The sequence below is a fragment of the Rhineura floridana genome, chromosome 1 (genome assembly GCF_030035675.1).
Source record: "Rhineura floridana isolate rRhiFlo1 chromosome 1, rRhiFlo1.hap2, whole genome shotgun sequence".
NCBI classification, from domain to species: Eukaryota; Metazoa; Chordata; class Lepidosauria; order Squamata; family Rhineuridae; genus Rhineura; species Rhineura floridana.
The window spans coordinates 33,985,647-34,231,533 of NC_084480.1; the positions used below are offsets into that span (position 1 = coordinate 33,985,647).

At 41.8% G+C, this 245,887-nt stretch overlaps 2 protein-coding genes across 5 annotated transcripts; both read left to right on the top strand.

The window, feature by feature from the left end:
• The first annotated feature begins 87,994 nt into the window (after positions 1-87,994).
• On the top strand, positions 87,995-219,536 carry ITGA1 (integrin subunit alpha 1). Of its 3 annotated transcripts, XM_061617663.1 has the most exons (30): positions 87,995-88,279; positions 120,058-120,178; positions 120,794-120,906; positions 131,137-131,225; positions 133,181-133,295; positions 138,316-138,443; positions 147,244-147,392; positions 158,441-158,591; positions 160,198-160,363; positions 166,414-166,487; positions 167,796-167,940; positions 169,540-169,682; positions 172,204-172,347; positions 172,955-173,212; positions 173,784-173,914; positions 174,847-175,010; positions 187,433-187,569; positions 188,736-188,846; positions 189,881-189,966; positions 191,536-191,671; positions 194,557-194,637; positions 201,816-201,892; positions 203,151-203,240; positions 207,848-207,950; positions 209,060-209,173; positions 211,327-211,431; positions 213,335-213,439; positions 214,487-214,579; positions 216,650-216,766; positions 218,427-219,536. In XM_061617663.1, the coding sequence occupies exons 1-30, from the start codon at positions 88,210-88,212 to the stop codon at positions 218,469-218,471; spliced, it is 3,561 nt and encodes a 1,186-aa protein (XP_061473647.1). In that variant the 5' UTR covers positions 87,995-88,209; the 3' UTR covers positions 218,472-219,536. The 3 variants fall into 3 exon arrangements, with proteins under 3 accessions (XP_061473647.1, XP_061473656.1, XP_061473666.1); XM_061617672.1 differs by lacking the exons at positions 87,995-88,279; positions 120,058-120,178; positions 120,794-120,906 and adding an exon at positions 124,404-124,474; XM_061617682.1 differs by lacking the exons at positions 87,995-88,279; positions 120,058-120,178; positions 120,794-120,906; ... (1 more) ...; positions 133,181-133,295; positions 138,316-138,443 and adding an exon at positions 139,668-139,762.
• Positions 94,404-99,240, top strand: PELO (pelota mRNA surveillance and ribosome rescue factor). 2 transcript variants are annotated; one of them, XM_061617698.1, is made up of 2 exons: positions 94,404-95,644; positions 98,480-99,240. In XM_061617698.1, exons 1-2 carry the CDS (start codon positions 94,895-94,897, stop codon positions 98,909-98,911), a joined length of 1,182 nt encoding a protein of 393 aa, XP_061473682.1. In that variant the 5' UTR covers positions 94,404-94,894; the 3' UTR covers positions 98,912-99,240. The 2 variants fall into 2 exon arrangements, with proteins under 2 accessions (XP_061473682.1, XP_061473693.1); XM_061617709.1 differs by having other exon boundaries at positions 94,407-95,620.
• Positions 219,537-245,887: the final 26,351 nt, after the last annotated feature.

Below are 245,887 nucleotides of genomic sequence, written 5' to 3' on the forward strand. Positions count from 1 at the left end.
AGGTGGAATGTGTGTGCGGGCTTATTATCCCCATGCAGCCTGTATGGGGGGGGGAATTGGGTTATGGTACCACAGGCCCAGGACAGGTTTGTGCCCAAGGGCCCAGTCATGCCTGGTGCCAGCCCTGCATCTGAACATGGCCAATGGTCAGGGATAATGTGAAGTGTAGTTTAAAAACATCTGGAGGACCCCAGGTTCCCCATGCATGAATAAGAGAGACCAACACAGAGCTCCCACCAGCACAAATATCTCTTTTGCATTTACAATGTGCCGATTTCACCCTCCCAATGGGAAACAGAACTATTCTTGCTCAGCTGTCACCCTCAGCTCCACCTACAGCACATCTCATGCCTGCTTAGGGTTGCAGTCCTAACCCCACTTACCTAGGAGTAAGACCCACTGAATTCAATAGGACTTCTGATGAGACATGGTTGGGCCTGCACTGTAAGTCTGCCCTTTGCTCGCCTTCCCCTTCAGATGCTTGTTATAAACCTGCTATTTTAGTCTCTCCAATGGAAACAAAGTCTCTGCACAAATGCAGCACATGAGGATGAAGAAATATGGGCCTTGAAATGACAGGAGGCCTTACCCAGCAGCAGTTTCAGGCAGTGACTTCCTCAGCTGCCTGTTATCAAGAGGCTTCTGTCTCAGCAGGACTCTTCCACTTCTCAACCACCAAGCTGAATGCAGCCCATTAATGATGTATGGGAGCTTTTACCAGGGACTCAAAAACCCTCTCTTTTTGTCGCCTGCTTGCAATAACAGGGAGCTTTCAAGAAACTGGGAGCCAGTGTGTTGTAGTGGTTAAGGTGTTGGACTACGACCTGAGAGACCAGGGTTCCAATCCCCACATAGCCATGAAGCTCACTGGGTGACCTTGGGCCAGTCACTGCCTCTTAGCCTCATGAAAACCATATTCATAGGGTCGCCGTAAGTCAGAATCGACTTGAAGGCAGTACATTTACATTTTTTCAAGAAACTGCATTTGTGGATGGTGGGCTGTATGCAGGTTGATGGATCACAAATTGTGCAGGCCTTTGTTTTAGGGATTGTTTTGTATGTGCCCAACAAGCCAGCTTAGGACAAGTTCCTTCTCCTTGTATTTTTTCTAATAGTTCCTGCTTTCCCCAGGTCAGGCTTTGATCCATCTCAAGTAACCTTTAACTTTTTGTGTCTTTTACTGTTTGTTAGACTAGCTGCTGCTATTAACTACGAAGACAGGGTTTACTGATTCTTACTGGGAGAATCTAATTAGACATTATTGTGTCTGCATTGATTTTAGCTAAAGTAGTGGAGCTCTCTCTGTTTTTTAATCAGAGCCTAATCTAAACAAAGGAATGCATAATTACTTCAGATGTCTTTGAGAAATAAACTAATTTTGTTTATTTTTTTAAAAAAAAATTGAACATTTACCACTTACACCTTAGTGCACAGTAGCTCTTTTGAAAGGGTGTCCACTTCTTGTAGATTTTCAAAAGGCAATTGCCCCACTTTGCCCAGGAACTGGCATGATAGGTTAAGAATGATTGTGGAACATTAAGGATACCGAGGATTCCAAGCTTTCACTGATCATAGAGGTTGCTGATCCTCCAAATGGGCTGTTCTTCCAAAACGTCACTGTGCTGGCCTGGAGACATAATGCCAGTGATAAGCTACAGGGGTGGCACTCTACATGCTGCCATTAAACCTCAAAGGAACCTGATATCTGCCTTCTAATGATCACCTTGAAAAACATGCTTACTTCTGTTATGCAATTGTTTATGTCATGCTGTCTTTCACCAAAGAATCCACATTATTCTATACTGCAGGGAGGGAGGACAATGTTACATAATTCAGTGTTATTTTAACCACCCAGTGTATCATATATTATTCATTTTATTTATAAACGTATTTGTATACTGCTATTTCATTTTTTTTAAAAAAAATCAAAGCAATTTACAATAAATAAAAAAATCTTCCTTTGCCCGTTTTGTGCCTGTGCTCCAGTCATAACTTGTTCACACGCTGCAAATGTTACAGGTTTGCAGGATAATAAAGGGCCAACCTTTAAATACAGTGGTGAGCAACCTTTTGAGGCCCCGAGCAATGCACACTGGCAGTAGGTGGTGTGTCTCTTTCTCACAGACAAACTCCCACAGCCTTTGTCTCAACTCAGCACACAGGGATGGGCAGGTTTCAACCTCTTCTCCCAATGTGTTAAGATCCCATTTTGCTCCCCCCCCCCACCTGCCACTGTCCAGTTGATTAGCACTGAGAACAGCTGAGGAGCAGGTTGATACATGTGTTCCTGGCCGCAGAGATGGGCTCGCAGGCTGGGTAGAAGACATTTTTCATTCCAATATACCTTCAGACTGCTTGGTTTAATAAAAGAACATAGGAAGCAGCCTTATACTGAGGCAGACCATTGAAGTTGGCAGTGGCTCTCCAGGGTTTCAGACAGGGAATCTTTCCCAGCCTTATCTGACGATGCCAAGGGTTGATCCTGGGATCTTCTACATGCAAAGCACATGCTCTACCACGGAGCTACAGCCCTTCCCCAAGTCTACTCTTTGGTTATTCAGTCTTCTTTCCATTCCAGCTAGTCATTATGAGAACCACCATGTAATTTGAAGGATTTGCTGCCTGAGATTGCTTCTTTTCCACTTTCCCTCCTTATCCCTTTTTCCTTTTGTGCCATGTCTTTTTAGACTATCATTATTTAAGTGTTCGTGTCTTTTTAGATTTTAACCCTACAGGCAGGGAGTGTCTGCACTGGGGTTGACTGATCAGGAGAATGCACTGGGGGTGACTGATCAGGAGAAAGATCTTGGGTCATAGTGGATAGCACCATGAAGATGCTGACCCAGATGTGGAAAAGGGGAATTCCATGTTTCGGATCATTAGGAAAGGAACTGAACATGTGTCGGGGCACACTCTAAACCTTGTTTTTGCCACTGGACATGGGGATGGTGATCTGGATGTGGGAAGTTTTACATCTCTCCTGTTGTCATGGACAGATCACCGCTTGCTGAAGTTTAGACTCACAGCGGCTTTTCCCCTTTGCAAGGGTGGGGGACCCATTAAAGTGGTCCGCCCCCAGAGACTAATGAATCCTGAAGGCTTTCAGAGGGCTCTGGGGGATTTTCCGGCTGATAGGACTGGTGCTCCTGTCGAAGCCCTGGTTGAACTGTGGAATGTGGAGATGACCCGGGCTGTCGACACAATCGCTCCTGCGCGCCCTCTCCTATGTAGAGCTCATACATCTCCATGGTACACCCCAGAGCTGAGAGCGATGAAACAAGATAGGAGGCGGCTAGAGCGGAGGCGAAGACGAACTCCGGACGGATGCAATTATGTGCTGGTAAGTGCTTCTACCAAGCTGTACTTAGGAGCGGTGAGGGTGGCGAAGAAACAACATTTTGCTGCCACCATTAAGTCATCTCTCTGCCGCCCAACGGAGCTTTTTAGAGTTGTCCGAGGGTTGCTCCATTCTGGCCCTCAGGACATGGTAGGGTCATCGGTGGCCCGTTGTAATGAGTTTGCTGGACACTTCCAGAATAAGATCTTATGCATCCGCTGGGACCTAGACTCTCAGTTTACAGCAGTTGATCCTAATGAGGTCTCTAGAGCTCAGTCTTGTCATGTTTTATTGGATGAGTTTCAGTTGGTTCAGCTCGAGGACGTGGACAAGGTGCTTGGACAGGTGCGTGCTACCACTTCGGTACTAGATCCTTGCCCCTCTTGGCTAATAAAAACTAGCAGGGATGGAACAGCTAGCTGGGCCAGGGAAGTGATAAATGCCTCTTTACAAGAGGGAGTGGTTCCTGGCCGCCTGAAAGAGGCGGCAGTGAGACCGCTTCTGAAAAAACCTTCCTTGGACCCAGAAAATTTTAACAGCTATAGACCAGTGGCGAATGTTCCATTCCTGGGCAAGATCTTGGAACGAGTGGTTGCTGGCCAGCTCCAGGCGCTATTGGATGAAACCGATTATTTAGATCCATTTCAATCGGGTTATAGGCCCGGTTTTGGCACCGAGACAGCGTTGGTCGCCCTGTATGATGACCTATGTCGGGAGAGGGACGGAGGGAGTGTAACTCTGTTGATTCTCCTTGATCTTTCTGCGGCTTTTGATACCATCGACCATGGTATCCTTCTGGAGAGGCTCGCGGAGTTGGGAGTTGGAGGTACTGCTTGGCAGTGGTTCCGCTCCTACTTGGCGGGTCGTCTTCAGAAGGTAGTGCTTGGGGAACATTGCTCGACACCGTGGGCTCTCCAATGTGGAGTCCCGCAGGGGTCAGTTCTGTCCCCCATGCTTTTCAACATCTATATGAAGCCGTTGGGTGCGGTCATCAGGAGGTTTGGAGTGCATTGCCATCAGTACGCTGATGACACGCAGCTCTACTTCTCCTTTTCATCTTCTTCAGGTGAGGCTGTCAATGTGCTGAACCGTTGCCTGGCTGCGATAATGGACTGGATGGGAGCTAACAAACTGAGGCTCAATCCAGACAAGACTGAGATGCTGCTTGTGGGTGGTTTCTCTGACCAGATAGTGGATATACATCCTGTCCTGGACGGGGTTACACTCCCCCTAAAGGAACAGGTTCGTAGTTTGGGAGTTGTTTTAGATCCTTCCTTGTCACTTGAGGCTCAAGTAGCCTCGGTGGCACGGAATGCGTTCTACCATCTTCGATTGGTAGCCCAGCTACGTCCCTATCTGAGCAGGGAAGACCTAACATCAGTGGTACATGCTCTGGTAACCTCGCGATTGGATTGCTGCAATGCGCTGTACGTAGGGCTATCTTTGAAGACGGTTCGGAAGCTGCAGCTCATGCAAAACGCAGCGGCAAGACTGATAACGAAGACCAAGCGGTCCGAACACATAACACCTGTTCTGGCTCACTTGCACTGGCTGCCAATATGCTTCCGGGCCAGATTCAAAGTGTTGGTTTTGACTTATAAAGCCTTACACAGTGCGGGACCACAATACCTGCTGGAACGCCTCTCCCGATACGAACCCACTCGTACACTACGCTCCACATCGAAGGCCCTCCTCCGAGTTTCGACTCAGAGAGAGGCTCGGAGGGTGGTAACAAGAACTAGGGCCTTCTCGGTGGTGGCCCCTGAACTGTGGAATAGTCTCCCCGATGAGGTGCACTTGGCGCCGACTTTGCTATCTTTTTGGAGCCAAGTTAAAACCTTCCTCTTTTCTAAGGCATTTTAATCTAATTTTAATCTTAATTTAGTTTTAAACTTGTTATAACTGATTTTAGATTTTCATTTTTTTTCCATATGTGTTCTTGTTTTATTATGATGGGTTTTATTGTATGTATTTGTATTTTTGCTGTACACCGCCCAGAGAGCTATGCTAGTCGGGCGGTATAAAAATCTAATAAATAAATAAATAAAATAAATAAAATAAAACTGCCCAGGGATGAAACCTGCAGCTGCCAATTTGCTGCCACTCCGCTCCGTGTCCACCACCACCCGCCACCACGGAGAAGGAGGAGGCAGCAGAGGAGCCCCCCGAGTGGGATGATAGAGCAGAGGCTACAGCAACAGCCTCCCATGGGCCAGACCATGGAAGAGGAAAAGGAAGAGGTAATGCCACCCTGCAGGGCAAGGCTGGGTGAGCAGAAACTCTGCTTAATTCTGACCATGGGTGGCTTTAAAAGATTAAACAAATGCATGGAGGGTAAGGCTATCAATGGCTACCAGCCATGATGGCTAGGTTCTCTCTTCATTGATGGTGACAGTATGCCTCTGAATGCTGGGAATCACAGGTGGGGAGAATGCTGTAGCACTCAGGTCCTGCTTGCGAGCTTCCCATGGGCATCTGGCTGGCCACTGTGAGAACAGGATGCTGGATCACATGGGCCATTTGGCCTGAGCCAGCAGGGCTCTTCTTGTGTTCTTATTGATCTTATGTAAGCTGCTCTGGGAGCCTTTTTGGTTGAAGAGAGGGGTGAAAATGCTTCAGATAAATACCCATATAAATAAATATTAATATTTGTATTTAAATGTGCACATTATTTTTAATAATCATTTTGTGGTGTTTTATTATGTAAGGTGGTATCGAGACCCAGTAGCAGAGAAGTGGTACATAAAAATAAACTGAATCCATTTCTAGCAAGATCTGCAAGACTCTGACCCAGTGTTGGCTCCAAGTCTGGAAAGCTGAAACAAAATTATTTCTGCTGACTTGCTCTTCCCCCAAACAGTGGTAATCCCCAGGTCATAACTGCTGGTAGGAGTGCTTTGAGCCTCACCAGTCTAGCAGAACCTGACCTTCTGTTCTGCTCAGAATTTAACAGCCTAATCCAGTGTTTCTGGCACTCTTTTTTTACCTGTTGAGGAATGAAGGACAAATTCAACTTACTTCTGAACCTTTACAAGCAACTATATTGAAGTGTCCGTTAAAATTCACTCTAACTCTAATAAAATCACTTTCTTTGCTTTTTTTCCCCCCACAAACCAAATTCTGTGTCCTGCTGGGCTTCTGCAATCAATATTGTTTCCAAAGCACACTTATTTATTGCTGTTGTTATAGTTATTATTATGTATTACATTTATATCCCACCCTTCCTCCCAAAGGAGCTCAGTGTGGCAAATGACAAATGATAAAACACCTTTAAAACAACTCCAGTACAAATGCACTGGTGTAAGGTCTCTACTTAAAAGGCTTGTTGAAAGAGGAAGGTCTTCAATAGGCACTGAAAAGGCAACAGAGACAGTGCCTACCTAATATTTAAGGGAATTCCAAAGGGTAGGTGTCGCAACACTAAAGGCCCAGTTCCTATATTGTACAAAATGGACCTCTTGATATACTTAGATATACCTCCATCAAAACAGACAGCACAAAGCAGAGATGAGTCAAAACAGTATTTATTATTTTTAGTTGGATGTTTTGGTTTCATAATCAATGAAAAGCACTTCCATGCCTGGCAAAATGTCATCATTTTTTTCCATCCAAAACCTTGTCACAAGAAGGAAGCATGCAATCACCCCCAAAGGATGAATTGGAAAGTTCAGGGTTAAATTACAGAAAATGCCTAAATGTTAATGTTTAACCTTTTGTTACATCCCACAGACCCCAATGTTCCTTCCTGCCAACCTTCCCCTTCTTTCCATCCTGAGTGGGCCATCAGGGTTGACCTTTATTTCATCCCTGCTAACATCCTAATGCAGATCAGGTCACTGTGCCAATTTCACAGGAAACAATCTATAAATGCTTTCCCAAGTCCTGTGCTGTGATCCTTCAGATGGAATAGCTGGTGAGAATCCATAAAGTTCATACTGTTCACTTGTCAGGACGGCAAGAAGGGAGACTGCTGATTCCAAGCTAAGCAATTGCTGCAATACATAAAAGAGACCACATTCACACCATATATTTATTATAGAGCCACAAGAGTGGCTGTATAGTACAGCCAGCGTGGATTTTTCACATTCTATAATGTTAAATTGAAAATACCCCCCATGCCATTCTGATGTTTCCCATAAGCTCATTTCAAAACAAAACGTATAGTCCTGAACTCAGAAACGCTTGCTTAACAACCCTCTCAATTTTCATGGCGCTACACAACACAGTCAGAGAGAATAGAGAGTTCAAAGTCTAAAAAGAGAATAAAACCCCAGAGCCCTTTTCTCTCAGAGTTCTCATAGTCTGTTGAAATTCATTAAAAATCAGCCATGGTCACAGAGGACCTGTAATCCTATTACTGACCTTGCCCATACTCTGACCTTCATCTTCTGGAGTTTAAAAGTTTTTTAAATGCCTGGCTTATTTTTTTATTAATTTAATAAATTGTGGCTTGAACTCAATGATAATGTCAGGCATGCTTAGTAAGAACCAACTGTCAGTGTTCCAAAAGCCAGACTCACAGCTGCTTGGCTTGGCTAATCAGGGGGCCACACTCACTCCAGATGTTGATTTCACGTGAGACAGTCATGCCTTCCCTGAAAGAATCCTGGGAAGTGTAGTTTGTGAAGGGTGCTGAGAGAAGTCTCCCCTGAGAGAGCTCTAGTGGCCAGAGTGGTTTAACAGTCAACCACTCTGATTGAATGTCTGTGAAGGGAACAGGGTGTATCCTAGCAACTCTCAGCACCCTTCACTAAATACGCCTCCCAGGATTCTTTGAGAGAAGCCATGACTGTCCAAAGTGAAATAAAGGCCTGGTATGGATGTGGCCAGAGACAGCTTTTGGTTTAAATTTGGGTGGGAGGCTACATGTGCCTGCTATAGAATAAAAAGGTGGGGGAAATGCTGAAAAGCAATGATACTGTTCACAGTGTTTTCCTTTTGGAAAGGAAAGGGGCTTCCCCTCTGTCCAGTGCCCACCCACCCAATCTCCTGCCCTCCCCCTCCTCCCCTCCCTGCCCCTCCCCCAGGTCAGTGTTGGACTACGACCTGGGAGACCACGGTTCGAATCTCCACACAGCCATGAAGCTCACTGGGTGACCTTGGACCAGTCACTGCCTCTCAGCCTCAAAGGAACGCAATGGTAAAACCACCTCTGAATACCGTTTACCATGAAAACCCTATTCATAGGGTTGCCATAAGTTGGGATCGACTTGAAGGCAGTCCATTTCCATTTTCAAACATGATTGCACAGAAATAAATCCCATTGAACTCAAAAAGTATGCAAATGATCAAATCCACCCTCCTTTCTCCATCCTATCCCCTCCCTCTTGCCCCTCCCTCCCCATCTCCATCCCCTTCCAATCCCCTCCTCCCCTTCCCCCCTCCTCCTCCTCCTCCTCATGGTCAGTTTTAACTATCTTAAGCATGATTGCATGGGAGTAAATACCATTGAATTCTATAAGCATGCACATGATCAAATCTGCCCTCCCTCCTCCTTCCTTTGCCCCCCCAATCTGCCCCTTCCCCCTCCTCCTCCCCCATGGACAGTTTTACCTATCTTAACCATGATTGCATAGGAGTAAATCCCATTGAACTCAATAAGCATGCAAATGATCAGACCTGCCTTTCCCCTCCTTCCCCTCTCCTCTCCCTTCCTCCTCTCCTCCCCTCTTCCTTCTTCTTCCTCCCCTGCCCACTTCGGCCCTCCCTCCATCCCCCCGATCAGTTTTACCTATCCTAAGCATGATTGCATGGAAGTAAATCCCACTGAACTCAATAAACATGCAAATGATCAAACCTGTCCTCCTCCCCTCCCCCTCCTGCCTGCTCCCATCCCCCTCTTCCCCTCTGCGCTTCCTCCCCTCCCTCCTCCTCCTCTTCCCCTCCCCATCCCCTGTGGTCAGTTTCATCTATCCTAAGCATGATTGCAGGGGAGTAAATCCCATTGAACTCAATAAGCATGCAAATGATCAATCCATTCTCAGAAAACTTGCACAGCGTCCCATTCCTTATCTCCCGGATTAAAAATCAGAGAAATTCACTAATAGGCAAACAAACCTTGCGGTTTAAGAACGTACCTATACCCCACAGATATTTCTATCAAACTTTGAAAAGCAGGGGAATTGGTCAGCTATAATGAATGCACCAGGGGAGCAGGAGACCTGACCTCCCCCCCTTTTTTGGCACAAGGGCTGCATTCACCATTGGCCACCCCACACTGTCCCATGTGCACACACAGAATGCATGCACAAAATTCTCCGCACAAAATTTTGCTTGGGAGGCTGGGATTAACTACCCCCGATTTAGGTGGTAATGTGTCTTTATTCACTTCAAATCATCTCCCCATCCCCTGTTTTAGATGGTAATATATACTACTTTACATCACTTCAAAATATGCTAAGCTAGTCCTGTTGCCTCGGTGGCCCTTGTCCTCAATCTAGTAAGTCAGCCTCTGGACTTCTGTCACCAAAGTCCTGCCCTGAGTAAGCTTTTGAGGACAGGGCTCACTCAGAATATATGAAGTGACTCCATCTAAATTTTAGACAGGAGCTTTGTCAGACAAGCTCAAGGATTTCTCTGCTCCTTTACACCCAAGCTTGACGTATCTTCCCCTAAGGTGTGGCCTACACAGTTTTCTGGATACTTTTTAAAAATAAGCCTTTAGGGGTCTTTTACATAACTCCTTGTGATTACTGTCCAGAGCTTGAACAAAAAGGCAAAGTATACTGTAGATGTACGTGTGTGTGTGATTTGCTTTGCTGTTCCACAAAACATTTCTCCCTCATCAGCCATGCACATATAGACAAAGAGAGATGAGAGGGAAAATTAAACTCTCAAAATTTGGCTCACCTCTAGCACAAACCAACCTTTATTTATAAACTCAATATAATTTCTTTGCTTCTTCATATATAACATGTGTGTGCGTGTTTCTGTCTGGATGTTTATTGCCTTCATATTAAGTGATAACATGGTGATAGCTTCTTTGTATGAAAGCTGGCCCTGCTTTTCCACCTTGTTGGAGATTAAATACTCAGTGACCTCTCATGAGCTCATTCAGCTCTGCAAAGGCACAAATCCTATTAACAGAAAACAGAATTTATGTATGCATTATGCACAGATTTCTTTGCAAAATATTCCCTCTGCATTGGAAAAATGTGTGCATCAAAGGTAAGTCTTGCAATCCTAAGTGCGCACATAACAGAGAGAAAGTCCTACTTGAATTTATTGGGACTTGCATTCAAGTAAGCATAAACAGTAAGCATGCACAGAATCAAGTTGAGCTGCTTCCAAAATCTTGCAGCCCAGAACAGAAAGCTGAATGCAGTTGAGCTTTATGCCAGGATTTGCAATAATTAGTGCTGAATTAGTAACATCTGGAGAGGTGATGCCCTATCTGCAGTATACATTTAATGCAGTATTATACCACTTTAAACAGTCATGGCTTCCCCTCAAGCATCCTGGGAACTTTAGTTTGTTAAGGCTGCTGAGAGTTTTTAGAAAAGCTCCTATTCCCTTTACAGAACTACAATTCTCAGAGCAGTTTTAACAATCAAATCTCTCTTCTCAGGCAGCTCTTGGGAACTGTAGCTCTGTGAGGGGAAGCACTAGAGGCTGGTGGCTCCGATTTAAGTGGGACAGTTAATCCTTTCTGGAGTTTAGTCTGAACTTTCAAGGAGCTGTCCATGGTGCTGAAACAATTTTGGAAATAGGTTTGGCACATTGGAGAGCTCCTTGAAAGTTCAGACTAAAATCCAGAGTGGATTCACTCCCCTCTGAAATTGGAGTCACTACTCTCCACTAGCAACTCTCAGCACCCTTAACAAACTACAGTTCTCAGGATTTGGGGGGGGGAACCATGACTATTTAAAGTGGTTTAATACTGCTTTAAATGTATAGTGCAGATAGGGCTAAAGTCTCCTTTGAAGCCATCCTCAAAATTTGCACCTTGCTGTGATGTCCTTACTTAATAACACATCTGTCAAAAACACATTCATTTCTTGTTGCTGTTCTCTCTTCTAACCTTTCCATTCCTTGCTCACCTTCTATTCCCTCCCAATTGCCATAATGTATGTTGTATGTAAGGGCCAAATTGGTGTGATATGGGAGGTACTGTAATCAGGATTCCTTGTATTTGTAAAACAATAGCACCTCACTACCTCCCTCCAGAAATGCTACTTACCCCATAGAGGAATCATGTAGGTATACATAAATTTCCTACCACCACTGAGGTTATCATACTTTGGATACATAATGAGAAGACATGATTCACTAGAAAAGACAATTGTGCTGGGAAAAACAGAACGGAGTAGAAAGAGAGGAAGGCCAAACAAGAGATGGATTGATTCCATGAAGGAAGCCACAGACCTGAACTTACAAGATCTGAACAGGGTGGTTCATGACAGATGATCTTGGAGGTCGCTGATTCAAAGGGACGCCGTAAGTCATAATAAACTTGAAGGCACATAACGACAACAAAACCACTGCTATGAAAACCAAACAGCATTTGGGAGGTGGGTGGGTAATTTGAATTGGGAAACAGTGAGGACAAAAACGGTTAGAAACCTTCAAACACACACACCTTGCCAGCTGCTATTAACTTAATAAACTACAGGAGATCTGGATGATGGATTCTTAAGGAAGGAGCCTCTCTCTCTGTCTCTGTCTCTCTCTCTCTCTCTCTGTCTCTCTCTGTCTGGGTTGTTTGCTACAAAGATCATGTCCATTGAATAAATAACAATGCTATATAAATAACAGAAAGCTTGAATTTAGATTGAATTTTCCCAAAATTCAAGTAGGTTGTATTTTTATGTATATTTATATGTTTTAATTTTTTTGTATTTTTTACTAGTGTGATTTTACTGTGAGATACCAAGTGGTATTGTAGGGTAGAAGGGCAGGATAGAAATATTTTAAATAAATAAAAATTTCAAGGTTATCATCCTGTTCAAGTGTTTGTGTGAGGAGAGGACTATTTGTCTTTTCCTAAAACCATCAAGAAGCAGTTAACAAAAGATAGTCCTAGTCAGTGGTTATTACTAGCCATGACAAATGAGACATGGATTCCAGCCACCCTATTCCATTCCCACCCATTTTTTCCCTTTACAGGGAGTCAGCATTCTCTGACCACTGAGCTGCTCAGTCCTCATGGGGCCATAATACAGGTTCCTTCTCTTAGGGTTTTATTCTCTCTCTCTTGGCTGGTTCACATGGTGATTTAATGTAAGATGGATGCTACTTGCATGCCTGTTTAATTTGCAGAGTTCACATGACACTGCAGGCAAAGGGAAGGTGTGTTGCTGCTTTAAATCCAAATTAAACCAACTCATTGAAAATGCAAAAAGTGCAGGAAAAACCGTCTCCGCTTCTCTGCATTCCTCCCATGTAGCTGCTTTGCTCTGATGTTTTTTGCTGGGGGGTGGATTGTCACTTTCATATACTCCTCTTTCTCTGCCCACTAAATTCTCCGTGAATTCCATTTTATTTCCTGGGGCTCAACAAGCAACTTCCAACTGACTGCTGCTGAACTGCTGCAGCCCTCCTTTCTTTCACCCTTTCTTGCCCAGTAAACTGCCTTCCTTCACTCCTGTTCTTTCTTTCTTTTTTTAAAACTTTTGCACAGTTTAAACTCCTTCCATCCAAACTCCCACGGGCTTTGCAAAAGCAAAGCTGAACTACCCCCATGACTTTCCCGCACAGCGCTACTGACAATGGCGGCAGCAATGCTGTGGCATGATAGAAACATGGCAGCCCAGAGTTCATAACAACTAACAACTTCAGCAACTGCACACAAGCATGCACACATGCATAACCCATGCTGATCTCTCTCTCACACCACCATCACCCTTTCTTTTCCCAGAGATCAGCAATAATCATTGGTCTTACACGGCGAAAGAGAAAGGCAAGTTCTGGCTCCACATGGAGCGACTGTCCTGAGATAATTAGAAAATAATCCTGTGCACTGTGCAAGCCATGTGACAGAAGGTGTGTGTGCGCGCACACACACTTCCCCTAAAAATGGCACTTCATACCTACTTAATAAAAAAGGGGTTTTGCTATAAATATGTCAGGAGGAAATGAAACTGACAGAAAAAAGTTTTTGATGTCAATTGCACCCCCCACACTCTGTCTTCAGCTTGCAATTGACAAGAAACAATGAAACAAAAAAACCCTCCCCTTCTCCATTAGCAATACTCCAGAGGGAGTAAACATGTAAATTTGGGGGCAGGGCCACAAGGAAACAGCAATGCTAAACCTTTCCCTATGTGAATATAAAACAGCTGATTGGAAGGTAGTCGAAAGCAGCAGATTGGAGCCATCAGTGTGAATCTTGCAAATCTATCGCTATGGATAAAGCTGCATCTTTAATCTGAAGTTCAGCTCCCATGTGAACCAGCCCTTTCTCTCTCTTATGTATGGGTGGTGCTGATTTTACTACATAATCAATAGCACTTGCCAGCCTAAACATTAGATATATAGAGAATGACGACTGCTAGCTGGAACATCCATGTTCAGAGACTCTACACCACTGACTACCACAGGGATAGCCAACAGGGTACCCTCCAGATGTTTTTGGACTCCATCTCCCATCAGCCCCACTTAGCATGGCCAGTCATCAGGGATGATGGGAGCTGTAGTTCAACATCTGAAGGACTATACGTTGCTGTGCAAACAATGGAGAGTTGTTGCCTTCATGCCCTTCTTGTTCAGGCTTGCCAGAGGCATCTTTGTGACCACTGTGGGCATCACCACGCTGGACTAGATGAACCTTTGGTCTGATCCAGCAATGTTCTTCTTGTATTCATAACTTCTATAGCAACTATTCCTTCCATAGATTTATTTATTTGTTTGTTTGTTAAATTTATATCCTGCCTTTCCTCCCAGTAGGAGCCCAGGGCAGTATAGATGAACATGCTTAACAAACTGTGTTGCTCTTTGAAATCTCCAATCTAGAAAAGAGTAAATGGGTTTATCCCGTATCTGTACTTTAGTACAGCTCAGAGTTTGTAGTATGTTCAAATATTACCCTGTAATGTTTTCAAGAATGAAGCATGTCGTTCCACCAGGAAGTCCCCATTGCAATGAAGGAAGCTGTGAAAGAGCAGTTAATCTCAGAAGGACTTGTGAAAGAGAACGTTGCAGTAGACAATGCAAATTGTAATGGCAATAAAAAGAGCATGAAAATAAAAATGCTACATATTAGAAAAATTAATTCCTGTCCAAATTCCATACAATCACATATGGGATGAATTTATGCTATAACTGACCTTATAGAGAAGTAGACAGTTGTTTAAAAGTCCTCCATGTAGAAAGCAAACCCTTAAATGGCCTTCAGTCTAGTTTTGTATAAACATTGGGTTTTAGAAGGCATCACTTATTCAACGGAAGTTTTTCTCTCTATTAAACTATATGTGGGTGGTGCAAACAACAAGAAATAGCTCTTAATAGGCTAAATGTAGTCTGATGTAACTATATTTATTGCAAAGTATGGCTAGCACCATTTCATCAGTTCAGAATATGGACTGTTTCATGTAAACATAACACCTGCACAAGGTCCTTTCATCTTCCTACTATCAGTCACTTACAGGACACACAGATTACAACTTCAAAGGTCAATACTCCCATCTTGTGGCTGGTCCAGGTAATGTATATGTTAAAAGTCCTGAAATGAGCAAGGCACAGTCTTGAAATGAACTATATCATGGCAAACCGCTGCTTTCTGTAGAGCTGTTACTTAATATTGGCACTGTATGCAAAGCGAGAGTTGGGAGTAGCATAATAGTTCAGAGCATGAGCATCATTCACTTCTTCAGTCTTACTTTAGCCATAAACTGATGGGCAGAGCAATCCAACTCAGGGGAAGCCGGCAGAAAGGGTGCCGGTGGAGGAGGAGCCGGTGGCATATATCTGCCATTCAGAAGCCAACAGGCCGGTGCACCGTTGATTCAGCCAAGAGCTGCGAGCATGAGCAGAAAAGAAAAAAGCGAATACCCCTGCTGGTGAGTAAGTGCTCTCCATTGACTTCCATTATAATTATTTTCTTAGACCTTTTTTTGATATAACTTTGGCCCAGATCAGGACCTGCTTGAGCACTCTGAATGGGAGTTGGGCATTCCGTAAGTCCCTCACCCCCTTGGCATCTCCTCTGACACGCCCCCATAATACCCTTTTTTGGGGCCTTCACCAGCTTCTGCCAGCACCTCTTGCACAGGGCTGGGCTTCTCCTGAGGACCCCAGCTGAGCCTGCAGGGTTCTGGCTTCGCCGTGGCTGAGCTGGGATGAGGGCCTTCTGCCAGCAGAGCCCAGTGGAGCTGAAACACTGCCAATTCAGCTGGGGGTCTGCCACATCCAACTGTCCTCAGCCCAGCATAAATATGAGTTGGATTGCGCCCTTAGGCAAGACGCTCTCAGTTCACTGTCCCATGTGCAATATGCAGATATTAGTGACCTACAAAGCTGTTATAAGTAAGGATTTGTTGTTGTTATTTTGATTTCGACTTATGGTGACCCTATGAATCGGCAACTTCCAATAGCATCTGTTATAAACCACGCTGTTCAGATCTACTGATCTGTTATTTGTGAAGTGCTAAGAGCAATTAGAGAAAATGGCATAGACACACTAAGGGCACAACACACAAAATACTATTTATTTTTTATTTTATTTTATTTATTAAATTTATATTCTGCCCTTCCTGCCAAAAGGAATCCAGGGCGGCAAACAAGAAGTGATAAAACAATAAAATCATCTTCTAAAATCTTTAAAACAAAACATCTTATAAGCAATTCCAATATAGATGCAGACTGTGATGAAGGTATCAACTTAAAAGGCTTCTTGAAAAGGAAGATCTTCAACAGGTGCTGAAAAGGCAACAGAGACGGTGCCTGTCTAATATTTAAAGGGAGGGAATGTGAAAGGGTAATTGCCTTATTTATGAATAAGTTGCATTGAAAGCAATGTTATATAACTGGAGAAGAACCAAACTATGAGGTGCTTTTCATGAACTTTACGGCACCCTGCAAAAAAGCCAGTCTTTCAGCATTTTGAGTCAGGACTGTGAATAGGGTTGAATGTATCCACAACACTTCTTCCATACTCAACACCTATGCCAAATGAGGGCAATGCATTGCTGCCAACACTCTAAACTAGCTTCATGATATAATCACAAGATCAGATTGGCTGCCCAGCATCATCACAAAGCACACACATGGGATCAGGGTGGAGGTTATGCCTGCACCCTCATTAGTTTTGTGACATTGACCTGTATCTGGTGATGACAGCATCGTGAAGGCCACCTGATCCTGGCTGGCAGGATCACATAGCCAAGAAGAAGAAAAAGCTGTTTAAAAGGGGGAAAATGGCACTAGAGGTTGGCTGCAAACAGCATAAAACAGGCTTTAAAAATGGGTTGATATAAGAGAGTTTTGGGAAGCATTTTTGGAACTCTCAAAAACTTCCTGCTAAATGTGGTAAGGCAACTGGATGGGGGGGGGATCCTGCTCTTTCTGCTAAGTGAAGCCCTACACTATATCCCCAAAGCCCAGCTCTCACAGCACGGACTGAACTTCTGTCTCTGAAACAGTTCTTTGCTTCGTCACAGAGGCCTCCCTCTCAGAAACCCTGAATCACAAAGTTATAAGCACAGCACTAAACAAAAACAAAAGGAAGCCCAAAAATATATAAATTTCCAAACCAAGGTAACTGAAATTGCCTGTGAAGATGTCATGGCAAATTTGATCATGTTTGTGTATGAGTTAGTCATATGGCAGAGTCAAGAGCTATGCATGGTGTTAAACCCTCACATCATCTGACCTCTGGAAATACAGGTCAGTCCAGCCTTCTGCAGTTCCATCGGGCAGATAGAGAGGGAGGGAGAAAGGAAAAGGGTGGCAGAAAGACACAGAGAGAGGAAAAGACAGAGAAAGGAGCACCCACACACTTTTTTGCAGCTTCGCCCCAGTCTACAGCAGGCGTGCATCCAACCCTGTGATGGCAGATTATTTCTGAGGGAATACAGCTCTTGTCATAATAAAAGCTCTCCCTGTCTCCCATGATAGGTAATAAAACAGAGGTCATCAACATGGCATCTGCAAGTACCAGGTACCCACCAGTACCTCCTATGGCACCAGACTCAATAAACATCCCTTCAAAAATCCACAGTGCAAGAGAGACTGTTTGCTCTTCATGCTCAGTTTCGGGTTGCGCTGACTCCGCCTCTCCTACATTGACACCTCCCCTTAAACATACCAGGATTTCATTGGCTGCAAGAACTGGCTGATATAGGTGCCTTTTTCCCCAATGGTGGTCTTGGGGGTATGCCCCCACCATTTTGTGGCCCTGTTTCTTTTTCTGCTATGCCATGTCCCCAAGGAAGTTATTTTGTGTTATGCCACACACTCCACAGCAGCTATTTTGTGTAATGCCACACCTCCTCAACAACTATTTTGTGACTGGCACTTAAAACACTTTCTCAAAATTCCAAATGCCCCCACCGGCCTCAAAAAGTTGGTGATCCCTGTGGAGGTATGCTGTTTATTAAGTTAGGACTGGACAAAGATTGAGCATTTAACAAGTTCAGGAGATACAGTGCTAACAGAGGGTGTGCAGACATACACTAGTCCAGTTCAACAGAAGATTTAGGTGCAATTTTTTTCAAGTGCCCCTTGCCCTAGTTTACCAGTCTTTCCTAGCTTGCCTTTCCAGGCAAAACGTAACCTTTTGAGGAACACACAAAAAGGCAGTATAATAATGCTCACCAGCAACATGGGAGTCACAGAGGGCAGTATTATTTCAGCATCAACCAAATTTATAAGGAGAAGGGAAAGAAAGCAGCAGCATAATTCACAGCTTAGTTTGCTATGTTTTTTTAAAAGCAATTGATACAATTCTTTCTGGGCGAATTTAATTGTCAAAGAATCTCTACATAAAATGCCACCGGGAAACAAACCCTTGATTTACCTTTGGAGCACTTTTGGAGCACAGTGCTGTCTCTCTTGTCTGGCCAGTGTGACCTAGCTATCTTAGCATGCATGAATCTCTGTCAAACTGATGAATAAGCATCTTCCAAGCCAGAGCAGGATGTGAGATGACGAGCCTGGTTTTATCTGGTTAAACTGTGTGCATTTTTTTTAAAATAAAGGGGAACTTTTGAAGCCTTAAAAAAATATGACTGGATCCTTGTGTGTGCTGCGGGGTGAATGCAGATTTTGAATTTTTGAAAAATATAGAGAAGTCTTACCGCTTTCTCTGTTAATGGAATTTTGTAATGATAACTTACATTGCAGTGCACTTAGGTGGCCTTCTTCAGTCTGGTGCCCCTTCAGTTGTTTTGGATGACAGCTCCCATCAGCCCCAGCCAGCACAGCCATTGGGGGAAGGCTGTGCTAAGAAATTTAATGGTGGTGGTCCTGGTGGAGAAGCCTCTTGCAATGGTTGGCTGGGCTGCCTTAATGTTGCAGAAGTCTAGGGCAGGGAGAAGGCTAGTGTCAGATGGCCTACTTTGATCCTAGAGATGGGGAGACCAGGCAGGAAGGTTTAGGAAGAGAGTGATAAGGGGCCTAGGAGGAGATTAGGGACTGGTGAATCTGTCAGTTTCACTTTCACTTTTCCAATCTTAAATTCAGTTCTCCACATTTCCACATCGCTTTGCAATTTTTTAAAAAAAGTCCTCATGATAATTCTTCAGCATTTCAGTGAATTTCTCATCACAGACACATTTTTTATCTAATTTTGCCTAATACACACTTTTTTTCCAAAGCAATCTCCTCTAATATAATGCATTTTTGTAGGTTATTTCCACGAATATATGCATTTATATGCACCCTTTACCCTAGCATATGCATTTTTGTACACATTACTTGGCTGGAGAACTACACGGAAAAATTTGGAGATGTGTGAATTTTCTAAGGATGGCTCTTCTTTCTTTCTTCCTTTCTTTCTGATTCAGTTTGGATATTGTTTCAGAAAGTGCAGATTAGGTAGGTTAACCGTAAACGCAAACAAAATCAAATTTCTGCCCCATCCCTAGAGGAGACAGGGCTTCCTGAGAACAGTGGACAGGAGGAATCAAGAAAGGCTACGAAGGGCAGTGGGACAGAAGAGGTAATGGTCCTGTGTTTTCATCTGTAACTATTTTTAGAAGGTATTTATTTATTTATTTATTCTTGTTGCATTGTTCTTGTTGTATTTGCATTGTTTTCGTTGCATTGTATTTTTACTGTATATTTTTTACTGATTATTTCTTATGTAATTTTTTTGTAATATATTTTATAATATTTCGTTCACCACTTTGGGGGCCTTTTGGCCAAAAAGTGGTATATAAACTATAATAATAATAATAACTATTTGTATACCACTGTTTTGTTAAAAACATCAAAGGGGTTTACAACACATTAAAAGAAGACACACACAAAAAGGTCAAATGTTGTGATCTGATTTACAGATTTGATCTGTAATTTGTTTTAGAATGATTTTTTTTTTGTTCAAATGTTTTGTTGATGTGTTTGCTGCCCTAGGCTTCTTTGAGAGGAAGGATGGGATATAAATCCAATAAATAAATAAATACTGAATTCAATGAGGGTTACTCCCAGGATAGTGGGGTTAGGAGGGCAGCCTTATTTGTTATTTTTGTGATAGCTGTTAGGAAAGTTATGAAGTAGTTTTGAATCAGGTGTGGGGAATCTCAGGCCCTTCAGACCTCTCTGTCTGGCCCTCAGAACTCTTTCCAGACCCAGACCCACACTGGTCTTGCTGTGTATTCCAACTGTTTTTGCTTGGCTGGAGCGTGTCCTTGAACTCTAACTATGCCTAATGGTTGTCTAGACGTAGGATAAAGGCTGTTTTCAGACATGGGGCTGATTGCATTAATTTAACATATTTAAAAGGTAGCGCTTCTGTCCTGATTTCTAAACTTCCTTTCACACTGCAGTACCTGTTGCATTAAGGAACAGTAGCTTTTTTAGCCGATATACCGGCATTTCACGCAAATGTCTTTCACATGGCTGCTATGAATAATGTCTTATTTTCATCCCTCACCCATTATACACATGCACATTGTAGTTCCCTCCTGCAACCCCTCTCGCTTTAGCATCTGACATACTTTTGTTGTTGTTGTTGTATAGACACAGAGATATGTGTGGGAAATGCTGCTGCTACTTACGCTGGAATACCAGTACAATTTTTGTCAGGCAAGAAACCCTGCATGCCTAAAGGGTTTGAATGAACTGCATGCTGGGATGCCTGTCATTTGAGCAGTTGCAGCTGGTGAAAAACTCCTGCGATTTTCCAGGTTCCCAAGCTTGCAAACGCATCATTTCTGGTATTATTTATCATGAAAGTTAGCGCTAAACTTGCACTATATTCCACAAGATTTCCAGATTTAACTGGTAAGTCATGTGAAAGATCAAATATAATGCACAAAAAACAGGTAAGAAATCATCAGAATAAAGGAATAAAGTGCAGTGTGAAAGCAGCCAAAGAGAGGTGTGAGTGTGTGCGCGCATTTGTGTAGGAACTAGGCTAATGTACAAAGATAACATTTATATCCATTGCTCTGCCTGCTTTTGTCTCTGAGCCCACCCACAACTGGCATGTGGCCCTTTGAAGGTAGCTCGGAAGGAAATGTGGCCCCCAGGTTGAAAAGTATTCCCTACCTTGTAATAAATGGTGTTACATTATATTTTGTTCATTGGGCTTTTATATGCATTTTGTGAGCCACTTTGTGAAGAGTTTCCTTGGAAAGTGGATTGTAAATCTGTTAAATAAATAGCACAACCAGCAATCAATTTCTAAAAGCAACAAAGAGCATATAATATAACCAACACTTAAAGACAAAACAAAAACCTAAGAGCCTGGTAGCAATAAAACCAGATGCTGCACATTAAATGCCCATTGAAATAAGTGTCTTCAGTTCCTGGAGAAAGGGTCAGAAAAAAGGAATCTGGATGAACTTCAGCTGGGAGAGCATTCCAGAGTTGCAGGGAGTGCTCCATCCGTTCAGCTTGCTGAATCCCAAGATAAGATGCTTTCAAAGCCTTGAGCATTTTGTGTACGTTCAGTTAGCTTAGAGGACACTAGGAAAGTGTCCACCACCACAACTGGAGGGGTTAGGAGGCAGGTGATGACAGTTGTTCACTAGGCCTGAGTTGAGCATCTTTTCCTGCAGGTTTCATGCCATCCTCAGCCTTGTTGTATCCACTCCCAGCACCCTCAACAGCTCCTGTTCCTTTCCTTACTACCCACAGAGGCAGAGGCCATGGTCCAAAGAGGCAAGGGAAAGTGAAGAAAGAGAGTTGCACATATGAGCTCAGAGACCCAACCATAGAGCACAGCAGCTAAAGTATCCAGAAAGGTGCTCTAGCCGCCACATTCTATGGTGGAGCCTCTGAATCCACCTATGTCTCTGGTTGTGGAATCCAGAGAGAGGGAGACAGGAGCAGGGGAGAAGCAGGAACCGGGCAGAAGGTAGGGCAGGCAGAGGAATCACCAAACTTAAATGTGTGTGAATATATGGGTGGGGTATGGGGGGTGGGGAAGAGGGAAAGAGCAGATGAATAGATGCTGTGTGAATGAATGTGAGAGGGAAATTGAGGAAATGAATGAATTAATGAATGTGTGTGATGGATGAATAGTTTGTTTTAAACTGTTTTTAATTTTGTATTTTATATTGTTGCAACCTGCCATGGGACCTTCTGATGAAAGGTGGGTAACAACAACAACAACAACATGTATGCTTGTGTGAATGTGAGTATGGAGATGTGTTTGCAATTAAGAAAGAGAATGAATGGATGGTGGATGAATGTGGCACTTGCTTGTTTTTGAGTGTGTGTATCTTTTTGTGCATGGATGGATGGATGGATGGATGGGGTTTGTGTGTGGCTTTGGCCCAGCCCACTTTTGCCTTTGGCCTTGCCCACCACTAGCATATAGATTCGCACCACTTTCTCCCGAGGGAATGCAGCCCTTGACTTCAAGAAGATTGCCGCCTCTGCCCTGTGGCAGCTGTTTCCCAGTAGAGATTTTGGGACTCATAGTTCCAGTCCCATCCTTGGTCAAAAAGGAGCTCTGCCTGGGCCCAGGGAGTATTCACCACCTCCAATGAGACTGACACAATTTGCATCCTGCTTACCTCAGTCTTGCTTACTTGAATCTGAACAGGGGCTCTCTCTCTCTCTTTTGCAAGAGCTCTTGCGTGAATGCTTGCTAGGGGAAAAACATCTATGGGGTAATGAAGAGTGGGCAGGGAGAGGGATTAGCACCCAATGGAGCTCTGCAAGAGCAACTCACCCGGGTTTTACCTGTCTGAAGGCTCTGCTGTCCTCACAAGTAGTTTGGATCTGAGGAAGGCTGCAGTTCATATCTTGATTTGAGGGGAGAGAAAACAGCTACATTTTGGGCTACAAGCCTCCTGTAGTTCACGTAGTCTAAGAGCACACAGATGAAGAATATGTTATTAGGATTATTCCAAGAGCCCAGATAACATGCTGAGACATACACAATGGCCAAATTACAACACCACTACCAAATAATTGCAGCACATGTTGTGCCTGAAGAATTATGCTATTAGCTTTTTACAGTAAGTGTAGAATTTATACTTTTTATTAACCTTCCTACTATAAAATTTCACATATGCAATTATACTTATTTTGTACTCATGTACAAAGATGCATGCACAGCGCAATATGGAAATGGCCATACCAGTATAATTTTTGCCTCCACACCTGCATGGCAGGCAGAGAAAGGAGGCATGATTGACCAGTGGTCTGAAGACACAATTATGGAGAATGTTAAACCAGTTGAATTTCTGCTTGTCATGCAGCTGTTAAAGGCATTGCACCTCTATAAGGAAATAAAATTGTGAGTACCCTTTTTTTGTACTTGTCCTTCAACTATGTAGGGTTGTTGGGAAATGCACTCTATACTTGCCTCAGGCTACATTGCCCTTATTTTGTCCCTACTGAACATCTCAAAACTCACTCGGGCAAAGCAGTTCTACATCCAGGAAGCCAGTGTAACATAAAAGTACACCAGATCCTAACTCCATTCAGGAGTACTTGGGAGGGGAGAATGCCAGCTCAGCTGGCAGAGCCCAGTGGAAAGAAAATAAAAGCAGCAGATCACAGAGATATTGGGTGAACTTACGCCAGGACTGGAGGTAACGTGACTGAGCTGAATGGATGTAGACTATAAGAGCCACTTTTCTCAGTCCCACCCCCAGCACACCTCTGGAACTCACCTTTTTTGAGACTCGGCCAATCTTGTCTGAGCCAAGAAAGATGAGGTTTTGCCAGCTGAGCCGTGGCTGAGACAGCATGAGGGACTTAATGCTGGCAGATCCTGGCTAAGCCGGAACGCAGCCAATTCAGATGGAGATCCACCATATCCTAACTTCCCTCAGCCTGGTGTAAATATAGGATTGCACCCCAAATCATGTTTGGATGTAATTTGCATGCGTAAGGGTTTTTAAAAAGAAAAGCTGTAACTCTAGCCATTGTGGAATGTCTCTTTATATAGGGAAACCAAATGTGGAGAATGAAGTGGTCATGGGAGAAGGAAGAAGAAATTGTGTTGTGGGGTGTACAGAAAGACCCTACACATTTTGGACTGTCTACAACAGCTTTCTCCAAACTGGTGCCCTCCAGATGTTTTGGACTAGAACTCCCGCCAGCAGATCTGGAGGGCACCAGGTTCTACCACATTGCCTTCCCAGGTATCATTATAGTTCAACATATATTAATGTTGGAGTCAGTATGTCACATGGAAAGCAAACCACAGAATAAAAATCAGTTCATTTACTGGCTTAACCTTGCAGATTAAGTGCCATCTAGTGGCTCATATCTGAATTTTAACTAGTGTCACATTTATTTGTGAGCATTTAATAAAAATCCTTATATATAAAAACACAGTTTCTAAATGACTAAAACAATGGTTTGATGCTAAGCAGGCAGGCATGCAAAAAGTCAACTTTATTTTACTTGTATATTCAGACCTTGGACAGCTCCTTGAAAGTTTGGACTAAAACCCAGAGCAGATTCCGCTGCCCCACTGACATGGAGCCACCAGCTGCCATTGCCTAATGTAGTTTCCTAGTTGTGATTACCATAGCAGATGTCACAAAGGACTTTGTTTAATCAGATGCTTATTTTTCCCCTCATTTCTTACGTGTGTGTGCCAGTCAGTCGTTTGATGGGGCCATATTATCTCTGGCATTTTGAGAGTTGAAGGTTAGTTGTTACAAAGAATGAAGACATATGAATATTTTCAAATATGCAACCAGCCTTTCCCTCCTGGTCCATGACGGTGCTGGCCGGGGATGATGGCAGCTGTAGTGCAAAACATCGGGGAGGGGGGAATGAGTTGAGGAAGGCTGTGCAGCACCGTCATATGAAATAGTAGCACTTGTACACATATATATATATATAGTTTCAGTGTTTGTGCCCTTTTAGAAAAATAAAATCTAATATCCCCAACAATGCCCCTTTTACATCTAAAATACTCCCAAGTCAAAGTGTTCTCAAAAACACCCACATTAAATCTTGGGGGTTTAATTTGCTCTACACATATTCTCCTAAACTGAATAGTGTGGATAAGTGCCATCCAGTTTTTTTCTTTGTTCAGCCTAGAATTAAGTTTTTTTTTACTTCTACTTTATGGATTTATTTGATCTAATTTCTTACCCATCCTTCACCATAAGGCGAATTATAAAATGAATCACCATAAAATGAATTAAAATGAATTGGAATTCTCTCCCCTTAAATATTAGACAGGCAGCATCTGTGTTGTCTTTTCGGTGCCAACTGAAGACCTTCCTCTTTCAACAAGCTTCTGAGTAGAGATCTTATCCCAGTCTGCATCTGTGTAGGATCTGTTTTTTTTTAAGATTATTTTAAAGATGTTTTAAAGATTTTTTTAAGATCTTTTGTTTTTAAGATGTTTTATACATGTGTTTAGCATTTTATCACCTGTTTGCTGCTTTTGGCTTCTTGGAGGAAGGGTGGGATATTATTATTATTATTATTATTATTATTATTATTATTATTATTATTATAAATGTTCCAGGGCAGGCTACAGCAATGCAAACATACAATATTAAAACCAGCTGAAACAGGTTATCCTACCTCCTTTCATGAAATATAACCATCAAGGACACAGAACGTTAAACATGCAATTTGATTTTAAATGGCATCAAAATACACATCTGAATGCAGCTTGTATTTATTGGTGTGTTGCTGAGTGAAAAGGAAGCACCCAGCAGTCGCTTCAGGTGCCTGGACCAGGAAAGCAGAAGAACTTTGCTTCAGTTCACATTTTAATGCAAACGTACCCAAATCTGTACTTTCCTGAACACGCTGTGAACTGTAGTGCAGATATTATAACAAAATTGCACTTGTCCGAATTTTGCAATGTAGTTCTTCAACCAAATGTACATAAAAATGTGCATATTGAGGAAAATGTACATAAAACTGTGCATGTTAGTGAAACTTACATAAAGAAATGCCTTATATTAGGAGAAATTGCATTGCCAAAAATATGTCTATTAGGAAAAATACTCACTAAAATGCTGATGAATTTTTGTGAGGACTTTTTTTAAAAAAAGCAAACAGATGTGTTGAACTGCTGTTTAGGAAAAATTACAAACTGAGATAAACTGAAATTAGCAGATTCAGCCATCCCTAGCCTGCATCCCCACATTTGATGCTGAAGACCCTAAATCCCAGAAGGAGCAGAAGAAGAACTATTTGCATCATACATCACTACAGGGAAACACAAGCACCCATGGCATAGTTCTGGTTTTGACTGCTAAATCTCTAAATGGTTTGGGAATGTGTTATCTGAAGGGCTGTCTACACCCTTTCAAGCCTGCCTGGGCATCAGGGCCGGCCCCAGGCATGCCAGGGCCCTTGGACACCAGCCTGCCCTGGGCCCCTCCGCTCCCCTTCCGTGATTCACGGAAGCAGCCATGGCTCACCAGACAGGAGCTTCCAAGCCGCCCGCCATCCCCTGCTTCACCTACCTTTCTCTTCGCTGTTTTTTGCAGCTGTGCACACTGCGCATGCAGGTTTGCCATCAATCAAGATGGTGGCCGAGGTCTCCCTAAGGGGCTGAAGCTCTGCCACCATCTTGGTTGATGGCAGCAATGCACGCGTGTAGCATGTATGTGTGCCATCAACGAAGATGGCAGCAGAGGCTTCAGCCCCTTAGGGAAACCTTGGCCGCCATCTTGATTGATGGCAAACCATAAAAAACAGCAGAGAGAAAGGTGGGTGAACCGGAGGGATGGTGGGCGGCTCGGAAGTTTCTGTCCAGCGAGCTGAGGGGGCCCTGTAGCTCCAGGGGCCCTTGGGCCAGTGCCCCACCTGGCCACCCTTTAGAACTGGCCCTGCTGGGCATAAAGATCTGTCCAAGAGGCTCTGATCATATAAATGTTAGTCATTAGTTGCTGATAAAGTGTCCTGAAATGGGGAGAGGCCATTCCACCTACCTGCTCACATTGTATCTGGTTGCCTTACGAACCAGGACACGGTTGCTGAATCAGAACTGACTCCAGAGGAGAAGGGAAGTGGAAACAGCTGCAGCTAATTGACTGAGACACCAACCTCCAGACCAGATAAGAGGGCCACTGCAGCCTCAGTTCTGAGAGTATGTTGGCCTGTTTTGCTGCTGGCTGTTGTGGCTTGTAAGGGGTCCTAGGACAGGGGAGAGGTCATTCCAACTGTCTGCTCACTCTGTTCCTAGTCGCCCTACTAGCCAGAATGCTACTGATGAGGCAGGAGAGAATGGAAACAGCTGCAACTAATTGACTGGTATTCCAACCCCCCGACCACATGAGAGGGCTGCTGCAGTGTGGCAGACCACCAGCAGTGTTGAAACCAAAGGGATGATCTCTTTGGGGTCACCCCTTTGAGGTCACAATGAAAATTAATCAAGAAACCATTTTAGTTTGGTATTTTTGAATTTTACTATCTGGTAGGAGAAAGTGGGCGTTATTGGGTAGTAACTGGAATTTTGTGGGAGTTTTGCTACCCACAGTGAGAATCTGGGTTGTAACATTTTGGAGTGTTCTAAAGTTGATTAATACCACTCAGCATGAGAGACTGAACCAGTATAGAGTAAGGCCCTACCTGGGTAGGAGACCAGGAGAAAGAGGTTATCTTGTATGTTGCTGTTTGTGTGATACTGCATTGCCTGAGATGGAGGTGGGTTAATGAACTGGTTGTAAATTATGCTTAATGCTCTCAGGGACCTTTCATACAGAAGAACTGTGGGTGCAACTTCTATTTCATTTATTTTGCTTACTCATTAAAAATGTTTATATATGGATTTTTTATTATATTTTTGTATTTGATTTTTATGTGCAATGTTTTATTCTTAATGTTTTAAAAATAGATTGTGTTTGTTGCTCTGCTTTAAATGTGGATTATTGTATTTGTACCTGATTCTCATACGATATTTTCAAATGTTCTATTTGATTATTTAAGACATGTTGTAAACTGCTCAAAGAATCCTTTGGTAATGTGAAGCAGTAAAGAAATAATAATAATAATTAATAATAATAATAAAGATGATGATGATAGCAATATCCTCAACATCATTTATTGGAGAGCATGAGAGACAAAGTCTTTTCAGTAGTTTCCCCTAGATTATGGGATTTCTCTCCCGTGGAAGTGTGGATGGCCTACAAATGTTTAAGCAGGTTTTAAAAGCCTATATATTTTGGACTGCTTTTCCTAATTTAGGCTGGTGTTTTATTAGCTTAAATCAGAAAGCTGTTTTAGAATGCATAACTTTATCTGCAGGAACTGATATAGCAGTTTTCCTTATTTTGACTGGCCTATATTTTTAAATAATTGTTATATTGCTGCAGGGCTGGCATCAAAGCTTGGGATGGTCAGGAAGTTGTTGATGGCCCACATGCCAGCAGGGGGCATAGACAAGAGGCCCCTGTACCTGTTCCTCCTCCTTTACCATTGCAACCTATTTGCTTGTTCACCCTCTGTCAAGATCACTGGGTCCCAACACTCTGGAAACCACACTCTTGTAATGCATCCTGCAGTTACCAATTTTACCAAGGCTGGAAAATAACCAAAACCACAGCTCCTGCAATGTCACATTAAGAAGCAGATCATAAGATGCCCCAAAGGGTAAAAACAAGCACTTCACATTATAAACAGTAATTTACTAAGGTGAGAAAAGAGAAACAGCATTTGTTCCTAGAGACAGAGGGTATGGCAGATGTTGTAACACCATGCAATTTTATTTATTTATTTATTTATATTCTGCCATTCCTCCCAGCAGGAGTCCAGGGCAGCAAACAAAAGCACTAAAAACATTAAAACATCATAAAAACAAACTTTAAAACACATTAAAGCAAAACATCTTCAACCTATTAAACCTAGATCCTTTCCAAATGCTAAACTAGAGGGGGATGTGCATACATGCATGCACGTTGAGAGATGCAGAGAAAAATTCAGAGTGATAAATATGCAGTTCCGATTGCAAATAGGGTGCAATTACTATGGTTCCCCCTCCAAAGGGACTATTCCTCCTGAGGACAGCTCCGTTCTCCCTTTACTGGCAAAGTAAAGATCAACATGGCTTATTTCGGTATTAGTGCAATGAAAACAGTATCATAAGGAAACCGACCAGGCTGACATCTGGAGAGCAGGTGTTCTGTCATTTGTAAAGTCTTCTGGCTGGGGGACATATGCCATTTCTATTCCATAACTCACCACTTCCATCTCAGGTAGCTTCTGCACTGTGTCACCTCGAGCTCAGAAGGTGGTGCTTCATTTCAATAGCTGAGTCTTCTCTCCATTCCACTGACAGCAACTTCTGGGAAGTACAGAATTTGTTTCCTGGTTGGTTTGTTTGTTTTTTAAAAATGCCATTTGTTTCCAACTTAAGGAGCAAAGCTATTGGTAGGTTGTGTACTAGAGCGAGCAAGCGGGGGAGTCTTCAAAACAGTAGTAATATCCTGGAGAAGGAAGTGATAAATAATGGGGATTTCCTCAGCCTCTTTTAAACAAGAGCTTCTCTGACTGTCTTCTTAATAAGTTTCAGGTGCAGCTGATCCCTGGAATCTACCAAAGGAAGTGAAAGCTTTTAAGATGCTTGGAGATAAAAAGCTTCAGGGCAGGAGAACAGATGTGCTTCTTTCTTTTGGTTGCACTGGGAGATGCTGTAAGCATAAAGTGCAAGGAAAAGATAAAGCATCATTCTTTGGATCGGTAGTCACAAATTTAATGCATTTTTTTAAAAAACTTCACTATTCTGGTTGGAGATACAATCCACACAGAATCAGAAGTATGCATTTGATACACCAAACCTAGCTTGATTGACTAGTAGAGCAACACACACAATCTGTAGGCTGGATATCCACTAACTTGTTCCGTCAGCGTAAGGATTTCCCAATTGCACAATGTAATTTCCCCTCCTCTCTCTTCATGCATGCCTGTGTTCTCCCCAAAACGACTCCGGAGGGTTGTGGGGGGAAATCCAACACAGATTTATGGGAGTACAGGAGAAGGGAGTAGTTCCATTGCACAAATGGAAATCCTTGTGCTGCTGGAACGAGTTAGATATTGCCCTTGGTCAGTGGTGCTACTGTTAGCAGTGTGGGCTTAACTGATAACTGATAATACATGGGTTCTCACTTTGGCTTCTAGTTGTGCCAGTTGCTACTGACTGCAGCATGGGAACTAATATATGAAAAAGCAACAGAGATGAGGCAAGAGAAAAACCCATACCACCATATCTCCTGCCAATTCTCAGATTGCTTCTGCTATATTGTCACCAAGCTTAGTTCTTTGCTGCAGTGTAGATAGCTGAAATACTTGTAAGCACTGAAGGCAGGTGTAGTGCGGCTCATAGTGAGCAGATGCACATGGAATTCCATAGGGGCAGCCTTCTCCAACCTGGTGCCTTCCAGATGTGGTTGGACTCCAACTCCATTCTAAGAAGAGCCCTGCTACATCAGAACAAAAGCCCATCTAGCCAGCATCCCGTTCTCACAGTGGCCAAACAGATGCTTATGGAACCTTGCAAGCAGGAGCTGAGTGCAACAGCATTCTCCCCACTTGTAATTTCCAGCACCTGCTACTCAGAGGCATGCTGCATCCAATACTGGAGGGAATACGTCGCCATAAAGGAAAGTAGCCATTGATAGCCTTATCCTCCATGAATTTGCCATCCAAGTTGGCAGCCGTCACATCATCTTGTGGGAGCAAATTCAACAGCTTAAGTATGAGCTATATGAAGAACTTATTTTTGTCTACCTTGAGTCATTCAGTATTTAACTTCATTAGTAAAATTATATTTATGAATATACATATAGACCCTAAAAGAATCAACAAAATATTCCATCTATGTACCAAAATAGTCCAATGAAGCTGCTGGCAGGTGCAGCTCCCTGACACTGCCAAGCTGTTGCACCCCCACCCTCGTTGCCAACCACCTTAGGAAGGGGCAGCACCACCACCGCAAGGAAGATGGTGCAGTGGTAACGTTCACCTCACATGCTGCAACAGCTTCCAATATTAATACATGTAGTTATTTTAAGTAGATTCTATAAAAATAATCATAGCTATATATAATCAAAGTGTTTACAACATTGTCTGACCAATACTTCAATAATACCAAGTTGTAGCAGCTCTCCTTTGAGGTGGAGCAACAAATAAGTGGCAATAAATGGGGGTTCCCAACACCCAGATCCATGGCTATTTGATGTTTCCCCCAAACAGAGCTTGGAAAAGTTACTTTTTTGAACTACAACTCCCATCAGCCCCAGCCAGCATGGCCACTGGATTGGGATGATGGGAATTGTAGTTCAAAAAAGTAACTTTTCCATGCTCTGCCCCCAAAGGACTTACTGTGCAATAATTGCCTTTTCTGAAGGCCTCTTTAACAACTCACAGCAACAAATGACAATCAGGCCTTCAGTCCAGAAAACAGATAATCCCATTCCACTAGATATCAGATACCAGTAGCCAAAGCTGTCAAATCTTTGATTTGCTCAAACAAGAAGTAGGGATGGGCCCCCAACCTGGATGGCTTCAAAAGAGGATTAGACAAATTCATGGAAGATAAGGCTATCAAAATGATGACTATGTTCTACCTCTGCTGTTGGAGGCAGTATGCCTTTGAATACCAGTTGCTGGAAATCGCAGGAGAAGAGAGTGGTATTGTAGTCAGGTTCTGTTTGTAGGCTTTCCATAGGCATCTGGTTGGCCACTCTGCAAACAGGATACTGGACTAAATGGGCAATTGGCCTGATCCAGCAAGCTGTTATGGTCTTAACTGTATTATCTGTGTTCATCTGTCACAACAATGCTATGTTCTTCACCTTGCCTGCCTTTCATTCACTCATCAGAACCTATGGAGACTAAGTTATAATGGTTCCTAGTTATAGAATAGTAGAGTTGGAAGGGGCCTATAAGGCCATCAAGTCCAGCCCCCTGCTCAATGCAGGAATCCAAATCAAAGCATTCCCGACAGATGGCTGTCCAGCTGCCTCTTCAATGCTTCCAGTGTCGGAGACCCCACTACCTTTCTAGGTAATTGGTTCCATTGTCATATGGCTCTAACAGTTAGGAAGTTTTTCCTGATGTCCATTCGAAATCTGGCTTCCTGCAACTTGAGCCCATTATTCCGTGCCCTGCACTCTGGGACGATCGAGAAGAGATCCCGGCCCTCCTCTATGTGACCACCTTTCATGTACTTGAAGAGTGCTATCATATCTCCCCTCAGTCTTCTCTTCTCCAGGCTAAACATGCCCAGTTCTTTCAGTCTTTCCTCATATGGCTTTGTTTACAATTCCCTGATCATCCTTGTTGCCCTCTTCTGAACTTGTTCCAGTTTGTCTGCATCCTTCTTGAAGTGCGGAGACCAGAACTGGACGCAGTATTCAAGATGAGGCCTAACCAGTGCTGAATAGAGGAGAACTAGTACTTGATGCGATTTGGAAACTAGTTCTGATGGAAAAGGTGGATAAGATGGTGCCAGGTGCCAGGAGGAGAGCATTCCACAACTAAGCAGCCACAGCTGGTTAAAAATTAATTGATGCCCTTTGAAGTTAATAAAGTCAAAAGTGCTACCTGGTGCAGGCCCAACACTTTTTTTCTTATTTGGAGCTGGCAAACTATAATTCACATTGTCATAATCTGGATACTTGACTGGAGTCATTATTTCTGTTTAAGGCTGATTTATGAGTGACTGAAAGTTGTAGGTGATGCAGAACACAACTCCTTATTTCCTGGGTACTAATCATAATGTACAAGTCACTGCAAACACAAGTGGGTCAATGTTAATTCACTCATATCCTGTTTGTGAGCTTCCCAGAAACACCTGATTGATGACTGTGAGTCTGTAAGGAAGGTGGACTACATGGGCCTTTGGTTTGATCCAGCAGGGCTCTTCTTATGTAACTATATTCTTATGGTGAGCAGGAACATTGAGAGGGAAGCCAGCATTAGTTCCAATTACAAACAAATTAAAACCAGAAAACAGATAAAGCATTGCACATATGCTCAAGGTAAACCATCAGTACCTATGAACATCCTTAATATAAATCAAGCTTTCTTGATTCAGCAGCAAGAATGCATTGTTTAAGTGCTGCTATCATATTTATATTGTGGGCATTTATATCATGCACATTCAAGGCAAGAAACATAGGGATCTAGATGATCTCCCACTGGTCAAATTTAGCCCTACTTAACTTCGTCATGGTTCCTGTATCATGTGCCTTCAGCCCATACGCTTAAAATATCTAAAACAATTGTAATACATATTTTTCGACTTCACCACTTGGTTTCTAGCAACTTCTGATTGCTCAGTGGGATGCTGATCATCCTAGTAACTTTAAAATTATTTTAATTAGGAGTCTGTAGATTAAATTTGGAGTTTATCTGCGATGGCTGTAAATTAATATATCTTTCTCAGATCTAATGGTAGAAAGCTACTTAAGCCTCTGAACCTCTCATTGTCCCTTCAAATATATAAAGTTACAGAAAGCCTATTGTGGAGCCACTCAGACACAGCTTAGAAGATGTGGGATATACATGGGAGAGACCCATTGGAATTAATCAATTAATTTAGCCTTGACTAGGAATGCCAGAGAATTCCAACGAAAACAGAAATGGGAGTAGAAATTGCCAATGTTTGCTTTTTCATCCCATGTCCAGAATGGAGATCAATCTAGCAAATATGATTGGTATTTGCTGCTGTTGTTGCTTTCAGTTTGCAAATGATACATAATTAACTATGTGTCGTCATCCCCCCCCCGACATTTGCATTGTGTTTTCTTTGCAATGAAATAAATTGGGTGGAATATTTATTCATTTATTATTTGATTTATATCCCGCCTTTCCTCCCAGCAGGAGCCCAGGGCGGCAAACAAAAGCACTAAAACACTTTAAAAATCATAAAAATAGACTTTAGAATATATTAAGACATCTTTAAAAACATTTTTGTAAACAAAGCTTTAAAAAAAGCTTTTTAAAAAAGTTTAAAAACATCTTGCTGTCCACTGTGGTGAAATTACATGTTATGAAATGTACATATTTAGTTGCATAAATTATGTAAGTTATGTTGTCATTACATTATTTTAAACATAGCTTACATAATTTATGCAACTAAATGTGTAAATTTCATAACATGTAATTTCACCACAGTGGACAGCGAGATGAATAACAGTCTTTGGCAGAAGATGAACTGCAGCAGAATGAAATGAATACAGGCCAGAATGGAAAACTGTGTCATCTTACATCTCTAGTCATGACTCATGGACATAATTTTCAATGGATCTGCTCTTGGTAGGACTAACATTGGCTACAACCATTTATATAATGAGGGGGGAAAGAAAATATTATTATTATAAATTTATCTTTTCTTTTATCTCAACTGGCTATTCCAGTCTCACTTGGACTTGCTACCTGGACCTTGCCCTCTCTGATGGGATGGACCATTAGAAACAAATAACATGAATGCTCCAAAACCATCAGTAGGGGGTTGTAGCAAGAGAGTGCAGAATTCTTTCCCAAGAGATTTCACTCAGGGGGAAGGGGGTTAAAGAGCATCTGACTATCCTATTCCTTCTGCCCAGCACAGCTTCCAGGCACCCAGTTGAGCTGCAGTGATATCCTCCCTGGCCTGGCTGCCTCTAGCTTTCAAATGCTGCCTTCCAACTCTTGCCCACCTTCTGCTTCCTCTCTGGTCAGTTCCCACTTCCTGCTTCCTCCCTAGTTCCCTCATAATTGGTTGATCCCACAAGACCAAGAAATATGGATCCATCCCTTGTCAATGAGCCTAGTATTCCTCTGATGTCTTCCTCTTTGAGAGGTGGGCTATGTGCCTATTGCCATAGCAGATGCCACCTCTTATCAGCTCATTGCTCTCTGCCAGTCTCAGTTCTAAGGCCACCGCCGCACAACCTGTACCTTTGGCATCCTCCATGCCCATGAACCATCACAATCCAAGAGATTTTCTGAAAAATCACTTTCTGAATATCAGGTTAGAATGTTATAGCAAGAATTTCTCAGTCTGCTTTCCTTCTCCTGAAAAAATTATCATACGATTCAGTGGCCCCTTTCAGACTTTCAAGAAATATGTAGGGGGCTGGGGGAGGAGAGTGCCAGCCTTAACCACTGATTAACATTCTGAAGTTCTGCATAGTTTGTGTAGTCTTCTTTTGAAGATTTGTATAGAGCCTTCACACATGCAATGCTGCAGGTGCACCAAGAGCATGCTACTTGTGTGTATGCAGACCTTCAGAATAATAGCAGATAGATGGGAGGGAAGGGGTTGAGACTTCATGCATTCACTGATCATCTGAGAGAGGCTAATGCTTTATAGGTACACATTATCACAGTAATCCTTGCAATGACCATGTAGAGCAGGCTAGTATTATTATCCCTACTAGTGGGACCTACAACCAAATCTCACAGCGTATCATCCTTCCTAACAGGAGTGCTCCTATTCGGAATGCCAATCAGCCATTCCCTTAAAGCAAGGCATTCCATCCTCCTTCTTCCCCCTCTCCCCATTTCCTTTTCCAGCTGACAGCTGTCATGTCATGGCTACAGAGCATGGTCAGTCCTCATAACATTTTTTTTTGGAGAGAGAGAGACTGTCACCTTAGGGTTTTTTAAAAGGTTGTCATTTGCTTTCTTGTTTGTTTGTTTGGACTTTTGCAATTCTCAAGGTTCCCCCAAGCATGCTGATAGCTCCCTCCTCTTTCTCAGGGACTCAATTCTGGGTCCAGTCCTATCGGCACTACCACCAGTGTTTGCTTTTAGAGAGAATTATATTGCAGATGCTAGCTGAGGCTTAGAGAGAATGACTTGCCTAAGAGTTAGTGGCCGAGGTGAGATTTGAACTGGGGACTTCCTGCCTCGCACTCTTAGCCACTATAGGCCCTATAGAATAGGGCAGCAGCTTTACCTCGAGGTAGTTTTAATTTATTGTTTTGTTTGTGCTGTTTTGATGGTGTGACATTACCAGCACGGACCTGCAATTCTGGCTCATCTATAAACTGAAATAGTTGGATTGTTACAGATTCTGATATTTAAAGTCTGACATAAATGTCAGATGGAGGGGAAATGGCCTTCTACAACTGGGCTGCATTTGACATTTCAAGTTACAGCCACCAGATAGCAGAAGAACTGTTAACTTGATCTGAAGCCTGGACAGAACAGGGGGAAAAAGTCTGATTCTAACTCAGAGTGAAACAAAACAAATCCCAGACATTCCTGAGTGACACGCATGCCAGCATTCTGCTGTGCTTGGAAATATAGTGGTGGGAACCTTGGATATGATCGATGTTACTGCTTTAATCATGGAAACACTTCAATTTGCTACTTCATAATCTCACATTGCAGTAATGTTGCCATGTAACACAGCATATGTTTACAATTCAAAGGGAATTCCATTATCTTCTAATCCAGATTGAAAGGCAAATTCAAAAGAGCTCATCAGTGATCCTTCCACATCTGTCCTGGAATGAACTTTGTTCCCTGGGGACTGATACTTAACATGACACATTCACTGGAACTTTCTTCTCTGTTTTTCATTCAGAGGTGGGCAGCAATGTGGTGGCAAATTCAGAAGGGCAGGGTCCTTTCATGATAGTCACAACCACACCCTTTATATCCTTTTTTGTTTTGCTGCTGGGGTGAGAATGAAATCTTTGTAAATGCCTTCTACCACAACAACAGACATCCCTAGGAACCAATCAGCATGAAAGAAGAGAGTATTAGCTACTGAAAGGAGTCTTCTCAGTGGCTGACTCACCTCCTTTCACTCTGATTGGCTCCAATCAGCAGGAAAGGAGAAGGAAGCATGTTGGAAGATTGATAGTGGCTAATATGCTCCCCTTTTATGCCGATTATCTTGTAGGAGACATAGGGACCCTGCTGTGACCCTGCTCCCAAAAAAGTCAAGGGTTTAAGACCCCCTGAGTCCCTGGATGACTACACCCCTGAGGTGGGGAAGCATTTTCAGTCCGAGAGCCACATTTCCTTGTGGGCAACTGTTTGGGGGCTGCATGGCAGTAATGGGTGTGGCCAGAGACTTAAGGAGAAAGGATGTGGCTCTTTCCTTTATACAGTAGGCTACATTCTAGCCATGCCAAACTCAGGCATTTCTGGACAAACACGGCCCTCTATATCCTCCATCCAGACAAACAAGAGGCATTGCCACAGTTCAGGAGCAGGTTCCAGCCGGGCAAAAGCACTTGAGGAGTGTGCAGAGCATGGCCACTGAGCAGTGTGGCCTTGAGAGAGGGGGAGTGGCCAGATGGGAGAGTTCCAAGGGCCAGATAGAGAGGCCTGGAGGACCGCATAATTTGAAATAATCAGGGGCTGACTATATCCAAACAGAAGAAGGAACATGGACAGAGGCTGTTGAGCCCTTTCCCTTCCTGTCCTTCTTCAGCTCAACACTGCCCATCCCAGGATGCTTTTTTTGGAGGGAAAGATAAGGAAAGCCTGTGTCTTTCTTCTGCCCTCCTGCCCCCAGTGAAGGAAGCAGCTTGAGCAATTTCGAGTTGGAAAATGGGAAGAGAGGAAGGCAGAGTGTTCTCCCTCTCCACCACTAAAGGGCAGTTCACTAGAAAGTCCGTATGCATCTGTGTGAAGTGGGGGAGCAGGACTGCACCACCATCCCTGAGCCCTCTCCAGCCCCAGCCTCGACATAAGCATGTAGAGCAGAATATCAACAGGGAGAGCCTATGTCAAATCAAATCAAATTTTATTACGTGGTCACAGACCCAATATACAATTGATTGAACAAACAAGGTAAAACAGATATAGCAATTCAGTGCGGTAATACAAGATGGCTTTATCCTAAAACAAACAAATTTAAAAAGTATCCTTCATACGTAAACTCTGGACTGAATTAAAAAACTTTGCAACTGACTCTGAGATTGACTTGTCTGTATCAGACATTAGGTATTTCAGATACCAATCTGTAGATCTACCTGGGAAGCCTTCGATAATAGGAAAGATAAATCTGGAGAGTTCGGCATTATAAAAGTTACAGGCGGAAAAAACATGGGCTATTGTTTCAACATCGACAGACGTACAGGGACAAACACGTTTCTCATAAGGAATACCTTGAAAGCAGCCCTCCAATATCGCAGAGGGGAGACAATTAAATCTAGCTCTGGAAAAAAGGTACCGATATTTCGGGATGGTCAAATTTTCCAGGTAAGCAGCATGGTTAGGGAATGGGAAGCTCAAGCCTAGATGCATAGGTGAACAGGATTTTACAGGCACTGGACATAGAATATTGAAGGTCTATATCTTTGATATGTTGCCCAATAATGTGTTCAGCTGACTCAGGGTCTAGTGTAGACAGTAAATCCAATGAAAGACCGAGCATCTTCAGTTTATCCTGAAAATTTTTAGACCAGGAGCTGGTATAAGGGTCTTTCTAGAGTAGATTTAAATAACCTATGGAGGGGCCAGTGTAGGCCGCTTTGATCCAAAATCTAAAGGCAAGAAGCCAGGCAGTGCTTTCGGTTGAGGTAAGGCCGGCCTCGAGTCGGAAGCCAGCCACTGGCACACAACATGGCATTCCGAAGATTGATCTCAGGAAGATGGATAAAACTGATTCGACTTTAGAATTGAAACTCGGCACCCGAATTGGGACACCATAAAGGAGTTGTAGGAGGATTTTAGATTTAAATACTTGAATAGCGGCATATACTGACCACCCTTGGTGAAGAAAAAGCGAAGAATGGCCTTAGAGGTATTAAGTGCGGATTGGACTGCAGCACGAATATGGGTAGACCAGGAGAGTGTAGCATAGAACATAACCCCAAGGTATCTATACTGCCTGACCTGGTCAATCTTCTGGCCATGTATGTATAGATAAACGCTGAGAAAACACCATTATCTTTGTCTTGCTAAAATTAATGGTAAGGGAGTTATTGTTACAGTAAATCATAAAAGCACGTAATAGGCGTTTGGGGCCTATATTAGATAAAGACATTAGGACAGCATCATCGGTGTATAGCAATAGGGGTCATTTAGTTTCGGCCAGTTTAGGTGGATTAAAATTGGCGGCTTGGCAGCATTTGCTCAGATCATTAAGAAAAAGGTTGAATAGTATGGGGGCCAATATACATCCCTGTCACACCCCTTTAGTAGCAGGGATGGAATTTGTTAGGCTTCCGTCAACGCCACATCTCACACAAAGCAATGTGCGTTGACAGAGGTGTCTGATGAGAAAAAGGAGTCTCTTGTCCATTGTTGATTGGGATAATTTAGCCCATAATTTGTCTCTCGAGATAGAGTCAAAGGCAGATTTAAGATCTATAAAGGCAACAGACAGGCCGTTTCCAAAGGAACTTGTGTACTTCTCCGCCAAGTGGCTTAGTACTAGGCAATGACTGATCGTAGATCTACCCTTTCTAAAGCCTGCCTGCTCCTTACCCAAAATATTCTCCTCCTCTATCCAAGACATCAATCTCACGTTTAAATGGCTGGCATATAGTTTGCCCACCACTGATAACAGACTAATGGGCCTATAATTAGAGGGTTCATCCCTGTCCCCTTTCTTAAACACTGGAATAACAATGGCCTCAAGCCAGGCCAGAGGAAGTTTGCAGGTGAGTTGATCTGAGTAAAAAGATTAGCCAATAAAGGGACCCACCAATCTATATGAGCCTTCAACAATTCAGAAGGTATAGCGTCAATTCCCGGAGCCTTGCCAGTCTTAAGGTTGCTGATCAGGGAAACTATCTCTGTCTGCATTATAGGTGGCCAAGATCTGCAATAGTTGGAATGTTCAGGGAGTTATCTCTGTGGTTTGTAAACAGTACAGAGAAATGACGTTCCCATATAGTAGACGAGATGTTACATTGAGATGGAGTAGGAGTTCCTAAGGCATCGGTGACTAGAGACCAGAAAAGTTTCGAGTTGTTGTTTATGGAGGCATTTATCAAGGCCTTCCACCCATTTTGAATCGCTAGTCTCTTTTTGGAAGCGATCAGTTGTTTATATATTTTTTTAATAAAATAATAGTCAGATGGTAGCACATTTGAGTTGTCCTTCCTATACTGATTATACACCCTTCTCAATTGCTTCTTGACCTCAAGGCAATCCTTATTGAACCAACTGGAAGAGTTCGGTTTGAGTGAGGGACGAAGAAAGTGAGTTTTTGGCCTTAAGATCTTATTCAGGGTGGAGGTCAAGAGTAAGTAGTCATGTAAGACAGCAATGGTTTCACTGGCTCCCACTATATGAGTTCTGAAATCCAAACCCTGAGGAGAGCCAAGGAAGCAGGCGGCCTTATTCAAAACCTCAGCAGACCAGTAGGTCCTCTTATATGTAGGGCAAGATGATTTGTATATTGAAATTTAATGTCCAAATGACCTGACTCAGGTATTGACAGAGTAAAATTAAGGGGAAGATGATCGCTGTCAAGTCTGTCTCCTACTGTGAAGTTGGAAATTGAATTAAACAGAAGTTGAGAAATTAATACATAATCGACCACACTGCTACCGTGGCCAGAAACGTATGTATATTCTGCGCAGTTATCGGCTTCTATATGACCATTCAGTATCACCAGGTTGAGACGGGCCACCAGTTGGGTCAGACATATTCCCACATAGTTCACCTTTAGATCTTTGGAGAATCTATCATACCTGGGAATATAATTTTCGGTGTCTGCTGCCCCCCATAAACCAAATGAAAAGAGGACATTGTTGTTGGGGCCAATTCTTGCATTAAAATCTCCCAATATGATAGGGTAGGCCCTGGGGTATAACAATTCTAGATCAACTATATTGTCAGCTCTTCACTGAGACAGCAGTGTCGGTGGGGGTGCAGGCAGGGTTGGAGATTCCTTGGTAATTGCCAGGCCGTAAGTCCTCAGCCGGCAGCTTGGCTATAAATCTGCCAGGCTAGCAAGGAGGAAGCATGATAAGGGCAGAGGCCGTTCAAAGCTTACGTGCCAAGCCAGAAATCCAGAAGAGATGTCAGTGAAGGTCCGGGTCTAGTTTGCCGAGAGATCAGTCCAAGTCCAGGTTCAGGGGATAGGAAGACACACAGTGGTCACGCCTGACGTTGTAGTCAGCAACAAGCTGAAGCCAAGGTTTGACTTTTAAGGAGCAGGTTTGTCAGCAGGTGTGAGCCATCAGCGTTTTGGCCTTAAGTGGACAGGCCTGCCCCTCTTCTGCCTGACCTTCTGTTGTCTACGTTCTGCAGGTGAGGGGGGAGTATCCTGTTCACTGGCTGCGTCTGGCTGAAGGGCTTCAGCTGTGTCTGGGGTGCTCTGCAGCTGAGGGGGAGAAGGAGCTGGGTTCTCAGGAGTTTCCTCCATTTCTCCTTCTGGGTCTGCTGCTTCTGGGTCTGCTGCTGTTACTCCTGAGTCATCCTCGTCTGATGAGTCCTCTGACGGGGCCATGACATATATATTTCTCCAAGTTTTCCCAGGCCAATTCTGTACCACCCTTTGAGGAGAAGGGGGGAATATAGACATTAATCAGCAAAAAAGTCATGGTTCTAAACTCCATTAGGCCCACTATGACAATTTTCCCACATGAGCCAAGTTCCTTAATGTTTACATGAAGAGAGGTAGATATCAATATCTCCAGGCCTGCCTTAGGTTTACCTTTTCCTTTAGGAGGCTTGGCAAATAAGTCAATTACCGAGAAACTGTTCAGGTAGATTTTTTTGGTAGACCAGGTTTCCTGGATAAAAATCACCTCGTAATTTCTTTAAAAGTCCAGGATCCTGGGGCAGTTTTGCTTAGAGACCCATCCAGCTATGTTGCACGTAAGAAATTTAATCTGGTCAGTTTTCATGCCAGAGTTTCTCCAATTATCCCTCGGGCAGACAACATAGTGCCCAGGTGTAGATCTGGTTGGGGAATCGACACGGAGAGGTGTTTGTCAATTTAGCTCCGTAATCTGATTTAGCTCACCATCGTTATGCACAAATACAGAACCAGATCTTACAAGGGGCACAGCCGGCATCATTTTGGTAGTCACAATTGCTGATGTCCTAACGGAAGCGTGTCCCAGTTCCTCAGGGCCAAGATACCTGGATCATAGCCAATCTGAGCCAGATGATAAGGCCCTAGTCGGGACCTTAAAGTGATGTTCCTTAGAGGGAACAAAAGCCTCACCAAGTCTATTGATTGATTTATGTTGATGACTCACAGGGGCAAAGGGACTAAGTTCCTTGGGGTAGAGAAGAGATCTCTTCGAAGGTATTGTTTGCATTATGTTGGAAGATCTCCACCTCAGGGTTCCCAGCGTCAGGTCTTACTTGGTTTTTCTCCGAATCCTGAGTCAGCTTCGTCATGTCTTTACCTTGACACATAGCATGGGTAAGAGTGTTTCTTAGGAGCATGAGTCTGGCAATGATCTCCTTCTGAGGTTGTAGTGGCAGGGATTGAAATGATTTTAGGAGATCTTTTTCTTCCGAAACAGGAGTAAACTGGGAGATAATAGGATGTTGAGGAGAGGAGCATTTTGAGTAATGTTCAAAGAGCTTGGAGTGCTCATTAGGCTGAGGTTCTTCCAGATGGACGAGAGAGCTACATGTATTAACCTTAGTAATATGGCCTGGCTCTTTATAGAATAGGTTGGTAAGATTCTGATTCACAAATAGCCTGGCTAATGGCAGTCCTGCATAATAGAATTTGTCTGTCTCCTTGTATAGCCGCTTCACAGATGCCCAGCTCCCAATAGTTACTACAGCATTTTGGTAGTCATAGAATAAATACTTGATGTCGATGATGCCTTCAATCAAGCCACATTGTGGGGCAATTTTGCTCACCAAGTCCAGAAAGTGGGCTTTGCGCTGGTGAAAGGGCAACATGCTTAGGGAAGTTGGATAGCACTAACTTCCGATGGCTTAGGGTCAATTCCCACTTTTGCTGAATTATAGGGAGAGGTGTATATCTCACATCAGCTTGTTCCGTGAGACCAGCCTCGAGTACATGTTGCCATGGATCTTGAATTCCAACACCAGTGGGCATACATTCTGTTATATCACTTGGGGATGCCATTGGAAGCAAGGGTGTATTTATTTTCCCCATGGAAGGTTGGAGTGGATTAAAACAGGAATCTAAATCACCACCGGTGGAATGATCCTTATTGCCCTGTAGCCCTGCCTTACTTTTCTTGGCAGTCTGAGTTGGAGCCTGTTGTTTATCTTTCAATAAATTAAAAAGCTTTTTAAAATTCATTCCCTTGCATCAATTTGAGGTTTTTGGTCTTTTCCCTTTAGGCTTGGTATTTGTAGACTTGTCCTGTGCCACCGCTTTACGCTTTTCTTTACCAGGATTTCGCTTTACTACTTCCTTTTTATTTCTGTGATCCAAGTCTTTCACCTTGAGTTCAGGAAGGGTCTTGGCGTCGTTTTGTTTTCCCAAGTATCTTGGACCCTCTTCGCATACCTGGGATTTATGGAATTCGGCTGTGACAACCAAGAGGGCATAACATTCCGATAAATTTTTTTTGATTGAGTCTAGTTCTTTGGCTAGTAGTATCAAGCGCGTCTCCAATTTAGGAGAGTCAGATTTATCAAGTCTCATCAGCTCAGTTTGTCTATGTGAAGGGGAGAGAGCCAGAGAATTTATATCCTTGCTAAGCCTGAAAGAGTCAAGAGGTGTCATATGTCCACAATTGTTCTGGGTCGATTCAGAAGTTATACACCCCCCAGGTTGAGGAAGAGGGTCCTCTGACTCCTGAACAGATAGAGAGGCTTGCAAAGGGGTGTCAGAGCTACACACCGCCCCATAGGTAGGGCACAATGATTCCGCTTGTGCAATTTCCATTGCCAAGTCAAGTCCCTGAGGGGGCCTCTCTGCTAAATATAAACCACACTTGGTATAGTCCACAGACCAGTCAAGACTAGAAGGATATTGAGTTGTCACTACTTCATCCTTACAGCCCTATTTCAAGGGAGAAGGGCTTCCTCCCTCTCCCCTGCATTCCTCTTTCATGGGGAAATACGAGAGAATTTTGGCTTGTTTCTTGCTTTTCTTTTTTGGAAGGTCTGGGACTGTGAGTATAGGCACCCCTAGCACCTTACTTGCTTGGTGTGTAAGGACCATAATTATTGCTTTATTAGTTTGGATGCAGCAAAACTGACATTTTTGTGGAACAACTTGGTGTTGCTGTTATTATTGCAACTGCCGAGAGCCCTGCTTGTCAGGTAAAAAATATGCCGGCTTCGTGTTCTATCTTATTTTCTTAACCTTGTCCTTATCACAGTGAAGAAAGGGGGGGAATCCATGGCGTCTTAACTGCTATCAGCTTCAAACTTCCACCAGACCTCCCCCTCTGCTACTCCAATAAGATATACAGACTGTCAAATCTATTTTAGTTAAGTTTCATTGGCTTTGTCAAGGTCAGAGCTCACCAGTTGAGATTAAAAGCTCAGCGATGTCCGGGAGCCATTTCAAACATAGTCAGTATGGCAGCCATCTTTCCCAAGAATCAAGATCAGAAAAAAAACCCAGCTGTGTGCATGCAGGGTCTCCACTTGAGCAGGAAAGTCCTTATGCACACTGGGACAAGGTCTACAGGCATCATCCCACTTATGTTGGATTCAGCGTGCAGCTCACCCTCCAGCTCGCCCAGGGTGCCAGCCAAGCATGCCACCAGCAGCAGGGCCAAGCCGGGCACCAGTCACGGGGCCAGCAGGCATGGCAGGCTCTGGTCCAAGCCCCACAAAAAGTACTCCTAGCCACTGAGGCCACTTATTTATTTATTTGATTTATATCCGCCCTTCCTCCCAACAGGATCCCATCAGCCAGTGACGATGATGACTCAAGGACTACTCCCAAGTTATGTATCTGCTCCTTCAGAGAGAGTGCAACCCCATCCAGAAAGAGATGTCGAAAACGTAGCTCGTTCTTACTTCAAAGGCAAAAGCACACTTCTAAGACTTGCCAAAGTGCAGCGTGACACAAGGGCCATGAAACAGAAAGTCTGAAACCTTATTATGTTGTGGGTGGGAGATTACAGCAGCAGTAGCTGAACAGTTACACGTTCCAGTCCCAGAAATGAGGAAATGACGTTTAATCAAATGCAGATGCCAAGCAAATGTACCATTTCCAACTTAAAAGCATATGGTTCTGCTCTGTTCTGCTGGAAACATAACTTCCAGTGCTGCACAATTTCTTATGCGCAAAGACCAGTGGGGAAGATTGGAGGGTGGGTTGGTGAGATAATAATCAACCACTGCCAATGGACTATGTCCACATAAAGAAGTAGTGAATTGTCTCCCCAGGACTGGCAAAATAACATTAAGTTAATGTAATGTAACAGGATCCAAAATGTGATGCAGTTGCTCTGCATCAGGAGTGGGGATCCTCAGGCCTTTCAGTGAATGCATTTCATACAATGAAAGGATCATACAGTAGAATAGTAGAGTTGGAAGGGGTCCATTCAGCCAGGTGAGAATCATCTTTCTATCACAGATACAATATCAGGTGTTAAATGGATTGTCATATAAAAACTCGATCCCATGGATGCTCAGTTCACAAGATTTTCTCTCCATATTTTGAAAATTCACTAATAAGCAAAAACAAAACAACCCTTGAATGTCCCTATAGCCAACAGATATTTCTATCAAACTTTAAAAAGCAGGGAAATTGGGCAGTTATAGTGAATGCACCAGGGGAGCAGGAAACCTAACCTTCTCTCTGAAATATTGTACTACCCTACAAATTTGTAAAAATGCAAACACCATTTGGGTTGGGCTTTCACAGTCCAATTCACTTCCTGTGAAGCTTGGAAGAATTTGGTAACATGTGCCTCTGAGTATATGGTGAGTGGAAGCAACACCTGCAATCAGGACTGCATGTCCAAAGATCCAGAATCACATTTTTTGTATGTCTGTTGGTGTTCTTCTTACTCTGCTTGTTTCCTGTGTTACTACTGTTTCTATGGAGATGTCCTGCCCAGAGTCTGAGAGCCGAGATGTAGACAAGAGTGGCATTAATTCTTATTTTATTAGAGTAACTGTTACATCAAAAGCAGTGCGCTTCATAGACCTCTCTATGCTGACTCACTACTGACCCTAACTAGACTACCTAAGCATGCTCTGCAGCATGTGGAGTAAGTGGTCTCAGCCCCCCAATTAGGGGGGCACCGCCTTAAATAGGAAAGGTCTTTGCCCATAATCTCTGTCTCCTTCGAAGTTCCACCTTCTGACAGACCTGCTTCTTGCAGCATCTCGCATGGGGCAAGGGGGGCGAGCCTCTGCCTGCTCATCTGACAGTGCAGGCTCGCTAGGTGCCGGCTCAATTTCAGGGGGTGGGGAACCCGCTGGTGGGGAAGCATTTGAAGTGCCAGGCAGGGAGTCCTGGGGGGGATGGAGTTAGTGCATGCGCAAGGTCATCCCCTAATGGCTCTGTTGAGGCGCTTGTAGGTGGAGCGAGCTCTGTGTTGACAGGAGGACTGTCTGTGGGAACTGGTGGGCTGTCGACTTCACCCCCTCCCTCAATGCCCTCGAAAACCTCATTCACCTCTGGCTCCTCTCCCCGATCTATCTGGGGAAGCTGGTGCTCGACCTAATCCTCTCCCTGCTCCTCCTGGGGGAGTTGGGGCTCAACAGGAGAATCTAACCTAGAAAATTATATTTCACCCATTATTCATCCAAAACTCTGTTTCAATTTCCTAGGGAGGGAGGGGAGTAAGGGAGGGGAAGAGGAGAGGAAATTTAGGGGTAGGGAGGAAGGTGGAAAGGGAGGATTAGAGGGAGGGAGGAGAGGAGATTGGGTGGGTGGGCACTGGGCAGAGGAAAATCCCTTTTCCTTTCCAAAAGGAAAACATTGTTAACAGTATCATTATCTTTTGGGGTTTCCCCCACCTTTTTATTCTACAGCAGACACTTGTAGTCTCCTAATCAAATGTAAATCACTGATTAGCCAAGTCAAACAGCTATTAGTCTGGTGTCTAGAATACTGACAGTTGGTTCTTACTGAGCATGCCTGTGTTATCATAGACTCCAATGTTAATTTTCTTAAATTAATTAAAAATCAGATATCCATTTTTTAACTTTGCAACTGCAGAAGATGAAGGTCAGAGTATGGGGCAAAGTCAGTAATAGGATTACAGTTACTCTGTGAACATGGCTGTTTTTTAATAAATTTCAACAAATTACGAGATGCTAACAGGAAAAAAAATCCAAGAAGGGTCTGGATTTTTTTACTCCTGTTTCAAACTTTAAAGTCTGGATTCTCTCAGAATGTTTTATGTATCACCATGAAAACTTAGAGGGTTGTTAAGCAAGCATTTCTGAGTTGAGGACTATAAATTTTGTAAGATTTTGTTTTGAAATGAGCTTATGAGAAGCAGCAGAATGGCATGGGGCTATTTTCAACTGAACATAGTGGAATTCAAACATCCATGGTGGCTGTATAATTAAAGACCCATGTTACCTAGGCCTTCATATGGAGCTTCTGATTCATACTCGATCCTGAGGGTATGTTAGAAGGGATAAACTGACACTGCCACACAAATAGAGACAAAAGACTTGCAATTGGATTCAAAGGGTGCAAGCAGGTGCTAGCCATTCAATGTCACCAAATGATTTGGATGCTCTGTAAAAAATGAGTGAACAAATGACAAAAATACTGGCAAAAAGGGCTAAAAATTTTCCTCCTGGAAACAAAAAAAACCACCGGGGTCCAAATATACCTCAACAAAATTTCTGCCACAGGCACACTTTCATTGTGCAATTTACACATAAGTAGACCTAAAGAGTTGTCTTCCTTGGATATTGTCACAAACTGTCACCCGTACAATGTCCCAAATTTTAACCAGTTACCATTTACTGTTTGCGTTCTGGGGAAAAAATCCCACTGTGGTTCCAAAAATACCCCAGTTTTACTCAATATGCATGGAGAAAGAACCAACGTATACTGCTGAGAAAAATTCTACCTTCTCTTAATAAGTGCTTTTTGGTTCAAGCTGCTTTGATAGTGTCAAGCACACTTGTGGTGGCAAAAAAAAAAGTCTCTGCAGTTGAAAGTGACCCCATCCTTCCACTCAAAATCTCATTGGGGTTCAAATATATCCCAGTGTGTCAGTCAGTGTGATTTTGTTAACAGTCTGATTTAAGGTTAAGAAAACACACAAAAAAATCTGTCATGGAAAGTTTGGACCATAATTCAGAAATACTAATGTAACAGAAACACAGGGTGATATTCAATTCTAGTCCTACTAAGAATAGACTCATGAAAGCTAATGAACAAAACTAACTTATAGGTTCATTAATTTCAATGGGTTTACTCTGAGGAGGAGTTAGTTCACTACAACCTCCACATAAGTAATCACACCAGTAGGCTTGTTCTCTGTTGCTCCAGAAGGCAGGCCTGGAACAGGTGGAAATTGCAACAAAGCAGATCTCGGCTAAACATCCTAAAAGTAAGAGCTGCTTTAACAATGGAACAGGCTGCCTTGGGAAGTGGGAGATTAGGGATGGAAAGATCTGTCAGTTACAGTTCTTTCATTTTCTCATTTTTCCAATCTTGAATTCAGTTCTCCACATTTCTGCAGAAATTTGCAATTTTTCTAAATAAAAAAATCATCATGAAAATTCTTCAGCATTTTAGTGTGAACTTCTCCTAATAAACACATTTTTGTGTGCAGTTTTAACTAATGTACATATATTTGCAAGCATTTTCATATGTTGTTCTCACTAATATATTCATTTTTATGTACACTTTTGCCCAATATATGTATTTTTTAAAACATTGGTTGGTTGGAGAACTGCACTGCAAAATTCAGAAAAATTTGAATTTTGAAGGATGGCTGTGTTTTGGTTCTCATATTGTTTTGGAAAGTGTGAATTTGATAGATTCCACTTAAAGTGCTAACTGAACAAAATTTATTTTGCATCCCTAATGGAGGCATTTAAGCAGAGGCTTGATGTCCATCTGTGAGAGATGGTGCAGATGCATCCCACACTATAGTTCCTGCAATGAGCAGGGGGTTGGATTAGATGACCTCCAAGGTCCCTTCCAAACTCTAAAATACTGCATTGTTGGGTGATTTGTCTAGTATTTTATGATTCTATAATTTTGAGATTTTAAAATTTATTAAAATGATGTTTTAATGTTTTTACTGTTCACCGCCTGTACATTTTTTATGAGTTGGTGTTACATTTTCTTATAAATAAATAAAGATTTTTCAGTACATAAAAAGTATTCCTAGATTCACACAAGAACATCTCAGATTCTCTGCAGGTGCTTTGATTTTCTAATAATGCAAAACAGCTTTGTGAACAATAAAATGGAAGCCAGGGAGTGAGGGAATGATTAATGCCCAGGCCCAACCACTGCCAAAACTGAATCCAACCAACACTTACTCTTTATTCTGTCCTCCACACTATTTAAAGCAGTATGATACCACTTTAAGCAGTCATGGCTTCCCCCCCCCAAGAATCCTGGAAACTGTTGTTTATTAAAGGTGTTGAGAGATGTTAGAAGGCCCTATTCTGCTCACAGTGCTATAAGCGTTTAAGCTAAAAACGCTTAAGAAATATCTACCTATGAAACTCTCTGAAAAAGTAGAGGAATGCTGTATTAAACTGAAGACTTCCATTATTGCAGCATATGAACAAACTATTGGATACCAAATTAAGAAACATCAGGATGGGTTTGATGAGAATTAAACAGTGCACATCAGCAGGAAGTTCACAGCTACCATGATGTTCAAAGTTCCAACATGTATCCTCCAGAAGATGGATGGTGCTTAAAGCAACATGCAGAATATTTTTAAAAATCTAAAATCACAAGGAAACAAATTATCAAAAAAGATAGTAAAAGCAACATAGAAGCACAACATTTATCGGAGTGACCAATGATAAATCGCAGCCTGCAAACACCGATAGAAAAAAGGTTTGCTTTGGATTAAAGTTGTACAGGGAGTTGCCAAACAGAAAGGAGCTTCAAAGGATAAATGTTACAACTGCAAATGCACTACTCTTGACCCCCTTACCCAGAGCTTGGAAGTTACTTTTTTGAACTACAACTCCCATCAGCCCCAGCCAGCATGGCCACTGGATTGGGCTGATGGGAGTTGTAGTTCAAAAAAGTAACTTTTCCAAGCTCTGCCCTTACCGTTGCAACCAGAATAAAAGAAGGAAGATGCAGCAAAATTCCCCAAAAGTAGCTCAAAGCGATGTCTGAATAGACCCCCAGTTTTCTTAAGACTTCATGCAGGGCTGGCCAGGTTGGGCCCTGGCCAAGGGCTTTGTGGTCCAGAGGGCCCCCTGAAGGGCCTCTCCTTAGGGTTGGAAGGTAGTGGTCCCATTCCTTGATCCATGGCAGCTTCGGCTCCTGACTCTGCCACAGATCACAGAGAGGGAACTCCTAGGCACTCCATCATACAGACCGTGTGGGCCCATGATGCCCACATGCATGCCCCACCTACCTCTCCCATTGTGGTGAACGCTGTTCACACATACTTGCCATAAACCAAGATGGTGGCTGAGGCTTCCCTAAGGAGCTAACACCCCTGCCACCATCTTGGTTGATGGCAGGCATGTACATGTGCATAGAATAGTGTGCATGCATGCCATCAACCAAGATGGCAGTGGAGGCCTCAGCCCCTTAGAGACGCCCCCACCTCTTGGTTGATGCTAGGCAGGCATGCGCATGGTATTCACATGAAGCGACGGGAGAAGTAGGTGGAGTAACCAGCCGGGCGCTAGGGGACCAGGGCAGGCTGGTGTCTAAGGACCCAGTCATGCCTGGCACCAGCCCTGATTTCATGTACACTTAAATAACTGGGTTGCCTTGTATTTTTATGATGCTGTGTCCTTCATTATATCTTTGCATATGTTGGGAGCTCTATGTGTCAGTGCCTGCAGGAGATCAATAGCTAGGGGAAAGTGTATTAATACAGATGCCTTGTTAGGAACATTTCTGAGAGAAAATAACTTTCTCATAGATACTGAAGGCACAAAGGAAAAGGAAGCAGAGGAAGCTGATGAAATCAAGTCCATGGCAGCTTTGTTATCTCATTCAAAAACAGAACTGGCTCAGTTTCAGAGGGAGGACCTTACGATTCCATATTTCCTGCTTCACTGGAGTCATTGACAATGGACAATGACTATCTATTCCTAAGAAGCAGTGGGTGGAGCAAAGAGCTGTACATTGGCTCTCAAGCCAATAGGAAAATAGAAAAAATCACAGAGTGAATAAGTTCAGTGATTTCAACAGATCATACTGAATTCTAAATGCAAGCAGCTGCTTTTCATTTATTTATTTATTAGCTGGTTCAAAATCTACATACTGTTTCTGAACATGCCCAAGTTTGTGTGGATGTAATTTTCAAAAGGCTTCCTAGATCACACATACTTTGTTTACGGCTTTAGTAAAACAGCACACTCTGCAGATGTATAGAAAAAGCTTGAACCCAACAGACCACAGAAAATAGACTGCCCTTAAGGTTGGTCCGGAAGCTGGAGCTGATGCAAAATGCGGCAGAGCGACTGCTCACTGGGGCAGGGTATCGCCAACATGTTACCTGGCTGCTGAAAGAATTGCACAGGCTGCCCATTAGCTACTGGGCCTATTGAAGACCTTTCTCTTTCAACAAGCCTTTTCAGTTGAGACCTTATCCCAGTCTGCATCTGTGCTGGAATTGCTTTTTAATATGTTTTTAAACTTTTTAAAAAAATGTTTTTAACCTTTTTTTAAAAAAAAATGTTTTGAAAGCTTTTTTAAAAAAATGTTTTTAAAGATGTTTTGTTTTAATGTATTTTAAGGTCTGTTTTTATGATGTTTTAAAGTGTTTTTAGTGCTTTTGTTTGCCGCCCTGGGCTCCTGCTGGGAGGAAGGGTGGGATATAAATCAAATAATAAATAAATAAAATAAAGGTTCTGGTTTTGGTGTACAAAGCCCTATAAAGCTTGAGACAAGGATACCTGAAAGATCATTTTGCCCTTTATATACCCAGTTGATCACCATATTCTGCAGGTGAGGGCCTCCTGCAGATATCATCTTATCTTATTACCACTTAAATATTAGACAGGCGCCATCTCTGTTATCTTTTCGGCACCTACTGAAGACCTTCCTCTTTCAATAAGTCATTTAAGCAGAGACCTTATCCCAGTTTGCGTGTTTGCGTTGGAATTGCTTTAAAACTGTTTTTAAAGCTTTTTTTTTAAGATGCTTTTAAGGATGTTTTGTTTTAATATATTTTAAAGTCTTTTTAAAAAATGTTTTAGAGTGTTTTTAGTGTTTTTGTTTGCCGCCCTGAGCTCCTACTGAGTGGAAAGGTAGGATAAAGGTAATAAATAAATAATAATAAATAAATTAAATAAAGTTAATGCAGCCTTCTTCAACCTGCTGCCCTCCAGATGTTTTAGACTGATTAATGTACACATTTTTTGCAAGCAACTTGTCCTAATGTATACATTTTTGTAAGTATTCTTTGGTTGGAGAACTGCATCAGAAAATTTTGAAAAGTATGAATTTCAAAGGATGGCTGTGCTTTGGCACCCATATATTTCAGAACGTATGGATTTAATCAATTCAGCTTTAAGTGTGAACTGAACTGAATTTCTCCCCTATTGCTACCAGAAGTGCACAAGGTTAGAGAGGTCTGGGTTAAAGGCTTCTCTTAATGTATAAAAAGGCTACTTTAGAGCTGATTTCATGTAAACCTTATGGCAATAAGCATGAGGGAGCATGCCTACTTAAAGCATTATGTGCAGAGTTCTGAATTCTCAAGGGAGACAGAAGGTGGTATGTCATCCAAACCAGCTAGAATTGACAGCTAAATTCCAGTTTTAGATACATCTTCAGAACAGATTGGCAACTGAAGTAACCAAAAGTGAAACACAGACTGTGCAGCTTCAATAAGTAAAGTATGAGGACAGATTATAGATCCTGCATTAGATGGTGCCACGTCCACTGCAAGTCACTTCACATTCTTATGAGGACAAGAGATTCACCAAACATCCCAAAAGCATGAAATCAAAAGTTCAGATAAACACATGCTACTTCTTTTAAACAGCTTTTTCTTCATATGTGTGTGGCTTGGAACCAACTCTGCAACCATCTCTATGAGACAAGCAATAATCCCTCTTTGAAAGAGATGATCCTTGCAGAGACTTTCTCTTTTGGCCCACCACAGGGGATTCTCTAGGAGGGGCCAATCACACCCATGTTTATCTTGTTTGTGTTATCAAACCATCTGTAAAAACAGCATAAAGTTCAGAAAAGGACTGGGTCACTTGGAGACATTTCCTGTGCAACGTATTTCCTCTGGTTAACAGCATGTGTAATATGGGACACAGTTTGTTTACGTATAGTAACTCTCTCCATGAGGTTATAGCAGCCTTCCCCATTCTAGTGCTCTCCAGATGTTGTTGCACTATAATTCCCATCATCACTGACCATTGGCCATGCTGGCTGGGGCTGATGCAAGTTGCTGTCCAATAACTTGAAGGCATCAGGCTGCAGAAGGCTGAGTTATCGTTACTGAAGCTGAATGCCTTAGGGAAGGCACTGAATATTCTTATATTCAGTCAGTCACCACATTAGGGATGGGAGTATCTGAAAATTTTGGTTTCTCTTAAATTCAGTTCTCCACATTTCCACATCAGTTTGTGATTTTATTTTATTTTTAAAAAAAGAAGTCCTCATGAAAATTCATCAGCATTTTGGTGCAAATTTCTCATACACATGTTTACATGCAATTCTGCCTAACATTCACATTATTTCAAAGCAAATTTCCTAATGTAATGCATTTTGTATGTTATTTTCACTAATGTATGCATTTTATGCATACTTTCCCCCAGTATATGCATTGTTTGTATACATTACTTGGTTAGAGAGCTGCATTGCAAAATTCAGAGAAGTGCGAATTTTGAAAGACCGCAGTGTTTTGGTTCTCTGATTGTTTCAGAAAGTGCAAATTAGGCAAGTTTGCCTTTAAATGCAAACAATCAAATTGCTCCCCCATCCCTAGTCACCATGGAGGGTATTTATTATCATAAGTGACTATCTTCATCAACTCAAGTCTTTGGTCTTAGGTATATATGATATACCTATAGCTCTTCAGACATGCCAGTGATTGGCGAACTTCACTTGGCTCTATTTGGAATCACCTTAGTAGCCAACAACTTTCTCAGAAAATTAGTGGGGAAAGCTAATCTCTTTTCCAAGATTACACTGCTCACAGAACAGATTGTCTTTCTCACCTCAGAATGTGTGTTGATGGTGCTGTGCACATGTGCTTTATCATATCACCTATTGGGCAATTTGCACCAAAAGCCAACCCAGAGTTAATCTGAAGGCATGATAGGACATACACGTAACCACTCATCATGAGCTAATGAAAGAGGAAGCCAGCATAGGCTAGATTTCTTCCCGTAATTTCCAGCACTGGCCATAGCTTAGTTTAGCTTAGTTTAGTTGATTTATATGCCACTTTCCCACAATGGACTGTGCTCAAAGTGGTTCACAATAAACATCAACATATCATCAAATTACAGCATCACATTTGAAAGACACACTTTGTTACAAAACATAAGGTTGCTCTGACTTAATGTTCCTTGCAGTTTTGTATAGTCACTGCCCACATGCTTCAGGTGAACTCTGTGACCATGGATGGGGGCAGGAGGATATGCATAAGTCCTGCCTTCATTGTCCTTGTGTGTTTCATATAGGGGGCTTCTACTCAAATTAACCTGAAATCCAGAGCTTGGAAAAGTTACTTTTTTGAACTACAACTCCCATCAGCCCAATCCAGTGGCCATGATGGCTGGGGCTGATGGGAGATGTAGTTCAAAAAAGTAACTTTTCCAAGCTCTGCTGAAATCTAACACAGAGTAAAAAAGCACAGTATAAAACCAGAATCAAACCTGAATAGTAAAAACAGCTATGCAGAAGTTATAGAAAGTTCCAGAACACTTTTATAAAAGGCCTAGGCAGGTATGATTGGCCCATAAGAGGAAAAGACGCAGTGACCCACAATCAGCAGTCCCCAATCCCTTCCTTAATCACACAACTTCACCCCACTGTGCCTTTCAAATTACTCCTCTCTGCCTAAATTCCTACTTAAAATCTGCCTTGCTGTGGCTTGGCCCTGCCCTTATAACTCTCCAGAAACAATTTTCCTCAGAAAAATAGTGTTCAGGCAGGCCAACAAGACCCATCAATCCTCTAGAAAGCATTCTCTCTTTCCAACTGGAAGCACCTAGTCAATCAGGAAAGTATCGCAATTTTCATAAAGTTTTTCATTCCAGACTAATTCTCATAAGCAATCTACTGCAAGCACTTCAAAGTCTCCCCTTCCCCAATTTTACTCTGATTTGTGCCTCTGGACCAATCAGAATTAATTCATGATGCTTTCAACCAATTACACTGCTGCTGCTGCTATCCATTTCTGAGAGAGGGGAGCGTAGCCACACACCACTTCAAAGATGGGAAGCAGTAGAAAAAGCAGGTATTTTCTGTTGCTTTGCTTTAAAGCAGGGAACCATGGCAAGATTGTTTGGTTTCGATGCTATGGTGGGAGAAAAAGGCTCCCTTTGTTGCAGTGTAGCACAGAAAATCTCTCCTCCTACCCCTTAACTTGACTATGCTTGCTGTTTGTTTTACCATCACTTAATTAATTAGGGATTGATCCTCCGTGGTGCAGAGTGGTAAGCAGCGGTAACGCAGCCGAAGCTCTGCTCACGGCTGGAGTTCGATTCCAACAGAAGGAGGAAGTTGAATCTCCGGTAAAAGGGGTCGAGGACTACTCAGCCTTCCATCCATCCGTGGTCGGTAAAATGAGTACCCGGCATATGCTGGGGGTAAAGAAAGGCCGGGGAAGGAACTGGCAATCCCACCCTATATATACGGTCTGCCTTGTAAACATCGCAAGACGTCACCCTAAGAGTTGGAAATGACTCGCACTAAAAGTGCGGGGACACCTTTACCTTTTTAATTAATTAGGGTTGACAGATCTCTGGTTTTTGCCTGGAGACTCTGGGTTTTGGGGGTCATCTCCGGGTCTTGCCATGAGTCACCTTATTCTCTGGACTCTTAGCTTTCATTGTTTTAAAAATTAAGTTTCCAGGTGGTCTGGTTCAAAATATATACACCAAAATGTCAGCCACCACACCCTGTAATTTCTGTTAGTACCTGCTGCTCTAATACCTGTCCTTTTGTTGACCCCCCTGGTAACAGCTAAACAGTTTCTTTTTCCTGCTTGTCTCACATCAGGAATTCAGTAAATATATAGCTTTCAGCAGCATAAAGAGTTATTTCTCTGTACAGGATTGGGACTTGCTTCTGAGTAAACATGCACAGGATTGCACTACAACAGACGATCACAGCAGGATCTTGGTATGCATAAAAGTGTACATGCAGGTTTTTTTAATTACTTGCCAAAAATGGCATATTATACATTTTATCTTTCAAATAATTTTTGAACAGAAGTTTTAAAAAGTGTACTTGCTGCAGTGTTACACTTTTCTAATTAAGGAGTCAAACAAATTTAAAATGCGAGCGCACAGCACCCATGGGTGCCATCAGCCAAGATGGCGGCAGAGGCTTCAGTCCCTTAGGAAAACCTGAGCCACCATCTTTCTTAAGGGCACCGCTGCGTGCACAACCGCAGAACAAGGTAAGTTAAGGAAGGGAATGGCGGAGCCCCAAAGCTCTCGCCCTGCGATCCGTGGCAGCAATCCTGCCATGAATTGCGGAAGGGGAGCAGAGGGGCCCCCAGGGGCTCCTGTAGCCTCAGGGGCCCTCAGGCCAGTGCACCACCTGGCCGCCCCTTGGAACCGGCCCTGCCCACCACCCTTAACAAACTACAGTTCCCAGGATTCTGTGATGGGATTCATGTGCTGCAAATGTATGTTGAATGTACTTTAAATGCATGGTGTGGCTCTGCCCTAGTACGCTGTGCATTCATTAGTGAACTGAAAAGAACAATTTTAAAAGATACTTTTTTAAGCAGGCCTGTAGCTCAGTAGTAGGGCACATACTTTGCATGCAAAGGTCCAAAATTCAATCTCTGGAAGAGACTATTGCCATGCTAGTCCATGTCATCAGTACTGAGCTAGATATTGTAGCAAATGGCATGACTTGGTATAAAAGAGGAAAGAGACCCAAGGGTCACAGTGACTCTGAAATTCATTTATGTATTTTATTTACAACATTTATATACTGCTTTATTGTAAAAAAAAAACTGTAGAAGAAATTAATAAAATTATTGGCAAAAACAGTTAAAGACAGGTATTTAAAAATATTTAAAATAATAAAACCAACAATGAATTAAAAAAAGATAAAAAATATAATGACTTCTACATGCCTGGGTAGGCTTGCCTAAACAAAAATGCTTTTAGCAGGTGCCAAAATGAGTACAATGAAGGTGCCTACCTCATATCAATAGATATTGTAGCAAATGGCATGACTTGGTATAAAAGAGGAAAGAGACCCAAGGGTCACAGTGACTCTGAAATTCATTTATGTATTTTATTTACAACATTTATATACTGCTTTATTGTAAAAAAAAAACTGTAGAAGAAATTAATAAAATTATTGGCAAAAACAGTTAAAGACAGGTATTTAAAAATATTTAAAATAATAAAACCAACAATGAATTAAAAAAAGATAAAAAATATAATGACTTCTACATGCCTGGGTAGGCTTGCCTAAACAAAAATGCTTTTAGCAGGTGCCAAAATGAGTACAATGAAGGTGCCTACCTCATATCAATAGGCAGGGAGTTCCAAAGCGTGGGTGCTGCCACACTAAAGGACTGGTTTTTTATAAGAGCCTGAAGTAAAGAAAATAATCCTTGACCAAAAATCAAATGGCAAAACAACAAGAATCAAGGTCTAAACAGACATGATAAGGTTAAAAAATATGAAAATGGATAATAGACTATATACACTTAACTTCATTGAAACCATTTGGCATTAAAGTGCCTAACTTATATGTCCAAAATATTTCCCTCCTTTTTAACTGTTTAGATAGTTCTTTACCTGAAGTTATAATTTTTTCTACACACCAAAATAAAAGAGTTTTCTCATCATGTTTTAATTCCAAGAAGTGTTTTACTAATGGGGCGTGTACTTTCTTGGTTCTAATACAACTTTTGTGTTCACAAATGCGTGTTTTAATTTTCCCGGTGATCATACCCACATACAAAAGTGGGCATGGACACTACACTATGTATATAATCCCCTTAGTATTACATGTAAAAAAATCTTTGATGTGGAATAACCCCTGATTTCCAGGTTTAGTAAATGATTTGATTTTATAACAATTGGAACAAACACTACAGTTGCCACATGGGAATTGACCAACAATGTTGCTGTCATCTATAGTGCCACTACACAATGTAGGTGTTCTCAATCTGGAGTGTACTAACAAATCCCTTAGATTACGTGCACGGTTATATGCAAACATGGCCTAATTCTTATACCCTGGAATATCCTCTAGGACAGCGATTCCCAACGTGGGCGGTAGCGCCCCCCTGGGGGGCATTACAGCCTTTCAGGGGGCATTGGTGTGACTACAAACTTTAGGAGGGTGTTTGGGGTCATTAGGGGGGCATTTACATTTGGCGGTCTGATGCGACAGTTGAAGCATTTAAGTTTAATTTTATTTAATACAAAAATCATTAATTTTTAAGCTGTTTTGTCCCCAGTTAGAATATATTTAATAGTCTCAATTCATGGAAATAACACTATAAATAGTGTGTGCTCTTTAGTAAAGAAATTCTGAATAGCGGCCAGTATCATATCAAGGAATAGGGATATTAGCCACGCCCCGGCACTAGGTAATGTTCCGATGCTGTCTTGCGGGATGTTGGAACCGATCACGAGAGAGTGTTTGATAAGCTGGGTGTATTGGTGGAGGGCACATTCTTCCAAGGGATGAGTGCCGTGTGCAAACGGGTGATGCAGACCGTCAGTTATTCGCTGGTTTTCTTCACGAATGGGACACACTCACTACCCGTTGTTTCTGTGATGTTTACTTTTCTATAACTATGTATGTATATTAATAAATCATACTAAGAATTCAATGTGTAATCTAAGTGCAATAAAAAGGCATGATAAAAACATCCAGTAATAATAATTGAAAATACCTTTTATACATTACTCATATTTTAAGGGAAGAATAGGAAGCATTGGCATATACTTAATCTGAGGGGGGCGTTGGGCACAAAAAGATTTTGCGAAGGGCTGTTGGGTCAAAAAATGTTGGGTAACCCTGCTCTAGGAGATGCCAATGTTTGTTAATAGTCTCCTTTACGGATGCTGCATATGCGTCATATGTAACTGGTACAATCATCCTATGCCCAGAAGTAGGTCTAATCTTGGATGTAATGCCTGTTTTAAAATCCTATGAGGATACATTTATTAACACCATGCATCCCACTATCTCAGATATGATCGCTACTATCCCATTTACCTTAGACGTAATCTCCACAGTTGTTGAGATTGAGGAGGAATTGCAGTCACATGAGGGATTTTCTTACCCAAGCCAATGTGTTGATGAGACAACTACAACACAAGGGATATCATTGTAGGATTTTAAAACAGGCATTATACAAACCTTAAAGTGTAAATCGTACAACCCTACTTACATCAGTTGACTTTGATTGTGCATTTTATCTACATATGGCATATTTGGCATACTATTTGACTTTTGGTGTACATTTCATTCATGTTATCTTCATATTTATGTAATTGTTAAAGTGCTTGTGCATTTTATTTTGGGCAATTTTGTGTATTCTGTCAATTACTAGTTAAGTGTATATACTCTATTATCCATTTTCATATTTTTTTAATCTTATCATGTCTGGTTTCTTTTAAGAGCAGAACAAGTACTATGCGGCACCTGTAACATGGAAAGCACACCTTGAACTTGGCCTGGTAGCAAATCAGCAACCAGTGTAGATTTCAGAGCAGAGGTATTATGTGCTGATAGGATCTCACTCATGTCAGAAATCATGCCGCAGCATTCTGCATTAACTGCAGCCTCCAGGTCAGGTTGTGCTGCATGGGGATTTCTGAGACCTTGGTTGACTGGCTGCCAGGATTTTTTTTAGTTTTGGTTAGGAATTCTGACTGGTTGTGTGATGCTGAGTTTTCTGTCTTACTCATAGGAATCTTGTTGTGGTTGGTATGGTATTGCATTTAGGAAATCATCACTGTCTTTTCTTTTTCTATTTGCATTTCATTTACCTCTCACCTTACTCCCTTACATCCATAGAAGGAACAACAGTAGTTTCATGTGTTCAGCTCAACCCCCTTAAACCCACTGATGATGCACCTTATTATTTGCATGATGGTTTGTTTCTTGCCCAATAGTGGTAAAACATAATTCACATCCTGGGAAGTGTGGCTTCAATTGCAGTTGTTCCCAAGCTACTGCCTGTGAAGGTAGACTAAACCATGTGTGTTTTTTCTCTGTCAATTATTACTCATTGGAATTGGGTTGGCTATCAATGTGAGTTTATAGCAGCCCACAGAATAGGCAGGAAAGAGTAGAGAATCTTCGTAATTCTTACTCATTTTTCAAACCTCACTCTGCAGTGAAAGATCAAGTCTGTAAAGAAGTTTGGAAAAGCCACATTAAAAGGCAGGGGCAGAGCATTCCAGGCAGAGGGTTGCGAACCCTGCTTTGATATGGGTATCTTTGCAGAGGATCCCTAGTCAAGCCTTACCAACAGCACAATCCTAACCATATCTACTCAGAAGTAAGTCCTGTTGAGTTCTACGGGGCTTAGTCCCTTAGTGTGTTTAGAATTGCAGCCTTCAGGAGCATCCATCTTTACTCCTGGGTGCTCCCATCTAACATCTCCACAACACTAGGCTTTCTTCCCACAATGGCCTTCTGGTGACTGGCCTGGCCTGAGGGCACTTAAACCCATCTTGCCAGGAGCAAGTAGGCTAGATTAAATGCTCTTTACCCAGGCTCTTTAAACAGGTGAGAAGGAATTATCCCGTCACTTCAGGTGAAAACACCCTCATTTAGCTAAGATTTCTATCTTAATTTCCAATCAGAGATTTTTTTTCTGTTTGAGTGGTATGCTCCAAGTGTGGTTGATGCATAATGTATCATGCTTAATAACATCACCAGGGCACGCATCAGGGCACACTACTAAAAGTCCCTCTCTTTAGTAGCTATCCACCTCATCTCATTTGGCAGTGGCACTCATTTGGCAGAGAAGAGCCTGAGAATATGACTGTAGGACCTGGGAAAAATACATATTGTAAAAAGGCCAGGCCAGGCAGGCCATCTGTCAGCCCTGTCACATGCTAAATTAATTCAGTCTAGATTGACTATTAGTAAACAACTTCAAATGCCCCAAAAGGATTTTTTTAGTGGTGTTCCAACAGTCAATCCAGACTCACTTCAGATGATGGTATGGGCATGTGTGTAACCTCATCATCATGAGATGATGCAACTGTCAGCCTGTATGTTTTCTGCAGCCATTATACACTAAAGTGGCTGTAAAGATGAGGCTTTAACTCATTCTTAGTTAGAATGCGTAAGAAGGGCTATTTTTTTTTTAGAACTACCATTAAAGAAGTGTGTAACCCATATATAACCACATTGGGTTCTCCGCTGTCTTCTTAAGGCAATCTTTCTTAAATTGCTTAACAAAACAAAACCTTTCAGTACTGGCAAAAATAAATAAGGAAATAAAACTACTCCTATTGCCTCCTCTGACACTCCCCCAAGGGTCTTTATTCATACCAAAATGGCATAGGATTTATGGTTGACGCAAAAGGGGTTTTCTTCCAAATGAATTTCATTTTTATTATTCTGCCTTTATTTCCTTCTTCCTGTCAGGCTCTCATTCAACTAAATCTTCATTTTATTACCTAGGGGAGAAGTGTTCTATGGTGGCCTATCTGTTCCAATATCAAAAGAAAAATTTTCCCCTCTTTCTTTTTTTTTGAAGTCTCATTCATCACAATGGAGACTGTTCCATAACTAATCCTTCAAGCAGCTATCATCGCAGTCATTAAATGCACAACACAAGCCTTAAAAGGCAGGTTTGAATGCACTTAGATGCTGACTGTAATCGTTTTATTGGGCTTGCAATGGGTGTCCAGATAGCTATCATGGGGATCTCTTCTGGCTGATGCACTGCTACCATAAAACAGGCATTTAGTTTCTATGAACTAAAAGCATTTGAGAAATTTAGGCAGCATGTCAAGCCATCAGGAATGCTGTACAACTAGGAGTAATACACTACTGTATTTTTCAGCAGAAATTTGTCTGATGCTGTTTTTTTCCCTTCATTTAGGCACATGGTCAAACAATGTCTCTCGAATCCTTCCACAGTCATTTCACATATGCTGTAAAGTGTCATCTATAGTGTGTGTGAGAGAGATCTGAGCTTGTCAGATGCACGTCCTTATGTTCTGAGGTCAGCCAATAAGAAGTGTGACAGATAGTATTCCAGGGTCTTTCAAAGAGTGGGAAATCTGGTGTCTGCTTTTTCCCTTCTTTCCCAGGAGAAAGCATAAATATTAAACCAGCCCATGTGAGTGAACGAAGCAAACATCTGGAGAATAAGAAGACTAAAACTGTCTCAGAAGCTGGCATGCATTAGAACAGCGTTCCCTAACTGGGTGCCCTCCAGTTCTTTTGGACTATAATTCCCATCAGCCCCAGCTAACACAGCCATGCTGGCTGGGGCTAATGGGAGTTGTGGTTCAAAACATATGGAGGGCACTAGGTAGAGGAAGGTTAAAGCAGAGGCTGTATATACTCCTGTTTGTTAACATAAATAGTAATGTCAGCCTGACATCAGCAGATGACAAGTGCCAAGAAGACTATGCCACCAGTGGATGGCATCTACTGGTTTCCCAGCCTGGAAAGGATCTGTCTATTTCAGTTCTCTTGGTTTCTCATTTTTCCAATCTTAAAGTTGGTTCTCTACATTTCTGCAGCAATTCGCTTTAAAAAAAATTAAAACCACATGAACGTTCTTCAGCATTTTCATGCGAATTTCTCCTAATAAGCACATTTTTGTCTGCAGTTTTTACTAATGTCCACATTTTTGCAAGCATATTCTCATAATATAATGCATTTTTGTTTGTTATTTTCACAAATATATTTGTTGTATGCCCATTTTTCCATAATGTATGCATTTTTGTAAACACTGGTTAGAGAATGGCATTGCAAAATTCAAGTAAGTGTGAATTTCAAAGGATGGCTCTGTTTTGGTTCTCATATTGTTTCGGAAAGTGAAAATTTGATACATTCGGGTTTAAATGCAAACTGATCAAATTTATCCCCCGTCCCTAACTGTAGCTTATGTACTTTCCTTTCAAACACCATCAGACTTGGCTGCTGTCATGCTGGAGGATGCAGCATCAAGGAAAAGTGAAGGGAAAGCCAAGTCCAGGGAGGACACATTACAGCAGAAGTGAAGGTCCACAAGGAACAAAGAGGGGGAAAAGCACAAGTGGTAGTTGAAACAGAAGGAGATAAGTGCTGGTGCTGTGTAGATGATTTATTACATGCTCTACACATTTTAGAGAATATATCTCCTTCCTCAGGAGCTGTGGAGTCGTGTGTTTTCCTCATTCTGCAAATTAGCAGTCAGAACAATGAAACATGCAACAATCCTTTGCCAAAGTCCCACACAAAACACAGCTATCAGGGCATCAGACTCTCATACAAAAGGCCTGACATAAGTTGCTCAAGTGAAGTGAAGGTAGCCAATAACACGCCGGCATGATATTGTTGCTCAGACCAGAAAGGGCGCCTTTTTGGGTGTAGGGAGTGCTACATAATTTGTGATAGACTGTTGTAGTTAAGTGCACACTGGTGGAGTCAGGGCAGGGCTTTGGGAGAGAAATCAAGCACCTAGGGCCAGCCTAAGACATTTTGCTGCCTGAGGCAAAGATAAGCACACACCCCTTCCACATACAGGAGCTGACTGGACAGCCAGTTTAATCTTCGTTCAACACTGTTGATGGAACAGCATCCTCCACCACATTTGAGGGCACCAGGATAGCTCAGGTGCAAAGAGGAGGCCATATGGAGCACAAAGCACTGAGGGGAAAGGCCAGGGCTGCAGCTGCTGCCCCCTCCACCCCATCGTGCATCCACCACTTGGGTTGTCTGCCTCACACATATGACTGTGTATAAGACGGCTTCCTATGTTTTTATGGATAATCATGAATGATCAGAATACAGTGTAGTATTCTGTCATCCACAGAGATGAAGAAGTGACATAAGAAAATACTGTTTGGACGACTGGCAGCAGCTCTCTGAGGTTTCAAGGCAGGAATCTTTCCCAGCCCTGTCTGGAAACACCAGGGACTGAGTTTGGGATCTTCTGCATGCAAAGCACGTGCAGCATGAGAATATGAATTGTCCCCTTATGGTAGAATTCTCAGAAGCATGTTTTGTCCTGCAATTAGCATTCAATGTTCTGAGTTTCATTCTCTTTCTTTTTAGCAACCCACAATAGGTGTTAAAATTTTACCTAACAGTTTTCTCCAAGCAAAATGGAAAACAACTTTCCAACAGGATGGTTTAACCTTAACGAACTGTAAATAAAAAGGGTGTCTCACATTGCAGTTTGGCTTCACAAGTCTGAAAGGGATGAAGGCTACAGATGTAGGATGCACTCTCTGTTCATGCAGAGCGACAGTGAGGCCTGAATGCTCTCTGTCAGCTGACTATAGAAATACTCCCAGAATACTAAAAGGGATGTTAGAGAGTTTGTTACCCTAAGTAAGTGGTTTTCAAATGGCCACGGAAAAGGGGCACATATTATAGTGGTGACAGAAGCATCTTCTGGAGCACCTTCAGAAATAATGAGTTGTATCTAATATTATCTAATATTATCTAATAATGTTATCTAATAACTAAGCACATAGAAGAACAAGCCTTGCTGAAGCAGAGCCAGCATGGCTTCTGCAAGGGAAAGTCCTGTCTCAGTAACCTATTAGAATTCTTTGAGAGTGTCAACAAGCATATAGATAGAGGTGATCCAGTGGACATAGTGTACTTAGACTTTCAAAAAGCGTTTGTCAAGGTACCTCACCAAAGGCTTCTGAGGAAGCTTAGCAGTCATGGAATAAGAGGAGAGGTCCTCTTGTGGATAAGGAATTGGTTAAGAAGCAGAAAGCAGAGAGTAGGAATGAACGGACAGTTCTCCCAATGGAGGGCTGTAGAAAGTGGAGTCCCTCAAGGATCGGTATTGGGACCTGTACTTTTCAACTTGTTCATTAATGACCTAGAATTAGGAGTGAGCAGTGAAGTGGCCAAGTTTGCTGATGACACTAAATTGTTCAGGGTTGTTAAAACAAAAAGGGATTGTGAAGAGCTCCAAAAAGACCTCTCCAAACTGAGTGAATGGGCGGAAAAATGGCAAATGCAATTCAATATAAACAAGTGTAAAATTATGCATATTGGAGCAAAAAATCTTAATTTCACATATACGCTCATGGGGTCTGAACTGGCGGTGACCGACCAGGAGAGAGACCTCGGGGTTGTAGTGGACAGCACGATGAAAATGTCGACCCAGTGTGCGGCAGCTGTGAAAAAGGCAAATTCCATGCTAGCAATAATTAGGAAAGGTATTGAAAATAAAACAGCCGATATCATAATGCCGTTGTATAAATCTATGGTGCAGCCGCATTTGGAATACTGTGTACAGTTCTGGTCGCCTCATCTCAAAAAGGATATTCTAGAGTTGGAAAAGGTTCAGAAGAGGGCAACCAGAATGATCAAGGGGATGGAGCGACTCCCTTACAAGGAAAGGTTGCAGCATTTGGGGCTTTTTAGTTTAGAGAAAAGGCGGGTCAGAGGAGACATGATAGAAGTGTATAAAATTATGCATGGCATTGAGAAAGTGGATAGAGAAAAGTTCTTCTCCCTCTCTCATAATACTAGAACTCGTGGACATTCAAAGAAGCTGAATGTTGGAAGATTCAGGACAGACAAAAGGAAGTACTTCTTTACTCAGCGCATAGTTAAACTATGGAATTTGCTCCCACAAGATGCAGTAATGGCCACCAGCTTGGATGGCTTTAAAAGAAGATTAGACAAATTCATGGAGGACAGGGCTATCAATGGCTACTAGCTGTGATGGCTGTGCTCTGCCACCCTAGTCAGAGGCAGCATGCTTCTGAAAACCAGTTGCTGGAAGCCTCAGGAGGGGAGAGTGTTCTTGCACTCGGGTCCTGCTTGCGGGCTTCCCCCAGGCACCTGGTTGGCCACTGTGAGAACAGGATGCTGGACTAGATGGGCCACTGGCCTGATCCAGCAGGCTCTTCTTATGTTCTTATTAGCCCTACTCAGAGTTGACCCATTAAAATTGATGGACATGACTAACTTTGATACCCTAATTTCAATGGGTCTAAGCAGAACTTAGTTGGATATAACTCAAGGCCATTTGTCTGAAACACACACCTCTTTCCTTTACTTTTTGAAACGCAAAAAGGCTGTAGTAAGGTTCCTTTTTAGAAAAGCAAAATGAGCTTCAAAAGGCTGCAATGAGGAAACAAAACTTCATTTAATTAAGGAAATTCCAGAAGAAATGGTTATATCTATTGATCGTAGTGATGTAGTATGTTCGTTAACCATACAAACCCTTATGTTTATATCAAGAATTCTGCATCTTTTTTTCATATGAACCGTCCTTTGTGATAAAAACAAATGTTCAGTCAAAAAACTAAATACTGTTTTAGGAAGTAATTAAATCCAGCACCCAAATTAAATTATGTAGTAAATGCAGTATTACCAAACTGCTGTTCTTCTAGCATCTTTAACATGGAAGATTTTTTTACTTGATTTCAAAACTTGAGCTGAACATTCATTCGGTTTTCATTGCCTTAAGCTTTTAAGTAGAAAATTTGACTTAAAGAACTTGAGTTCTTTGAATCTATAAGCAGATACACCTTGTATATATGATTCACAAATAAATTTTAGCTTTGAAGGTTTTCAGGCTGCAAATCCTGCAAACACTTTCCATATGCCTGTTAAATCAAACTCAGTTGTCTTTCAAAAAACTGGGAGGGAAACTCTTAGATTTCAGAATGAATAATTTCCGCAACACATTATATGTCCCAAAATTCCATCTGGTTTCACCAGCCTAAGAGGCTGTGGCTGGTATGCACATTTTATCACAACCAAATTACCAAAAGGCCCAAAGACATTTTGTCTCATTTTTGGGTACAAATGTTTTACATGAACATCCAAATGTTTTCATAAGTTCTGAAAATGTATCTTACACAATATTGATATACAAGACATGGCAGGAGCTATTACTTTCCACTGTACTTCTCTTTGGCAGTGAGAGAACATGGGTTTAGCTCTCACACAACACTGAAGTCAGATTGTTAGGCTGTAACAATCCCACTGAACTTATTTATTAGTTACAATTATTTATATCCTGCCTATCAGGATAAAAATCCTCACAATGTGGCTTACAAGAAAAATTAAACTACATTAAACACACACATCAAACAATATCAACATACAAAAAGTCATCAGGATCCTTCCCATAAGGCAGTTGATGATAGAAGGGCCCTGTGGTTGGGACAGGAAAGTTCAGCTGGAACAGGCTGTGATGTGGTCTTTGCCTCCATGCCTCTCTCTCCTGGAATCCTTCCCAGAAGACAGCTGATAGTAGATGGCCCTATGAGTCACAGTAGAAAGAATAGAGGCTCTGAGATGGTCTTTGCCTGCCTCCCTCTCTTCGTGGGACTTACCTAGATAAACATATTTAGGATTGTCCTGTGGACCATCCAATGAAGCTGAATGTTGGAAGATTCAGGACAGACAAAAGAAAGTAGTTCTTTATTAATTGTTGTAAACCGCCCAGAGAACTTCGGCTATGAGGCGGTATACAAATGCAATAAATAAATAAATTTATATAGCATACAGTTAAAACTATGGAACTCACTCCTACAAGATGTAGTGATGGCCACCAATTTAGATGGCTGTAAAAGCGGATTAAACAACTTCAGGGAGGCTAAGGCTATCAATAGCTACTAACCATGATGGCTATGTTTTCCCACCATTGTCAGAGGCACAATGACTGTGAATTCCAGATACTGAGAATCGCAGGTAGGGAGAGTGCTGTTGCACTCAGATTCTGCTGCAGATTTCCCATGGACATCTGGGTGCTGGACTATATGGTCCTTTCACTTGATCTAGCAGGGCTATTCTTGTGTGCCTTCATTTTTTTCCTCCTTCTCACTTTTTGGAAGTGAGGAAGGGTGATTCAGTCCTGTTTGGGACAAGATACACCGGATATGAGCTGTCCATGTCATCATCCTACATCTACTATTTTATTATAGATCTCTACTTATTTTAATATGTTGACCAGTTTGGAGATTTAGTTTCACCCGGCTACTATTTTCCATTTAGTATTTTGTGTCTTCACAGCTACATGTCTGCTTTGCATCTCTTTTTGGCGGATGATACTGAAAAGAGGGATGGAGGAGACAGGAAAGGCCAGTCATATTATGGATGTTTTAAAAGGTCAGAGTTATGTCTTTCAAGGCATGTGGAAGAATTTTAAGTATATAAACTCAATTCATGTTTAATGTTATGTTATGGGTGACTAAAACAGAAAGGAACATGACATGACCTCTTAGTCACAGAGTGAGAGACAGTAGAGAATGAGAAGCGAGACAAAATTTCAGATAATATCACTGCTTCTAATCCCAGCCTTGGCTATTGGCTCAGACTCAGTAGTTAGCAGCAACTAATATATACTTAGGGATGGGGGATAAATTTGTTTGTATTTCCCACACCAATATGTGACCCAAAATGCAGTTATGCTTCAAAATGTGCACTTCTCCAAATATTGTGACGCAGTTCTCCAGTCAAAACAAAATCATATAAAAAGTACATATTATTATGAAATAATTATTTAATTTTCGAATTGCTTCCTGTGAGGCATCCTGAAACAATTCACAATACAGTAAAATATATCAAACAGTTACATATATAAAAACAGCTAAAACAATTGCATATAAAAAGGCAATTAACAACAATTGTAAATATAAAAGCAGTTTAAAACAACAGCACATACATCAAACAATTCAAATCCAAGACAGATGGAGATTTTAGAGTTGTTGAAAGAGGACAAACGTTTTAGAAGGGTTGTTGAAAGAGGAATGTCTTTAATGGGCTCCAAAAATACAATAGAGAAAGCACCTGTCTGATATGCAATTGAAGGGAATTCCAAAGGGTAGGTGCCACCACACTAAAGGCCCAATTCCATCTGCAGGATGCCTTCTCCTGCAGAACATAATGATTAGTTGGGTATGTCAGGGATGAAGTGATCTTTTAGGTATCGTGGTCCCAAGCTGTCCACCGGTACCATCACCTTGAACCTAGCCCAGTAGCTAGCCAACTAGTGCAATTCTTTCAAAAGCAGCAGATTGTGATAGTGATGTTCTGCCCCTGGGAGCAGTCGAGCCACAACATTTTGCACTAGTTGTAGCTTCCAGGTTAGCCTCAAGGGCAGCCCTTGAGGGACAAGTACATTAGGGACAAGTACACACACACACATGCCTAAATGAATGGCAATTATGAACAGAAATGCATAATGTTACAGGTAATATAATGTGTACTACGTCAAATGCACCTGACAATGTGCATTTTCATGCAGATTTTTTTTTTTAATGCATAGTACTGTAAAAATGGGGAGAACTGAAGACTGGGGGTAGGAGGTGAGATGAGAAACTGAGAGAAACAAAAACTGACAAATTCCTCTCTCCCTTCAAGAAGTCAGCATAGGCCGTCTGAGGGGAAAGGCAAATGGTGTCAAAATATCACCCCCAAATTCACCACCCTGTTCTCAGGAAGTTAGGTTCGTTTGGTAATTTGAAAGGGTGCAAACTGGGGTAAAGGGTGGGGGGAAAGATAGTGTTTCTAGACGCAAGCAAGCTCCATTTCCCCCTCACAGGGCTCCAGAGAAAGGGGATCAAAGCAGCGTTCTCACATTGATTACTCCATAATGCCATTACATGGTAACGTGGCAGAACCATGAAACCAAAACAGAGTTCGGACAATGTTTCCTTCTGTCACTCTGAAGCCTTAGGAATGGCATCCACCAGTAAACTGGGATTTGTAGTTGAATGAGCACTAACACTGGGCAGACCAAGAAATGGGTGGCAGCAGTGAAAAGGACAATGGAACACCCACTTTTGAACAAAGAAGTTAAAAAAAAAAACAGGTCGGCATAAGCCTAGCTGGAAACAGTTGGCTCTGCCATAGTCTTTCAGCACATGGTAGGGACCCCCACAGATTTTCTGGGTCACATCCAGGCACTCATCTCACTGCTAGTGAGAGACAAACAACAAGGTTTTAAGGCTATCTGCATGCAAGTTGGGCAGTGACAAATAGATGTATGGGGTTGGATCCAGATTAAGTTAGTTGAACTTCACTCCCATTGAAATCAATGGGACTTCACTTAAGAATACTTAACTTACCCCACTGATTTCAATGGAACCTAAGTCCAATGAACTAAGAAAGCAATCCAAACTCCCCCACCAACCTGGCGGGGTTTTAGGGAGCAGTGGGAGCCACTGTTGCATCCGTAGCCTTGCTGTGTTTGGTGGCCAGGCCAGAAAGTGGGGGGATTGAAATGGCACAGTGATTGGGCCCAGACTCTGGCTGATGCCATCAAATGATGACAGCAAGGCTGATTTGCGATCCAACAGATCCTGGGCAGACTCTGCCCCACCCCTGGAAAGCCCCATTTTGGAGGTTTTCACCGGCAGTCTCTGGTGTGGAATCCAATTCAAGCCCCCCCCCCGGCCTGGTGCAAAGGAAGTTTGGATTGCTCTTCCTCTCTGATAAGTAAGTATAGAATTGCAACCTAAGAACTGCAACTTAAAAATACGAACACCTACTTTACTTTTGCATTTTTAAGTTGTAGTTCTTAGATGGCAATTCTATACATACTTTCCACAAAGTAAGACCTGTTCAACCCAGTGAAGCCTACTTGGGAATGGACATGTATAGGATTACACCGTCTGCTACTGATATGCTATTATATCTTTCACCAGGCTTTTTTGACAAGAAAACCAGACATTTTGACAATTTACTCCCTGCTTGATGCACGGCACTGCTGATCTGTTGGGTTGAATAGCGACTTTAATTGCAAACTGAACAGCTATAAATAAATCTAAAAAGCCATACCAAAATGCAATATAATCTTAATTGCCACTGCAGATACTAATAACTGCCTTCTAGGAGAGAATATATATCTTTTTTAGCAGAGCACAGTGTAACTGGTAGTTATGGAGCAAAATGAGTTATGGTGATGAAGAGGTAAATGAGCATTTCCTCTTATGGAGTGTTCTTTGCTGCTCACTTAAATGAAACATTTACTGTAAAAAAAGAAAAGAAAAGAAAAGAGCTAGAGACCTAGCATTATGAAATTGGCCTGCTGTCAGACAGTGGCATTCTCATACTCATCAGGTATTCAGGGTCACTTTCAATTGTACTTTCTTTACCTGAGGTTACAAAATGTGTGCAGGAATAGTAGCGGATTTATGGTCCATGGGACCCTGCATGCCGCCCTTTTAGGGGCCCCTAATCATTCACTTTTACTATAATATTATTAAACAGCCGCTACTAAGGTTGTCAGGACTCCAGTTTTCACCCGGAGACTCTGATTTTTGGATGTCCTCTCTGGGTCACCCCAATCTCTGAACTCTTAGCTTCCATTTTAAATAAATGTTTCTAGGTGATCTGGTTCAAGAGAAATACGCCAAAATGTCAGCCCGCACACACAATTTTGTTAGTACCGGCTGCTCTAATCCTCACCCTTTCAGGTTTTTAGCCAATAAGTGAAGTCAGGATTGTGATTGACAAGGGATTTGTTGACCTCCAGGCAATAGCTATATTGCATTGCACGTTCTGAAAACAGTTTCCTTTTCTTGCTTTTATGCAAATCAGGAATTCAGTAAATGTATAGCTTTCAGCAACATCAAGAGTACTTTCTCTGTGCAGGAGATCTGAATATATTGGGGCTTGATTCTGAGTAAACATGCATAAAATTAAACTACAACAGAAGATCACAGCAGGATTTTGGTATGCATAAAATTTAAGTTATGATTATAATAAAAGTGCACATGCAGGGTTTTTGTTAATTGCAGCAAAAAACATATTACACATTTTATCTTTCAAACAATTTTTAAACAGAATTTTTTTTAAAGTGTACATGCTGCAGCTTATGATGCCATTACAATGTGTTATACTTTTCTAATTATAAAGAGTCAAACAAGTTTAAATTTTCATTGGCTGTTGAAGAGGGTAGTTTGTCTTTCTTATACATAGCCTGTTTTGAAAGTCTTGCCAATATGAAGCTTTAAAATCACTTTTCTGAGAGTAAAGCTGCAATGCTAATCCCACGTACCTGGGAGTAAACGCCAATGAATTCAGTAGGACTTACTTTTGAGTAAATATGGTTAGAATTGTGCTGTAAATCAACGGGACTTTTAAGTGAACATAGCAAAGGATTGTGTTGTAAATCTTTCTCTCCCCCTCCAATCCTTTTTTTAAGTAATTAGGCAGGGCTTACTTAGGAGTCACTGTTTTTATTTGGTAGGAAACTAATACTGATTTTTTTTACAAAAAATGTTCTGCAATGACAATAAACTATTATGAGTGCATGTATTTTTACATCTCCAGTGTGTGTGTGTGTATGGAATCTTTCCAACAACCCTGTGAGGTAGGATTAGAAACCAAGGCAGTTCACAACAAGAAATAAATCCATTTAAAATCCAATAGCCATAAAACAAGTATAAAACAATTGCAAAACAGCTAAAAGTGCCATGATTCCGAATTTTGGGTTGGGTGAGTGAAGTTCCTTTTCACTTGAGGTTGCAGTCCTGTGCATGCTTCCATTTGAGTAAGTCCCACTGAATACTTTGAAACTTGCTTCTGAATAAATGTGTTGGATTACACTATAAATATCTTTACAGGTTGTATAAATAATAAGCATCTTTGACATTCATGCTTATATAAATATTTCTTCATACTATGTCTCGATGTGTATCTGATTTCACACTATGGTTGTACATTATGATTTCATCTACATTTTAAGTGTGCCCTTCTTCCTGGTCATGGTCCCCCTCTGCTGTTTTCACTCTGAGGGGCAGATTAGTCTGAGAGATGGTGAGTAGCCACACTGACTCTGAAATTTACTTATGTATTTTACTTACAACATTTATATACTGCTTTATTGTAAAAAAAACTCAAAACAGTTTACGGAAGGAATTAAAACAATAAAATTATTGGCAAAAATAGTTAAAAACATATTTAAAAACATTCAAAATAATAAAACCAACAATGACTTAAAAACAGATAAAAAGCATAATAGCTTCTACATGCCTGGGTAGGCTTGCCTAAACAAAAATGTTTTTAGCGGGTGCCGAAATGAGTACTATGAAGGCACGTGCCTAATGACAATAAGCAGAGTTCCAAAGTGTAGGTGCTGCCACACTAAAGGTTTGATTTCTTACAAGAGCAGAACAAATACTATGTGGCACCTCTAACATGGAAATCACACCTAGAACTTAGCCTGGTAGCAAATCAACAACCAGTGCAGATTTCACAGCCGAGATATTATGTGCTGACAGGGTCTCACTCATGTCAGCAATCGTGCCACAACATTCTACACTAACTGCAGCCTCCGGGTCAGGTTGTGCTGCATGGGAATTTCTGAGACCTTGACTGATTGGCTGCCAGAATATTTTTAGTTTTGGTTAGGAATCCTGACTGGTTGTGGTATGCTGAGTTTTCTGTCTTATTCATAAGAATTTTGTTATGGTTGGTATGGTATTGCATTTAGGAAATCATTGCTGCTTTTTTTTCTGTTTGCATTTCATTTACCTCTGACTTCACTCCCTTACATCCATAGAAGCAACAACCAGGGTTCCATGTGCTCAGCTCAACTCCCTTAAACCCACTGATGATGCACCTTGTCTTCCCCAATTCTTCCCCCAATACTGGGAAGTGTGGCTTCAACTGCTGTCCCTTAGTATGTTTAGAATTGCAGCCTTCGGGGGCATCCATCTTTAGTCCTGAGTGCTCCTATCTAACGTCTCCCCAATACTAGGCTCCCTTGCCAGAAGCAAGTAGGCTAGATTAAACATTCCCTACCCAGGCTCCCTAAACTGGTGAAAAGGAATTATCCCATCACTTCAGCTAGACCTGGAAACACCCTCTTAACTAAATTTGTATCTTAATTTCTAATCAGTCTTTGTTTGAACTGTATGCTCCAAGCAACTTTAGCTGATGCTTTATGTAGCATGCTTAATGACATCACCAGGGCCCACCCTGTGACAGCACTAGGGCCTGCCCCTGAAATCTCAGGGTCTGGAATGCCTCTAACCTGGCAACCCTAGCTGCTACACTTTAATTGGGGAGTAGAGAAATGAAGAATGAAAACAACACAACAAAGTAAAATACTGACAACAATGGGAAGTCATCACTTGCAGTCATATTTCAAAGATATCCTCTCAGTTGATGTAGACTAATAACTTGGGACCCCTTCCCACAAGGGGCCCTCCTTATACTCTTACTGCGCATACATACAAATCCACCCCTGTGCAGGAAACAAACAGAAAATGTCATCCTTTTCCTCTGCAGAAGTACATGTAACTATATTTGTGTATATTCTTTCCCGTTATCTGTGTTTCAGTCATGAGCAGGAGCCCACTGGGACTGTGCCCTGAGTTTTTTGCACTTGGCCTTGTATCTCATGCCCCTTACTTTTTTGTAAAGACTTTTCTTTTACATTGATTACAGGGCTACTGGGCATTTTGCAAGATCATGTGCCAGTGACCCCCTAGCTGCTCACCATCTTAATTTGCTCAGAGACCTAAATTTGCATCTAGGAACAGAAGGATCTGTCAGTTTCGGTTCTCTCAGTTTCTCATTTTTCCAATCTCACATTCAGTTCTCCATGTTTCTGCAGCAATTTGCAATTTTTTTAAAAAAAAATCCTCATGAAAAGGCCCCTCCTTAGGGTTGGTTGGTAGCGCTCCCTTCCATGATGCATGGTAGAGTCGGCTCCCAACCCTGTGACAGATCACAAAAGGGAGCTCCCAGGCAACCCCCTACTGCCGTGCAAGCCCGTAATGCCCACCTGCATGCCCCACCTACCTCTCCCTTGACATAAATGCTGGCTGCGCTGCGGGTACAAGCCTGCCATCAACCAAGATAGCAGACAAGGTTTCCCTAAGGGGCTAATGCCCCTGCTGCCATCTTGGTTGATGGCAGAGGAGTTATCAGTCCCTTAGGAAAGCCTCGGCCACCATCTTGGTTGATGACAGGCATGCGTGCACAGCGCAGGCAGCATTCACCAAGGGAAAGGTAGGTAGGTGGGGCATGCATGCATGTGGGTGCCACAGCCCAGGGCAGACTGGTGCCCAAGGGCCCTGGCATGCCTGGGGCCAGCCCTGGCACTAACTCAGGGTGCAGTTAGTGCAAAGATTACAGTTGCTAATGCAACAGACTTTCACCCCAGTCTCCTCTCCCAGCACATCCTCTAAATCTGTTCTAGGGGTTCCTTCAACTCTCCAGAGCAAATTTGGGAAGGATGCAGGGGGAGGAGAGAGAGGGTGACTCTCACTGCACTAGCAATAATCCTTGCGCTAACAGGATGAGTTAGTTGAATATCATCCATAGTTCTTAGTTTGCTGAGCAACTTAAGGTTAATCTAAATACTGGGGTGTGTGAAAAGTTGCCAATAGGAGGCATATATGACATCAAGACAGGCTTGCCAGGGACTCAGGTCCTGGCAGAGAGTCTTGGTGCCCTGGGTCCTGCCTGAGAAACCCAGGCCACCAGTCAAAAACTCCAGGCTGACTCTGCTTGTCCTGTTCAGGCATGTGCACTGATAGCTTCTTCATGAAATGAATACTGTGGTGATATTGCTTGATATTAGGGGAGAGAAAACCAGCCCTGGAAAATGTGTACTACAGAGGGGAGGAAGTGAGCTGGCCCATTATGCACATGTCATGTTGAGCTGGGTTGTCCATTGCAGCAGAAGGAAGGGTCTTTGCTGGGGCCAGTGTTGGAGGGACTGAGACATCAGCAGCTAGTGCCTGAGCTTCCTCGGCTGCCAATTTCCTGTTCTTACCACAGGGGTGGGGAACCGTTTTCAGCCTGAAGGCCACATTTCTTCATTGGAAACATTCCACGGGCTACATTCTACCAGTGGGCAGGGCCAAGGGCAGAAATGATCTGAACAATGGATGTAGATCCTATTTGGGACCAGTAGGCTACATCCCAGTCACCAGAAGGGGCTCGCTGGTTAGGGCTTCCTGGCATATGAGCTGCTGTTGCTTGCCAGGATGGAAAGGGGAGGGCTGATGTGGCAGGGGGTTCGTGTGGTGGAAACACACCAGCAGAAAGACCAGATTGGCTCCACTGGTGCATTTGCATCCACCCACCTTGTCCCTCTACCTCCCAGTAAGCAACAGTGACCCACTTATGGGACTCTAGCGTAGTGGCTCCACCCTACCCAGCAAGCCACTTCCGCCAGCCAGTGGAGACTGGTGGCTCCATTATCAGTGGGGCAGTAAATCCACTCCAGGCTTTTGTCTGAACTAAAGCCCAGGGCACATTCACTGCCCACTAACATCAGATCTACCAGTCTCCACTGCTGCCAGCCACACAAAGCTCAGTGACACACACAGACACATCCCTCCATCCTTCACCAAAGCAAGCAAGAAGCATTAACCCAGTTCAAGGATGCGCTCCAGCAGAGGAAAGCACCCAAGGAAGGTACATAGCAGCAATGTGCCCTGGGCAGAGGGCATAGCCAAGGAGAGTCCCAAGGGTTAGACAGAGAGGCCTGAGGCTCTGCCCCCCTGCCTTTCCATAAAATGTGAATTGCCCTACAGACTAGCCCTGTTATTCTGGATCATAATCTGAATTCTTGCACATGCTAGTTGTAGAACAGAGTTTTAGAACGTTTCTGTCCATGTTCTGTGTCCGTTTTTAACAAAAGAAGTATTGCATCCTGCATTTCAGGAAAAGGAGGGGCTGACTTTCAGTGCTAACTTTCAGCAAACTGCCATTTCTTAGGATGTACTTTTTGATTCAAGATGACTACTGAAAAATGTTGACAGCCTCCTCCACAATTCTTCTGAGTGAATAGTATCTGACTGTCTTACACAGCCGAATACCAAATTTGTGGACTTCCTGAATCGTGATAAATTTGAAGCCAGCCAAGACACATCTTAAATGAAAACCGTAGTCTAACTTTTGTTAAAAATAAAATGCTTACTGAAATCAGAACAACTCGTGACTGACTGTGCTGTGTCTGTTTGAGGGGTGGTGAGAGAATTAAATTACAATTTGTCAGTATTTAAATATTTAAAAACATGCAAATACTGTTCTTCATCTAAATAATCCCAGAACAGTTCACAAAATACAGTGGGATAAAATACACCGTAAAACTATTCTGATCAAATCATACTCTTTTTTATGATTAATAGCACCATGTTACCACATATTTAAATCAGAAGACATGCTTTTGGAAACCATAGTAAATTAGGCAGATTCCAGAAAAGTTACTTATTGGTTGCAATATTTTATTTTATTTATGCTGTAAGTACAAGATACATAAGGTAAGAGAAAGAAATCATGACAGGCTCCTTGAGCAGATATCCATCAACAGAGGAGGTCTAGTGTGTGGGCTCAGGCCACATTGTCTTGATCCTCAGACATGAGAGAGGAGGGGTTTAAAGCACCTGTTGTCTTCCTCCTCTCTCCCCAAGCTCTCTCCTACTTCCCAACTCTCTCTCTCTCACACACACACACACACACACACACACCAGAGAAGCTTGGGACAAATCTTTCTTGTCTACTGCCTGGTTAATGTACAAACAGACAGCTACAGGTTTGACAGGAACACTGACCAGACATCCCATTTGGGTTTCCTGTCATTGTTGCTATGACAACAATGCCATGCCTCCCTATCTTCTTGTTTCCCTCTCAGCTAGCCTCAGCTTTGCTGTTACTGCCCAGCCCACTGGGACATTGTTGGGCTGAGTCCTTCGTCTGTGGTGTATCATAAGGGTGGTCTTCGGCCTGATCATCAGACCAGATTGGCGAGTTCTCCATCACAGGAGTTCTGAGAGGAGGAATTGTGCTGCAGCTCTACATGGTTCACTGCTTTGGCCTTCTTTCCTTCTAATCAGGGCCTGTGGAAGATGAGGAATTCTGCTGCCTGCATTCATTTTGAATGGAACATTCCGTCACTCCCCTCCTGCACATTGGCTGTGTATCTCTGCATGGTGCCCTGAGCCATGCTTCTTCCAGTCAAGAGGCATTCTCAGAGCTGTAACTCACACAGAGTGTGAGGGCTGTGATCCTCTGAGGGAGGGGCTCTTACCTGTTCAACATGCTAAAGTAAACCTTGGAGATGTTGACAACGAAAAATGCTGCCAATTATCAAGGCCGGTGCAAGACATTTAGCAGCCTGAGACAGAGCAGCAAATGACTCCCCCATTCCTCCAGGTCAAGTTATGGAGTACCCAAGCCCAGTCAAGTTGTTTTGGCACCTTATCAGAAGACCTCGCAAATGCTTCTCTCCATCCCTGGCAGTAAAAATACATAAAATATGAAATTCCTAACAATTTTCTTCCCTTTCATGACACCCCAAATAGCTGTCTCCAGCCAATACCTTATTCTGCCTGATGGTAGAGCTGACCCTTATGTTAAAAAAAGAGGAAAAAAATAATGTCTCAGCTATCAGAAAACGGGAAAACACTGGATTGTCTGTGATGACATTAGTGAAGAGTGACAGTTCCCCCGCCTTGCAATCCTACTTTGTAAACTTCTTTCTTTCTTTCTTTCGTGTTTGGTGGTTGCTGCAGCATTTGTGGAGTTGAGACTCCCCCCCCCTGATCATGCATAAAGACCCCTAGTTCCTTCTCATTATTATTTAATTTTTGTCCTTTGTGCTCTTTTGCACTACAACAACAGAGCTGAGTGCAAACTATAATGGGTAGTTCAATCTTGCCTGCCCCTTTTCTGATAACTAATACTAGCACACTGAACCACTCCAAGGAAGCTTGAATGAAGCAATTCACGTTTGTACTTAGCTGCCTACGTGGAAGTATTTGCAGGGGAATTATAGGTGACCTCTGAAAACTGGACTCTCATCTCACTGCGAGTCATATGTCACAGCAAAAGCTGCATGTTGAAGATTAAACTCTCGGGGGGGATCCTAATCATTTTTAGCTACAATGCAGAGAACAGAAGAGTATCATGCTAATCAACTTTGTAGGCCATAGTTTTACCCCCTTCTCCTGAAAGTGTCACAGAGTGCTTCTCTTCCCGAGTTTTGATGACATACCATAAAAACATAAAACAAGTCCTGCTGGATCAGACTAAAAGTCCATCAAGTGCAGCACCCTGTTCTCACAGTCACTAACCAGATACCTATCAGAAATCCATAAGCAGGAAATTAGCACAATAGTTGTTTCTCACTCATTATCCCCAGCAACTAGACACTAGAGGCAATATCATCATCAGCCTTGTATCCATTATCCTCCGTAAATTTGTCTAAACTCCTTTTAAATTCATGCAAGTTGGTGGTCATCATTACATCCTGTCTTGGCAAATGCCATAGTTTAAGTAGATGCTATGTGAAAAAGTACATCCTTCTGTTTGTCATGAATCATCCAACAGTCAGCTTCATTGGATGATCCCATGTTCTAGTATTATGAAATAAAGAGAAGAGATTCCCCACACCATGCACAATTTTATGTACCTCTATCGTGACCCCTTTTGCTTTTTTTTTCTATGCTAAAAAGCTGCAAATGTTGTAACTTTTCATCCTAAGGGACTTCCTTCAGCCCTTGATAATTTTCATTGCTTTTTCCTGCACCTTTTCTAGCTCTACAATATGCTTTTTATAAGTGTGGTGACTGGAACAGTACACAGTATAAGTGTGGTTACACCATAGATTTATATAATGGCATTATGCCACTGGCAGTTTTATTTTCATTCCCTTTCTTAATGATCTTTAACATGAATGTGCCTTTTTCACAGCTACTGCACACTGGGTCAGTATTTGTCTAATCCACTTATGAAGCCATCCAGGTTGGCAGCCATCAGTCCCATTGCTGCATCTTGTGGCAGCGAATTCCAGAGTTTAATTATGCACTACGTTAAGAAGTAATTCCTTTTGTCTGCTCTTAATCTCCTACCATTCAGTTTCTCTGGATGACCTGAGGTTCCAGTATTATGAGAGAGGGAGCAAAACTTTCTCCCTATCCACTTTCTCCACACCATGAATAATTTTATATGCCAAAAATACATACTTGATGTGGTTTATCCATTTAGGGGGAAATGCACACAATGTTTAATTTGGCTTATCCTCAAATTTCCCAGTTTCTTTTGCTGTGCTCATTACTTTTTTTGATGTGGTAATGTGAACATTAAGGCTTTTGTATGCTTCTTCAAATCATTGTAACCAATCTACACACATTTATGATGAGCTTACAGTCTATACACATGTCATGGACAGGCCAGTGAACAATCCTAGATTGGGGTTGGGCCTGTATGTCTGAAATAGCCATGGATCTTATGAAATCCAGATAGTGACTATTCCTTATTGCCTGTTAGCTCTCAAGCTTTTCACTAGACCTTTGGTGAACAGCAGCTGACACAGTTTCATTCTTAAGAACTAGCCATCTCGTGAAACTAGTAAGGTAAAAATCATCTCAAGACAGTTTTATCCTGCCAAAGGTGAGCCTCTCCCAGAACCAACAGGAGGCAAATCCAAAGAGGGTTACCGGCATCTTTGGTTAACAGTAATTCCTTGGTTATGCTCAAGAAATCATCATTTCTTTCCATATAAACAGAATCTCAAAATTCCAGCCCATTCTTCCAACAGTATATGACCCTTTAGATGACATATTTGTGTACAATGAACATGCATGGACAAGTGAGCAGGACTGTGGCAGTAAAGCCTGCTCCCAACCAATACAGATTACTCTGCTGATTGCCTGAGTTGAGTCTATACACATACAAACTGTGCATAGACTTGTCCCCATGATCAAGGATTTTGCTTTTTTGCAGGATTCCTATCCATGCCTATTAGGGGAGGGCAAATTATCTCAAACTGTCCCCAGAGTGTCCTGAAAATGAACTTTTCAAACAAATTGGAAAGAACTAGTTCATTTCCCGAAGCAATCTAACAGGTTTAGATTCTTCCCTCTGTGCAATTCTTGCACATAGTTGTGTAGTCTGAAGACTGCTGTTGTCTTTCTCTAGTCACTAGAGTCTAGTAGGACTGAAAACAGAACCCAAGACAGTGCTACTCAGATAGGGTATGTAATGATTATTAATGGTTGGGATTCGTAGTGGCAAATTTTGCCTCCATCTCACTTCCTATCCTTCCGCATAAGTAAATGGCTAACAATAATTCCTATGACAGTTATTTAAGAAGAAAATCCTTGTTTTAAAAAAACGTTAACATTAATGCTACGTACCATTTTTCCCAGCAATTAATGTATGTAGATTAACAATGGGTGTCTTTTCCAGTCTTGGAGTGAACTGGCAGCCGTGCATGAAGATGTAAAAGAGTGAGAACATGTATTCTTGTGTACCATTAGGTCCTGGTGTTGTAATTTGGTCTTAAATATTTGCAGGTTCCTGAAAATTGCTACTTCTAGAGCACTGACATATAGAAAGTAGGTTCAACAAGTTCTCAGAAAATCCAAGACAGAAATAGCAACCACATTTTAACAAGAGCTTGCAGTCATTAGCAGCCGGATTTTATTACCCTCAAAGGAACAGAGGAAAATTCCATGAACTTCCGATTATTCTCCAAAATCCTGGCTCCAGCTTAGGAGGGTGTGGGTAAAGAGAGTCATTAATAAGCCCAGTATCTACAAATACTTGAGATAAGTCTGGTTGGGCTGTATACTTTTGTAGCAGTGCAAAAAGTCGTGTTCTTAACTCCCACTGTTTTGCAAACAATAACACAATGACATGGGACTGAGATCAAAGACTGAACTGTAAGAGCGGCACTTTGGAAGGAAAGTTATTAGAAAAAAGGACTGTATAGAGAGTTCAAGAGTGGGGGGAGAGAAAAAGAGAGAATTACAAGCCAGACAACTTACACTGTGAAGCAAAACATGCAAAACACCCAGATTGTGAAGACAGCTTGCGAGTCTAATACCAGCTGAATGTCTGGGGGATTTCCAAAAGAAAAGGTGAAAAGGGCCCTGAAAAGAAGTCTAAAATCTGAAGACTGAATTAAGATTTACTTTTCTATTTTGTCCAAAACACAAAGTGCATCCAAATAACATGAAAATAAGATGGGGGGGGGAGACTTCAGGTACAGCACTCTCTGTGGACCTCCCTAAGCTGGAAGAGGTGGGACATAGGAACAACATAGATAGCTGTGTTATATTGAGTTAGACCAGTGGTCCATCTAGCTCATTATTGTCTACACTGACTGGCAGGAGCTCTCCAGGGTTTCAGACAGAAGACTTTCCAGACTGGCCCGGAGATGCTGGGGGCTGAACCTGGGATCTTCTGCATGCAAAGCACATGCTCTACCACCTATCCAAACTGAGATACTTTCTCTATCCAAAGTGAGAATGCTCTTGAGCTGCATCTCATCTTCTTGAATAATCTGTGCAAAGTGGAAATTATCACATTGTTAGGACAGTGGGCCTTCTGCTGCTTGTGGCACTCTGGCAAATGCCCAGCCTTGTCGTCTCTGGACCCAGCCTTGGCAACTATGACTTTATGGACAGTGTTGAAGAAGATCTGGGTTTCAGACTTTATCCTTTCAGTTCATTCTCCAAGTAGCTTGGAGCAATGTATGATTAAGTCCCATGGTAGCACTGCAGTGTTCTGTTTCTTTTGGATGAGAGCGATCTGGAGACTTATGGCATCTTTGCTATGACTAGGGTTTTTAGATTCAAAGCCAGAGAACATTCATAAATCATATACCTTGAAATCTCCCAATGCAGCAGGAGATAAGGCAGCAGACATTGTTTGTCCTGCCTGTTCTCCCTCCCCATACGTGTCATCAACCCTTCCCCCAACCCACTGTAATTGATCAGGAGAGAGGAGCTGGATGACACTGTCTTTGTCATCCAATGCACTTCAGCGCATTGTTCCTTGCTCCTTTCTCTGCTCTATGTTCATTATTTAGCCTATTTTCTAACATCAAAGTTTTTACCAGTGTGGTTGGAGCAACGCATAAACATTCTCTCACCACTGAGAGTCCTAATTGTCTGTGTATTTAGCAACATCTTTTTTTTTCCTGCTGACCCGAACACAAAAGACTTGGCAGTTAAAGCTTGTAAGATATTTATTCCTAGGTATCCCAATGCTTTGTTGTTGGGAACTTTGAAACACTTAATTCTATGAACAGTACCAAACACACATTTCCCCATATAGAGTAAATTACTCCTTGTTGGCACAAGTTATCTCAAAACGATGCCAGTGAACTCTTTAGTGGTCAGCTTTTGTGCCAACCCGTTAAACTGCATTTCCCACGCACCCCTTAAATTTCTTGCCGTTGTCAATCCACTAAAATGTCTTTCTATTCCAATCAAGAACTTCTCATTAGTCTCAAATATCAGTCACCAGGCATGACTCTAACATACTCCATTTAAACTGCGGGGAAAGGGTTGTGTTCGGTACCACTCTCTTGATGTGGCTTAGCTTCTTTTCACATTTGTCCATGGGCTAAATAGAACTGTTGCATGCCTGTATATTATTCCTGATGCTTGGCGAAGGATATCTAGCTACATTCTCATTAAGATCATAGGAAATTTCCAATCACATTGTCTCTCAGTGACATGCTCTTTGCCAGGGTCCCCCCTCTTGTGTTGCCGGGATCTCCATATGCCCAGATCACAAGACTCCTCACATCTACTCTGAAAAGCCCCCCTCTTTCTTCCTCCTGCTGTTTATGAACTAATTCCCAGGCCAATCAAGTTCATGCCCTGAAACCAACTGTAAATCTAAGGCAGCCTTTCCCACACTGGTGCCCTCCAGATGTTTCCATTACAGCTCCCATCAGCTCCTATGAGCATGGTTAGGGATGCTGGAAGTTGCATCTGGAGTATTCCAGCCTGGAAAAGGCCAATCTTTGTCCCAGGGTATGCTATGCCTGACCAGCAGACCAGATCAAGTATGTCCAGCTGCAAGTAAGCACCTTTTTTCTCCATTGTTACAGTCACTATAGGAGCAAGGAGCTCAGCTGTGACAGACAGGCTTCCAGGCTCATGATGCTTCCATAATTCATGGACTACTTTATTACACTGTGGGTATGATATTCAACTAAGTGATATTCAGATTAGGCCTGCTGGAATCAATGGCCTAGTTATTTAAGTCAAGTTAGTTCAGTGGGTCTGCTCTGAATATGAGTAAAGATGGAGATCCCTAGGAGACAGGACCTGATCCCATCCACTAAAATATTAATAGGATACAATTGGGTAAAAAGTCTATTTGGACTCTTTCTTCAGCCTTGGATGCAGTCTATAGCTTGGGGTGGAAAACCTGTTACCTTCCAGATATTACTGGACTACAATTCCCACCATCCCTGATCACTGGATATGGATGTGGGGGACTACATGTTCCTCACCCCTGGTGCAGCTGGTCCCTACCAAGCCACTCAGTTACAGAGTGGGCTGCTATTCTTTTATCTCTACCTGTAATTTGGTTTCCTAGCAGCGTCCCATTCCTGGGATTCTTCTATCAGCTTTGCATCCCCATCACTTTTGGCACTCTTCTGATTTTTAGACACTGTCTGCAATAGAGTTGCCAGGTCTCTGGTTTTTACTTGGAGACTCCAGTTTTGGGGGGTCCTCTCCGGGTCTGTCACCTTAATCTCTGGACTCTTAGCTTTCATTAAAAAAAATTAAGTTTCTAGGTGGTCTGGTTCAAGAGATATACAACAAAATGTCAGCCCCCGCCACTGCCCCCCCCGCAACTTGTTAGAAGCCAGCTGATCTAATCCCCACCCTTTCAGAATTTTAGCCAATAAGTGAAGTTAGGATTGTGATTGACAAGAGATTTGTTGACCTCCAGGCAAGAGATAGAACCCTTTGCAAATCGTGAAAATAGTTTCTTTTTTCTGTTTGTCTGCACTTCAGAAGTTGAGTGAATGTATAATATGTTATGTTTCTAATTATAAGGAGTCACACAAGTTTAAATTTTTGTGGGCTGTTGAAGAGGGCAATTTATTTGTTTAATTCATAGCCTGTTTTGAAAACCTTCCCAATATGAAATTTTAATCCATTACCTGCTGTTCTGGGAGTAAAGCTGCCGTGCTAATCCCAATACCTGGGAGTAAACCCCACTGAATTCAGTAGGGCTTACTTTTGGGTAGACATGGTTAGGATTGTGCTGTAACTCAATGGGGCTACTGAGTGAAAGTAACAAAGGATTGTGTTGTAAATCTTTCTCCCTCCAATCCTTTTTTTAAGCAAGTAGGCAGAGTTTACTTAGAATTTTTATTAGAATTAGAGTTTATTACCCTCCCTTCACCCAAAGGTCAATGCTTTTATTTGTTAGGAAACTAAAACTGATTTTTTTTTTTAAAAAAAAATGTTCTGCAATGACCAACTGGTTTTGACAATAAAGTATTACATAAGGTGTATATATTTTTACATCTCCAGTGTGTGTGTGTATGGAATCTTTCCAACAACCCTGTGAGGTAGGGTTGGAAACCAAGGCAGCTTATAACAAGAAATAAATCCATTTAAAATCCAATAACCATAAAACAAGTATAAAACAATTGCAAAGCAGCTTAAAGTAGCATGATTCTGAATTTTGGGTTGGGTGAGTGAAGTTCCTTATCATTTGAGGTTGCAGTCCTGTGCACGCTTTCCTGATTGAGTAAGCCCCGTTGAATACATTGGGACTTGCTTCTGAGTAAACATGCATAGCATTGCACTATAAATTTCCTTACAGGTTGTGTAAATAATAAACATCTTTGACATGCATGCTTATATAAATATGTCCTCATACCTCAAAGCGGACCCACCCTGTGACATCACTAGGGCCCCACCCCATGACATCATTAGGGCCCATCCCTGAAATCTCAAGATTCAGGATGTGTCTGACCTGGCAATCCTAGTCTGTAATATTCCACACTGCAAACAAGCAAGTTGCTTATCTATCTTCTGGACTTCCTTAGCCAGGCACAACTAGAATCCCTCTAGCTAGGTGCTCACCTCCTCTTTAAACACCCATACTCTCCTTCGCTTTTACTTTAGGCTCCTCCTTAAATATTTTATTTAGTTTGTGATTTCTCATGACAGGACGCTCAGTTTTCTATTTACTATTTAGTAGTTTACTATTATTTGGTCCAACTTGATGCACACACCAGCTCACAGTTTCACTCCAAGGAAACATTGGGAATCTACAGTCCCCAATGTTGAGAGGTCTGAGGGCCTTGAAGCACTGCAGACTTATGGTTTATTTGAAGGATGTGTTGTATTTACAAATATGCAAGCAGAGCATATTGGAAACAGATAGACAGGTTAACCTTATGTCAGATTCACATGCAAAGACTGTTAATACCAATAAAAAGCAGATAGCTGTGTTGATCCATAATGGGGGGAAAAATCAAAATCCACAGCTAGGCAACATCTTTATTAGGTCCAACCAAACTGTCACAACATAGTGAGCAAGTTTTTGAGTTCTCTAGAACTGTCCATGATGTGATATTTTGTTCGGTCCCAAATCCCAAGGCACTTCACCTGAAGCTAACTCACACCACTCTGCCCATCTCTCTGTCTCTGCCTTTTCTCACTAGCGAGAGGGTGCCACCTTCACAAATACTGATGTACTTTTTTTGATTAAAAAATGAGGTGCTGGTACTCCACACTGGTAGGTATTATCGCACCCCCCCCCCCAAAAAAAGCAATTCCAGGCTGTACAAAGACACCCAGCTACAAAACATTCTGTAGCAATACCATGACAAAACCATAATGATAGAGCCATTCAGAGTAAACATCTGAATAATAGTGTAAAATGACAATAATCAGTTATAGTGAGGACAGGAAACTAGCAGCCCATGAGTCCAATATCACCGGTGGCTTTCAGCATAGTCCTTAATTTCCTTGTTTATCCTACAAACACTTATTCACTACGATGCATTGATTTTATCCATCAAAGGGCTCTTTAAACCAACATCCCCATATCAATAGCAACTAATGTTCTTAACCTATGAACCCCAGCTGCTCAGTGCCTTGCATAAGCCAAGACACAGGTGAATGGATGAGTGAACTATTTTTGAGGTTGGGTGGGAGTGGATAGAACCCCTGTTGATGCTCACAGAATGCTATGCTACAGAAGTTGATCTACTGTGGCTGGTCCTTGAACAATTTAGAACGTATGGTCTCTCATTAAAAAGCTGTCACCAAAAAGGAACCTAGAATTATCAATATTGATATAGCATTCTACCTTGTCTTATTATAGCTCTCTGAGAACCATCACGGTTATTCCAAATTTACAGCTGGGGTTACTGAGACTGAAAAATAGTCACTTGGCCACAGATTTAAAAGTGGATGCAGTGAGGTCTATCAAGTAATTTATGCTAACATAAATGATCAAAATAAACACTAGTTGTTAACCTTAAATACAAAGCGCGTGAGAGAATTAGCAGTCTTCTCCGCAAACACTGGAAATAAGGCGACAAGTACTTCCACCCCCTTCGACAAAGACATAATTTAGAGTATATGCAACAACACAGAACAGAAACATTTTTAAAGAATGATGTAAGTGAAGAAAAATTAGACCAACAAAGGGCAGTCTCAGTATGTAAAGTGTCTTGAAATCTGAATTCGACACACACTTCTGATATAGACCTTTGATTTGCTTCTTGAAAGAAGCGAGCCTTTAGGAGCACAGTTTAGAAAGAAAGGTGGGGGGTGAGAGAGAAAATGTGGTGGAGTAGTTGTTTCCAAAACCTGCCCTCTCACTGTCAGTATTTGGTAGAGGTTGGCTGGTAGCTGGAGACACCCATTAATTATAAGCAGGCAGATGTCCCTTTAAGGTTTGCTTTGCAGCCTGCAGAGCTCAGCTTAAACACTCGCTGTTAAAGATCTGACTTTATTTGTACATGTCTCTCAGCTCTGGGATCCTACCACGTGGGGATTTCAAAGGCTCACAGCCCACTTGGGATGGAAGAGGGAGTGGGGGTTAGGGAGAGGGGGGGATTTCATCTTGAAGTGTAGGGAGAAAGAAACTTAAAGGGCTTGAACAACAAACAGGAAATGCCTAACGCTGTTGCTGTTGCTGCTGCTGCTGCTGGAAAGCAGAAGGGGACCAGAAGCAGGGGCAGCAGCAGAGCTGTGAAGTTAGCTGGAGCCTTCTGAACAAGAGAGCCCCTGTTGCTACTCAAGGTTGTATTTTTCCTGCACTGGGTTCCTTTTGCATTCCAGCAATGGGCTCCTGCTCCTTCAGTTCCAGCAGCAACATCCCAGGTGTCGCTGTCCCATGCTTGGTACTGACAGGTGAGAACATCTTTCTCTTATTTACAAAAGGCTTCACATCTGCCACACTGGGACAGGAGAGGAGAGGAAGAGGCAAGTGCTCCCTCCACTTTTGGATCTCCCCAGAACTGAGCAGTTCATTATTCCTGCTTTTTTCAGTCTGTCTTCTTTTGAGACAATCCCTGAGAGTTTTAAGTCAACGTTACAACCAGTGATTTGATGGTTTTTGGTGACACAAGCTGTGATGTTAAAACTAATCCAAAAAACGCACAATAAAAGTGGGGGAACTGAGTTGGAAATGAGAAATCGTAGAACTAGATGAGTAAGGAAAGGGATGAATAGATTGACATTAGGTCCTTGTGTTAGCTTATTGATTTTGACTTTTACAAAAAAGTTTGGACAGTGAAGGGTTGAGCAAACTGTGCCCCATGAACTGCGCGGGAGATGATTTATTCTCAGTCTAACACTGCCAGTGAAACATGTGGTATTTCTGTTTAAAGATTCTGTGTTCTTAAAGATTTCTTAAACACCATAGATTCAGAGAAGTTCCTATTTTCCTGACACAAACCATTTCTGTTTGGGGTGGTGGAACTTGAGGAAATGGAAATGGAAGTGGGGGGTGGGAGGGAGGAAATGAACACAATTGCAATTGCTCAGTGCTTTGTTGGTCTCAGATGGATGATTTTGCTGAAATATGTGGGTAAAGCAAAAAAAAAAAGTGGGAGAAGCATAGTGTTGACAAAGGCTGAGAGTAGCCAGAAAATCTTACAGAAGTCACCCAAAGGGGAAAGAAAAAGCTGTCTTCTGATGCTCATGTTTTGTAATGTTTGGCTGTAGTTTGTAAGTCACTTTCAAGAGGCTAGGTTTTTTTGCTTTTAAATGAGACAACTATGGGGTATGTGGTTTAAGGTTTCAGCTTTTTTGTCTTTGCGGGGCAGGGCAGTTTGTTCTTTGGAGATGTGCATTGCAGTTGCATTAATGCTTGATTATCGTGATCCAGGTTTACCAAACAATGGTAGCAATTTGCATGCACAAGTCATATTATTATAGCTTCCAAAATTATAGCATGGCACTCATCTTCTTTCTATACACTCTTATATGTACAGTGGTGGAAACAGTAAAGATATTTTTAATGCACATAATGAACTGTTTTGCTACACTGTTTTGCTACTTTATTTCTGGAAGTCTTTTGCAACAACCATTGCAAAATGTGAACTCCTAGTAGCTGAATAATTTAAATTATTCTGAGCCAAACATCTAAATACCAAGCTAAGCCAATTGATCTGAAGAAAGTCTTGGATCTGTAAAGCAGTACTTGGTCAGTGCATCCACTGTTGTTCATCAGATACCATCCAAGTTCCTGAAAGATAGCAGACAGTGAACAAAGGGTGGAATATTCCATTATTGCTTTAGGGGGTTAGTTATATTCCTCTCCTGTGTAGCATCCACTCATGTCATTGTTGAAGATAGGATGGAGTCTGAAACAGATGAACTTTTAACTGGCCTTTGATTTCACATATCATCACTTATTTGTATTATCAGAGCCGGCACCAGGCATGAGTCGGCCCACGGGCACCATGATCCCCATGCAGACAGCACAGACTTAAATAGGCCTGGCTGCCCTGCCTCCCACGTTATTACATCAGTGCACCAGCATGCTGCATGCCCACACCTGCACCCACACTGATGCGGCGAAGCAGGAGGCCAGACCTATCTAAGCCCATGCTGGCTGCATCAGAGGGATTGGGAGGGTGGAGCTCCCACTCTGCAATCTGCACCAACACTGGGTTGCGGGGCATGATTTGTGGGCTGGGGTAAGGGGTTGATGCCCCCCATTGCCATCTTGGGGGCATCAATCTCTTACCTCAGGCTGCATATCACGCCCCACAACCTGATGCTGGCATGGATCACAGAGCTCCACCCTCCCAGTCCCAGCCTACAGATTTAGACAGGGGTCCTTCTGAACCACAGGGGCCATCGGGGCCATGCCCAACCTGGCCACCTGCTGGCACCAGACCTGAGTATTATTATTATTAAAAATATTTATATACTACTTCTTCATTTGCATTCTAAGTGGTGTACATAAAAAACAAGCCATGCATAAAATAAACAATAAAACAAAATAAAACCAAACACTATCTTAAAATGCCTGCTGGAACAAAAAAGGTTTAGTCATATACCTGAAGTTCAACAAGGAAGGTGCCTGTCTAATCTCAGTTGGGAGGGAGATGAGAGGGACCAAGTGTTGAGTAGTCAACACGTAATGACTGGCAGCTTAATGTCTGAATTAACTCTTTAATAGATAATATTTTAGGTAATGTGAAGTGATACAGAAATTCAGGCTTGCATTTGATCCATGATGTCTTGTCTCATTCATACATGCATGCCATAATTGGATGCTGCAGGCATCAGCTGAGAAACAAAAGAGTAAACTGATATTCAGGTTAGTTTTGGGTTTTTTTGTTTTCTCTTCCACTCAACCGCTGTTTTGCCTGAGTTCCACATTTACTTATCTTACACATAGAAGTGAAACTACGTGTTGAGTAAAAAGTGTCTTTCTTCAGTGCCCTTGTTGATCATACAGAAAGAAGATATCTGATGCAATCAGTTGAACATAGGTAATCTTCATACCAGACGATCAGTTTAAAAAAACACCATTTCCAGTATTTAACAAAACAAGAGTAGAAATTAGGATTACAGATCTAAACATACTTAGCAGAAAGTTGAACAAATACATTTGAGCTACTAACTGAATAGGAAAGAGTATGTAACTGACATAAATGAAAGCTTTTTATAAGGCCAAATTCTGCTCCCAAATACAGTCGTTCCATTGTCTCTCCTCTTAGGTCAAAATTATAGTCCAGTATAAATCAGCTATTTGGCATTTTTGGGTGGTTTTTTTTAAAAAAAGCTTTTCTCATTCTTTCTTTTTAGCTTAGGCTCATCAGACTATCTTCCTCAGAACATTTATTTCACTTTTTCCAGGATATGTGAAGAACTGGGCTACAGGTGAAGACAATCCATGTTTTTCTCTATTGAAGTAACATATTGTTTTAAGAAGTGTTGAACTGATGGCTGATCTGCATAAAATGTAACAAACTTCTATCATAAGACATCATCTGTGTCTCAGCAAGCTTATTACCCATCTTTTTTGCTGTTTATCAAGTACTTTCTATTCCTATGAAACAAAAGAATAGTGCAGCATTTTTTTCCTCTAGTAATTGCTTTAAAGTTTGGATTTCACTTAAGAGATATATCATTATATTTCTTCATTGCATGGGGGCAGCATGGCCTGCCATATGCTATGCAGGAATGGTTTCACTGTATTTTTAAAAAATTACAAATGCTTGTTTATTTATTTTATTTTATTTATTTATTAGATTTATTAGTCGCCCATCTGGCTGGTTGTCCAGCCACTCTGGGCGACGTACAGAATAAAAACGTACAAATACATTAAAACATTAAAATCTCAACAGTAGTAATAAACCTAACCCACCCCAAAAGCCTGTCTGAAGAGCCAGGTCTTCAAGGCCCGGCAGAAGCTCATCATAGTGGGGGCATGGCAGAGGTCGTTTGGGAGGGAATTCCACAGAGTGGGAGCCACAATAGAAAAAGCCCTCTCCCTAGTCCTCACCAGTCTAGATATTTTAACTGGTGGGATAGAGAGGAGGCCTTTTATAAACATAAAAATAATGTATTCATTTAATAGCCTTACAGGCAAAAAAGGCCTTCCTAAACATGGTTTACAAACCATATACAATACAAATCTATAAGATCCAACAATAAAATAATTTAACATCTAAAAAATCAATTTCCATCTAAAATGCACAGACCGGTATATCATACAATAACAAAAATCCAGCTAGAAGAAAACATCCAATTTACAGTTCAATTAGCCCACAAAATCATGATAATAAAGCAAGTGTTTTTAAGGCCCATTTAAAATTAATGAGGGATGGGTCTTGCCTGATCTCACTTGGAATCTAACTGTATAAATGGTCAGCCACTGCTGAAAAGGCCCTGCTCTATGTACCTGCTAACCATTTTTTTTTTAAAAAAAGGCAAGCATCTCAACATAATCTTAGATCGCATTGATGGGCAGGTTGACAGGGTAGTCCTTAAGGTAAGTTGGACCCAAACCATTTAGAGCTTCAAAGGCCATCACCAGTACTTTTAATTGAGCCTGGAACCATACTGGCAGCTAATGCAACTGGCACAATATTGGGGTAACATGTTCTGACCTGCTGGCCCCAAACTGTAGCCAGATGGCTGCACTCTGAACTGTCTTACAGGTAGCCCCACATACAGCACATTTACATTAGTCTAGCCTGGAAATCACTAATGCATGAATAACTGAGGCAAGGTCCTCTCTCTCCAAATTCGCTGGTACACCAACTGCAAATCTAAGCCGGTAGAAAGCGGCGGCGGCCGCCACCACCACCATCTGGGCTTCCCCAAGTAGCATTGTGTCTAACAGCACACCCAAGCTGCACGCTTGGTTCTTCACAGGGAGTGACCGGTCAAACAGCTCCATTACAGCGTAGGTGAAACCAATTACTAATATACCTTTTGAATTGCTTTGTTTGAAGCCCAGGAAAGACCCTTTATTAGAGAAGACCCTTTTCTAGTCCCTTATTGCTGACACCATGACTTGCAAATGATCATGCTGACCTCACAAGTACCAACCTATTTGTTGCCCTCAGTCTTCATAATTTCTTTGTGACCTTGCCCATTTTTGTGATAATGTTTAGGTAATCAATTGGAGTTATTGTTGGACTGTTATGTTTTGAAATGATTTCAAACTATTGTTTTTTAATTGATTGCTATTGATGTTATTTGCATTTTTGTAAGCCACTTTGAGCATATTTGTATGGAAAAGTGGCATATAAATTAAAGTAATAAATAATAAATGTCACACTGAACTCAAAAGGACTCATGCATAAAATTGCTTTGTTAAACCTGCGTGCATGGAAGTCAGCAAGTCCTATTGGGTACATTTGAAAATGAAGGCGTCAGCAAAGAGAACCCAGTAACCCACAAGTGTAATACTAAAAACACAAACTAGTCTTGTTTGATGTTTGTCTGAAGTGAGGCTACTTTAGTTTTGTGGGAGTAGGGAGCCTGTGGCCCTCCTACAATCCCCATTCACACTGACCATTGACCATGCTTATTGGGGTTGGTGGGAGTTGGAATCCAACATCTGGAGGGCCATAGATTCCCTACGGCAGTTTTAGAGATCAGCAGCAGCTTCCTCAACCCTAGGAATCATAAACAATTCTCTAGAATTGCTCCTAATTAAATTATGATATATATTTACTCTGAAGTCTTTCCTGAACTCTGTGGGAATTACTCCCAAATTAATATGCATAGGATGCTTAAAGTTGGCTGTTCCTAAGTGGCAAGCAAGGCAGTATGCTGAAACAGTGCCTTCAGGTGCTTCCAGATGTTCACTATTTTCAGGAAAGTTTTAATCACACACCGGCAAATTCAGTTAACTGTAATTGTGCAACCTGAGTAGTAACCCAATTATTGAATGCTATGGGACTTCTCCCAGGAATATGTGCACGAGATGGTCGATATGCCGTCTGACTTTACTGGTATTCATTAAGAACAAACTTCACTGAATACAACCGGATCTGCTCGTCTATACGCGAGCAAAAGCTTACAGTCCCGCGGCTCGAGTCTGTACATATTTACTAGAAAGTAAATTCAACTTACTCGCAAGTAAGTACGTCCAGGATCGCTACCTAACAGAGCCTTGTACAGTACAACCCTATGTATGTTTACTCAAAAGTACGTCCAGTTTACTATAATGGGGGCTTACTCCCACATACGTGGGAGCCTTCAGCGGAATTTTCTAAGGAAGCATTCATTGCACGACGCAGCTAAGCTATGGGGAAGAGATAAGGGATTGCGTGCCTCAGCCGCTACGCTTAACTCGTGGGGTAGCGTACAAGTGATACGCATGCGCTGTATAAGTCAGATGGCCGTTCCCAATTCGCGGAGCCCTGCTACAGCCACGACTCCAATGCAAAGAACCAGCTGGGCTCGTTAGGCGCATGCGCTCAGCCAAGGCTTGTGGAACGCTCCGCGCCTTAATTGGAGACTCTCGCTCCCGATGATGCGTTACGGAGTCTCGCGCAAGCGCTCTTAGGGCGGAGAGTGGACAGTGACGCAACGGCGCATGCGTAAGGAGCAAGGTGACGCTAAAGCTAGCCGGCTGCTCCTATCAGGGCCCTGCCAGCGCGCAGGCGCGCTGAAGGAGCAGGTGCCGGATTGTCTGACGGGCGGCTCCTGATGCTTCAGAGGTTTTCAGAGGCGGCTTCTTCGATGGTTCGTTGAAGAGAACTTCCGGTCTTTTTTTTTCCGGCTGCCTTCCTCCTTCCACCTTCCATCTCCGCGCCTCATATTAGGGGAGCTGACAGAGCAGCCCCTCTTTCAGCATCCCTGTCATGAATACTGCAGCATGTGTCCTTTCTAATTGAGGCAGCCTGCCAGAAAACAGGCCTGCTTAGGGTCTCCCTCCTCTTGTGGTGCAGAGCCTGCCTTCCATCCTGTCCTGTTCCCTGCTTCTAGGGTTTGAGCGGAGGTGTGTACCTGCCCTGCTCTTGTGGCAGGGCTCCAGGCCAAGTCAGGATGAAGCTGGTGCGGAAGGACATCGAAAAGGACAATACTGGGCAGGTGACCCTCATCCCTGAAGAGGCTGAGGACATGTGGCATGCCTACAACCTGCTGCAGGTGGGTGACAGCTTGCGGGCCTCCACTATCCGTAAGGTGCAGACGGAGTCCGCCACAGGCAGTGTGGGCAGCAACCGTGTCCGCACCACTCTCACGCTCTGTGTGGAGACCATTGACTTCGACTCTCAGGCATGCCAGCTGCGTGTCAAAGGCACCAACATCCAGGAGAATGAGTACGTCAAGATGGGGGCTTACCATACCATTGAGCTGGAGCCCAACCGACAGTTCACCCTAGCTAAGAAACAGTGGGACAGTGTGGTGCTGGAGAGGATTGAGCAAGCCTGCGATCCGGCTTGGAGCGCTGACGTTGCTGCTGTGGTGATGCAAGAAGGGCTGGCTCATGTTTGTCTGGTCACCCCTAGTATGACTCTGACTCGGGCCAAGATTGAGGTGAACATCCCTAGAAAACGACGGGGGAATTGCAGCCAGCATGACCGAGCATTGGAGAGGTTCTATGAGCAGGTGATGCAAGCAATTCAGCGTCACATCAACTTTGATGTGGTGAAGTGTGTGCTGGTGGCCAGCCCAGGGTTTGTGAGAGAGCAGTTCTGTGATTACATGTTCCAGCAAGCTGTTAAGACGGACAACAAACTATTGCTGGAGAACCGCTCCAAATTTTTGCAGGTAAATAAAAACTCAAAATTCAAGGTAACCCACTTTATTTAAATTCATTAGTCTACAGTGGAATGGATTATATAAATTGGTGTGTGTGTAAACATTTTATATCATTTAGTTATAAGTGTTTTTGTGAAAACATATACAATAACACATCTACAGCTGCAAAATTGGCTTATATGACATATTAATGCCCATCTTATAATATTCACTTATGTTAAATAATAAATGGCATCCAAATCCTTTCAAATGAGAACTTAGTCAACTTAGACTTCCAAGTTAGATGCTATGGGTTGTATCCACTTAGATTACAATCCTTACCTGGAAGTAGGTACCATTGATTTAATGGGGCTTACTTCTGAATAGGGCTATGGCTATACTACCCTGAACACCCCATCTTCTCTGATCTCAGAAGCTAAGCAGGGTCAGGTCTGGTTAATATTTGGATGGGAGACTGCCTGGGAATGCTGGGTGTCATAGACTTAGAGGAAGGCAATGGTAAACCACCTCTGAATACTTCTTACCATGAAAACCTTATGAATATATCCAAAAAAGATTCATACGGTCGCCATAAGTTGTAATCAACTTGAAGGCATATAACAACAACAGCTTCTGAATAGAGTTGCATAGTATTGTGTAGTAAGTTAGGCTTAGAGTAGAACCATTAAGACCAATGGGAGCTAATGTCCTTTGAAGCCACTCCCCACCATCCTTGCTTGGAATGAGTGTTTATAAGATGGATGGATGGATTCTCTGCCTCTGAAGGCTATAGTCCTAAAGATGCCTACTTTGACATAACTTTATTGAATACTGTGGGGCTTACTTCTGAGTAAACATGTCTGGTATTAAGCTGTAAGTCAAGGAAGAAAAGGGAGAAGAAGAAGTGCATTCATATTATAATAGTCATCAGTATTGGCTGATGATCAAATACAATCCCCTCTTGTTACTTAGGGTGCAGTGTTGTATTCCTTTAACTGGGAAATAAGCCCCACTGAACTCAATAGGACTAACTTTCTCAGTTGACATGTATAGGACTGCAATATTAACCACTCATCCCAGTTTCCCTTTATTGATACCAGTTCCCTTGAAACTTGTATCTGGTCTATACTGGTTGAAAGAACTAGAAAATCAGATTGTGCCTATAGTGAGTTAGTGAGTGATAATGGATGCAAGGAGTGTCAGTCTTCAACATTTTTTTAGTATGAGTATGTACAAAGTTTATGCATGTTATGAACATTGCATAGGATTGTTAATTTGGTCAGATCTATGAATTTATGCTGTGCAGTATTATATTTGGTAAAACTAATCTTTCAAGCTGCATGCATAGTCCTTCTCTGGAACTTCTTGTTACTTGTAGGCATACATGACAGTATTGAAGCTTTTGGTATAAAAAGTAATAAGATTAGTCTGACAGCTTTAAAACATAGCCAAACAAATAAATCTCAATGGAATGACAAAATTCTGGTGGAATTTGTTGAATAGAAATTCATCTTTAAGTATTATTTAACTTTGCTTCTAAATCAATGGTTCTCAACCTTTTTTGCTCCATTCCCCCCTTTCACCATTGTTCAGAATATAATTCCTCCCTTCCCAAGATAGTCTCTCATAGCGTGTTGATGTTTCGCGAGTGATGGTGGTGTTTCTCGTGAGAGAAAAATTTCTTAGTTTATATTGTAACAGAATTTCTTGGAGCACTTTCTGGTCTTTAAATAATAATTTAATTTTGCAAATGAAAATAATGCTGCATGTTCAAGAATCGATTTTAATCTGTGACATTCAATAAACTTTATTGAATGTCGCAGATTAAATTAAAAACAAACTACAATTTTACAGATTGTACATAATCTACAGGACATCACACTTTGCTGAATAGTGGTCCCAATTCCCCCCCCGGAACCCTAAAATTCCCCCCCGGGGGGAATTCCCCCCTTGTTGAGAACCCATGTTCTAAAGGCTTGTACATTTTAGAAAGGGGAAAGGATGCTTCTAACTCCAATGAAGCTTTCCCTTGATTTAAGATTCTTTAACTACATAAGTGAAAAGAGAGTGCCAGTATTAAATCCCAGCTATTTATTCCAAGTTACAAATTATGAATGAATGCGAGATGCTTGAGCCTTTGGAAGTAACTTCCCATGATAATGAGAATGTCTTATTGTGCTATTTGCATTTAATATGGAGGATGCTATTAAGAACACTTCTTCGATGGCCGTAGAGTTTGTGGTGTGGAATCTTGTATATGTTTACTCAAAAGAAAGTTATGCTGTTTAATTATACTTATTTCTATCAAGCATGCTTAACATGGCAGTCCTTCAAACTGTTGTAAAAGTGAAATGTTCTGCGGGTTCAGTGGAGAACATGTTACCTTCCAGATGTTGTTAAACTCTTAACCACTGGCCATGCTGGCTGGGCTGATAGGAATTAGGTATGATGGGAGCCATAGTCCAGCAATATCTAGAGAGCCATGCGTTTCTGGCCCTTGCTCAGTCTACACAGTATGTATATCACTGAAACATCTTTGTTTAAATGGTGATCAATCCAGTTACTTAGTGGGAGGAAATCACCAGAAGTACTGCTGTTTTAATATATCTAGCAAAGGCGAGTATAGGACAAAATTATACATGGTAGGATGCAATCTCACATACTGTATTTCTATGCTGAACATAACATCTTCCTTGAATGATGTCATTTTCATATTAATAAATAATTACTTCTTTCCACAACAGAGAAGTAAGCCACTTTGGGCTTTTTTTGCATTTAAGAATCTTTACCCCCAAACAGCTGCTCCAATTTAAGGAGTTCAAATTTTGAGAAACACAACTCATTATCAAAGTGGTCAGTATGTGTTTTCTGTTGTTTTTCTTACTCTAGGTACACTCTTCCTCTGGACATAAATATGCATTGAAAGAAGCACTGTGTGACCCAGCTGTGACTAGTCGACTTGCTGATACTAAAGCAGCTGGAGAAGTCAAAGCTTTAGATGATTTCTACAAGATGCTACAACATGAGCCAGACCGGGCTTTTTATGGTCTCAAGCATGTGGAAGAGGCCAATGAAGCCATGGCTATTGATACTTTATTGATCAGTGATGAACTTTTTAGGCATCAGGATGTGGCTACTCGCAGCCGTTATGTACGGCTAGTTGACAGTGTGCGTGACAACATGGGCACTGTTCGCATCTTCTCCAGTCTTCATGTGTCTGGGGAACAGCTTGGGCAGCTGACAGGTGTGGCTGCCATTCTACGTTTTCCTGTTGCTGAGCTGTCTGACCAGGAAGATGATTCCAGTTCTGAAGAAGATTGATGATTGTATATTCATTCCCTCTTACCATACAATAAGGCTACTGTAGCAAGGGAGGAAGTGACTTTATCCCAAATATTATATGCCTCTGAACCATGCCTTACAGCCGCCCCCGAAAAATTGAGGACACTATGTTTTTTTAAAGTGGTTAGTAAGGTGAGCATCTAGTGCACTGCTCTAGAATATCACATATTTATATATTTTCCTTGGTGTGGTGATAATGATTATGATTGTTCTGTCCTAGCAAAACTAGACTGACATAATTAATAGAAAGACATCACTGTTGCTTTGTGGAATATGTGGCAAAACAATAAACTGATACCTTGAAAGAAGATACTGTTTTGCTTACGTATTTTCTGTGTTTTGCAAAAAAAAAAAAAAAAGGTATCTTCCCCTATCCCCTTGCCATCAAGGGAACTTGTTTCAATGCCAGGATGTTATAATTAATTATTGTTAAAATGTTTAGTAAGTAAGTTTAGTAAGTAGGGATGACTCTGAAATGGTTTGACATAAGTGTAAATGTGTTTTAATCTTAATTTGTGTGTCTAAAAAGCAGTGGCTGAATTTGCACAATCTCATCTTTACTTAATAAGGTAAGAGAGCACAAGTTTCAGGCACCTCCATATAGGTGCTTTACTCTTCCCTCACATGAGTGGCAAAACGAGGGTTAATGGTTTCCAAACAAGCCGGAATATGAAGTCAGGATTTAAAGTTGGCTTCTAGATCCTGGTTTGTTTCAAAGCCATTAACCAGTTCCCAGTTTAGATGTAAGGGGAAACTATGGGTAATGGTGGATTCCAGGCTTGCTCACTCACTCGTATGGAGGAGTGAGATGGGAGCAAAAGGGCCGTGGGTGCATGAAGCAGTTGCTGTTTAAGCTTGATTTGATCATGTAAAAATGACCATTGATTTGCTGTCTGATTATTCAGTTCAGAATTAGTTACAACAATGCAACAAGTAACCATTTAGAACTTTTTAAAAACAAAAATGAAATAGTTTTTCTTTTAGGATTTTAAGCAGAACTTCATGGACACTGCTGATGGGTCATGTGTGACCTATCTTTCAGCAATCCATATTTTATTAAATATTCCCATCACTGTGTTAATCATAACAGTGGCACATTTCTCATGGCCTTCTAGATCATCAAATGCAGTTTTTAGAGAACAGCATAATCACTAAAAAGCTAGAACATGTTTTAAATAAAACGTTGGCAACAAACTTATTTTTGTGAGGATTTTACTAATCTAGTTAATTTTATTAGGAAGTAAGAACAGGGGCTTTTTAGTTTAGAGAAAAGGCGGGTCAGAGGAGACATGATAGAAGTGTATAAAGTTATGCATGGCATTGAGAAAGTGGATAGAGAAAAGTTCTTCTCCCTCTCTCATAATACTAGAACTCGTGGACATTCAAAGAAGCTGAATGTTGGAAGATTCAGGACAGACAAAAGGAAGTACTTCTTTACTCAGCGCATAGTTAAACTATGGAATTTGCTCCCACAAGACGCAGTAATGGCCACCAGCTTGGATGGCTTTAAAAGAAGATTAGACAAATTCATGGAGGACAGGGCTATCAATGGCTACTAGCCATGGTGGCTGTGCTGTGCTGTGCCACCCTAGTCAGAGGCAGCATGCTTCTGAAAACCAGTTGCCAGAAGCCTCAGGTGGGGAGAGTGTTCTTGCACTAGGGTCCTGCTTGCGGGCTTCCCCCATGCACCTGGTTGGCCACTGTGAGAACAGGATGCTGGACTAGATGGGCCACTGGCCTGATCCAGCAGGCTTTTCTTATGTTCTTAACAGATTCAGTAATTGGACAACAAAATAAATGAAGGAATGAGCTGGGGGAAAGGGGTATTGGGTGCCATATCTTTGTTCATAGCAGGCTGTCCATTGATTTAAGACCTCAGTTCTATGCACCTTTTTCTGAAAATAAGTTACATTGAACTTGGTGGGCTTACTTCCAAGTAAACATGCATAAGATTGGGCTGTTAATCAGAAATCTTTTCTATTTCTGCTTGTGCTGGGCTTGATTCCACAAGCTCAAAGCTTGTGGCATGTGTGCATCTAATCTTCTGGATTTTGAATTGTGATCTGTTACTGAATTCTGCTTCTAGTCCAATGGTTGCCAGAGGAATATAGATAGTTATTTTCCTGTTTCTCTCTGTTGAACCTCTGGGTTCATTTATATATTCCTATAAACCCAATCAGTGGTTATTATGAGAATTGCAAACTTTTGTCACATGGGTAGCCTCTTTGGGCTAGATCAGATTATGCCTTGTGCTAGATTGGACCTTGCCAACATGGTACCCTTAGGATGTTTTGGACTAAAACTCCCATCAGCACCAACCATCACAGCTGTGGAGGACACCAGGTTGGCAAAGGCTAAACTAAAGAAGGATGTTGCTGTGTCAGGTCCGTGATTTGTACAAAGGCAAACACAATTTGGGTTGGTCTTTCACAGTCCAATCCACTTCTTGTGTCGCTTGGAAGAATTTGGTAACATATACCTCTGAGCATATGGTGAGTGGTGACAAGCCCAAATAACAGAAACAAGACATGTGCTCTTGTGGCTGTATAATTACTGAGGCCTTAAATTAATTGTGCCCATTTCAGTGCGTCCAATCTGATTATGATTTATGCTGGATTCAACCCTATAATTCTTGAAGGATGCAGTAGTTAATGGTTGATGAACAACCATTCTACTGTTTTTATTGAAATTTCAGCAAATGCAAGACCAAATTATTCAGGTTTTAGAGAGTACACTGGCTATGTTTATGGCAAGATGGATGAGATTTTATTGCACTGGAAAGAAAAACAGTGTAAAATCTCTTGCATAACATTTTACGTAAATAGCTGTTTAAAACAAAAATTAATATTGTCAAATCTGGCTGACACATATGTTGATTTATATAGTCTGCTGGGAAGAATAGCATTCAGTTTACAAAACAATCTAATTTACAAAGCAGCCTTTTGCAGCCCTTTTTTAAATTAACCCTCTATCATATAATTTAACTTTTTTTTTAAGAATTTACATTGTGGTATATTCTTTTTCTGAAGTACTCCATATTTATTGTAATATATTTGTTGCAAGATGCTGTTGGATATTATATGGAAAGAGACCTAGGCCACAATATATATACATGTAATAAGGGGTTGAACTCAGTGCAGATTATTTCTCAAATTATTTCCGAGTTGACATGTATGGGATTGTGCTGCTAGTCCTTGCAGGAGAGGAAAGGGGACCCTTGAAAATGCTTCTTGCCTCCACCATCTCACTACGCCTTTAGCATTGAATGTTAACATTTATTTAAAACACGCTTGTACTGCCCTTCACTGAATTTGATTCCAGGGTAGTTTACAACATTTAACAATTATTGCTGGTAAGGTCTGAGGCTCAAGGGAAAAAAACAATAGCACACTTTTAAAAAATGCTTCTTCAATGTTTTCAAAGCTTTCAGAATACATGTTGACAAAGGATAGGAGCCAATCTAGTTGCTCCATGACCAGAAAGAGCATAGTGCTTGTGGAAGGGGCCCAAATGGGGCTTAAAATTGTGATTTGTGTTTTTCGGAATGTATTGTTATATAACTGTCCTTAACCTTGGCTTTCATCTCTCTGAAAGCCATCTATTTAGCAATGAGTTGTACACGTGTGGCATTTTCTCATGATTGTTCTTCAGATGAGTCCTTCAGTCATTTATTACACTTAGTCCACCTTTACTCCAAGGAGCTTAAAAACGGTGTCTTACAGTTCATTCTCATTCTCATCTCTGTGATGTAGTGTAGGCCAGCCTGGTGCCTTACATCACCATTGACGGTTGGCCATAATGGCTGGGGCTGATAGGAGTTGTAGTCCAAAACATCTGGAGGGCACTAGGTTGGTGTAGACCAAATATGACTAGCCCAAGAACATCCAGTGAACTTCATGGCAGAATGGGGATTTAAACCCATGGCACCTTAATTCTGTCCTAACTACTATGTCACACTGGCTCTGGTTATGCATTTCCTTGAGCTCTGCCTAGCATATTCTCATCTCCCCACCCCACCCACATTTTTTTATCAGCCTGGAAAGAGACACAAAGCCTTGATTTAGTACGTTTATCAGTTTAACACAGCATTGTAAAGCAATGAGCAATGCAAATAACTTCATATATGCCAGTGAAGAAAGCTTTTATTTACTGTATTTGAACAAAGCCTAGCATTAGATCTGAACAATTGTTGATTATGGAATCTGAGCTGTTTGCAAGATGCTTTATTCTGTTTTGCTCTAGTGGGTGGTTGTCTACTTTTAATAAAGATTTTTTATTTTTTATATTGTTTATTGGAAATTGCCCAGAATCTCAGTTTATTATTCTGCAAATGTTAAAGATTAAGGCTCAGAAGCTTGAACAAAAGTTAAACAAAAGTTCTTTTGTGGCCTGTAGGAAAAAATAGGCAGACGTGAATTCTGCCTGGAAAAATGGAAAGCTTTGTATAAGGTTTTATCTGAAATACTGGAGTTCAGCCAAGTGTGAAAATAGCCATATGAATTTCATTTGTAACATTTTAATCAGTCCTAAATACTAACATTAATAGGAGCCTTATTCAAAAACACCAATGCACACATTTTCAGATGACAGCGAATTCTCATATACAGTATATAATGTTTTTAATAGCAAAAGTCAAGAAGTTGGGGCATAGTGTGTTCACCATGAGTACACAATACTGCAGAACCTTAAAAGGTATAATTTTGTCTATGATTTACTTTTTTTTGTAAAATTACAATAAGGAATGAATTTTCAAAAGACTGTCCCCGTTCCAGAATATGACATGGATCCATAGAAAATGTTTCTTTCAAAACTAGTAAAATCATGCCTATCATTTTGACAGGGAATATGGGTGTGGAGGTAGTGCACCCACTTATGCACACATAAGGTCCTCTGCTAGTGGGGAGGAACAAGTGGCAGCAGCTGAAGGCAAGGTTTGCATCACGGCAACAAGGTTCCCAAATGAAATGTTTTAGGAATGAGTGAGTGTAGGAGTGTTCAAATGAGCTTCCTCACACAGTCAAAGGTGGGATTTGATGTGCTGCCCATCCTTCCTGTGTTCTAATATATGTGATAGCTACATTCCCTGCAGCCATGAATTCAGCATTAGTATGAAGGGAGCCTATATGTGTGCAGATGTATGTATGCAAGCCTCCTTCACAGAAATGAATGTGTAGTTGCCTAAGGTGTGACCAGCATGTGAAGTAGTATGCAAGGGCATGACTAGTAGCATGATCCCACTCCATATGCACACACCTACATTCTTTAAATATGTGTTCATCTGAAAATCTGAACATCTTCGAGAATGCTCAGTCTTCATTAGAGTGTTTTGGATTTAACTCCAAACTAAATTCCTGCAAATGTAGCTGGGTGGACTTCCGCAGACAGCCATGTCTTTCATCCCTGGAGACATTTTAAAATAGTTTTTCAGTGTGAACCAGGAAATGGCCTATCTAGACAGATAGTTTATTCAACCCTTCTAATATTTTCATTTGTCCCTTTAGGCATCTCGAATTCATTGCCCCCTCCCACCCTTTTAATAGTTCTTTCACACTTAGTTGCCCCGTGTTCAATTCTGTTGAGTTCTTATGGGGCTGTTCCCTAGCTCATGGAGCTACCCAAAGTCTGCTAATGCCCTTCACTTTTAGCAACATAAATATAGAAACTCAGTGAAACTTAATCATCATTAGTATCACCTGTAATGTGAGTAGGAACTCAAGTGAATTATGGGGGAATCAGTTGGGGGTGAGACCAGTAGGAAAACGAAAGTAGAGTTTTTTGGTTATGCAGCAACACACTGTGAAGTAAAGTTTGTTCCTTCTAACCAGCATTTGTGGTTCATTTCAAACCCTGCAAATATTACATGGTGTCAGAAGACTACCTCAAAACATAAGGTAGTGGAAAATGGACCAGCTAAAGCCTCCAGGAACGTTGGTGCTTGAAGGAAATGCAGCAGAGAACTGGAGAAGATGAAAGCAAGGGTTTGAATTGTACTGCATTGCAAGTGGAGCAGATAAGAAAGATGAGAGACTCCAGTCAGCATTATTTCTGCATGTGGCAGGTGAAGAAGCAAGAGAGGTATTTAATACTTTCCAGTTTGATGATGATGTAGATAAAAATAAAATTCAAGTTTTGATGAATAAATTTGAAGCATATTGTGTGCCCAGAAGAAATGTTACTTATGAAAGGCACAGGTTCCTCACTAGAATGCAGAGTGAAGGAGAAAGTATAGACCAATATGTGACTGATTTGAAGCTTTTGGCTCAGACCTGTGAATTTGGGGAGCTGTGATTCTCTTATTAAGGATCGCATAGTGTGTGGCATTCAGAAAGACAGATTGAGAGCCAAGTTATTGAGAGAGAGTGATTTAATCCTTGAGTGTGTAGTGAATATATGCAGGGCAGAAGAAGTGACTGCAAAACAGATGAAAGATTTTGGGGCAACGGAAAAACAAATGGATGCCTTACAGGGCAAAAGTACCTTTGAAAAGCCAAAAGTGAGCCAGCCTCAGAGCAAATGGAGCCCTGGCACTACTACCAGCCCCCAAGAAAAGGAAATGCCACAGAGGCCTATAGTAGCAGCAAAGGCCTGCTACAACAGTGGTATCAATCATCATGACATAAATACTTGTCCTGCATATGGGAAGGAATGCAGAAGATGTGGCAAACTTAATCATTTTGCTAAAATGTGTAAAACTAGAGATAGAAAACTTCAAGACAGACAAATGTTCTCAGTAGCAGATACAGCTAAAATGTTCATGATTTCTTCATTGGCACATTGAATTCTACAGCTCTGGAAGATGAATGGTGTGTGGATCTTCTCATAAATGATCACAAGTATGTGACCTTTAAGATTGACACAGGAGCACAGGCTAATGCAATGTCTTTAAAAACATACAAAGCCTTGCAAGCTGAACCACTTCAGCATTCAAATGCCAGATTAATAACCTACTCCGGAGAAAGACTACATGTGTCTGGTAAATGTAACCTGGATTGCAAATATAAAGATCAAAGAGCTGAGTTGGAATTTCACATAGTAGACTTTGATGCACAAGCTGTATTCGGTCTCCAGGCTGTGACTAATTTAAATTTGGTGCAAAGAGTTAATTTAATGAAAAGAGCTCCAGTAGATCAATGGGATGTTGCAGTTGAATACAAAGATGTATTTGAAGGCTTAGGTTGCTTACCAGAGAAATACGCCATCAAAATCAACCCACAGGTTCCACCTGTAATTCATGCACCTCAGAAGGTTCCAATGGCACTAAGGGATAAAGTCCAAAAGGAACTGACTCGTATGGAGCAATTAAAAGTCATAGTTAAGGTAAAAGAACCTACAGAGTGGGTGAATTTAATTGTGGTTGTAGACAAGCCTGGCCGGGACCAGATAAGAATATGTTTAGATCCAAGAGATATGAACAAAGCAATTTTAAGAGAACATTTTCAATTGCCTACTGTAGAAGAAATTACCAGTAAGCTAACAGAAGCAGAATTGTTTACTGTTCTTGATGCCAGTAGTGGATTCTGGCAAATTCAGCTAGATGACAACAGTTCCAGGCTATGTACATTTAATACACCTTTTGGCAGGTAGTGATTTACAAGAATGCCATTTGGTATCTCTTCAGCTCCTGAGGTCTATCAGAGGATGATCCAACAGACATTTGAGGGTATTGATGGGGTCACATGCTACATAGATGATATCCTGGTGTGAGGGAAGACCAAACAGGAACATAATGAGAGACTGAAGAGAGTTCTGGACAGGTGCCGAGAGAGGAATCTGAAATTGAACAAAGTGAAATGCAAATTTGCCATGACTGAAATAAAATATCTAGGACACATCTTAACCAAAGAAGGACTAAAACCTGATTCATCTAAAATAGAGGCCATCACTGAAATGCCCAGCCCAAGTAACAAAGCTGATCTTCATAGATTTCTAGGAATGGTCACTTACCTAGCAAAGTTTATCCCAAATTTGGCAACAGTAACAAGCCCTTTAAGACAGCTGTTGGCCCAAGATGTTGAATTTTGCTGGATGTCAGTTCATGAAACAGCATTCACACAGTTAAAAGAACTATGTTTTGAAATATTATAATGTGAAAGAACCTGTAACTCTGTCAGTGTCGGAAGGCAGAGCTGGGAAACTTCAGAAGAGGAGGGGGTGATGCTTCCCCCCTCACCGCGCACACGCAGACAGCTGAAAAGACAGGAGAGAAGGGGGGAAGGCGGGCAGTACCTGAGGGGCAGTTAAGGAGGAGCGAAAGATTGCGTGCCCATTTGGCCCCTTCTTAAAGAACAGGCGGGAAGAAGTCCCTTGCTCTGTCAACTTTCTCCCAATGCCGCAGGACCTGTATCCCTGTATTGCTTCATGAGAAAACGCAGTCTTTGTTTGGACATTACCCTAATAAAACACGAATTAACTACAGCCGTTGGTCTGGTTCCTGAGTCACATCCTGGGCCTGACAGCTTGACAGAGCCACCTAAATCACCCTCAACGCTCTCTTCACTTGACTGGGACAAGATGTCAAAGGGAGCAGCGGGGGGGACGAACCCCACTTCTGAGACGGAAGAAGTGGAACTCTTGAGGACTAAGGTAGCTGATTTGCAGACGGATGTTCAAGCCCTGCTAGCAGCAGTCAAGGCGCTGAAGACGGATAATCAAACCTTGAAGGCCACGATAGATCAGATGCGAACAGCCCCTCCAGCTGCCGTAGTAAAGGTTCCCATTGGATTGCCCCCAAAATACGCGGGACAAAGTGATCAGTTGGCAACCTTCGTGGCTCAATGTGAGTTATATCTGGATGTCAGGCACACGGAATTTCCAGACGATGGGGCTAAAGTAGCTTTCGTGATTAGCCTCCTGGAGGGAGAATCTGCAAAATGGGTGACTCCGTATCTCGTGAGAAAGGATACTGTCTTAGGAAGGTACAGAGGATTTATACAGGAGGTCCCGAGATACTCAGCCTCGGCATCCCGCAACAAGACCCTTCCCACTGCAGGGATGGCAGGTAATGCAACTGAGGGACAGGGAGGGGCTAGGCCAAGACTGTCGGAAGAAGAAAAGGAAAGACGACGCCGGGAACGTTTATGCTTTTATTGTTCAAAGCCGGGCCATGTGGCCAGAGACTGTGGACCGAAAGGGGGGAAAGCCGAGCCGTTGGGAAACTAGAACACCCAGTCCACGTGCAGGCCGGTGGACTGGGGGCAGCGTTGTATAAAGGCCCCCCAACGATCCAACCTCCCTCAAAGGGGGTGTTGGTCTTGCCTATTCGGATTACAACTTCCAGAGGAGTGGTGTTTAATTCCACTGCCTTAATTGACAGTGGAGCCTCCACAAATTTTATTGATGCAAAGTTAGTCAAGCGTCATGGAATTTCCCGGTGGAAACTGGATGCTCCCCTAGCTGTGGAGACTATCGATGGGAGACCCCTGAAGTCAGGAGGGGTGACACAAGCCACGGAGGAAGTGAAACTTCAAATCCCTGGGCACGAAGAGTTCATTTCGCTATACGTGTCAGATCTCTCGAACTTTGAGGTGATTCTGGGAATGCCCTGGCTAGCAAAGCATGAACCCAAAATAAGTTGGAAGGAGGCGGTGGTGTGGTTCACCTCACAGTATTGCCAGGAGAACTGTCAACCTGAAGGAATCAAGAACACCTTAGCGGGGGCAGTGCAAGAGATCGAGCAAGTGACCCTGCCGCCAGAGTATGAAGAATTCAAAGATGTGTTTGATGAAAAAGAGGCAGAGACTTTACCCCCCCACCGCCCTTACGACTGTGCGATTGACCTAGTGCCAGGAGCCAGCATCCCATCAGGGAGAATCTACTCTCTCACAGAGAATGAGAGGGAGGCCCTGAAGGAATTCCTGGATAAAAACCTGAGGCGAGGATTCATACGCCCCTCACAATCCCCTGCTGGAGCGCCACTATTGTTTGTGAAAAAGAAGGGGGGGAACTCAGACCCTGTAACGACTATCGCGCATTGAACCAGATCACCATCCCCAACAGCTACCCGCTGCCCCTGATCTCAGAGTTGCTGGACCGACTGCGCTCTGCAAAAATCTTCACGAAGTTGGATTTGAGAGGAGCGTACAATCTGATCAGAATGAAGGAGGGAGATGAATGGAAAACAGGATTCTTGACCGCTTACGGACAGTATGAATACCTGGTCATGCCGTTCGGGCTTTGTGGAAGTCCAGGAATTTTTCAAAAATTAATGAACGACGTGTTTAGAGACTTGTTGGACACTTAGATGATATCCTGGTGTTCTCAAAGAACCAGGAAGACCACGACCAGCATGTGAAGACGGTGTTGAAGAGACTGAGAGAAAATCACCTGTATGCTAAATTAGAGAAATGTGGATTTGACCTCAAGTCTCTAGACTTCCTTGGATATCGAATCTCAGCGGAAGGCGTGGAGATGGACCCAGGGAAAGTAAGCTGCATATTGGACTGGGGCCAACCTGTCACCAAAAAGGATGTACAACGGTTTTTGGGGTTTGCCAATTATTACAGAAAGTTCATTCCAGGGTTTTCCAAATTAAAAGCTCCTCTGACTGACTGTTTAAGGGGGAAGAAGAAGTTTCAATGGACAGAGAACGCCACCAAGGCCTTTGAGGAGCTGAAGAGAAGGTTTGCTACTGAGCCCATTCTGCGCTTTGCTGATCCGAACCGCCCTTTCGTAGTGGAAGCAGATGCTTCAGATTTTGCCATCGGGGGGGGTCCTGCTACAATTAGACCAAGAAGGGAAGGAGCTGCACCCCTGTGCGTACTTCTCTCGGAAGTTAAGGCCTGCAGAGAAGAACTACACAGTTTGGGAGAAGGAGCTGCTGGCCATCAAGGACTCTTTTGAAAACTGGAGACAATACCTAGAGGGGACCTCTCATCGAATTGAAGTGCGCTCCGACCACAAGAATCTTGAAAGCCTCCAAACAGCCAGAAAGCTGAACCAGAGACAGATAAGATGGTCCCAGTTCTTCACTAGGTTTAACTTCCAGATTACTTACCATGCCCAAGCCAAAAACCAGAGAGCGGATGCCTTATCCAGATAGCCACAATACAAAGAAAGTGAATCCGAGGACCAGCCTCAGTACGTAATCCCGCCAGAGAAATTAACGTTGGGAGTATGCCAGCCTTCATGGGAAGAGGAACTCAAAAAGGCACAACAAGAAGATGCAGACATGCTAAAATATCAGCAGGAGACGGGACAAGGTCAAGACTCAGAAGTAACCTTTCACTGGAGAAATGGACTGTTATGGTTCAAAACCGACAGATATGTGCCAGAAGGGGAATTAAGGCTCAGAATCCTACGCCAGTGTCATGATTCCATCACAGCGGGACACTTTGGGATTTACAAGACCATTCAGAACGTGGCCAAGGACTTCTGGTGGCCTAAAATGCGTCGGGATATTGAGAGTTATGTGAAGTCCTGCTCTGTCTGTCTGCGGACAAAAACACAAACAGGGACACCAGCAGGACTGTTACAACCGTTGCCTGTCCCACACGAACCCTGGAAGGACCTCTCCATGGATTTTATAACTGATCTACCCAAGTCCCAAGGAATGACAGCCATCTTAGTAGTGGTGGATCTACTTACCAAAATGGCACACTTTCTTCCTTGTGCAGGGGCCTTAGAGGCTAAAGAAACAGCCAAGTTATTCATCAAAGAAGTCTACCGGCTGCATGGATTGCCAAACAGCGTAGTCTCAGACCGAGAAATTCAGTTCACAGGCAAATTTTGGAGAGCAATGTGGAAACAGTTGCAGACGGAATTAAAACTCTCCTCCGCCCATCACCCCCAGACAGATGGGCAGACGGAACGCTTGAACGCCGTTTTGGAAAGATATTTACGAAGTTATGTGTCCTATCAACAGACTGACTGGGTATCATATTTGCATTTTGCAGAGTTCGCCTACAACAATTCTCTGCACTCCAGCACTCAACAAACCCCGTTCTTCGCTAATTATGGATTCCATCCTAAAGTGTTTCCAAGCAGCTCAGAAGGAATGCTGGTACCGGCAGCTGAGAACTTCCTTAAGGAATTGCAAGCGGCGCAACAGACACTGAAACAGCAGTTAAACAAAGCCAAAACGGAGTACAAGCGAGTTGCTGACCTGCACAGGAAGGAGGACCCCCCCCTTCAACCGGGAGACCAGGTATGGCTGTCCACCCGCTTCCTCCAGATGCCGGGCAAATGTAGAAAATTACAAGACAAGAGGGTGGGTCCTTTCGAAATAGAAACTCAAATCAATCCCGTGGCGTACCGACTGAAGCTGCCTGACACGTTTAAAATACATCCTGTGTTCCATTGATCCCTCTTAACGAAAGCCGCCCCTCCCAGTGAGTTACGGCCGGAGGAACCTCCCGGAGCTCCACTCCTGGTAAATGAGCAGCTTGAGTTTGAAGTTGAGGAGATCTTAGATTCCAGGATCAGACGCCACAAGCTGCAGTACTTGATTCACTGGAAAGGCTATAGGGTGGCTGACAGATCATGGGAAGATGCAGCTGATGTGCATGCTCCAGAATTGGTAAAACTTTTCCATCAACGTTTTCCCCACCGTCCCAAGCCAGACAAGGGGAGGGGGGCACAGCCTGGGAGGGGGAATGGTGTCGGAAGGCAGAGCTGGGGTCCCAATCCCGGGAAGCTGGATCCCGGAGAGTTGGGAGAAGAGTATTCGGATGGATGGCAGAGGGAAGGGGGAGGAACTTCCCCCCTTTGGAGCAAAGACGAAACAGAGGAACTGCCAGTGATAAGGTCGCTTAGCGACGGGGAGCCTGAGCCCTCCCTGGACATTCTCACGCCTCCCCCTCTTTCAGGCTCAGAGCAAGAGGGGAAAGAGGGAGGGCTGCTCACAGCCAAAAAGAGGGGAGGCAGTTTACCATCAGCCCCTCCCCTATCCCCCATCCTGGAATTGGAAACTTCAGAAGAGGAGGGGGTGATGCTTCCCCCCTCACCGCGCACACACAGACATCTGAAAAGACAGGAGAGAAGGGGGGGATGGCGGGCAGTACCTGAGGGGCAGTTAAGGAGGAGCGAAAGATTGCGTGCCCGTTTGGCCCCTTCTTAAAGAACAAGCGGGAAGAAGTCCCTTGCTCTGTCAACTTTCTCCCAATGCCGCAGGACCTGTATCCCTGTATTGCTTCATGAGAAAACGCAGTCTTTGTTTGGACATTACCCTAATAAAACACGAATTAACTACAGCCATTGGTCTGGTTCCTGAGTCACATCCTGGGCCTGACAGTCAGTGGACGCTAGTTCTACAGGCTTAGGTGCTGTACTGTTGCAAAGAGGTGCACCTGTTGCATATGCTTCTAAAGCAATGATTGCGGCCCAACAGAACTATGCTCAAATAGAAAAGGAAATGTTGGCAATAGTGTTTGGATGCACAAGATTCCATCAATTTCTCTATGGCAAAAAAGTGACTGTGGAAACGGACCACAAACCATTGGAGGCAATTTTCAGAAAACCTTTGCATAATGCACCTCCAAGAATCCAAAGACGGCAGTTAACACTGCAGAAATATCAATTACAAGTGCACTATAGACCAGGCAAAGAATTAATAATTGCTGATACCCTGTCCAGGGCATATCTTGAACAGGGTGAAGGAATAAGTTCTGAAGAAGCTGAGGTTGCTGTTAACCTCATGTTCTCTTATTTACTAATCTCCAAATCAAAACTGAAAGAATTTCAGGTGGCTACTGAAAATGATAGCATTTTGCAAATCTTGAAAAATGCCATTTTGCAGAGGTAGCCAGGTAGAAGAGTAGAAGTTCCAGAGTGTATACGTGTTTATTGGAATTACAGAGAGGAATTAAGTGTTCATGATGGACTCATTTTTAAAAGTGATAGAATCGTAGTACCACAAGATTTGAGGAAAGACATATTGAATATTATACATGAGAGTCATCTGAGTGTTGAATTATGTAAAAAGCGGGCACGAGAAGCTGTATATTGGCCAGGTATGTGTGCCCAAATTGAAGAATTGGTACTGTCATGTACCACATGTCACACCTTCAGAAAAAAACCCCCAAAAGAACCAATGTTACCTCATGAAATTCCAAGAAGACCTTGGCAGAAGCTAGGAATGGACTTGTTTGAATTTCAAAGAAAGGACTATCTACTTTTGGTTGATTATTATTTAAAATATGTGGAAATTTGTTTGCTTGAAGACACTACAAGTAGATCAGTAATTTTACACTGCAAATCTATATTTGCAAGACATGGTATACCTGAAGAGGTTGTCAGTGATAATGGCCCTCAGTTTTGCTCTAGAGACTTAAAAATGTTTGCCAAAGATTGGGACTTTGTTCACACAACATCCAGTCCACTATTTCCTCAATCAAATGGAATGGCAGAAAGAGCGATCCAAACAGTAAGGAGGATTCTTAAGAAATCTAGTCTGAATAACACAGATCCTTATCTTAGTTTATTGGATTACAGAAATACGCCTACAGTAGATACAGCCTCACCTGCACAACTTTTAATGGGGAGATGTTTAAGAACCAGGTTGCCTATCTCAGCACCATTGTTACTACCTCAGCAGGTAAAAGGTGACATACAGACACATCTGAAGAGAAGACAAGAAAAACAGGAGCTTTACTTTGACAAACGTTCAAAGTCTTTACCACCTTTGCAGGTTGGTGATTCTGTTAATGTTTGGCAAAATGGAGTGTGGAAACCAGTGAGAGTGACTGGACAAAACATGACTCCAAGATCATATTCGGTTCAGACTGATGATTTAGCTGTCTACCGAAGGAACAGAAGAGATCTTCAAAGCACTCCAAGTTGTGAAGCAAAAATAAATGAGACTACTGAGACTGCAACTGCACCTCCATCAGAGTTAGACCTATCAGAGTCTCAAGACAGTTGTAGCACAAAGTGCCAGTGATATAGCAGACAAGATTTTGGACTCTGAGTTACCTGTTACTACATCAAGAGGCAGAGTGATCAGAAAACCAATTCGATATAGACAGTAGTTTCTATCTTTTTCTTAAAAATAAAAAGGGAGATGTAATGTGAGTAGGAACTCAAGTGAATTAGAAGTAATTGTATGGGGGAATCAGTTGGGGGTGGGACCAGTAGGAAAATGAAAGTAGAGTTTTTTGGTTATGCAGCAACACACTGTGAAGTAAAGTTTGTTCTAACCAGCATTTGTGGTTCATTTCAAACCCTGCAAATATTACATCTCCCAGACCATATGTTTAAAGCACATTTAATGCACTTGGCTTCCCTCACAGAATCCTGGGAACTGTAGTCTGTTAAGGTTGCTGGGAACTGTAGCTCTATGAGGGGTAAACTACAGTTCCCATGGTTCTTTAAGAGAAGCCATGTATGGTGTGAATGTGACCATAAATGATAACAGACTTCACTGCCTCCAGTGGTTTCTTCCTTCTGATGACAATAGTTTTCTTTGCATACAAGTTTTGAAAGGTGACAACCTTTCAGTGGGCTGATACATAAAAGTGTTTTGTTAGAGGTTAGTAACACAGTGGTGTCATTTATTTTATTTTTTGGTCATAAGAGCAGAGCCGACAAAATGTCTCTTTCCCTCACCTTCCTTTACTGTCAATAACTTTTCAACCTTTTTTTTTTTGCTGTTTTTCTGGGGATCATAAAACCACTAATTGAAACAGAAAGACTTTTACAAGCAATAATCCAGTTCTTTTTATCAGCTTCAACTACTGTAAAAGGCACTGAAAGGCTTGATTATGGCATCATTAAATGCATTGTGAATCCTAGCATCACTTAATTATCAACAACTTTTTATGAGATGCAGTCTTCTTTTCCAGGGAACATAACCCACAAGAAACACTTTCAGTACAAGATCTATTAAAAGGAATGGGAGGGAGAGAACATGATTGTGCTCTTTTGCAGTGCCTCTTCATTTTACTTCGGCTTACATGGAACTGGGCCCTTCAGCTTTTACCCTTTGCCAGGGACTGGGATCCTGTGGCCCTCCAGAAGTTTTTGCACTACAACTTGCATCAGCCCCACTCAGCATGGGCAATGGTTAAGTACTGTGGGAGTTGTAGTTCAAAACATCTGGAAGACATCAGGTTGAAGAAGGCTGTTGTCGCTTTTGGAGAATGAAAACTGTTGCTTGGGTATCAAAATGTTACAAATCACAATGTTGTTTTGTTCTACTTAGCTCAAACATTGGAAGTCTACAATGCTGAGCTTCTCTCATCAACTCCTAGCATGACAGAACCAATATAGACTCCAATATAATGCTTAAAACAGCAATCACTTTAAATAAGAATCTCTCTTTTTTAAGGTCATCCATCTGTAGAGTAAAAAGAAACGTAATAAAAATATATAAGAGCATGTACTAAAGAAAAAATTTGAACTGAGCCTTGCCCCTCTCTGGATACAAAGGGTTTAGTTTTTCAGTTCTGTCACTTCAGGGATATCCATTCTGATGGGACAGATGGAAGGATTATCTTATACCGTCTGATTTACACTATATGTATTACAGTATCCAATGAAACATTTCACAGATCTGTAGTCATACTTTTAAAGATGTATTCACTTTTTAATAAATAAATAAAGAAGCCCATTCCTTCACAGGGTTAGGGTTGATTTCTCTTTTGACTGCTCTATATTGGGATGGGGGACCTCACACATGCTATACATAATAAACAACTGTGTTAGCCATTTCAGTGCTCAGAAAGTGTGCTGTGTTCTCAGAGAAAGAAAAACGAGGCTGCTAAATCACTGATAGGACTGAGTTCATGATATTCAGAGAAAACCGCACTTTGGAATGCTCTTTCGTGAGAGATTGTGTTAAATGTGGTGGATGTCCAACCTGTCCTGGATGGGGTTGCACTCCCCCTGAAGGAGCAGGTTCGTAGCTTGGGGGTTCTCCTAGAATCATCTCTGTCACTTGAGGCTTAGGTAGCCTCAGTGGCACAGAATACCTTCTACCAACTTCGGTTGGTGGCCCAACTACGTCCCTATCTGGACAGGGATAACCTGGCTTCAGTTGTCCATGCTCTGGTAACCTCCAAATTAGATTACTGCAATGCACTCTACGTGGGGCTGCCTTTGAAGACGGTTCGGAAACTGCAGCTTGTGCAAAATGCAGCGGCCAGATTGGTAACAGGGACCAGATGGTCCAAACATATAAAACCGATTCTGGCCCGCTTGCACTGGCTGCCTTTATGTTTCTGAGCTCGATTCAAGGTGCTGGTTTTGACCTATAAAGCCTTACACGGCTTGGGACCACAATACCTGATGGAACGACTCTCCCGATATGAACCCACCCATATACTACGTTCAAGATCAAAGGCCCTCCTCCGGGTGCCTACTCCAAGGGAAGCTGAGAGTCTGGCAACAAGGGAGAGGGCCTTCTCAGTGGTGGCCCCCAAATTATGGAATGATCTTGCTGACAAGGTGCACCTGGCGCCAACACTGTTATCTTATGTGTTTTAAATTGGTTTTTTTAAAAGATGTATTTTAAATTGTATTTGTTTTTAGTTACTGTAAACCGCCCAGAGAGCTTCGGCTATGGGGCGGTATACAAGTATAACAAACAAACAAACAAACAAACAAACAATGTCCAACCGAACAATACATTCTCTGCAGAATGATATTCATGATGGATACCTTAAACTGTTTTCCCCTTCTCAGAATAGCACAAGACTGCAACCTGTTGGCATTGCATTCATCTTTCATTGTCTCCCAGGATCTTACCCTGAGTTTTCCTTCACTCATATCTGGTTGCTTCCAAACTACCACAAATGGTTTCCTGTCTTTTCACCAACCTCTGATGGTTCATGCGTGTTGCATTCATTATTTGTGCTATATTACTATTTTAATGCTAAACATTTGTTGTAACCTCTTCTCTCTGCCTTTTCTGTTGAAACGATTTCAGATAGCAAGGGCAATTGCTGTCAGTGATTATGATACTGGGCTAGGTGGAGCTATTCAGTGGCCCAGTTTGGAGATAAGGCTTAACAACCTGCAATAATCCTCAGATTCATGCACGTCCCCTCCCTCTTCTTTGTCCTCTTTGTGCATATGGGAAAGAGAAAGCCCAGGTTTCTGCAGTAGCCAGGAATGCTTTTGCACAGTTAAGATTAGTGCGCCAACTGCGCCCGTTCCTGGAGTCGTCTGATCTGGCCATGGTGACACATGCCTTAGTTACATCCGCTTAGACTACTGTAATGCGCTCTACATCGGGCTGCCTCTGAAGACTGTTTGGAAACTTCCGTTGGTGCAACGACCTGCAGCCAGAATGTTAACTGGGGCTGGTTACAGGGATCATACAACTCCCCTACTGCAGCAGCTCCACTGGCTGCCAGTCTGTTTCCGGACACAATTCAAAGTGCTGGTTATGACCTATAAAGCCCTATACAGCTTAGGTCCAGGCTATTTGTCAGACCGTATCTCCCTATATGAACCTGCCCAGGCCCTGAGATCTTTAGGAGAGTCCCTTCTCACGATCCCAATACCTTCACAAGTGCGACTGGTGGGGACACGAAACAGGGCCTTTTCGGTGGCTGGAACTCCCTCCCTAGGGAGGCAAGAATGGCCTCCTCTGTGCAGTCCTTCTGCCGACAGCTAAAGACTTTTTTCTTCCGGCAGGCCTTTGGAACTGAAAGATTTAAGGGTAGTGATTGAAAAGGGTGCTGTATATTATTGTTTTAATTGTATGCTCCTAAATTGGGTTACAGTATTTATTTATTTATTTATTTATTTATTTTATTTAATTTATATACCGCCCTAAGCCCAAAGGCTGTCTGTGTGGTGTACAAAAAGATAAAAAACAAGCAATGTATAAATACAATAAATACAATAAATCAAGAAAACAAAACAAACAAACAATAAAAGAACCAAACAACATCCAAAATACAAATAATGATGAAAATGCTATTAAAACACACTTTAAAATGCCTGGGAGTATAAAAAGGTTTTCACCTGGCGCCGAAAAGATAGTAGCATCAGCGCCAGGCGCACCTCATCGGGGAGGCTGTTCCACAGTTCGGGGGCCACCACAGAAAAGGCCCTGGTTCTAGTCACCACCCTCCAAGCTTCTTGATGGGATGGCACTCGGAGGAGGGCCTTAGATGTTGAGTGTAGTGTCCGGATAGGTTCATATTGGGAGAGGCGGTCCACCAGGTATTGCGGTCCCATGCCGTGTAAGGCTTTATAGGTCAAAACCAGCACTTTGAATCTAGCCCGGAAACAAACAGGAAGCCAGTGCAGACGGGCCAGAACAGGTGTTATATGAGCGGACCTTCTGGTCCGTGTCAGCAATCTGGCCGCTGCATTCTGGACTAGTTGTAGTTTCCGAACAGTCTTCAAGGGCAGCCCAACGTAGAGCGCCTTGCAGTAGTCCAGTCTAGAAGTTACCAGAGCATGAACAACTGAGGCGAGGTCGTCACTGTCCATATATATTTTAATTGTATATCTATTTGGTTTTAACATCATAATAGTTTAATCCTGTTTTAATGCTGATTTTATATGTTTTATATGTTTATATGTTCTTAATGATGTGTACTTATTTTTATCTGGAAGCCGCCTTGAGTTCCCGTTTGGAAAAAGGGCGGGGTATAAATAAAGATAATAATAAATAAATAAATAATCTCTGTTTCCAGTTATCTCCGGACTCAGGAACTTGTGGTGTAAAGGCTGGTTCAAAAGTCACAGTAAATTTGGGTTTGGTGTTACATGGACAAGCCTGCATAAGCTGTGGGGATACACACTCTCCATAATGAGGAGATAGAAAGTAGCTAGTTTAAGCAGTGGTTACTTGTGGGGGGCAACACAGGATCAAACCATCTTTTAGTATCCTGGAGGAGGGGAGAGCATGTAAGCATGAGGCTTATGCAGGCTTTTTTCCACACAATGCTAAACCATAGTTCAGTGTTACATCCAAACTTGTCTTATAGTTAGTTAACAAATCAGGATCAGCACCCACCATTTGATCCTAGTTTGTTTGAATGAAACACAGAAAGGAACTCAATCCAATCATTACTGAATCTAATAATGAGTTAGAGGCATTGCACCGATTCCTTTTAACAAGAACATTGTTTAAGACCCTTGTCACATAGATACAGATCAATAGGACAAATGTGTACATATCTTGAAAGAAAAACTGGAAATGCCTGCAACGCTGCTTAGGTCTGTGTTTGCAGTTGCAAGATAACAAATTATGTTCACTTTCATTAAACTGCATGGAGCAGACCACATGAAGCCTAAGATCTCATTATCAGTATAAAATCATACACTGAATTTCACTAATTATATATTTTATATATATTTATCTAATATATGATTACTGTTTCTTGTGTAGCTGTATTGTTTCACCTCCAGACGCTAGTTTGGGCCTTGTTTATTAAATTTTATTTTGCTGAGGATAATGTGTATGGTGGCCAACCTCCATATTTTACCCTGACAACATAAGGAAGCTGCCTTATGCAGAGTCAGACCATTGGTCCACCTAGCTCAGCACTGTCTACACTGACTGGCAGCAGGGTTTCAGACAGGAGTTTATCCCAGCACTTGCTGGAAATGCCAGGGACCCACTGCATGCAAACCATGTATTCTTCTAAGGCCCTCGCCCTAACTGATGTAAGGACCTGTGTGAGTTAGGTTAGGATCAGAGATGATAACTAGCCCAAGTTCACCCTTGAACTGTACAGCTGAACAGAGAATTGAACCCAGGTTTTTACCCATCAGAACCCAGCATTCTAGCCACTACACAAAACTGACCATAGGTTGCCACAAAGGCAGACTAATCATATTTGCACACACACCTACTGGGAGGAAAGGTGGGATATAAATTTAATAAATAATAACTTAATATGCCCTGTCTCATTAGTGGCATGTATCTGCTGGGTAATTAACCTACCTTCGTCATTCATAAATAGTCCTCCTAACTGTGCTTGCTTGTCATAAGAACATAAGCCCTGCTGGATCAGAACAAACGACAGTCTAGTCCAGCATCCTGTTCTCAGAGTGGTCAACCAGATGCCTATGGGAAGCCTGCAGGCAGAATATGAGTGCAACAGCACTTTCCCCACTTGTGATTCCCAGGAACTGGAATTCACAAGCATGCTGCCTCAGAGTGTGGAGTCACAGTGATTAATATTCTTCCATATTCTTTTCCCATCACCCCTCCCTTTTTTTTACAGCACTGCTGCATCTCACTCTGTCGTTCAATGTTGATGTGAAAGATACAATGATCTTCAGTGGCCCAATGGAAGATATGTTTGGATACACTGTTCAACAATTTGAAAACAAAGAAGGAAAATGGTGAGTTTATTTTTATGGATTTATTCTTCCCCTATCCCCCCAAACACAAGCATAACCCTTTCCCATCTCTTTTCCTGGTTTCCTCTGTGATCTTTGCCCTCCGCATCATTTGCTTTATGCAGATTACATTTATTTTATTTAAAATACTTATGTACCATTCTTCATCAGAACAATGCCAGAGTGGTTTAGGGTATGTAAACATAATACAACCCCCCCACACACACACACACATTAAAATATTTAAAACCACAATAAAATTACATCTACTATGACTATATATATATATATATATATACCGAGCTAAAAATGCCTTAGTCTTAATAACATGCCAAAATTTCAATAATAGCAGCAGCTGCCTTATTCAGTGGGAGGGAGTTCCACGAGGCATATCTTTTAAAATCTGCAACAGGGATGGAGAACATGCAGCCTTCCAGATGTTTTTGGACCTCAACTCACATCAGACCCAGCTCGCATGGTCAGTAGTCAGGGATGATGAAAGTTATAGTCCAGCAACATCTCAAAGACTGCAGGTTCCCCATCCTTGCTTTATAGGAAACAACAGTAAAATTTTTTGCTATATTGGGAACATGAATATAGCTTTCTTTTCTTTTTCAGGGTGCTTATTGGTTCTCCCTTAGCTGGTCAGCCCCAGAAGAAAACAGGTGATGTCTATAAATGCCCTGTAGGACAGGGCAATGGTTTGCCATGTGTGAAACTAAACTTACCAGGTAAGAAAGTGAGGTGCTAGCAGAAATGTTAGAATCATCTCAACATAGGAATGCTTAAAATCTTGTCTGTACTTTCTTCACAACTCTCTGGTCATCATCTTGGGGTCGCTTCACCTATGACATTCTTCTTAGATGGAAATATTTTCCATGGGTAAATACAGATGTGTATTGGAGGAGAGCTTTGCAGATACCATGGACCACAAAAAAGACAAATAATTGAGTGTTAGAACAAATTAAACCAGAGCTAAAATGATGGAACTGAGGTTATCATACTTTGGACACATAATGAGAAGACATGATTCACTAGAATAGAAAAGACAATAATGCTGGGGAAAACAGAAGGGAGTAGAAAAAGAGCAAGGGCAAATAAGAGATAGATTGATTCCATAAAGGAAGCCACAGACCTGAACTTACAAGATCTGAACAGGGTGGTTTATAACAGATGCTATAGGAGGTTGCTGATTCATAGGGTTGCAATAAGTTGAAATCAACTTGAAGGCACAGAACAACAACCATCACAGATGACATATTTGGGACCAGGATACCTGAAAGACCGTCTTATCCCTTATATACCCAGCCGATCACTGTGCTCTGCAGGTGAGGGCCTCCTGCAGATACCATCTTATCAGGAGGTTCGTTCTGCACAATATAGGAAATGGACCTTTAGTGTGGCGGCACCTACCCTGTGGAATTCCCTCCCCTTAAATATTAGGCAGGGGCCATCTCTGTTATCTTTTCGGCACCTATTGAAGACCTTCCTCTTTCAACAAGCCTTTTAAGTTGAGACCTATCCCAGTCTGTGTCTGTGTTGGAATTGCTTTTTAATATGTTCTTAAACCTTCTTTTTAAAAATGTTTTTAATCTTAGATATTTTGATAGCTTTTTAAAATAACGTTTTTGAAGATGCTTTGTTTTAATGTGTTTTAAAGTTTGTTTTTATGATGTTTTAATGTTTTTAGTGCTTTTGTTTGCTGCCCTGGGGTCCTGCTGAGAAGAAGGGTGGGTAATAATAATAATAATAATAATAATAATAATAATAATAATAATAATAATAATAATAATAATAATAATAATAATAATAATAATAATAATAATAATAATAATGTTTCTTCTTCGATGGGTGCCCATGTTTCCTTTTTCAGGCTAACTTGCACATTCAGACTTTTCTCCTATTTTCCCCCCCACACACAGTCACATATGGGGATATCTGAGCATGTGAAAAAGTACAAAGCAATGCAGCACATGGAGTAAACCAGAGCAATTTGTGGAATGTGGTAACTGGGGAGGGAGTATAGTGGATATAGCAAAGAAACATCTTCATGACCCTGCAGTGTTAACTCTAATGCTTCTCCATGCTGTTGGGCAACAGACCTCCTGATAAGATGGTATCTGCTGGAGGCCCTCACCTGCAGAGCACAGTGATCGGCTGGGTATATAAGGGATAAGACGGTCTTTCAGGTATCCTGGTCCCAAATATGTCATCTGTGATGGTTGTTGTTCTGTGCCTTCAAGTTGATTTCAACTTATTGCAACCCTATGAATCAGCAACCTCCTATAGCATCTGTCATGAACCACCCTGTTCAGATCTTGTAAGTTCAGGTCTGTGGCTTCCTTTATGGAATCAATCCATCTCTTCTTTGGCCTTCCTCTTTTTCTACTCCCTTCTGTTTTCCCCAGCATTATGGTCTTTTCTAGTGAATCATGTCTTCTCATTGTGTGTCCAAAGTATGATAACCTCAGTTCCATCATTTTAGCTCTGGTTTAATTTGTTCTAACACTCAATTATTTGTGTGAACTGGTCCCTATGATAGACACAAAATTAGTATAAACAAGAGGAGATTCATTAAAATGTTTTGCAGTTTGTGCATTTTGCTCTCCCTTTGTTTGTTAGATTCCTCCTTTTGTTGCCATGAATGAAACATTGGCCCAGTGTGCATATAATGCTAAACCATGGCTTAATGCTATGCCCAACAGCTGAAACAAGCCTGAATGTGGCTTTAAGCTTATGTGCTTCCTCTCCGTTACATGCACAGCTGGGAGAAGGACTTCGGCAGAATTTAGTTTCAGTTTTCACAGAATCAATAAAATTAGCAGACTTTATAAAAAATATTTAAAAATATAGCTAAAATCAACATATTTAAAGTCATATGAATACTAGAATTATTCGTCTGGGCAGGCTTGCCTAAACAAGCACACTACAACAAAGGCACCTGCCTGATATTAACAGGCAGGGAGTTCCAGAGTGTAGTTGCTACCACACTAAAAGATCGATTCCTTGCAAGGAAGCAAACATTATATGGCACTTGTAAAAGTGGCAATTCCATAGATTGAAGCAGTCAAGTGCGCACACATGAGGTAAGGCAATTGATCAAGTAAACTGGTCCCAATCTATTATAAGATTGGTGGGGCTGAGATGGATGGTTTCTAAGGGTCTCTTCCCAGTCTAAAATCCTGTGCCTGTAAAAGATACAGTTTGTAGTGGAGAAACCTGCTCCACTAGTCAAACAAGTTCCTTTGATAAGTTAATCACTCTGGACTGGCCAGGCTCTTTGTTCTCCGGTTGGATCAATCTGAATATGTAAGGATGCGGTCCAGAAAAGTCCTGTTGACATGGGAAATGGGGGAGAAGAGTAATCCTTCCCTCCCCCAGAAGTCATTTCTATGTGTTAGTCTGAGGAAAGGCTGGGAACTGAACACAGAGAGAGGCTTGATTGCTCTCTATGGCTGGACCCCACGCTATGGCTGAGAAGACTCATCTACAAGTCTAATGGAAGGAGCAAAATCTATTGGACAATGCTGTGAACCCCTCCATCTTATGATTATGTTGCATACATGTGTAAATAAAAGCATATGTCCTATAAGACACTGCAGTCTTCGCTGCCCTGCATTGTAAGGAAGCCAAACCCTGGGTAACTGCAGTAACCCCTCATGCTGCTTGGAGATAATAGCAGTACCTTGAATTTGATCCCATAACAAATCATCAGGCAATGTAGATCTTTAAGCAGAGTTGTATTATGCTGACCAGGTCTCACTCCTGTCAGCAATCATGCTGCAGCATTCTGCACTCACTACTGTTGATTGCTCTCTGCATTTAAGCCTTTCTTAAAGAGTGAGAAGCATGTTGATATATGAAGCAACCCTCTTAAAAAAAAAAAACATTGACAGATCAGTTTAACATGGTTTCAGAACTCCTCCCTTCACACCCTAACTTCTCTGCAGCAAACATTAGTCTGCTCTTACATTCAAATCAGGAAAAACATTGTTTGCCCCCATTAAGATATAAATAGTAGCTATTTATTTTAATTCATTGAATTATCCTTAGTCTGTGGTACAAACCTTTTATATATCTTTCCTTTCCCTTTGACAATAGCTAAATTTTTTCTTAAGAAATGTTCATCCTCAGATATCTTTTTTTCAAACATATATATGCCATTCTTATCTGCTCTGAATTGTTATTCACTTGTTGTTATGTGCCTTCAAGTAGATTACGTCTTATGGCGACCCTATGAATCAGCAACCTCCAATAGCATCTGTCATGGACCACCCTGTTCAGATCTTGTAAGTTCAGGTTTGTGGCTTCTTTTATGGAATCAATCCATCTCTTGTTTGGCCTTCCTCTTTTTCTACTCCCTTCTGTTTTTCCCAGCATTATGGTCTTTTCTAGTGAATCATGTCTTCCCATTATGTGTCCAAAGTATGATAACCTCAGTTTCATCATTTTAGCTTCTAGTGACAGTAACCTCAGTTTCATCATTTTAGCTTCTAGTGACAGTTCTGGTTTAATTTGTTCTAACAAATTATTTCTCTTTTTCGCAGCCCATGGTATCCGCAAAGCTCTCCTCCAACACCACATTTCAAATGAGTTGATTTTTCTCTTATCTGCTTTTTTCACTGTCCAACTTTCACATTCATACATAGAGATCGGGAATACCATGGTCTGAATGATCCTGACTTTAGTGTTTAGTAATACATCTTTGCATTTGAGGACCTTTTCTAGTTCTCTCATAGCTGCCCTCCCGAATCCTGGCCTTATTCTCATTTCTTGACTATTGTCTCCATTTGGGTTAATGACTGTGCTGAGTTATTGATAATCCTTGACTTCAATGTCCTCATTGTCAACTTTAAAGTTACATAAATCTTCTGTTGTCATTACATTAGTCTTTTTGATGTTCAGCTGTAGTCCTGCTTTTGTGCTTTCCTCTTTAACTTTCATCAGCATTTGTTTCAAATTTTTACTGGTTTCTGCTAGTAGTATGGTATCATCTGCATATCTTAAATTACTGATATTTCTCCCTCCATTTTTCACACCTCCTTCATCTTGGTCCAATCCTGCCTTTCGTATGATATGTTCTGTGTATAGATTAAACAAATAGGGTGATAAAATACACCCCTGTATCACACCCTTTCTGATTGGGAACCAATCGGTTTCTCCATATTCTGTTCTTACAGTAGCCTCTTGTCCAGAGTATAGGTTGCGCATCAGACAATCAGATGCTGTGGCGCCCCCATTTCTTTTAAAGCATTCCATAGTTCTTCATGATCTACACAGTCAAAGACTTTGCTGTAATCTATAAAGCACAGGGTGATTTTCTTCTGAAATTCCTTGCTCCGTTGCATTATCCAATGTATGTTTGCGATATGATATCTGGTGCCTCTTCCTTTTCTAAATCCAGTTTGGACATCTGGCATTTCTTGCTCCATATATGGTAAGAGCCTTTGTTGTAGAATCTTGAGCATTACTTTACTTGCATGGGACATTAAGGCAATAGTTCGATAATTACTGCATTCCCTGGGATCCCCTTTCTTTGGAATTGGGATATATATTGAACGCTTCCAGTCTGTGGGCCATTGTTTAGTTTTCCGTATTTCTTCACAAATTTTAGTCTAGATTTGGACAGATTCAGTCTCAGTAGCTTGTAGCAACTCTATTGGTATGCCATCTGTTCCTGGTGATTTGTTTCTTCCAAGTATTTTAAGAGCAGCTTTTACCTCACATTCTAAAATTTCTGGTTCTTCGTCGTACGGTTCCTCCGTGAATGAATCTGTCATCCTGGCATCTCTTTTGTAGAGTTCTTCAGTGTATTGCTTCCATCTTCCTTTTATTTCATCTCGGTCAGTCAGCGTGTTCCCCTGTTGATTATTCAACATCCCTACTCTTGGTTTAAATTTCCCTTTCATTTCTCTAATCTTTTGGAATAGGGCTCTTGTTCTACCCTTTTTGTTGTCCTCTTCTATTTCTATACAATAACTATTGTAATAGTTCTCTTTGTCCCTATGTACTAATAACTAATAACTAATGTTATTCACGAATAGGCAAAACACTTTGCAGTTTAAGAACATACCTATAGCCCACAGATATTTCTATCAAACTTTAAAAAGCACGGAAATTGGGCAGCTATAGTGAATGCACAAAGGGAGCAGGAGACCCGAGTTCTTCTCTGAGATATTGTACTGCCCTACAAATTTGTAAAAATGCAAACACAATTTGGTAACATGTGCCTCTGAGCAAATGGTGAGTGGTGGCAACATCTGCAACTACTTCTTCAAAGATGGAGAATTACATTTTTGTATGTTTGTTGGTGTTCTTACTCTGCTTCTTTCCTGTGTTACTGATGTTTCTACAGATAATCTAACCTAGAAAATTATATTTCTCTCATTATTCATCCTAGAAATCTGTGTCAAATCTATTTTTTATTAATTTCAAATCCTTTTTTGGTCATTGTCGTATGATGGTGAAGATAGCCTTTTGTGTTTCAAACTGGAGGTTTTGTTCTATTTGTTTTGGGTGCATTAACAGTTGAATCTGAAACTGCAGCTTGATGTAAAATCAGACTGATTACAATACGTTGCTACTTAAGCAATGACTCTGTTGGAAAAAACAAACTTGGCCTGCCCAACTTGCATGCTTTCAGCCTGCTATGCTTAAACCACCCCACTTAAGGAAAGGTGGGCATGGTCAATTAAAAATATTGAGCGCACGTAGAACTTTGCTAGAATATATTTCACCTCCCACTGTTTTATCTTGTGCAAACTGAGACACTTCTCATGTCCATTGGAGACTATTCTGCAGAATAGTCAGTGGCATTACTCCACAGTTGTTTTTGGAGTTTTTTAAATGTAAATTATGCAAAATGTTGCTGTACTCCACATATTCACAGAAACAGAAGCAAAAGAAAATGCATAACTAAAATTGCAAAGTAAATCATATTTAAAGTGACTATCTGAACTATATCATCTGCCTTAATATTGTTGCTTCCTCCCTGCTAAAACAAGATCAGCACAGCACATGTCTTGTTTCTGTTATTTCAGTTCATTGCAGCTGTTGCCACCACTCACCATATACTCAGGGGCACATGTTACCAGATACTTCCAAGCTACACAGGAAGTGGATTTGACTGTGGAAGACCAACCCAAATTGTGCTTGCATTTTGACCAATTTGTAGGGCAGAGCAATCTCTCAGAGGAGGTCAGGTCTCCTTTTCCCCTGGTGCATTCACTATAGCTGCCCAATTTCCCTGATTTTTAAAGTTGGATAGAAATATCTGTTGGATATAGGTGCATTCTTAAACAACAAGGGTGGGTTGTTTTTTTTTTGCCTTTTAGTGAATTTATCTGCTTTTTAATCTGGGAGGTAAGAAATGGGATTCTATGCAAGTTTTCTGAGAATGGATTTATCATTTGCATGCTTATTGAGTTCAATGGGATTTACTCCCTTGCCATCATGCTTAGGATAGATGAAACTGACCACAGCGGAGGAGGAGAAAAGGGAGGGAGGGAGGCTGGAGTGGGCAGGGGAGGAGGAAGAAGGAAGAGGGGAAGGGAGGAAGAAGGGAGGATGAGGGGAAAGGGAGAGGAGAGGGGGAAGGGAGGGGAGGGGAGGGGAGAAGGAGAGAGATGGAAGGAAAGGGGGGAAGGAGACAAGAGAGGTGGAGGAGAAAGCGGGTCTGATCATTTGCATGCTTATTGAGTTCAATGGGATTTACTCCCGTATAGTCATGCTTAGAATAGGTGAAACTGATCACACTGGAGGAGGAGAGAAGGGGGGAGGGGAGAGGAGAGGAGAGGAGAAGGAAGGAGGAAGGGGGAAGGGAGGGGGAAGGAGGGGATGGGGAGGGGATTGGGAGAGTCAAAGGGGCAGGAAGAGCAAAAGAAAAGGGGAGGGGGAGGGGGAGGGGGAGGGGGAGGGCAGGTTTGATCTTTTGCATGCTTTTTATGTTCAATGGGATTTACTCCTGTACAATCATGATTAGGATAGGTGAAACTGACCTGAGGGAGGAGCAGGCAGTGGGGAGAGGGAAGAGAAGGGGAGGAAGGGGAGGGATAGGGACAAAGGAGAAGGGAAGAGGGAGGGGAGGAGATTGGGTGGGCACTGGGTAGAGGTAAAGGAAAACACTGTGAACAGTACCATTGTTTTTCAGGGTTCTCCTACCTTTTTATTCTACAGCAGGCAGAGTGGCTGTATACTATAGCCAGCATGGATTTTTCACATTCTGCAATGTTAAATTGAAAATACCCCCATGCCATTCTGCTGCTTCCCATAAGCTCATTTTGAAACAAAACCTTACAAAACACATAGTCTTGAACTCAGAAACGCTTGCTTAACAACCCTCTAAGTTTTCATGGTGATACACATAACAGTCAGAGAGAATTGAGAGTTCAAAGTGTAAAACCAGAGGGGGGAAATCCAGACCCCTGTTGGACTTTTTTTCTGTCAGTGGTCTCATAATTTGTTGAAATTAATTAAACATCAGCCATGTTCACAGAGTACCTGTGATCCTATTACTGACCTTGTCTCATACTCTGACCTTCATATTTTGCAGTTAAAAAGTTGTTTTTTTGCGTATTAGTGAATTAATAACTAGGTGTCCTAAACTGAAGTGACTGATGTTCTTTTTCTTATCAGTGCCTTTCTATATGTTTTGTGCCTTTAGAGGAGGAGCAGGGTATGTAAAAATCATTCCCCCCACACTTTTTTTTAAACTGCTCCTGTCCTCCCCCCATTCTCTTTATGTATACAATTTTGTTCTTTCACTTAGTATGTTGCATTAAATTGCTAAACTGCTGGCTGTTTCATCTTTGGAATATTTGCAGTAACGTCGACAGTTTTTACCTTACTGGACTTTTATGGCTGCGTACAGTTATACATAAAAGAGGGTGTGATTTTTAAAAAAATACTTTTTTTCACTTTGGTACATATTCGGCTTTGAAATAAAAGCTTATTCAGGCTTTTGGGTAGGGTAAAGAGATAAGCTGTATTATGTTTTCAGAAGACAAGCCTCGAGCCTCCGCTCAGGGCACTAATTGTGGGATGGAGCGCTCCCCAGGCAGCGACAGGAGGGAGGAGTTAGAATCCTCCCATCTATGACCCGGCTCTCGCGAGATCACCCATAATCCTGGGCAGTCTCGCGAGAGCAGCCAAGGGGTGGAGCCAGACCCAGGCCTTTAAAGGCCCCAGTCTTCTGAGAGCCGGCCTCTTGTGTGTTTTCAGAATGTGTTCCCTGTCCCCAATTGCCTGGCAAACTTATTTGTTGGATTAAAAATATGATTTCCACTGTATAAAAAAATATAAATCTGGGGAACATGCTCAGTGGTAGAGCATATGCCCTGCATGCAGAAGTCCCTAGGTTGAATCCCTGGCACCTCTAGGCTGGGATGGGAAAGACTTGTGCCTGAAACCTTGGACAGACACTGCCGGTCAGTGTAGACTGTGCAGACCATCAGTGCAGATGGCCCAATGATCTGACTTGATATAAGGCAGCTTCCTATATATGCTTTTAAAAGGCCTCCCCTTCCATTCTTTTTCTTTTTCTGTACAGTATTTGAAAACTGGCTCAGGTACTGGGAGATAACTTCCTAACTGACAGATGGGCCAGCCAATCATCAGGGTTCATAGCCCTGGTCTAGAAAGGGACAGTTTCATTATGATTGCCACAACTAGGCTGACCAATCAGTGCAAGGGCCATTGCTCTGTAGCAGATCACATGCTCTGCATGCAGAAGGTCCCTGGTTCAATCCCTGGCATCTTCAGGATGGACTAGGAAAGCCTTCTTCCTGAAACCCCGGAGAGCTATTGCCATATTGACAGCACTGAGCTGGATGGGCCAATAGTCAAATTCAGTATAAGGCCGCTTACCAGAACAGGGCAAAACCAGCTTTTCTACAACAGAAAAAATGTTCCTCCTGAATTTAGTAGTGTAGTGGTAAATTCAGAAGTGCAGGGTCCCTTCATGATAGTCACAGCCACACACCCTGCACCCCACTTTTTTTTATGCTGGGTTGAGAATGAAATCCTTCTTAATGCCTTCATGGCAATGTACAGTGCACTGTCCTACAACAACAGCTCTCCAGGAGCCAATAAGTATGAAATACACATTGAACAGGGGTTTGGACCCAATGGCCTTATAGACCCCTTCCAACTCTACTGTTCTATGATTTCTAAAGGAGAGAGTGTTAGCTATTGCGAAGAGTGTTTTCAGTGGCTGACTTACCTCCTTTCACTCTGCTTGGTTCCAATCAGCAGAAAAGGACAAGAAGCATGTTGGAAGACTCTTCTCAGTGGCTAACATGCTCCTTTTTCATGATGATTGGCTTGTAGCATGCTGGAGACATTGGGACCCTGCCCCCCCAAAAGTAAGAGGTCTAAGACACACACACCCCAAGTCCCCAGATGACTACACTCCTGCCTGAGTCTAATTTAGCACTCCCCTCTTTGGCAGCAGGGACCCACTCTTGTAAGTCTCTTTTGACAACCAGCATGTCCCTACATGGGTCACTTTACTAATAGGGAGGCTAGTGTGAATTCTAATACATTTCCTTCCCATAACTATTTCACTTTCCACTGGTTGAACTGCCATGAATGCTGCAGATCTTTTTCCGTCCTGAAATAATTTACCAGTCTAGGAACAAAATCATATAAAAGTTGGAGAGTTTCTTTGTTCTTATTTGCAAGTTTATGTGAATGCTTATATCCCGCTGTCACTGCATTGTTGTTTTGACATCCCTTTTGAGGATCAAGAAAACTACGTGAAGCAGTGTCCCAGATAAACTTTCTGGGATGAGAGCCAGGCCTTTGACTTGTTCATTGGAATCCTAATCAAGAGGAAGAGAAACAGAAAATGTCTGTGTTTTATATATAAAAGGTTGGGTGTTGTAGTTTCGAGAAACTGCTGCATGATTTAAAATCTTGTTTGCATGCATCCACATATTTAAAATTTTTTCATCTATTTATAGATGACATATCCATTCCTCAAGTTACAGAAGTAAAGGAGAACATGACCCTTGGAGCAACTTTAGTGACTAATCCAAAAGGAGGATTTTTGGTGAGCAAATAAAGTATTTTAGGGAAACATAACTAGCAGCCTCGTACACACGTTGCTCAGGAATTCTAAGAAACCAAAAAAGTGCTGTTAAAATAAGTGGTTAAAATCAGTGCAGTTTTGAAAGGTTCAGTCCATCATCTTGATTCAAAATGGTGTCCAATTGTATCCAAACATAGACAAAAACCTGTTCCTTTATCTTACAAACCATCATGCAAAGTTTGATTAACATCAGTGCAGCTTTGAAGGTTCACTCTGCCATTTTTATTCAAAGTGGTGTCCAACTGGATCCTGCTCTTTTATTTCAAGAATCATGATGTAAAATTTGGTTATGATATTTTAAGAGATGTCCAAATGCAGAGCAAACAGACAGACAATGTTCCAAAATGTATTAGATACGTTTAAATAATGGCTTAGACCTGCAAAGACCTCCTGCAAATGGAAGGAGTCCTTCTATTTACAGAAATGTCTCTTCCATTTATGGGAGGGTCTTAATCCAGAAGAGTTTTCATGAAAAGTAATGGAGGGCAGCAATTTTCACCAATACTATCTTCCCCTGCAGATCCCTGTGTTACCACTCATGTTGTTCTGGGTGGTCCCCTAGCCTTCCAGGGTAGATTTTTGGATAGCAAACAGGGAGCCCCAGGGAAGAGATCCAAGATTGAAGAGTACCCCTCTCTATGACTGGAACTCTGCCTCCAACTTAATATTAGTAAAATACACCAAGAATCCTTTCTGATAACCAGCATACTATTATTGGAGCCACATTGTGCTTCATACAATAGTCCCAGATTCAGTTGTGCCATATAACTTGTCTCCTCATGCATAGTCACGGGTGGCCCCATATTAAAGTAGGCACTACCTAGCAGAAGTGGCCGTAGCGTTACATATAAATAATTTAAATATTTATATAATACAAAATCCAGGGGGGGGAGGGTACAAAATTCCATATCAATGGGTTTAGCTCTAAGTTGTATTCAGAGTAGACCCAAGCAATGCACATAAGTTAGTCTAACATGTCTATTGATTTCAGTAGGTCTAATCCTAGTCAGATGCAACTTGATTTTTTCTATTATGTTCTTGATTGTGTTTGCTTTATCATACCTTGATAAAAAAAAATCTGGTAGAAATAACAGGGCTAAATTTGTTGAGTTGTATTTATTTATCTACAAATTGTTATAAAAGCCAGATCTGGTTTATGGATTATCCATTGGGCAGTCCAACTGTAGTTAAGGTCATCTCTATCTCACAATTTATTTAATGTGTTTATATTCTGCTTTTCTTTACCAAGTGACCATCAAAACAGATTATTGTTGATGTTAATAATAATTTCATTTGTCAGTCATTTTATACAATAAAAAGTCTCAAAGCGACTTAATAAATAAAATATATAAAAAATTAAAACCAGAAAAAATTAAAACAATTACTATACAAAATCCATAAAATGCTCACCCAGTAATATGTTAATAAGGACCAGGTCCTACACATACCACCAAATCACAAGCACCACTGTAGGAGGCAACATTAATTAAAGACCTAGATGAACAGAAACATCTTAGCACAGTGCATACAAATTGCCAAGGATGGTGCTAGGTGTGTCTCTCTGCGGAGAGCTTTCCACAGACAGGGGCCACCACTGAAAAGGCTCATTCTCAAGTGGCCACCCTCTGCACCTCCCTCAGGTGGGGCACACAAAGAAGGACCTCTGGTGAGGACCATAGGCTCCAGGCTGGTTCACATGGGGAGAGGCAGGCCTTGAGCTATTGAGGTCCTGAGTTTACATAAAGATAAATAAATCATATTGTTGAAACAAAGTGTTTTCTTACTGTGGCATCACATTGATGTTGGCATATGTTTTAAACTGCCATTTTCTGATTCAGCAAGCTCATTTCCAAACCTTGAATTATTATGAAGTAAGCTGAATTGTTTCAATTGTAATCTTTTCCTCCTTTCCAAAGGCATGCGGGCCTCTTTATGCTTACAAATGTGGACGCTTACATTACACAACTGGCATCTGTTCCAACGTCAGCTCCACATTTGAGGTTGTCAACTCCATTGCCCCATCTGTGCAAGGTATGTATATAGGGAAGCAGCTCTTCTGTGTGTTGAAATTAGTGAGCGCAGAGTGAGACGAATGTATACACAGAAGCATACCAAAAGCAGAAACTATTTTTCAAGGCTTCCAGCATTACCAAGTAAAGTAAATGTTATCATAGTCCGCATGTTACCTAACTGCTTGCTGCTCTGGAATACTTTTTAGCATAAACAAAGTTCCAGCTACTAGGTCATGAGCAAAGATCAGGCTAAAAATAATCTGTATGTAGTCACAGTGAACTAAGTGTCTCTTTAGATTAAGAAGACAAAGGGCTTAAAATACCCTCATAAATTTGTTTTGTTACCTCTGGTTTGATACCAGGAGCATGAGAGGTCCTCCTGCTGAAGTTTAGATTCCAGAACAAAACTCACTGGAAATAAGGTGCTGCTGTGTACATTTAGGAAGTTGATGGTGCACTTTGGACTCCCCAATCATTGGATATAAAAGAAGGGATAGAAGGCATTGTTTTCCATTCTGCCCTGTACATTCACTGCATGCAGCACTGTTTCCATTCCACTGCAGCTCGTCTTCCGTCAAAAATGGCATTATTTGTCTCATTTTCCACTGTAGTAAAATTACCTAACTTATGTAATTTACATAATTAATAATGCAATTTGCCATTATATTATTCTACCCCATTCATTTCAATGCAAAGGAAACATAATGCAAATGATGGCAGGGAGGTAATGTATTATACGTATAATTTGCAGATTGAAAACAACAGCAAGAATGAATACTGATTGCATTCACTGGATTGATTTCCATTCCAGAAATGGGATGAATAAACAAACACTGGCAATTCCTACTCCCATTTCTGTTTCTGTCAGAATTCTGCAATATTCCTATATAGAAGCCACCTCTACCAATGGTCCACAAAGAGACACGTGATCCTATTTAAAAATCTAGACTAGATGACAAATACATCTTTTCACCTGCTAGAACAAACTATCATGAAACATTATGGCTACATTTGAAAGTAACCATTTATTTATTTGTTCCTAGGATTTATAACTTGCACCTTTGTCACCAGATAACATTTCCAGGGCAGCTTAGAAGAGAAAAAGGTTGTTATATAAAAATAATACTGCAATATTAGTTTGTGACACAGCAGCAAAATACAGTGCATAAAAACTTAGCAGAGCATAATAAATGGTCGTTCTCAACAACTTCAAAGAATTAAAAGGCCTGGAAAAATGTTTAAGAAGCCTTTGCCTGGAACTGAAATGCCATCATCATGAGGGCTGGACAAGCTTCCCTGGGGAAGGCATTACAGAGAGTGCAGTGTTTTTCATAATAAGCTGTAGCCCCACATTATTCCCTCTATTTCCAATGTTCAGGCTGTGAGTGTCATTGCTTTTGTAGCCAAAAAGCCACCCATACACAAAAAGATGATGTCAGCAGGCTTGGAGGAGCCCCATACTTTCCAGAAGTACACAAAACCTTTAGAAGAAAACAGTATGTGAGGATTAGGGATGGGGGAGAAATTCCATTCAGTTTGCGTTGAAAGGTGAACCGACCTAATTTGCACTTTCCAAAACAATATGAAAACCGAAACAGAGGCATCCTTCAATATTTGCACTTCTTTGGATTTTGCAATGCAGTTCTCTAGCCATAGGGGTAAAGTGTGCATAAAAATGCACATATTAGTGAAAATAACATGCAAAACTGCAGGGGAAATTGCTTTGCAAGGAAGTGTATCTTAGGCAAAATGGCATACAAACCATTTTAGCAAGAGAAGTTCACGTTAATATGCTGATGAATTTTCATGAGGACTTTTTTTAAAAAAACTACAAACTGATGTGGAAATGTGGGGAACTGAATTTAAGATTTGAAAAATGAGAAACTGAGAGAAGCTGAACTTGACAGATTCCCCCATCCCTAGTGAGGACCCAAAAGAATCTACTGAGAACTGAGTACACTCAGAGGCCATGAAATGCTGACTGACTATTGGTAGAGGGAAAATTCAGGGGTGGAGACTGATTGGAGTGACTGGAATCCTGAACCTACAGCACTCTGTACTGCAACAATATGTTGCAGTATATACACCCTACTCTGCTAGGAAGATTTCCACATGTCTCCCAGACCTTTCCAGTGTGTAGCTTGACTGGACTGCTAGGCAAAATGACAGATGCATTCCCAACCTTTCCCAATGTTACTTTCAAGGCGACCCATCCTTTATGTTGATTCCCAGAGGTAGACGCCAATGAAGAAATATGCAATTATTATTTTCAGAATTACTTTATGTCCCAGTGTTCCCAGGAAGCATGTTGGGAACATATGGTTTTGCTTCTTCCTTCTTCAATCCTTCTTCTTCCTGGCTGAGGACATTTATAAGTAATGCCAGACTACCCATCTTTCTTTACTTTTGTCTGAGTCATCCTCAGGGAAGCCAGAACGTTTGTTTTCTTGACTTGGGGCCACTTCAAATGTTGCATATTTTCTCCTTTACGCATATGAGCCATGTCGATGTAACATGAGAGCCAATTCTTTACTTGTAAGAATATGTCATTCCCGTGTGTGTGTATGTGTGCATGTGTGTGTGCATGTTTATGTGCACATCCCCACACCCCAAGCCCATATTTTGCACCTGGCTTTGCATGGTGGATCAGATCTCAGGGTGTGAGAAAGTTCTATATTATTTTATCATCCTGGACCAAAACCTGCAGTACACCATCAGGCCATCTTATGCATCAATAGTTACGCTGCAGCAAAGGATGGATGAATCTGCCCATTTTGGTTTCTCTCCATGTCTCGGTTTTCCTATCCTAAATTCTGTTCTCCACATTTTAAAAAAAATCCTCATTAAAATTCATCAACGTTTTAGTGGTAAATGTCTCCTAATATACACATTTTTATATGCAGTTTTGACTTAATGTACATATTTTTGCAAGCAATTTCTCCTAATATAATGCATTGTGTATGCTATTTTTTGCTAATGTATGTGTTTTTATGCAAACATTCCCACAACACATGCATTTTTCATACACATTGGTTGGTTGGAGAACAGCATTGCAAATTTCAGAGGATTGCATTCTGGGCTGCATATTGTTTCAGAAAGTGAGAATTCAGTAGTTTCTCATTAAAATGTGAACAAAAACCCTAGCTGTATTATATCAGACATAAGGCAAGCAGTTCCCTCTGCCTGCAGACTGTTCTATTTATTTATTTATTTATTTATTCGATTTCTTAGTCGCTCATCTGGCTGGCTACCAAGCCACTCTGAGCGACGTACAAAGTAAAAAACATATAAAACATCAAAAACACCAAACACTAAGCAAGAAAGCTAAACAATAACATAGAGACTAACTCAGTTACAATAAGGCTTCTCATCTGTATAGTCCAAAAAGTGCGCCTTCAGATGGAAACTCATGATATGAGTCTTCCCACCCTTGCACAAAGACCGGTGTGAGTGAGAGTCCATATGCAAGACCGAAAAACAACACCCCCTCTTGATCTCAGCATCCAACGTCCATTACATTCAGCAGGGGGTTTGGGCGCGGCAAACAAACCCCTTCAAGTCGGACTAACAGGGAAGTTCTCTTCAGAAGCCAACGACAAAGGCATTAAGATGTAAATACTGCCGATATTAAGGGCAAGCAGACAGAGGTCAGATGGTAAGATAGTGGCGGCTGCAGGGGCGCTCCCCCGCCCTCAGCATTCGCCAAAAGATCATCACAACAGCATTGTGTTCCCAGGGACAGGCCGCGGCACCAGACCCGCCAAAAGGCCCCAGCCCCAGCCCAGCTCCAGCTCCAGCCCGGCTCGATGCGACGGCGGCGGCAGCCCGGTGCAGATGAAAGCACCAAGTTGCATCCCGGTCAGGTACGAGGGAGACGGCATAAAGAGGGGAGAGGCTGCCCCGTATTTCCAATATGTTGTAGCCTCCGACAAGGGGCATTTATATAGAAAATTACCCCATAAAAGCCGTCAGTGGTGGAGTTCCCTCGTCCGTAGCTGTTGCACCTCCGCCATTTTAGACTGTTTTCTAGTAGCACAGGGAATAAGGCACTGGTCTCCCAGAGCGCCTCACTTCACATTTCCAGTGCCTTAGACAATAGCATACTCTGCTATGGTCTACTATTACAATAAAATTACTGTACCTTCTTAAACTCTGTCTCCAGCTGCATGCCAAATATCTTGTTGGCAAGTGAGCAAATTATTCTTATTGTGCACAGTGGCATGCGCCAGAATGGAATCTGTCAATCAGAGCAACTGTGTATCTACTTTTCCATTCAACGCTGTCAGCCTAACACTTTTGCCCGGCAACGGAGACCTTCAGGCTGCTTTAGGTACTGACTTTGAAAGTCAGCAACTTAACATCTTGTTCCTTTAGCTCTGGGGTGGGAAGACTATGGGCCTCCAGATGTTGTTGGACACCAACTCCCGTCAACCCCAGTCAACACAGCCAGTGCTCAGGGGTGATGGGGATTGAAGTCCAATAAGATCTGGAAGGCCACAGGTTTCCTACACCTACTCTCGCTCCTGTTTGCAGAGTTCCAATTCAGAGTCTCAGCACGTTTCTAGGGCAGATCCCATACCATACATTTAAAGCACATCCAATGCACATTTAAAGCACATGATTTCCCCCAAACAATCCTGGGAACTGTGGTTTTCCCCTCAAAGAACTCTAAACTACGGTTCCCATGATTCTTTGGGGGGAAGTCATGCACTTTAAATGTGCATTGGATGTGCTTTAAATGTGTAGTGTAGACTTGCCATCCTTGTTGTATACATTTATTCCAGAGGGAGAGATTTCAGTGGGATGAGGAAGATGAGGCAGATATAACCCATTCAGAACTTTGAACAATTAAATGTCGCAGGCTGTGATTTTAGTATATTTTCCGAAAAGAAATTTCCACTGAAACTAAAAGAGGTTTCCTTGCAGGTAAAGTACCAGAGTGCCAGCTTTGTTTTAGTTTGTTTGTTTCAGAAATAGCAATATTAATTTGCTCCTGATTCATTAAGCACTTCTTTATGATTCCACAATTCATGTTGCAGAATGCAAGACCCAGCTGGACATTGTCATTGTTCTTGATGGCTCCAACAGTATTTACCCATGGGAGAGTGTCACTGATTTTTTGGACAGCCTGCTGCAAAATATGGACATAGGCCCCCAACAGACACAGGTATGGCAAAGCACGTATTTTATCCTCTTTGTTTTGGTGGTGGCAGCAAAACAAAATAAGGCAATCCTGAACCTATTTAACTGGAAGTTAGTCTCATTGAACTCAGTGGAACTTATATCTGAGTGGACTTGGATAGGATTACACTGTAAGCTATATAATCAAGGATATTTATGACACAAACAGATAGGGTTCTATCCAACAAAGTTGTCCTATTAGCGCAAAGTCATCCTATTACCTGGGCATGCCCCCAAATCTGTTCTGGGGGTTCCTCCAACCCTCTGCAGCAGACAGGGAAACAAGGAGAGAAAAGTTATGTGCCAAATTCAGAAGTGGAGGGTCCCTGCATGATGGTCACAGCCATGCCCCCTCCCATCTTTTGTTGCTGCTGCTGCTGTTGCTGAGTTGAGAATGAGGTCCTTCCTAATGCCTTCTCCCACAACAAGACGTCCCTAGGCAAAAGCATGAAAGGGGAGCATATCAGCTACTGAGGAGATTCTTCTCAGTGACTCCTTTCACATCCTTTCACTCTGATTGGCTCCAATTAGCAGAAAAGGACAAGGAAGTGTCTCAGAAAACACTTCTCAGTTGCCAACATACTCCCCTTTCATCTGATTTGCTCCTAGGATGCTGGAGACATAGAGACCCTGCTGAGACCCTGCTGCTAAAAAATTAAGGGGTCTTCAACCCCCTGAGACCCCAGATGACTACTACTACTACTTGCTAGTGAGACAACTTTGTTGGCTACAACTCATACTTTCCCAACCCCAGGCCATGGTGCTAAAACAGATGGAAATCCTCCTATAGCTTCTCAGATGGGTCAGACAAGGAATTGTATAGATATCAAAGGTGACAAGAAAAGCCAAAGGTACTGTCAAGAATGCCTGGTTTGAAAGGTTAAAAACTAACATGGTTCTGAGGCAAGGAGTTGTGGGGGGAAACATCTTGCCTGAAATGGGGCCTCTGAGAAGGCCATGAGTTTGCAGTTCTCACAGCTGAAGCTAGTTAATTAGGCTATAAGCAAGAACACCTGCTTGTCAGTGGAGATTGGTTCTTCAAGGCCACTGACCTGGGAAGGTTGGTGAGTGTGTTAGGCATGAAAGCTCCAGAAGGTTTCATCATCAGAAAGCCCCCTGACTGGCTAATTAATTCCTGGCTTTTGCTGAGCATTTTCCCATAAGAACAGGATTCAGACCTTAGCCTTTGTTCCCCAATGGTTGCTGATGCTACCTATATGGGATTCCATATTCTATCTGCTATCCAGGCTATGCATCTCTGGGGAGATGTGGAACCATGAAGTTATTTTGCTGTTTACCTCTACTGTAAGTATAGACTAGGCTAGACAGTTTTGTTATTTTTGTCTGTGACTGTAACTCTGTGTATTTTACCTGGCTCTCGGGTGTGGGTTTTGAGGAAATATTTTGCTGCTATACTTGTGCACTTATATTTTATTTAATAAAGCTACTTCTTATTTACCAGTCTGTGTTCATTTCAGGGGAGATTTGGCTCTAAATCTAGAACCTTGGCCAATTATCCACAGACTACCGTGGATTTGGGTATTTTGGGCTATTTGGGTATTTGGCCTAAAGGCTCCAGGACAAGAAGTGTACCTTTAGCTCTTGTCTTCCAAATCCTTGGCAGGTCTTTTTCCTCACACTTTGGGTTTTCCCTTGGCCCAGAGTGGGTGACCAGGATTAAGGGGTGGTGGCAGTCTACCTACCTTGTAGGGTTGTTGTTGGTTTACTCAGCCCTGGTAAGGAAGGCACAGGTTGTGCCTTGTTGGGATCAATTGCCCTGGCTTTGGGAATTCAGTCCTGGGACTGAACTGGCAGCAGCGGTTCATGACAGGTACGATTTGAAAACAGCCAGATTACAGAAAAATCACTCATCAGAGGGGTGCCTTTGAACATTCACCTAAACCAGAAACTGAAGAAGAGTGAGTGGCCCATCTTGTGCAAAGTAAACAGCATTAATCAGCAAAACCAAAATTGTTTGTTGTGGTTAGAAACTTTTTTCCTTCTATGTCCTGAATCTACTACCAATTTGGTTTTTTTATTGGTTTGTGAAATTCTAATATAACCACAGAGGGACAATGTATCTACTTTCTTTTCTGCAATGTGAACTCACTGCATCTCATTTCCTGTACTGCTCCACAGAGTGCTATATTATTATTATTATTATTATTATTATTATTATCATTATCATTATTATTTCAGCTGCGACACCTTTGCAAAGGCATGTCACTGTTGGGGGCAACCACACTTGAAACATGAACCTCATAGTCATCTTGCTGCAGATGGAAGGATCTACCAATTTCAGTTCTCTCAGTTTCTCATTTATCCAATCTTAAACTAAGTTCTCCACATTTCTGCAACAATATGCAATTTAAAAAACAGGAAAATTAATCAACATTTTAGTGTAAATTTATCCTAATAAACACATTTTGTATGCAGTTTCTCCTATAATGCATTTTTCTATGTTATTTTCACCAATATATGGATTTGTATGCACATTTCCCCCAATATATGCATTTTTATAAACTGTTTGTTTGGAAAACTGCATCGCAAAATTTAAGTGCGAATTTTGAAGGATGGCTGCATTTTGGTTCTCATATCGTTTTGGAAAGCACAAATCTGATAGATTCAGCTTTAAATACAAATGGAATCAAATTTCTCCCCCATCCCTACCCAGGACTCAATAAGATATTTGGTGTGGGGAGGGGAAGTTTCAGGCTTGCAATAAAATAACTATTAAGGATCATACTAACATTTTCTTTTAATAACTGTAGTTTTCATGTTTCATTCCGTTGGAACTGTATAATACCTATTATTATTATTATGTTGTTGTTGTTGTTGTAATAATAAGACATCTGTGCTCCTGTTAACATAGCTTACATTCCTCAGTTCAAATGGCATCAGTCTGTGCCAGTAAACAAAGATGTTCGCACTAAAAAGAGATGGGTTATAAAAGTGGTTGGGAAACACATCTGCAAAACCTAAACTTAAAATGCAAACTGGTCCAGCTATAAAATCATAGGACTAGATAAAAATGGTAAAGGCCTTATTGATCTTCAATCTCTCAGTGTTATGGGGCTTTTAATAATAAATGAGGAAGAAATAAATATGTCAAAACAGGGTGCATTATCACCCCACAGCTGAGTGGAAGAGAATGTACTCAAAATATCAAAGCCAAACATAAACTTGAAATATGCTAATAGAACATCACACAGATCACCTCTAATCAAGAACCTTCCATTACATTAAAGCAAATGGAGAAGAAAAGAAAGGTTCTTGCTGGGTGGTAGTGTAGTTGATATCTATCTTTTTTGGTTTCATGTTTCCTGTACCTGTGAAGTGGATGGGAAATAAAGTGAATCACATGTATAATGTGTATGTTTGAACATGCACACATACAACTGTTCTCTAAAAGTACAAGTGGGCAGCTGCCATAAACAGTGGCTTCCTGCCATGTGTCCATGTGGAGAAGACATCTGTGTATTCATTACAAGTAGGATCTGTTCAAATGTCCTGCATAGAAGAAGCTTCCCATTAGGAAACATTTATGAAGTAGATCTTACCATTTAGATGGCTCGTCTGTCATGAGCAGAAAGCAAGAGGTACCCACTACATGTGCATAGATACTGACATTAGGGCTGTGCACAGTCCTCCAATCCCATTAGGGCCTGATCCAGTGCTTCAGAATGGCTCTGATCTGACCTGGGACAATCTGGGGCTGACCCGATCTCAGTTCAGGGTTTTAAACCCTAATTAAACATGCAGTCAGGGAGGGAAGAAGATGCACACAGACTGCCTGCATGAGTCTCTTACCCCCCCCCCGTTGCCACCAGACCGCCCTCCTGTTGTCAGCCCTGTATTGTTCTAGGTGGACCTGATCCGACCTGGGTTGATCCAGGACCGCGTCAACCCACTTCAGCTGTATCCCAGGTGAACAGCAATTGGCCTGATTCAGTTCAGGACCTGGGATTAAGCTGGAGCTGGTGCACAGCCCTAATAAACACAAAAATGTATGTGGGAACACCCATATGAAGAAGGGCTATAGCTTAGCAAAAGAGCATTTGCCTTGCATAAGAACATAAGAACAAAAGAAGAGCCTGCTGGATCAGGCCAGTGGCCCATCTAGTCCAGCATCCTGTTCTCACAGTGGCCAACCAGGTGCCTGGGGGAAGCCCGCAAGCAGGACCCGAGTGCAAGAACACTCTCCCCTCCTGAGGCTTCCGGCAACTGGTTTTCAGAAGCATGCTGCCTCTGACTAGGGTGGCACAGCACAGCCATCATGGCTAGTAGCCATTGATAGCCCTGTCCTCCATGAATTTGTCTAATCTTCTTTTAAAGCCATCCAAGCTGGTGGCCATTACTGCATCTTGTGGGAGCAAATTCCATAGTTTAACTATGCGCTGAGTAAAGAAGTACTTCCTTTCGTCTGTCCTGAATCTTCCAACATTCAGCTTCTTTGAATGTCCACGAGTTCTAGTATTATGAGAGAGGGAGAAGAACTTTTCTCTATCCACTTTCTCAATGCCATGCATAATTTTATACACTTCTATCATGTCTCCTCTGACCCGCCTTTTCTCTAAACTAAAAAGCCCCAAATGCTGCAACCTTTCCTCGTAAGGGAGTCGCTCCAGCCCCTTGATCATTCTGGTTGCCCTCTTCTGAACCTTTTCCAACTCTATAATATCCTTTTTGAGATGAGGCAACCAGAACTGTACACAGTATTCCAAATGCAGCCGCACCATAGATTTATACAACGGCATTATGATATTGGCTGTTTTATTTTCAATACCTTTCCTAATTATTGCTAGCATGGAATTTGCCTTTTTCACAGCTGCCGCACACTGGGTCGACATTTTCATCGTGCTGTCCACTACAACCCCGAGGTCTCTCTCCTGGTCAGTCACCGCCAGTTCAGACCCCATGAGCGTATATGTGAAATTCAGATTTTTTGCTCCAATATGCATAATTTTACACTTGTTTATATTGAATTGCATTTGCCATTTTTCCGCCCATTCACTCAGTTTGGAGAGGTCTTTTTGGAGCTCTTCGCAATCCCTTTTTGTTTTAACAACCCTGAACAATTTAGTGTCGTCAGCAAACTTGGCCACTTCACTGCTCACTCCTAATTCTAGGTCATTAATGAACAAGTTGAAAAGTACAGGTCCCAATACCGATCCTTGAGGGACTCCACTTTCTACAGCCCTCCGTTGGGAGAACTGTCCGTTTATTCCTACTCTCTGCTTTCTGCTTCTTAACCAATTCCTTATCCACAAGAGGACCTCTCCTCTTATTCCATGACTGCTAAGCTTCCTCAGAAGCCTTTGGTGAGGTACCTTGTCAAATGCTTTTTGAAAGTCTAAGTACACTATGTCCACTGGATCACCTCTATCTATATGCTTGTTGACAATCTCAAAGAATTCTAATAGGTTACTGAGACAGGACTTTCCCTTGCAGAAGCCATGCTGCTTCAGCAAGGCTTGTTCTTCTATGTGCTTAGTTAATCTAGCTTTAATAATACTTTCTACCAGTTTTCCAGGGACAGAAGTTAAGCTAACTGGCCTGTAATTTCCGGGATCCCCTCTGGATCCCTTTTTGAAGATTGGCGTTACATTTGCCACTTTCCAGTCCTCAGGCACGGAGGAGGACCCAAGGGACAAGTTACATATTTTAGTTAGCAGATCAGCAATTTCACATTTGAGTTCTTTGAGAACTCTCGTGTGGATGGCATCCGGGCCCGGTGATTTGTCAGTTTTTATATTGTCCATTAAGCTTAGAACTTCCTCTCTCGTTACCACTATTTGTCTCAGTTCCTCAGAATCCCTTCCTGCAAATGTTAGTTCAGGTTCAGGGATCTGCCCTATATCTTCCACTGTGAAGACAGATGCAAAGAATTTATTTAGCTTCTCTGCAATCTCCTTATCGTTCTTTAGTACACCTTTGACTCCCTTATCATCCAAGGGTCCAATTGTCTCCCTAGATGGTCTCCTGCTTTGAATGTATTTATAGAATGTTTTGTTGTTGGTTTTTATGTTCTTAGCAATGTGCTCCTCAAATTCTTTTTTAGCATTCCTTATTGTCTTCTTGCATTTCTTTTGCCAGAGTTTGTGTTCTTTTTTATTTTCTTCATTCGGACAAGACTTCCATTTTCTGAAGGAAGACTTTTTGCCTCTAAGAGCTTCCTTGACTTTGCTCGTTAACCATGCTGGCATCTTCTTGGCCCTGGCGGTACCTTTTCTGATCTGCGGTATGCACTCCAGTTGAGCTTCTAATATAGTGTTTTTAAACAACTTCCAAGCATTTTCGAGTGATGTGACCCTCTGGACTTTGTTTTTCAGCTTTCTTTTTACCAATCCCCTCATTTTTGTGAAGTTTCCTCTTTTGAAGTCAAATGTGACCGTGTTGGATTTTCTTGGCAATTGGCCAGTTACATGTATGTTTAATTTAATAGCACTGTGGTCACTGCTCCCAATCGGTTCAACAACACTTACATCTCGCACCAGGTCCCAGTCCCCACTGAGGATTAAGTCCAGGGTTGCCGTCCCTCTGGTCGGTTCCATGACCAACTGGTCTAGGGAATAGTCATTTAGAATATCTAGAAACTTTGCTTTTTTGTCATGACTGGAACACATATGCAGCCAGTCTATGTCCGGGTGTCCAGTCTATGCATGCAGGAGGTCCCAATTCATTCCCTGGTACCGTCAGGCTGAGCTGGGAATGTCCCTGTCTGAAACCCTGGACAACTGCTGCAGTCAGTGTAGACATTACTGAGGTAGATGTACCAAAGGCCTGATTCAGTTTAAGACAGCTATTCTGAGTTAGATGTTTGTGTGTGTACATCAGTCCTGTATCTATTTTTTTAAAGTCATTTGACAGGGATATATCCTATGCATTTAGGAGTTGCCTCTTCTACCAAACCAGTGTTCGAGGTGACTCACAAAATAATGATGTACCTGAAATACATGTAGAACTGCAGAGTTTGAAATGAAGGTTTGAAGCAAACTCTAGTAAAGGTGACTAAAGCTGTAATCCAGTACATACTCACCTGGGAACAAGTCCCATTGAACTCAGTGGAGCTTACTTCTGAGTACACGTGTATTAGATTGCAGGGCTGAGAGAAGAATTAGCCCTGGTACAGACATAATGCTACATCATGGTTAGCACTGGGAAAGGAAGAGAAGGCATCCACATGGGGAAATGGAGGGAGAGTGAAGGGGACTGTGGGGCATTCTTCATCATTTAACCATGGGGAAAAGATTAAGACAGTGGTACCTGACCAAAGTGAATACATGAATACATTGATTGGATCTAAACTGAGAAAGCAGCTTATAGAATTGTCTTGTTCTTTGAAGAAAGTCCAAGTATGAGCCAAATCCAAAGGAATATTTGAACAGCCTCTTTCTCAAGGAGGTGGAGTATTGCGAAGTCGTTTTGGAGATGAAACAACAGAGGCGGGTAGCCTCGTTGAATGCGCCATGGCTTACGATAGGACTCTTTTCCAAGTTGTTGGAACAGAGCGGGGCAGGGGATGAGCGGGGAAATGTGATGGAATTTGCTGTCAGGGCTGGCTCCAGGCATGCGGGGGCCTTTGGGCATCAGCTTGCTCTGGCCCCCTGGTGGGTGGGTGGGTGGGTGTGAGCATACACGCACGTGCCCCCCGCACTCCTGCACGGCCCCCTACCTGTCTACAGTAGTCTTTACCATTGCCCTTAATTAAGATGGGGGGGCGCAGTTTCCCTAAGGGGAATGAAGCCTCCGCCGCCATCTTTGTTGATGGCACACATGCGTGCTACACACGCACATCTCTGCCATCAACTAAGATGGTGGCAGCGGCTTCAGTACCTTAGGGAAACTGCAGCCACCATCTTAATTAAGGGCAATGGTAAAGACTACTGTAGACAGGTAGGGGGGCTGTGGGGGGCTGGGAATCACGGAAGGGAAGCAGAGGGCCCCTCAGGGGCTCCTGTAGCTCCGGGGCCCTCGGGCCAGTGCCCAACCTGGCCACCCTTTAAAACCAGCCCTGTTTGCTGTGTTGGTATATTTTATTTGTTAATAATTTGTATTATGAGTTTATTTGTATTATGGCTTCATTGTGTACTTTTTATAATACTTCTTGTGTTCTTTTTTTCTTGTACACCACTTAGAGATATTTTTATATATTAAGGGGTATAGAAATAGTATAAATAAACAGTCACTTAATGCAAACAACATTTAAAAACTAACAAATTTATTATAGCATAAGCTTTCATGGACTAGAGCAGCATGGTGCCCTCCATATATTTTGGAATACAGTTCTTATTGGCCTTGTCCAGCATAGCCAATTGTCACAGGTGATGGGAGTTGTCATCCAAAATATCAGGGGAAACCAGGTTTAAAAAGGCTGGACTAGAGTTGATTTTCTGAGTTTGAGTTTCAGATTTTCTGAGTCAGGAAACCTCTGGTATTGGTAGGAAAACTCTGATGGGAAAATTCTGGAGTTGCTGGTAGATATGGTTGGGGAAGGGCAAAGCAAACAGTGAGATCAAAGGGAAATAAAATGCAGAAAGTACAAATGGTGATACTGAAATTATTAACAGTGACCATTCACAGAGAATGTATGGGTGATGATAACCCCGCCCCCCAAAAAAACCCTGGCATTGGTAAGCTAACCAACACATGGAGTGTACTTAAAAATTAACCCAATTCAGGCCACAACAGATCAGCTACAGGATGAATTCTGCAGTTTGTGTCCTCTGAGCCATTATCAAATCATTGTTATGAAGGTTATTTAAGTAGAAAATTGTGTGTTACAGGTTGGGATTGTTCAATACGGAGAAAATGTAACCCATGAATTTAACCTCAACACATACAAAACTACAGAAGAAGTACTTTTTGCTGCAAAGAAAATTGGTCAGAGGGGAGGACGGCAAACCATGACAGCTCTTGGAATTGATACAGCAAGGTAGGCGCATACAATATTTATCAAGATCAAGGTTAAGATGCTATACCAGCCCCCATGAGGTGGTTTTTCATATGTATACCAATTATCACCAATTTACAAGTTGGTTTCATGCAAGTTAATATTCATAATGCAGTCCTCCAATATTGCAATTGTCTTGGCCTGTCTGCCTGAAGGTAGAACTGCACACTTGTGCAGTAATTCACATGTAACGTTCAGTGAGTCTTTAGTCTATTGACCTCTGCATATAATATCTGAGCTGTACAAATGAACAAGTGTACACCCTTTCAAACAAACACTTGTCCATGTGCAGAGACAGCTTGTGACTGTGTTTGATATAAGGTATAAACAACCCTCCTATGTATGGCTGTTTAGAAGTAAATATATAGGATTGTACCCTTAATCACTAACTTCTAGATTTAAATAGTTAAAGTGATTAATATGGATGGGCCCGATTTCAACTGAATTAATTCTTAGTGTCATATTTATTAGGGCTGTTTTAATTTTGGCATATAACAGAGAATGCAAAAGAAAACTTTAATTATGGTCTTCCCATATTACAACTGGTATTTTTATTAGTTTGTAAGTTATCTATTTTCAACTTATATTGAAGCGCTGTCTGAATCCTGATTTGGTTGGTTGGTACAACGATAGGTAACTTATAAGCTACCAATCTCAAAGAGGTACTTATACTGAAGTTTTTTTTTTTTTTACAATAATTTTTATTCAAATTTTCATAAAACATAGAAAACAAAATCATAAAACATTCAAAGACAAAAAACAAAACAAAACAAAAATGATTAAACAAAAAAAATAAAATGTTGACTTCCCATTTGTCACATATCAAATCAGTTATAGGTCTACAATATATAACAATCCTGTCTCTTAAATCATATTATAAAATCACTTTCCTCCAGTAGTTATCTTAATTAATCATCAAATCTCATAAACATTACTTTATTCTTTCCACAAAAAGTCAAAGAGAGGTTTCAATTCTTTAAGAAATATATCTATCAATTTTTCTCCAAATAAACATGTCAATTAATCCATCTCGTTAATAATTATAATAATCTTATTGTCATAACCATAGTCCAAATAAACATTTCGATTAATCCATCTCATCAGAATCTGTTAGGTCCAATAATTTCAATAGCCATTATTCCATTATCCCTATTAGTTCCATCTTCCATCTTCAATAGTCCTGTTAAGTCCAGTAATTTCAGTGTCCAATCTTCCATTATCAGTATTCCATAATAATCTTGCTGTTGTAACCATAGTCATATAATAAGAGTCTGATGGGAATTTCCTCTATCCCAAATATTTTCTTGCCATCCATTCTGAATAAGTTGCTGAAATACTGTTGTAAAGTCATATCTGTGTTCTTCTTTTTTACAAAATGCACTGGCTCATCTCTTAAGAGTTTTTCCATTGTCACATGGCTGCAGTTAATTCCATAGATTTTCTCTATATCAAGCTCCATCACATCATTCCAGTCCAGAAGATTATCCAAGCCATTGATAACTTTATCTCTAATATCTTCATTAATTTCTTCAGAGATAACGTTAAATTCCAAACAGTAGATTTTATTTCTAAAATCCATAAACTCCAGATCTTTTTCCAATTCCACATTTGTTCCAATCTCCAGGGCTTGTATCTTCCCTTTATTTTTTCTTTTCTCATCTCTGATCTCATTCTCCTCTCTCACAGGATCCCCTATTTCTTTAAGCTCCTGCGTCATTTTGCTCAGTTCAATTTTCAGCTCCTTACTACCCTGTCGCAGGGTTTGTTTCGTTATCTCAATCTCATCCATTATTTTCTGAAACATAGTTACTTCCAGATTCTCAGCCACTTTCTTGATTGCCATTTTTAAAACCACGAAAACAAAGCAAAACAAAAATAAAGAAGAACCACTTCTTATTTCAGCAACAATTGGGTTAATATTCCAGGCTTGATGACATCACAGTATAAACAGAGCAGCTTGCCTTATCTCTCTATGTTCAAGAATGCAAAACAAATTTAGTTCCCAGCATCAAAACAGTTAGTGGCGTCGTGAAGAAGCAGATTCGTCAAAATAAAATAGACCAAAAAGAGAATAGTCCCAGACAATATAATATTCCTCGGAATAGAAATCAGGAATAGAAATCCCTCTTCTGTTTATTATCTTTAGAATGCACTTCCAGGACAGCTTTTTGCGACAGAAACAGAGATAAGCTGTTAATTTCGTGAATAACAGAAAAGAGTTATATCTCACCCAGAAGTTGTCCAAAGCCGATCAATCTGACAAATCTCCTTTTGCTGTAACAATTTAAACCAAGTAAAAAAAAATAATAGAAAGAAGGGTGCTTGCCTGTTAGTCCGTTCTCTCTTTAAAGAAAAGATAAACGTATCGCTTAAGCAGATAGAGCTTGTTAGAAAGTCCGTCCGGCATTGTTGGCTGGACCTTATCTCATAAATTAATGAAATCCAGTCCTCCCAACAAAAACAGGCTTTTGAGGTTGATCTCTACGTTTCTCCCTGCCCGGGAGAAATTTCATCAGTCAAAAAAAAAAAATGTTCTGACTGATTTATATCTGAATAAGCTTCTTTTGAGGCGAGAGCCCGTCCCAAAAGCAGGCACAAGCGAAGTCACCCTTCTCGGAAGTCTCACTTATACTGAAGTTTGGACTAAATCTGAATTTGTTTGATTGGTACAACGGTTGTTTTTCTAACCCAACTACTGCTTGGCTAGGTAGGAAGGAAGATCTTCAGATGGGCACCTTGTTATGAAACAAAATATTTGTGAGCATCTTCGCCTTTGCCTAAATCATTTTTCTCTCCCATCACTATGTTTTTTAATTATATTTTTATCCTGCCCTTCCACCAAGAAACTTAAGATAATAGACATCATCCCTCCCATTTTATCTTCACAAGTAAGAATTGAATCCAGCCACGCCATCCCATTCACCCAGTGCAACAGAACTTACCCCTCCCTCTCCTCTCACAATGCACCCCCAATCTACTCTGGACGGAACCCCTGGAACAGATTTGGGATGTGTGCAGGGGGAGGGAAAGGTTGGGAAAGTTCCACTGCAGAAATGGAAGCCCTCACATAATGAGATGACTTTACTGGATACAACCCTAAGTTTATATACTTACTTGGGACATTTGTTTATCACCCCTCAGGTTTGGGTAAGAAAGGGTGACTGCCTCAAAGTCACCCAGTAAGCTTCACAGCTGAGCAAGGAATTGAATCTGGGTCTCTGCAGTTTACATACAACACCCTAACCCAGGGATGGGGAGCCTGTGGCCTTCTAGATGTTGCTGGACTACAACTCCCATCATCCTTCACCACTGGCCATGCTGCATGGACTGATGTGGATTCCTACAACGTCTAGAGCAGCCGTTCCCAACCAGTGTGCCTCCAAATGTTGATGGACCACAACTCCCATCGGCCTCAGCCAGCATTGCCAATGGTCAGGAAAGATGGGAATTGTGGTCCAACAATATCTGGAGGCACACTGGTTGGGAAAGGCTGGCCTAGAGAGTTACAGGTTAATCACCCCATTGTAGAGACTCTGTACAGCAGACAGAATTCTGATTGTGCTGCAGAGGTAATATCAGGTTTCGATGAATGTTTGTTTGTTTATATCCCACCTTTCCTCCAAGGAGCTCAAGATTATTTTTGACAATGTTGCTCCTCCTCAACCCTTATGCAATTTTCGTTCCTTTTCTTCCACGAAACCGCAGATACCATCTGTTCAGGGCTCTGTTGAGAATTTAAATTCACTCAAAGTTGTCTCTGTGCTCCCTTCTGATCAGCTACTGGATCTGGGGCCAAGTCATCTGAATTCTTCATTGGAAGTACCTGCCAATTACATCTTACAGTGCTCTATCAATAAGGATGATCTTTGTAAAGAAGAAATGGAACTGTTTGAAGTTTATACTCTATTGTCCCCCCAGGATCAAGCTGAGATAGTTTATAGCTTACAAAAATTAATCCTGCAATTAAAGCAACTATCAGGTGGCGGCTTGGGTCCCGACCCTCAGGGAGCTAATGCGAGTGAGGGGGAGAGGGCAACTCCATTTACCGCTATGCCGCTGCTTGGGGCCCCGGTAAACAACTTCCATGGCCCTCTCTCAATCACAGCTGAAATTAATATTCCATCTCTGAATACAGCTGAAATTCAGAGCCCTTTAAATATGGGAAACCCTTTCTTTGGGTCTACGAGAAAGCAAGTGAATGTACCTCAGAAAGCTCCTTCTTCTAATGCCCACTCTACCCCCCCTTCTAGGCCTCACATCTCTAATGTTAGTCAAATGGACCCAAATTTAGATTTAATAGACACTTTATGGACTGAATGCCCTCCTTCCGCTGATACTCATAAAAATCGAAATCCTTTAGTTATAGGCCAGCCCTCCTCCAACCTTTGACTAGAATCTTTAGGTGGGATATCTCAGTTGAGATTCCTTTCCTGGAACATTGCTGGTTGGAGAGCAAAGGAATCAGACCCTTCATTTAAGAAGTATTTGAACAATTACGATATTATTCTCCTCCAGGAAACCTGGAGTCGGGATAATTTGGAATTAGATGGATTTTCAGCCCATTCGATGGCCGCTATCCCAAGTGCTAAAGGGGGGCGTGTGACGCCCTTCCCTGGCTCTCCCTGTCAGGTTCCTACCTGCTCGTGGCTACTGCCTGTCACTAGGCACCACCAGGGACTCCACCAGTCCGGACTGTCCTTTTTTATGGTTTCTCTCTCCGCTCTAGCATAGACCTCACCAGATCCCCCTGCTAGGCAGCACCACCAGTCACGTCCTATAACCAGTATCCCCAGAGACTCTGCCTGAGTCTCTCTCAATCAGGTTACCTCTGTGACTGCGTGCTTAAGCTGTCCCCAACCCCCTTGTATCACTGCAGATAACTCATAACTCAGGGTTGCTCTAGATACTTATGAATGTTATAATCTCCTCTTCACCACTGCCACCATTTGTTACTGTTTCCCTTCAGCCTTGGTCATTACCTTACCCTCCCTTCTGGTCTGTGAAACCCCAGCCAAGGATCAGGCCTTTGGTAAACCAAATATAGTTTTTATTAAATAACAGAGATAACAAGATTACTTTTCTAATGGTACTTAAGCATATGGTTTCATCTATTTCTGTGATACTTGACTTATCATGAACTAGAACTCCCACCCCCTCTTTCTCCACACGCTCCTGACATCCACCTCCAAACACCACCAAACACTTCTCAAACAACCCAGCAACGTCCACCCAGATTCACCACAGATTCTCCACCTAGATTCAACTGTCATTCTTCCATTTATACTCCCAGCCATTCAAACACTCAGCCAATCATCCAGCATTCTACTGCTCATTTACTCCCCCCTCCTCTTTCATTCCACTTACCATGTATCTTCTTTTTTTTTTTTTTTTTTTCAATAATTTTTATTCAGATTTTCATAAAACATACAAGGCGAAATCATAAAACATTCAAAGACAAAAAACAAAATCAAAAATAGTTAAACAAAAAAAAAAAAATAAAAATAAAAAATAAAGAGTAAAATATTGACTTCCCATTTGTCAAAGATCAAATCAGTTATAAGTCTATAATATATAACAATCCTGTCTCTTAAGTCATATTATAAAATCACTTTCCTCCAGTAGTTATCTTACTTAATCATCAAATCTCATAAACATTACTTTATTCTTTCCACAAAAAGTCAAAGAGAGGTTTCAATTCTTTAAGAAATATATCTATCAATTTTTTTTTCCAGATAAGCATATCGATTAATCCATCTCATTACTAATTATGATAATCTTATTGTCATAACCATAGTCAAAATAAACATTTCAATTAATCCATCACATCAGAATCTGTTAGGTTCAGTAATTTCAGTAGCCATTGTTCTATTATCCCTATTAGTTCCATTTTCCATCTTCCATCTTCAGTAGTCTTGTTAAGTCCAGTAATTTCAGTATCCAATCTTCCATTATCAGTATTCCATAATAATCTTGCTGTCAAAGCCATAGTCATATAGTAAGAGTCTGATGGGAATTACCTCTATCCCAAATATTTTCTTGCCATCCATTCTAAATAGGTTGCTGAAATACTGCTGTAAAATCATATCTCTGTTCTTTTTTTCAAAATACACTGGGTCATCTCTTGAAAGTTTTTCCATTGTCACATGGCTGCAGTTAATTCCATAGATTTTCTCTATATTGGGCTCCATCACATCATTCCAGTCCAGAAGATTATCCATGCCATTGATAACTTTATCTCTAGAATCTTCATTAATTTCTTCAGAGATAACATTGAGTTCCAAACAATAGATTTTATTTCTAAAGTCCATAGACTCCAAATCTTTTTCCTGTTCCACGTTTGTTCCAATCTCCGGGGTCTCCTCTCTCACAGGGACCCCTGTTCCAGTCTCCAGGGTCTCCTCTCTCACAGGGACCCCTGTTCCAGTCTCCAGGGTCTCCTCTCTCACAAGGACCCCTATATCTTTAATCTCCTGTGTCTCCAAACAATAGATTTTATTTCTAAAGTCCATAGACTCCAAATCTTTTTCCTGTTCCACGTTTGTTCCAATCTCCGGGGTCTCCTCTCTCACAGGGACCCCTTCCAGGGTCACCTCTCTCACAGGGACCCCTATATCTTTAATCTCCTGCGTCATTTTACTCAATTCAATTTTCAGCTCCTTACAACCCTGTCGCAGGTTTTGTTTCGTTATCTCAATCTCATCCATTATTTTCTGAAACATAGTTATTTCCAGATTCTCAGCCACTTTCTTAATTGCCATTTTAAAAGAAAAATATAGGAAAACCACTTCTTATTTCAGCAACAATTGGGTTAATACTCCAAACTTGGTGACATCACAGTATAAACAGAGCAGACAGCCTTATCTCTCCATGCTTAAGTAAACAAAATGCAGTTCCCAGGATCGAAACAATTAATGGCGTCGTTAGGAAACAGATTCGACAAAATAAAATAGACCAAAAAGAGAGTAGTCTCAGACAATATAATATTCTTCAAAATAAAAATCTGGAATAGAAATCCCTCTTCTGTGTATATCTTTAGAATGCAAATCCAGGACAGCTTTTTGCAACAAAAACAGAGATAAGCTATTAATTAGTGAGTAGCAGAGAGAAGTTATGGCTCCCCAGTGAGATGTCAAAAACCGATCAATCTGGCAAATCTCTTTTAAACAGCAACAATTTAAGTCAAGTAAAAGAAAAATATAGAAAGAAGGGTGCTTGCCTGTTAGTGCGTTCTCTCTTGGAAGGTAAGATGAACGTTCGCTTTATCAGATAGAGCTTGTTGTTGAAAATCCGTCCCACCTTCGTCGGCTGGACCTCGTCCCATAAATTAATGAGATCTGGTCGTCCCAACAAAAATAGGCTTTGAGGTTAATCTCTTCGTTTCTCCCTACCCGGGAGAAGTTTAATCAGTCAAAAAAAAAAAAAATCTGACTGATATATCTGAATAAGCTTCTTTTGAGGCAGGAGCCCGTCTCAAAAGCAGGCACAGGCTAAGTCACCCTTCCCGGAAGTCTTACCATGTATCTTCTATACAAACAGCACTTACCATATATACATTAATACAGGAACATCACAGGGCGCCCTAAGGGAGGCCTGGCGATAATGATTGCTCTAAACCTAGGAATTTGTACCACTGCTTTGGCCATTCTTCCTGGTTTAGCCATGTCCCTCGTCCTTAAGTTCCTGAGTTTTTCTATGATACTAATAAATGTGTATCTCCCCCCTCTACGACAAAAAAAGCTCATAGGCAAAATGTTTGACGAGCTAGAGGAATACATAGATAAACAAACCCTGCTATACGCTGAGGCAAAAGTTGTTATAGCAGGGGATTTTAATGCAAGACTTGGATCAAATGATAATGCCCTATATGCCCATTTTCATGAAGCTCCTCCTCTCTTAGAAGCATCTCTAGATTTTCCCTCCCGCTGCTCTAAAGATACTGGTATTAATTTTGCTGGTTAATGCCTTAAGCAATCCCTTTTTAAATTGAATCTTATTTTACTGAATGGTTCTGCTAATGGAGATCTTAAAGGTGAATATACTTATCTCTCTGGGATGGGTGCATCCACAATAGATTTCTTTATCATCTCTCCTGACCAAATTAGCAACCTTGTTTCCTGTTCGGTAGATCATCGCCTTGATAGCGACCATTTGCCACTGCTACTTCTTCTGAATTGTGACCACTCTTTTTATCTGGAACGTCCTGTTTTAATGCAACTAGATCCTGGCTCCAGTAGTACTTGTATTAGGTGGTCACTTAAATTAGAAATGGATTTGAAGATATCTCCAAACGGCTTCTTAGTCGTCATGATCTCCTTTTAGAGTCGGTACAGGGTGAACCTATGTTGGTAGCTTTTCAAAATCTGATCTATGAAGTCCAGTCATGCCTAGTGTCCCATCTACCAGTAAAGCAATTTGCCCAACCGAACTTATCAAAAACTTGGTATGACAAGGAGTGTGTCACCTTAAAAAAACAGCTAATTCAGAAATACAAGGAATATAGAGGACAAGATCTACCAGCTTTGCTTTCCGAATGCCTCACATTAAAAAGAAATCACAAGCAACTGATTAAACAAAAAAAAAAGAATTGCTCAGACCCAACTCTGGCACGCATTGATAGTTGCTTCTAAGTCAAATGACGTATCTGCCTTTTGGAAGCTTGTGGCCGGGGGTTGGCCAACTACTCCAAATGTAGTGGATCATCATATTCCAGTCCATACATGGGAAACCTATTTCCATAATATCTTTAATTTAGGGCAAACCAATCTAATTAGGATGCACCCTCCTATAGAAAACCTCCCTCCTTGGCCGCCCGTACCTGTAAAGGAGATAAAATCCCTTATAGCTGGATTAAAACCGCATAAAGCACCCGGGCCGGATAACATTATTCCCGAAGTTCTTAAAGCTAATCCAGAATGGTGGGCCCCGGTCCTGGCTGCTTTATTTACTAGTATAGATCAATCCCTGTGTATCCCAGAAGATTGGGGTTTTGCCATCATTATTCCGATCTTTAAAAAGGGCTTGCGAAAGGATCCCGCTAATTATAGGCCTATTTCTCTTTTAAACATTATAAGCAAATTATATGCAGGGCATTTATTGTCCAGGCTACAAGATTGGATGGAACAGGCTGGATTTAGGGCATCGCGCTCCTCCTTGGATCATATTGTTGTACTTCAACATCTAGTAGATAAATACATGGTTAGGCCGGGTGGTGCTCTTTTTGCCGCCTTCATCTACTTCAAGGCGGCTTTTGATTCAATTTCAAGAGATATCCTTTGGTCTAAGTTGGAGGCTTCCACTATTGATAGACGTCTGCTTGCCCTGATCCGTGGGTTGCAACATAACACATACGTTCAAATTAGATGCAACCGCGAGGGGATCCTTACCAAATCCATCCCCACGTATAAGGGAGTCAAACAGGGTTGTATATTGGCCCCATCCCTATTTAACCTATATATCAACTCCATGACTCAGAAGTTGAGACAATGCCCTGCTCACCCTCCCACCTTAGCTAATAAACCTATATCAGTATTATTATACGCCGATGACGTGGTCTTACTATCGCTATCGCCGGTTGAATTGAAACGTCTGTTAAGAGTCCTTGCTTGCAACTGTATAGAAGACCAGCTAGTGATTAACCACAGCAAATCTAAGGTTATAGTGTTTTCTAGAAAGAGAAGGAAGTATCATTGGCAAGTTAATGGCACCCCCATCGACCAAGTTCCATCCTACAGATACTTGGGAATACTATTTCATAAGTCAGGTCTCTGGCGCTCGCCGGTGGAGAGTGCCAGAGCGATTGCCTTAAGATCATCAAAAGCCCTTTTATCCTTTTTTTGCTCAAAAGGTGGCCACTATGTACCATCTGCGATCAGGGTTTTCACGGCCAAGGTAATCTCAAAATTATTGTATGGTGCCCAAGTGAGTAACTACAATTCACACTTACCCTTTGAGATTATTCAAACTAAATTTCTTAGAAGTATTTTAGCCGTCCCCCCTTGCATTTCAAATGCCAAACTGAGATATATAACAGGTGTGCCCTCCATAGAATCGCGGATCTGGATTCTTAAATTTCGCTACTGGATGAAACTGATTTTTGAGCCAGTTGGTTATATTAATTGACAACTTTCAATCCAAATGGAAAAAATCCCTTTCCTTGCAGCTTACTTCTCTTGGCTTTTCTATCTCTTATGTTATATCATTGGGGCGCTCGAAAGCGCTGTTAGCCATCACCCAGAGGATTCTAGATGTGGATTTCCAAAATGTACTATCCTGTCTCAGCCCTAGGTTCGCAAGCTCGCCATCCCTAAAACCATTCATTTCTGCTCAATTTCTTTATCACCTATCTATTCCTAGGTTAAGGAAAGCCTTTACGTTGGCCAAATTTGACGTTTTGCCCTCAGCTCTACTAGAGGGAAGGTTCAATAGAATCCCTCGGACCGAACGTTACTGTCCTTGCGACAGTGGTGCCATTGAGACAGCAGAACACGTATTATTGGAATGCAGGTTTTATATCAGCCTTTGCAGCCATTTTATTATTCCTCTCTTCCAGAAATTTCCAGGCAGAGATAAAAAATTTTTTGCACAATATCTATTAGCGGATATTAATTCCCCCATAACCCGTAAAGTCGTGAATTTTTTTGCAGCAGCCATTGATACACATAGAGACCTGATGAGTAAGGAACCTTTGACCTAATCGATCCATTGCCTCATGAAATAATTAACTTACCTATACTATTTTGTACTGTTTTTGAATATGTTTTAGTGTATTTTTTGTACTGAATTTCTCTGACTGGTCAATTGACCGTAATAAATCTAATGAATGAATGAACGATGAATGTTTGTTTGTTTATATCCCACCTTTCCTCCAAGGAGCTCAAGATTATTTCTTGTATGCCACACTAGTTACTATTGCTCCTGCTTAGTTTGGTATTTGCTATTTATAATTGATAATTGATTACAGCTGTTAGTTCCACAGAAGGTTTGCAGCTTCTTCTCACTTTGCATCTCTCTCTCTTTCTCTGCCTCTTTAGGAAAGAAGCTTTTACAGAAGCTCGTGGGGCACGCAAAGGCGTCCAGAAAGTAATGGTAGTTGTGACTGACGGAGAATCGCACGACAATTTCCGATTAAAAGATGTGATTAAAGATTGTGAAGAGGAAAATATACAGAGATTTTCAATTGCAGTAAGTGAAGTGCTGCATTTTCAGGGACCTAAAGGTTCTCCTTCCATTTTCCTCAAGTCTGTTTGGAATCGGCCTACATCATCTAGACAACAATCTTTCAAGAATTTCATAACAATCTTTTAGCAGGAATGCAGTACTTTGTCTATGTCATCTGTCATTCATGCTACAGCCCTATAAGGAAAATCAGTATTCTTTTCTTCACATTGCTAAGGCTGAGAGAGGGGTGGGTGGGTCCCTAAGGTCATCTAGTAGGCTTGCCAGGCTCAGGGCCTGAGACTGATCCTGTATCTTTGGGAGAAGAGAAAGTCAGCCAAGTGCAGGTGTTCTAGCAACACTGTAATGGGAAAAACCTCAAGGTAGAATTCTCCCTTCCCCCTGCACAACTTTTAAAGGTACAGAAGACCTCTTGGAGGCTGGGCCTGGCAACCAAGAGGTCTTCTGTATCTTTAAAAGTTCTGCAGGGGGAAGGGAGAATTCCACCTTGTTGTTTTTCCCATTACAATGTTGCAAGAACACCTGCACTTGGCTGACGTTCTCTTCTCCTAAAGGCACAGAATCAGTCTCAGGCCCTGAACCTGGAAACCCTATCGTCTAGTGAATTCATGGATAAAGCAAGATTTGAACTTCTCAATTCATAGCTCAGAGTCTTAGCTGCTATACTATACCAGACAACTTTCTAATTCTGACAGTGTTTGATTTCTAAACAGATAATGGTGATGGGTCTCAAGCGCTTTGCCTTCACGGCATGCAGGGCCCATATCCTAGCAGGAGGCTCAGTGGCAAGACTTTCTCTACCATGCAGCCTGCTTGCTTATTCACCCACCTCCCGCTCTGGCCCAGATGGCAGTGCTGGTGGTGGTGAGAATGAGGAGGAGGTGTCATGGTTAGTGTGTTGGACTATGATCTGGGAGACCAGGGTTCAAATCTCTACCCGGCCATGAAGCTCACTGGGTGACCTTGGGCCAGTCACTGCCCCTCAGGTGAACCTACCTCACAGTGTCGTTGTGAGGATCAAATGGGGAGGGGAGAACCATGTACGCAACCTTGAGCTCCTTAGAGGAAAGATGGGATATCAATGTAAGAAAGCAATAATAAATAAATAGATGTTGCAGTTTGCTTGCTCACTGACTCTGCTTGACAAGCAAGCAGATGTAGCAATGATGCAGACAAGAAGCAGCATCACCTAGTGATAATGACAGTGATGAGGTAGATTTGTCAAAGGAGGGGAGCTGTGGAGGGTGGCTTCTCCAAGGGCCTTCCAAATCCTGGAGGTGACTGCAGATCCTGCTGCGGAACTGCAAAACTGATGTGGAATTGTGTTCCTCATACGGGCACTTCTAGGCTGTTATAATAGTGGCAATTGGCAATGCTGTTTCAGAAATCTTCTGATCTACATAGGCTGGGTCCAGACCTGAGGAGTGTATCCATCTGGGTTGGTCGCAGCAGGGCAATTCATACAATTGTACAATATCCATGACTGAGCGATCTCCCAAGGCAATGGTTCCTGTCTTTGTCCCTGACATTTCCCATATGCTACCACTTGTGAGCTACAGGAATGTCTTTCTGAAACCTTGTAACTAGCATGTCTTCTTTTAAAATGTCATAGATTCTTGGCCACTACAACAGAGGGAACCTAAGCACCGAGAAACTTGTTGAGGAAATAAAATCGATTGCAAGTGAGCCAACAGAAAAGCATTTCTTCAATGTCTCGGATGAATTAGCTCTGCTTACTATTGTTGAAGCTCTTGGAGAGAGAATATTTGCCCTAGAAGGTACGTTTGGGTTTTGATTTTCTCCTTTCTTTCGTTTCAATGTGGTCCTACATTGTTTCCATGGGTGAGAAATGGTTTGCTGCTGCTGAATTCTTCCATTATGCACTTTAATCAAGATAGGGCAATTCTGGAATTTATCATCTTGTCCTTCAAGGGTCGTCAATGAAATTCTCTTTTTTTGTTTCTCAAGAGCATGGTAAAATTACAACTGCCACATTAGGCCAGACCAATTAAAGCTGGCCCTACTATTAGGCAAGCTGAGCTGGCTGCCTCAAGTAGCACAATGTCTTGGCCAATCCTGAGGCCACTGGTCCATCTAGTCAGGAGTACCATTTCAACTTTCATGGGGTGGGAGTAGGATTCAGCAATGGCTAAACAGTCTCAGATACATTCGCTCTTGGATATATTTTTTGAAAAAGCTTACCATTTTGGGGACTACGTTGTTGTTGTTATTAAAATTGTAAAGAATTCGTGGACTTTTGAGAGCATTTCTCAATAATATTTTTAATAGAGGTTAACTTGTAAAGCACCAGGGTGGGGAATCTCAAATGTGACTCTCCAGCCCACACTATCTGGCCCTCAACACTCTGCCCAGGCCATGCCCCCTCCCCAGGCTACATCCCTCACTGGCCCTCTGCACCTTTCTCTAGTGATTTTACTAGGCTGGAATGTGTCCCTGAGCTGAGATAATCTCTTTTGTTTGTCTGGATGGAGGATGGAGAGTGGGGTGTGTCTGACCACACCCATCATTAATAGGCAGCCTCTGGAAGCTTGCCCACTAGGGAATGAGGCCCTCGGGATGAAAAAATTTCCTCATCCCTATTGGAAAGAACTGGTAGATTTTTGTGATTGTTTTACATCTTTTTAGTAGTTCTTTATGACTATAGCAACCTAGGACAAAAATACATGACAGCAATCACACGTGCCATGAAAGCACCGATGGCTCCTGATTCACTTGTTCCCTAGTGCACGAGCATGACCAGCAAACCACAATCCCTTGCTTGGTGTTATGTGCAAACCAGAGACTGTGGTTTGTTTCACTCCAAACAAACCATAGTGTGAAGTAGAAGTTTGTTCTTGGCTTACCAATTATAGTTTGTGAAACAAACCATGATGCCTGGTTAAGATGTAATGCTAAGCCATGGCTGTAGGGGTGAGACTGTGCTAGGACCATCAAGGGGCAAGTTTTTCCACCTGCCTTGCCCCACCCCTCTGCCTGCATCATATCAGGAGGAGCTGCAGACTGAGAGATGAATGCTCTTGGATAGCTGTTGATGCTTTTTAGAAATGCTATAATTTGGTTAGTTTGATTTTTTGTAAATAGTATTGTTTTTATTTGTATTTTGTATTTGTGTTTTTTATTTGTGTGTAAGCCGCCTTGGAGGCCTTTTTGGCCAAAAGGTGGCCTAGAAATAAGACATGACATGACATGACATGACATAACATGGTTTGTCACTCCTGCTCATGCTAGGGAATGAGCAAAGCAGGAGTGATCTCTGGCTCTGGTGACATGCAAACTGGCTCATTTAATTGATAGTAGCATATAGAATCTCTGAGCTGAACAGAGAAAACGTGGTTCCTAAATCATAGTTATGAGTGGGCTGATGTATAAGGAGGGTTCCTTATTACCTTGACTGAATAATCTCCTGGATCTAGTTTAGTATTTCATCAATAGTGCCTGGTGTAGTGGTTGGGGTGGGGCAGGGTGGCAGCGATGTTGGGACTGCACAAACACATTGGTGACACTACTGGATTGGCTCATCCAGTGTATCCACACAGCCCCAACCCTGTTCCAACCCAATTGTGTTAGTGATGGGAGACCGCATTTGGACTGCACGTGGAATACTGTGTATAGTTCTGGTTGCATCACTTCAAAAAAGATATTGTAAAGGTTCAGAAAAGGACAGCCAAAATGATCAAAAGAATGGAAAAATTCCCCTATGAAGAAAAGTTAAAACACTTGAGGCTTTTTGGTTTAGAGAAAAGGTGAGTAAGAGATGTCATGACAGAAGTGTGTAAAATTATATGCATGCATGGAGAAAGTGGATAGAGAAAAGTTTTTCTCCTCTGTCATAACACTAGAACTCATGGGCATCCAATAAAGCTGAATGTTGGAAGATTCAGGACAGACAAAAGAACTTCTTTACACAGTGCATACTTAAACTATGGAATTTGCTCCCACAAGAGGCAGTGATAGTCACCAACTTGGATGGCTTTGAAAGAGAATTAGACAAGTTCATGGAGGATAAGGCTATCACTGGCTACTAGCCATGATGGGTATGCTCTGCTTCCATAGTTGGAGGCAGCATGCTTCTGAGTACCAGTTGCTAGAGAGTGCAGGAGAAGAGAGTGCTCTTGCACTCAAGTCCTGCTTGCAGGCTTCCAGTAGCATCTGGTTGTCCACTATGAGAACAGGATGCTGGACTTGCTTCATCCTGCAGTTTCTTCTTATGCTCTTATGAGAGTGGTTCTGCTGCTTTGGCCCATCACCCTGGCCACCATTGTGTTCCATCCAGCAATTTAGTTGCCAGTTGAGAATGGAAATATGCAACAGAGATGGCAGACACTGTCTCTCATAGTGCTCTTTGGTAAGCATGTCTTGTAGCTGTTGGTAGACATGTCCTTTAAGTGTTGGATCCAACTATGTTTCATTCAGAATAGACCCACTAACCTAAGTTAGTGATGTCTGCTCTGAGTATGACCCCATGTTAATTGCACTTAGTTCCCACTGAAATCAATGGCATTTAAGTTGTCATGACTAAGGATGGAAGGATCTGTCAGTTACAGACCTCTCATTTTGTATTTTTTTCCAGTCTTAAATTCAGTTCTCTACATCTCTGCATTTTTTAAAAAAGATCCTCATGAAAATTCATCAGCATTTTAGTGTAAATGTCTCCTAATATACATATTTTCATGCGGTTTTGACTAATGTATACATTTTGCAAGCAATTTTCCCTAACGTAATGCATATTTGTATGTAATTTTCACTAACATGTTCATTTTTATGCACATTTTTCTCTAATATATGTATTTTATTTTTTAAAAAGTTGTTTGGTTTGAGAGCTGCATTGCAAAATTCAGATAAGTGCAATTTTCAAAGGTTGGCTGTGTTTTGGTTTTCGTATTGTTTCAGAAAGTGCACTGAATTTCTCCTCCAATCCTAGTCATGACTAATTCCATGTCTTACATTCAACAGACCATATATAAGGCCAAAAATAAAACCACACAATGTACCATAATCTTACGTACAAAGCAAAATACAAGGCAAGGTCTAACATGAATGTTATTGGCTCAAATATACATATATACAAGATAACAAATGGCCTAAGTAGTGCCCCCCTCCCTGGTAAAAGATCATTCTAGCTTCAGATGATTAATTGCCTCTTTGTCCTTACTGCCACAGATAAAAAATTGTTCGCTACTAATGACATCCATGGGATTTATCTCCCAGGAAATATTTAACAAAATGTTGTTGACTTTCCTGGTAGTTTGGCCAATAAGGGGCAATCATTTGCTGACATGGTCCTGCATAACAATTACAAAACAAAAGAATGTGGGTGGTATCCAGTGCTAGTCCTACTCAGAGTAAACCCACTGATGTTAATAGACAGGGCTAACGTATGTTCATTAATTTAAGTGGGTCTACTCTGAGTAGGACTTTGTTGAATACATCCACATATTCCATCACCTGGTTAAGCAGGACTGTCCCTGATCTTTGAAATGTTGAAGGTCATGTGAATTGGCATTGCACAGGCTGGTTTTTTGACTGACATCCTTTGATCCCGCATTCAAGGCCTGCTGTGGCCTAAACCCCTGGCACTTTCAGTATTAGCCAAACTCCCCATACTCAATTCTTGTTAATCTTTTGCAGTCCCCTATTGTAATCTGTTCATTGCTTTATAAGATCTCTTGGCAGGAACAGCGTCACTCTTGTGTGTTCTCTGCAGTGTTTAATGCTTAAGTGGTGGTTTAAAATGTTAGACAGCAATACAAGTAATTTGTAAATGATTATATTTGCTAGCAGGCAAAACATCTGTGTATGCTTCACACTTAAACATCTCGGTCTTTCCTGAATCACCATTCTAGGCATGCTTGTGGATAACATTTGCATCCATGTCAACAGAGAGCATAAATATAGGAATACATTTATGAAAACATAAATTAGCATTTTGTTGCTAACAAATTATTAGGAACCTCATTAGAATGATTGGATTTCTGCAGAAACAATGTTTGAACACAATTGCTTCTCAGCATTGCAGCATGTTTCAGTTAAGGATTTTATATATTTTTTTTCTTGGCTTGTGAAAAGTATTCCTTTCCTTGCTTATAAATTTTGGTTGCATTCCAGCAAAGCTCTGTATGTGTGCACGCAAAAGGAAAACACATGCCAATGCAGTAAATCCACTATAATGACGTTCCTGATAGCTAGCTGTCCAGCCTTTGCTTAACAATCTCTAACTATGGTGAGCACACCACATTTAGGATGTGATCCAATACATGTCAACACCTGCCATCTCCAAAGATGGAGAATTACATTTTTGTTGGTTTTCTTAGTACGTTGCTTCTTTCCTGTGTTACTGCTGTGAGGGAGGAGGATGGAGGGATGGAGGGATGGAGGGATGGAATGGACAGAGGAGGAGAAAGAAGGGACAAGGAAGGGAGAGGAGTGGGGAAGGAGGGGAAAGACAGGTTTGATTATTTGCATGCTTATTGAGTTCAGTGGGATTTACTCCCATGCAATCACGCTTAGAATAGATAAAACTGACCAAGAGGAGGGGGGAGGGGACAGGAGAGGAAAGGAGGAAGGGAGGGGAAGGAGAGGGGAGGGGATTGGAAGGGGAGGGAGGGGCAAAAGGAGGGGATAGGAGGGCAGGTTTGATCATTTGCGTGTTTTTTGAGTTCAGAGGAATTTACTCCTGTACAATTATGCTTAGAATAGGTGAACTGACCTAGGGGAGGGGCAGGAAGGGGAAAGGAGGGGGAAGGGGGAAAGAAGGGGCAGAGGGAAAGCCCCTTTCCAAAAGGAAAACATTGTGAACAATATCATTGTTTTTCAGGTTTTCCCCCCACCTTTTTATTCTACAGCAGGCACATGTAGTCTCTCACCCAAATTTAAACCAAAACTGTCGCTGGCCACATCCACATTCCTGGGAACAGTAGTTTGTGAAGGGTGCTGAGAGTCGCTAGGAGAGGCCCTATTCCCCTCACAGAGATACAATCCCCAGAAGAGGGGCTGTCTGTTAAACCCCTCTGGCCACTGGAGCTTTGTCAGGGGAATAGGAGTCTCTTAACTCTCAGCACCCTTCACAAACTACACTTCCCAGGATTCTTTGGGGGAAGCCATGACTATCTAAAGTAAAATAAATGTCTGGTGTGGGTGCACCCCCCTGATAGCCAAGCCAAACAGCTGTGAGTCTGGCTTTTAGAACACTGACAGTTGGTTCTTACTGAGCATGCCTGAGGCTATAATTGACTTCAGTGTTAAATTTCTTAATTTAATTAAAAATCAGCCAGGCATTTTTTTTAACTTTTAAACTGCAGAAGATGAAGGTCAGAGTATTGGGCAAGGTCAGTAATAGGATTACAGGTACTCTGTGAACATGGCTGAGTTTTAATTAATTTTAACAAATTATGAGACTACTGACAGAAAAAAGTCCAACAGGGGTCTTTCTTCTTCTTCTCTTTTTACACTTTGAACTCTCGATTCTGTTTTGTGTATCACCATGAAAATTTAGAGGGTTGTTAAGCAAGCATTTCAGAGTTCAGAACTATAAGTTTTGTACGCTTTTGTTTTGAAATGAGCTTATGGTAAGCAGCAGAATGGCATGAGGGTATTTTCAATTTAACATTGTGGAATGCAAAAAATCCATGCTGGCTATAGTATACAGCCACTCTCATGGATATATAATATCTGTTTGAAATATTTCACACTGTCAAAGTCAAGATATTTGTAAGTCTTAATAAACTGCCTAGTCTTTCCTCCCATTTCAGATTATTTATAGTCAGAATTTTGATTCATTTTAAACTAATAACTATTTCCTGTCTTACAGCTACGAAAGACCAGCTGGCAGCCTCTTTTGAAATGGAAATGTCTCAAGCAGGGTTCAGTGCACATTATTCCCAGGTAAACTAACCAGACTGAAGTTTTTAAAAGTTGTTAAAAATAATTTGTTCTTAAAACGGAAGAGGTTGAGACTTGCATATCCTTAGACAGAAAGATTGCTATAAGGAATTTTTTTGGGGGGAGGGATGTTAGTGTGCATGGCTAAACACTGGATGCGCACATAGACTCTGCCTGTGACGATGTGGTGACACAAGCACTATTCACTGCTAATGCTAAAGTATGGAATCGAGGAGGGGCTGCACTGCCAGTGCCACCAACAATGTTGGCTTTCTCTGCCACGTAACATCTGCACATTTAGCATGCAAGTCTGCAGTGGGGAAGCTTTCATGGGGGGTTTTCTTTAGTTTTTTTAATTATTTTTTATTTACAAATTTAACAGTGAAAGAAAAAGAAAAAAGAAAAATTAATGAAATAAAATAAAAATATTGACAATACAAAAACAAAAACAAATTTAAGAAATAATATATGAATACTACTAATAAAAACAATAAACCACCATCAGTTTACATTACAGATGCAATAACCAGTACATACATCTTGAGTTAAACATATAAGTTAATATAAGCCCTCCAGATTTCCAAATAGGTATCCACTCAAAATTGACATCTATATGAAATAAGTTCAAATATATTTATTTATTTAATTTCATTTATAAACCGCCCATAGCCAATGGCTCCCTGGGCGGTGTACAACATACAATAATACAATAAATGAACAAAATCACAGATAAAAATACAAATTCATAATAACACTAAATGATATTAGCATAGCTAAAACATTGAAACAGTAAAATACATAGAAATATATTAAAATGCCTGGGAGAATAGGAAGGTTTTAGCCTGGCGCCGAAAGGATAGCAGCGTAGGCGCCAGGCGTACCTCCTGCACAGTGAGGTCCTCAGTCCATTGTGCGATAGACTTAGTGGATACTTATCCTTCCAGGCTTGAAGTATAAGTCTCTTAGGACCATAAGGGTTTTCAAAATCCACTTTTGTTGTTCTATGGTTAATTCCCATACTTATAGGTATATAGTTTAAAAGTGAATGACCATCTGCAAGTAACAAGGATTTCACCACTACAAAATTAATACAGACAATGCTTTTGTGTATACATCTTGATGTGGAAAGGTATCCATGAAATCATGTGCAAATGGGGTACAAGTTCACGTGGCTATTTTTACATGTGCAGTTTGCGGATGAAGGCTTCCTCACTGAAGGCATTTATGCTGAATATCATAATATGATCATATAATCATTAAAGATGTTATAGTATGGTTTCTGTATATAATTGATTTCTCCTGCTATATAAGGATTGGATCATGCTTGGAGCAGTTGGTGCATATGACTGGAATGGAACTGTCGTCATGCTAAAGGATAATGCCTTTCTAATACCAAGAAATGACACATTTCATGACAAGTCTTCAGAAAGAAATGAGCCTCTTGCAGCTTACTTAGGTGGGTCAAATACTCTAGTCATTCATTCTTTCCTCTCGGTGAACCAATCTGCAATACCTTAGTCTTGCAACCAGATGCCCCAGCAAAGAATAGCTGTTGTCTGTACGTCTTCACATCTGCCGGTTACTAGAAGTCAGCGGAGTTATACAGCAGTTGCAACAAATCAGTTTGTTAAGACTGCTGGTAAAGGTGTGAGAAAAACGTTAAGGCTCATTTACATCTAGCATACATAAGCATCTCTCTGAGTGAGAGCTCAGGATGGCATGTCCTTACAACATGGGCGGAGAACAAAGGGGAGGGTTGTGGTTTGAGGAGGAGGCGGTAGAGATGCTCAAGCTACAAAGTTACAAAAGAGTCAGCGAGAGGAACACAATGATTACTTTTTCTGTCTAGCATTAGTTCAGGTAACTAATTACAAGCATTGTTGTCTCCCATTCCAACACTGTTAGCACAAGCAAATTGTGGCCACTTCACGTCTCCTGGCTTCTGCTGAAAGAAAATGAACCACAGTCTTTGGCGTAGTATTATGTAGTTTGTTTTGCTTCAACAAACCATGATCAGTACGCCAAGAACAAACCTTAGCTACAGGTTGTGATTTCTGGGAAGCAAAACAAACAACTACCCCTTTTTGGGGGCTAATGCCAAGCCAGAGATCATGATTTTCTTCCTACCAGCAGGAACTGGGAGAAATGGTGAAGAGCAAAACAGGCACAATTTGCTCATGTATAAGCCATGGTTTATAGCTTACTTTGTGTGTGAAGAGGGCTATGTGTGGCAAAATCCTCCTCACCACTTAGTAGGATTATATGCCCTGGATAGGGCATCTTAATCTTTCTGCCTACATGATCTCACAAAGATGCTGGGAAGGTAATTAGCTGCAACCAATGTATGCCTTCATGAATTTCTTGGGGTGGGTGGAGTGGGCTATAGATGTGGTAAAAAATATGGCAGATATGATCACATGATCACATATGATCAGATATGATCACAATTTTTAAATTGTTTTACATTTTAAAATTGTGTTTTAAATTGTTTTTAAAATATGTGTTTTAAATTGTATATTTGTTTTAATGTTTTTGATTGCTGTAAACCGCCCAGAGAGCTTCGGCTATGGGGCGGTATACAAGTGCAATAAATAAATAAATGAGCATCTGCAGGAATTTTTCAAGGGAGGGGGTAAATTAAATACTCCAAATACATAAAAAGGGTAGTTTCTCACAAAACAAATGAGAATAGTGCCTGCACATATTCCCTCAGATCTCAGGTTTCACAAATGTTAGAAACTTGTGTTTTAAAAAATGAAATCTTTGAATCTGAAGATCATGGTTCATCGCAGAGAAAGAACTGCCCCCCCTTGCTGTCACTCTCCCACTGATGCTCACGAATAATCATCTGCACTGCTGTGAATTCAGATACAATCTGATGGACTGGAAGAATTAGTTGCCTTGGGCTGCAGTCCTAACCCCATTTATTGAATTCAATAGGACTTACTTTTGAGTAGATATGTTTAGGACTGCACTGCATTGGCCTATGGGAAATATATTTATGCATGCAAGTTTTTTAAAAAAATGAATGCCCCGTTCCCATTCTTTCTTTTAGGTTATATAGTAAATTCAGCCACAGTACCCGGAGATGCGTTATACATTGCTGGCCAGCCTCGATATAATCACACTGGTCAAGTTATCATATATAGAATGAGAGGTGCACATATAGAAATACTTCAGCGATTAAATGGAGAACAAGTAAGTGGACATACTGCAATCAAAATACTTCTGGAATTAAATATGGATATATCATAGACAAATATATGATTTGTCACATATTCAGTGGTATGAAAAATGAACATGGGAGAAAAACCAAAAGGCATGAACCACTGCTGTAGTCCGATCATATTAACTTGTTACTAAAGCTGCTTAAAATCAGTAACTGTGCATTGTTCATTTCCAGTATGAGATGCACTTATCCCACACATTTGATCCACATAAGCTATATGTGGACAATGTGGACTTTCATATCAGGTTCTAATTCTCCCAATAGGCTTGGTCCATATGTTTGCTCACCTACAGGAATGTATAAGACCAGCAAGAATCCCATGGAAGTGGTAGTGATGGAGAACCCCTTAAGGGGCCTTGGCCCCAAACGATTTAGGCCCCTGAAAATTAATGAAGGAAAAATGGATTTCTTTCCCTTAGTCACACACAGCAGGCATTAATAATAGGCCTGCGTGTACGGAAAGGGTGCTAAGGAATTTTGCAGCAAAGTGAGCTTAACTCTTTCTCTTCTTTCCATACACGCAGGCCTGTTTTTAATGCCTGCTGTGTGTGACTAAGGGAAACAAATCAATTTTTCCTTCATTAATTTTCAAGGGCCTAAATCGCTTGGGGCCAGGGCCCCTTACGAATCATCACCTCCGCATATTTGTGTATACAGCCCCACCCATTCATAATATCATGGCTGATCAAAAAACGGCAGTTGCAAATATGTATGTGGCTTGGTCGCCATGGATAGACCCTCCTCCCTTTCCCACACCTGTTGATTCATACAGCTGGTGCCTCCATGGAAATCCTGCTGAGTGACAAATAAGTCAGTGACTCTAATTACCCTGGGGGAGGCTACTACAAGTCCTACATTTCTGACTAGCAAGAATTCCTGAGAAAGTATATCCATGCCCTTCACTATCCTTGTTTTGTAACTGTCAGTGCCACAGAACCCACTGACCTCACAGAATATTCCATGAACTAGCCAGGAATGGCAACTAGGCAACCTGTAGGGTTGGATTCAGATTTAGTGATGCTTAGAGTAGACCCATTCATGAGTAATTTAAGCCATATAGATTTTAATGGGTCAACTCTAAGCATCACTAAGATTGGATCCAACTATAGGTATCTGGGTGCTCTTGTAGAAATACAGAAATGGTGCCCACCACTACTACCACTACTGCACCAGCCCTGGAGTTTTGACTCCGTCCTGTCTATTCTCCGGGCCCACTGATTTGGCAAGCCCTTCTTGGGTTCTTTCTAGTGGCCACTGATCTCTGGCTCCTATCTTTATACCCACTGATGCACGTAACATAAGAGCTGATGTGTTGTATCAAATGAAATAATTGTTATGGGTTCATCTGGCATACCACCCTGTCTCAGACAAAGTACTCCAGGAAAGCTAGCTTGCTTGCTTACTTACAAACTATATATGTACTACATACCCCACCTTTTTCTCTTGAAAGGGATACACAAATGGTGGTCTCATTCCTAGTTATCGTGGCTAATGTTCAGGCTTAATTTATCTAACCCCTTTTTAAAATGCAGTTTGTGTTTTCAACTGTCTTGACTTGTGGCTTATGCCTGGCATAACGAATATATTGGGTCAATCAGTTCCATATGTCAAGCAACTTGCATGCCCTCCTCCATTCCTTTTCAACTCATATTAAACTCAGTTCTTCTGTGCTTTTTCTGAGACCTCTAGGGAACGTTTCAGGGAATGTCTCAGAGTTCTGTGAGAAAGCTTGAAAGGCTAAACCTCAGGGAGCTCTCACCCCACCTTCCCTGCCAGTCCCTACTGTCTAAACGCACCCTAACAAAATAGAGAGGAAAAAGAGAGAACTGGGATAAAAGTCTGCAATGGAAGCAGGGGCTTCTTCTTGGCACACATAACTACTACCAAATTGAATTATACAATATGATTTTATGTTTCCAATGCATGCTTCTCGGCGCTCCGCTTTTCTGCGTTCTGCTAATACGGCGCCAGCCCAGCAAGGCAATCAGCTGGGGGGGGGGCTGGAGCTCCCCACACTCCAGCTGATCACACCGGACAAGGGGAAGATCAGCTGTGGTGTGCTACAGCTGATCTTCTCCTCTTCTGGCATGATCAGACACCCACTTGAGCTGATTGCGCCCGAGGAGGGGAAGATCTGATCTTCTCCTCCTCTGGTGCGATCAGTGGGTTAGGTTCCAGACCCCCGTGCTACAGCTGTTTCGCTTTCTGGTGGGGGTCTGGAACTTAACCTGCCGTATGAGTGGGGCCCTCCTGTACTTTCCTTTTCACTCATGCTTTCCCTGTTATGTTTTTTGGGGGGGTCAAGCACACTGCTGGTCACTATGAACATGTGAACTTATTATATTGTATTTTATATTGCTTTTATGTATTGTATATCTCATTTTCTATACACTGCTTTGGTATCTTTAACGTTAAGTTTATGAATGAAATAAAAATACAATGCATATCAATTGCAAGCATGTGATGGGATCCTATTTTCATGAATGACAGATTGGATCTTATTTTGGAAGTGTGATCACAACTATCGACATCAACAAAGATACATTTACTGATATTCTTTTGGTGGGAGCACCTATGTACATGGGGGCCGAAAAAGAAGAACAAGGCAAAGTGTATGTTTATTCATTGAACAAGGTAAGCATAAAACAACAATTGGCAGGGATGAACTGGGTTGGGATTCAAACAATAAGAACATAAGAAAAACCCTGCTGAGTCAGGCCAAAGGTCCAGCATCATCCAGCATCCTTACAGTGGCCAACCAGATGCCTATGGGAAGCCGACAAGAAGGACCTGAGTGCAGCAGTATGCTCCCCACTTGTGATTCCTAGCAACTGGTATTCAGAGACATCCTGCCTCTGACAGTAGTGGGTGCAGAACATAGCCATCATGGCCATTAGTCATCCATAGCCTTATCCTCCATGAATTTGTCTAATCCTCTTTTAAAGCAATTCAAGTTAGTGGTGAGCCTTATGGGAACAATTTCTATAGTTTAAGTATGTGCTGTGTGAAAAAGTACTTTCTTTTGTCTGTCCTGAATCTTCCAACATTCAGCTTCATTGGATGGCCCTGAGTTCTAGTATTGTGGGAGAGAGTTCTAATTATGGGTGAGATGCAATAAATTAGCATCAAGCTACTAAAGGAACTTTCTGCTTGTGTTTCATGTCTTTTGAAAAGGCTATCGAGAGCACTTGTAATATAAAGTAGATAGAAATCCATGCTTTTCATACTTTCCCTTTCACAGAACACATTTGAACATCAGATGACACTCGAGCCTGTAAAGCAAACATGCTGCTCGCTACTGAAGCACAATGACTGCACAAATCACAATAAGAATGAACCTTGCGGAGCTCGTTTTGGGACATCAATTGCCCCAGTAAAAGATCTCAACCTTGACGGGTTTAATGATATAGTTATAGGTGCTCCCCTAGAAGATGATCATCGAGGAGCTGTGTATGTTTACCATGGCAATGGAAACACTATAAGGAAAGAATATGCTCAGGTATGGAACAAGATTAAGAGACTGTCTAGATATAAAAACTGGGTTTTTTAATAGTAGTGGCAATGGGGTGCTATTAGAAATTATGTGTACTCAGTTTTGTAAAAATCATGAATTGGCTGTAATGTCATTCTGTTTAGAGGTGAAATTAATTTAATGTATATGTTAGTAAATGACAAATTGTAATGAATGTCAATCTGGGATTGCCTTACATTCAAATCTGAATGTCTGCATTAACCAAATTTTAGATACGTTCTGTAATGTGACTATATGAGATTTTTAAGGCTCTAAAATTAGATTCAAATAATATATTCAGTGAGATTTTGGAATCAATGATGTCTCTTGGGGTTTGTTTTTTTCATTTTAAATATATAATACAGTTTAATACAACACAAGTATTAAACTGTATCATATATTTAAAATGAAAAAACAGACCCCAAGAGACATCAAAAGTAATAAGAAAAGTGGTATCCATAGCCACACCTATCTTAAAGTGCTGTAAGAGATTTGATTCAAAATCCACGGTAAACATGTACACCTGTTGACTGTCATAAAAATATTGTGCTTTCCACAGCGCATTGCATCGGGTGGAGACGGGGAAAAGATGAAATTTTTTGGCCAATCTATACATGGTGAAATGGATTTGAATGGAGATGGACTGACAGATGTCACTATTGGAGGCCTTGGAGGGGCAGCCCTCTTCTGGTATTTACGTTAAACTTCCACTTTAAAGAGCAATCAAGATGTCAGTAACTGTTACCTATCAAAGACACTATGTTGTAAAAAGTTAAAACATCCTTAGTATTTTCTAGGGCTGAGCTAAAGCAGGAATCCCATAATTTTATACACCATTTCTGGGTGATGGAGGGGGGGCATTTTGCCAAATATTGCTGAGGGGAAGTTGAAATTCTCCAATGGTTTTTCTATAAAAAACCACCACCTCTCAATGTGTGGTATAATGTTTAAGAGTGTCAGACTAGGACCTGAGAGACCAGGGTTCAAATCGCCACTTGGCCATGAAGCTCACTGGGTGCCCTTGGGCAAGTCACTGTCTCTCAGCCTAACCTACCTCACAGGGTTATGAGGATAAAATCAGGAGAGCAAGAACCATGTTTTTATGCCATCTTGAGTTCCTTGGAGGAAAAGGTGGAATCTAAATGTAAAAATTAAATTATAATAGTAACTTTGGGCTCACTTAATGTTGCATAAAATTCTGTTGTCAGTTCATATTGATGGATGAAGGAAGTACTGGAGGAGAATGGGCAGGAACAGGGTTCAGTCCCAATGGGTTATATCCAATGTTAGTTCTACACAGATTAACTTAATTTAGGTCCATTATTGTCAGTGGGCCTACTCTGATTATAAATGAGTCAGATGCAACCCATGCCTTCTTTCAACAATATTGAAATATTAAACAATTTGAAAACTGAATCAACATTCACAAATGGTAAAATTGGGCAGGCCATACTTGCTGAATGTTCTCCAGGGGAGAAGTGCAATTCATCAACAGTTTAGGAGGAGCTCTAAAAAGAGAGAACAGCTTTAAAAAAAAAGTCAGAAACTTCTTTTCTCCTCTGAGAAATTTCTGATCAACCCTAGTATTTTCTAGTATGTTTCATGAATGGTGTCTGTTTTAGGTCTCGAGATGTGGCTGAAGTACATGCTTCCATGAAATTCATGCCCAGCAAAATTAATATCCAGAAGATAAACCATGGCATGCAAAAACAAAGAGTGTCCATCAATGCCACAATTTGCTTTGAAGTCAGATTAAAATCAGCAGAGGTTACAATTAATGAAACAAGTAAGTAGACTGCACCCAGATTACAGAATTTTGCTATGTACATTGTCTAATGAATTAAAAATGAACACAAACTTGCTTTAGAGCAGTTCCTTGGGAATCTGCAAGAGGATCAGCAAATGACTGTAGGCCACAGGCTTTGCCATATCTTCATTTGTTGCAAGCAAAATTAGAATAGACCAGCTCTTTCATAAACTGTTCCTTAACATGAGACTAATGAATATGCCTCCTTCCATAACAATATTGTATTTCATACTAGGCTGATGCAGTAATTGAGAGATCTAATCATCTAAAGCATGGTAAACATTAATAAGGAGGTCAGTTCACATGTGATAAAGAAGCAAAAATAAATGAAACAGTTATTTGTATTTCCACTTGCATGGTCTGTTGAACTCAACTATGGGGTTCAGGCTTCATGGACGTGTTGAAAAGTGATTTATTTACAAGGTTATATCCAGCTCCCTGGCAGGGCTCCTAATACAGGCCTGCATAAGGTTTCGTCTCTTCTACTATGGATGTGAAAGCTGGACAGTTAAAAAAGCAGATAAGAGAAAAATCAACTAATTTGAAATGTGGTGTTGGAGGAGAGCTTTGCGCATACCATGGACTGCAAAAAAGACAAATAATTGGGTGTTAGAACAAACTAAACCAGAACTATCACTAGAAGCTAAAATGATGAAACTGAGGTTATCATACTTTGGACACATCATGAGAAGACATGATTCACTAGGAAATACAATAATGCTGGGAACAACAGGAGGGAGTAGAAAAAGAGGAAGGCAAAACAAGAGATGGATTGATTCCATAAAGGAAGCCACAGACCTGAACTTAAAAGATCTGAACAGGGTGGTTCACGACAGATGCTATTGGAGGTTGCTGATTCATAGGGTCGCCATAAGTCGTAATCGACTTGAAGGCACATAACAACAGCTGCTTCAGAGTCAGATGCCTATTCTGTCTGTGAATTGAAAGAATCTATATCCTCCCTTCAGGTGAGACCTGCAAATTAGCTTTTCTATGTTTATATGGAGTTTTATGCCACTCTTCCAATCTGTATGCATTCATAATGCCATAGTTTACCATAGTTAAAATTACAATTCCCAACAAAAAACAATATCATACATAAGAACATAAGAAGAGCCTGCTGGATCAGGCCAGTGGCCCATCTAGTCCAGCATCCTGTTCTCACAGTGGCCAACCAGGTGCCTGGGGGAAGCCCGCAAGCAGGACCCGAGTGCAAGAACACTCTCCCCTCCTGAGGCTTCCGGCAACTGGTTTTCAGAAGCATGCTGCCTCTGACTAGGGTGGCACAGCACAGCCATCATGGCTAGTAGCCATTGATAGCCCTGTCCTCCATGAATTTGTCTAATCTTCTTTTAAAGCCATCCAAGCTGGTGGCCATTACTGCATCTTGTGGGAGCAAATTCCATAGTTTAACTATGCGCTGAGTAAAGAAGTACTTCCTTTCGTCTGTCCTGAATCTTCCAACATTCAGCTTCTTTGAATGTCCACGAGTTCTAGTATTATGAGAGAGGGAGAAGAACTTTTCTCTATCCACTTTCTCAATGCCATGCATAATTTTATACACTTCTATCATGTCTCCTCTGACCCGCCTTTTCTCTAAACTAAAAAGCCCCAAATGCTGCAACCTTTCCTCGTAAGGGAGTCGCTCCAGCCCCTTGATCATTCTGGTTGCCCTCTTCTGAACCTTTTCCAACTCTATAATATCCTTTTTGAGATGAGGCAACCAGAACTGTACACAGTATTCCAAATGCAGCCGCACCATAGATTTATACAACGGCATTATGATATTGGCTGTTTTATTTTCAATACCTTTCCTAATTATTGCTAGCATGGAATTTGCCTTTTTCACAGCTGCCGCACACTGGGTCGACATTTTCATCGTGCTGTCCACTACAACCCCGAGGTCTCTCTCCTGGTCAGTCACCGCCAGTTCAGACCCCATGAGCGTATATGTGAAATTCAGATTTTTTGCTCCAATATGCATAATTTTACACTTGTTTATATTGAATTGCATTTGCCATTTTTCCGCCCATTCACTCAGTTTGGAGAGGTCTTTTTGGAGCTCTTCGCAATCCCTTTTTGTTTTAACAACCCTGAACAATTTAGTGTCGTCAGCAAACTTGGCCACTTCACTGCTCACTCCTAATTCTAGGTCATTAATGAACAAGTTGAAAAGTACAGGTCCCAATACCGATCCTTGAGGGACTCCACTTTCTACAGCCCTCCGTTGGGAGAACTGTCCGTTTATTCCTACTCTCTGCTTTCTGCTTCTTAACCAATTCCTTATCCACAAGAGGACCTCTCCTCTTATTCCATGACTGCTAAGCTTCCTCAGAAGCCTTTGGTGAGGTACCTTGTCAAATGCTTTTTGACAAAGTACACTATGTCCACTGGATCACCTCTATCTATATGCTTGTTGACAATCTCAAAGAATTCTAATAGGTTACTGAGACAGGACTTTCCCTTGCAGAAGCCATGCTGCTTCAGCAAGGCTTGTTCTTCTATGTGCTTAGTTAATCTAGCTTTAATAATACTTTCTACCAGTTTTCCAGGGACAGAAGTTAAGCTAACTGGCCTGTAATTTCCGGGATCCCCTCTGGATCCCTTTTTGAAGATTGGCGTTACATTTGCCACTTTCCAGTCCTCAGGCACGGAGGAGGACCCAAGGGACAAGTTACATATTTTAGTTAGCAGATCAGCAATTTCACATTTGAGTTCTTTGAGAACTCTCGTGTGGATGGCATCCGGGCCCGGTGATTTGTCAGTTTTTATATTGTCCATTAAGCTTAGAACTTCCTCTCTCGTTACCACTATTTGTCTCAGTTCCTCAGAATCCCTTCCTGCAAATGTTAGTTCAGGTTCAGGGATCTGCCCTATATCTTCCACTGTGAAGACAGATGCAAAGAATTTATTTAGCTTCTCTGCAATCTCCTTATCGTTCTTTAGTACACCTTTGACTCCCTTATCATCCAAGGGTCCAATTGTCTCCCTAGATGGTCTCCTGCTTTGAATGTATTTATAGAATGTTTTGTTGTTGGTTTTTATGTTCTTAGCAATGTGCTCCTCAAATTCTTTTTTAGCATTCCTTATTGTCTTCTTGCATTTCTTTTGCCAGAGTTTGTGTTCTTTTTCTGATCTGCGGTATGCACTCCAGTTGAGCTTCTAATATAGTGTTTTTAAACAACTTCCAAGCATTTTCGAGTGATGTGACCCTCTGGACTTTGTTTTTCAGCTTTCTTTTTACCAATCCCCTCATTTTTGTGAAGTTTCCTCTTTTGAAGTCAAATGTGACCGTGTTGGATTTTCTTGGCAATTGGCCAGTTACATGTATGTTTAATTTAATAGCACTGTGGTCACTGCTCCCAATCGGTTCAACAACACTTACATCTCGCACCAGGTCCCAGTCCCCACTGAGGATTAAGTCCAGGGTTGCCGTCCCTCTGGTCGGTTCCATGACCAACTGGTCTAGGGAATAGTCATTTAGAATATCTAGAAACTTTGCTTCTTTGTCATGACTGGAACACATATGCGGCCAGTCTATGTCCAGGTAGTTGAAGTCACCCATTACTACCACATTTCCTAGTTTGGATGCTTCCTCAATTTCATATCTCATCTCAAGGTCTCCCTGAGCATTTTGATCAGGGGGACGATAGATCGTTCCCAGTATTAAGTCCCTCCTGGGGCACGGTATCACCACCCACAACGATTCTGTGGAGGAGTCTGCCTCTTTTGGGGTTTCGAGCTTGCTGGATTCAATGCCTTCTTTCACGTATAGAGCGACTCCGCCACCAATACGTCCTTCCCTGTCCTTCCGATATAGTTTATATCCAGGAATAACCGTATCCCACTGGTTTTCTCCATTCCACCAGGTCTCCGTTATGCTCACTATATCAATGCTCTTCTCTAAGACCAAGCACTCCAGTTCTCCCATCTTGGTTCGGAGGCTCCTAGCATTAGCGTACAGGCACTTGTAAGCAGTGTCTCTCTTCAAGTGTCTTTGGCACTTGTGGTTAGGCCTGTGGTAATTTTGCTCTTCTGAATTTATATCCTGTGCCCCTGCTCTCACAATGCCTACTTCTAGGCCTACCCCTTTTAAAATTTCATCATTTCTTTGGTTTTTATCCCAGGGGGGAAGTTTATTCCGAACCGGACCTTTCTCAGCTCCTGTCGGGTTTCCCCCCTCAGTCAGTTTAAAAGCTGCTCTGCTACCTTTTTAATTTAAGTGCCAGCAGTCTGGTTCCTTTCTGGTTCAAATGGAGCCCGTCCCTTTTGTACAGGCCCGGCTTGTCCCAAAATGTTCCCCAGTGCCTAACAAATCCGAACCCTTCCACCCGACACCATCGTCTCATCCACGCATTGAGACTGCGAAGCTGGGCCTGTCTGGCTGGTCCTGCGCATGGAACTGGTAGCATTTCAGAGAAAGCCACCTTGGAGGTCCTGGCTTTCAGCATCCTACCTAGCAACCTAAATTTTGCTTCCAGGACCTCACGGCTGCATTTCCCCATGTCGTTGGTGCCAACGTGCACCATGACCACTGACTCCTTCCCAGCACTGTCTACCAAACTATCTAAACGACGGGCGATATCCGCAACCTTCGCACCAGGCAGGCAAAACACCTTGCGGTCTACACGCCCATCACACACCCCACTGTCTATGTTCCTAATGATCGAATCACCCACTACAAGGATCCCTCCACCCCCTGGAGATATATCCTCGGCACAAGAGGATAGCTGCTCATCCCCCAAGGAATGGGTCCCTTCTAAGGGATCGTTTCCCTCTTCCTCAGCTGGATGCTCTCCTTCCCCGAGACCATTGGTCTCCATGATAGCAGGAGAGCTATCATCGCTGGAGTGGGACACAGCTATAACGTCCCTGAAGGCCTCCTCCACACACCTCTCTGCCTCTCTCAGCTTTTCCAGGTCCGCCACCTTGGCCTCAAGGAAATGAAGTCGTTCCTGGAGAGCCAGGAGCTCATTGCACCGAGAGCACACCCACGACTTCTGTCCAACAGGCAGATAGTCGTACATGCTGCAGGCGGTGCAAAACACTGGAAAGCCCCCACACCCCTGCTGGCTTCTTACCTGCATAGTTTTGTTTAAGGTTTATTACGTCAATGGGTTGCAGACTGCGGTTTAGTTGAGGTCAGGGAACAGACCAGAATGGGCAGAGTGGGGGGCCCTGGCCTCCTCGCCCTGCTGCCGAACTCGCTCTGCTGTTTAACTCGCCTTGACGCTTTGTCAGCTGGGGCTCCCTCTAGCTCGTGGAGCAGGCTCCCTCGCTAGGGTGCTCTGACTTTATATGTGTGGCTGGTTCCTCCCAGCTACTGCTGCCAGCCAATGATGTGTTACTTGAGGCTGATGGCTATCAGCTGGGGCTTAACTCTTTAGTATTCTCTCAGGCTTCCTTCCTTCCTGAGCGAGGGGCGGGGCTGTTTAAGCTTTTGGCTTCTTTTAATCTAATCAAGGGGCTGCGCCTTCCAGGCAAGTCTTTTGTGTTTGTTGTTTTAAACAGACATGCACTGCAGATAAAACAGTGGTATTTAAATAAAACAGATGAAAGCATTGTTGTCCTTGAATGACAGAAATGGGTGGGAATAGAAATGCCTTCACTAAATGGGAAAATAACTGGTCATTCAAACCTCCTGGGGCAAGAGATTCCATAATCTGGGTGCAGCCACTAATAAGGGTCTTGCTCTTATTCTAGCCGACCACCCTTCCACCAAAGGCAGGACACAAAGAAGAGCTTCTCCACTAGTTCTTAGGGGAACAAGCAGGCTGGTATGGGAGAACATAGCCCTTTAGATGATAGGGGAAGAAGTGTATGTCACTCATGCTTCTTCTGTCACCCTTTCTGAGAATATCTGGCCAAGAAAAGTAACAAAGCAAGTGACGGGAAGGAGACAAATGGGTTGTATTCAATGCTGCCATTCCACTTGCTTCCCCCCCCCATTATGGTGGGGTTACAGCTGTCAGGGTGAAATGTGTTTAGGAGGGGGACAGAGGGCAGTACCAGGGGCCAGCATCAGCTGCATGGTGGGTAGGGATGGGGCTCTTTGGTTTCAGTCCATGTTTTGGTTTTTGCAACTGGCTTGTGGTGCCAATTCACAACATTTCCCTCCACCCCTGATTTTTTTTTATTTTTTTTATTTTTTATTTTTTTTTTGCTATTTCTGATCTGCTTGTAATAGCTGGTGAAATTGCTAATGCTGTTGGCAATCTTTCTACCCATGGTCTCTTGAGGTTTCCATTTAAATTTAAATTAGGCAGATCATCACCTGTCAGTTCTACCTCTTGCCTCAGGTTACTGCTGTGCTGACCAAAGATGTTAATGGCAATTGTTATTACCTCACTGAGACAGAACTTCAAAGGCATACACATTGCAGCACTTCAGAGCAAAGCTGTTTATGTTAATAACTGTCAAATTATCCACAGATTTGTTTTTTAAAAAAGCCAGTGTCGCTGACAGTTGCAAGCATTAGATTAGTCAAACCCGATCTGAAGACATACAGGATTTGTGGATTCTGACAAAATTTGGTAACAAATCCAAAAATGCTGAAATTTGCCCCCATCTCTAGTGGTAGTTTGGAGGAGCTATGGCGGAGGCAGCAGGGGAGGCTGTCTCAGGGATCGTATTCCTGGTCATTTAGTGACCATCAGTCTGTCCAGCCCACTGACCAACACAGCAGACCTAGGTAGGTCTAGCCATTGTCCCTTGAGGCTGAAAGTCCTGCTGTCAGTAACAGGTAAGCCATTGGCCATCCATTATTTGGTCCTGGATGAGCAAGCTGCTGCATTTGGAATACTGTGTACAGTTCTGGTCGCCTCATCTCAAAAAGGATATTATAGAGTTGGAAAAGGTTCAGAAGAGGGCAACCAGAATGATCAAGGGGATGGAGCGACTCCCTTACGAGGAAAGGTTGCAGCATGAGTTTAGAGAAAAGGCAGGTCAGAGGAGACATGATAGAAGTGTATAAAATTATGCATGGCATTGAGAAAGTGGATAGAGAAAAGTTCTTCTCCCTCTCTCATAATACTAGAACTCGTGGACATTCAAAGAAGCTGAATGTTGGAAGATTCAGGACAGACAAAAGGAAGTACTTCTTTACTCAGCGTATAGTTAAACTATGGAATTTGCTCCCACAAGATGCAGTAATGGCCACCAGCTTGGATGGCTTTAAAAGAAGATTAGACAAATTCATGGAGGACAGGGCTATCAATGGCTACTAGCCGTGATGGCTGTGCTCTGCCACCCTAGTCAGAGGCAGCATGCTTCTGAAAACCAGCTGCCAGAAGCCTCAGGAGGGGAGAGTGTTCTTGCACTCGGGTCCTGCTTGCGGGCTTCCCCCAGGCACCTGGTTGGCCACTGTGAGAACAGGATGCTGGACTAGATGGGCCACTGGCCTGATCCAGCAGGCTCTTCTTATGTTCTTATGTTCTTAAGCTGATCCGACATGTGAGCTAGAGACCTGGTTGGAAGATCATGGAAGTGTACATCTTACCCAGCTCTGTCCACCAGGCTACTGCTTCCTTCCCCCTCGCCTTGAGGGCCATGGAGTAGCAGTGATTTATTGTGAGACACTGGACCTATCTAGAGGTCCCTTTCAGCTTTCAGTCTTTTGAGTGTTTGCACCTGAAGTAGGGTACCATAGACAGGACCAAAATTCTGTTGGTATACCAGCTGCCCTGCTGTACCACAGTCTCTCTCCCTGAGCTGGTGGAGGTGGTATTGGAGGTGGCCATGGGATCCCCTAAATTTATTTAAGGCCCCCACCTCAAGACCGGCTTGGGATTTCATGGCTGCCATGGCAATCATGGGTCTGTTGCAATTAATATCTGGCCCGACATGTGGCAGGGCACACTCTAGACCTGGTGTTTGCTGGTCAGGAGTTATGTGATCTGGGAGTGGGGAAATCTCCATAACTCCTTTGTCATGATCAGATCACTCTGATAGGATTCCAATTACTGCTGCTCCATGCTATTCTCAGAGTAGGAGGACTAATTAGAATGGTCCACCCCCAAAGGCTGATGAATCCAGATGTATTTCTGAGGGTCTTAGAGGAGTTTCCAGTGGCTAGTTCTAATGATTCTGTCAATGCTCTATAGCCCTCTGGGATAGGGAAGCTGCTTGGGCAGTTGATATCATCACTTCCAGATACCCTCTCTTGAACTGCAGAGCTCATTCTGCTCCCTGTTATATCATGGAGCTACGAGCAACTTGGGAGATGATCAAAGTGACACTGGAGGAAGACTCACAATGAATACAACTGGACACAGGCTAGAACAGGGGTGGCCAAACTTGCTTAACGTAAGAGCCACATACGATAAACTTCAGATGTTTGAGAGCCGCAAGACATGAACAAATATTACACACACATTTTTACTGTTACATGCACATTTTGTTACAAAAAAATTATATAAATATTAAGAAATATATGTACATAATAATATTTGTTCATGTATGTAGTTTTTAAACTGTTAATTTGTATTATTTTCAATAATCACAAAGTACACATGTCTATACCAAATGTATTCAAAATCCTGAATGATTATTATTTTAACTGTATTGAGCATATTTAATACGGTAATGAACTACAGAAACATCTAAGAAAAATATGCAAATAAAAGGGGTAAAAACAGATATTTTAATGATATTTATTTGTCTTAGTAAAGGTGTTGATTTGTAAGGATAGCACGATACTTCGACTTCAGAAACTTTATTACAGAGTACAGTGATTCACAGCAGTATGTTGTGCTGAAAATTGAGATGAGTCGCACACTGGTTTTCTTCAGTTCAGGATATTTTATTTCTGGAACTTGCTTCCAGAACTCAATTGTAGACTGGGATTTATGGATCATCTTTAGACCCAGGTCCTCCTGTAATTATATTAGTTCCATTTCCACAGCAGATGATCCTGTAACCAGAGGTTCGAGAATTGGACAACCATCATTGATCACATCAACCATGAATGGATTTACAAGAAAGGCGAAGCAGAGCTTCAGCTTCTGCAAGTCCTCAAACCTGTCTAGGGAATTATCAAGCAGTCCTTGTAATTTATCTTTGTATTCTTCCAGTCTGTGGTCTTTTATTTCAATATAAGGGAATGTATTTACTCTCCTTTTAAGACTGGGAAAGTAACTGAAGTTTCTTGACAATATGTCTCTTAATCTCTTATTTTATTCTGAAAGCTGAAAATTGTCTGAGTAAGTTCAGAAACAAACTTATCCTTCCCCTGGAGTGCCAAGTTGACAGTTTGTAGATGATTCATTATATCAGTAAGGAACATTAGATCTTGCATCCATTCATCATTTTCCAGTTGAGGATAGAATCTTTTCTTTTCTTCAAGAAAAGTAATAATAGGCTCCAACAGATCCACAAACCTACTTAAGACATTGCTGGTTGACAGCCACCTCACAATGCAGAAGAAAGAGACATCACTGGGTTTATCTTCAAGCTCCAGTTCCTCAATAAAATTTTTGAACTGTCGGTGGGTCTTCCCATTTAAGCGTATGAAATTGACAATTTCAAGAACAGATTTCATAACATTTTCATACTTGAAGTATCTGGCTGCCAGGTGTTCACGATGAATAATGCAATGAACAGGGAGAAACTCTGGAAAGCTGTCTAGTCTTTACCATTGCCCTTAATGAAGATGGCGGCTGCAGTTTCCCTAAGGGGAATGAAGCCTCTACTGCCATCTTTGTTGATGGCACACGTGCACGCTATGCGTGCACATCTCTGCCATCAACTAAGATGGCGGCAGCGGCTTCAGTACCTTAGGGAAGCTGCAGCCACCATCTTCATTAAGGGCAATGCTTAAAAGCCAGCTGACAGGTAAGTGGGGGGCAGAGGGCCCCTCAGGGGCTCCTGTAGCTCCGGGGCCCTCGGGCCAGTGTCCAACCTGGCCACCCTTTAGGACCGGCCCTGGTCAAGAGCAAAGCTGAATGCAAGGGAATTCTTTAAATCATTTTGAATTTTGCCTGCAACATCAGCACTGATCTGGCAGATACCCCTCTCTGTAGTGTGGCATGAAGCTGGTGTTTGTGCTATTAGTCACTGAAGTTTTGTGTTATTTGGATCTAACACTGCAACAACACATATATGTCAAAGAGCTGCATGTGGCTCATGAGCCGTGGTTTGCCCACCCCTGGGCTAGAACTTATTTTAGAACCTACTCTGTGGCAGTGATGGCAGCAAAGAGGAGATTTTTCTCTGCCACCATTGCATCTGTAGGGAACCAGCCAACAGAACTTTCCCGAGTGGTGAGAGGCCTTCTGCGTCAAAAGCCTTAAGAGAAACGGTTGGTTATCCACTGTGACCAATTTGCATTTTTTTGCAGATAAAATCACTCAAATCCAGTTTGAACTTGATTCAAGAGTTATGAAAATACCTACTGAGTTGCCTTGTGAACTGGATTGTCCTTTTATGGATTCTTTTCAGCTTGTACAACCTGAAGATGTGGACAAGATCCTCTCACGTGTTTGGGCTACCACAAATGCTCTGGATCCATGCTCTTCATGGCCAGTAAAATCTGCTAAGAATGGGTTGAGGGAATGGATTAGCAATATCATAAATGCATGCTATGAGGGGGCTGTTACCAGTGTCATTAAAGGAGGTAGCAATGCATCCACTACTGAAAACACCCTTCTTGGGGGCACTACAACTTAGCCAGTACCACCTGTCTCTTACCTCCCTTTCTGGAGCAAACTTATTGAGCATGTGGTGGTGTCCCAACTACAGAGGATCTTGGATGAATAGGGTTATCTTGACCCATGTCAGTCTGGTTTTCACCAGGACATGGCACTGAAACTACGTTGGTTGCCTTGGTGGACAACCTATGCCAGGAAAAGGACAAGGGAATGCACCCCTCTTGGTTCTGCTGGACGTCTCAGCAGCTTTCAATACCATGGACCATGGTATTCTTCTGGACCACCATGAATTGGGGCTGGGAGGAAATGTCTTTGGCTGGTTTTGGTCCTACCTTGAGGGTCATGTCCAAAAGGTGGTGCTGAGGGACTGTAGTTCAGCTCTTTGGCCTTTGGAGTTCCACAAGGCTCCATTTTGTCTCCCATGCTGTTTAACATCTACATGAAACCATTGGGATGGCCATCCGAGAATATTGGCTGGGCTGCCAGCAGAATGTTGATGATATCCAGCTCTACATGATGGTCACATCAGATCCCAAGGATGCAATGCAGGTGCTGAATCTGGGGCTTTAATGTGCTGGATGTGCATGAACAAGCTGAAATTTAATCCAGAAAGGCAGAGGTGGTGTTGGTGAGCAGAAATGCTACCCAGAATTGGGGTTGTTGGCACACTCTGGATGGGGTTATACTCCCCATGAAGGAGTGAATCCGCAGTCTGGGAGTCCTCCTCGATCTGGCCTTGTTGCTAGAAGATCAGATAGCGGCGGTGGCCGGGGGGGGGGGCTTTCGCTCAGCTTTGGCTGTTGCACCAGCTGCAGCCCTATCTGGCACACTCAGATCTGACCACCCTCACCCATGCTCTAGTTGCCTTGTGTTTGGATTATTGTAATGTGCTGTACATGGGAAAACCTTTGAAGACTACTCAGAAGTTTCAGCTGGGTCGAAGTACAGCTGCCAGCATATACCTAGAAAGAACCACTTTGAGCATATTACACCTGTGCTAAAAGAGCTACATGGGCTCCCAGTTTGCTTCTGAGTACAATTCAAGGTGCTGGTTTTGATCTTTAAAGACCTAAATGGTTTGGGACACCTAGGTATATGTCTGCCCTCCTTCTCCTCATTAGTCATGCCCATTGCACAACAGCCAGGGAACAGGACCTGTTGCAAGTGCCTACTATATCTGAAACTCACAACAGAGCTTTCTCTGGCATGGTCCCTAGACTATGGAATGCCCTCCCCTGTGAGGTAAGATCAGCGCCCTCTCTTCCCATTTTTAGGCAGCTGCTGAAGACCCATCTTTTAATACAAGCATTTGGCTAAAATTCTACCCGTGTTTTGATGTTTTAAAGGATTTGTTTATGTATGGTTCTTTGTATGATTTTGTATTTTAAATTTATGTGTGGTTTTTATGTATGCTTTACATTTTTAAATCTTTGTAATCTGCCTTGGGACTGGGTGAGAGGCAGACAACAAAAATAAATTTATGATGATGATGATGATGCAACAGAATTCCACTTGAGCAATGGAATTCCCCACTCCTATCCCCTGCAACCCCCCACACCTGTAAAACCCTTGCAATCAGCTCTAGAGGATTGCAGGATCCTCCAGAGCAGATCTGAAGGGCTCATGAGAAGAGAAAGGGAAGTTTCATTGCATGAGTTGAACTTCATTTACGCAGCATTGAACACAACCCATTCTTCATTAAGAAACTATTTTGGGGAAAGCTTTAAAATATAATTATTTCTGTTTTTTTCTTAGGTATCCAGTATTGGATTACACTTGATGCTCATAGAAAGTTGTCTCGAAGCGTTTTCACAGAAACTCTTGAACGGAAGATACAAAAAAATATCACAGTCAAAGGCTCAGAATGCATTAAGCATAACTTCTACATGTTGGCAAGTAAATCATATTAAGTGGCTACTCTCTCTCCCCCCATTGCCTTCTCTTTGCCCCCCTTTTTTGCATTAGTGTAAAAGATTCATACAATGCAAGAGTAATTTTCAAATCATGGTTTGGTCAGTTACATTGCTCTCAGCTCCTTCAACACTCCAAAAACCCCTCACCATGTTAAGGTGCGTATCCAAGGGGGGCGGGGATAAATTGGATAGGTTTGCATAAAAGCATGAATTAGGTAGGTTTGCATTAAAATGTGAACTGAGCCAAATTTCTCTCCATCCCTACTGCCAGCCAGTTGCATCTGAAGATAGGGAACCTCAACAGGATTGTTATATTTGATGTAAAAGGGCCACTGCCAAAAGGGAAAATCAGCACACAGACACTTTCTGCCTGCTTGGGTCTCTTTGGATCCCAGCCTTATAGTCTTGTTATTCTATTACTATGGCTCAGCAAGGTCCTTTCAAATGCAGAAGAGATTGCATGCTCGTGGGGAATGTCATCCATTTTCACCATAGCTAGAGCCAGTGTGGTGTAGTGGTTAAGGTGTTGGACTATGACCTGGGAGACCAGGGTTCGAATCCCCACATAGCCATGAAGCTCACTGGGTGACCTTGGGCCAGGTACTGCCTCTTAGCCTCAGAGGGAGGCAATGGTAAACCCCCTCTGAATATTGTTTACCATGAAAACCCTATTCATAGGGTTGCCATAAGTCGGAATCGACTTGAAGGCAGTACATTTACATTAGTATACCATACCCTGAGTTCCAGACTGCTTCTTAAATTCTATTTTTTTTAAAAAAAAATGGTTTGTGGTCTGGGGCCTGCTATGAGGAGCATAGCTGAAAAACCCTGAAGGCATTCCCCCCCCCACCTTCGGTGATTCTTGGCTTCTGGCTCATAGCCTGCAATTTCAGGATAAGAAAAAGGATCAATTGGAGATTATAAGAGAAAATCCTTTGAATATGTAGCATGGCCTTTAAGTTTCCAAAAGTAAAGGTTTTGCCTCAAATATGCTATTTGGCATATTTCCTTTTCTGTGAATACTGCAAAGTATAGATTGCCCAAAAATTGTCATATCTATCGCATACCTTTTTTTAGTACCTTGATCATTAGAAGAAGGGGAAAGGATGCAATGACTGCTTTGCTTTGCTTTATTTGGTTTCTAGGACCAGCCTGACTTTCGTGATTCTGTAAAGGTTTTGCTGGAGTTCAACTTTTCTGATCCAGAGAGTGGACCTATTCTTGATAGTGCGCTGCCCAACTCAATATATGAATATGTAAGTCTCTACAATATTGAAAGTGTTCTGAAAGTATTTACATACTGCCCACTCATATGAAATATCAAGGCAGTGCACAACATAAAATACCATAAAACAATGCAAAACAATCACAACAATGACTAAATGACAATCTAAAAACAAAAATGAAACTGGATAGTCCTGTCAGCATAAAAAGGCCTTCAGAAGATGTCTGAAGGTTCATTGCAAGCAAAGCTGGAGTAGTGTCTCAAATTACAAGTATGCCCTGCAGCAAGAATTTGCATGGTACATTCATATCTAGGTGTTAAAATGGTGCATGGTGTAGAAAGAGATACAAGCAGGCCCCACTTATACGGCAGGTTCCATTCTGGACTGCTGCTGTAAAGCAGAAATCGCCGTAAAGCAGAACCCATTGAGTATAATTGGGCGCATTGCGTGAAAATGACGTGAAAATGCTGCAAAATGCCGCAAAAGCATAAAAACGGCTTTAAAATGGGGAATTTCCCCTAATTGAAAGACGCCGCATTAGTGGAACACCGGAATGCGAAGTGCCGGTAAGCAGGGCCCTACTGTAACAGAGAGAGCTTTTTCTCACCTTCTCATTATCGTAGAACCAAGGATCATCCAGTGAACCTGAACAGTGGAAGATTCAGAATGGATACACAAAAGGAAGTACAATGGTCACCATCTTAAATGGCTTTTTTAAAGGGGGATTAGAGAAATGGAGGAGCAAGTTATCAAATGACTACTAGTCATAATGGTTATATGCAGTTCCAGGATCAGAATAGCACTTACTGGGGAAAATGACAGGAGAGGGTGATTGCCCTCATGTCCTGCTTGTGGGCTTCCATAGGCATCTGTTTGGCCACTGTGGGAAACAGGATGCTGGACTAGAAAATGTGTTAATTTGACAGCCAAACTAATGAGGAATGGGTTGATTTGAGTACCAAAAAGCCAGGCAGCAAACAACTCCTTCCATCAGTGAAGACAAGGGCCAATCAAAGGAGGCATGATGTATAGTCTTTGACTTGATAAATAAAAATGTCTTGCAGATCCCTTTTACAAAAGACTGTGGAACCAAGGAGAAATGTATTACCGATCTACAGCTGACTGCCAATGCAACCATAGGAGGAAACAGGTAACAGGAACAAAGCTATGTTGTTGATGTTGTTGTTGTTATTAAGAAGCTATTTTTTATTTAATTATTTATTAGAATTATTAGTCATTTGATACCCAAAGGTCCACAAGTGACTTACATAATGTTAAAATAAAACAAATAAAACAAGCTATAAAAACATACTGCCTACTAAATCAATTAGGTTGGAGCTAGACATTACAGGAGATGCAAAACAGCAGCCTCACACTCACATAACTTTCTCTTTTCTTCCTAATAGCATCTAAAGGTATAGGTAAAGGTAAAGGTGTCCCCGCACTTATAGTGCGAGTCGTTTCTGACTCTTAGGGTGACGTCTTGTGACGTTTACTAGGCAGACCGTATATATGGGGTGGGATTGCCAGTTCCTTCCCATTGCCAGTTCCTTCCCTAACATCTAACATTCCTTAATTTCTCCCCAGTTTCATTGGCTGCCTCTTGCAGGGGTAGGGCAAGTCAATGCATGTTATGTCATCTGTTTTTTCAATACTAGACATTATAAGGGGGATAGGGGGAAGTAGATGCTGAGCTGCTGTTTTTAGTGGTAGTTAGGGATGAGTGAATCTTTCGATCAGTTTCTGTGTTATCATTTTTTCCAGTCTCTACTATTCCACATCAGCTTGTGACTTTTTTAAAAAAAATTCCTCAAACGTTCACCAGCTTTTTAGTGCTGATTTCTCCTAATATACAAACTTTTTGTATGCAATTTTGCTTAATATGCACATTTTTTGCAAAGTAATGTTCCCTAATATAATGTATGTCTAATATATGCATTTTTATGTACAATTTACCCCTGTAAACATTACTTGGCTGGAGAACTGCATTACAAAATTTGAAGGATGGCTGTGTTTTGGTTCACATATTGTCTCAGAAAGTGCAAATTAAGTAGATTTGCCTTTAAATGTGAACTGAATTGAATTTCTCCTCCATCCCTAGTGGCAGTCATGTTTTAACACTGTTGAATACAACCAGGGTTTTTGTTTGTTTGTTAGTACTCACCAGTATGGAGTACAGGCCTCTCTTTCTCTCTCTTCTCTATTTCTCTCTTTTTTTTTTTTTGCTGCCCATGGCAACCATTTGTGCTGGCACCCATAGCACTTTTATCAAGATATGACTATTTGCACCTCACTTTTTACCAAAAAAACCACTGGATACAAGCCTGTACATTACAGCATCAGTAGTAATGTTGATCTTGCCTTTTTTTCTGTTTAAGTAGTAGACCAATTAAGTAATAAATGGTTGCCGTATTTCTAATATTATACTAGTAAATTTGCTATCACCCTGCTATGTTTGTATAAATACTACAATTTTACATATTTATTTTATAAATCAAACTTTTTTCTACATCTTTCTACCTTGTTTATTCAGCTTCCCTACTATCACTTAGGTAACAATCAAGACATTTCCCACTAATCCTATTTGTTTCTAATATACCTTTTTAAACACCATTCAGCATGACTAGGTCAGTGAAAGCTATGGCTATAGAAATCATAAGTGAGAATTGTTACCAAATTGTTTATTACCTAAAATTATTTTTTGTTTACTTTTTTCCAGCTTGTCTCCATTCATCATCAAACTGAGCAATCTGAAGTTCTGGGTGCAAATGCTAGTTAAGAATAAAAAGGACAGTGCTTACAATACAAGAGTCCTTGTTCAGTATTATCCAAATATTATTTTTGCTGGGATTGAGGTACATCTTTTTTTTAAAAAAAAAATGTCTTGTTGGGATGGATAACCAGCAGAGCAAGCTCGTCTTCTTAGACTGGATTTGTATGTATAATCATTCAGATTAGGGAGCCAAAGATCCCTATGCAATTGGTGATACTCATATAGGTGGGTGTTCGCCATTTGCTCCAAACACTCCTAGAGAAATGGCCCAAGACATTTTGGGGCTGAGACACAAAACCCAAGTGATACTGAGTGATATATAAATTGTACATATATAATTTTATTATGTCTCCGTATACAAACATCCAGTCTCTGCACCCTTTCCTCAATCTAAGTACTTTAAAATGCCTCCTATACACATACTTTAGGAACATAAGAAGCTGTCTTATACAGAGTCAGGCCATTCTCCCATCTAGCTCTGTATTGTCTACACTGACTGGCAGCAGCTCTCCAGGGGTTTGGGGGGGAGTCTCTTCCAGCCGTACCTGGAGATGTCAGATTGCACCTGGGACCTTCTGCACGCAAAGCAGATGCTCTGGCCCTGAGCTATGGCCCCCAAGCTACAGTCCTATAAAGGGTACACAAGTAATATATAAATAATAAAAGAAATCCTTACATGTACTTATATTAAAGAGGCTGCAACCAACATACACACTTAGCCTGGGATCAAGTCCCATTGAACTCAACAAGTCTTACTTTTGAGGAGACATGCATAGGATTGCACCACACTGACCATTTTCTTCCCTTTAATGGAACAGCAAGTCTGCCTGCAGTCTAAGGGCCAGACTGGATGATGCCTGAAATGTATGAATGCATTTAAGGTAACTATTTTGTTCTTTAAGAATAATAGCTGTAGGACCCAATCAGGATTAGGACTATGGTGCATGAAGGGGGATTAATCCTTTCCCTTCATATCACGGTTCCAATTAAAATCATCCAAGCTGCTATTCCTCCCACAGCCCCCCCCCCCAATATTTTTCTGGCTCCCCTGAAAATGTTTACAATGAAATAAATACATTTTTACAGACATTTGATGTCCCCTTACTTTTTTGGTTCCCCCCAATGAACTTTTAGTCTGGCCATGGAACTGATTTTTGCTGGGACTACAATGAACAGTTAAAGACTGCTTTTTAAAAAAATAAATAAATAAAAGCAGGCACATTGAATGCGTTTACACAATAGATTTTTTTTTTAAAAAAACAATGCATTCACATATTCCATGTATCATGCAGTTTACCTCAAATGGTAGGGCCAGCCCTACAGTCCTCAGTAGTACTCTTCTGTGTGATGTCCTTTTGGGGGGGGTACCTTTACCCCAAAGTTCAGAGGTGTTAATGCTCATACAGCATTCCTGTGCAGTGTTCAGCTGATTGAATATATCTAGCCTCTGATCTTCTGCAACTCCCTGATGGATATTGACACCTCTTTTTCATTTGAGAGTTGCTGCTCTTAGATTTTAAAATGCTTCTCATCAATGGTTTCATATACAGTAAAGTCTCATAAGAAGGACTGTAGCTCAGTAGTCGAACATCTGCCTTGTACGCAGAAGTCCCAAGTTCAATCTCTGGTGTCCCCAGGTGGGCAAAAAGCTCCTGCCCACAGCCCTGGAAGAGCTGCTGCCAGTCAGTGTTGACAATACTGAGCTAGATAGACCAATGGTATAAGGCAGCTTCCTATGTTCCTGGTGATATAAAAGGAGTGTTACAGCATGGTAATAAAACAGCAGGAACCAATTAGAAAAGCCAAAATTCTCCTTTACTGGAAGCACTATAGGAAACTGACTACTTTCTCTGTGTTATGAGTTGGCTGCAAGGCAGCTGCTAGATGCATGAGATTTCTGGTGATAACACAGGCCTGTAATCGTTGCTTTACCCAAGTATGTGCCACCCCAATGTCTCTTACATTTGGGACCTCTCTCTTATATTTTGGCCCCAACAGTTTGGCATTGTACTAGAATGTGGTGAAAGTGAAGCAAAGGACCATATTACAATCGCAGGAGAGGCAGCAGAAATGTCTTTATTTGTTCCCACGATGGGCACAGTTTCTCAGACAGAGAAGCCATCGTTGAAAGATGGGAGAATCACAATTTCACATTAGTTGGAAAAAAAACTCTGCAAGGGCTATGTACAGCCAGGGACTATAGCCATGTGAGAAGATAGAACTGCAATCCAATTGTGAGGTCACATCATTAGATGAGTCAAATAAATTAATATGATCATTGGGATCAATGCACCCAACTACTCTACTTGCGGTCAAGCATTTTTCTCCTGGTCATGGGCAGCTATGTTCATGGAAAGTGAGTGCTCCTAATTATTCATCAGAAGCATCTATACAGAATGGAGTCTGCAAATCTGGTGTCTCTTAGAAATCTGCTGCAAGCTCTGAGTGGTGCTTCTGAAAAACATGCCCTTTGTGGGATGTAAATGCCATGTGGACTTCCATTAAGAAACACATATGTAACTGTATAATATTGTGTTAGAGCCAACATAATATAGTTCAGGGGCAGAGAACTCATGCTGCTCCAGATGTTGGACTCCAACCCCCATCGAAAATGATGGGGGTTATAGTCCAACAACATCTGGAGGGCCCCAGCTTCCTCAGCCTAGTTGTAGTAGCTTGAATATTGGACTTGGACATGGGTTGACCAGGATTCAAATGTATTCTCTTATATGAAACTGACTAAGTCAGTGTCTCTTAATCTAGCTCACACTGTGTTGGTGAAAAACAATGGGGTGACCTCACCACCATGAATTTATACAAAGGACAAGAAAAAATGTAACATGCAAGTACATATATAACAACCCTCCTTTGGCGATATGTTGCAGAACTTATATCTTGTTTTCAGTTATTGCTGCATGCTAGACATTACATCAAGGTACAATTTAATTTTTGTCATTTTTTGTGCAGAAAATACCAAAAGATAGCTGTGAATCTGGGCATAATATCACTTGTAAGGTGGGCTACCCCTTTCTAACACCTGGAGAGGAGGTAAGGTGTTGTGAATTGAGCTGTTTTGATTAATTATATTTTTCTAATGTCAGGAAGTGACTACTCTTTTGCGGGGTGGCTGAATCTTGAACCAAGACATATATTTATGTGTTGATTTCATTGTAATAAATCAAAATTTGTATATCTCATCTTTACACCCCATCCTTGGCAGATAATATCAGTTAAAATGCCATAATGTTAAACAAGCATAGATACATAAAACAGTTGATAACATACAAGAACAGAACCTGAATGTTCACCTTTGTAAAGCCTTGAGTAAATAGAGATGCTTCCTATGTTACTTTTTCTTCATACAAATATTAAATACAGGAAATGATACTTTTCATTGGTGAAAAGGGCCATAGATCAACAGAGCATGTATTTTGCATGCAGAAGGTCTCAGGGTCAATCCCCAACATCTCCACGTAGGGCTGGGAGAGACCTCTATGTGAAATCCTAGTGTAGAGAATACAGAGTTATATTATTTTGTGTTATAATCTTTAAATTCATTATATGGTAGTTTCCTCTGTTTCTATTAAATGCATCACAATATCTTACCAGTTTAATTTCCAAGAAAACATTTGGGCTGCTTTCTGCTTTTTTTTTTTTCTGAACACCTACCTTGAGTTGAAAAGTGATATTGACAAGCTTACTCTGTTTTCTGAAGTCACAATAAACTACATTTTTTCCTGACAAGTCTAATATTCCCTTAGGAATCTGCATCCCCCACTCCTCTCCTCCTCTGGCATGGATGAAAGGGGAAAGACTGGAAGCATTTCAATTAACCACAGTTTAGCATTATGTCTCAACCCTAAACTGTGGTTAATATTAGCTATGGTTTATTAAAATAAGCCAGCTTCAAAAGACATGATTTGAAAACTTCTGTACTCCTGCCATGCCAGAGAGGGAAGGAGCGAATGACCTTGGGGAAAACGTTGGGCCCATCATGATAAACCAGGCTATCCCTGTCTAGGAAAAATGGTGGCACACCAGCTGAAACAGAGGCCAGCAACTTTATCCTTAAAGTGCCTAGAAAACATGTCATAGCAGACCTCCCAAGGTTTCAGTGCCCCATTTAAACCCCAAATCTTTCAGAAAAGCTCTGCCAGACAGCTACTCAAGGTTACAACGGAGGCAAAGATGTATCCCTTCACTGCCACACAATAGGCACAATCCCATGCTCCACTGCATGTTTAGGAGTCTTCATGGTGAGTGTTATGTCATTTCCGTTCTAGCCATCTTACAACCTGCTTCATTTCCCACAACTCACCATAATATCAGAAAGTAGAGTGGACTCTGCATCATGTCAATGACTCATTGCATCTCATCATTTGGCAGCAACACAAAAGCCTCAATAGCGCTGCAAGCTCTATCCACCAGAAAATCCCCCATTCAGGAATCCCTCAGGTTCCCTTAATTTGTAGAATTAATTTGTAGAATGTATATATGTGGTATGGATAGAGCCTGACAGATCTTACATGACATGTACAAGATCACATCCCAGTAGTACAGTATGAAGAATTGTTTGTCTGTACTGTCTTCAAGTCGATTCCGACTTATGGCGACCCAATGAATAGGGTTTTCATGAGGCTGAGAGGCAGTGACTGGCCCAAGGTCACCCAGTGGGCTTCATGGCTGTGTGGGGATTCGAACCCTGGTCTCCAAGGTCATAGTCCAACACCTTAACCACTACACTATTTTCATACCATCAGCACAATGGATTGTAATTCCTATTTCACCTTTAATTGTATACTGAGAGAGTATATTTGTAATCTTCTGGCCTGAAGATGTAAGCCTGTAGAATCAAGTGTATGGTATCGCTGCTTGCCAACCACATAATTTCTCTGTCCTGGTTAGTTTGAGTGGCATCAATGAACTGTGAAGCATACACTTGGGACACAGGAAGTGGCTTCACAACTGCACCAAATGAATATTGTGTGATGTTTGCCTTGGACATTGCTTTGAAGCTCTGACTGTGCCAGAATTTGCATCCCAGTAGCACAGAGTACATGGGAATATATAAACAGTCATTTCCAGGGCGGTCAGAATATCTGCAGGCCGCATCCTGTAGCCAGTGTATTTATTTATTGTTTAATCCCCAAGTCTGAAAGGGTCTGGTTGCAGAAGTCAGAGGACCATATAGTGGTTGCCTTGGGATCTTTTTAGCAGTAGCAGCTGCCTACCAGTCCTTGTGACACTGAAGAGGCATATTTCTGCAGATGGACAAAGTTTAAGCAAAATATCTTGTTTCGGAATATGTGGGAGGAAAAATGCTCTTTGGCCTATATTATGCACACGCTACAAACTTTCCTTGCACAGGCTCCTTCCTGGGAGGAAAAGGGAGGAATGTCGTAGCCAAGTAGGTTACAGATAAGGTTGTGTATGCTCTGCTTTTTTAAACACACACACACATCTATATCCTGAATCCTGCAACCAGCATGAATTATGCAAATAAAAATCTATACATTTTACCTTCTCTTGCATCATTTATCCTATGCAAAGGACTCGAACCCTGCCCCTTCCTTGTCCAACCACTAGAAATCTTACTGAGCTGTCTCTCTTCATGAAACTTGGTCCACATATTTTAAAGCTGATTTTCACTGCAGTGGGTTAGAAAACGGCCACTATTCCCGAAAGCAGGAATAGGGAGCCTCAGACCTGGAGGCCAAATGCAGCGCTCCAGGCTTCACCATCAGCCCTTGGGATTCTTCCCAGGTAAGCCATACCTCTTCACCGGCCCTGCTTAGCACCCTGCTTTGACCTGGCTGCAATGTGTCCCTGACCTCTGATCATGCTTCTTACTCGCCTGGATGAAGGAAACAATTCACAGTCATTGCTCCACCCATTTCTGCCTCTTGCCCTGCCCACCACTGGCATGTGGTCTCCAAGGGGTTCCCCATGAGGAAATTCAGCCCTTGGCAGGGGAGGGGGAGGTGAAAAGCGTTCCTTACTCCAGGCTTAAGGCTTTAGCAGCACAGTTCTCCCCTTGATATCATTTCCCCCCACAAACCACCAGCACAGGGGCCTCATTTGGCTTCCGATCCTAGCATGGGTGGGGGAGGGTAGAGAGGCTTTAACCCTTTGCCTCCTGCTGAAGTCCCAATCTGGATTGGGACCTCCTGCCTACAATTTACACTGCAAAAAGAAAAGAAAAGAAAAGAAAAGATGCATTTATTTCAGTACAGATCACTCACCTCTAGCCCATGCAAAGGCTCTCTCACAAGAAGACCTTATGTTTCTGTATTCTGCCTGAAGGTTTATTGCATGATCAGTTGAAAGCCTGTTCGGCATATTATGGGGTCTTTTTTTTTTTTTTTTTGCTTTGGGGTTAGGCATTTATGCCTAAATTCAAAGCTGATAGCACAATATCCTGGCCATAAGTAATCACTGGGGGAAAGCTTTTTGGTTTGAAAGCACAGTAGTCAGCCTGAAAGGAGATTTGTGTGGAAGGTAAAACTGTGTGTTGTTGTTGTTGTTGTTGTTAATAATAATCATAATCATAGCATTCAGGAATAGTGGCTCTCTCTTCAAGCATGAGTGTCACCCAGCCCTCCCCAGATATGTCAAGGATTGAATTTGGGCCTTCTGCATGCAAGGCAGATGTTCTACCACTGAGCCACAGCCCTTTCGTACGTGCCTTTTACCCTAAGGTCCCAGGATGGGTTACAACTATATACAGTAGGGCCCCACTCATATGGCGGGTTATGTTCCGGATCCCCGCTGTAAAGCGGAACTCATTGAATAGAATGGTGCGCAACGCCCCAAAACCGCCGTAAAAGTGGAACAAGTGCCGTATGAGTGGGGCTTTAGTCTAATTGCGTCTAACTGAGACCGCTGCATTAGCGAAACGCCATAAAGTGAAGTACTGTAAAGCAGGGCCCTACTGTAAAAATACAGTATTAAAATCCATAGGGTGGGTCCTAATATCTCCAGTATCAAAGGCCAGGGTAAAGAGGTGTGTCTTCAGCATATGATGAAAGTTATACTATGAAGGTGCCAGATACTCCTCTGGGGGTAGAGAATTCCACAGTTTATGGGCTGCCATGGAGAAATTCCTCTCCCAGGCCACCCCTCCCCAAGAGGTTTCCCTCCGCCGATATCAACACCCAAGAGGATCTGCAGGGAAGGAGGCAGTCTGTCAGATATTTGGAGCCTAAGCCATTTAGGGCTTTAAGCACTAATGTGAACACCTGGCAACCAGTGCAGCTGTTTTAAAAAGAGTGGTGATGTGACGTCTAAATGGAACCCCATCCACTAATGTGGCTGCTGCATTTTGGACCAGTTAAAGTGTCCAAGTTGTCTTCAAAGGCAATCCCACATAGAGTGCAGTGCAATAATCTAATCTGGAAGTTACCAGCACATGGAGCACGGTTATCTGTGCCCAAAAGGGCCTAACCACCTAGGCCGTTTGAGCCTCCAGTGACAATGGTGGATCAAGGGTCAAAGAACAGCCTAAAGAAGCCCCTGGCTAGTTTTGCTAAAGTCTCACAGTGAGGTCTAAAATCACTAGGGATTAATGACCCAACACGTTAAAATGTTAGGTCTATCTGACTTTCTTCACCCGGACTTGATTATCAGGAAAGGCCCTGAGGCTGAGACTGGCAGCAGCTGCTCTTGTGACCTCATGTGTTCAAGCATTATTGTCTGCCTTTATTATTAACCATGAAGCTCACTGCTCTGTTTCTGTAGTGAAATTCCACACTTAAATGAGGCTTTTCATAACTTATGAAAATAACTTATGTGGAATTTCATTTCATTCCCAGATCCTCATTCTGTGACCCAGCACTGTTCTCTTGACACTAAATTGGCTGAGAGCAAACTTTCCCACATCATCTGCTCCAGAGACTTAAAAGTAATGTGCTTAAATAGTTGTAGCTTCTTTATGCATTGTACATGGAATGCCTTTTAACAACCCAAATTATGCTGCGGTTATTTGAAGCAAATGTCTCCATGCAGCTGTTCCATCCTGAAAGCAAGCAAGAGAATGGGTTGCATCCAGTGTTGCAGGAGTGGGAGGCAAGCTCTGTATCAACCAAAAATCCTCTGGGGGGGGGATGAGATTCCCATACATTGTGGACTGTATCTTGTGGGTCTGCTGTGGGAGGGGGAAATAGTTGAAATCGGAAACCTTGTGCAAGCAGTGCAAGATTCTACTACCTCTTGCTGCAGCCTTGCAAGACATGGCCCATGATGTCTGGAAGGGCCCCCCTGCAACCCTCTGGAGATGCTGTCAAGTTGATACAGGAGGCTTCAGAGGGAGAAGGGAAAGACCTACTGGGTGAGCTGCCTTCCCCTCATGAAATATTGGATACAACATGGTATATATAATATTGTAGTGACCCAACTAAGGCCACATCTGCGCCTTACGTTTAAAGTACTCTTATACCATTTTAACACTTATGGCTTCCCCCCCCCCCAAAAAAACCCTGGGAGCTGTAGTTTGTTAAGGGTACTGAAAGTTGTTGGAACTCCCCTGTTCATCTTGCAGAGCTAAGATTCCCTGAGTGGTTTAACAATTAACCCCTCTTTCTAGTGAACTCTGGGAATTGTAGTTCTGTGAGGGGAATAGTGGTCTCCTAACAACTCTCAGAGAGCCAGTGTGATGTAGTGGTTAAGGTGCTGGACTACGACCTGGGAGACCAGGGTTCGCATCCCCACACAGCCATGAAGCTCACTGGGTGACCTTGGGCCAGTCACTGCCTCTCAGCCTCAGAGGAAGGCAAAGGTAAACCACCTCTGAATACCGCTTACTATGAAAACCCTATTCATAGGGTCACCATAAGTCAGGATTGACTTGAAGGCAGTCCATTTCCATTTCCAACAACTCTCAGCATCTTTAACAAATTAAAGTTCCCAGAATTCTTTGGGGGAAACCATGAGAAAGTGGTATCATACTGCTTTCAATGTAAAGTGCAAATGTGGCTGTAAATACAGCAGTACATTACACTAAAGTAATTTCCTCTCCTCCCTTCCACCCCCTCTCTCTCACACACACACACGCACACACACACACACACAGAGAGAGAGAGAGAGATCATAAATGGAACATAACTACTGTATGCCTCTTTTCATTTTCACATTCTAAAATCTTTTCTTCTACTACTGGAGACGTTTAGATACACATCTATACTTGAGAGTCAACTTTGATTTGGAGGTAGTGCCGTTCTTTTCAGACCAACACCCAATTCTGAATTATAAGGGATTGTGCCTACATCTCCTGATAACATTTACTGGCAACATGAGGGCAATGTTGTTGTATAGCTCTCAGGCTCTAAGGGATGGATCTCTAGTCCTCTCACATACCACCCCTGATTTACTGTTTACATAAGGCACCTGGGATGGTATTCAGTACTAGTCCTACTCAGAGTAGACCCATTTACTAGTTTGTTTGCTAATTTCAGTGGGTTTACTCTGAGTAGTCAGTCAGGCCATGGTATTCCCGATCTCTATGTATGGATGTGAAAGTTGGACAGTGAAAAAGGCAGATAAGAGACAAATCAACTCATTTGAAATGTGGTGCTGGAGGAGAGCTTTGCGCATACCATGGACTGCGAAAAAGACAAATAATTGGGTGTGAACAAATTAAACCAGAGCTATCACTAGAAGCTAAAATGAGGAAACTGAGGTTATCATACTTTGGACACATAATGAGAAGACATGATTCTCTAGAAAAGACAATAATGCTGGGAAAAACAGAAGGGAGTAGAAAAAGAGGAAGGCCAAACAAGGAATGGATTGATTCCATCAAGGAAGCCACAGACCTGAACTTACAAGTTCTGAACAGGGTGGTTCATGACAGATGCTCTTGGAGGTCACTGATTCATAGGGTCGCCATAAATTGTAATCGACTTGAAGGCACATAACAATAACAACAAACTCTGAGTAGGACTTAGCTAAATACAACCCATTTTATGTATTTATTATATTTATATCCTGCAATTCTTCCATCATGAAACTTAAGGTAGTGTATATGTGGTTCCCAAGCAGTTACCCTTCCAGGCACTAACCAGATCCAGACCTACTTAGCTTCAGCAAGGTGCCTTCAGACCATACCCTGGGACTGGGGAGTGATGATAAACTGCATTCTATTTCTGTTAGCATCATTTTATAATTTTGAAATTTATTTCAAATAATTTTAAGCACTGTTATTTTTATGCACTTATAATCTTTTCATTTAGATTTTCTTCGAAATAGCATTCCAGTTCAATGTATCATCACTTCTGGAAAATACTGTGATCCAGTTTTCTGTCACCAGGTTAGTTCCAACCAGTCCTGGTGCCAGTGGGTGGCCAAGTCAGGCACTGGCCAAGGGCCCCTGCAGCTGGGGCTGGGAGGGCAGAGCTCCTGCTCCACAATCCCTGCCTGTATTGTGTCATGAGCTACAACCAGATGGTGGCATGGATTGCAGAGGGAGACCTCTATTCTCCCAACTGATATTGCCCCTGCACATGTGTACAGCTGGTGTGCACTTAAATACATCCGGTTGCACCACCTTGCACATTAGTATGCGTGCCTGCCATCATCCAAGATGATAGTGGGGGCATCTTGAGTGATGGCAGGCATGCTCACTGATGTGCAAGGTGACACATCCACGTGTATCTGAGTGCATGCATGTGTGTGCGCACACACATGGGGGGATGTAGGGGACCACAGCGGGCTGGTGTTGGCCTTGGTTCCAACCATTTTTGTGCAAGTGCATTTGGTTTCATAGCTGTCCCTTGAAAAGCATTCACAACACTGATATATACGTTAACACAATTTAATGTCACAGTCAAGCTGAGACCTGAGGTTCAAATAACAGGTCAACTGTATTCATTTTATCTTTGCATGCAATATTGGTTGTTACAGGAAATTACAGAGATTAAAATTCTTGGGGAGCCAAACAGTTTTATGTTTGTCTTCATGTTTGTTACACACCTGGATGTGGAGCTTAGTCCGATATACCCTCATTTGTTGGACACATACCTCATTGTGTGTTCAAAATTGTCATAATTTAAAACAATGGAAAAGTATTGTTTGTTTATTTATTTATTGCATTTGTATACCGCCCCATAGCCAAAGCTCTCTGGGCAGTTTACAACAATTAAAAACATTCAAAACAAATATACAAATTTAAAAACACATTTTTAAAAAAGCAATTTAAAAACACAGGCTAAAATGCCTGGGAGAAGAGGAAATTGTTGACCTGGTACCAAAAAGATAACAGTGTTGGCGCCAGGCACACCTCATCAGGGAAAACATTCCATAATTTGGAAGCCACCACTGAGAAGGCCCTCTCCCTTGTGTTAGATGAAGTAGATGTGTTACTGTTGTTTTAACCCACAACACCAAGCATCGAAATCTAAGGAAACCTGACCTGTATGTAGGGGATGGATTGCTGCCCTGGGCCTCTTCGAGTAGAAAGGTGGGATATAAAATGGATTAATAATAATAGTAGTAATAATAGTAATAATAATACTGATAATAATAGTAATAATAATAATAATACATTGATCTTACCAATTTCTTTTTAGTGACAGTGATGAACTTGAAGAGACCCTTGCAGACAACAGAGGAAGTATTGCAATGCCAGTAAAATATGAAAGCGGATTAATATTTAAAAGGTGCATCTGTATATATTTTCTGTCTTACATTATTTACCAGAGATGGTCTAGATCCTGATTTGATAGAAAGCCAAAAAGCCGCATGCTAAGTTTGAAGTAAAGAGGGTTTAACTGGTTAATCTTTAGAATTAGAATTTAAACTAATGTTGTGTGATTTAATTGAACATGTCAGCTTACATTTAAATGCCTTGATTTAAACTGGGTGTGAATTAGATTGCTGTCTGCTCCAATGCTTCCCTAGTGTTACAGAAATTATTTCCAGAACTACTATGGCTGCCAGAATTTGCCAAAGAAAGAATCCATGTTATACACTGTAGCACTGTAAAATTGGAATATTGCCCAGAAAACCAGAAAGTATGGCTGCTTTGCTAAAGATTCAGAAAATGCCACGTTTTCAAGCTTTGTATCAGTCATGAGTCGCTATTCTTACTTTGTTTGCACTGTATAGTATCTATTTTACGCATGACATGATCCCATGTCTCTGTGAAGTACTGATCAACACTGTATATATATATATTGGGTGGGGAACTACACTGTCACCAATGACAAGTAAGACTCTCATATTTATCCTGCAGAAGCGAAGACTTAGGGAAGATGTGATATCTGCCTTCAGATATCTGAAGGGCTGTCAACTCAGATGATTAAACTGTTTTCATAACTAATGGGTGGAAATTGCAGGGAAGCAGATTTCATATAAGCATAAGGAGAAATTTCCTAATGGTGGTAGATGTTCAACAGTGAAGCAGCATTCCTTAGCAGGTGATGGGCTCTCCCTCACTGGAGGTGTTTAAGCAGAGGCTGGACAGCCATCTGTTGTTGAACATAAGAAGAACCTGCTGGATCAGGCCAGTGGCCCATCTGTCCAGCATCCTGTTCTCACAGTGGCCACAGTTGGAGCAGCTCTTCAGGGGTTCATTCAGAGACTCTTTCCCATCCCCACCTGGAGATGGCACAGACTGAACCTGGGACCTTCTGCATGCAAAACAGATGTTCTATCGCTGAGCTAGGAGGGCCTTTCCTAAAGGACTAGATGGCCAGGAGTGAAATGTTTCAACAGTGAACACTGCCAATAGAAGTAGTCCTATCTTGGAGTAGTTCTCAATATTCCTACAACACCTACCCTACCTTTTTAGTGAGTAGGCGTTTGTGAGTATTGGACTTATATTTTCCTCAGCTAGAATAAAAGAACTATGTACAAAATAGGGTTGCCAGGTCAGAAGCATCCCAAAACCTGAGATTTTAGGGGCGGGCCCAAGTGATGTCATGGGGCGGGCCCAAGTGATGTCATTAAGCATGATACATTAAGCATCAATCACAGTTGCTTGGAGCGTACAATATCTGACTGGAAATTAAGCTTAGACATCTTAGCTAAAAGATGGAGCCTGGGTAGGGAACATTTAATCTAGCCTACTTGCTTTCGGCAAGAAGGGTTTAAGTGCCTTCAGGCCAGGCCAGGCACCAGAAGGTCACTGTAGGAAGAAAGGAGTCTAGTGTTGTGGAGATGTTAGATGGGAGCATTCGGGAGTAAAGATGGATGCCCCTGAAGGCTGCAATTCTAAACACACATACTAAGGGACTAAGCCCCCATAGAACTCAACAGGACTTACTTCTGAGTAGATATAGTTTGGATTGTGCTGTTGGTAAAGCTTGACTAGGGATCCTCTGCAAAGACATCCATATCCAAGCAGGGTTGGCAACCCCCTGCCTGGGATGCCCTGCCCTTATCTTTTAATGTGGCTTTTCCAAACTTCTTTACAGATTTGACCCTTCACTTCAGAAAGAGGTCTGAGAAATAAGAGTAAGAAGATGCTCTACCCTTTCTGTCTGCATAGATGCCCTCATCCTTCCCCTGCGCCCAGCAGAAGCTCTGGGCCAGGCGGGACACAGTGGCATCTCATAGAGGACACCCTCCCCTTTCATGGGGTGTATGATTTGTCCTGGCCCAGAGCAGATTTTGGGGTGGGCACCCTCAGTTACTTATTTTTCCTGTATGTCTTTTTCTGCTTTGATTTTGTATAGATGCCCTCATCTGTGCCCTGTGCCCAGCAGAAGCTCTGGGCCAGGCGAGACACAGTGGGGTCTCGTAAAGGATACCCTCCCCTTTCCTGGGGTATATGATTTGTCCTGTCCCAGAGCAGATCTTGGGATGGGTACTCCCAGTTACTTAATTTTCTATGTGTTTTTGTCCATTTTGATTTTGCATTGATGTAGCCGTGCATGCCCAGTGCCCAGCAGAAGCTCTGGGCTGGACAGGATGCACTGGCATCTCGTAGAGGACACCCTCCCCTTTCCTGGGGTATATGATTTGTCCTGGTCCAGAGCAGATCTTGGGGTACGCACCCCCAGTTACTTATTTTTTCCTGTATGTTTTGGTCTGCTTTGATTTTGCATAGATGCCCTGATCCTTCCCCTGCGCCCAGCAGAAGCTCTGGGCCAGGCAGGATGCAGTGGCATCTCTTAGAGGACACCCTCCCCTTTCCTAGGGTATATGATTTGTCCTGGCCCAGAGCAGAGTTTGGGGTGGGCACCCCCAGTTACTTTTTCCCCCTGTATGTCTTTTTCTGCTTTGGTTTTGTATAGATGCCCTCCTCTGTGCCCTGCACCCAGCAGAAGCTCTGGGCCAGGCAGGACACAGTGGCATCTCATAGAGGATACCCTCCCCTTTCATGGGGTGTATGATTTGTCCTGTCCCAGAGCAGATCTTGGGATGGGTACTCCCAGTTACTTAATTTTCTATGTGTTTTTGTCCATTTTGATTTTGCATTGATGTAGCCGTGCATGCCCAGTGCCCAGCAGAAGCTCTGGGCTGGACAGGATGCACTGGCATCTCGTAGAGGACACCCTCCCCTTTCCTGGGGTATATGATTTGTCCTGGTCCAGAGCAGATCTTGGGGTACGCACCCCCAGTTACTTATTTTTTCCTGTATGTTTTGGTCTGCTTTGATTTTGCATAGATGCCCTGATCCTTCCCCTGCGCCCAGCAGAAGCTCTGGGCCAGGCAGGATGCAGTGGCATCTCTTAGAGGACACCCTCCCCTTTCCTAGGGTATATGATTTGTCCTGGCCGAGAGCAGAGTTTGAGGTGGGCACCCCCAGTTACTTTTTCCCCCTGTATGTCTTTTTCTGCTTTGGTTTTGTATAGATGCCCTCCTCTGTGCCCTGCACCCAGCAGAAGCTCTGGGCCAGGCAGGACACAGTGGCATCTCATAGAGGATACCCTCCCCTTTCATGGGGTGTATGATTTGTCCTGGCCCAGAGCAGATTTTGAGGTGGGCACCCCCAGTTACTTATTTTTTCCTGTATGTTTTGGTCTACTTTGATTTTGCGTAGATGCCCTCATCCTTCCCCTGCACCCAGGAGAAGCTCTGAGCCAGGCGGGACGCAGTGGCATCTCATAGAGGACACCCTCCCCTTTCCTGGGATATATGATTTGTCCTGGCCCAGAGCAGAGTTTGGGGTGGGCACCCCCAGTTACTTATTTTTTATGATTTTATGACATCATTATGTATTTATGATAATATCAGAAGCCTGATGATTTTCATTGCATAATTGTATTGTTATTCTTGACGGGGAGAGTACCCCGATCACAGTGATATATCATACAGGGTACCCCAACATATATTTTGGGGTTCAGAGACATGTTAAGTTTGGTTTGAAGTTGCTGTAGCTGTCAACTCTTCTTTTTTAGTGTTTTGAACTTTCAAGCAAATAAGGAACTGGAAACTAGGAACCAGCTTCAGCATCGTATCAGTTAAATAGATTAAACAGTCACGGGGGGCAGCGGCTGACGTTTTGGTGTATATCTCGGGAACCAGACCACCTAGAAACTTAATTTTTTTTTTGAATTGAAGCTGAGAGTCTGGAGATTAAGGGGTGCTAGCCAGAGAGCCGGAGGGCCCCCCCAAAAAACCGGAGACTCTGGCCAAAAAACGGAGACATGGTAACCCTATGTACGAAATCCTATTATTACTTGTATTAATGTTTATTTCAGTAGGTTCAGCACACAGTCATTGTCATTCCACATACATTGTCAGCATGAAAACAACCCATTATATGAGCTGTAACTGTTTATCCTATGGAGATATCTACTCAGAAATAAGCAACATCAAATGGGGCTTGCTCCCGCATAGGTATAGGATTGCAGTCTGGCAGCATAATCCCATGCATGATGTAGATGTAAGCTCCACTACTAGGCTTGCTCCCTAGTAAGCATATTTAGGATTCCAGCCCTATAGATGTTTGCATCTGAAGCAAAAAGACAAAATGTCTTCTATCCAGCATAAAATAAGCCCTGCTGGATCAGATTAAAGGTTTATCTAGTTTAGTATTCTCTTCCCACAGCAGCCTATGGAAAGTCCAAAGTAGAGCATAATAGTCCTCTCCATGTGTATTTGTCATATATTACTGGCAGTTAAATATCTTTTTTGTTGTTGTTTCATTACTGCTTTGTGTTTTCTCATCATTCCCACCACCACTGTAAAATGTGGGTATAATTATACTGATCTACCTTTCAAGGTTGTTGTAAGAATATGTGTAATAACATATGTGAGATACTTTGATAACTCTAAATAGCTATATCAAATATTATTTTGTTTATTTATTTTTTAGAGATCCCAGTTCATTTCATATCGTTATAGCTGCAAATGATACAATTCCTGACCGTATTAACTCCACTGAGAACATTGGAGATGAAGTTAACATAAACTACATGGTAAGAAAAAGCATGCAAAATTTAAATGGTTTTTAATCATTTTTAATAATTGCAATCATTTTAAATGCTTTTCATTATTTGTTTTTAACTGTTTTTATTGATAATTTTAATGTTGCTTGTAAACTGCTCAGAGGTTTTTCACAATTTAGTGGTACATAAATGTTGTTAAATAAAAGAAATAAAAATAAAATAAAAATGACTGATTGCTGTTCTTTTTTAAAAAATGTAAACAAAATTCTGTGTAAACCTACCCTAGTATTTGAGAGCTGAAAAATATTTTTGTGATCTACTTTATAATTGTGAAATAATGTCTAGTTTTTGTTATGCATGTGTGGTTTTTATTTAGTTTTAAATTGTACTACTTGTGTTGTTATAACCCACCCTGGGTGGTTAATAAATATAATTATCATCATCATATTATTATTAATATTTATTAATTATTATCATCACTTGAATCTTTTAGAGCACCAGCTGGTCAGTCAGTGTCATTTTTCAGCCTTAGAAACTTTCCAAATCATCACCCATAGAACCTGCCACAATGAATATGCAATACAATATTAGAAAATGGAGGCTACTCTAGTTATTGTTCTTATTATTCATTTTGCCTACTTTTCATATTCAATTTGCCTTATGTTCAATGTTGAAAGGCCTGCTCATGGAGATATTCAAAATTAAATTGCAAATAAAGCAAAAGTGAAGAAAACTTGTCCTGGTTACGTATTGATACCTCTGTGTATTAGTCCAGGAGGTGCATATTAGGCCAGATAACCCCTGGACCTTACATACTTAGCTAATCCATTTATTTATCAAAATCTATTATATTTTTACCTAAATGATAGCTGTATTCTCCTTTATCAGGTTATAATGTCATCTGATATGTTGCAAGGCTTTGGGCTCACAAGAACTATGAACATCCTATGGGCAGGTACAAAACTATAGCTAGTGGAGACCCTGCAATATTCTGTGTTCCATGCATTCTTCTCACTGGAGACCTTTTCCAAAAGTGGTCTTCTGTGGAGTAGGATTGCACTCCCTGTTGTAACTGATGAGCACATTCGCATGGAATGAAAGGGCTAATCAAATATTAACTTTCCTTTTTTTGTCCATAGATTGAAAAAGGTGAACATTTTCCAATGCCACAGCTTACACTGCAAATCTCATTTCCTAACCTAACTTCAATAGAAAACTATATCCTCTACCTAACCACAATATCATTCACAGAGGTAAGTTAGGTATATAGAAATAATATTGCCCTATAATTTCAATTAAGCTTCTTGTCTCCATTCTGTGAATTTTATGTTTTGAATGACACATGTTCCTTGTCTCTTTTCTTTGACTTTTCTAAGTGAACGATATACAATTACTAGAAGGTTTTAGAGACAGAAAAACCTGCTTGGTTCAGGTTAGAAATGAGAACATCCATGATGTCCCATACAGCTTTATAATTCTTTAAAATGAACCTCCTGATCATTAATCTTATAATTAGGTGAATATTTTTGCTAGCCTCTTTATGGTCAAGATCCAAAGAGTTACATTAGGTACTAAGGATGAGCATTGGATTTGAATGAATGCCAAATTCCAAGCCAAAGCAGGCATCTTGGATGGACTGTAGGCTTGTGAGATACAAACTGGAATTTGTATGATGTGGCCTGAGTTGCAGTGGAACCTCTGAAGCACTTTGTAGTGTCTCGGTAATCCCAAAGTCAAAGAAATGCTTCAGATAAGCATCTATTAAAAGTGATATTAAGAGAGGTATCCAACTGAAATGTTCCATCAGCACAATAATTTTTGTTTCTGCAATGGAACTCCCCCTTTCCTTCCCTGTGCACCTCCTAAATCTGTTCTATGGGTTCCCACAACCCTCCAGTGCAGATTTAGAGAGGAGGCAGGGAGAGGAAAGGGGGGAATTATGTGTTGTGCAAGCAGAAATTGTTGGATACCATCTTAAATGTCTCTGAACTTGCCACATACGGAATAACACCAGGGTGGGATGATGGGGAAAAGGAGAGCTTTGTAGTGGCTACCAGGTCAAGTTTCTAATCATAGGGAAAGAATGAATTTGCAATGCAAATCCATTTTAGTTCTCTCTCCCCTGCTCCCTCAATCAACTTTAAAGGTGTCCGGCACAAAAGAACTGGGGCCTATTTGTCTGCAATCACTTAATCTCCCCTTATGTTTTGGTCTGGAAATAGCAGATATGAGAGAGGTGCTCCTGGGTAACAAACTTGCCTATTTGTATGCAATTTGGCAAGTTCTCTCATGTCTGCTATTTTCAGACCAAAACATTAGGGGAGATTAAATGATTCCTTTTTACCCACCCCAAAAGCTATCCTTCTGAAATTTGGATTCATGTCCTCAGAAGGAATGATTTTACCTGCAAATTCCATTCAATTCTACCACAAAATTTAAAAAGTGGTCAGTGCACTCTTCTATTAGGTACATCCAAGAGGGTTTTTTAATTACTTTTTTTCCTTTGAAAAGCAGATCCCTTTGCCATAATAGGTTTGTCATTTATTTGTTCATTATATTTATGAGCTGCCTCATGCAATGAGCCTCAACATACAATGCAATAAAGAAAAAATAAAACATACACGATACAAACAATCTTATGCACTGGCATAATCATATAAAAACTAAAACTCCAAATGCAAGCTAAAACTAATTGCCATTGCTAAATATGCACACAGCTCTTCAGGCATCAGTATGTCTTCAGTGGCTCCATTCCCCACCCTCACCTCATCCCCTTAAAATACAACAGTATAAGGGAAATGTTTAGAAGTATCTCAATAAATATAATTCCTAAGTAGAGCTTTAACTTTGTTTAAATATAAAATACAACCCACATCTGCTGTGTGATCCTAAGTATGAGCACTCATAGTTCAATAGGACATACTCCACTGTAGTATATTTAGGATTGTAGCCTAATTGCACTTTGATTCGTGATAATGTTGGACTTCTACTCACATTATACCCAGCCAGCATCAATGATGATGGGACCTGTAGTCCAACATTTGAAGGACTTTCTTAGTATTAAAGGTTGTGTTGGACAGGCCGAAGCCCCAAGCCCACTTGGGCATATAGAACTACTTGTGCTCTACTCTGGATATGACCAAATGTTGAATAATTATTAACAATAATCTACCATGTTCACTGTAACTTTTTCTTATTATGGTATTTTTTTAGCACTGAACTATTCTGATCTTTTCATTTAAAATTATTTTGCCTTTTAAATTCATATTTTCTCATCTTTTATGCAATGTACCACACCAGCAATATAACACAACCTTGTGTGTCAAATCCACTTAATCCAAATACTCTGTTAAAATTTTCTTGGACTGCTAGTAAAGTTTTGTGCACATGTGTTTTTCCTTAACAGAATGTGAACTGTAACATCAGCCACTCCACAAATCCATTAAATATTGCTGCTAGCACTCCATCTGAGACATCGAGAATAAGACCGCCTCTAAAGGATCCAAAAATAGTATGTCTGTCTAAATCTCTGTTTGCTTGGAAAGACTTAAATTGAATGTCGTCACAAAAGCACTGTCAAAAGACATGACTAGTTTCGGTTTGGGTTATTTTAGAAAACATGTTCCTCTAATTGTTACCTGTAATCAGTCATACTTTTCTTTGTTCTTTCTGGAAATGTTATGCATAATAGTGAGTGATGCTTAACAAGCAGAACCAGCTCTCAGATTGGTGTAAAGCCACAACACTAACTTCTAGGCAAGTGGGTTGCCGTTGCTTACTGAGAGAGAAGGGGGTGGCAAAAGAGCGGAGAGGTTGGCGCACTGCAAATGTACCACAGAGCCAATGCTGGTGTGTTTGCATTGCACCACCCTTGCTGCTGCCTTGCTGCTCCCCCTGTCCCTCCCAGTGAGCAACAGTAACCCACCTGCTCGGAGGCTAGTATTGTAGCTCCACCCCACCCAATGAGCCATTTTTGATAACAAGCACATGTCGTTACAATAGATCCACTGACAGAATTCTTCTTCTTCTTCTTCTTCTTCTTCTTCTTCTTCTTCTTCTTCTTCTTCTTCTTCTTCTTCTTCTACTACTACTACTACTACTACTATTGAATTTATATCCTCCCCTTCCTCCATAAGGAACCCAGGGTGCCAAATCTATTATTTAGATACAGCAGACAAAATATTTGGTTTATAGGACTATAATTTTGAGTGATGAGAACCTTTTAGCTTGTTGGATTTGGGTTTCCACCATTTTTCCATTGCAATGAACAGAAAAATATGCTGAAGCATGTAAGATCCTTGTTTTATTATTTTATTACTCATGATTTGCTGTCCTGTGTTAAAAGACTAGATGAGTGTGAAACTTTAGGGGTAATCTGGATCTCATTGAGTTTAATAGGGCTTTGCCACCAACCCCTTTATCAGACATGCTCATTAACTGAACACTTCTGTCTCTGTGTAACTACTTAGAATGAATGAAATCCTAGATTTTGTTGTTAGTTCTTGGCCTGCTTAAGGTTGCATTTGTTAGTGTTCAGTATATGATTCACTTTTTATTCTACTGCTTTTTCTTTCAAATGGGATAGCAGTATTAGTCTGTTGCAGCAAAAACAACAAAGAGCGATTGTCACTTAAACATATATATGCAGTTCACGTAATCAGATGCATGCAATGTTATCCTCAGTTGGCTAGAATATACATGAGTATATAAAGAAAAAATGTAAACGGTAAGGAAAATAGTGCAGTCAGAATGGACTTTTTACATTTTGTGGCCATTTCTCCTTACTGGTTGTAATGGTTTTTTTCTATGTACCTATGTGTGTATTTTTTAATCGTTTTACCTACATAGATAGATAGACAGATAGATAGATCTATGCATATACCTGCACACACCTGCAAACTCAGGACAACATTTCATGTATTTGATGGAGTGGACTCTAATCTATGAAAGCTTATGTCATAATGCATTTTGATACATAATACTGACTTGACAAAACAATTAATTACAATATGTATTTTGATATCAATAACTTTAAAGTTTTTCAAAGAAAATTCACAACTTTTCAACTCAAATGCTTGCTTTGAGACGAGCAAACTCATCAATGAAAAAATAAAAGCAAACCGAAATTACTATATAACTGCCACATATGATAAAATTATTCCATATACTAATTTAAGATGATTTTCAGGTTTGGTGGGCTTCCTAGAGTCTGTGGGCCCTCTTGTCCCACACACTCTATATGGCTTCTACTATGTATAAATTTTAATAGAAATGATATCTAATAAATGCTGAATGACATTTATTTCAATGCGGCGAAGAAGACTGTTGTCAGGATATCTTAAGACATGTTACTCTTGGCAGTCATGTTTTACAGATGTTTCATTAATACTATCTGTCTGTGATCCTTCAAACAGAACTGTGATTCATATCATTGCGAATCTATTAACTGTACAGTGACCCCATCTAATGTAACTCAGGTGAACATTTCATTCCGAATCTGGAAACCTACCTTTATAAAGGTAAGTGAGCCCCCACTTTCATCACAGTCATGAATATGAAACAATATTATGTCACTATCATGATTATTCACTATGTATTATAACTGGCCCATGTATCTATTAGCAAAAATTTAGATATAACTTTCTCTTGATGGACAGCTGGTGTAGCACAGTGGGGAGGAGAGCCTGGCTGGGAGTCCAGAGTGTGTGAGTTCAAATCCCTGCTTGTGTCTCCTGGGTGTCAAGAGCCAGCTAAAGATCATCCCCACAGTAAGTGGCTCAGGGTGTTACGTGCCCTGCCACCTGTGCAGCCGTGGGCAAGCTGCATAGTCCCAAGGAGCTCAGTTGTCCCCCAGCTGGCAGTCGCGGGCAAGGAAGGGGCTGGCTTGTGTAGCAGTGGCAAGCTGAGCAGGCCCTAGCCAGCTGGGGAGGACTAGCCTCAGAGGGAGGCAATGGTAAACCCCCTCTGAATACCGCTTACCATGAAAACCCTATTCATAGGGTCGCCATAAGTCAGGATCAACTTGAAGGCAGTCCATTTTTTTCTTTTCATTTAGATATCACTTTGTCTTCATGTAAGAAGAAAAAGGATTCTCTTTTCTCACTCCTTCCTATTTCCTTCTGCTCATCCTAACGCAAGCACTGTCATGAATGAGCAATGTACAGCAGGAATAATATCTAACCTGCACTCAGATTCCCAATTTTGCCTGGCAATTCCTTCCCAGGAAGGAAGGGGAGCTATTTAGCAAGACAAGGAGCAATTTCCAAGACAACCTTAGTGAGACAGCAGACAATGTCATAAACTTTTTTCAATCTTAGGACCACATAGGTCCATGGCCAATCTTCTGGGGGGCTACATGTCAAGGTGGGGGTGTCAACGTGTCAAAGTGTGTAGTGAGAACTACAGTTCTCAAGCTGCCTTCCAAACAGCTGTCTGATCAGTATTCTACAGTTTTTAAAATAATATCCCTTTTGAGAAGAAGAAATCATATTCTATTCTGATTCACCTATGGAAAATGAAACCTCATCAAATTGCATATAAACAGTGTCACCTCTGTTTTATTCTAGGCAAATCTTCACAGTGCAGAGGTCACTGTAAGAGCATTACTTAGGAGTGAAAACTCATTACTAATCTTGAAAAAAGAAAATGAACGGATAGAGGTAAGTCCTGCTAGACTCTTCCAAACACTGGAAGCTCAATCCACAAATCAATTAAGGCAGAAAAATTATTTATTTATTTATTTATTATTAATTATTTGATTTATATCCTGCCCTACCTCCAGCAGGAGCCCAGGGCGGCAAACAAAAGCACTAAAAACAGTTTAAAACATCATAAAAACAGACTTTAAAATACATTAAAACAAAACATCTTTAAAAAACATGTTTTTTTAAAAAAGCTTTCAAGACATCTTTAAAAAAAAGGTTAAAAATATATTAAAAAGCAATTCCAACACAGACGCAGACTGGGATAAGGTCTCAACTTACAAGGCTTGTTGAAAGAGGCTGCCATATAAGTATATGTATTAGGCAGTATGAACCAGTTACCTTACTTCCAAGTAAACATGTAGGCTAGCTGATCATTTATTTACAAGATACTTCTCTGGATATGAGTCTATTTCAATTCAATGAAACTTAGTTATATATGAGTATACTTAAGATTGCAACCCAAGTCTTACAGACATTGGTGGAATTTGAATCAGTGTAATCGATTTTGGGGGGCATTTTTTTTGTAGCTTAGATGTGATAGATTTTTCTAATAACAGCTGCATAGCAGTAATATATTATACTAATCTCAGTACATGTTTATTTACTGACAAATATGTATTCCGGTTCACAACTACAATAGTATGAAAAGACAGTAAAAACATAGGGTGGTATTCAATTGCACAGTGCGATTTACCCACTCTCCTCCCCCGTGTGTCCACTGTTGTCCCCAAACCCACTATGGAGGGTTGGGGGTACAGGAGTACAAACATACTTGTGGCCATTATGGAATTATGTGGCTAACACTAACTAACAAGAAGGAGGAAGGAAGTAAACCTGAGAAAAACAATCTGCATATCAACAAGTGGTCGCTAAAAAGGAATCATTGAGGGAAGAATAGGTTGCCTTTCTGTCTATTGCTGGTTTAGGTAACTTGTTACAAGTGTGCCACTTTACTCCTAACAGGGGGAACCTTCATAACATATTAGAGGGCATGAGAGGGGAGGAGGTGGGAAGATTGTTCCATTGCACAAGGAGAAATCCTTGTACTGACAAAATGATATACTTAGCGCTATGTTGAATGCAACCCATACAGTTCATCAATGTTCACATGATATGGAAGAGTAGTCTTCTGAAGTCTTCTCTGCCATTGCACTGAATTAGAAATTTAATTAAATTAATGCATAATGAGGGTGTTTATTTTTAACAGTAACAGCATTGCAGCACAATCCTTTATTTTATTCAGAAGTAAATCCAATGGGGCTTTCTCCCAGGTAAACACAGTAGGATTTACTTCTGGGTAAGCATACCTATGGTTGCATTGTGCAACAGCTACTCAGATGTCTTGGGCTACAATCCTTTACGCCGGTAGTAAGTCTCATTAAACTCAATTGGATTTACTTCTGAGTACACATGTATAGCTGTGGAACTCCCTCCGCACAGAGGTACGTCTGGCAACCTCATGGTACAGTTTTCAGCGAATGTCTTGTCTTGTCTTTGATACCTGAAATGTAAATTTTTAGGACCCACCCTATTTTTTGTGACGATGTGATTTTAAGTTGTTTTAAATTGTTTTTAATGATATATTTTAAACTGTTGTAACCCACCCTAGGATCTTAGGGTCAAGGATGGGTAATAAAATAAAATAATAATATAGAATTGAGCTGTTACTGTACCTTGATTACATTGTCTAGAACCCAGCCTAAACTGATGGGTGACTACATCTCATTGACTTTGGTGGTACTCATGTACACATAAGATCAGTTGCAGCCATTTTTATTTTAGAATACTTTTTGGCACAGCACTAATTTACATAGATAACTAATAGAAGAGAGGCTCTCGTGTAGTTTCCCCCCTGATATTATCCTCCACCCACAGTATGAAAAGCCTATTTTCCCTTCCCTTGTTTTGTTGTATATGTTTAAAAACGGGTAAATGAAAAAAAAATTGTGTGTGTATGTAGCTGCAATTAAATACAGATTTGATTAGACTCTTAAGCCATTATTACTGAAATACTTTTTTTTTCAGACCACTATTAAAATTTCAAAAGAGCTTCTTCCTGGTCATGTACCACTATGGGTTATTCTCCTGAGTGTTTTTGCTGGACTTTTGATTCTTACACTGCTTATATTTGCATTATGGAAGGTATGGTATATACATTGTTCCACATTTAGACTTTCAAATATTTTGGTGTTATTTCCCTTCCCCACTGCCCCAAGTTCAAATCAGATGTCTTGAAAAGTCAGTGAATCAGAAATGAAGAAAAACCTGATTGTTCCATATAAATTATCTTACTGATAAAGGCAGCTTTGAGTCTCTGTATTATTGCATTAGTAGTAGCAGTAAATGGAAATGGACTGCCTTCAAGTCGATTCCAACTTATGGCGACCCTATGAATAGGGCTTTCATGGTAAGCGGTATTCAGAGGGGGTTTACCATTGCCTTCCTCTGAGGCTGAGAGGCAGTGACTGGCCCAGGGTCACCCACGTAGCTTCATGACTGTGGGGATTTGAACCCTGGTCCCCAGGTTGTAGTCCAACACCTTAACCACTACACCACACTGGCTCTAGTAGAAGCAGTAGTATAATATAAACAAATAATCTCAATTCTCCAAGTGTCAGTCCTTACACAGCCAAACCAGCACCATCCATACACAAGAAGGAGGTATCAGCTGGCTTGGCAGAGCCAAAAGTTTTGCAAAAGTAAAATAAAAAAAGGGGGGGGAACCAGCCCAGTGAAGATTGTGCATCTTCAATGACTACAGAATGCTGACTAAATGTTAGAACGGGAAAATCATTCTTTTCTGATCCATGTAAGCATCAGGTTTGAAGCATAGCATGATGTCCAACTACATCATACTCCAAGTAATCAGTGGATTTACTCCATGACTAACTTTAAAGAACATCCATAGTGCATAAAGTGATATCTGATGGCATCCATTGTAATAAGCACCTGGGTGTTATTAAGCATTTGACCGCAAGTGGGCACCCTTGTCAAAGCCAAAGGAAGAAACAAATGATTTAACGCAAAGCAGATGCATTATGTATGCATAATTTGAACCAAGTATCAATATCTTAGGAGTTGGACAATGACCATGATAATTCAATTGTTTGTATTATTTACATGACTAAGTACCCTATTTCTGACGTTTTATTAACAATTTGTGATGTCTTTTTGCAAGAGTTGATCTTTGTTTTTATTGTATTTTTAATGTTTTTATTGTACAGTGTTTTCTGGTTTTTTTACTTGCTGTTTTTAAATAAAAAAAAATTAATCAGCTATTCAAAACTGAATTTTGATGACAATGTCCCTGTTGATAGAACATTTCTTGTCTCTTCTCCTCTGCCACCTTCCACAAATATCTGATCCATTTCTCATTTTTCGTATCTTAAGTTCAATTCTCCACATATCCATTTTAGTTTGTGAATTAATTCTTTTTTTAAAATATCCTCATGAAAATTAATTGTGCAATTTCTCCTAATATGCACATTTTTGCAAGCAATTTTCCCTAATATAATGCATTTTTGTATGTTGTTTTCATGAATATATGCATCTTTATGCACACTTTACCTAGTATATGCATTTCTGTATACATAACTTGGCTGGAGAACTGTATTGGAAAGTTCGGAGACGTGCAATTTTCTAAGACTACAAACCAACTGTGTTTCAGTTCGCTTTTTCTTTCAGGAAGTGTGAATTGGGCAGATTGGCCTTAAAGGCAAACTGAACCAAATTTCTCCCCTTCCCTACCTGTGCCTATCAATTTTCAAAGGTGGATTAAGATTGTGTTTCCTCTTCCTTGCAGGCTGGATTTTTCAACAGGCCATTAAGGAAGAAAATGGAGAAATGAGAAGAAAAATCTACAAAAAGAAAACTAGGAATTCTACAACGATGTGTCCTCAGAAACGTGACTGTGAATCACTGTCTAGGAGTAATCTCGGTGGTCGCAAAAGTTTTCTTGAACACCAACAGAGAGCAGCTAACAGTAAAACAAAACAATGAAGCCAACAAATCAACAATGGAAATGGGTAGTAGAGAAGAAATGTATGTTCTTTTATTTGTTGAAGATGGCCAGGATTTAAAGATCTGCCCGCTGGGACTTTGGGCTTCTGTTCTCAAAGAACCCTTCTGCATGAGACATGCAAACTGCTTCTGAAACTAAGAAGTGCTTTAAGAGCAGTTTGTGATATTGCCAGAGTGGATGGTGGTGTATTGATGAAAGCAAATTGGGGGGGGGGAGACGACCAACTGATTGCAGGTAGCTAGGCTTACCCATGGCAGCTCTAGATCCCAGCCAATATTTTCAAAACTGTTTACTTTTAGAGCACAATTCTAAGGCTGCCATCCCAAGCACGTTTATAGAGAAGTATGTTCTCTTGAACTGAATGAACTTCCAAATAATGCAACTTTCCCCAACCTGGTGCCCTCCTGATATTTTAGACTACTGCCCCAATTAGCCCCAGCCGGCTCAGCCAAGCTGGTGGGTATTGTAATCCAAAACATCTGGAGGGCACCAGGTTGAGGAAGACTGAAATAATGGATTTGGGATCAGTTTCTGATATGTATGGTAAACATTTGTAAACTTGATCATTTGTTGCTCCGAAATAGGGATGAAGGTGTAGAATCATTTTCAAAACATAAAAAAAATATCAAAGCTTGGTATCTTGCTGAGCCTGAATTCTAATCCTCAAACATGTTGTTAGTTTGAACAACACATGTGCTTATCTTGAACAATAAACCCCAAAGTCCATCAAATGAACTATGAAGTTGAGAGACAATACTTTGCATTTAATACCATACAACTAGGGCAGTTTTTGTTTCTACTTCATGTAATCAGAGAAAAGCTATCTCTCAATGGTACAGCACATGTTTTATGTGCAGGTTCAGTCCCTTGCATCTCTATGTAGGGCTGGAAAAGTCGATAATACTAAGCTAGATGGACCAGTAGTCTGATTTTGTATAAGGCAGCTTCCTATGTTCCTAATGCATAAGAGTGCATCAAGGGTATTTCATAAAACAGAATACAGTTGTTGCCATGGTTTCTTGCAACATGAAAAAGCCACAGCAAACTTTGGATTCATGCTCTCCCCACCCCATTCTCTCCCTCTTTCATGACCACAAGGAGAAAATCAGAAGTTTCCACTCCCAGTTTTCAATAAAGCAGCTATCATGAGCACTGTTGCTCATGATATCTGAACTCGGGGAACTATGATTTGTTAAAACTATTATTATCGCCTCACAGGTATAATTAGGTCTACTCACATTGGAAAATCTAGGTCTGGGCAAGGGTTGGGACACCTTCAGTGAGTATTTCGGGGGGGAACCCAATTCATCCTTCTCTAAAAATCTAACGTCTGTCCATGAGGGAATAGAGTGAGTATTCAAGACGCAAGACCTCCGCGCTAACTCTGATGAGGGCACAGTCTTTATACAAGAGGAGTCCGGCTTAATACAGCGGGGAGCAGCAGTTTCCTGAGTGGCGCTGATCTGTTTCTCTAGCAGCAAATGAGGAGGGTGTAGAACTTCCACTGCCTTCGTATCCTGTTGCAGGTCACGGTGATTAGGCAAGGTCAAATGGGAACAGATAGTGGTAAGCTAGTCTGTGTAGTCTTTGGATAATGTCATGCTGTTCCGGTAGTGGTAGTGCGTCGAAAGCGTTAAAAAGGGATTCCTCCTCCACAGAAAACAGATTGATGGGAATATCGTTGTTGCACAGATTAGAGGGAATCTTTGAGGATGGGACACTTTCTTCACCAGACCAACAAGGAGACGATCTGCAGTGGTGATCTCAGTATAGCTCAGAGATAAGGCTATTTCCGGTTGTATATCCGAAGCTTTCTCAAGCGACCGAGTAAGGCTATTCTGTTCCTCCAAGACACAGGGGTTAGCTTTTCTCGGTAGATATAATACATGTGAAAACAACGGCAGGGGTCTGGCTGAATTTCTAAAGTATCTTTGTACCTCTATTCCATGTCTGCCTAATACATGTCTGTTTGCCCGAATGAGGTTCACTTGTTCCACATTCCTAAGTGTCAAAAGGATCTTAGAGTTCACCGGTATACTGTAAAGGGGTTCTAATTTAACAATATCCGAGGATCGCAGACACCCTGGAAGAAATGGGCGAAGTGTATTAATAATATGATATTTCCCAAGTGGATACTTATCAGATGTGTTTAGACCCTGCACAAACAACAGTATTATTTTTTCTGGTATAAGTCTAAGCTTCCAAGATTTGACCACGTGACGCAATGAGTGGTCTACTGGTGCTTGGCCAGGACAATCCATTTCCCCCTGTACCTCGGTAGAGTTGGACGTATGAGGGCTAACAGGTCGAAAAGAGTCCGAGGGAGGCACAACAGGGGGGGACGCTGGCTCCATTTTAGTCAGGTCCTTACGTTTTCCCTGAACTGAAGTGCTATTGGAATGGGCATCCCTGGACTGTAGTAGTGATTCAAGAGTTCTAAATAGCTTAGAGAAATTCATTTTCCTTGACCTCATCTGTCGAGCCCTCAAATTCTTGATGTTTTTCGTTTTTTCCCATGGTTAGCACTGGCTTCCTTTTAGCGCCCTGATTTGTCTTTCTTACATTTGTTCTTATGCCTTGATTGGAAGATTTATGTGAAAGCCCAAGGCTGCAGTTCCGTTTGATCGAAACTTGGGGAGAATCCGGGGCAGCCTTGGCTATAGCTGAGTCAGGGACCGAAGTCTGCGCTGTTTTCTTAAATTCATTTACAAGTGTAATCAACAGTTTATTTGTTTCAGTTATAAAGTTCTTAATACAAGCAATTTCAGACCCAATTTCAGCCAGTCTAGGAGCCAGGGAATTATATGGGGATAGTTGAGAAGGATCGAAATTTTTGTAGTCTCCCGTATACGTCAGCGGAGGGTTAGATGGAGAAGATAACTGCAAGGTCTCCAAAGTATCCTGGCCTTCCTGCACACCCTCACCCTCAGTGGCAAGGTCATGCAATTTTGGAGGTAAGGTCAGAAGGGTGTTCTCCGCTAGATTCAATTCTGCAGCAAGGGAAGCTGTGGGCGAGATCAAACGGTCCCATGGAAGGATCCCCTTTGTATCTATCAACCAATCCAAAATAGATACACTTGGATCAGTGGTATCCAATCTCGGAGTCAATCCCTCCACAACGCCGTTGTCATCAACCTTAGGGACTGTGTTTTTGCCCAGAATGGAGGTATGAGTATCCGGAGCCTTTTCCTTTGCCCTTTCCTTATCTGGTAGGATAGTGGGGAAAAAACGAGTAATTTGCAGCTGCTTTATCCGTGGTAAATTTAACCCTTCATCTGGGAGGATCCCTTGTTCTTGATAAGCTTTCCTGGTGAGGACCATGACGTCCGCTTTAAGAGATTACTATTCTCCGGTTCACAACTAACCACATCAATGTCATCCAAGTTTGTTAAAAAGGAGATTAGGGTTAGAAGTTGTTGTGCAACAGGCAAAGCTTCAAAGACAAAATGACCAGAAGTAAAAGGGCTGCGTTCCGATGTAGCTGGTGAAAAAATCTCTAAGGGAGATAAGGAAAGTAAAAACAATTCCTCCCTCAACAGTCGGGAGCATTCAACACCTCCACTCAATCCTCCAGCATTATTTACGACAGCAGCCCATTCCAGGCGAACGAAACGAGGAGGTAAAAGGAAATAATTTGTCTTAATTCTGGGAGGTAAAACCGAATGAGCCTTTCAAACTCAGAGGATGTTTGTGGGAGAGACGAAACGCCGTCCTTCTACCCGTGGCCATCTCTAATTGAACCTATTAGTGAGAATAAGCTGGGATCAAAGAGTGGTTTCATAATTCTGGCTTGTTTTCAATCCATAATTTAAATCAAGGGTGGCTAACCAAGGGTGGCTGACCTGTAGCCCTCCATATTTTTGGCTTCTAATTCCTGTCAGCCCCATCCAGCATAGCTAATAATCAGGGATGATGGGAACTGTAGTTCAGCAACATTTGGAGTGCCACGTAAACCACAGTTCCTGATTTCAGACATTATGGGAAACTGTGGATAGTTTACAATTGGAAGCAAAAGAGGTAAGCTATGGGGGACCATACAAACCCAAGGCTAGCTGCATCTCATTGAAGTAGGAAACCATGGTTTTCTATTAGGTCTGAAGTAAGCCATACTGTTGCTCCATTAAGGACATGTTTCTGTCTGAACCATTTATCATTCCCCCGCAGACCATGTCAAGTCATTCCCACAATAGCCAATGACCTGTATGTTAATGTTTGCCTTCACATATGTTTACTGTCATGTCTCTAAACATTGGATATTACTCCTAGAATATCATTCCTTTCACGTATGTTAGAGGTATGAGCATTTATTGAAGAGTTCCTGAGCAAACAATACATCTGCACATATTTAATTTGGTAGGTAAAGAGTGCTGCTGCAAAATACTCTGAAAGCAGCATGGGCAATCTTGCTTTAGGCCATAACTACGCAAGCCATTTGCCACAGGGCAGTGCTGAGCTGCAGATGAGTTAACCTCAAAATCAGGGCAAATGAAACAGGCACAATTTTGAAAAGGGAAGATTTCCTTGCTAGAATTTGTAATGAGACACACAAATGTGTTTTGACAAAAATGCAACACTAATTTCTTACATGACCATCAGAGATGCTGTATGTGTAATTCTGGTGCTGTCCATTCCCGGTGCTGCCTCGACTTTTCGCCCATCCACTATTGTAGAAAAGGAGATGTGTATGTCTAGCTGAACTGAGTTTGTGTGGTTTCACTGAGCTTTTTGAAAGGTTTATCAAATTTGCACGTACCTTTTCAAACACTTTAGAGGTGAAAAAATATACTGGTGCTTGTGAACTCTATGGTGTTGATGGGTACTTAACTGTGATCGTAACATTTCCCCCCATCAGTTGGGCAACTGACACACACTGATATATTTCCTTTGATGGTGGTGGTTGTTATTTACAATATAGTGCCAGCCAGTAAAGAGACGCTCATACATATGGCTTGGAATGGAATTTATAAGTAAATATTTGTTTCCAGTTTAATTGGCCCATTGGAATTTTGGAAATGTGAGCAAGCGTTTGATGAAATGGTCAAATACCATTATGTGGTGGTGGTGGGGAATTTCCAAATCCCAAACTGTGTAAGTTGCCCTATTGCTACAAGGCTACAGACCAGCTGTATTTGTTCCCCGTACAGTAACATGCTGTGTGTGAAGCTGGCAAGTTGCCATAATTGTGCATATGGTAGGAATTCACAGCAGGAATTCTTCACAATCACACAGCTTTGTTTGGGTACACTATACATTTCTCACTGGAGATTTTGCTATAATTTAAAACATTATCAGACAATTCAGTCTTCATGTGTTTTCAAGAATCCTGTTACCTGTGCATGAGTTAAAGAAATGGAAACTGTCAGATTTAGGATCTCATGTGCAATAGGCTCCTACAGGCAAATGCTTTACAGTATCAAGCAATGAAAACCAGACCTGTGCTACAATGAAATGAGGTAACCTATAGCATAGGCACAAGCCCTTAATATTACAGCCGCACCTTGTTTTTTGCTACTTATGTGTTGAGGAATTATTTAAACATATTTTGAAGTAGCTGTGGTAACTGCCTGAAACTCTGCTATGTACCCTATATATATAGGAATACACTGAAAACAGATGGAATGTTTAAAATCCTTTTAGAACACTGACAGTGTGATCCTAAAAATGTTCCAAATCCAGCTAAATTTAACTATGGGTGACTGAAAGCACCAGAAGATAATTTAGACACAACTAACTTGTTCCACTTTGGACATAGTCACACAACTGACATTAGCTGTATTGAGACCAGTTATAAAAGGAAAATCCATTAATTTTAATGGAACTTACTTTGAAAGTAAGGATGCTTAGGATCATGGCCTGATGATTGCACTCAATAATCCATTTACTCCAGAGTTGTCTAGTTAAAGGCAGCTGAGCTACCCTGGAGAAAGTAGGATACATATTGTTGTCTAGGATTGTGTAATGCAAGGATAATGATCTTTCCCCAAGTATATCGTTTTTCTTCTGCGCTATGAAAATGTTTTGCTATACTTTCATAATTTCAGAGTAGCCTGGTGTGTAGATAAATGTGGATATTTTAAACACAAGCTTGATACAGATTTTTTTTAATTTCAAAGATTTTCTGTTGTCATGCTACCCATTCAGGTTTTGTTCACTATTCTATTCTTGGTTGGTAGGTTATTCCTCCATATCTCCAAGACCTATGTGTGTGTGTGTTTTCTTTCTAAATCTTATTCTGCAGTCTATTATTAAGGGCTAGTTCACGCATAACAGCAAACAACAGGAACCAGCTTTGTCCTTATACACTCCCTCTTCCCTTCAAGCTTTCATTAGTTAATTACTCTTTGGCAACAACACACACACATAGTTTGCCATTACATCTGAAGTGGGAAACTATGATTTGCGCTTGCTCTTCAACCCAGGATTGTAGAACCAGCTTCAAACCGTGGATTGCAATCCTGGTTTGGAAGGAAAGTATAAATCATAGTGTGCTGTTCTGGATGTAGTGGCAAATTATGGTTTGCACTAAAGTGGGAGTAACTAATGCAAATAGAGAATACGAGGAGAGTAATGGCAAGGCAATGTAGCAGCTCAAAGTTTTTTTCTGTGGCATTAAACCATAACTGATGATTCAGTAGTTTTGAACATATTATAGCATACAGAGATAGAGAAATGTCTAAATGTTTATATTAAATTGATGTAGACTCATGTTTTATAATAATAATAATAATAATAAATTTTATTTGTTGGTCGCCTATCTGTCCAGGTTAGTGGACACTCTAGGCGACTTACAATAATAAAAAGCAATACATAATATACAATATAATATACAAACAAGACACAATCATCATCAAATTAAAACCAATTTCCATTTAAAACCTTGTAGAATCAATCCTCCCCAATCCCATAGGCCCGCCTGAATAGCCAGGTTTTTAAGGCTTGGCGAAAACCCATCAGGGAGGGAGGATGTCGGAGACCGAAAGGAAGAGAATTCCAGAGGGTGGGGGCCACAATCGAAAATGCCCTCTCTCTGGTCCGCACCAGCCTAGCTGTTTTAACCGGTGGGACCGAGAGAAGGTCTTGTGAGGCTGATCTTGTCAGGTGGCATAATTGGTGATTCTGGAGGCGCTCCTTTAGATAGACTGGGCCGAAACCGTATAGGGTTTTAAAGGTCAACACCAACACCAACACCTTGAATTGGGCCTGGTAAACAACTGGTAACCAGTAGAGATCTATTAATACTGGCGTGATATGATCACGGCGACGGCTATGCTTAATCAAGCGTGCCGCCGCATTTTGTACCAGCTGTAGCTTCCGGACCGTGTTCAGGGGTAACCCCACGTAGAGCACATTACAGTAGTCTAAGCGAGAGGAGACCAGGGCATGTATCACCCGTGGGAGCAGATGAACAGGAAGGCAGGGTCGCAGCCTTCGTATCAGATGTAGCTGATACCAAGCTGCCCGACTCACCGCCGAAACCTGAGCCTCCATGGACAGCTTGGAGTCAAGAATGACCCCAAGGCTGCAGACCTGGTCCTTCAGGGGTAATCTCACCCCGTTACGCATCAGGTCCGTAATACCCAACCTTCCTCTGTCTCCCACAAGCAGCACCTCGGTCTTGTCGGGATTCAGCTTCAGCCTGTTCTCTCCCATCCATCCACTTATGGATTCCAGGCACTTGGACATGGTATCCACAGCCAACTCTGGTGAGGACTTAAATGAGAGATAGAGCTGAGTGTCATCCGCATATTGGTGACACTTCAGCCCAAAACTCCTGATGATGGCCCCCAGCGGTTTCACATAGATGTTAAACAGCATGGGAGAGAGGATAGAGCCCTGTGGCACCCCACAATTAAGAGGCCAAGGGTCTGATACCTCATCTCCCAAAGCTACCCATTGGTGCCTGTCTGAGAGATAGGAATGGAACCACTGTAAAACAGTGCCCCCTATTCCTAATCCCTCTAGGCGATCCAACAGGATACCGTGGTCAACGGTATCGAAAGCCGCTGAGAGATCTAGGAGGACGAGGAAGGTATACTCTCCCCTATCCAACGCCCTCCTCATATAATCCACCAGAGCGACCAAGGCTGTTTCAGTTCCATGCCCAGTCCTGAAACCCGATTGGAATGGATCTAAGTAATCCGTTTCCTCCAAGTGTGTCTGTAACTGTCTGGCCACCAGACAGTTATAGCATGGATAGGCCAGGAAGATTGATATGGATGAAACAGACCATAAGTTCATTCCTAAATACATGTGTTTGTATTGTGTGTGCACACTTGTTACTAATACAATTGCATAATCCTGTCAAATTATGAACAAAGCTTTTATTTAGGATATAACTTAGCAGAAACCACAGACAGACTTAGACTTATGAATATGTATGACTCTGTATGTGGCCAGTTCTTGAGAAATCCCTCACAATCAGTAAACTGTGCACATGGAGAGGTGAGATAGTGAATCTTAGCCTCATTCTATTTCACTCTCCATGTGCAGAATCTCTAGCATAATAATGAATTGGATCCAGTTTCACAGCACAATGCTGCAATGTCTGCTCAGAAGTAAGTCCTAATGAATTCAATTGGGTGTACATTTCTGGGTAAGTAGATACAGGATTGCAGCCTAAGTTAGTTGAACTTAGTTACCACTGAAATCACTGGGACAAAGTTAGTCATGACTTAATTTTACTGTTCAAAATGCTTTACATATATTATCTCATGCAACAACCTGTGAGGTAGGTCAGTGTTGTCACTCCATGTTTCCAACAGGGGGTATAAAGTAGTGACAGTCATCCGTTCATCAGGTGGCCTTAAGCAAGCCAGAGGTGAGATTTGAACTAGGACCTTCCTAATTATCAGCTCAGTCTTTTAACCACAAAGCTAGCTCTAGGTCTACTAGGGAAGGGATATGGCTCAGTATATGCAAAAGGCCCATGCACATTTCTTGACATCTCTACATAGGGCAGGGAAAGACCCATCTGAAACCCCAGAGAGCTGCTGCCAGTCAGTGCTGACAATACTGTGTTATATAGAGCAATGGCCTGGCTCAGTATGGTATGGCAGTTTCCTATGTACACTAAAGTGCAGCCTTCAAGTATAAAAAACCTATGTGATGAAGTAGACTCTTGGCCATGAAAGATTGTGCCATAATAAATCTATATGTTTTTAAGGTGCCTCGGGATTCTTGTTGGATTTGCTACAGTAGATTTACATAGCCAGAACTCTGGAAGATACCATAAATATTGGTACAGCACCACCAACAAAGCAGCTGTAGGGCATTCATCCTTGTGAACAATAGAGCAAACCAATTCCTATGCAAAAAGGAATGCTCATCTTGATAGGGTCTTACAAAAAGAAGAGCTATCCTGGAAGATAACGGTCAGGCCTCCTAACCTGCTCATGGAAGCGGCCTTTTTACAGAGGTCCTAGCTTTCCAGTACCTTTAATGCCTGCCCGTCTGCCCAGCTTTTCCAGGAATAAGAGTCTGCACTTTCTTAGCCGACTTGTTCTGCTGTTGCCTATGCCTGTGATAAATTTTAACCTGGTTCTACCTCCTGCTAATGACATCCACATGTTCTATCTTCAGCTGATCCAGTGAACAATTGACATGTGTATGTTATATATATTCAAAAAGCGGCAACATATCTGCTCACCAACTTTTTTCCTTGCACATGCTGGGGGAGCAGGATCACACCCTTAGAGGTTACAGACATATATCTGGATAACTAGAATTTTAGTCAAATGGAAGTGCAGCAAATGTTTAGCCAAATGCATGTTTAAAATCAGAGAAGGATAAGCCAAAGCTGTATTCATGCAAGTTGCAAAGTCAGTTATATGCTACAGGCGAAGAAGTGGAGGGGGCACTAATGAGCATTATGCCATCGATGTTGGGCAAATTACTTGAGATATGCATATTTTTAAAGATAGAGCATATAGAAGAGATTACTTCTGCACAATTATTTTTTTGTCCTACACTTTTCTTGGCATTTCTCTATCAAAAATAAATCAAACACCCAGCACATACTGTATATGTGTGTCTTTGTATATATTATGCCCTTGGTCCATCAATGACATAAAAACCATTTCTCAACATGGTCTTTTTGCGAGCAAAGAAAGAGTAAAAATGCTACAAGAGTATGGTACTAAAAACTGAAGGTTCAATTCTGCTTATACAACAGGAATGTTATGCCTAGGCTAGGCACTTTTACATCACCAAAGAAGAGAAAATTCATAAGAAAAAAAAGAGGAAGGGCCGTAGCTGAGTGGTAGAGCGTCAGCTTTGCATGCAGAAGTTTCCAACTTCAGTCCCTGGCATCTCCAGGCAGGGTTAGAAGGCCTGCCTGAGATCCTGGACAGCTGCTGCCAGTCAATGTAGACAACACTGAGGTAGATGGACCGGGGGTCTGACTCTGTACAAAGCAGCTTCCTTTGTTCCTAGGGAAAGTCTGACATCATATAAAGGACAAATCCCTGATGCTGCATGTAAACTATTGTTCCAGGAATCTCAGAGTTTCCTTTCTGGTCCATATCAGAATGACTCACTGGTCTCTTCCACACTTCTAGCAATGTTCCTGGAAGGCAAAAGTTGCAACGTTTTGTGCTACTACAGGATGAACGCGTAAACCGGGAGTGGCCTTATCAGATGAGATGTCTATCTTGAATCACCATATCTCAGCAAAAACTTCCTGCCCCTTCATGACGTACATTTCATTACCTTTTGTTCATTAGAGGTCAAGACTATTCAAAATAATTAAAATAACATAAGCAGTTTTAGTTTCTAGAAAAGAAGAGATGCCAGAAATCAAGTCTGTTTGGAAACAATATTGTCTTAGCAGAATTGGAAAAAGATGTAGAAGCCCACATAAGGTGTAAAAATATTTATTTCAAAAAGTGATATCCAACATTAGCCATACTCAGAGTAGACCTATTAAAATAATTGAACTTAAGTAACTTAATGCCATTCATTTCAGTGGGTCTACTCTAACTAACATTGGATATCACCTATTATGCTGAAACTAAAGTTGAACATTTTTTCCTATGGAAATTGTCATATGAAATAAACACCCTTACACTTCTTTTATGTTTCCACTACTCTCTGTCCCCCTTTCCCAAATATTAATAAGCTCCTTCAATGTTTGTTTAAAGACGTGCCTGGAATTGTTTTGGCGTTGTGTCTTGAAATAATCTGTGTGATTTTTGAGACAGAAACTCTATCCTACATTGAAAAATGCAAACACAAACGTTTGATAAGATATAGATGACATCCTGTTCATGGTGTGCTAAGAGAATGTCCACCCCCCAAAAAACTATTTAATACAAGATTTCTACGGCTATTGTTTGTAAATATTCTATTGCAGTGGATGCCAAATTTATTTTCCCGTAGCCCACTTTAAAATCGCTTAATGATTTTATTTGCCTGTTGTAGCAATTGTAATGTGTTCTGCTAGATGCTGTATAATTTTAAATTGTATTTTTATTTCTTACATACTGTATTTTATTTCATGGAATTAAAATTTCATGCAATACAATACAATAAAAATACAATATGAGAAATAAAAGAAGACAGTTAAAAATCAATATGAATATTTAATGTGATGTATGTGCCATCTCCCATCTTCAACCATAAATCCACAGACAAGCCACAGATCACTCAAATGAAGCTCATGGACCGCAAGTGGTCCATGAACCACAGTTTGGGAACCTCTGTTCTGTTGGTCATTGGAATTGTACCGAGATTAATACTTGTGTGAAGGTTTCCAAACTTGCCAGGAAGACAAATGTTGTTCATCTATTCATAAAGCATAGAGTGACAGTATTCATGGGTCTAGACAGAAAATATGGTGTGACCTGAACATTTACAGCTGTGATATTAAAGGTAACAGCTGTGATATCAATATAACTACCAGAATGTCATCATGATGGATGGGTAAGTGGGACTGCAGTGAAAATCTATAAACTTCAGGGACTCTGTAGATGCTCTCTGTGGTGCCCGTCAGAGGAGCCTGTTGTGGAGGGCAGCATTTTCCTTTATCCTCAGTGGCTAGGAATGCCTGTTCCCAGATACAGCTAGTTTGCCAGCTACAGCCCCTTTTGGACAGAGATGAAGCTATTCAAAACCAAAATGTCCCATGTTTACAGTAGAAATATGGGAAGCTCTCATGTATTGAGTCAGGCCATTGGTCCATTTAGGTCACAAATGTCTACACTGATTGGCAGCTGTTCTTCAGGGTTTCAGACAGGGAGTCTCTTCTAGCCCAACCGGAGAACCTGGGACCTTCTGCATGCAAAGAAGATGATCTACCACTGAGCTACAGCCCTATAGCCTGTTTCTCAGCCACACTAGAGTGTGACACACTCCAGAAGATGCAGCCCAGGATATCATGTTTACATTCACAATGAAAAGCCAATTTGTAATTATCTCCAAACCAAACTGCTTTGCTATGCAGCTAGATAATATCCTCAGCATGCTTTTAGTTTTGCACTCATCTTAAAAGAACAGAGAGCTCTATAAAACTGAAGAGACATTTGATTAAGACCATAAGAAAAAGTTTATAATGCTTAATTGATAACAATCAGAGGTGTTTTTTTCCGGAAAGCCACAACTAGCTTCTTTCCTTCAGTGGCAAGGTATGGTTAAAAGTAGAGTGTATGTGTGAAGAAGAAAAAAAGACAGAGGAAATGACAGGTTAATTTTTATCCTTAGGCTACTTTCCTCTGATAATGATGTCACTGGATCTATGACAGAAGGAAAATATGATGCAATATACACAATTCTGTATTTAGGAAAGTTTCTCCCATTTCTACCTATGCGAATATTGCTCATCCGTATGGCTTTAAATAAAGGTCCAAGCAGAAGCATCTTTGTGGTAGGATCAGAAGAAAGGCAAGTAGCCACTTCCTGGTTTCCACCGTGGAGATTCTGCCAGGGCTTGGGAGGAACAGGACGATATATAAGGAGGCCTTATATATCCTTCCCTCTTTAGTTTGCAGCAGGGACCTATATACAGTGTGGGATTAGCTGTTTGCTATATTGGAGCTGAGGAGGATTTTTTAAATTCTCATCCCTGACTGGCCTGTAGTTTATCTACTCCATACTGCAGAACAGGATATGTACGTTGTAAACATTGGTACCCCCTCAAGGATGCACACCTTAACATGGTGAGGGGGGGGGTTGAGAGTGTCCAAGACGCTGAGAGCAATGAGAGCAATCAGAAAGGGTGTGAGACAGGGGTGTATTTTATCACCCTATTAGTTTAATCTATACACAGAACATATACAGAACGTGGGATTGGAATAAGATGAAGGAGGTATGAAAACTGGAGGAAGAAATATCAATATAATTTAAGATATGCAGACGATACCATACTACTAGCAGAAACCAGTAATGATTTCAAACGAATGCTGATGAAAATTAAAGAGGAAAACACAAAAGCAGGACTACAGCTGAAAGTCAAAAAGACTAAAGTAATGACAACAGAAGATGTATGCAACTTTACAATTGACAATGAGGACATTGAACTTGTCAAGGATTATCAATACCTTGGCACAGTCATTAACCAAAATGGAGACAATAGTCAAGAAATCAGAAGGAGGCTAGGACTGGGGAAGGCAGCTGTGAGAGAACTAGAAAAGGTCTTCAAATGCAAAGATATATCACTGAACACTAAAGTCAGGATCATTCAGACCATGGTATTTCCAATCTCTATGTATGGATGTGAAAGTCGGACAGTGAAAAAAGCGGATAAGAGACAAATCAACTCAATTAAAATGTGGTGTTGGAGGAGAGCTGTGCGGATACCATGGACTGCGAAAAAGACAAATAATTGGGTGTTAGAACAAATTAAACCAGAACTATCACTAGCAGCTAAAACGATGAAACTGAGGTTATCATACTTTGGACACATAATGAGAAGACATGATTCACTAGAAAAGAAAATTATGCTGGATAAACAAAAGGGAGTAGAAAGAGAGGAAGGCAAAAAAAGAGATGGATTGATTCCATAAAGGAAGCCACAGACCTGCTTACAAGATCTGAACAGGGAGGTTTATAACAAATGCTATTGGAGGTCGCTGATTCATAGGGTCACTGCAAGTCATAATTGACTTGAAGGCATATAACAACAACAAACATTGGTTGGTTCACAATCTGCACTGCACAATTTAAATAAGTGCATTTTTTAAAAAAAAATGCTGTGTTTGGGTTCTCATATCATTTCAGCTAGTGCAAATTTGATAGATTCAGCTTGAAATGGTGGTTGGCTGGATGAGAGCCAATACACAGTCTGAATCCTAGCAAGATGGAGGTGCTGTGGTTTGGTGGTTCCCGAGTTCAGATAGTTAGTCAGTGGCCTGCTTTGGATGGGGTTGTACTCCCTCTAAAAGAGCAGGTCCATAGTCTGGGGGTGCTCCTGAATCCATCCTTGTCGCTAGAGGCCCAGGTGACCTCTGTTGCTAGGAGTGCCTTTTACCAGCCTTGGCTGATAAGACAGCTGCTGCCGTTTCTGGACCGGGATAGCCTGACCACTGTTGTCCACTCACTGGTAAGCTCTAGGCTCGATTACTGTAATGCGCTCTATGTTGGGTTGCCCTTGAGGTTGGTCCAGAAGCTGCAACTGGTGCAAAATGCGGCGGCGAGATTGCTCACTGGGGCAGGGTATCGCCAACATGTCACCCCGCTGCAGAAAGAATTGAACTGGCTGCCCATATGCTACCGGGCCAAGTTCAAGGTTCTAGTTTTGGTGTACAAAGCCCTATACATCTGGGGACCAGGATACCTGAAAGACCATCTTATTTCTTTTATACCAATTTGATCACTGCGCTCTGCAGGTGAGGGCCTCCTGCAGATACCATCTTATCAGGAGGTCCATTCCTCACAACATAGGAAACCAGCCTTTAGTGTGGCAGCACCTACCCTGTGGAATTCCCTACCCTTAAATATTAGACAAGAACCATCTCTGTTATCTTTTCCGCGCCTATTGAAGACCTTCCTCTTTCAACAAGCCTTTTAAGTTGAGACCTTATCCCAGTCTGCCTCTGTGCTGGAATTGCTTTTTAATATTTATTTATTTATTTATTGCATAAGAACATAAGAAAAGCCTGCTGGATCAGGCCAGTGGCCCATCTAGTCCAGTATCCTGTTCTCACAGCGGCCAACCAGGTGCCTGGGGGAAGCCCGCAAGCAGGACCCGAGTGCAAGAACACTCTCCCCTCCTGAGGGTTCCGGCAACTGGTTTTCAGAAGCATGCTGCCTCTGACTAGGGTGGCAGAGCACAGCCATCACGGCTAGTAGCCATTGATAGCCCTGTCCTCCATGAATTTGTCTAATCTTCTTTTAAAGCCATCCAAGCTGGTGGCCATTTCTGCATCTTGTGGGAGCAAATTCCATAGTTTAACTATGCGCTGAGTAAAGAAGTACTTCCTTTTGTCTGTCCTGAATCTTCCAACATTCAGCTTCTTTGAATGTCCACGAGTTCTAGTATTATGAGAGAGGGAGAAGAACTTTTCTCTATCCACTTTCTCAATGCCATGCATAATCTTATACACTTCTATCATGTCTCCTCTGAGCCGCCTTTTCTCTAAACTAAAAAGCCCCAAATGCTGCAACCTTTCCTCGTAAGGGAGTCGCTCCATCCCCTTGATCATTCTGGTTGCCCTCTTCCGAACCTCTTCCAACTCTAGAATATCCTTTTTGAGATGAGGCGACCAGAACTGTACACAGTATTCCAAATGCGGCCGCACCACAGATTTATACAATGGCATTATGATATCGGCTGTTTTATTTTCAATACCTTTCCTAATTATCGCTAGCATGGAATTTGCCTTTTTCACAGCTGCTGCACACTGCGTCGACATTTTCATCGTGCTGTCCACTACAACCCCGAGGTCTCTCTCCTGGTCAGTCACCGCCAGTTCAGACCCCATGAGCATATATGTGAAATTCAGATTTTTTGCTCCAATATGCATAATTTTACACTTGTTTATATTGAATTGCATTTGCCATTTTTCCGCCCATTCACTCAGTTTGGAGAGGTCTTTTTGGAGTTCTTCGCAATCCCTTTTTGTTTTAACAACCCTGAACAATTTAGTGTCGTCAGCAAACTTGGCCACTTCACTGCTCACTCCTAATTCTAGGTCATTAATGAACAAGTTGAAAAGTACAGGTCCCAATACCGATCCTTGAAGGACTCCACTTTCTACAGCCCTCCATTGGGAGAACTGTCCATTTATTCCTACTCTCTGCTTTCTGCTTCTCAACCAATTCCTTATCCACAAGAGGACCTCTCCTCTTATTCCATGACTGCTAAGCTTCCTCAGAAGTCTTTGGTGAGGTACCTTGTCAAAAGCTTTTTGAAAGTCTAAGTACACTATGTCCACTGGATCACCTCTATCTATATGCTTGTTGACACTCTCAAAGAATTCTAATAGGTTACTGAGACAGGACTTTCCCTTGCAGAAGCCATGCTGGCTCTGCTTCAGCAAGGCTTGTTCTTCTATGTGCTTAGTTAATCTAGCTTTAATAATACTTTCTACCAGTTTTCCAGGGACAGAAGTTAAGCTAACTGGTCTGTAATTTCCGGGATCCCCTCTGGATCCCTTTTTGAATATTGGCGTTACATTTGCCACTTTCCAGTCCTCAGGCACGGAGGAGGACCCGAGGGACAAGTTACATATTTTAGTTAGCAGATCAGCAATTTCACCTTTGAGTTCTTTGAGAACTCTCGGGTGGATGCCATCCAGGCCCGGTGATTTGTCAGTTTTTATATTGTCCATTAAGCTTAGAACATCCTCTCTCATTACCACTATTTGTCTCAGTTCCTCAGAATCCCTTCCTGCAAATGTTAGTTCAGGTTCAGGGATCTGCCCTATATCTTCCACTGTGAAGACAGATGCAAAGAATAGCTTCTCTGCAATCTCCTTATCATTCTTTAGTACACCTTTGACTCCCTTATCATCCAAGGGTCCAATCGCCTCCCTAGATGGTCTCCTGCTTTGAATGTATTTATAGATTTTTTTGTTGTTGGTTTTTATGTTCTTAGCAATGTGCTCCTCAAATTCTTTTTTAGCATCCCTTATTGTCTTCTTGCATTTCTTTTGCCAGAGTTTGTGTTCTTTTTTATTTTCTTCATTCGGACAAGACTTCCATTTTCTGAAGGAAGACTTTTTGCCTCTAAGAGCTTCCTTGACTTTGCTCGTTAACCATACTGGCATCTTTTTGGCCCTGGCGGTACCTTTTCTGATCTGCGGTATGCACTCTGGTTGAGCTTCTAATATAGTGTTTTTAAACAACTTCCAAGCATTTTCGAGTGATGTGACCCTCTGGACTTTCTTTTTCAGCTTTCTTTTTACCAATCCCCTCATTTTTGTGAAGTTTCCTCTTTTGAAGTCAAATGTGACCGTGTTGGATTTTCTTGGCAATTGGCCATTTACATGTATGTTTAATTTAATAGCACTGTGGTCACTGCTCCCAATCGGTACAACAACACTTATATCTTGCACCAGGTCCCGGTCCCCACTGAAGATTAAGTCCAGGGTTGCCGTCCCTCTGGTCGGTTCCATGACCAACTGGTCTAGGGAATAGTCATTTAGAATATCTAGAAACTTTGCTTCTTTGTCATGACTGGAACACATATGCGGCCAGTCTATGTCCGGGTAGTTGAAGTCACCCATTACTACCACATTTCCTAGTTTGGATGCTTCCTCAATTTCACATCTCATCTCAAGGTCTCCCTGAGCATTTTGATCAGGGGGACGATAGATCGTTCCCAGTATTAAGTCCCTCCTGGGGCATGGTATCACCACCCACAACGATTCTGTGGAGGAGTCCGCCTCTTTTGGGGTTTCGAGTTTGCTGGATTCAATGCCTTCTTTCACGTATAGAGCGACTCCGCCACCAATACGTCCTGCCCTGTCCTTCCGATATAGTTTATATCCAGGGATAACCGTATCCCACTGGTTTTCTCCATTCCACCAGGTCTCCGTTATGCTCACTATATCAATGCTCTCCTCTAAGACCAAGCACTCCAGTTCTCCCATCTTAGTTCGGAGGCTCCTAGCATTAGCGTACAGGGACTTGTAAGCAGTGTCTCTCTTCAAGTGTCTTTGGCACTTGTGGTTTGTCCTGTGGTAATTTTGCTCTTCTGAATTTATATCCTGTGCCCCTGCTCTCACAATGCCTACTTCTAGGCCTACCCCTTTTAAAATTTCATCATTTCTTTCATTTTTATTCCAGGGGGGAGGTTTATTCCGAACCGGACCTTCCTCAGCTCCTGTCGGGTTTCCCCCCTCAGTCAGTCTAAAAGCTGCTCTGCTACCTTTTTAATTTTAAGTGCCAGCAGTCTGGTTCCATTCTGGTTCAAGTGGAGCCCGTCCCTTTTGTACAGGCCCGGCTTGTCCCAAAATGTTCCCCAGTGCCTAACAAATCCAAACCCTTCCACCCGACACCATCGTCTCATCCACACATTGAGACTGCAAAGCTGGGCCTGTCTGGCTGGTCCTGCCCGTGGAACCGGTAGCATTTCAGAGAAAGCCACCTTGGAGGTCCTGGCTTTCAGCATCCTACCTAGCAACCTAAATTTTGCTTCCAGGACCTCACGGCTGCATTTCCCCATGTCGTTGGTGCCAACGTGCACCACGACCACTGACTCCTCCCCAGCACTGTCTACCAAACTATCTAAACGATGGGCGATATCCGCAACCTTCGCACCAGGCAGGCAAAACACCTTGCGGTCTACACACCCATCACGCACCCCACTGTCTATGTTCCTAATGATCGAATCACCCACTACAAGGATCCCTCCACCCCCTGGAGATATATCCTCGGCACGAGAGGATAGCTGCTCATCCCCCAAGGAATGGGTCCCTTCTAAGGGATCGTTTCCCTCTTCCTCAGCTGGATGCTCTCCTTCCCCAAAACCATCGTTCTCCATGATAGCAGGAGAGCTATCATCATTGGAGTGGGACACAGCTATAACATCCCTGAAGGCCTCCTCCACACACCTCTCTGCCTCTCTCCGCTTTTCCAGGTCCGCTACCTTGGCCTCAAGGAAATGAAGTCGTTCCCGGAGAGCCAGGAGCTCATTGCACAGAGAGCACACCCACGACTTCTGTCCAACGGGCAGATAGTCGTACATGCTGCAGGCGGTGCAAAACACTGGAAAGCCCCCACACCCCTGCTGGCTTCTTACCTGCATAGTTTTGTTTAAGGTTTATTACGTCAATGGGTTGCAGACTGCGGTTTAGTTGAGGTTAGGGAACAGACGGGCAGAGTGGGGGGCCCTGGCCTCCTTGCCCTGCTGCCGAACTCGCTCTGCTGCTTAACTCGCCTTGACGCTTTGTCAGCTGGGGCTCCCTCTAGCTCGTGGAGCTCATGGAGCATTTGTATACCGCCCCATAGCCGAAGCTCTCTGGGCAGTTTACAACAATTAAAAACATTAAAAACAAATATACAAATTTAAAAACATATTTTTTTTAAAAAAAAGCAAGTTAAAAACATATGCCGGGGAGAAGAGGAAAGTCTTGACCTGGCATCGAAAAAACAGTGTTGGCACCATATGTTTTTAAACCTTTTTTTTAAACAATATGTTGTTAACCTTTTTTAAAAACAGATGTCTTGAAAAAATTTTAAAAATGTTTTTAAAGATGTTTTATTTTAATGCATTTTAAAGTCTGTTTTTATGATGTTTTAAAGTGTTTTTAGTGCTTTTGTTTGCCGCCCTGGGCTCCTGCTGGGAGGAAGGGTGGGATATAAATCAAATAATAAATAAATATATGCGAACTGAATAAATATTCTCACCCATCCATACTTAGGAGCCTAATAGTTTATATCTCTGGCACATTGACTTTCCCATATGCATAAAATCATTTGTAATTAATAAAGTTTAAACCCACACCTTGTGATTTGCTTGTTTATTTTCTGTCTCCTCATGCTATAGGCGTGGTGGTCTTTTAAGTTAAATATCTTATTGGATAGTTTTTTCTCCCTTTGTCATATATTAGGGATCTTAATCTCAAAGCTAAACTACTGCAATGTGCAGTATGTGGGGCTATCCTTGAGGTTGGTCTGGAGGCTGCAGCTGGTGCAAAATGTGGTGACCAGGTTGCTTGTGAGGGCAAACTACTGCCAACATATAACTGAAAAACCTTGTCTGTGGGATTTGCACTGCCTACCAGCCTGCTATTGGGCCATGTTCAAGGTTTTGGTTCTAAGGCCCTATACAGCTCAGAGCCATGTTAGTTGGGGGACCTCTTTATCCCATGTATACCCAGTAGCTCACTTCATTCTGCAGATTTTCTCTTTAAAGTCCCCAAAACATTAGAAGCTCGATCCACAGTAACTCAGAGCAGGGTTTTCAGTGTGGTACCCCTGTTCTATGGAACAGTGTTTCTGTCAAGATACAGCAGCAGCAGCAGCTATCTGTACTTTCCAGAAACATTTGAAGTTATTTTTGTTTCGACAAGCTTTTCTACCTAGATGAACAAGTCTCTGCCTTAGGTATTCATTTTCTGTTGTTTTTAAATCTATACCCAGTTGTTCTTGTACTGTTCTAAAAATTATTTTGCTGTTTTTAAGGATACGTCTGTAAATCACCTTGGAACACATACGTGGAAGGCGATTCACAAATTAATCAATTAATCAATAATCATCACCACTACCAGAAATAATGTTCCCTATTCTTTTATTTTATTTACTGAATATATATTCTACCTTTCCTCCAAGAAGCTCAAGATGGCATGCAGGGTGTAGTTGTTCAGGGTCTCAGGGGGTCTTAGATCCCTTACTTTTTTGGGAGCAGGGTCCCAGCAGGGTCCCTATGTCTCCAGAGTCCTGTGAGACAATCAGCACAAAAGGGGTGTGTGTTAGCCACTGAGAAGAGACTCCTTGTCCTTTCCTGCTGATTGGAACCAATCAATTTGAAAGGAGGTGAGCCAACCACTGAGAAGATTCTTCTCAGCCTCTAACACTCTCCCCTTTTGTGCTTATTGCTCACAGGCACATATGTGTTGTTGCGGGAGAAGGAATTCTCAAGCCAGCAGCAAAAAAAAGTGTGTGTGTGCATGCATGCGTGTGGCTGGCCATGACTAACATAAAGGGATCCTGCACTTCTGAATTTGCTACTACACTATGCCCCTCCCCTCCATTTTATCTTCACAACAACCCTGTGAAGTAGGTTACACAGACAGAAAGTGACTAGTCAAATTCACTCAACGAGCTTTATGCTTGAGTGGGGATCTGAATCCAGATTTTCCCTGTCCTAGTCAGATACTATAACCAATACACTGTGCTGACTTTTCCTGTTTTCTGTTCTGCAGCCAGCTCTTTGCCTCATATTACATCTGTACAAAAGTAAATTAATATTATATTAGGCCAAGAGAACATATACTTTGCTAGATCTCTTAGTCTAACAATTCAGGTTACTTAGTGATTAGACACCCAGTGAAAGATTATTCATACCTCTGTTTTTATATCCATAAAGGGGAAGTTGAATGACTGTGTTCTAACCAGAGTTAATAAGTGACTATGTGGGAGTGGCTGGGTAAAACTAGACATCCTTATTGTGAGTGACTGCAGGAAATAGAAAACACAAACATGCCACAAAAAAGCTGGTGTTTTAAGATGAGAGTTTAGCCTCTCTCATGTTGGCTCAAGTTCCACAAAGATGGGAAATTTGAATCTTAGACTGATGCCTTAACAGGCGTGCCCCATGTACACTGTCACAAATTATGCTTGCTTACAATTTACCCTCCATACACCTTTTACAGGGGTGTAGTCATCCAGGGTCTCAGGGGGTCTTAGACCCTTTACTGTTTGGGGAGCCAGGTTCAGCAGGGTCCTTATGTCTCCAGCATCCTATGAGCCAATCAGCATGAAAGGGGAGTGTGTTGGCCACTGAAAAGTGTCTTTTAACATGCTTGCTTGTCTTCTCCTGCTGATTGGAGCCAATAAGAGAGCAAGGAGATGAGTCAACCATGGAGAAGACTCTTCGCAGTACCTAATGTACTCCCCTTTCATTCTTATTAGCTCTTAGGAATGTCTGTTGTGGGAGAAGGCAAGGATAGAGAAGCAGAAAGCAGTATTCAAACCTGGCCAGATTATTCTATAATCTTAGAAGGTTGTATAATCTTAGAAGGAGGCATAGCTGTGACTATTATGAGGGGCCCTGCACTTCTGAGTTTGTCATGACACTGTTGCACCTATACTTTCCCTTGGTCTTTCAAGCTCAAATCTAAATTAAACTAAATAAACTAAATAAATAAATAAATAAATAAATAAATGAGAGGGATGCAGCGGCTGGGACCAGCAAAGATGGTCCATGGTGTTCTTGTCCTAAATTGCCTTATGACACATCTGAGCCTTACTGTATTACTAAAGGAATCTTCCTGTGAGTTGACATGTGTCTGTTTCTTGACCCATCAGTAGCTGTTTGTTGACCCATCAGTAGCTAGCAAGATGGGATAAACGATGGGAGGTGGCCTTCTTCAAACATCTTTCATCATCCTTATGCTGGCTCAGTACAGAGGAGGTTTTTGTGTGGCACTACAATAACACTGAATGTCATGGGAGTTCAAGATTTTTATTCTAGAGAGAAAAATGTTTAAATTCCTACCAACCTGGGCTGCCAACAGATGGGTAGAAAGTGTCCATTTCTACCAGGACCAGGACCAGGACCAAGACCAGCAGGGGCCTCAGACTCTTAGCTTTCTTTTCTTTTTCTTTTTTAAAGTAAGTTTCTAACTGCTCTGGATCAAAAGATATATATCAAAATATGAGCTGCCACCCCCTGCAACTTCTGTGAAATGAGTTAGCAGGCTGCTCCAATCCCTGCCCTTTCAGGATTTTAGCCAATGAGTGAAGTCAGAGCTGTGATTGACAATTGACAATTCTTGCAAGTCCTGAAAAGAGCTGCCTTTTCTTGCCTGTCTGCATACTGGTTACCCATGTGCATGTGTACATCACATGAGTCGAGTAAACTTGTAAGTTTCAGCAGCAGCTTTTGTCTCTCTGCGGGCATCCAGCACGAGGTCCAGAACAGAAAATCAAAGAAGCATGCACAGCACAGCAGATTTTGGTTGGCATGTACACCAAACAATTTCAGTGATGAAGTTAATAAAAGTATACATACAGGGTTTTTTTTAATTATTTGTAAAAAAAAAAAAGCATATTATACATTTTATCTGTCAAATAATTTTTGAACAGAAATAAAAAAGTGTATATGCAGTTTATGAATCTATTACAATGTGTTACAGTTTTCTAAATATATGAAGTCATACAAGTTTAAATTTTTGAAATTTGTTTCCAAACAGGGCAGTTTGTCTAATTCATTCCCTGTTTTGAAAACCTTCCCAGTTTGAGACTTTAATCCTATGCTCACTTTTCTGGGACTAAAGCTGCAGTGCTAATCTTACACACCTGGGAATTTTATTTATTTATTTATTATTTGATTTATATCCTGCCCTTCCTCCCAGCAGCAGCCCAGGGCGGCAAACAGAAGCGCTAAAAACACTTTAAAACATAATAAAAACAGATCTTAAAATACATTAAAACAAAACTCTAAAAACATTTTTTAAAAAGCTTTAAAAAGATCTTTTAAAAAGAGTTAAAAACATTATTAAAAAAACATATTAAGAAACAATTCTAACACAGACACAGACTGGGATAGCTCTAAACTTGAAAGGCTTGTTGAAAGAGGAAAGTCTTCAAAAGGCGCCAAAAAGATAGCAGAGATTGTGCCTGCCTAATATTTAAGGGGAGGGAATTCCACAGGGATGGTGCCGCCACACTAAAGGTCCGTTTCCTATATTGTGCAGAACGAACCTCCTGATAAGATGGTATCTGCAGGGGGCCCTCACCTGCAGAGCGCAGTGACTGACTGGGTATGTAAGGGGTAAGATGGTCTTTCAGGTATCCTGGTCCCAAGCTGTATAGGCCTTTGTACACCAAAACTAGAACCTTGAACTTGGCCTCATAGCAAATGGCCAGCCAGTGCAATTCTTTCAGCAGCGGGGTGACATGTTGGCAATACCCTGACCCAGTCAGCAGTCTCGCTGCATTTTGCACCAGCTGCAGCTTCTGGACCAACCTCAAGGGCAGCCCCACATAGAGCACATTACAGTAATCCAGCCTGAAGGTTACCAGTGAGTGGACAACAGTGGTCAGGCTATCCCAGTCCAGAAACAGCAGCAGCTGTCTTACCAGCCAAAGCTGGTAAAAGGCACTCCTAGCCACGGAGGTCACCTGGGCCTCTAGTGACAAAGATGGATCCAGGAGCACCCCCAGACTACGGACCTGCTCTTTAAGAGGGAGTACGACCCCATCCAAAGCAGGCAACTGAACAATTATCCGAACTTGGGAACCACCAACCCACAGTGCCTCCATCTTGCTAGGATTCAGACTCAGTTTATTGGCCCTCATCCAGCCCACCACAGAGTCCAGGCAGCAGTCCAGGGCTTGCACGGCCTCTCCCAATTCAGATGTTTCAGAGAAATAGAACTGGATGTCGTCAGCATACTGCTGACACCTCACCCCAAAGCTCCTGATGACTGCTCCCAAGGGCTTCATATAGATGTTAAACAGCATGGGGGACAAGATGGTACCTGCAGCACCCCACAACACAGCTGGCAGGGGGCCAAAAGACAATCACCTTATGCTATTATCTGAGAACAACCCTGGAGATAGGATTGGAACCACTGTAAAACAATGCCTCTGATACCCAGCTCACCAAGTCGGCCAACAAGGATACCATGGTCAATGGTATGAAAAGCCGCTGAGAGATCAAGTAAGAATAACAGGGTCGCACTCCCCCTGTCCTTCTCCCGATAAAGGTCATCCATCAGGGCAACCGAGGCCGATTCAGTTCCATAACCAGGCCTGAACCCAGACTGGGATGAGTCAGGATAATCTGTTTCATTCAAGAGTACTTGCCATTGCTATGCCACAACCCTCTCAACCACCTTCCCTAAAAGGGGGTATTTGCAACCTGTCAGTAGTTGTCACAAACCAATGGGTCCAGGGTGGGCTTTTTCAGGAGTGGTCGGATCACCGTCTCTTTCAAGGTGGCTGGAACCACTCCCTCCCGCAATGATGGATTGACCACACCCTGGTTCACTCGGTCAGACCCCCTTGGCAAGCTTTAATAAGCCAAGAAGGGCAAGGGTCGAAAGGACACATTGCTGGCAGCAGCATCACAAGCACCTTGTCCACGTCATCAGGCCGCATCAACTGAAACCATTACCAAGAAGTTGCAGCAAACGTTGCACTGGACACTTCATTGGGGACCACAGTAGATGTGGACAGGGCATCAAGACTGCTACAGAGGCGACCAACTTTACCCTCAAAGTGCCTTGCAAACAATTCATAGTGGGCCTCCGAAGGGTCTAAAACTCCATTTCCTGGAGTTGATGTGAACAGAACCCTGACAATATGGAAAAGCTCCACCAGACGGCTACTTGAGGATGCGATGGAGGCAGAGAAGTGGGCCTTCTTCACCGCCCTCACTGCCACACAGTAGGCATGGTTTTGATGTTTTACTCGTGCCCGATCAGCCTCACAGCACATCTTTTGCCACTTGCGCTCTAGCCATCGTCCAGCCTGCTTCATTGCCCTTAGCTCACTGGTGTACCAAGGTGCAAGTTGGCTACATAATGCCGGAGAGGGCGCTCAGGGGCAACCGTCAAGAGCCCAACACGCCTCACTGTTCCACAGCATGACAAGGGCTTCAACAGGGTCACCTGCTCTATCTACTGGGAACTCCCCCAGGGCATTCAGGAATCCAGTGGATTCCATTAGACTCCGGGGGCAGACCATCTTAATCTGTCCACCACCCCTGCAGGGAAGGATTGGAGCCATAAGTCTAAACTTCACCAGGAAGTGATCTGACCATGACAATGGGGTGGCATCCACCTCCTCTATATCCAGCCCACCCCTTCCTCCATCTGGAGCAAAAACCAAAAGTCGAGGGTGTGACCTGCCCTATGTGTCGGGCCAGTAACAACTTGAAACAGCCCTATGGTCGTCATGGAGGCCATGAAGTCCCAAGTCGGAACACTAGAGGCAGCCTCAGCATGGACATTGAAATCACCCAGCACTATCATTCTGGGCTCCTCCAACACCACAGCCGAGACTTCAGTAGGCCTTACTGTGCAGTAGACATGGTTAGAATTGTGCTGTAAATCAGTGGGGTGCAGTTTTTCCAAATCTATTGAATAATATTACATTTATATAGGGCTGGAGAATAGTCCATGTGGTTCACATAAATTATTAGTGTTATCCTTACAGCATCCTTGAAAAGTTGACCAGTATAATTGTGTCCACAGTGCAGGTGGAAAGTATGAAACTGAAAAAGAATGGCTTGGAATGCCACCCAATAACTTCGGAATTAAGCTACCAGTTCAGCCTGGGACTTCCCTCCTCACAGCATAGATCCTGAGATTCTCAGATAAAGGAAGATGGAGCTCCTATACATCTGTTTACACTAGTTTAGGTGACACCCTCCCCCATGAGAAAATGTGGTTCAAAAATGGTCCTCTATTGGGCACCTCTTTTGCATACCTGCTTCCCATAGTTCTGACTTAGTGTTAATGCACTATACCTGTGACTGGTAAGGAAGCAACTTCAATGTGCAGAGGCAAAAGTGGGCAGGAATGGTCAGGTCTGTCATACCGGAAAAATTCTGTGGAGAAATGGTGAGGAAAGAAATACAAATTCTTACTCATCACTCAAGAAGACTCTGTTGTAACATAATGGAAATGCCAGCCAGTAGCGCAGTTAAGTAGTTTTAGATCAGTCTTCACCAACCTGGTGCAATCCAGATATGCTGAACATTGGCCATAATGGCTGAAGCTGATGGGAGGTGTAGTCCAAACAAATCTGGAGAGCACCAGACAGGATTATTTTAGACTCTGTTGATTTAGGTTGCAATCCAATACATTCATTCATTCATTCATTGGCGATCACTCGTGGCCGAGTAAGATTGTCTTCCAAGATTGCTTGGAAGAAGCATGTGAGTGAATTTGTTTTATGTGAGGAGATCGGCGCACGACGATCAACACACAATCTTGACAGAAAAAGGCTTTGATCCAATGGCATGGATACCATGATGACTGGAAGTCTTTTATCTACTGCAGCTTTCATCCACCTTCACAGCCGTTGTAACGTACACATTGTTATCCTCCGCCTGTTCTGCAGTTGAGGACTTTCTTGGATTGTTCTTTGTCTGGTTCCTCTCCCTCGACCTTACCGCCATGGGTGACCCT

Coding starts and splice junctions, on each gene's coding strand:
- ITGA1 (XM_061617663.1), top strand. CDS start 88,210: ATGGGCTCCTGCTCCTTCAGTTCCAGCAGCAACATCCCAGGTGTCGCT. Junction 131,226..133,180: donor ATCCAAAAGGAGGATTTTTG/GTGAGCAAATAA, acceptor TCCTTTCCAAAG/GCATGCGGGCCTCTTTATGC. Junction 203,241..207,847: donor AGCGGATTAATATTTAAAAG/GTGCATCTGTAT, acceptor TTTATTTTTTAG/AGATCCCAGTTCATTTCATA.
- PELO (XM_061617698.1), top strand. CDS start 94,895: ATGAAGCTGGTGCGGAAGGACATCGAAAAGGACAATACTGGGCAGGTG. Junction 95,645..98,479: donor ATAAAAACTCAAAATTCAAG/GTAACCCACTTT, acceptor TTCTTACTCTAG/GTACACTCTTCCTCTGGACA.